Raw genomic sequence first — 259,318 nt, forward strand, 5'->3', positions numbered from 1 at the left:
CCCAGTCTGCGTCGGGTCTCGCCAATATATAAAAGCCCACATCGGGAGCACCGGACGCAGTATATCACCCCAGCCAACTCACAGGAGAAGTGTTGCCTCACCTGGAAGGACTGTTTGGGGCCCTGAATGGTGGTAAGGGAGGAAGTGTAAGGGCATGTGTAGCACTTGTTCTGCTTACACGGATAAGTGCCAGGAGGGAGATCAGTGGGGAGGGATGGGGGGGACGAATGGACAAGGGAGTTGCGTAGGGAGCGATCCCTGCGGAATGCAGAGAGAGGGGGGACAAGGGAGTTGCATAGGGAGCAATCCAACCTGATGGCATGAACATCGACTTCTCTAACTTCCGCTAAGGCCCCACCTCCCCCTCGTACCCCATCTGTTACTCATTTTTATGCACACATTCTTTCTCTCACTCTCCTTTTTCTCCCTCTGTCCCTCTGAATATACCCCTTGCCCATCCTCTGGGTCCCCCCCCCCAGTCTTTCTTCCCGGACCTCCTGTCCCATGATCCTCTCGTATCCCTTTTGCCTATCACCTGTCCAGCTCTTGGCTCTATCCCTCCCCCTCCTGTCTTCTCCTATCATTTTGCATCTCCCCTTCCCCCTCCAGCTTTCAAATCCCTTACTCACTCTTCCTTCAGTTAGTCCTGACGAAGGGTCTCGGCCTGAAACGTCGACTGTACCTCTTCCTACAGATGCTGCCTGGCCTGCTGCGTTCACCAGCAACTTTTATGTGTGTTGCAGGTCAGCTAAACACTGGACTCAGACCACTGACTGTTCTTTCGAAAGCTTGCCATGTCTACGCAATGGAATAAACAGCTCTTAGTTGTAAATTTTCTCAGATTTAGCAGATTATCAACAGGAAACTCACCGTGTCCAGTTTCAATTGCACTGATTTAAGCCATCCCTGAGCAAGAACCATTTCACTAAACTTCACACCATCCATTCTTTCAACCACAGAGACATGTCAGGAACAGAGACCGTTTGCTTTGTCTGTTTCCACTGCCCTTGGTTCATTCCTGTTCACTGCTTTGCAGATATTAGTTCTTGGCCAGAGATTATGTTGTAGTTTAAAAAAAACAGACCCATTGTTGTATCCAGTCATATTTGCTCTGCCGGGAATTGCAGAACCTGGAACAGCCGTAATATGAGGCAAAACCAAAATGTTGATGACCTTGGAAATCTGAACTATGAACTACAGATAACGCAACAAGTCATTTAGTATCTGTTGAAAGGAACATAGAGCCCAGTTTCATGCTAACTCTTCTCTCTCTCCCATGGGTACACGTGAGCTTTTCATTATTTCCAATAGGTGAGGAAGGAAAATGCAATGTCAGCACTCATTTTGAGAGGACTAGAATATAGAAGGAAGGATGTCATGTTGAGCTTTTATATGGCACTGGTGAGGCCTCACTTGGAGTATTTAAGAGTAGTTTAGGGCCCCTTATCTAAGAAAGGATGTGCTGATATTGGAGAGAGTTCAAAGGAAATTATTCCAGGATTGAAAGGCTTGTCATATGAGGAGCGTTTGATGGCTCTGGGCCAATATTCACTTGAATTCAAAAGAATGAAGGGCAACCTCATTGAAACCTATCAAATGTTAAAAGGGCTCAGTAGAGTGGATGTGGAGAGGATGTTTCCTATGGTGAGGGAGTCTCAGACCAGAGGGCACAGCCTCAGAATAGAGGGGCATCCTTTTGGAAGAGAGAGTGGTGAATCTGTTTAATTTATTGCGACGGGTGGCTGTAGAAGTCAAGTCATTGGGTATATTTAAGGCAGAGGTTGATAGATTCTTGATTCATTATTGAGACATGAAAGGATATGGGGAGAAGGCAGAAGATTGGGACTGAGAGGGAAAATGGATCAGCCACGATGAAATGGAGTAGATTCAATGGTCAAATTCTGCACCTGTATCTTATAATCTTATGGTTTCTGCTTTTCTTAAATTTAAGGGAGTAAAATCAGGAATCTGAAACTCTGGGACGGAGGTTTTTGTTCAGTAATGATGCCGAGGGATACGAAGAGATTGAAATGTTGAAGTACAGATTAATCTAGAGTGACTGAAAAGCCTATCCTGTTCCTTTGATTAAAAACTGTAATATTAAATATATCCATTGTAGCTTAAATCACACCTTTAATCTTTGTAATGTGCTGCACCTGATTGAATTCTATGAATTTTGTGACCTAAAGTCATACAGCACGGAAACAGGTCCATCGCTCCAACTGGTCTACACCAACCAACATTCCCAAACTTTTCCTGTGATGAGCCACAATGGTGATCCTCTCCCATCCACCCTTGTGTTGGCTGAAGCCTTGAGTCATCGAAGGGCCACTTCCTTGAAGGGAATGGAAGCAGAGATCTCATATTTATAAATGGTGACCCCCCTAACCACCACCACCATCAATATGATACATGACATCCTTTCTTGGCCAATGTAATATTGGAAGTATTATCCATGTCTTTCATGTTACTTTTGTATTAAAAGCACTTTAAGAAATAAATCTGGTAATCCAACAAAGTCTGCTTCTAATTTGTGTATAAATCTTGATTTATATATCCAGTCTATATGACATGTGATTTTTACTCTCTAAAGGGATCGGATGGACGTTGTTCCCAATTCGATGGAATTACTGTGGCAATGAGACTCATTTCTGTATCTGAGAAATACTGAATTTCTAGCAACATCTACACTCAACAAATGGTCCACGAACCTATATACTGTAATATTCCTTTTTGCAACTAATAGTAATTCTATATATTTGCTGCTGCAAAACAAATTCACATTATCAAAGTCAATGATAATAAATCTGATTTTGATAACTGTTTACAACTTATCTCCATAGTCACCTCCTTTTTAGTCCATCAGACGTTATCTTCCCCACAGTTTAGTGAGCTGATTTGTCTCCTTTCCAGTTTCTGACAAAGTATCTTTGACCTGAAATGTTAATTGTCTCTTCGTAGATGCAGCCCAACCTGCTGAGTAGTTCCAGCATTTTCAAATTTAGTCTCTGCAGATATTTTAAATTTTTTCATGTAATTGAAGCAAGATATATGCTTCTCAAATTCTCTGCAATAATTGTTTCCAATACATAAGACCATAAGACATAGGAGCAAAATTAGGCCATTCAGCCTATTAAGTCTGCTCTGTCATTCCATCATGGCTGATCTTGGACCCCATACACCTGCTTTCTTACCATATCCTTTGCCCTGACCGATCAGAAAAACCAATCAACTTCCACTTTAAATATACCCACGGACTTGGCCTCCACTGCAGTCTGTGGCAGAGCATTCCACAGATTCACTACTCTTTGGCTAAACAAATTCCTCCTAACCTCTGTTCTAAAAGGTCACCCCTCAATTTTGAGGCTGTGCCTTCTAGTTCTGGATAACCACACCACCACCACCACTGGAAAAATCCACTCTAGCTGGTCCTTTCAACATTAGGTAGGATTCAATGAGATCCCCATATATTCTTCTGAATTCCAGTGAGTACAGGCCCAAGGTGGCCAAATGTTCCTCATGTTAACCCCTTCATTCCCAGAATCATCCTTGTGACTCTCTCCAATGGCAACGCACCCCTTCTGAGTTGTGGGGCCCATAACTATTGGCAATATTCCAAATGTAGCCTGACTAGTGTCTTATTAAAGCTCAGCATTACTGGCTTGCTTTTATATTCTATTCACCTCAAAATAAATGCCAACATTGCATTTGCCGCCTTTTCCACAGACTCCACTTTTCAAGAAAGGAGGGAGAGAGAAAACAGGGAATTATTGACCAGTTAGCCTGATGTCAGTGGTGGGAAAGATGCTGGAGTCAATTATAAAAGATGGAATTATGACACATTTGGATAGCAGTAACAGGATCGGTCGGAGTCAGCATAAATTTACGAAGGGGAAATCGTGCTTGACTAATCTGGAATTTTTTGAGGATGTAACTATGAAAATGGACAAGGGACAGCCAGTGGATGTAGTGTACCTGGACTTTCAGAAAGCCTTTGATAAAGTCCCACATATGAGATTAGTGGGCAAAATTAGGGCACATGGTATTGGGGGCAGAGTACTGACATGGATTGAAAATTGGCTGGCTGACAGGAAATGAAGAGTAGCGATTAACGGGTCCCTTTGGAAATGGCAGGCGGTGACCAGTGGGGTACCACAGGGTTCAGTGCTGAGACCGCAGCTGTTTACAATATACATTGATGATTTAGATGAAGGGATTAAAAGTAACATTAGCAAATTTGCAGATGACACAAAGCAGGGTGGCAGTGTGAAATGTGAGGAGGATGTTATGAGAATGCAGGGTGACTTAGGCTGGGTGAGTGGGCGGATGTATAGCAGGTGCAGTTTAATGTGGATAAATGTGAGGTTATCCACTTTGGTGGTAAGAACAGGAAGGCAGATTATTATCTAAATGGAGTCAAGTTAGGAAAAGGGGAAGTAAACGAGCTCTCGGTGTTCTTGTACATCAGTCACTGAAAGCAAGCATGCACGTACAACAGGCAATGAAGAAAGCTAATGGCATGCTGGCCTTCATAACAAGAGGAATTGAGTATAGGAGCAAAGAAGTCCTTCTGCAGCTGAACAGGGCCCTGGTGAGACCACACCTGGAGTACTGTGTACAGTTTTGGTCTCCAAATTTGAGGAAGGACATTCTTGCTATTGAGGGAGTACAGCGTAGGTTCACAAGGTTAATTCCTGGGATGGCAGGACTGTCATATGTTGAAAGATTGGAGCGACTGGGCTTGTATACATTGGAATTTAGAAGGTTGAGAGAGGATCTGACTGAAACACATAAGATTATTAAGGGATTGGACACGCTGGAGGCAGGAAGCATGTTCCTGCTGATGGGCGAGTCCAGAACCAGAGGCCACAGTTTAAGAATAAGGGGTAGGCCAGTTAGAACGGAGTTGAGGTAAAACTTTTTCACCCAGAAGGCAGTGGAGGCCAAGTCTCTGGATGCTTTCAAGAAAGAGATGGATAGAGCTCTTAAAGATAGCGGAATCAAAGGTTATGGGGATAAGGCAGGAAATGGATACTGATTGTGGATGATCAGCCATGATCACAGTGAATGGTGGTGCTGGCTCGAAGGGCCAAATGGCCTACTCCTGCACCTATTGTCTATTGTCAATCTGTAAATTAACCTTCTGGGTTAATCCCAAGTCCCTCTGCACCTCTGATGTTTGAACCTTCTCTCCATTTAGATAATAGTCTGCACTATTGTTCCTTTTACCAAAACGCATCATCGTACATGTCCCAATACTGTATTCCATCTGCTACTTTTTTGCCTATTCTTCCAATTGATCTAAGTCCTGCTGTAATCACATTGTTTTCTCAGCTGTACCTACCCCTCCACCTATCTTTTGTATCATCTGCAAACTTTGCTACAAAGCCATCAATTCTATTATCTAAATCCTTGACAAACAATGTGAAGGGTAACGGTTCCAATACTGACCCCTGAGGAACACCACTAGTCATTGGCAGCCAACCAGAAAAGAACCCTTTTATTCCCACTCACTGCCTCTTGTGTTACATGCTCAAGGAAATCTGGGTTTTTTTGTGAGAATGATGTAATGGTCTTTTGGAGGTCACCTGCTGTGATTTTCCCGCCGATGTGAGGTCACGTGATGACATGTGCCCCGTGACTATATAAGGGTCGACTCAGGTGACACAGTAGGCTTTTGAGTTTGTAGATTTCCAGGTAGAACGTGTTGTGCCTCCGTTTCTGTTGCGTGTTTGTTTTTGTGACGCAGTTTCATTTTTAAAACGGAAGGTGCGTTCTCTTACAAGATATTGTATTTGGACTGGAAATTTGCGGCTGGAAGTGCCAATTTACTCAATTCCAACAGTTTTGAAGGGAGAGTGAAGAATTGAGAGAAGTCAGCATCGTTGGGCAGTTTAATAAAGGATCGACCTTATTGAGTCTTTGTTGAAGAGAACCTGCATTGAGATAAGTCTTGCAATAGCGCAATGAGTTCATGCAAAAAGACTCTCTCTCTCTAAAAGGAATTTAAGGTCAGTCGATTTAAACTGTTTATTTTCAGCATCGGGAATCCTCTGGACGGAACCAGCAGTAAAGGTGCGTCGGTGAAGAAATCTTTCTCCAGAGAAGTCTCTCTCAATTGAATGTGTAAAACTGTTGGACTTTCGAAGTTATCGGTTTAAGAACTGTATCTGACTGTATCGCTTTAAGAACTGTTTTCACATTTAACATTTTAAGAACCAGAGCCGAGTGGCGAGTTGGTGAACAGCTGCGTACCTGTTAACCTCCGGTTAAAGTTTTCCTTTGTTTTTTTTCCCTTATCGTTTATATGTGTTTAATAAATGTTTGGTTGTTTTCATAAAACCTGTCTCGATTAACATTCATTGTTGCCAGTTACGTAACATAATTTTGTGGGGGCTCGTCTGGGATATGTTCCGATTTTGAGTTTAAGTGCTGGTAATTGCCATTTTGATTTGGAAAAGGGGAATATCCAATTTTTTTTTGGTTTGATTGGTGTGTGTTGTATTTGGCAACAATGGATGTTGACGGGTTTTTAAAGACGCCTGACTCGGGATTTTTAAAGACTGCGAGAAAACCTGAGGTATTGGAGATTGCTAAGAGTTTGGATATTAAAGGAATTATGAGAAATTCTACCAAGGCTTTCATACAAAGGAAAATTGCTGAACATTATATTAATTTGGAATATTTTGAGGAGGAGGTGTTAGAGAAGTTTCCAATGAGTAATCTGGAAATGCAGTTGCATCTTGAACAGTTAAAGTTTGAAAGACTTAAGGTGGAAATGAGAGAAAGAGAAGCTGAAAACCAGAGGAAATTTGAGCTAGAGATGGAGAAAATAAGGTCTGGGAATCAGTCTTCTGGTTCTACAAAACAATTTATTGCTAGTCGTCGGGTTGTTTTGCCTCCTCCATTTAATGAAGCTGATGTGGATGCATATTTTCAGCATTTTGAAACAGTTGCTCTGAGTTTGAAGTGGCCGAAGGACCAATGGCCAGTGATGTTACAAAGTGTAATTAAAGGCAAAGCACAACAAGTTTATACAGCTTTCAATGCTGAGCAAGCACTGGATTATGATATTGTTAAACAGAATATATTAAAAGCATACGAGATGATTCCAGAAGCGTATAGAGAAAGATTTAGAAGTTTAAAGAAATTGGTGGAAAAAACATGTGGAATTTGCCTACAAGAAATCTGTGTGTTTTGAGAGATGGGTTTCCTCTAAAAATGTGAATGGGGAGTATAATAAATTGAAAGAGCTGATTTTGCAGGAGGAATTTAAAAGAAGTATTCCTGTTGAAGTGAGAACATACTTAAACGATCAGGACACTGCTACATTGCAGGAGATTGCTAAATTGGCTGATGAGTATGTTTTAATTCACAAGAATAAATTTTCTCCAGGTAGATTTTTAAAAGGAAAACTAGCACAGAGAGTCAAGGTAAATCAGACATTAAATCTGAAGTTAGTGAGAAAAGTAAGGATGAAGGGAGACGTGAAGGAAAGACATTTTGGTATTATTTGTAATTATTGTAAGAAACCTGGACATGTAGCGACTAATTGCTTCCGATTGAAACAGAAAGAGAAAGAAGTGGCCCCAGATGCTTGTGTGCAGCATATTGCAAAACCTGTAAAACCACAGGGTTTAGAAAATGGTAATGAAGATGTGTCAGAGTCTGACCAAGTTAAGAAGGGATATGAAGCTTTTATAACAGAAGGATTTGTATCCTTGACAGAAGGGTCTGATCCAGTACCGATAAGGATACTTAGAGATACTGGAGCTTCACAATCACTAATATTAGATAGTGTGTTAAGGTTTAGTGATGAGTCTGACATTGGTGAGGTAAATTATATAAGAGGAGTAGGGACTGCCCTTATGCCAGTACATTTACATAGAGTAAATTTAAGGTCAGGATTAGTTACAGGGGTTGTTAAAGTAGGACTACAATCCAGTTTACCTGTGAATGATGTTTCTCTTTTGTTAGGGAATGATTTAGCAGGTGGACAAGTTTTTCCTGAAGTGCATTTGACAATAATTTCAAATTCTTAGGAACCACAGAGGGATTCTAACACAGATTCTTCCTGTGTTGTAACAAGAGCTATGGCTAAAAAGATTGATGTAAAGGATGTGGTTGTTACCCATGACAGTTCAAATCAAGATTTGAATTTTGTGGATGTATCAGAAATTTTCTTACCTGCCTTATTTGATCAGGATTTTGGTGGTAAGTCTGATCAGGAAGATTTGTCTTCATCTCAGAAGGAGATGATAGCAGAGCAGGTTAGGGATCCTGAGATAGTTAATTAAAAGAACAAGCTCTTCCAGATAGTGAAATTGGAAAAGTACCAGTTGGATATTATTTTGAAAAGGGGGTATTAATGAGAAAGTGGAGATTGCCTACAATTCCTGCTAGTGAGGAATGGGAAGTTAATCATCAGGTTGTTGTTCCTAAAATTTACCAAAATGAGATTTTGACTATGGCTCATAGTATTCCTTTGGGTGGTCATTTAGGGGTAAAGAAAACTATGAACAAAGTTTCTAAACATTTTTATTGGCCTAGTTTAAGACAAGATGTGGCGACATTTTGTAGAACGTGTCATACATGTCAAATTGTTGGTAAACCTAATCGGGTTACTCCAGTGGATCCACTGCAACCAATTTCTGTATTTGGTGTGCCGTTTTCAAAAATCATTGTAGACTGTGTAGGTCCTTTGCCAAAAACTAAAACTGGACATCAATATTTATTAACTATTATGTGCACAGCATCTAGGTTTCCAGAGGCAGTACCTCTTAGGAATATAACAACCAAAACTGTGACAAAGGCTCTTATAATATTCTTCACTTATTTTGGGCTGCCTAAGGAAACACAATCAGGTCAAGGAAGTAATTTTATGTCTGGGTTGTTTCAGCAGATAGTTTATAAACTGGGAGCAAAGCAGATTATTTCCTCAGCCTATCATCCGGAGTCACAAGGAGCCTTGGAGAGATTTCATTCTACATTAAAAACTATGATGACGACATTTTGTGTAGAAAGTGAAAAGGATTGGGATGAAGGTATACATTTACTACTTTTTGCAGTAAGGGAGGCAGTACAGGAATCATTAGGTTTTAGTCCTTTTGAACTTGTGTTTGGACACAAGTTCGAGGACCTTTGGCTTTGTTGAACAGTGGATTAATAAAAAAGTACATACTAGTTTGTTAGATTATGTTTTGAAATTTAAAGACAGATTGTACAAAGTTTGTAGTTTGGCCAAGGAAAATTTAAAGTTAGCTCAAAAGAAGATGAAGACGTGGTATGATAAGGAAGCTAGGATGAAGTCATTTAAGCCTGGAGATGAGGTGTTGGTTCTTTTCCCAGTGCAAACAAACCCATTACAAGCAAAATTCCATGGTCCTTATGAGATTAATTCTAAGGTAAATGAAGTGGATTATGTGGTTAAAAACCCCAGATAGGAGAAAGACAGCACAGCTGTGTCATATAAATATGATAAAACCGTACTATGAGAGAGAAGTTGCCACTGTGACTGTTAAGGAAAAGTGTTAAGGAAATTAAACTCCGATTTAATAATCTAGTTTAGTGTTACAGAGTACAATATTTTGATCACTCATGTCAAGGGTAAAGATAATGTGATCTCTGACTGTCTAGATGTTAAATGTACAATGAAAAATTTTTTTTTGGTGTGATATTTTATCATTTGTAACACTCCTACTGTACATTAGTTTGTAAAGGGCTGAAAGACAAGATTGTATATATTGTGTATTTTGTAAATTTTATACCTTTGTATTTTTTTTGCATAAGTTGTTAAATTTTTGTTCTTCAAGAGACCAAAAATTTTTTTTTTGGAGGGAGGTGTTACATGCTCAAGGAGATGGTTTTTTTTGTGAGAATGATGTAATGGTCTTTTGGAGGTCACCTGCTGTGATTTTCCCGCCGATGTGAGGTCACGTGATGACATGTGCCCCGTGACTATATAAGGGTCGACTCAAGTGATGCAGTGGATTTTGAGTTTGTAGATTTCCAGGTAGAACGTGTTGTGCCTCCGTTTCTGTTGCGTGTTTGTTTTTGTGATGCAGTTTCATTTTTAAAACGGAGGGTGCGTTCTCTTACAAGATATTGTATTTGGACTGGAAATTTGTGGCTGGAAGTGCCAATTTACTCAATTCCGACAGTTTTGAAGGGAGAGTGAAGAATTCATCGAAGTGAAGGATTGAGAGAAGTCGGCATCGTTGGGCAGTTTAGTAAAGGATCGACCTTATTGAGTCTTCGTTGAAGAGAACCTGCATTGAGATAACTCTTGCAATAGCGCAATGAGTTCATGCAAAAAGGCTCTCTCTCTCTAAAAGGAATTTAAGGTCAGTCGATTTAAACTGTTTATTTTCGGCATTGGGAATCCTCTGGACGGAACCAGCAGTAAAGGTGCGTCGGTGAAGAAATCTTTCTCCAGAGAAGTCTCTCTCAATTGAATGTGTAAAACTGTTGGACTTTTGAAGTTATCGGTTTAAGAACTGTATCTGACTGTATCGCTTTAAGAACTGTTTTCACATTTAACATTTTAAGAACCAGAGCCGAGTGGCAAGTTGGTGAACAGCTGCGTACCTGTTAACCTCCGGTTAAAGTTTTCCTTTGTTTTTTTTTCCCTTATCGTTTATATGTGTTTAATAAATGTTTGGTTGTTTTCATAAAACCTGTCTCGATTAATATTCATTGTTGCCGGTTACATAACACTTGTCTGTCAGCCATTCCTATATCCCTGCCAGTATCTTTCCTGTAACACCATAGGGTTTTATCTTGTTAAGCAGCCTCGTGTATGGCACCTTATCAAACACCTTCTGTAAATCCAAGTAAACTTCATCCTTAATAATAGACTCCAACACTTCCCCAACCACTGAGGTTAGGCTAATTGGCCTATAATTTACTTTCTTTTGCCTTTCTCCCTTCTTAAAGAGTGACATTTGCAATCTTCCAGTTCTCTAGGACCATGTCAGAATCAAGTGATTCTTGAAAAATCATGACAAATGCATCCATTATCTCTTCAGTAAACTCTTGTCAGGACTCTGGGATGTAGTCCATCTGGTCCAGGTGACTTATCCACCTTAAGACCTTTGAGTTTGCCTGGCACTTTTTCTTTTGTAATAGCAATGGCACTCACTCCTGCTCCCTGACACTCACAGACCTCTGGCACACTGAAGACTGCTCAAAGTTCTTATTAAGTTCATGTACCATTTCTTTGTCCCCCATTACTATCTCATCAGCATCATTTTCCGGTGGTCCAATATCAACTTTCACCTCCCTTTTACTCCTTATATAACTGAAAAAACCTTGGTATCTTGGTTAGTCTGCCCTCATGTTTCATCTTTTCTCTTCTTGTAGCTTTTTAATTGTGTTTTGTTGGATTTTAGAAGCTTCCCCATCATCCCATTTCATCCTTGTATGCCTTTTCCTTGGTTTTTATGCAGTCCATAATTTCCCTTGTTAGCCACAGTTGCCTAGCCCTGCCATTTGAGAACTTCTTCTGTGGGACATATCTACCCTGCATCTTGTGAACTATTCCCAGAAACTTCAGTCATCTCTGTTCTGCCATCATCCCCACCAGTATCCTCCTCCAATCCACCTGGGCATTAACTTCCAGTGATTGCATAGTGAAGGACATCTGAATCCCTCGACACCACACCTTTCAATCACACCATGTAAAAATATACTCCGCAAAACATATGCCCTGTACCTTCAGGTAGTCAAACCCGACAGTGTAGAGGACATTGAATCAATCAGGCCAGCTGCCAAAGAGTATGGCCTCGCTCTTCCTGTAGTTGACTCTGACCCCTGATGCCAACTCAGATTGACGCTGATCAGTCTGCAAAATGACACGAATCTAAGCAGAAAATGGATGGTGTGACCAGAAGCGTCTATTTCATGCTACATCTCAGTAAACACACACAACTATTTCCCTAGAAAACTTCCCCTCCCTCTTCACAATTACCACCCAGCTTCATCTCATCAGCAAAATTTGATGCATCCCCTCCAAACAAATCAGCTGTGGCCTAAACACTGATCATCCGTGAACATCCTAACTTGGGTGTTTTTGCTGAAGCTAACCGACCCTCAATTCAGGCAGTGTATTATCCCCAGTCCAGTGTGCTCTCATTTTGTCTAATGATCTCATCTGTGACATCTTAGAAGGTCTTAAAAATAGTTTCAAATTTTAACTTTAATACAACTACAAATACATCACATTCACATTTAATTCAGCTGCTGATAAATCATCGAGTCGTAGAGAAATGCAGCATTATTCAAGCTGGGGAGAGAAAAGGCGATCTTTATTGCAAGCAACGTACAAAATGCTGAGAAATTCACACTTTGAGTAGACTGTACCTTTCAATAGAAATGGTTCTGAAGTATAACAAAAATAAAGCCCCATACAGTCAGAAAGAGGAGCTGGAAGGGGCCTGCCCTTTGGCCAGTCAGTTTGGTGAGTTGTGCTTTGAATTTGCTTTTGCCCTCTGACCCTTAGTTACCTGTACCCAATCAAAACCTTGCCACTTTGCTAAGTTCCAACATTAAGTAGTATCCCCTCACTTTTGGAGGAGAATTATAGACTCTGTCATTCTTTATGGAAAAGATATCCACTTAAATGTTTCGATTAGTCCCATCTTGTGGAGGACCAGTTCCTTCCAAAGGAGGAACTGACCTTAATGTGACTGTTATTAATATTTAACTTATCAAAGAGTGTAATTATAGCTTTAATACTGAAAGAGCAGCAGTATAGAACAAAAAGGATGTCACAATGGATTTTTGTCAAATTGCCTCAATTTTCTGATCTCCAGTTATACAAGTGCTAATAGTGAAGGACAAGTTATTTCTGAAGGAGAACCAGCGGATCTTGAGCAACACATAAAATACTGGAGAAACATCAACTGTTTATTCCCCTCAGCATCGATAGAGAGGAATAATCAGCTGACATTTCAGGACTGGGAAAGGAAGGGGGCAGGAGTCAGAATAAAACTGTGTGGGAAGGAGGACTTTCATCAAATTCAGCAATTACATTCTGATATTAAGGGAACAGTAGTGAACTGTCTTTTAATTCATACACTGGGCAGCTGGTTAAACCACTTCACACTGGGTAAGGGTCACTGAAGGTCATCAGTCACTCTCTCTCCCTAGCCTTCCAGCTGGAAGTCATAGAGCAATACAGCATGGAGGCCCTTCAGCCCAACCTGTCCATGCTGACCCACCAAAATACACACTGGCTAGCCTTGACGTTTATACACAGAACTGAACCAGCAGACTAAAGAGAACAAATTTTAGAGAGAATATCAGCTGAGGAGAAAAGAGGAGGGTAAAGGGATCTTCCATGAGAACTTGCATTTCCCATCACTACAAGCAAGTAGTTGTGGAATATCTCGATTCTCTCTCCCCTACACTTTCCCTCCCAGCTGTGCGGAGACAATGCAAACTCACTTAGCATCACAGGCTGGCTTTTTTTTAAAGAGCTATATATTAAAAAATCAACATTTCCAAATAAAAGCAGCGGGTGAATTTCCTAATGGAAGGCAAAAGAAGCACACATGTAAACATTTGCACTGGATGTAACTATTCCCACCAGAACACAAAACTGACACTGAGAAAAATATTGATACCCATGCAGCAAATCCCAGGACTCAAGAGGTAGAGATGGGTTAGTGAAAAAGACCAAAAGCAATACTTTTTGTCCCAAACATTATTCAAACAGAACATAGAGCATTGTTTGGTTGCTTTATCTCATGGCTGTCCAGGATCTGGTTGTACATGACTGGAATGTAGAGAAGCTGCAGCCGATGGTACAATACCCCCACGCACATCTTTCACACCAATGGATTTCCACAGGCAGCCTCAGGCTTGCAGGGATGCAGCTTGTGTAACATAATGAGACTGACCTGGCAACTCTCAGAGGTGCCAGAGACCACAGCGATGGGCTGCCTCCTTGTGTCTACTGGAATGGTTATGGGACAGAGGTCACTGTTCCCACCCAGCTTTACTAAAGAATCAAGTATCCAGTGCAGCTTTTCTGTCTACCTTCCCCTTTACTCAAGGTCTTTTTTCAAACAGTATTCCTTTTCTGCAGAAATTACACTTCAGACAATGTAAAGAGTGGAGTTGAACCCTGCTTATTGCACAAAACAAAACCAATTTAAAGTAACAAACACGAAATGCTTGAGGAGCAGGCCAGGCAGCATCTAGGGAAAGAGTACAGTCGACATTTCGGGCCAAAACCCTTCGGCAGGAGTGGAGAAAAAAACTGAGTGGATTTAAAAAGGTGGGGGGAGGGGGGAGAGAAGAAGGTGATAGGTGAAATCTGAAGGGTGACAAACCAGAGGGAGTCACAAACAGGAGAAAATCTGTAGATGCCGGAAATACGAGCAACACACAAAATGCTGGAAGAACTCAGCAGGCCAGGCAGCATCTAGGAAAAGTAAGCTGCCTCAGCTATGGTCAGACTGCTCCCCACTCCCCCAGTCACACGGCCACTCTTTATTCTGTGTCCTGATCAGATCGAAGTCCTCTCAGTCCCCTCATTTTCCTCAGCCACTTTCTGGTAGCCCAAGTATTGATCTTTGTTCCGGCAATGGAGCAGTACAATCAGCATAATGAGGAGCAGGGCAAGACAGCAGCCCACAGCCAGGCCCAGGATCAGCTCTGTGAAGAGAGGGAGAGAGCAGAGTGTCAGGGAAGCCACCGTATCGTCTGGAGACCGTGCCTGCAGCCTCCACCTGCACACTTTGATGGACCCCCATCACCACATGGACTTCACCGTGCACTTGAATCAGTGTAGAAACAGGCTATTTGGCCCATCTAGTCCATGCCAACCTATCATACTACCTATTCTCGTCAACCTGAAGCAGGACCATACCCCTTCTATCCATGTACCCATCCAAATTTCTCTTTGATATTGAAATCAAACCCACTGGAAGATCATCCCACAATCTCACCACCCTCTGAGTGAACAAGTTCCCATTCATGTTCCTTTAAACATTTCACCTTTCACCCTTTTCCATGACCGACGGTTGTAGTCTCACCCAACCTCAGTGGAAATAGCCTGCCTGCATTTACCCTATCTATACCCCTCATAATTTTGTACACCTCTATTAAATCTCCCCTCATTCTCTTAATCTCCAGCGAATAAAGTATTAACCTATTCAACCTTTCCCTATTACTGAGATCAAGTCCTAACAGCATCCTGTAATTTTTTTCTGCACTCTTTCAATCTTATTGCCATCTTTCACTCCTTTGCACATGGTTGTGCATCCACAGGAAGCAACAATTAGCCTGCAGCTCGGGAATGCAGTTTGTGTCACACAACACAACGGACAGTGCAAGGTTACAGGAACATACCAGTACAGCACTGATTTCGGCAAAACTCACCACTGTTCACGAATCTGACGGCGTGGGACTTAAAGCTTCCTGCCAGAAGGTAGCTGTGAGAAGGGGGCATGGCTTAGATGGTGAATCTTTAATGATGGGTTGGATAGTACCTCCTGTAGATACTACCGATGGAGGGGAGGAATGTGTCTACGGTGTATTGAGCCAAGTCCACTTCTCCCTGCAGCTTCTTACACGCCTGCACATTCAGACTGGCATACCAGAGCATGATGCCAGTGAGGGTGCTTCCAACCATCAAATAAATGATGGCACCTAGCAACGGAGGGCATTGGGACTTCCAGAAGATTGCTGATAAAGGGGCTTCAAATAAGGTTATCCACTAAGGTTTCATAAATAAGGTTATCGACTAAGGTTTCATAAGATTAAATGAAAGCGCATGGGAGAATGTAATGTGGATTGAGCATTCTGTGAATGGACAGAAAATGGTTGAATAAACCCATCATTTTTGTTTCAGGAGGCTGCTTCAGGCCACAAGAACGTTTCCCAGTTCCGTCTCCATTATAATGCAGTCTCCGCTGCCAATCCACAGTCTCACATTAAAAGGGACATATTTTTGCTTCTCCCCTGGCCCTTGCCCACTCATGGCCACCCCCATGACCCAACCTATTGATGTTGGGCCAAGGGGTCACAGTTCCAATGCAAGTTACTGGCCCTCTCCACTGTTGGGACCAACTCCTAACATCATTAAGCTGCTTCTGAACTTCACATTAAACTGGATGGGAGAAGCATTGCTGAGACTTGAAGGGATGATCGCCAGCTACTCAGTCGGGGTCAGCTGCTACCAACACTGCAGCTCTCTGTCAGAGACTTACCTATTTGGCAGTGGTTACTGGGATGGCCACATTCCTTTCTCCAGTCATCAGGTACCACTCTTTTGGCAATCTGGATGAACTTATCCAAGGGACACTTTTGGGTGCAGGCTGGAAGAGTTAGGGGGTATGGTGCAGAAGAACTTTCATTTTTGAAGTACATCTCCACAGTGAAGGACCTGTAGAACAGCAGGTTATTTTGTACTTCCAAACAATGGTCAGTGTTAATCTCTCCAGCTGAGGCTTGGGTGAAGGCCAAGGATTTATATACATCCAAAAGTTGCTCCCTCTTCCCTCCTCAACACTACCCCTGGCTCTCTAAGCCAGCTCTGCTCATTCCACCCAAACCCTCCACAAACCTGTTACACTTTGTTACACTCGTATCAATATCTTCATTTCTCCAAATTTCCTGGTGTTCCCTATCCCCATGTTCTAGTTCACTGACCGCTCGGCCAATCCTTCCCCGCTCTCTCTCCTCCTGGCAGCTCCCACATCATCCCCACCTTCTCCACATTCTGCTTCCGTTCTTACTCTCACTTCCCCAAGACTGGACACTTCTTATCCTTCTTTAACACATTCTAACTCAATAAACTACTCCTACGTACAAGAAATCTGAACTGTTTCTCTCCCCCAGTTGCCACCTGACTTGCTAAGTACCTAGCACACAGAACATAGACAGTACAGTACAGGTGCTGGGCCCACAACTGTTCACGATATACACTAACCATCTGCAAGAGGGGACTGAGTGTGCTGTATCTAAGTTTGCTGATGACACTAAATCAAGTGGGTAAACAAATTGTGCAGAGGATACAGAGAGTCTGCAGAGAGATATAGATAGGTTAAGTGAGTGAGCAAGGGTCTGGCACATGGAGTACAACATTGGTAAATGCGGAGTCATCCACTTTGGAAGGAAAAATGGAAGATCAGATTATTATTTAAATGGTAAATGATTTCTGCATGTTGCTGTGCAGAGACTTGGGAGTGCTTCTGCATGAATCACAAAAGGTTGGTTTGCAGGAGCAGCAGACTATCGAGAAAGCAAATGGGATGTTGACCCTCATTGCTAGAGGGACTGAATTTAAGAACAGGGAGGTTATGCTGCAATTGTACAGGGTACTGGTGAGGCCGCACCTGGAGTACTGCGTGCAGTTCTTGTTTCCTTACTTGAGGAAGCATATACTGGCTTTGGAGCAGGTGCAGAGGAGGTTCACCAGGTTGATTCCAGAGGTGAAGGGGGTTAGACCACGAGGAAAGGTTGAGTCACCTTGGATTGTACTCACTGGAATTCAGAAGGATGAGAGGAGATCTTATAGAAACATATAAAATTATGAAAGGGATAGATAAGATAGAGGCAGAAAAGTTGTTTCCACTGGTAGCTGAGACTAGATCTAGGGGACATAGCTTCAAGATTCAGGAGAGTGGATTTAGGATGGAGATGAGGAGGAACTGCTTGTCCCACAGAGCGGTGAATCTGTGGAATTCTCTGCCCAATAAAGCAGTTGAGTTTACCTCAGTAAATATATTTAAGAAGTTGAATAGATTTTTGCATATTAGGGGAATTAAGGGTTATGGAGAAAAGGCAGGTAGGTGGAGATGAGTCCATGGTCAGATCAGCCATGATCTTATTGAATGATTGTACAGGCATGAGGGCCAGATGGCTACTCCTGCTCCTATTTCTTATGTTCTTATGTATCCACTACTCTGTAAAAAACCTACCTGACATCTCCTCCCACCCCTAATATCTTCCTCCAATCAACCTAAAATTATGCCCTCTCAAATTAGTCAATTTCTCCTTGAGAAAAAGAATTCTTTTGTTGTCCACTCAATCTATGCTTCTTTATCATTTTGTACACCTCTATCGAGTCATCTTACATCCTCCTTCACACTAAAGAAAAAAGTGCCAGCTCGCTCAACCTATCCTCATAAGACATGCTATCTAATCCTCTGTACTCTCTCTAAAGCTTCCATATCCACCCTATAATGTGGGGACCAGACCTGAACTCCAAGTGTTTCCTGCATTTTCTGTTCTTCTGCTTCAGAAGAGTCTTGGTAAACAAAAGACACAGGAGCAGAATTAGGCCACTTTGCCCATCGAGTCTCCTCTGTCATTCCATCATGGCCAGTTTATTACCCCTCTCAACCCCATAATCTTTGATGCTCTGACTAACCAAGAACCTATCAACCTCCACTTTAATTATACTCAACGACTTGGCCTTCTCAGCTGTGCACTAAATTCCACAGATTGACCACTATCTGGCTAAAGAAATTCCTTCTCATTTTTGTTCTAAATAGCTGTCCCAATTCTGAGGCTGTGCCCTCTGGTCCTACACTCCCCCACTATAGGAAACATCCTCTCCACACCCACTCTATCTGTGCCCTCTGGTCCTAGACTCCCCCAGTATAGGAAACATCCTCTCCACACCCACTCTATCTGTGCCCTCTGGTCCTAGGCTCCCCCAGTATAGGAAACATCCTCTCCACATCCACTCTATCTATGCCCTCTGGTCCTAGACTCCCCCACTGTAGGAAACATCCTCTCCACATCCACTCTACTTCAGCCTTTCAATATTTTATAGGTTTCAATGAGATTCCATACCACCACCTCCCACTATCATCATTCTTCTAAACTCCAGCAAGAACAGGCCCAGAGCAATCAAATGCTCCTCATACATTAACCCTTTCATTCCCGGACTCATTCTCATAAATCTCCTCAGGACCCTTGCCAGTGCCAGCACATCCCTTTTTATATAATGGACACTAAACTGCTGACAATACTACAAGTGCGGTCTGACCAGTGCCTTATAAAGCTTTAGCATCATATCTTTGCTGTTGTATTCTAGCCCTCTCGAAATGAATGCTGACATTGTATTTGCCTTCCTTACCATCAACTTAACCTACAAATTAACCTTTAGGGAAAGATGCACTAGGACTAAGGTTGGTAGGCAGAACTCCAGTGCCTGCAGACCCTGTCCAAGAGCTGGAACACTCCTCCCACTGTCAGCAGGCAGATCAAAGCCCAGCAAACGGGGTCCCGATGAACTGAGCTAGAAGTGCCAGTGCACTGCGCGTTGTTTCCATTTCAGTACCTACCCATCGTCCTCCAGGTACAGCTCAACTATGTGGCAGGCAGCGTAAGGGGAAGACAGGCTGTAAACATTCAGAGCCATTTGAAGAGCTGCAATTGTTGTGTCGTGCTGGAAACAGATTAATATTGTTCATAATTACAGAAGTAATTAACTCAAAAACACCGGCATACACAAAGGCAACACCTGCACAAACCATGGCTTTGTACATAAACTGTCTTAGATTAAATATCACGGATTATGCAGTTTTACTGGTCAAGTCCAGCTGTGTTCCAGGTTATGGCACCAAGACCACAGCAGGATACAGTACCAGAAGGGACCCTCTACAAACGCATCAAGTTGAAAGGACTCTCCTAAACCACACTGGGGTGTTTGACACCTTCAGTGAAGGGTGTACCCAATATAGTCGATCGTGATATAATTTATCAATTTATTAATTTCCATTCCCCGTTCTGGCTCCCCTCTTATCCCTTCTCACCATCTCCCTTTGGTGACCTTTGTGCTTCCCTTTATTTCATGGTCTACTGTCCTTGCCTATCAGATTCCTCCTTCTTCAGCCCTTTACCTCTTCCACCAATCACCTTCCAGCTTCTCACCTTCCCTTCTCCCCCACCCACCCAACCTCCCCGTCACTTATCACCTGCCAGCCTGTATCCTTCCTCTCCCCCACTTTCTAATTCATGTTTCTTCCTCTTCCTTTCTAGCCTTGATGAAGGGTCTCCACCCAAAATGTTACATATCAATTTCCCTCCATAGACGTTTCCTGAGCCAGTGAGTTCTTCCAACATTTTATATGATGCTCTGGATTTCCAGCGTCTGTGTCTTGCGTCTATGATTTATCAGTGGTGACCTTATGTAGCTAAACTGTGAATCTATGGCAAACTCAGCGCTCACCGGTCCCGGCAGCTCACACCAGAACGATTCACCGGTCCCGGCAGCTCAACACCAGAACGACTCACTGGTCCCGGCAGCTCAACACCAGAACGACTCACTGGTCCCGGCAGCTCAACACCAGAACGACTCACTGGTCCCGGCAGCTCAACACCAGAACGACTCACTGGTCCCGGCAGCTCACACCAGAACGACTCACTGGTCCCGGCAACTCACACCAGAATGACTCACTGGTCCTGGCAACTCAACACCAGAACGACTCACTGGTCCCGGCAACTCAACACCAGAACGACTCACTGGTCCCGGCAGCTCAACACCAGAACGACTCACTGGTCCCGGCAACTCAACACCAGAACGACTCACTGGTCCCGGCAACTCAACACCAGAACGACTCACCGGTCCCGGCAGCTCACACCAGAACGACTCACTGTTCCCGGCAGCTCACACCAGAACGACTCACCGGTCCCGGCAGCTCAACACCAGAACGACTCACCGGTCCCGGCAGCTCAACACCAGAACGACTCACCGGTCCCGGCAGCTCAACACCAGAACGACTCACCGGTCCCGGCAGCTCAACACCAGAACGACTCACCGGTCCCGGCAGCTCAACACCAGAACGACTCACCGGTCCCGGCAGCTCAACACCAGAACGACTCACCGGTCCCGGCAGCTCAACACCAGAACGACTCACCGGTCCCGGCAGCTCAACACCAGAACGACTCACTGGTCCCGGCAGCTCAACACCAGAACGACTCACCGGTCCCGGCAGCTCACACCAGAACGACTCACCGGTCCCGGCAGCTCAACACCAGAATGACTCACCGGTCCCGGCAACTCAACAGCAGAACGACTCACCGGTCCCGGCAGCTCAACACCAGAACGACTCACCGGTCCCGGCAGCTCACACCAGAACGACTCACCGGTCCCGGCAGCTCAACACCAGAACGACTCACCGGTCCCGGCAGCTCAACACCAGAACGACTCACCGGTCCCGGCAGCTCAACACCAGAACGACTCACCGGTCCCGGCAACTCAACAGCAGAACGACTCACCGGTCCCGGCAACTCAACAGCAGAACGACTCACCGGTCCCGGCAGCTCAACAGCAGAACGACTCACCGGTCCCGGCAACTCAACACCAGAACGACTCACCGGTCCCGGCAGCTCAACACCAGAACGACTCACCGGTCCCGGCAGCTCACACCAGAACGACTCACCGGTCCCGGCAGCTCACACCAGAACGACTCACCGGTCCCGGCAGCTCAACACCAGAACGACTCACCGGTCCCGGCAGCTCAACACTAGAACGACTCACTGGTCCCGGCAGCTCAACACCAGAACGACTCACCGGTCCCGGCAGCTCAACAGCAGAACGACTCACCGGTCCCGGCAGCTCAACACCAGAACGACTCACCGGTCCCGGCAGCTCACACCAGAACGACTCACCGGTCCCGACAGCTCACACCAGAACGACTCACTGGTCCCGGCAGCTCAACACCAGAACGACTCACCGGTCCCGGCAGCTCAACACCAGAACGACTCACCGGTCCCGGCAGCTCACACCAGAACGACTCACCGGTCCCGGCAGCTCAACACCAGAACGACTCACTGGTCCCGGCAGCTCACACCAGAACGACTCACTGGTCCCGGCAACTCACACCAGAACGACTCACTGGTCCCGGCAGCTCAACACCAGAACTACTCACCGCTGAGTAAATGATCACTTTGGGCTTTGGTGTTGGAGATGACGTCTGCAACGATTGTTCAATATTTTGGAGAATTTTTTTCACGAGCATACCTAGAACAAGAAAGCAAAGTCAAACGGGAGAAGTATGAAGTCAGTCCAGGGACTGATACCAGATCAGTAATGTCACCGATTACTCCCCACGCTGGCACTAGGCACACGGATGCAGACATCCTATCAGGAGTGGGTCAGTGTGGGGTGGGGGCGGGGGTGCGTCAGATGGGTCAGTGCAGGACGGAGGAAAGCAGACTGGTCACAGCCAGGATGTTGAGGGAATGCACCCACCTCCCAGTTCTCTTCCACCCTTTTTTCCCAGCTCAGACCCTGGGAAAACTCACCCCCCTGGAGCCGTGACTTCTCCTCTTGCTTGTACATTCCATATGAGACATGGAGGGTGAATTCCTTGAACAACCTGAGGTGCTCCATGACAGAAGGGGTCACCCAGGAAGCCACAGTTTTGTTGTGGATTTGCTGCCAAGATGAGACAGATGCTGGTTACATGCTGACACTGTCAACAGCCTGAACACATCCCAGCCCTGAGCAGCCAGCAGCGCACATTTATTACAATGGCCACCATCCCAGAAAGCTGCCTCTGCAGAGCTGTCCAGCACCTCAGCCAATCCGGTCAAATCTCGTAAGAAACTACTCTTCACCTCAGCCACCTCTTAGCCCAATTCTCAATTAAAGAAAATATCAGCACATTATCTTGTCCAGTGCTTACCCATTGCAGTAGAACCCTATGCTTACTGTCACCCCCTTTTCACTATCACATGCACCAAACCAAAGTCAGATTTTAGATCCAAAGATTGGGAGCCAATGCAGCAGCTCTGCAGGGGGAAGGAAAGGAATGAGGGGTGCGCATGTGCGCATGCACGTGTGTGTGTGTATGTGGGTGTGTGTACATGTGTGTGTGTATGTGTACGTGTGTGTGTGTGCATGTGTGTGTATGTGTACGTGTGTGTGTGTACGTGTGTGTGTGTACATGTGTGTGTATGTGTACGTGTACGTGTGTGTATGTGTACGTATGTGTGTATGTGTACATGTGTGCATGTGTGTGTATGTGTGTGTGTGTATGTGTACATGTGTGTGTGTGTATACATGTATGTGTGCATGTGCACGTACATGCTCCTGTTCATCTGTAAAACAATTGCAGTTTGTCACAAGTCTATGGTGCTCACCTCACAAAACAGGGTGTCATAAATCGACCAAATGGTTCCTAATGACATCATCTCTCTGGGAACCCCAGTGGCATTCACAAGCATGTTCAGGAACTCCTTAGAGAGATGGGAAAGGAGCAAATGTTACATCAGTAGGAGCACTAGTTCACTTAGGAAAGACACAATCGTTACATCATTCTTGGATTCTCTGAACCAAGGTATTCTCAAAGAGGTCAGACTTCTTTCCAAAACTTTAATTCTGACATTTTCCAAACCATTCCTGTAAGAGAAGCAGTATCTAGATCAGACCCAGCCCCGGCTGGGTCACCTGGAGGAGGTTGTACAATGTTGAAAGACCCGAAACACCAGACGATTCCAGGAACATCACTGAAGATGTGTGCAGAAGTATCAATAGATGTATGTGCACTGCTAAGAGAAACAGTATCCAGATCAGAGACACAAGAAACCACAGATCCTGGAAAAATGGAGCAAAATACAATGATGCCGGCAGAACTCAGTCTGTCAGAAAGGAAATGGGTAGCCAACGTTTCAAGTTAAGTCCCTTCATCAGGAATGAAAGATATAGAGGAGATGGCCAGTGTAAAGGGGTGAAGGGAAGGGTTGGAGCAAGAGCTGGTAGTCTCCATCATTCTCTCATCCACATCCCTCCCCAGCCATACCCCCAACTCCTCGGGCACTTTCACTGTAATCTGTAGGAGTGTAATGCCTGTGCCTACCTCAGCACCATCCAGAGCCCTAAGCAGCCCTTCGAGCTGAGGCAGACCTGCTTACTGCATCCAGTGTCCCCGATGGTGAAGCCAGGTGCAGACTAGGTGGCCAGTTGGCCAAACATCTGTGCTGTATTCACCGTAGTCATCTGGAACTCCCATTGCCAGCCATTTTAATTCTCTTCCGACCTGTCTGGCCTTGGCTGCCTCCTCTGCCAGAATGAAGCTTAACAAAAAGTAAGGGAACAACACCTCATAATCTCCCTGGGTAGTCTACACCCTGATAGCGTGAACATCGACTTCTCCAACTTGAGGTAAAGCGCTGCTCCTCTATCCCTTTTCTCTCAGAAACACAGAAAACCTACAGCACAATACAGGCCCTTCGGCCCACAATGCTGTGCCAAGCATGTACTTTAGAAATTGCCTAGGGTTACCCATAGCTCTATTTTTTTTTAACTCCATGTACCTATCCAGGAGTCTCTTAAAAGACCCTATCATATCCACCATCACCAGCAGCACCACTCTCTGCGTAAAAGTTTACCCCTGACATCTCCTCTGTACCTACTTCCAAGCACCTTAAAACTGTGCCCTCTTGTGGCAGCCATTTCAGCCCTGGGAAAAAGCCGCTGACTATCCGCACGATCAGTGCCTCTCATTATCTTATACACCTCTATCAGGTCACCTCTCATCCTCTGTCGCTCCAAGGAGAAAAGGCCAAGTTCACTCAACCTATTCTCATAAGGCATGCTCCCCAATCCAGGCAACATCCTTGTAAATCTCCTCTGCATCCTTTCTATGGTTTCCAAATCCTTCCTGTAGTGAGGCGACCAGAACTGAGCACAGTACTCCAAGTGGGGTCTGACCAGTGTTCTATATAGCTGTAACATTACCTCTCGGCTCCTAAATTCAATTCCACGATTGATTACGGCCAATACACCGTATGCTTTCTTAACCACAGAGTCAGCCTATGCTGCTGCTTTGAGTGTCCTATGGACTCGGACCCCAAGATCCCTCTGATCCTCCAGACTGCCAAGAGTCTTACCATTAATACTATATTCTGCCATCATATTTGACCTACCAAAATGAACCACCTCACACTTATCTGGGTTGAACTCAATCTGCCACTTCTCAACCCAGTTTTGCATCCTATCAATGTCCCGCTGTAACCTCTGACAGCCCTCCACACTATCCACAACAACCCCCAATCTTTTTGTCATCAGCAAACTTATTGACCCATCCCTCCACTTCCTCATCCAGGTCATTTATAAATACCACAAAGAGTAGGGGTCCCAGAACAGATCCCTGAGGCACACCACTGGTCACCGGCCTCCATGCAGAATATGACCCACCTACAACCACTCTTCCTCTTCTGTAGGCAAGCCAATTCTGGATCTACAAAGCCATGTCCCCTTGGATCCCATGCCTCCTTGCATGGGGCACCTTATCAAATACCTTTCTATGCCTGTGTCAGGTTACTCCTCAGCCCCGTCACTCCAAGGAAATCAACTTCAAGTTTACTGTTATTCAACCACACATGAATACAACCAAATGAAACAGCATTACTCTGGGGCCAAGCTGCAAAACACAGTACCGACAGTCACACACGGCACAAGGCACCTATAGCACATATAAAATAGCAAGCACATACAAGATCAGTCACACACAAAAAAAGCCAACCCACCGAGGCCATGAATGTTGCAACACTCTGTAGTCAAACACAATATGGCTTGTCTTCAGCTGAGCAAACACTGGGGGGGGGGGGCGGGAGAGGACAGCACCAACTCCAGCTGGGATGCCACACCACCCTAACCTGGCACTCCGGTTTAGCGCACCGACTCCCGGCGGCAGTAAACAGGTGACATGAAGCTTGAGGCCTGGATCTCACTACGACCAAGGCCACACAGGTCCTCTGCCATCCACCAATAAATCAGTGTGTCCGACTTGCTGCATTCTCCATTAACCATGTCCACAGGGTCTTGTGATCACAAGAAAAGCAGCTCAGGCAATCGGTTGCTGTTAAACTGCGCACTGACTCCTCTGACACCAGCAGCAGCATGATCCACACCAAGTCGTGTGGACATTCACAGGCTTTTCCCCAGGGCTGAAATGGCTAACACCACAGGGCACAGTTTTAAGGTGCTTGGAGGTAGATGTCGGGGGGTAAGTTTAAAAACGCAAACGCGAGGAATTCTGCAGATGCTGGAAATTCAAGCAACTCTGGTGTGTGTCAGGGGTAAGTTTTTTTTTTACGCAGAGTGGTGAGTGCGTGGAATGGGCTGCCAGCGACAGTGGTGGAGGCGGATAGGATAGGGTCTTTTAAGAGACTCCTAGATAGGTACATGGAGCTTAGAAAAATAGAGGCTATAGGTAACCCTAGGTAATTTCTAAAGTAAGTACGTTTGGCACAGCAGTGTGGGTCGAGGGGCCTGTATTGTACCATAGGTCTTCTATGTTTCTATGCTTCTAAGTCCAGCTCCTCCAGTTTCTCCATCAACGGGCAACTTTCTGATAGAGTAGACCTGCAGTCCTGCAAGTTCTTAATGTCCAGCAGGGCCTTGTGATAATAAAAAATAAGTTTCAAATAGACAATAACACCTTTGGCTGGCCCCATACTGGAAGGATAAAGTCCAGCTGAACCAATCTCTCCCCATACTAGAGTTCTTCCGTCCAGGCAAGATGGTGATGAACCTTCTGTGCACTCACTTCAGCACAACCACAACTGCACACAAGGCTCTGAGTAACCTAATCAGTGTTTCAGAAACTTACAAGAACTTTATATTCCATGCCCCAACTTTTGCCATATGCCTTCCTCACCATCTTGCTACCTGGGTTTACATTTCAAAGATTCAAGGATTCAAAGTACATGCTGTGAGGTTCCAGTGACATCATCGTTCAGAATGGCAGCTTAAATCAATAGCTTCTCTGGAAAAACACATATTTTGCCCCATTAATCCACGAATCTAAGATCTGTCGAACATATCTGAATTGATTAGGGGGGCAAGAATGGGGAGAAAGAATGGAGATTTAAAAAAGCACCACTGCGGAGCCTATGGAAGAGAGAGGTACAGTGTGCGGCTCTCCTACACGTGCGCGTGGCAGCGAAGCTGACACGGGGCCTCGTGCAGGCGAAGCGGCAAATATGATAAGGATTTTGGAAGAGATAAGGGAAGTCCAAAAAGATATAAAGCAACAACTCAATGATATAAAGTCAGAGCTCGCCAACGTCAATCAGAAAATAGTGGTGGCAGAGACTCGAATTGAGAAGGTGGAGGATCGCGTGCAAAACATGGAACAGATACTAAGTATGACAATAAAAATATTAAATCAACAGGAAAGTAAATTGCTTGACCAGGAGGGAAGATCGCGACGGAAAAATATCAGGATTTATAAAGTTCCTGAAGGAGCGGATGGTAGATTTTGTAGACAAGCTCCTGCGGGAAGCACTGGAGATTCGCCCGACTATGGAGATTGAAATTGAGAGGGCACATCGTGCGCTCGTCCCGAGGCCTCCCAGATACAGAGGAAGTAAACCGCGCTCAATAGTACTTAGATTCCTTCCATTCAAGAGCAAGGTGGAGATTCTACGAAGGGCCTGGGGTGAGAAGAGGGTTTTTTTGGGACGGGAAGTTCATATACTTCGATCAAGATTACCCCCCCCCCCCACTGGCGGTCCTACAGAAACGGAAGGAGTATTCCGAAACAAAACGAATATTAAAGCAAGGAAAGATTAAATTCCAAACCCCGTACCCTGCTAAACTGAGGGTATTTTACCAAGAAGGGATACGACTATATCAGACAGTGAAAGTGGCGACTACAGACATGAAGAACAGAGGACTGTCCATTAGCCTGGTCAAACCAAGGGAAAGTCTGGCTGAGCAGTTATCTCGATCTGCTTGGGAAATAGTAAGAGAACCGAGGAAGCAGGGGACGGGAGGAGGACGAGAGAAGGATATTAGGAAGAGACTGTGAGTTCTCTGAGGACAGCCCTCACCTCCTCCAGAGGAGCAATAAGGTTTGGCTAACTTTAAAAGTGCTGATAAACTAAACAGAAGCAAAAATAAAGGGTGATATACCTATCTTGAGAAATACATATTATAATATGGATTGTATATTACTCAATTTTTAAAAATTCATTTATTCATTCCTTTTTCCCTACCTAAATGAAAATATATACATGGGAGGAATACACAGGGAAATCATTTCTGTGTAATGGACATAGATTTTTTTACTTACTTTTATAGGTACTGCAACGGGGGCCCTCAACCCACAGGTAGGAGGGGCTGCCCCCCACTGCCAGACGATTCTTCCAGCTCAACCCAGGGTGAGCTAGAGACCCCAGCCTTGGAACCACACCTTCCTTACCTTTTTTATTTATTATTCATGTTTCTAGGCTCTTATTTGTTCAGGGAGTAGATCCATTAAGTTATATTCTGCAAATTTCAATGATATACTAACAGATAAGTACACATGGCTAAGGACAAAGTAAAATTCATTTCTTTTAATGTCAATGAGCTGTTGAATCCAGTCAAGCGCAGTAAAATTCTATCAAAACTGAAAAAAGAACAAGCCCATGTAGTATATTTACAGGAAACTCACTTAAGTGATAATGAGCATGAAAAATTAAAGAGAATGGGCTTCACTAATTTGTTTTTCTCCTCATATAAATCAGGACATAGGAGAAGAGTTGCTATTCTCATCTCAAGCAAGCTAAATTTTGAAAAAGTATTCAAAATGGCAGATAAAGAGGGCAGATATATTCTGGTAAGGGGGAACATAGATGGAAATCCAGTTACTGTATTGAACATATACACAAACCCAGGAAGTGATATTAGTTTCTTCCAGAAAATTACTAATATTATGGTAACAGAAACAGAAGGTCTCTTGATATGTCGGGGAGACTTAAATTTACAATTACAACCAAAGTTAGACTCTTCCAATAGAAAAACTTATGAAACACTCCTTACATAAGAAAGTTAACACTCTTTTTGAGGATGTTGGTTTAGTTGATATATGGAGGGACCTTTTCCCCGACAGAAGGGATTACACTCATTATTCTGCCCCCCCCCCCATTCCATATATACAAGAATAGACTATTTCATAACATTTGGAAAAGACAGAGACAAAATAATCACCAGTGGAATTGGGACAATAGATGTAAGTGACCATATATTTATCTGTTGATTTTGACCTACAACCAAAGAATACTATTTGGAAACTAAATGCAAGTCTACTCAATGATCCCTATTTTAAGGAACAAATTAAAAAAGAAATTGGTCTTTACTTAGAATTCAATGATAATGGAGAGGTTTCACCTCCCATTCTATGGGATACTCTGAAGGCTGTCTTAAGAGGGAAATTTTGCGAGACCATGGATCTGCGCCTGGAAAATCTTCACTCTACAGGGTGCAGGCCTGGGCAAGGTTGTATGGAAGACCAACAGTTGCCCATGCTGCAAGTCTCCCCTCTCCATGCCACCAATGTTGTCCAAGGGAAGGGCATTAGGACCCATACAGCTTGGCACCAGTGTTGACGCAGAGCAATGTGTGATTAACTGCCTTGCTTAAGAAAACAACACGTTGCCTCGGCTGGGGCTCAAACTCACAACCTTCAGGTCGCTAGTCCAATGCCTTAACCACTTGGCCACGTGTCCACAAGGGAAAATTATAGCGATATCTTCATATAAGAAAAAAATAAGGAATAGAACATTAGAGGAATTACAAAATAAGCTGAAGGAGCTAGAAAAAAAACCACAAACTGAGTTTGGCACAGGATACACTAGAGGAAATTTTAAAAATTAGGAATGAAATTAATAGTTTGGCTACACAAGAAATTAGAAAAAATTTAATGTTTCTGAAACAGAGACACTATGTAAGTGGATCTAAATCTATGAAAATACTGGTGTGGAAACTGAAAAAAAAGATAGCAGAAAATACAATTCATAGAATTAGGGATCCAAGAACAAAAGTGATTAAAAATAAGCTAAGTGAAATTCAAGAAGCTTTTGAAATGTTTTACAAAACTCTATATTCCAAAGCTCCAGGGGGAAGCATAACCCAAACTGACACCTTCCTGAATTCTTCAGAGTTACCCACTTCAAGCAAAGAACAAAATAGAACCATGACTGCTGACATAACTGAAGCTGAACTAAAAACTGTAATTAGTAGCCTTAAATTAAGCAAGTCACCAGGATCAGATGGATATATGGCAGAGTGGTATAAGGAATTTAGAAGTGAGTTAATTCCTGTTTTACTCCCCACACTGAACTGGGCCCTAAGAAAGGTGCAAATGCCATCCAGCTGGAAGGAGGCGATAATCTCAGCTACACCGAGAGAAGGCAAGGATAAAATGGAATGTGGGTCATTTAGATCAATATCTGTTCTTAATGTGGATTATAGATTATTTTCCTCCATCATGGCCAAACCATTAGAAGATTTTCTACCCACACTGATACATAATGATCAGACAGGTTTTATACAACAACGCCAAACACAAGACAATATACAAAGGACACTTCACATCATGGATCATGTAAAAAAATGAAATTGAAGCAACAGTGATAAACGTGGACGCTGAAAAGGCATTTGATTTGGTTAATTGGAATTTCCTTTACAGAGTTTTACATAGATTTGGTCTACATGACACAATCATTAAAACTATACAGGCACTATACGACAATCCTACTGCCAGGATTAAAATCAATGGATATTTATCTATTGATAAACAGATAACCGCTACTCTTCGCATTATATCTGGAACCGTTAGCTCAATACATCAGACAAAATGAAGATATCAGGGGAATTACTATTAAAGGGACAGAGCATAAATTGGCCTGTTACGCGGATGACATTTTAATCTATCTAGGGCAACCAATATACTCTTTACCCAAGTTGATGTAATCCCTTGAACAATATGGCCAATTATCAGGATACAAGATCAACATAGATAAAACCCAACTACTTTCATATAACTATAGCCCACCAGGAGAAATTGAAAGTAGATATCCTTGGGCATGGCAAACAGAATCCGTCAAATATTTGGGCATCATTATGCTAAAAGATTTGGCAAAATTATCAGAATGCAATTATCAGCCTATATATAAAAAATTAAGGAAGATATAACAAGATGGAACCTGATTCCTTTTCTTGGTCTCAGTTCAAGGATTGAATCTATTAAAATGAATATAATGCCCAGACTACTATATCTCTTTCAGACCCTACCAATAGAGAGTAACCAAAATCAATTCAATGAGTGGAACAAGATGCTATCAAGATATATATGGCAAGGTAAAAGGCCTAGGGTTCATCTCAAAACTTTGCAATTAGCCAAGGAAAAGGGAGGATGGGCCTACCTTCTCTTACAGATTATTATTTTGCAGCACAGTTGAGAGCTGTGATATGCTGGTGCAACCCATCATATGATGCCCAATGGAAAAACATTGAGGAGAGGATACTTTCCATCCCCATACAGGCAATTTTGGCTGATAACAACCTACAAAGTTACATAAATAATATTGACAACCCGTGGGTGAAATGGACTCTTTTAAATATGGAAAACTATTATAGAAGAATATAAACTAGAGAGAGACATTGCAATTCTTAAATAGTGTGCACGACTCGGATTTTACACCGAGTAAACTGGAGTCTAGATTTAAGGACTAGACAGCTAAAGGAATAACAGCTATTTGCAATATAATGAAAGAAGGAACACTGTTCAGTTTTGAAATGCTCAAAAAGAAACACTTAATAGAAAAACAAGACTTTTACCGGTATTTACAGATGCGACCGTATTTTAATAGGACGGTTAAAAATGTAACCAAAGCAAGTACATGTCTGATAGAGCTATTTACAAATGCATATAATTCAGGCAACGGTAGTGGAATAATTTCAAGCGTGTATAAGGGTTCGTCAAATCTTAAAACACATTCGACTTCAAACAAAATGGGAGAAGGAAGGAGGGATAATAATATCTGAGGAAGACTGGACAATAATATGGAGGTATCAATGGAAGTGTACCAGTTCACAGAAATGGAGGGAGTTTGGATGGAAAAACTTGATAAGATATTTTATTACACCCTCTCAGAAATCCCATTATGATAACAACCCCCCTGTTTGCTGGATAAATTGTGGAAATCAAAATGCAAACTATTATCATATTTTCTGAGAATGCCCCGTTATCAAAGACTATTGGAGTGGGATACATAATGCCCTACAAGACATCTTTAAATGTGAAATACCCTTAGAGAGTAAGACCATATACTTTGGGTATATACCTCAAGAATGGTTGAAAAGAGATAAATATTTAATGAATGTACTGCTGGTGGCTGGTAGAAAGACCCTTACCAGGAAATGGTTATCACAGGAGAGCCCAACTCTAAATGTATGGATGGAAATTACAATGAACATTTACAAAATGGAGAAAATAACAGCATCTGTTAATCATAAGTTGGAACAATTTTATTCATGCGGGAAAAAATGGTTTAACTACATAACACCTCATAGGCCTGATTTTATTCTCACCAGTCAATGAATATGTTGTAAGAAAAAAGATCACTTCCTACTATGTACATAGTTTTCTTCTTTCGATTGTTCTTTCTTTCCTCTCCTTTCTGTAAGTGTATACCTCAGATAAATATTCTGTGGAGATTTGTGACAAATATGATTATACGATATATATGTACAGTATCTGAAATGCATCTTATGGAAATGTATGTTTGATGATGAAATTCAATAAAGTAAATGACAAATTACATGCTGTATGCAGTATACAGTCCTGAGATTCACTCTCTCACAAACAGCCACAGAACAAAGAAACACCATGGAACCCGCCCAAAGAAAACATCAAACACCAAACACGCAATTGGCACAGAACAAGTGAATAACACACAGAATATCAAACATCACACTGCAGTCCTTGAAACTGTCTAGGGATCAACAATTTAGCAATGTGTTGCTCAGTAAACGCAGGTTGAAGAACCAGGCCGTGTTGAAGTGCCCCAATCAAGACTGCACAAAATAGCAATAAAAAAAAGGAGAAACCAAAAACACATATAACATGAACTGCAGAGTCCTCTTAAAACAAGTCCAGTCCACAAACCCTGCCCAAGACCACTGCACCTTTGCCCGACAGCAGCGAGCGAGAGGGAGAGGGAGACCAGTGAAACTCTGAATACCTGCTCACCTTCCACTCTCACTCTCATTGATTTCAATCTTGCTCGGCACTTTAATCAGTGACTTGGCTGAGAATTGGAGACAATCGCGGGTTCATGCCCCATTAGGCACACTCCATTCTCAACCACGCTCTCAAATGTGCTGAATTCCCTCAGGGCCAGCAAAAGCACCAGATCGCTCAGTCTGCCCAAAAACACATTTTCAAAATGTAAATTATGGGCTCCATTTGCATACAGATTAGAAATAGAAGTATATTTTTAAAAAGGAGAAGAAAAAGAAGTAGTTTTGTGAACTGTCTGCAGGACTTCTCCATTAAGTCACATTGGTCACTGGCGCCATCTCGCAAGGCTTCCAGAAACCATGAGTTTGAAGCCTTAGGTCTCCCTGTTCTTCAATGTTCCTTCAAGCTCTCCTACCGTACACTTCCTACCCTCATTTGACTTCCCACACTGCATCATTTCTCACTTGCTGAGATTAAATTCAATCTGCCAATGCTCTGCTCAGATTTCCATCTGAATACATCTCACTGTAGCCCCAGATAACTATCTTTGCTATCCACAATACCAGTAATTTTCATGTTATACTCAAGCATCAAGGGTCCCCGTAGAACAGCACTCGGCACAGACTTTGAATCAGAAAAGAAACCAGTCACCACTTTCTGCATCCTGTAACCAAGACAATTTTGGATCTAATTAGCCAACTCACCTTGAATCCCTTGTGCCTTAGTCTTCTGAACCTGTCTTCCATGCAGAACTTTGCCCATATAGGAGACAATGTCTACTTTCCTGCTTTCATCAACCTTCGTAGTCACCTTCTCAAAAAAACTCAATCAAATTAGTGAGGCAGAATTTCCCCTGCACAAAGGCATGCTGACTATTCCTGATTTGCCCCTGCCTTTCCAAGTGTAGATATCCCTTCAGAATTTTCTCTAACAATTTCCCCCAATGGGGATGCAAGGTTTATCTCTGTTGCCCTTCTTAAATGAAGGAACAACATTAACTAATCTCTAGTCTTCTGGTACCTCACCTCTGGCTGACAAAGGTGCACAAATCTCCATCAGGGCCCCAGCCACCTCTTCCACAGCAACCCGGGACAGATCTCATCCAACCCTGGGGATTTATCAGTCTTCATACATTCCATAACAACCAACACATTCCCTTCTTAACACTGATATGTTCCTGGCCATCAACGTACCCCTCTCTGAAATCAGCAAACTGAGGCAGATCTCATCCAACCCTGGGGATTTATCAGTCTTCATGCGTTCCATAACAACCAACACATTCCCTTCTTAACACTGACGTGTTCCTGGCCATCAACGTGCCCCTCTCTGAAATCAACAATGTCATGTCCTTCTCCTTGCTGAATACCAATGCAAGGTATTCACGAAGCACCTCACTTACATTGCTTGGTTCTTCACAAAGACCCCCATTGGTCTCTCATTATGCGGAGACAATCTGCAGCCTGGGTAAACAATTTACAGAACATTCCTTTCTAACACTAATCATGATCAAACTGTCGGTCACACTTTAACTCTCAGCCTCAGTGCTACTCAATCCTGAAACAATTTCAACATTTAAGCGAAGTTTGGATTGGTACATGAACAGTAGAAGTATGAAGGGGTGTTGTCCCAGTCCAGCACGGACTGGATGGGCCAAATGGCCTGTTTTCTGTGCTGTACTTCCCTACGACTCTATAACCTCTGTATCCTACACCCTGACTACCCTCTTGCTTATGATATAAAATGTCAATACACAAGTACACTGCTGATTGACAAAAAAAAGATATGAAGAAAAAAAACTACCATTTTAAAAAGGCTCAGGCTGTTTGGGTTTAGAATACATTATACAAAGTTATGGATACTGATTCAGTAACAGCCAATGGGGAATTAGAAAAAATTGCTAGGATACAGACATGGGGATTGTAAGAAATTTGACTGCAAGACCCGAAAAGGTCTCCCCTCCACCCATCTGCGATATTCATCAGGTACACTGGGTACACAGGACCCTGAACATTGTCAATGACCCCTCCCATCTATCCAACAATCTCTTTGACCCACTATCATCAGGCAGGAGGTACCGTAGCACTAGGACAGGACTGCTAGAATGGGAAACAGCTCCTTCCCCTAGACTGTAAAACTACTGAACTCCCTGCTAGAATGGGAAACAGCTCCTTCCCCTAGACTGTAAAACTACTGAACTCCCTGCTAGAATGGGAAACAGCTCCTTCCCCTAGACTGTAAAACTACTGAACTCCCTGCTAGAACGGGAAACAGCTCCTTCCCCTAGACTGTAAAACTACTGAACTCCCTGCTAGAATGGGAAACAGCTCCTTCCCCTAGACTGTAAAACTACTGAACTCCCTGCTATCATCCAGTTCTCACCACCTATGAAGCAGCAGTTGTTATACTGTTTACTATTTTACTTGTGACCTACGCTAAATGTCAGACTTCTGGAATATGTTTTATTATTTGTTAATTTATTTGTGGCAATATTACTTTATGCATTGTAAGTTGTATGTACTGTATTGTGCACCTTGGTTCAGAGGAACTTTGTTTTTGTTTGGCTCTATACATTTGAAAGACAATAAATTTGAACTTGAAGAGACTAACCTTAAACCACTGGCTCTTTGAAAGACCCGGTGCAGACATGTTGTGCAAAATGGCTCCTTCTGTTCTGCACCACGTATCGTTCTACAGGCAAAGAGTGACAGGCAGCAACCCCCTACAAAGGCAGTGCATCAACAAGTAGAAGAGAGGACACAGAGTCTGCAAAAGGAGACAGACAACATGTAAGTGGGCAAGAGACAGGCAGACAGAGTGTAAACCAGGAAAATTAAAAGTTATCGATTTTGGTAGGAAGGATTGAAAATCCTGGGAAACAAGTAAACTATTATGATCGAGGAACGTGTTTGCAGACTGGATATTGAACTTTTTACTGTTGGACTTTGGCCACATTCCACCGTGATACAACACTTGGTGGCACGGGAGGTCGTTCCTGCCTGTGGCCTTCGAACGTGCAGCTCCTCCCGTGGAGGGTCAGACACCCTGAGCCAATAGACTGGTCCTGGACTTATTTTCCATCTGGCATAGTTTGCTTTTTGTTGTTTGATTGTTGGGGTTTTTTGTATTGCTATATTCACGCTCTATTCTTGGTTGGTGCGGCTGTAACGAAACCAAATTTCCCTCGGGATTAATAAAGTATATCTATCTATCTATCTATCTATCTATAATGGCCTAGATGTTGCAGCCTGTTACATGGTTAGATCAGATAGAACAATTAGGAACATTTTGCACATCTTTGCCTTTATTGCAAGCTATTGGAGAACGAGAGTAAAGGAGCTTGGCTACAGTTATGGAAGGCAATGGTAAGACAACACCTGGCATACTGTGTGCAGCTTTAGTCACCTTACCCAGAGGACAACCCATACCCTCTAATGTACTGAGCTTGTGTTGCTTTAGAATCAACGCCATTCAAACTCATTGTTATTGCAACAGGATGTGGGTCTTCTTACATGCAAGGATGCAGCAAGATTGTCACAGAACAATCAGAATCAGTTTTAATGTCACTGGTATATATTGTGAAATTTGTTTTACAGTCACAGTACATAATAATAATTCAAATTACAATAAGAAATACATATAAAAATTAATGTAGTGAAAAAAGAGAGCAAAAGGAATAAGCTGGTGTTTATGGGTTCATTGTCCATTTAGAAATCTGATGGCTGAATGGAAGAAACTGTTCCTGAAACATATTGAGTGTGTGTCTTCAAGCTCCTGTACCTCCTCCTTGATAATAGCAGTGAGAGGGGGGCACGTCCTCAATGATGGGGGGGCCTCAGTGATGGATGGCATCTTTTTGAAGCACTGCCTTTTAAATGTTCTCGATGCTGGGGAGCCAGTGCCCATGATGGAGCTGGTCGAGTTTACAACTTCCTGCAGTTCTTTCCGATCCTGTGCAGTGGCCCCTCCATACCAGACAGTGATGCAGCCAGTTAGAAAGCTCTCCATGGTACTCCTAGAAATTTGTGAGAATCTTTGGTGACATAGCAAGTCTCCTCAAAGTCTTACATTATGGCCAGGTACGGAAACACCAGTCCTACAAGTAGTGGATACAGCCCAGTCCCCCACAGGTGAGGCCCTCCCCACCACTGAGCACATCTACATGGAGCACTGTTGCAGGAAAGCAGCGTCCGTTATCAGAGACTCCCACAACACAGGCCATGCTCTCTTCTCACGGCTGCCAGCGGAAAGGTAGAGGACCCTCAAGTCCCATACCACCATACTACCCCTCAACCATCTGGCTCTTGAACCAGGGGGAATAACTCACTCTACTTTACTTTCCACATCACTGAACTGTTCTCACAACCCATGGATTCACTTTGAAGGACACTTCATCTTATGTTCTGATATTTATTGCTTATTTATTTATTTCTCTTTTGTATTTGCACAGTTCGCTGTCCTTTGCACATCAGCTGTTTGTCCTGCTGGGTGCGGTCTTGTAATGATTCTATCATGTTTCTTTGACTTACTTTGTATGCCTGCAACAAAATGAATCTCTGGGTTGTATACGGTGACATATATGTACTTTCAACTTTGAAATATGCTGCTGTCGTGCCTTCTTTGTAATTGCATCAATAAGTTGGACCCAGGACAGATATGCAGAGATGTTGACAGCCGGGAACTTGAAACTGTTCATTCTTTCCACTGTTTTTCCCCTTGATGAGGACTAGCATGTATTCCCTTGACTCCCCATTCCTGAAGTCCATGTTCAATTCCTCGGTCTTACTGATGTTGAAGGCAAGGTTGTTGATCAACCAGCTGATCTATCTCACTCCTGAACATCTGTTTATCACCATCTGAGATTCTGCCAGCAACAATTGTGTCCCTGTGATCGGCAAATTTAGAGACACTATTTGAGCTGTGTCTAGCCACACAGTCGTGGATGTAGAGACAATAGAGCAATGGGCTCAGTACATATCGTTGAGGTGTGCCAGTGTTGTTTGTCAGTGAGGAGGAGATGTTATTTCTGATCCTCACTCGCTGTGGTCTCCCTGTGAGGAAGTCAAGGATCCAGTTGCAGAGGGAGGTACAGAGGCCCAGGTTTTGGAGCCTGTTGATTATAACTGAGGGTTGAACACTGAGCTGTAAACAATAAACAGCTGCCTGACGCAACTATTACTATTGTCAATGCCAAATGCAAAGCCAGTGAAATTGCATCCACCATGGACTTGTTGTGGCAATAGGCAAACCGTAGCAGGTCCAGGTCCTTGCTTAGGCAGGAGTTGATTCTGGCCATGACCAACCTCTCAAAGCATTTCATCACAGTGGATGTGAATACAACTGGGTGATAGTCATTGAAGCAGATCACTCTGCTCTTCTCGGGCACTGGTATGATTGTCACCATTTTGAAGCAACTGGGAACCACCAGCTGCAGCAGCGAGAGATTGAAGATGTCCTTGAACATCAGGACCTGACATCTTGTGAGGGTTCACCCTCTGGAAAGATGTTCAAATGTTGGCCACTGAGAGAGAGAACACAGGGTCACCAGACACTGTAGGAATTCGCACAGGTAGAGTTTTATTTACCCTTTCAAAATGTGCATGAGCGGTATTGAGCTCATCAGGGAGTGAACATCACAGCCATCCGTGACGTTAAGTTTCACCTTGTAGGAAGCAAACCCTGCCAGAGTTGATGTGAATCTAATTCCACCTCTATAGAAATGGAAAATAAGAGGGAAGTTTTCCTAGGGAAATTTTAGAATTTTCTTTTCTTATGAAATTAGGATATATCTACATATTCATTTCATATATCGAACACAGAGATTAGGAGAATCTTGAACCCAAAGGAAGATGAATCTGGAGCTGGTTGGTATGTTCGGTTTTTGCTGTCTCTACAACACAAAGCGCGTGCGTGCGTGTGTGTGTGTGTAGTTTGATTAAGCATGCTTGTTCATTTAAATAATTCAGCACAGATTATATATAAAAACACATTAATTGCATACATCACCACACTATCACGTGATATGTGTGTGCCTCATTTAAAGTGAACATGAAATTAGACTCACATTTCGGACTCGCACACCTTCTTTTGAATTAGTTTAATGTTTTGAAGTTACAAAACATAACACAGGTATTTTTAAAACTACTGTGCCTCAGCTCACCTTGCAAGCTTCCTATTACTCATGCCTTTGAAGGTGTTTACCCTGAGATATCAGGTTCCATGCAAATACTTCTGATCTTCCTTTTCTGAAACTGAAAGCTTCTCTTCAGTGTAGTTAAACAGGGACCTCAACTGTCAGTTTCATTTCTTACATTTTGTCCTCACCACTTCCCCTGGGACAAAGTTTCCTCATGACTTGCTTCATGTTAAATGGATTTCTCTCTGCAGTGTCCAGCTCAATGTAGCCACCAAACGGTTCTCCTCCCCTTTTAGCATTCAGGAGGAACCATTTCCTACACCATATTACCTTCCCTTATAAACACTGTCCCGTCTCCTCCCAGAGCTCCAATTACTCCTTCCAGTTAACATGGCATTATCTATTCATTTCAGCTTAGATGTCACCCATAATGCAGTGCCTTCTACAGCTGGGAGACGACGTGCAGCTTGGTAACCAATTTACAGAACAATTCTCTCTCTAACGCTTATCATAATTAAATTTCTAGTCACACTTTTACTTTCAGCTTCAATCCTTCTCTAACCTGTGACATCTGTATCCCACACCAATCCCAGAAAAACACAAGTTCAGGAGCCCTGGCTCAACCTCTGATTCAGTGCTTTTTACGGCTACATTGATAAGTAGAAAATATGTTGGAAGTCTGAAAAAAAGACTAGGTAAATGGGGATAATGTAGGTCAGGTAGCATCTGTGGCAAACCAATTTAACATTCAGGCCGATAAACTCTGACTGTTTTCAGACAATAAATGCCACTCCTGACACCAATGGCATACTGATGAGGCTCAATGTGAAATTTTAACAATATTTCTAAATTACCCTTTTTGCACAGCAGCAATTAGCAATGATTCTGGTATCCTAACTTCAAAGTTCAACATTCAAAGTAAGTTTATTATCAAAGTACAAATATACTACCTTGAGATTTACTTTCCTACAGGCAATTACAGGGAAAAAAAGGAAAGCAATAGAATTTTATGAAAAACTACACATAGACAAGAGTGACAAACAACCAAATGCAAAAAACAAACTGTACAAATACAACAGAAAACTGAGGATAAAAGTTGTAAAGAGTCTGTGGGTCGTAGAATCATCAGGAGTGGTGGTGAATGAGGTTGTACATGCCTGTTCAGGAGCATATATGCTAATAATTGTTCCTGATCCTGGTGGTGTAGGGCCCAAGGCTTCTGTACCTCCTACCCAAGGGTAGTAGTGAGAATAGGGTGTGGCCAGGATGGTGGAGAGTCTTTTGATGATGGATGCTGTTTACTGGCAGCAGCTCTCCGTGTAATACAGAGTTGAGGACAGCTCCTCCTCTGATCTCTTTCCAATCCACATCGAAACATATTGCAACACAGCCAGGATGAAGTGTCTCAACCCAAAACATCGACTGTCCATTTCCCTCCAGTGTTGCTGCCTGACCCACCAAGTTCCTCCAGCAGTTTAATTTGATTCAGACTCCAGCACCTGGCATCTTCAATACCTTGTATTGAATTTTAAACAAAACTCCCAGCCTTACACACTACACAGACATTCTGCTATCTACATCTGTATTTCCTCCAGGAAAATATCATCATATTAAGACACTGGGCCAAAATGTGTCCGAGATTTTGAAAATGAACCACCACGAAGTACGGGTTCTGCTGGAGAGGGTCTGGAGACTGAGCACAGCCGTGCTAAGCCAAGGGTAAAACACATGCATCTGCCAGCACATCTGGCATAGATATCTTCCCCTATTTCCCTGGCATAGACATCTTCCCCTGTTCCCCTGGCATAGATGTCTCCCCCTGTTCCCCTGGCATTGATATCTCCCCCTGTTCCCCTGGCATAGATATCTTCCCCTGTTCCCCTGGCATAGATATCTTCCCCTATTTCCCTGTTCCCCTGGCATAGATATCTTCCCCATTCCCCTGGCATAGATATCTTCCCCTGTTTCCCTTGGCATAGATATCTTCCCCATTCCCCTGGCATAGATATCTTCCCCTGTTTCCCCGGCATAGATATCTTACCCATTCCCCTGGCATAGATATCTTCTCCTGTTCCCCTGGCATAGATATCTTCCCTTATTCATTTGAATGGAACCACCCATCTTCAACTGAAGAAAAGAGAAGGAATGTGGTGATTTTTTTCCCTCCCTTGTTCACATCTAATTAATATTAATGACTCTAAAAAAAAACATCAAAACTTATTTAAGCTATTTTAAATCATTCAGATTAGTAGCTGAAAAAGTCTTTGACAGCACAAGCTATAAAAAAGCCAGTAAGATCACATTGCCACCTACTGGGATGGCCAAAACAGCAAGGCCTGGAGCTCCATCAGACCAGGCCTCACAAAGGTCGGTTTGACCATGGGCAGGCTGCGCGCCATCCAACCTGATGACTGCTGTTTCACTCTACACAGACGCTGCCAAAACTGTTGATCAGCTCTACAGATTGGGATGGACGTATAGGGACACACATACCTTGTTTTCTCTCATCATCTTTTTGTATTCCTCTTGTTTTTCCGTCTCTGCAATCAACTGTGTGTAGTGAGGACAGTTGTCCAGTGGGAATGCAAGCACCTGAAACACATTCAGCTTTGTTCAGATCACACCCTGGACCCAAAGCTAGTGAAAGATATACACACACACACACACACACACACACACACACACACACACACACACACACACTGTACATACATCACTCCAGCCCAGTTCCAGTGAGAGATATATGCTCACAGACACAAACATACAATACTCTGGCCCAGACATAGCTGTGAAAAGTATTTACATGCACTAATTAACTGCCCTCTGTCTCCATAGTAGATACCTGAGGAGGCAGAGAGACACGGAGCCCGGACTGCGGTATGTAATACAAGGTGCACACTTCCTGCTCCTATCCAGCAACGGTACAGGTCACAGTGCTCATCCTTTTCTAATACCACACTCGCACTGTTAATGTAAACCATACCTTCCTTCAGAGCTCCAACGTAACATGCAAAGCTGCTACTTGTGCTGGTGCGAGGGCTATTCTTGCACACATCCACACCACCTATCCTTCCCAGCACTCCACTGTAAGGTGCAGGGCTCTAGCCTCCACATGGACTTCCTGCACAACCATCTATTGTTCACTAGAGTGGGATAGACTTTGCATTCCCCATTGCACTCTGCTCAGAAAAAGGATAGTTTGAGTGGTGCTGCTCAAACTCCCACAGCTGCCCTTCTCCCCACATTGTCAGCAACGTTGGGCAGTACCCCTCACAGCCACTTGCCTGGTCCTCTCCCTCAGGCACTGTATGCACAGGAATCGGTTGCCATCTCAAGTCAGGACGGAAGACCTGATGTCCTTGTGGAGGGTACAGCCCAGCAAGATTCGACTCAGCGCTCATCAGAGTACGGTCAACATCTGTGCTCCGAATGTAAATCTACAGCAAAGAGAAAATGTGTACAAATTAAATTAGGCATTAGACCAAGTAGAGCATACAATCTAAATCAAACTGCAGATGGTAAAATCCAAAATAAAACAATATAATGCTGGAAAAAACCTAGCATGTCAGGCTTGTTAACTACAGCTAGTCTCTTTGGAGATTAGGGACAAGAGAAAGAAACAGCAGAAGGGCCAGAAAAATAGTTCAAAATACTGAAGATGCTGATAAGTATGAAACAGAAGAATATCAGATATACCGTATCAGATATTGTATGTGAGAAAGAAAAACAGGTTGATTAGTTTTCAGAACTTGTTAGTTCTATCAAACTGGAGGGGCTAATTATCTGAAATTGTTGAAGTCATTGTGAAGTTCCAAGGGCTGTGTTACACCCAGCCAGAGGAGCGGGGGCTCTTGCTTGGGCTTGCTATGGGCCTCACCAAGTCAGTTATGGGGGAAAATTGGGAAAGGATGAAGAATTAAAGTGCCAGGCATTTAAAAACTCAGGATCACCCAATGTAACCTCGAGGAAGAACACCTCCATCTCACACACTGTGAATTTATTTATTGATAGTGCAGAATAGACACTTCTGGCCCTTTGAACCGTGCCAATCAGCAACCCCTAATTTAACACCAGCCTAATCACGGGGCAATTTGCAATGACCAATTAAACGACTAACCGGTACGTCTTTGGACTTTTGGACTGTGGGAGGAAACAGACGCACGCAGGGGAAGATGTACAGACTTCTTTCAGATGACGTCGGAACTGAACTCTGAACTCCAACAGCCCGAGCTGTAACAGCATTGCGCAAACTGTTATGCCACGCTACTATGGCAACCATGATTGACCAGTTTAAATGAATGGCTGTTAATCTGTAATATTAACTTTATTTTTCATCACTCATTTTTCTTTCCCTGAACCTCTAGGAATCTCCAACATTCTTTTCATTCAGATTCCCAGCCAGTGGAGCACTCTTTACCCAGCCAGTCTCCACCCTTCCAAAGACAATCACATTGTTCCCTCCACGCTCTGTTGTAACTTAAAACATTGCTTACTACCACTCTCTAGTTCAGAAATGAAGGTTATAAACCTGAAACATCTACCGAGTTTTCCCTCTCCACAACTGTAGCCTGGACAGATTTTTCCAGCACTTGGAAGAGAAGTCATTTTAGAAGAGATTTAGTTTTAATTTGGCATCATCTTCAGCAACAGAACTTTGTTGCAATATCATTCATTCCAAAATTGCCACAGTCTGCCTGAGTACACACAACTATAGTGTTCATGAGTGTGGCTGAGTACACACAACTATAGTGTTCATGAGTCTGCCTGAGTACACACAACTATAGTGTTCATGAGTGTGGCTGAGTACACACAACTATAGTGTTCATGAGTCTGCCTGAGTACACACAACTATAGTGTTCCTGAGTGTGGCTGAGTACACACAACTATAGTGTTCATGAATGTGCCTGAGTACACACAACTATAGTGTTCATGAGTCTGCCTGAGTACACACAACTATAGTGTTCATGAATGTGCCTGAGTACACACAACTATAGTGTTCATGAGTATGGCTGAGTACACACAACTATAGTGTTTATTAGTGTGCCTGAGTACACACAAACATAGTGTTCATGAGAGTGCCTGAGTACACACAACTATAGCATTCCTGAGTCTAGCTGAGTACACACAACTATAGCGTTCCTGAGTCTAGCTGAGTACACACAACTATAGTGTTCATGAGTGTGGCTGAGTATACACACCTGTAGCGTTCCACAGTCTGCCTGAGTACACACAACTATAGTGTCCTGAGTGTGCCTGAGTACACACAACTGTAGTGTTCCGGAGTCTGGCAGTACACACAACAATAACGTTCCTGAGTGTGCCTGAGTACACACAACAATAACGTTCCTGAGTGTGGCTGAGTACACACAACTGTAGTGTTCATGAGTGTGGCTGAGTAAACACAACTAAAGTGTTCCTGAGTCTGGCTGAGTACACACACACAACTATAGTGTTCATGAGTGTGCCTGAGTACACACAACCATAGCGTTCCTGAGTCTGGCTGAGTACACACAACCATAGCGTTCCTGAGTCTGGCTGAGTACACACAACTATAGTGTTCATGAGTGTGCCTGAGTACACACAACCATAGTGTCCATGAGTGTGCCTGAGTACACACAACCATAGCGTTCCTGAGTCTGGCTGAGTACACACAACTATAGCGTTCCTGAGTCTGGCTGAGTACACACACACAACTATAGTGTTCATGAGTGTGCCTGAGTACACACAACCATAGCGTTCCTGAGTCTGGCTGAGTACACACAACCATAGCGTTCCTGAGTCTGGCTGAGTACACACAACTATAGTGTTCATGAGTGTGCCTGAGTACACACAACCATAGTGTCCATGAGTGTGCCTGAGTACACACAACCATAGCGTTCCTGAGTCTGGCTGAGTACACACAACCATAGCGTTCCTGAGTCTGGCTGAGTACACACAACTATAGTGTTCATGAGTGTGCCTGAGTACACACAACCATAGTGTCCATGAGTGTGCCTGAGTACACACAACCATAGCGTTCCTGAGTCTGGCTGAGTACACACAACCATAGCGTTCCTGAGTCTGGCTGAGTACACATACACAACTATAGTGTTCATGAGTGTGCCTGAGTACACACAACCATAGCGTTCCTGAGTCTGGCTGAGTACACACAACCATAGCGTTCCTGAGTCTGGCTGAGTACACACAACTATAGTGTTCATGAGTGTGCCTGAGTACACACAACCATAGTGTCCATGAGTGTGCCTGAGTACACACAACCATAGCGTTCCTGAGTCTGGCTGAGTACACACAACCATAGCGTTCCTGAGTCTGGCTGAGTACACACAACTATAGTGTTCATGAGTGTGCCTGAGTACACACAACCATAGTGTCCATGAGTGTGGCTGAGTACACACAACCATAGCGTTCCTGAGTCTGGCTGAGTACACACAACCATAGCGTTCCTGAGTCTGGCTGAGTACACACAACTATAGTGTTCATGAGTGTGCCTGAGTACACACAACCATAGTGTCCATGAGTGTGGCTGAGTACACACAACTATAGTGTTCCTAAGTGTGCCTCCAGACTCAGTTGAAAGGAATGCACCTCCTGTCAGTGTGGCTATACAGACCCTACTCTGAAGACAATTCCTTTATCAGTTTTCCAGAGTTTAAATGGTCAAGGGAATTTACACCAAAACATGGCAATTGAAGGGTTTGTTCTGGAACAAATGTAGGACCACCTCACATGACTGAGGATAAGTAATTAAGTCAGTTAGGGCTGCCATCTAACTGAAATGCAGCCATTGTTATATCCTGCATTCCCATTAAAGGGTTAGAAGAGACCTTCTGCTCAGCCTCTCACTCTGACTCATCATTTTTTCACCTGTCCTGATGAAGGATCTCAGCCTGAAATATCGACTGTACACTTTTCCATATATGCTGCCTGGCCTGCTGAGTTCCTCCACTATTTTGTGTGTGTTGCTTAGAAGAGATACCTTGCCTTTTGTAAGAAAACTCCATGGTACCCCTGCGCTCCTAAAAAGACGTTGGTGATCCAACTTAAAAAGTGTCTTTGATAAAGCAAAACATCATAATGCATATCACAGGAGCCTTATAAGGAGTAACACTGAGTTTCTAAGCAGGTAGAGATTTAGTCAAGTCCAAGCTGTTGGGTATTTATGAAATACACATTTCTAATACAACTTGCCAGCACAAGATAGCTTGCAGATCAAAATGTGCATATTTGATCTCCTTCAGACAATAGTATCCAAAGCTGAATTAGAATTTCAACTTGGCTTATTAGAACCCCACCCCTTTACACAGTAGCTCACCTCACCTCATGTCGGTCATAAGACAAGTTGAGGAAGCCATGGTAACGATTTCGCAGATATTGGCCCAGTGCATACTGCTGTCTCATTCCAACCTACATAATGGAAACAGAAATCCCAGTCATTACGGGAAGAGACAGAGCGCAGTAAGCACACAACAGTGAGATTCAGCTCTACACTTTTCCAGTTTGAACCTATATCCAGCCCAACGTATTTATATACCAAGCTCTCCACTCATGCTCCTTTGGGCTTTTGTACCACACTTACGTCCACTCACACTCCAGTCACATCACAGAGCTAAATGTTTAACACATTGTTTACACAACAGTCCAGGAACAATGATACACTAATTCACTCGTACACAAGAATATGGTGAAGGCCAGATTGACATCATCCAGAACAGGTTTTACTTTGACTCTTAAATAAAGATTGGTACTTCCACAAAGACTACGATTCATTAACAGTATAGGTCCCATTTAGATTACTACTGTATGAATCAGTGTCAACAAATGGTTCCTTGTTTAAAGCACAAGCAATTGTGACTGTTGTTATGTTCACCAACATAACTTGCTTGAAATTATTTTACATATGCATCTCTTTTTCATTAAGCAGTAAATATTTTACAACCAATTTTAGAATGTAAACTATGCAAGTTTATTGATTACTTATAAAAATACAAATTTTGCGATTTGAATTGCTCTCCTGAAGACACAGAGGAAATCTAGAGAACGTCAAGTGGAGGAGGAGATGAAAGAAGTAAATTTACAAGACTGCAAAACGATAAATGTCCAGGATCTATTGAAATGCATCTCGGGGTTTTGCAAGATGTAGCAGATGCTCCTGTTGTCATCTTTGAAAGTTCTATGGAATCTAGAATTGCTCCCACTTGTTGGAAAGTAACAAATGTAACCCTGCTGCTGAAGAAGAGGTAGGGGAAATATATATTAAAAAATTCAGGGAACTAACTCCAGGTTATCCTCATAGGAGGCAAGTGTTGCAATTTATTAAGTAACAGGACATAATAGTCACTGTGGAAGTATGAAAGGGTAATCATGTTAAATATATGAAAGTTTGAGATTGCAACTCACAAGACAGATAAGGAGGATACAAATGAATGTGGTACATTCTGACATTTGTAAGTCTGAATAGGTGCCTCACAAAGAATTCAATGTAAAGTGACTGGTATTGTGGAGTTGCGAGTGGTTGGTAGGGAGTAGGAATAAACAAGTTATTTTGAAGTTGAGAAGCCGTGACTCTTGGAAGGCTGGAGGGATGAGGGAGCGAAGTGGAACTTGTTCAAGGTCATTGACTCTACTATGCTATGGGGAGGAGAAAGTAAACAAAGTAGGCCTACCTTTGGATGAATAGAGATGATCTCACTGAAACATACTTACTTCTCACGTGAGATTTGACAAGGTTACAGCAGGGACAATGTTTCCCTGGCTCAGGAGACTAGAACCAAGCTTCTCAGTTTCAGAATAAGAGGACAGTCTTCCAGAAGAAATTTTTTTTACACAGACAGTAGTAGACTTTTGTAATTCGCCACTCAGGAGGATCAACGGAGGCCCATTGGTTGAGTAGATTAAATGCAGAGACTAACAGAACATTAATTATGAAGAATGCAGGAAAAGACACCCCGTGATCACAGAGAACGTAGAAACAAATGGCCTCCTCGCTGATAGGAAAGGTCAGGAAGAGAGAAAAGAAGATAACAGAGGTCACTGACCTGGGTAAGCTGCCCAAATCCTTGAGGCCAATCACTCTCTGTATTTGGATCCTTGGGGAATCCTATGATAGGAGATCGATCACCATGACGAAAAACCTGTGAAAGTAGTCCAAGTTTCAAAAGGATGGATCTTATTATTTGTCACTTTATAAAGGAAGAGGGGGAAAAGCAAAAGGGGTGCAGGGTGGTTGAAAGAAAAACATAAAAGATTGTAACTATTCCTCCAGTGATACCTCGGCTCTCTGTCTCCTGGCTCCAGATTTTCTCACTCTCAACTTCCTTCTCCGTTGAGATGCAGCTTTCTGACCAAATGCCCTTCCTCCCATGCACCCCTCTCCACCCCACTCTGCCCAATCTCACTACGCTATTGACTGTACTGGTTTGTACAATTACATTCTTGAGAAGCACCTTCACATTCCTAAACTAAAGGCACCAAGACAAATTGTCAAAGTGGAGTTTATTGTCACATGCACAAGTACATGTATGCACAGGTGCAGTGAAAAACTTACTTACATGCATATAGCATTAGAAATAGGATTCACAAGAAAAAAAAACAAGTTTTTAAAAAATATACACAATTTTCACATGAAAGAATACAATTTGAATAAAACAATAACACAATCTATTTTAGTGCAAAGTAATCAAAGTGGCTGTGGAGGCCAAGTCATGGGGTGCATTTAAGGCAGAGATAGATTGGTTCTTGATTAGCCAGGGCATCAAAGAGAATGGGGAGAGGCAGGGGAGTGGGGATGACTGGAAGAATTGGATCAGCCCATGATTGAATGGCTGAGCAGACTTGATAGGCCACTTCTGCTCCTATATCTTATGGTCTGATAGTTGGCCAGAATTGATTGGAAAAGAACACTGGCAGGGATGACAGCAGACTAACAATGGCTGGAATTTCTGGGAGCAATTAGGATAGCACAGAATACATATATCCCAAAGAGGAGGAAGTATTCTAAAGGCAAGATGACACAATCATGGCTAATGAGAGGTCAAAGCCAACATAAAAACTGAAGAGAAGCCATATAATAGGCAAAAATTTGCGGGAAATTAGAAGATTGGGAAGCTTTTAAAAACCAACAGAAGGCAACTGAAAAAAGTCATTAAGGAGAAGATGGAATATGAAGGTAAGCTAGCCAATAATATTAAAAAGAATAATAAAAGTTTCTTCACATACATAAAGTGTGAAAGAGAGATGAGTGGATATTGGGCCACTGAAAAATGATGCTAAAGAGGTAGTAATGGGGAACAAGGAAATGGAGGACAACCTCATTAATTACTTTGTAGTAGCCTTCACTGTGGAAGACACTGGAAGTATGCCGGAAGTTTGCGAGTGTTGGGGGCAGAAGTGTGTGAAGTTGCCATTAGTAAAGAGGTGGTTCTTGAGAAACTGAAAAGTCTGAAGGTGGATAAGTTACATTGTCCAGATGGTGTACACCTCAGGGTTCTGAACCAGGAGGCTAAAAGGGATTGTGGAGGCATTAGTAATGATCTTTCAAGAATCAATTGATCCTGGCATGGTTCCAGAGGACTGGAAAATTGCAAATGTTACTCCACTCCTCAAGAAGGGAGAGCAGCAGAAGAAAGGAAACTACAGGCCAGTTATTCTGACTTCAGTAGTTGGGAGGTGCTAGAGTTAACTGTTAAGGATGTGGTTTCAGGATGCTTGGACGCACATGTAAAATAGATCATTGTTAGGGAAAATTTTACATGACAAATCTGTTAGAATTCTTTGAAGAAATAACTAACAGGATAGACAAATGAGAATCGGTGGATGTTGTGTACCTAGATTTTCAGAAGGCCTTTGGCGAGGTGCCATACATGAAGCTACTTAACAAGCTTAGAGCCCATAGTATTACAGTAAAGATACTAGCATGGATAAAGCAGTGACTGATTGGCAAGAGGCAACGAGTGGGAATAAAGGGAACCTGCCGATAACTAGTGGTGTTCCACAGGGGTCTTTGTTGAGACAACTTCTTTTTACATTATATGCCAATGACTTGGATGACAGAATTGATGCCTTTGTGGCAAAGTTTGTGGATGATACGAAGATAGGTGGAGGGGCAAGTAGTGTTGAGACAGTAGAGAGGCTAAAGAAGGATTTAGACAGATTAGGAGAATGGGCAAAGAAATGGCAGATGAAATACAGTGTCAAAAAGAAATAAAATGTTAGACTATTTTCTAAATGAAGAGAAAATTCAAAAATCTGAGGTACAAAGGGACTTGGAAATCCTTGTGCAAGATTCCTTAAAGGTTAATTTGCAGGTTGAGTTGGTGGTGAGGAATGCAAAAGCAATGATAGCATTCATTTCAAGAGGACTAGAATATGAAAGCAAGGATATAATGTTGATATTTTATAAAGCACTGGTGAGGCCTCACTTGGAGTATTGTGAGCAGATTTGAGCCCCTTGGAAAGGACATACTGGAACTGGAGCAGGTACAGAGGGGGTTCATGAAAATGATTCTAGGATTGAATAGCTTATCAAGTGAGGAGTGTTTGATGGCTTTGGCCTGTACTCACTGGAATTCAGAAGAACGAGGGGTGACCTCATTGAAACCTATCAAATGTTAAAAAGCCTCAATAGAGTGGATGTGGAGAGTATGTTTCCTGTGGTGGGGGAATCTAAGACCAGAGGACAAAGCCTTAGAATAGAGGGGTGCCCTTTCAGAACAGAGATGAGGAGGCATCTCTTTAGCTAGAGAGTAGTGAATCTCTGGAATTTGTTGCCACAGGTGGCTGTGGAGGCCAAGTCATAAGATATATTTAAGGCAGAGGTTGATAGATTCTTCGTTGGTCAGGGGATAAAGGGATACGGGGAGAAGGCAGAAGGTTGAGATGAAAAATGCTGTACTAGATCTTGATGCAACCAGGATATTTTCAACACTGCAGCTATGGAAATTTGTTGGTGTTCAGTAACGAGTCAAACTTCCTTACCCTTCTAAGAAAGTAAAGACACTAGCTTCCTATGTGCTGGGTCCAGGAATTTAGAGCAAAGTTCAAAACTAAAAGTAAATTTTATCAAAGTACATATATCTCACCATATACAAACCTGAGAATCATTTTCTTGTGGGAACAGTTAATAAATCTATAGAATAATAACCATTACAGAATCAATGAAAGACTAGCCCAACTAGGACCAGAGTACAGAAGACAACAAGCTGTGCAAATACAAAAATAAATAATAATCATAAATAAATAAGCAATAAATATCAAGAACATGAGATGAAGAGTCCTTAAATGTGAGTCCATTGGTTGTGGGAACATTTCAATGATGGGGCAAGTGAAGTTGAGTGAAGTTATCCCCTTTGGTTCAAGAAACTGATGTTTGAGGGGTAGTAACTGTTCCTGAACCTACACTTTTCTTGAGCACCAGTAATTTGAAACCTTAAAGCAGGTGGGTGCCACACACTGCCGAAGTGAGAGGTTAAAAATCTCAGAAAACACACCAGCCAGTTGATCAGCACAGGTCTTTAGAACTTGGCCAGGTACCCAACAGGGCTGGAAGCTTTTTGTGGGTTCACCCTCCTGAAGGCATTTTGCATGTTGGCTTCAGAGACTGAAATCACAGGGTCACTAGGGGATGGGGAGTTTGTGACAGCCCCTCCACGATTTGATGGGCAAAGGAAGCATAGAAGGCATTGAACTCATCTGGAAGCAAAGCCCTGCTATCTTCCACGTCACTTGATTTAATTTTATAAGAGGTGATAGTATTCAAGCTCTGCTGTTGAGCGTCCTTCATGGATTCAAGTTTGATCCAGAATTGCCACTTCACCCTTGAGAAGGCTTTCTAGATATCGTACCTGGACTTCTCACAACTTTCTTGGTCACCAGGCTCGAATGCCTTTGATCTGGTTCTCAGCAAACTTCTGATCTCATGGTTCATCCAGGGCTTCTGATTGGAGAAGACTCAGATGATTTTGAAGGGATCACACTTCTTTAATAAAGTTAGTTACAACCATAGTGTTATCATTCAGATTCCCAGATGAGCTCTTGAACACGGTTCAGACCCCTGACTCGCAATTCCGTAGCTGATCTTGTTGTCCTAATCTCTGGAGTTTTGCTCTATAGCCTCAGCCTGTATGCAGGTAGGAGACAGACAGCCAAGTGATCAAATTTCCAGAAATACGGCAGGCATTACTTATAACAGTGGTGTAGTATGCTGGGTCCTCTGGTGCTACAGGTGATATGCTGATGGTAATTGGGAGGGTTTGCTTCACACCAGCATGGTTGAGTGTCTATGGTTTAAAATGCGTCGGGATGGACTGTTTCTTGTTTGGAAATAGCATCAGACAGTATCGTGACCACTTGATTATAGTCAGCTGCTGGTGGAATGTAAACTGCTTTCAGGATTATGGAGAGCTCCCTTGGTAAATAGAACAGATGGCATTTGACTGTCAAGCGTTCCAAATCGGGGGAAGACCAGTAAAACAAAACTGCCACATTGGGGCACCACTGAAAGTTTATCACGAAACATACATCTCTTCCTTTTGCATTTTCTGAATCAGTTCAGTCTATTCTGTAAATTGGGAAGCTTTTGGGTCAGATTACTGTATCTGGTGTCCTGCTAGAAAGCCTCGTTTTGGTCAAGCATAGAATGGAACAGGATCTCATTTCTCTCCACTACAGCAGTCTTGCCCTCAGGCCCTCAGTTTTGTTCCCCGGCGACTGCACATTTGCCAACATGATGCTGGGTAGAGGAGGCCTCAGCCTGGCTTGTAGATTCCACCCCCCACCCCACCTTGCCTCGCTTCCAGCCACGGCAATGGAACTTCATCCTCTTAGAGGTGCCATATCTGCCAGGTCCACCGAGTTCTTCAGATGATCGTGAGATCCGAAGATCATGAAGTTGACTTAAAAGTACATTGCTTAGAGGGAAGTTACATGCTGCAGATTGCAGTGAGAGTAATTTGAAAGAGGCATATTTAAAAGAATATTTGGAACTATTGTCTGCAGCCCACAGAATGTTGCTGATGATCACCGACGCCATCTTGATGACGACTCTACTGTCATTCACCATTGTAGACTGGTGCATGATCATTCTCCTTCCCCTTGCTGAAATCAATCATCTCAGCACTCAACCCAGTAAGATAAGCTGATGCATCATGACCTGTGATTCATCCAACAACAGTTAATAGATCTGTATGTGGCATTGCAGCTGTGGTTAGCCACATTTAGTACGTGTGTACAGAAAGCAGAGCAGGCACTAAGCACACAGCTTTGAAGTGCATCTGTGTTGATGGCAGCGAGCAGATGTTGCTAACCCTTACCAATCGAGATTTACTAATGAGGAAGTCTCGTACCCATTTGCAGAGGGAGGTAAAAGGGCCAAGGTCTTGTGGGAGAGAGTAGGAAAAAAAAGAGCAATTTTACAACAAATCCCATCACCATATAGTCACAGTCATACTTTATTGATCCCGGGGGAAATTGTTTTTTGTTCCAGTTGCACAATAATTAAATAGTAATAAAACCATAAATAGTTAAATAGTAATATGTAATAAGTCCAGGACTAGCCTATTGGCTCAGTGTGACTGACCCTCCAAGGGAGGAGTTGTAAAGTTTGATGGCCCCGAGAGACAGCATAATCGTCAGTACATCCCTGAAAGAGAAATTACGGGCTGTGGACTGCAGCATTTCACAGTTCAGCATAAGTATATCTAGTACAGTATCTCGTAGTTTTTGTTAGCTGCCCACAAAATGTCACTGTAGACCGCCAGCACCACCTTGGACAGTACCAGACATGCAGAGAGATCCAGTGTTAAAGCAAGTTATGAATACTTTAAATGGCTGGATTGATGGGATGCATTTCAATGAGAATCAATCCTTCCTATTAGATGAAACAAGTTATCCGCAAAATCAGGAATACGTCAAATTGTGTACAACTCCCCTGTGACCCAAGAGCTACAAAGTAATGATACTGTTAACACAAGGTTAATAACTTGTAACTTTATTTGTTGGGCTGACACAGTTGAGGGTTTGGGACAGCAGACCAGCTCGTGTCAAATAAATCAAGACAACACATTGTAGTATCAAGGGGCACCACCCCAAAAACATGAAAATGGATCACAAAGCCTTTGTGGAGACTTTTGATGGATAATCTTTCAAAATGATTATTGAGGGAGAACATGTGGAGTCATCTGCTGCAGCTGGATCTTAGTGCTTTAATAGTCCATTCACTTTTGCCACACATGGACACTGATAACAATCTACAGCTTTAATTGTTTAAAGTAGATGGCGCCAGAGACCGACGCAACTACTGGCAATATTCTGCAGACAGTTCACAAAACTACTACAACTTCTTCTAAACATACTTCTACTACTAATCTGTGTGGCTGGAGTCTGCAATTTACATTTCAATAAAGTGTTTTTAAGCCAACTGAGAGATTTGTTGCTTTTGGTTTCTCCGAGGGAATTTGGCGCGGTTGAGGAAGGAGTATGTGGCCTAATGGTGGGGCACAAACCCATGATCAGCTCCATTATTCACCGATTAGAGCCAAGCAAGAATATGCGGGGACGTGACAATAAAAGCAGGACAAGAGAGGAAGGTGAGCGGGTGTTTGGCACTGTCTGCCTGTATTTGAGGGGTCTCCCTCTCCCTCTCCGCTGCCAGACGAAGGTGCAGGAGTCTTGAGTCTCGGGCAATGTTTGATCGGTGCAGTTTGTGGATTGGACTCATTTTTAGGAGGACTCTGCAGTTCATGGTATATGTGTTTCCGGTTTCCGCTCACTCCTTTTTATTGCCTTTTTGTGTGATTTTGATCGGTGCACTTCAATGCAGACTGGCTCTGCGGCTTACGGTTAACGAACTACACAGTACTGAATTGAACTGAACATTCCTAGACTGTTTCAGGACTCTACAGCTTCATATCTAATATTCTGTGTGCTGTCCGCTCGGTTTTTTGCCATTTGCGTAATTTTGGTATTTTTGTGCATTGGATGTTTGATCTTTCCTTTGAACAGGCTCCATGGTGTTTCTTTGTTTCGTGGCTGTCTGTGGGAAGACCAGTCTCAGGTTGTATACTGCATACATACTTTGAAAATAAATGTACTTTGACTCTGAACAGTTTGTCAAATGCTACCTTTCACATGTTCTTACCATCCAGCCTCAAAGAGGGAAGCAGCCTGATTGTTGTGTACAACAAAAGATGCAGGCCAATAAAAGGTAAAGATTTTCTTCTGAGATACAGACTTGCACCATACCCGTGTCAGAATATACTCCTTCAATCACACAGAGGATGGTTCATTTCTAGAAATGAAGCTGGAAGAAGGGCTGCTGAAACAAAGCAACATTGTGACACATGCTGTGAAAGAAAGGTTTAAATTAAATGATTCGCTATGTGCTAACACTGTCAGGAGTTCAGAGATAAAAAAAAGGACAGTATCAGAGATTGGGGAGATTCACATGGGTGGGCAAAACTCCAAACAATTCATGCAAATTACTTCATACCCCGGGGAAGACTGAGAGTTGATGTTCTAAAATCATGGAAGAAAACTTAACAAAACATACTGTAACCAAGCCAGCAACCTCAGAAATGAAGATATCAATAACATCTGGAAAGATTCCATAATCAACATAAGCAGCAGCAGCTATACTTCTGCTACCATGGCTGAACATACTGAACTCAAACAAGGACATTTGCATTACCATGCTTCTATTTAATTTTGCCTCTGTGGTACCATTTAACTCTTCTCTATCTGCATTTGTACCCAGTCATTGGCCTGCCCTTACTTACATTCATGTTACACCCATCATCTTCTTGTAAACCTGCTGGCTCATCCTCGGCTCTATCATTCTGATTCCCATCCCCCTGCCATATTATTTTAGCCCCAAACATAAAGCCAAAGCTACACAGGAATGGCTTAAAAACAAAAAAGTTAATGTCCTGGAGTGGCCAAGTCAGAGTCCAGACCTCAATCCAATTGAGAATTTGTGACTGGACTTGAAAAGGGCTGTTCACTCACGATCCCCATGCAATCTGACAGAGCTTGAGCAGTTTTGTAAAGAAGAATGGGGGGAAAATTGCAGTGTCCAGATTTGCAAAGCTAATAGAGACCTATCCACACAGTCTCAAGGCAGTAATTGCTGCCAAATGTGCATCTACTAAATACTGGAGGAGAAGATGGTGGCGCGCGGCCTCTCCTGTGATGAATATCTGTTATCTGTCAAGTAGGGGATCGTGCACAATTATGATTTGATGGAGACGGATGTAAGAGTACGGAGGAACATCTGGAAAACTTCTGAAATGCCCACTTCACTGTCACTGTGTGGTAACTGGAATCTCCAGAGCAGAAGGCCCCGAATCCTCGGCTTTGCTTGTTTCAGTGGCCAGGGAGAGGTCAAAGGCACTCAGCAGAGGATGGCGCTCGGGAGGCTGTACCAGAGGGGCTGGTCGGAGGCTCGAACTTTTCGGACAGATGGACTCAGTGTCGGCTGTGGTCAGCTGCTTCCAAGGCATCGGCAAGTTGACGGTACCTGGAGGTTTATGGCAGGGAGTTTCTCCCTTTTGCCGCCTGCTATCAGGGACTCGGGAGTCGATCGACTCGGGGACTTTTGAGACTTTTTTTTAAACTGTGCCCATGGTCTGTTCTTCATCAAATTATGGTATTGCTTTGCACTGCTGTAACTATATGCTATAATTATGTGGTTCTGTCAGTGTTAGTCTTTGGTTTGTCCTGTTTTCTGTGATATCACTCCAGAGAAACATTGTATCATTTCTTAATGCATGTATGCATTTCTAAATGACAAGAAAAGAAGACTGAGTGTTCTCATAATCTAATCTACTGACTTGAAGGGGTGAATATATAAGCAATCAATTATTTTGTATTTGTTACGTACCCCATAACTGGGTTGCCAAACCAGCAGAAATGGACCACTTAGTTGGAGTCTGGATTACTGGAACTAAGGAAGTTTTTATTAAAGAAATAAGTAACACAGTATTCTAATAGTAAGGATATAAATGCAACAGGTTAGCAATAATAAAACACACTTGTACACAGAACTAGGATAATAGGAATCAATCAAGCTCTATCGCAGTCTGGGGGTAAATGATCAGTCTCAAATGACACAGAGTTCAGTTCAGCTGAATACAGTTCGCAGTAATCGCTGTTGTGCTGTTGGAGAGAGGGAGAGGGAAAGGGAGGGAGGGGGAGGGAGAGGGGGAGGGAGAGGGGGAGGGAGAGGGGGAGGGAGAGGGGGAGGGAGAGGGGGAGGGAGAGGGGGAGGGAGAGGGAGGGAGAGGGAGGGAGAGGGAGGGAGAGGGAGGGAGAGGGAGGGAGAGGGAGGGAGAGGGAGGGAGAGGGAGGGAGAGGGAGGGAGAGGGGGGGGAGGGGGAGGGAGGGGGAGGGAGGGGGAGGGAGGGGGGGGAGGGGGAGGGAGGGGGAGGGAGGGGGAGGGAGGGGGAGGGAGGGGGAGGGAGGGAGAGGGAGGGAGAGGGAGAGGGAGGGAGAGGGAGAGAGAGGGAGAGAGAGTGAATGATGATGATATTCAAATCGGATTCAAACAGACCTTCAATATTCCTCGCAGTTAGCTTTTGGGCGAGCCCTTTTAATGTCTTCTGAGGTCACCGACTGTGACCCCTCCATTCCGGATATGATCGTTCTTCCGCGGTGAACCCGGCACCCAGGCAAGGGTGGACACACACACCAGGTTCCCGCCGATCGTACCTTCTCACCCTGTGCGTCTATGGTCGGTCCCGCGACCAGACCTCCAAAAACTCCCACCAACTTGTGGGGGGGCACACCGCACTTCCAGGGTCTCGTTATCTCGTGATCTCATGGTGTCGTGGTGTGTCTTGCCTTAGTGAACCTGTTCCTTTTATCCCCCTGCTGGGGTATCGCCTGTCCGTCAAACTTCAAACAGTTCAGGTTCAAAGCAACCGGTCTGACAATACTTGGAACTGTGTCTCTTTTCGTCAATCTCTCTCGTCTGCCATTAACATTTCTGAATGTTTCCCCATCGTCTCTCTTATCTCTCTCATCGGCATCAATCTTCTGATAACTTGGTCTTTTGTCACATATTTTATATTTGTAATTAATTCAGATCACTTTGTAGAGATCTGTTTTCACTTTGACACTAAAGAGTCATTTTCTGTTGATCAATTAAATCCACTATGATTCTATGTTTTAAACAATAAAACATGTTTATAGACACTGTGTGTTCCCCCTGTCTGGCTGCTCCGTTCCACTGACCTGATAACTTTGCTTACAGCTTATCCCCATGGTGATCCTGGTTTTACCCTTTCCATTGCTTCAGATGGCTGTGGAGCCAAGTCATTGCATATATTTAAAGGATATGAGTAGCCTCCAACCTGATGGCATGAACATCAATTTCTCAAACTTCCAGTAATGCCTCCACCACACGCCCATCCCCTTTTCCCTCTCTCATGTTATTTCCTTGCCCACCCATCGCCTCCCTCTGGTGCTCCTCCCCCCTTTCTTCCATGGCCTCCTACCTCTTTCACCAATCAACTTCCTAGTTCTTTGCTTCATCCCTCCCCCTCCAAGTTTCACCAATCGCCTGGCATTTCTGTCTCCACTCCCCCCACCTTTCAAATATACCCTTCAGCTTTTTTTCTCTAGTCCTGCTGAAGGGTTCTGGCCTGAAAGGTCGACTGTACTTTTTTCCCCATAGATGCTGCTTGGCCTGCTGATTTCCTCCAGCATCTTGAGTGTGTTGCACTGATGGGTTCTTGATTAGTAAGGGTGTCAAAGATTACAGGGAGAAGGCAGAAGTATGGGGTTGAGAGGGAAAATAAATCAACCAAGATCAAATGGCAGAGCAAGTTCAATGAGCTGATTGACCCAAGTTCTGTTATATCTTATGGTCTTATCAAAAATATTCCCCCTGCTACACTCCCCGCACCTTAAAAGGCTTTTAACTCCTTCCCCATTTTGACAAAGGATGTTCAACTTGAAACAATAACTCTCCCACAGATGCTGCCAGGCCTCGAGTATTTCCAACACTTTCTGTTTCTATTTTCTATCAAGCTCAGAGTTGTATATACTCTTAATCTTTTAATGTAGCAAGAGCATGTCTGCGTTTCACAAGAACCTCAAATAAAGGAGCAAACAAGCAAAGACTCAGAACCTACACAATGACACAATTTGTTAAATGGCCACCACAAGTTGCCTGTTAAACTGAATTGAACTCATTACTTACATCCTTCACATACACGAGGAGTAAACGTCTTTACGTTACATCTCTGTCTAAATGTGCAATTTATAGTAATTTATCAAAAATAGTATGGACAACAGGACAGTCAATATAACATAGAAATACCATTGTGTCAGCATTAATCCATCAGTCTGATGGCCCGGTGGAAGAAGCTGTCCCAGAGCCTGTTGGTCTTGGCTTTTATGGCGCATTACTGTTTCCCGGATGGTAGCAGCTGGAATAGACTCCGGCTGGGGTGACTCGGGTCTCCAATGATTTTTTACACACCTGTCTCTGTAAATGTCCTGAATAGTGGGAAGTTCACATCTACAGATGCGCTGGGTTGTCCGCACCACTCTCTGCAGAGTCCTGTGATTAAGGGAGGTACAGTTCCCATACCAGGCAGTGATGCAGCCAGTCAGGATGCTCTCAATTGTGCCCCTTTAGAAAGTTCTTAGGATTTGGGGGCCAATACCAAACTTCCTCAATTGTCTGAGGTGAAAGAGGCACGGTTGTGCCTTTTTCACCACACAGCCAGTATGTACAGACCATGTGAGATCCTCAGTGATGTTTATGCCAAGGAACTTAAAGCAGTTCACCCTCTCAACCCCAGATCCATTGACATCAATAGCCTGTCTCCGTTCCTCCTATAGTCCACAACCAGCTCCTTTGTTTTTGCGACATTGAGGGAGAGGTTGTTTTCTTGACACAACTGTGTCTGGGCGATGACTTCCACTCTGTAGGCTGCCTCATTATTATTTGAGATTAGGCCAATTAGTATAGTGTTATCAGCAAATTTAAATACAGATTGGAGCTCTGGGTGGTGCCACAGTCATGGGTATACAGAGAGTAAAGGAGGGGGCTTAGGACACAGCCCTGAGGGGCACCTGTATTGAGAGTCAGAGGGTTGAAGGTGAGGGAGCTCACTCTTACCACCTGCCGGAGATCTGACAGGAGTCCAGGATCCAGCTGCACAAGGCAAGGTCAAGGCCGAGGTCTCTGAGCTTCTTATCGAGCCTGGATGGAATTATGGTGTTGAATGCTGAACTGTAGACCAAGAACAGCATTCTCACATAAGCATCCTTCTTCTCCAGATGTGTAAGGACAGTATGCAAAGCAGTGGCTATTGCGGTATCTGTCGATCAGTTGTATCGGAGGCATATAGTAGGGGGTCCAGTTTTGGTGGTAGCATGCTGCAGATATAGTCCTTGACCAGCCTCTCAAAGCATTTACTTATTACTGAGGTGATTACGACAGGACGCCAGTTGTTCAGACATGTTACCTTGGCCGTTTTTGGTACAGGGACAATGGTGGATGTTTTGAAGCAGCAGGGCACTCTACACTGGGAGAGGGAGAGATTAAAAATATCTGCAAACACACCTGCCAGTTGTGCTGTGCACATCTGAGTACCTGCCCCGGGATGCTGTCTGGTCCTGCAGCCTTGTGACTGTCCACCCGTTGGAAACACCTGCGTACTTTGCCCTCAGAGATGACCAAGCTGCAGGCCGCATCAGCAGCTCTCTTCAGGGGCTCAGTATTGGCGACATCGAATCGAGTGTAAAGAAGAACTGGGAGAGGGGCAGCGATGTTGGAAACTCCACTGTTTTTAGCTTTGAAGCCCGTGATGGTGTGCAGACCTTGCCAAAAGCTGCACACGTTGTTGGTGGAAAGTTGTGTCTGAATCTTGTCCCTGTACTGTTGTTTCACTGCCTTGATGACCTTGCGCAGATCGTAGCTGCGTTTCTTGAGTTCCCGTTGGTCACCAGCAATGTAAGCTCTGTCTCACATGGTAAGTGCTGCTCGCATGGAACTGATGATCCAGGATTTCTGGCTTGGATAGACCCTGACCAATTTCTGGGGGACAACATCCTTGATGCGCTTCCAGATGAAACTCATGACCCCATCCATGAACTCGGAGACATCCTCATCATGGAAGACATTCCAGTCGATATCATCAAAGGAATCCTGCAGCATGGAGACCGAATGCTCGGACCAGCAGTGGATGGTTTTAAGTATAACCGTCTCACGCTTCAGTTTCCACCTGTACCTCTGCAGCAGCAAGATGGAGTGATCCAACTTTCCAAATGGCGAGCAAAGGAGCGCTTTGTAAGCGTTGCAGAGGGAGGGTAGCAGTGGTTGAGAATTCTATCTCCCCATGTGCTCATGGATGTGTTGGCAAAACTTCGAAGAGACTTCAGTCAGCGATGCTCTATTAAAGTCACCGGCGACGATGAAGATAGCTTCTGGCTGTGCAGTCTTCAGGGTGCTGATGGTCTCGTACAGTCCCTTGAGAGCCAGGTCAGTATCAGCCTGCAGCAGAATATACACAGCTGTAATAACAGCCGTGAACTCCCTGGGCAGCCAGAAAGGTCTGCACAGCAGCACCAAGTACTCCAGATCCAGGGATCAAAAGGATTTGAGGGCATGCACATTCCAGGGGTCACTCCAAGCATTATTAACCATGAAGCATACCCTACCCCACCCCACCCTCTTTACTCTTCCCAGAGAGACTTTTTGTAGTATGTAGGTGAGCAGTACAATATGGAGAGAGTCAATATGGCCCTTTGAGTCTACTACACCTTTCGGTTGTAGCCCATTTATTTTCTTTTTCAACCTTTTCTCCTGCCTTCTGCCCATAACCTTTTATGCCCATACAAACCAAAAACCTATCAACCTCTGCTTTAAATATAGACTTATCCTCCAGAGCCATCTGTGGCAATGAATTCCACAGATTCACCACCCTCAGGCTGAAGAAATTTCTCTTCATCTCTGTTCTTAAAGGACATCCTTGTATTTTGAGGCTGTGCCTACTGGTCCTAGACTCAACCACTACTGAAAACATCCTCTCCATGCCCACTCTATCTAAGCCTTTCAATACTCAGTAGGCTTCAATGAGATTCTCCCTTATTGTTCTAAAATCCAGTGAGTACAGGCCCAGAACTATCAAACTCTCCTCATATGTTAACTCTTTCATTCCCAGGATCATTCTCATGAACCTCTTCTCGCCACTCTCCAATACCAGCACATCCTATGTTAAATATGGTGTCCATTCACCATACTTCAAGTGTGAATTGAACAATGCCTTATAAGACAGCATTTATATTCTAGCCCTCCAGAAATGAAAGCCAACATTGCATTAGCCTTCCTTACTACTGAGTCAACCTGCAAGTTAATCGTTAAGGAAGTCCTATATCCATTTGCAACTCTGATTTCTAAATTTGCTCCCCATTTAGAAAATAGTCAATGCCTTAAGGAAGGTCATGCTGACTTCAGCTTATAATATGGGGAAGAGCAAATAAATGTTATTAGTTTGGTGTGGACTCGTTGGCTCAAAGGGCCTGAACCATGCTGTATAACTCCACAACTCTAAACCCTAATGAGCTAGCTGTTGAAGGCAAAACTGCCAATGCTGGAGCAGATAGTGAGGAGAGGGACCACTTGAAAAAGAGGTAAATTTCAAAATCTGGCAGCCACCAGAGGTCAAATTAGCAGACGTCAAGCAGGAGTTGCTGAGAAGTTGACCAGTGCATGTCAATTACAGGTGACTTTAAAGACCTACATAGAGTGGATGTGGCCAAGATGTTTCCAGTATTTGGAGAACAGAAGGCACAACCTCAGAATAGGATGACACCCAGTTAGCAATGAAGAATTTCTTTAGCCAGAGGGTGGCGGAACTGTGGAATTCATTTCCTCGCAAGGCTGTGGAGGGTATATTTGGGTATATTTAAAGCAGAAGTTGATAGTTACTTAATTAGTAAGAACATCAAAGATTCTGGGCAGAAGGCAGGAGTATGGGGTTGAAAGGGAAAATAGATCAGCCCTGATGGGATGGTGGAGCAGACTCAAAGGGCTGAATGTGCTAATTCTTACAGCAGAAAAGGGAAGGTTGTCCAGGAGTCCTTTAGATGAGCAAAGGCAGGGCAGAACACGGCAATGTGGTTAAAGTGGTCATCATGCCAGAGCTGATACTTGGTGCATTTCTTATTGGGGCTAAATTAGAACACTCTGGTTCAGTGGGATGGAAAGGCAGAGACTGTGGCAGGCATCAAAGGCAATGAATACTTAGCAGGAGCATCTGGAGGAATTCAGCCAGGCAGGCAGCATCTCTGGAGCAAAATGAACAGTCCAATAAAGACTGCAAAGAAAGAGGGCGACTAGCTAGGGGAGGAGCAAGAACTGGAGGGGATAGGGGGATCCTGAGCAGGAGCAAATTGTTGACACTGACCTCCCACATCATGAAGACCCTGGAGAGACTTGTTCTGGAGCTGCTCCGGCCTATGGTCAGGCCACACTTAGATCCCCTCCAGTTCGCCTACCAGCCCAGACTAGGAGTTGAGGATGCCATCATCTACCTGCTAAACCGTGTCCACGCCCATCTGGACAAGCCAGCGAGCACTGTGAGGGTCATGGTTTGTGACTTCTCCAGTGCGTTTAACACCATCCGCCCTGCTCTGCTGGTGGAGAAGCTGACAGCGATGCAGGTGGAAGCTTCCTTGGTATCATGGATTCTTGATTACCTGACTGGCAGACCACAGTACGTATGCTTGCAACACTGTGTGTCCGACAGAGTGATCAGCAGCACTGGGGCTCCACAGGGGACTGTCTTGTCTCTCTTTCTCTTCACCATTTACACCTCGGACTTCAACTACTGCACAGAGTCTTGTCATCTTCAGAAGTTTTCGGATGACTCTGCCATAGTTGAATGCATCAACAAGGGAGATGAGACTGAGTACAGGGCTACGTAGGAAACTTTGTCACATGGTGTGAGCAGAATTATCTGCAGCTTAATGTGAAAAAGGCCAAGGAGCTGGTGGTAGACCTGAAGAGAGCTAAGGTACCAGTGACCCCTGTTTCCATCCAGGGGGTCAGTGTGGACATGGTGGAGGATTACAAATACCTGGGGATACCAATTGACAATAAACTGGACTGGTCAAAGAACACTGAGGCTGTCTACAAGAAGGGTCAGAGCCGTCTCTATTTCCTGAGGAGACTGAGGTCCTTTAACATCTGCTGGACGATGCTGAGGATGTTCTACGAGTCTGTGGTGGTCAGTGCGATCATGTTTGCTGTTGTGTGCTGGGGCAGCAGGTTGAGGGTAGCAGACAGCAACAGAATCAACGAACTCATTCGTAAGGCCAATGATGTTGTGGGGATGGAACTGGACTCTCTCACAGTGGTGTCTGAAAAGAGGATGCTGTCTAAGTTGCATGCCATCTTGGTCAATGTCTCCCATCCACTACATAATGTACTGGGTGGGCACAGGAGTACATTCAGCCAGAGACTCATTCCACCGAGATGCAACACAGAGTGTCATAGGAAGTCATTCCTGCCTGTGGCCATCAAACTTTACAACTCCTCCCTTGGAGAGTCAGACACCCTGAGCCAATAGGCTGGTCCTGGACTTATTTCGTAATTCACTGGTATAATTTACATATTACTATTTAACTATTTATGGTTCTATTTCTATCTATTACATATGGTGCAACTGTAACAAAAACCAATTTCCCTCGGGATCAATAAAGTATGACTATGACTATCCCTTTGCCTCCACAGATGCTTCTTTATCTGCAGAATTGCTCCAACAGTTAGTTTTATTTTGTTTCAGATCCCAGCATCTGCAACCTCATCTCCAAAAGCCAGGATCTTTGCCCTCCAGGGCAATCCTGAAATAATCAGTGATGTTAGTAAACTAAAACAGCATTTGCAGCACTCCGCAGTGCAGCTAAATCCAGCTGTGAATCGCTACACAAACTCTATACCCTTTGTATTCAAATCTGTTTGCCTTCCATGTGGAGGAAGAGCTGAATGCTGTGACAAGAATGTAGTCAGGCTGAGCAATTTAGAGGCAACTCAAATTTCAAAGCAAAGTTTATCATCAGAGTACATACACGTCACCACATACAACCCTGAGATTCTTTTTCCTGTGGGCATACTTAGCAAATCTATAGAACAGTAACTGTAAACAGGATCAATGAACAACAAACTGTGCAAATGCAAACATAAATAAATAACGAGAGCATGAAATAACAAGATAAAGAGTCCTTAACATGAGACCATCGGTTGTGGGAACACCAGAAATAGAATGAGTTAGAAGTCTGATGGTTGAGGGGTAGTAACTGCTCTTGAACCTGGTGGTGCGAGTCCTGAGGCTCTTGTACCTTCAAGCTGATGGTAGCAGTGAGAAAAAAGCATGGTCTGGATAGTGAGGATCTTTGATGATAAATGCAGACATCCCACCTCTCCCGGAATTTCCGGGAGTCTCCTGCATATTAATAGTGGCTCCCTGATGCCCACAAATTATATACAATATCACGGAAATCAATTTTTTTGAGAGCGAGCAAGAGAAAAGCAAGAGAGAGCGCGAGAGTGACGAGAGAGAGCGCGCGTGAGAGAGCGAGAGCGTGCGAGCGAGAGAGGGAGAGACAGCGAGCGAGAGCGCACCATGGCAGAGTGTTCCAAAAAATATATAAAACTTACGTCACCCCAGACTACAGTAAAGTGTACCCCTGCCTAATAGGGGTCAAAATAATGACAGTGTTGCTCGCTGCACTGTTTGCAACAATGACTTTTCTATTGCCCATAGTGCGTTAAGACTGTAAAAGACATGTTGAGGTGAGTTTAACAGGTGTCAATCATTCATTAGCATAGCTAACGTCATTTAAACTAGCTGGATAGCTGCTAAGGAGCTACTCTATTGCAGACATCCCACCTCTCCCGGGAGTCTCCCACAAATTGAGGGTGCTACCTCCCTGAAATGAGTTTTTGCAGGGTGGGATGTCTGTAAATGCTGATTTTCTAAGGCAACATTTCATGTTAATGTGCTCAGTGGTTGGGAGGGTTTCACCTGTGACGTACTGGGCCAAATCCACTACCTTTTGTAGGATTTTCCACTCAAAGGCATTGGTGTTATCATACCAGGCCATACTGTAACCAGTCAAACACTTCCCACCCCACATCCATCGAAGTTTGCCAAGGTTTTTGATGACATGCTGAACCTCTGCAGACTCCTGAGGAAGTAGAGGTGCTGTCATGCTTTCTTTGCAATTATATTTATATGCTGGGTCCAGGACAGGTCCTCTGAGATAGTGACACCCAGGAATTTAAAGTTACTGACCCTCTCAATCTCTGATCAAGTTTTCAATCTCTCTCCTGTATGCTGATTCATCACCCCCCTTTGATACAGCCCACAACAGTGGTGTCATCAGCAAACCTGTATATGGTGTTGGAGCTGTACTTAGCCACACAGTCATAGGGTAAAGTGAGCAGAGCAGGGGGTCAAGTATGCTAAATTGCAGATTTAAAATTCCCTCTGCACAACGCATTTACAGCAGAAGCTTCATAACTAGTACACTGCACACCTACTTGCCAGAACAAAACACTTAAAATTCCCCCTTTTGAAAAGCTTATAGAATAGTATGTTATACGGAAAGCTAATCGGACCAACAATGCTTCTTATCTATATTCTCTTACACCATTCACAAAATCCTGTCTTCCTGCTGCTGCTGATAATGCTTGCTTATTATGTCTTGTTTCCAATTGCACTCCCATTACATCTCCCACTATTTTCCTGCTACTTCAAAACTTTTACCATCCTCAGCTTAGACAGAAAATTATCTCCAACGGCTTTCTTTACAGTATCTTACACCAGGGACTATCGTGTCCATGCTTGATCTTCAAAAGAATCATCATTTTAGTCTAGTTCCTTCACACTGAGTGTTTATTTCATCCAGCCAGAACAATGAGTTGCAGAACAAGGGTGAATGTCTGAACAATCTCCTCCATCATCCAATTCCCTTTTGGATCCACCATTTGCAGACACCACAGATGTATTGGTATTGGTTTGTTATTTATTTGTTAATTAATTTACTTATTGAGATACAGTGCGGAATAGGCCCGTAAGGCCCAGCAATCCCTAAACCTAAGGAATTAACCACCCTAACCTAACCTAACCACAGGAAATTTACAATGCCCAATTAACCTACCAACCGATAGTCTTTGGACTGAGGGAGGAAACCCACACTGTCATGGAGAGAACGTACAAACTCCTTACAGGCAGCAGCTGGGTCACCTGTACTGTAAAACACTGAGCTAACCACCACACTACCGTGCCACACATATCATTGTCACATGTACTACGACAGCGAAAATACAGATCAAATCATCACACAGTGCATTGAGCTAGAAAGGTAAAACAATTACAACACAGAATAAAGTGTAAACACTGAGAAAGTGTACTGCAGGTAAATGATAAAGTGCAAGATCATAATGAGGCAAGTTGTGAGGCCAAGAGTCCACCTCATCATACAAGAGGTCCTTTCGAGCGTCTGATAACAGGACAGAAGTTGTCCTCAAGTCTTGTGGTCCATGCTTTCAGACTTTTACATCTCCCATCTGATGGGAGAGGGGTGACGAGAGAATATCTGTGGTGGCTGGGGCCTTTGATTATGCTAGCTGCTTTACTAAGTCAGTGAGAAGTATAGATAGAGTCTACCTCAATGACTATTGCCTAGAATCATTTAAAACCGCTGTGATGAAGTGCTTTGAGTGATTGATCATGAAGCACATCAATTCCTGCCTGAAGGGTGACTTGGATCCACTGCAATTTGCCTACCGTCACAACAGGTCAAAAGTAGATGCCATTTTATTGGTTCTTCACTCAACCTTGGAACCTCTGGATAGCGAAAATGAATTCATCCGGATACTCTTAATTGACTACAGCTCTGCATTCAACATGATCATTCCCCTCAAAACTAATCAATAAGCTCCAAGACCTGGGCCTCAACAACTGCACGTGCAACTAGATGTTCAATTTCCTCAACTGTAGACCCCAGTTAGTTCAGATTTGCAACAGTTCCTCCACAATCATCATCAGCACTGGTGCACCACAAAGCTATGTGCTTAGCCCTCTGCTCTACTCACTTTATACTTATGACTGTTAGGCTAAGTATAGCCCCAATGCTATATTTAAATTTGTTAATGGCATCACTTTTTTTGGCCAAATTAAAGGTGGTGATGAATTGCCGTATAGGAGGGAGATTAAGCAACAATCTCTCACTCAATGTCAGAAAAACCAAAGAGCTGATTATTGACTGCAGGAGGAAGAAAGCGGGGGTCCATGAGTCAGTACTCATTAAGGGATCAGAGGTGGATTGGATCAGTAACTTTAAATTCCTTGGTGTTATCATATCAGAGGATCTGTCTTGGATCTAGCACGCAAGTGCCAATACAAAGAAACACAGCAGCGCCTCTGTTTTCTTAGAAGTTTGCGCAGATTTGGCAATTCATCTAAAACTTTGACAAACTTCTGTAGATGCACAGTGAAGAGCATACTGACTGGCTGTATCATAGTCTGGTACAATATCACCAATATCCAAGAATGGAAGAGCCTACAAAAATGGTGGATGCAGCCCAGTCCATCACAGGAAAAGCCCTCCCCACCATTGAGCACACCTACAAGAAAGCAACATCTGTCATCGAGGAGCTCCACCACCTAAGCCATGCTCTCTTCGTACTGCTGCCACCAGGAAGGAAGTAGAGGAGCCTGACATCTCACACCACCATCAGTTATTATCCGTCAACCATCAGGCTCCTGAACCAACATGGATAACTTCACTCACCTCAACTCTGAACTGATTCCACAACCTATGGACTCACTTTCAAGGATTCTATAACTCCTGTTCTCAGCATTATTCATACAGTTTTGGTCATTTTGTGTTTAGCATATTGGTCGTTTGTCAGTCTTTGTGTGTCGATCTTTCATTGATTCTATTGTATTTCTTTGTTCTACTGTGAAAGCCTGCAAGAAAATGAATGGTGACATACACATACCTAGATAATAAATTTACTTTGAACTTTGAATCCTCAGAGTGGAGGTTAGAGCTCATGATACGCCGAACTGTGTTCACAACTCTGCATTTTCTTGCGGTCACATGCAAACAATTGCCATACGAAGCCATTATGCATTGAAACAGAATGTTTTCTGTGATGAATCAATAAACATTGAGAAGGGCAATGGACACATGCCAAATTGCTTTAGCCTCCTAAAGAAGCAGAGGTAAGCTTTCCTGACTCTGACAGCAAACTGGCTCGACTAGTACAGGCCATTGGCGATATTCACGCCAAGCTCTCAACCCTCTCAATCTCGACACTGCTGATACAGGCAGATGCACCACCCCTCTTCTGAAGTCAATGACCAGTTCTTTTGTTTTATTGACATTAAGGGAAAGGTTGTTCGGCAAGAACACTGTAGATACTCTGACTAAAGTATTAATTTCTCCACTTTGGAACCTGAGGTCAACCTTCACTAATCCGGCACTACTGGGACCTGATGAGTGCCAGATTAGTGAAAATGCCAAATTACAGAAGGATCACATAATCAGTGCCGGATTATCGAAGGAACCGGATCACAGGTAGTCGGATTATTGAAGGTCGACTGTACTCCATTAGGTTGGAAAATTAGGTATGCATACTCCGTTTACAAAGGACTAGAGACAAAAACCAGATCCACTAGCTTAACACCAGTTGTGTGAAAATCACTAAAGTCTATAAATTAAGGACAGAGTCAGAAAATGTTGAAAGTTCCCAGTGAACTAGAAATCACTGGCATGGATTTTCAGAGGGAGGCTCGCTGTGGACAGTGTCACAGTGAAACAAGCCCATCTGCTCAACATGTCCATGCCTACCCAGGTGCCCATCTAAGCTAGTCCCATTTGTCTGCATCTGCCCATACCCCTCTATACCAGCTGTTCCCAACCTGGGGTCCGTGGATATTAATGATATTGGTCCATGCATTTAAAAAAAGGGTTGGGAACCCCTACTCTATACCCTTCCTGCCCATGCCTTTATCTAAATATGTCTTCAATGATGTTATTGTGCCTGCTCAACCTCTTTCTCTGGCAGCTCATTCCATATACCCACCATCCTCTGCATCAATAAGTTGCTTCCCAGATCCCTTTTAAATCTTCCCCTTCTCACAACTCTATGCCCTCTAGCTTACAGTCTCCTTTCTCTAGGAAAAGTTCGTGTGCATTGACACTATCTAGACTGCTCAAGATTTTATACACCTCTAGGTCACCATCAGCCTCCTACATTCTAAGGAATAAAGTTCTAGCCTGACTTACTCAGGCCCGAAAGTCCTAGCAACATTCTCACAAATCTTCTTTGCAATCTTTCCAGGTTAATGATGTCTTCCCCATTAGCTGTGCACAATCCCTCAGGTACAACATTGCTTACATCTTGTACAAATCAGCATAATTCCCAACTTTTATACTCAATACCCTAACAAATGAAGACTAGAGTGCCAAATGCATTCTTCACCACCTATCTATGTCGCCACTTCTCAGGAACTAGGTACTCCTTTGTATCTCTGTACCACCAAACTCCCCAGGGTCCCACCATTCAATGTGGACTTCCACAAAGGGGTACACCTATGGGCATTACAGAGAACCAACTCTGTCTGGAATTCAATAAAGAGCGTACTAGCTGAAGACAAAGATCGTGGCACTGAAATCCAATTCTTTGGCCTAACAAGCAAATTTTTCAGCCTCCTGTTCAAGGACATTTTAGTCTAAGGCTGTTAAGGCAAGCAATAAAACCCTTATGGAATTTGATAAATAGTGCACTAGTTGAAGTCAAAGCTCATAGCACAAGTTGGACTCTTGACCTCAACATTTATCACCTTATCTTCACCTTGTTTACATGCACTGCATTTTCTCTGTAGGTATTACACTTTATTCTGCAGTGCTATTGACTTACCTTGTTCTTCCCCGATGCACTGGGAACAGTATGAAAGTCAAGCTTTTCACTGTATCTTGGTACATGTGATAATTATAAACCAGATCCAATTCCAAATGCAATTCTTGGCCCAACCAACAAAATCTTCCAAAGCAATCCCTCAAAGCCAATGGTACTTCAATACTGTTGAGGAAAGTAAAGAGCCTTCGAACATTTGAATGAGGTGAAAGGTTTCAACAAGTCGAGGGAAAAGTGAATTAGAGATTACAATCGGATCAGCTATGGCTTATGAAATGGTGAAGCAGGCTTGAGTGATCTACATGAGCTTCTTATTTCTGTTGGAGGGCTCCTAATTTGTGTTGGTAGAGCAGAGAGTGGGGATTTAGATGTGAGTAAGATGGGAGAGAGGTGTGGGAACTGGCAAAGGATCAGGTATGTGAGAGGCCAATGGGACAAGTGGCTAAATGATATCCTTGATTTTGGATGCACTGCACAAGCTGCTTATACTTTAAGAACAAGGAGCACATCGGAGTCAAAGACATGGGTTGTCCTGGAGAAACTAGTCTGGAGCTGACTCAACTCAGCAAAATGACTGGGAATTAACTGGGCCTTTTTATCTCTTAATGTAACCTTAACGGCTTGACATCATTTGTCAGGGCACAGTCAAGACAGATCTGCCCTCTGCTTCAATGTTGCAGAGGTCCATTATAGTGAGAAACTCACTACACACGTACAGTGGAGAGCATTCTGTCTGGTATGGAAGCACCAACGAACAGGATCAAAAGACACTGCTGCGGGTTATGGACTCAACCATCTCCATTGTGTGCACAAGCCTCCCAACCATCAAGGATAGCTTCAGAGGCAGTGCCTCAAGATGGCAGCATCCATCATTAAGGACACTCACCACCCATGACATGCCTCCTTCTCTTCTCATCACTACTATTGGTAGGAGGTACGGAAGTCTGAGGGCACACTCCCAATGTTTTAGGAACAGCTTCTTCACTGCTGCCATGAGGTTGCTGACCATTCCATGAACACTACCTCACTATTCCTCTTTTGCACTATTTAATTATTTTATAATAATTCTTATGCATTGCACTGTACTGCTACCACAAGATAACAAATTTCACAACAAATGTTGCTGATAATAAACCTGATTCTGAACTTAGTGGAGTGCTGGAATGCGGCAATGTTTTGCAGGCTGTTCCCTAAACTACTAGATACTCGAATAGATACTTCTTCTGAACTATAATTACTGCAATCTGCCGTCTGTAATATCCCTTTGAAATATACTTTTGAATCATCTAAAGCTAAGATACTAAAATCACTAGTTCATTTAGACTCAAAACAAACCAGCGATTTTGAGATCTCCTGAAGGACTCGATGTGCATCAGTCACAAGAATTCAGGCAGTCATCACTGAGACAGATGCTGCGCCTTGGCCCGGGAGTGCAATATGAGCAATGCTCAGCTTCATTACTCCATGACAATTAAAGCACCAAGCTAGATTAATGCAATGAGGACTCAAGAGTGGAAAACAAACCTGTGTTCAGCAAGGTCTGCCTACGTATGACCCACCTCCCTCTCTTCTCTCCAATATGTAGATAAGCCTACAAGAGGAGAGGCTGTACTTGATCTGGTATTGGGGAATGAACCTGGTCAGGTGACTGATCTCTCAGTGGGACAGCATGAGGCTATCAGGCAGGAACCTGGAAACATAAATTGGAAACAGATATTCTCAGAGAAATGTACGGAAGAAATGTGGCAAATGTTCAGAGGATATCTGCGTGGAGTTCTGCATAGGTACGTTCCAATGAGACAGGGAAAGGATGGTAGGGTACAGGAACCATGTGTACAAAGGCTGTTGTAAATCTAGTCAAGAATCTAGTCAATGAAACGTTCAAAAAACTAGCTAATGATAGAGATCCAGGAGATTATAAGCCCAGCAGGAAGAAGCTTAAGAAAGAAATTCAGAGAGCCAGAAGGGGCCATGAGAAGGCCTTGGAGAATAGAATTAAGGTAAACCCCAAGGCATTCTACAAAGTATGTGAAGAGCAAATGGATAAGACATGAGAGAATAGGGCCAATCAAGCGTGACAGTGGAAAAGTGTGTATGGAACCGGAGGAGATGGCAGAGGTACTTAATGAATACCTTGCTTCAGTATTAAGGATCTTGGTGATTGTAGGGATGACTTAGAGTGGACTGAAAAGCTTGAGCATGTAGATATTAGGAAAGAGGATGTGCTGGAGCTTTTGGAAAGCATCAAGTAGGATAAGTCTCCAGGACCGGACAAGATGTACCCCAGGCTACTGTGGGAGGCAAGGGAAAAGATTGCTGAGCCTCTGGCAATGATCTTAGCATCAATGGGGACAGGAGAGGTTCCAGAGGATTGGAGGGTTGCGGATGTTGTTCCATTATTCAAGAAAGGGAGTAGAGATAGCCCAGGAAATGATACACCAGTGAGTCTTACTTCAGTGGTTGGAAAATTGACGGAGAAGATCCTGAGAGGCAGAATTTATGAACATTTTGAGTGGCATAATATGATTAGGAATAGTCAGCACAGCTTTGTGAAAGGCAGGTCGTGCCTTACGAGCCTGATTGAATTTTTTAAGGATGTGACTAAGCACATTGATGAAGGTAGAGCAGTGGATGTAGTGTACATGGATTTCAGCAAGGTATTTGACAAGGTACGCCATGCAAAGGGAAAGTAAGGAGGCGTGGGATCCATGGGGATCTTGCTTTGTGGATCCAGAACTGGCTTGCCCACAGAAGGCAAACAGTGGTTGTAGATGGGTCATTTTCTGCATGGAGGTCGGTCACCAGTGGTGTGCCTCAGGGATCTGTTCTGGGACCCCTACTCTTCATGATTTTTATAAATGTCCTAGATGAAAAAGTGGAGGGATGGGTTAGTAAATTTGTTGATGACACAAAGGTTGGGGGTGTTGTGAACAGTGTGGACGGTTGTCAGAGGTTACAGCGGGACATTGATAGGATGCAAAACTGGGCTGGGAAGTGGCAGATGGAGTTCAACCCAGATAAGTGTGAGATGGTTCAGTATGGCAGGTCAAATATGATGGCAGAATATAGCATTAATGGTAAGACTCTTGGCAGTGTGGAGGATCAGAAGGATCTTGGGGTCCGAGTCCATAGGACACTAAAAGCTGCTGCACAGGTTGACTCTGTGGTTAAGAAAGCATATGATACATTGGCCTTCATCAATTGTGGGATTGAGTTTAAGAGCCAAGAGGTAATGTTGCAGCTATATAGGGCGCTGGTCAGACCCCACTTGGAGTACTATGCTCAGCTCTGGTCGCCTCACTACAGGAAGGATGTGGAAACTATAGAAAGGGTGCAGAGGAGATCTACAAGGATGTTGCCTGGATTGGGGAGCATGCCTTATGAGAACAGGTTGAGTGAACTCGGCCTCTTTTGCTTGGAGCAACGGAGGATGAGAGGTGACCTAATAGAGGTCTATAAGATGATGAGAGGAATTGATTGTGTGGATAGTCAGAGGCTTTCTCCCAGGGTTGAAATGGCTAACACGAGAGGGCACAGTTTTAAGGTGCTTGGAAGCAGGTACAGAGATGTCAGGGGTTAAGTTTTTTCACGCAGCGAGTGGTGAGTGCATGGAATAGGCTGCCGGCGACTGTGGTGGAGGCAGATACGATAGGGTCTTTTAAGAGAGTCCTGGACAGGTACATGGAGCTTAAAAAAATAGACACTATGGGTAACCCTAGGTAATTTCTAAGGTAAGGACATGTTCAGCACTGGTTTGTGGGCAAAGGGCCTGTATAGTGCTGTAGGTTTTCTATGTTTCTCACTACTACACCACGTGGGAGGTATGGGAATCTTTGATTCCATGTCACCAGGTTCAGCAGCAATTGCCCTGCAGCCATTGGACTCCTGGACAGGCTCTACTTGCATCAGCACTGAACTGGCTCCACAGCTGCAGACTTACTACAGCCATCGGGTTCCCACACCAGCTTCAGTCTCCTCAGATTTACTCCCGCAAATCTTGAGGCCATGTTCCCTAGTTCTAGTCTCACCTACCAGTGGAAACAACTTTCCTCTCTCTATCTTATCTGTCCCTTTCATAATTTTATATGTTTCTATAAGATCTCCTCATAAGAATTCCATGAGTACAATCCCAAGCGACTCAATCTCTCCTCATAGTCTAACCTCCTCATCTCTGGAATCAACCTGGTGGACTTCCTCTGCACCATCTCCAAAGCCAGTATAACATTCCTTAAGTAAGGAGACCAGAACTGTACTGAATACTCCAGGTGCGGCCTCACTAGTACCCTGTACAGTTGCAGTATAACCTCCCTGCTCTTAAGTTCAATCCCTCTAGCAATGAAGGCCAACATTCCATTGCCTTCTTCTTGGCCTGCTGCACCTGCAAACCAACCTTTTGTGATTCATGCACAAGCACTGCCAAGTCCCTCTGCACAGCAGCATGCTGCAATCTTTTACCATTTAAATAATAATTTTATCTTCCATTTTCCCTTCCAAAATGGATGACCTCACATTTACCAACATTGTACTTCATCTGCCAGACCCTTGCCCACTCACTTAACCTATCTATATCTCTCTGCAGACTCTCCGTATCCTGTGCACAATTTGCTTTTCCATTCAATTTAGCGTCATCAGCAAACTTACACTACCCTCGGTCCCCTCTTCCAGATCGTTAATGTACATCATGAACAGTTGTGGGCCCAGCACCAACCTTTATGGCACACCGCTTACCACTGATTGCCAACCAGTATCCCAACTCTTTGCTTTCTGTTAGTTAACCAATCCTCTATCCATGCTAATATATCACCCCCAACTCTATGCATCCTTATCTTATGTCTTTTATGTGGCACCTTATCGAATGCCTTCTGGGAATCCAAGTAAATAATGTCCATCTGTTCCCTTCTATCCACTATGCTTGTTATATCCTCTAAGAACTCCAGTTTGTCAAACAGGACCTGCCTTTGCTGAATCCATGCTGCGTCTGCCTGATGGATCCATTTCTTTCCAGATGCCTCGCTATTTCTTCTTTAATAATAGCTTCAAGCATTTTTCCAACTACAGATGTAAAACTAACTGGTCTGTAGTTAACAACAGGAATTCTGCAGATGCTGGAAATTCAAGCAACACACATAAAAGTTGCTGGTGAACGCAGCAGGCCAGGCAGCATCTGTAGGAAGAGGATCAGTCGATGTTTCAGGCCGAGACCCTTCGTCAGGACTAACTGAAGGAAGAGTGAGTAAGGGATTTGAAAGTTGGAGGGGGAGGGGGAGATCCAAAATGATAGGAGAAGACAGGAGGGGGAGGGATAGAGCCGAGAGCTGGACAGGTGATAGGCAAAAGGGGATACGAGAGGATCATGGGACAGGAGGTCCGGGAAGAAAGACGGGGGGGGGACCCAGAGGATGGGCAAGGGGTATATTCAGAGGGACAGAGGGAGAAAAAGGAGAGTGAGAGAAAGAATGTGTGTATAAAAATAAGTAACAGATGGGGTACGAGGGGGAGGTGGGGCATTAGCGGAAGTTAGAGAAGTCGATGTTCATGCCATCAGCTTGGATCGCTCCCTACGCAACTCCCTTGTCCCCCCCCTCTGCATTCTGCAGGGATCGCTCCCTACGCAACTCCCTTGTCCATTCGTCCCCCCCATCCCTCCCCACTGATCTCCCTCCTGGCACTTATCCGTGTAAGCGGAACAAGTGCTACACATGCCCTTACACTTCCTCCCTTACCACCATTCAGGGCTCCAAACAGTCCTTCCAGGTGAGGCAACACTTCACCTGTGAGTCGGCTGGGGTGATATACTGCGTCCAGTGCTCCCGATGTGGGCTTTTATATATTGGCGAGACCCGACGCAGACTGGGAGACCGCTTTGCTGAACATCTACGCTCTGTCTGCCAGAGAAAGCAGGATCTCCCAGTGGCCACACATTTTAATTCCACATCCCATTCCCATTCTGACATGTCCATCCACGGCCTCCTCTACTGTAAAGATGAAGCCACACTCAGGTTGGAGGAACAACACCTTATATTCCGTCTGGGTAGCCTCCAACCTGATGGCATGAACATTGACTTCTCTAACTTCCGCTAATGCCCCACCTCCCCCTCATACCCCATCTGTTACTTATTTTTATACACACATTCTTTCTCTCACTCTCCATTTTCTCCCTCTGTCCCTCTGAATATACCCCTTGCCCATCCTCTGGGTCCCCCCCACCCCCCGTCTTTCTTCCTGGACCTCCTGTCCCATGATCCTCTCTTATCCCTTTTGCCTATCACCTGTCCAGCTCTTGGCTCCATCCCTCCCCCTCCTGTCTTCTCCTATCATTTTGGATCTCCCCCTCCCCCTCCAATTTTCAAATCCCTTACTCACTCTTCCTTCAGTTAGTCCTGACGAAGGGTCTCGGCCTGAAACGTCGACTGCACCTCTTCCTAGAGATGCTGCCTGGCCTGCTGCGTTCACCAGCAACTTTGATGTGTGCTGGTCTATAGTTAGCTGCCTTTTGCTTACATCCTTTTTTGAACAGTGGTGTAATATTCGTCTTCTTCCAATCTGCCGGGACCTGCCCAGGGTCCAGAGAATTTTGATAACTTATCACCAAAGCCTCAACTATAACCATTTCTTTCAATACCCTGGGATGCATTCCATCAGGATCAGGGGACTTGTCTATCTTTAGGCCCACATATTTGCTCAGCACTACCTCTTTAGTGATAGCTATTATATTGAGGTCCTCTCACCTCCCATCGCATCCATATCATCTGTGTTCCCCAAGAAAGATGTTGACTCATTCAACAAGTTTTGCACTCACTGTTTAAAAATTTGCATACACTTGCAAACCCCCCAGCAACCATGAACTGAGAGTCTAGTTTCTTGTTCCTCATTCATGATAGGTGATAATTTCCTGATTAATAAATCATTCAAAATTGACTGTATAGTCCGTCACTGGGCATCTCTTTGGTCTCATCACCCAGGCAACTTCTAAATATAATGCAATGAGTTATGAACCTTTCCTTGTCAGATTAAGGAGGCTCCCCCTCCCTCTCCCCCTCCAAAAATGTACTTGTATGTCTGACAAGTTTTCAGGAGTAAACAGGAAACCTCAATCCTTCTGTAATGGCTGGTTCAGCAACTCCAGTAAAGTGATGACACAGTTGTCTGATAGTCACAAGTCAAACACATGTGTGCTTTAAAGACAACTCACACAAAGGTCAGAGTTTTGTATGCTGCTAGAAATCTCTATGGAGGCAATTTGTGTAAGCTGGCAACTACTCTGCTGCACCTTGAACTCTTCGATTAACTTTACCTAACAGACCGACATTCGTATCAATTCGTCCATCTAACAGACTAACACTTGGGTCAGTTTGTCCCTGCTGATCCCACTGCCTCCCATTTCAAATGAGAGTCAGTACTACAGCACAGAAACAGGACACTTCAACATAACTAACCTGATCTCCTGCCTATTCTCATCAGCCTGCACCCAGGCAATACCCCTCCCGTTCATGTACCTATCCAAATGTTACAATTGAACCCACATTTACACTTCCACTGGCAACTCGTTCCACATTCATACCACTCTCTGAGGAAATCATCACTCAGATTCCCCTTCGCTATTTCACCTTTCGCCCTAAGCCCATGACCTCCAGTTACAGTCTCACCCAGCTTCAGAGGAAAAAGCCTGCATGCATTCATCCTATCTATCCCCGGCACAATTGTCCCTCATTCTCCTGTGCTCCAGAGAATAAGGTTCTAATTGATCCACCTTTCCCTCTACCTCAGGTCCTCAAGTTCCAGCAACATCCTTGCAAATTTTCTCTGCACTCTTTCAAGTTTAAGTGATCAAAACTGCACATAATATTCTAAATTCAGTATCGTCAATGTCTTGTATAATTCCAACATAACATCCCAACTCCTGTATTCAATGCCCTGATTTATGAAGGCCAATGTGCTAAAAGCTCTCTTTATGACCCTATCTACCTGTGGCACCACTTTCAAAGAATTCAAAGAAGAATGCAGTAGAACAGAGGGATCTAGGAATAATGGTGCATAGTTCCCTGAAGGTGGAATCTCATGTGGATAGGGTGGTGAGAAAGCTTTTGGTATGCTGGCCTTTATAAATCAGAGCACTGAGTATAGGAGTTGGGATGTAATGTTGACATTGTACAAGGCATTGGTAAGGCCAAATTTGGAGTATTGTGTACAGTTCTGGCCACCGAATTATAGGAAAGATGTCAACAAAATTGAGAGAGTACAGAGAAGATTGACTAGAATGTTACCTGGGTTTCAGCACCTAAGTTACAGAGAAAGGTTGAACAAGTTGGGTCTTTATTCTTTGGAGCGTAGAAGGTTGAGGGGGGACTTGATAGAGGTATTTAAAATTATGAGGGGGATAGATAGAGTTGACGTGGATAGGCTTTTTCCATTGAGAGTGGGGGAGATTCAAACAAGAGGACATGATTTGAGAGTTAAAGGGCAAAAGTTTAGGGGTAACATGAGGGGGAACTTCTTTACTCAGAGAGTGGTAGCTATGTGGAACGAGCTTCCAGCAGAAGTGGTTGAGGCAGGTTCGATGTTGTCGTTTAAAGTTAAATTGGATAGATATATGGGCAGGAAAGGAATGGAGGGTTATGGGCTGAGTGCAGGTCAGTGGGACTAGGTGACAGTAAGAGTTCGGCACGGACCAGAAGGGCCCAGATGGCCTGTTTCCGTGCTGTAATTGTTATATAGTTATATGGTTATAGACTTGCATTCATTCCCCTTGTTCTACAGCACACTCAGAGAGCTACCATTCACTGTGTACGTCCTACCTGATCTTTGGTTTTACCTCCCAAAGTGCAACACCCCCCACTCACTCATCTGCTAGCTATATGGATACATAATTGTTTTGTTAGTAGGAAGCAGAGGGGTGGTGAAGCTTGTTTCTCTAACTGGAGGCCTGTGACTAGTGGCACTGGGATCTGTGATAGGCCCACTGTGTTAGTCACTTATATAAAAACAATCTGGATGACAATGGTTAGCTAGCTTGCAGATGATACTAAAACAGGCACTTTCTCAGAGAGTGAAGAAGGTTACCAAAAATTATAGAGGGATCTTGATCAGATGGGTGAGTGGCTGGGGAAGTGGCAAATATCATTCAGCGTATTTCATGGTGAGCAATAGGGCCCTAGAGAGTGGTGCTGAACAGAGGCAACTAGGAGAACATGCATATGGTCCCTCTACGTAGACTGAGTGGTGAAGAAGGCAATTGGCACACTAGCCTTCATCATACGCATTGGGACTTCATGTTGCAGTTGTACACGACAATGGTGAGGTCACATTTGGAGTACTGTACACAATTTTGGTTACCTCGTTATAAGAAAGACATAATGAAGCTAAAAAGGATGGAAAGAAAATGTGCAAAAATGTTGCCATGACTTGAGGGTCTGAATTACTGGAAGAGGTTGAGCAGGCTGGAATCATTATTCCAGTCCTAGAAGAGAATGAGGAGTGGCCTTACAGAGTTGTATAAATCATGAGGGGCACAGATAGGGTGGATGCACATAGCCTTTTCTCCTCTTAGGGGAAAAGGAACCAGACTACATGGGATTAAGGTGGGAGGGAAAAGACTTTAAAAGGACATGAAGGGCAACTTCGACATGCAGAGTGTGGTGTGTATACGGAAGAAACTGCCAGAGGACGTGGTTGAGGAAGGTACATTAACACCATTTAAGAGATGCCAGAACAGGTCCGTGGTTAGGAAAGGTTTAGAGGGCAAGGACCAAACATGGGCAATGGAACTAGCTTAGATTAACACGTTGATTGCCACAGACGAATTGGACCAAAAGGCCTGTTTCAGTGCTGTGCGACTCCACAACCACCTGTTCTCTGTGTCCAAGCTTACTTTAGTTTATTGTCACATAAACCAAGGTGCAATGAAATTCCTCCTTCATATGAAGCTTACAAACTAAACTGTACACATGGTAAATATATCTTCAAAACAGCATAACGATGCCAAGATTGCAGTTGAAATTTAAATTGTGCAAAAAAAAAAGTGACAACAGTGAAATAACGAAGAGAAGTAGAAGCAGCACTAGGAATGGAAGGGATGTGATGTGATAAGTGTCAGATACTTGCAAACTGATCGAGTTGCAAGCAGTCCACAAGAACAAAACCTTGCTGTAATGTGTACAGTCTGCATTAACAGAGAGGAAATGTTGCAAATATTGATTCACATTAAGGTGGACAACTCCCCGAAGACTGGAGGGTAGCTAATACTGTTCCATATTGAAGAAGGGGTGGTGGGATAAACACAGGCTGATGTGCCTGATGTCAACAGTAGGAAAGCTACTGGAAAACATTCTTAAGGATAGGATCTATGATCACTTGGAAAGGTAGGGGCTAATTACATGGAATCAGCATGATTTTGTGCAAAAGCAATACCGCCTCACAAAACCAACTGAGTTTCTTTTGAGGAAGCTACGAAGAAAATTAACGAAGGCTGGGTGATCCAGAAAGTTAAGACCACATGGGTTCCCAGGTGCTTTGGCGAACTAGATCCAAGATTAATTTGATGATAAGAGGCAGAGGGTAGTGGAGCAGAGCGGATCAACAACAAAATTAAGTTGTGTGAAAAACAAGTCACATGATCAACAACGTATGTTTGCTGATGACACAGAAATTGGTGTTGTAGAGAGCAAGGATATCCCAATTATATAGAGAGATATAAATCAGCTCCAGTTTCCAGCATATGCATTCTCGTGCAACAATTACCATACAGAATTCTGATGTGAAAAAGCATAACTGAAATCAAGAAGAATCAGAGGGTAATAATTTCACTGGCCGGTGTCCTACCCCGCACAAAGCAAGATGGTGTGGTTGTTGGCAGTGAATCGTCCCAGCCCCAGGACTGCATCTTAGACCCAACCATCTACAACCACTTCATCAGTTTCTTATCTCCAATCAGAAGGTCAAAGTAGGGATGATGTCAGACCGATTAACTACATTTGCAACTCCTCAGATAGTGAAGTAAGCCAGGTAGCGACACTTGCATGGATAATTGTAGCCAATGATGTTCATACCACACGATCACCATCATAACAAAGAATCTAAGCACCTAGCCTTGACATGCAGTAGTATCACTCATCTGGAGCGGTAAGAGGAATTATGTCATTAGAAGAGTCAGCCAAGGGCTGGGACATCCTGTGATAAGCAATTCGCCACCTGGCTTCCCAGAGCCTTTCCAGCATCCAGATCAAGAACATGATGGAAACGCTCCATGTGCCAGTAACTCTCTAACAGCAATCAAGCATTTCAACAACATTCAGCTGTTACTCCGGCACAACTCGTCAGCACTGTGTACATCTCCACCCATAGTTACTCCAACAGCACTTCCCTAACAGGCAAAAGCAGCGCACTCAGCTGGCATCCTACCCTAAACATGCCCTCCATTAATACAATTCTGCTGCAACTTGTGCTGCCATAAGGCACACTACAGTTACTCATCCAAGGTTTCTGTAACAGCACCTCCCTGGCGGGCATCGGGTACATTTCGGGTGATATGCCATCCTGCCTTCAAAATATACCAGCATTTCCTTCATTATCACTGGCTCTGTCTCCCAGAACACCATCCCCAGGTTCACTGCACGGGCACTGAACAGGACAGCATCTTAAGGCCAGTTCACAGTGGGCAACAGATGCAACTAGGTCACACTGACTGCAGTTCAAAAATATTAAGCCGTCCCACTTCCTCTAATCAAGAACAGCACACAAATCGAAATTATTGCATTCTTCTCTCGACCATCATGATCATGCCCACATCCCTTAAATTTCTCACTACAAACAACTCCCAACCTATCCACTCATTTGCAGTGGGCATCCATCACTATCATTCCCTTTTTAAAAAATTATTCCTTGTTTTCTTCCCTCTGCCTATAAACATCAACAACGCATTTAATTGTCTCTCGTTCTTTATGTCAGACTACCTCCATCCCCTCTACCTCCTCCTCCAACAACCTCCCACCTCCAGTTTAAATTCCATGCGGAATATTTTGGAGGATCAAGAACTACCCTTTCTCCTCCCCTCTTCACCCGCTCCCTCTCCCGGTCTCACCAGGTTGACGAATCTCAGAGCCCGTCCTGCCACCGGTCTCTGGAGCCCGGGCCCGAGCAGCACCAGGACGCACAGGAGAGCCGGGGAACGCAGCACCGCGGCCTCAGCGCCCACCATCCTGTCGCCGGATCTGAGACCCCAGCGCCACCAGACTATTATCGTGAGAACTAGGTGGCAGAGGTGAGAAAACATTGACAGCGGGCGGAGCGACGTGATCGGAGCCGCTCCCATGAACTGAAACCGCGCCCCGGACCGGGCAGGGCAGGGTGATGAACCAGGCCGCGCCCCTGGGCCAAACCGAGCCACGCCTGTCGAGCGAAACTGGCCTTAGCAACGAGGCCACGTCCCCGACCCCGACCATAGGGTCCAGGCTAACTTGCACTCGGCCTCCTAGCAACCTGGCGGGACATGCGTACGATGGCTGTCTCCGGCAACTGGGCGGAGCGATGGCAGGAGGCCTCTGTTCTCTAGCTGTTAGGTAGATGAGAGGTGATTCACACAGTTCTTACAGCGCTAGGCAGGGAAGTGTTTCCCTGGGCCCTGGCCCACTGTCTCAGGATAACGAGTAGGCATTCCATTTCAGGACCGAGATAAGCCGGAATTGCCTCGGGCAGAGGATGACGAATGTGGAATTCTTTACTCTGGTTCAGGATGACAAGTGCTAAAGTGGATCACTGGTGATTTTGATGTACAGTCTTATGATGAGAGGATGAGGACTATGGACATAGTGGGAGAGTATAGCACTGGAGGGCACAGCCTCATAATATAAGGATCCCTTTAGATCAGAGATGAGAAAGTTGGTTAGCCTGCAGGTGGTGAATCTATGGAATTAATTTCCACAGACGGCTATGGAGGCCAACTCATGGGTTATTTAAAGTGGAGATTGAAGGCGTTTGATTAGTAAGGACATCAAAGTGAATGGAGAGAAGGCAGGAGAATGGGTTTGAGAAGATAATGAATCAGCCATAATCATGTGGTGGAACAGGTTTGATGAGCTGAATGGCCTAATTCTGCTCCTATGTCTTAAGGTCTTATTAGAATAAATCTAGAGCATTCAAAGTTCACAGTTAATTTTGAAATTTGCTTTCTTGCAGGCTTACACAGTAAATTCAAGAAATATAGAATCGATGAAAGACTACATCCAACAGAATAGACAAACAACCAATTGTGTAAAGTACAACGAACTGCAAATACAAAATTAAATAATAATTTTAAAATAGGCAATACATATTGAGAACATGATATGAAGAGTCCTTGAAATGAGTCCATAGATTGTGGGAACATTTCAGTGATGGGACAGGTGAAGTTGAGTGAAGTTATCCCCATTGATTTAGGAGCCTGAAGGTTGAGGTTAATAACTGTTCCTGAACGTGGTGATGTGGGTATTGGGGCTTTTTTTACCACCTTCTTGATGGCAGCAGTGAGAAGACAGCATGAGCTGGGTGGTGGGGATGCTGCTTTCTAGTGACAGTGCTCTATGCAGATGTGCTCAATTATAGGGAGGGTTTTATCTGTGAAGGTCAGGGCTATAGCCACTACTTCTTGTAGAATTTTCTCTTCATGGGAATTGGTGTTTCCATGCGAGGCCATGATACAACCAGTCTATATAAACTTCATTACAGATCCATAGAAGTTTGTCAAAGTTTTAGGTGTCATGCAGAAACTTTGCAAACTTCCAAAGAAGTTGAGGCACTGCTGTGCTTCCTTAGTAATTGACCTTGCGGGCTGGGCCCCAGAGCAATCCTCTGAAATGACAACACTGAGGAATTTAAAGTTACTGACCCTCTCCACCTCTGGTACCCTGATGAAGACTGGCTCACGGGCCTCCGGTTTCTTCCTCCTGAGGCTCCTTGGTCTTTCTGACATTGAATGAAATGTTGTTGTGGGACTACTCAGTCAGATTTTGAATCAAACTTCCAATGTGCTGATTTGGCCAACAAGGTGAAGAACCATTGACAATCAGAGAAAAAGTGTTTTAAAATGAAAAGTAGGGTGAGCAGGAGAGGCATTGACATGCTGAAATACAAAATAGAAAGAGAGTAGATTGATGTTCTCCAATCACTGCACCGTAAGTAAGAGTTTGTTAAGTGTGGTGATAGCAAAATCCCAGAGTAGCCCATTTAACCACATGTTCTTAGCTGCTTTTCTCCACAGTGGTCAGAGTTTATTGACATATGCAATGAAAAACCTACTTGCAGCAGGAGCACAGACCCATCCCATCAAATAATAGCATTCACTAGAAAAAGATAAATTAAGCAATTGTTACAAGAAGGAACACAACTAAAACAAAAAGTGATCCTAATGTTGCTAAACTGTAACTGTAATTTTCTTCCTTCTCCCATCTGTGAGAGATGTGGGACTTTCAAGAGGCCTTGAACTTTTTTTACTGTGACCATGGCCTGTTCTTCATCACGTTATAGTATTGCTGTACTGTTGTAACTATATGTTATAATTATGTGGTTTTTGTTAGTTTTTCCAGTCTTGGTTTGTGTGATATCACACCGGAGCAATATTGTATCATTTCTTAATGCATGCATTACTAAATGACAATAAAAGAGGACTGTGTGTCCTCATAATCCCCAGTTAGTTAAAGAATCAAACAAAATGGAATGAAAGAAGTAGCTGTTCTTGAAGCTGGGTGTGTGGGACTTCAGACTTCTGCACCTACTGCCAGACAGCAGCAGCGAAAAGATAGCCTGGTCTGAATGGTGGGGATCTTTGATGGTTGTTGGTTTACTCCGGCAATGCGTCCTGTAAACACTTCCAGTTGTGAGGAGCACTGTGCCTCTGATGTATTAGGCAGAGTCCTCTCTGCTGCTTCTCATGTTCCTGTGCATTGAATTACCTTCACAGATCATGATGCATCCTGTCAGGATATTTCCAAACTACAACGCTAAATGGTTCTTAGGAGATTTGGTTTGTCACTGAACCGTCTGAAAAAGATGCTGTAACTTATGAGCACCTGGGTTTAATGGCTCAACAGCAATACTGACGCCTAAGCAGCATCTCTCTGATAGGACTGTACTGAGGGAGTGCTGCACTCTGATACTCTTTCTCTCTCTACTGACCCTTTGACAATGCAACACTCCCTTCAGCACTGCCCCCCCCCCAAACAGGGCAATGCTCCCTCAGCACCACCCCCCCCCACCCCGACATTCCCTCAAGTACTTTCACTCTCACAGTTCGACGCTCCCTCAGTACTGTCACTCTGACAGTGGAGTGCTCTCAGCACTGTGCCTCAGACGCTGCAGTTCTCCCTCTGCAGAATCTTTTCCAAGAGCCACTCCCAAACATCTTGACATCTGCAGTCCTTGTCAGAGATGCTGGTCAGGGATACCTGTATGGGCTGCTGTGTAGGCTTTTTCCTCTATTCTGACACAGTGCAGTGATAGCTTTCTTTCCTGGGTGTAAGGGTACATTGGGGACCTGGGGTGGGGCTGCTGTCTAGAATGGTGCACTGTAACACATTCATTAGTTTGGTATCCAGAACTCCTCACCACTTGTAACTTCTGTGGGCTGAAAGAGATTGTGTACATGTGTACCTGGAGTATGCGAGGCTGCAGCCCCTTTTCATATATCTGCAGGGGCTTCTTCTCACCTTCTCATTGCATTATAGTCCTACCTTCTTTGCATGCTGTCATCCAGTAAGGCAGGATGAAAATGCCCTCATAAACGTGCTCCTGGTGTTGGATGGACTGCATGGCGATGTTCAGGGTGTATATCTGTGCCTGGTTACTGCAGAGAGGAAATGCAGTGCCCATTCAGTACCATGGGGGTGACTCGGGACCATTCAGCCCCACAGCAAAATGCCATCCTAACAGATGTGATCATTTTAATTTTGTTCATGTTAGTGATTATAGTAGTCACTGTTATTGTCTGTGTTTGTGTAGTATTGTCACATGCACTTTGTAATAAATGTATTTTTATTTATTTTTTTTTAAATCAGCGCTGCCCCTCTGACACGCTACCTGTGCTGTTTCACTCAAGCACTGCAGTATTCCCTCCGTGGTGCAGCCCTCAGCTTGATTCTCCTTAGGCTTACCCGCCAGTTCTTCGTCCCCCAATACTACCTCTCCAGTGTCACTTTCCAGTGATCCGATATCCACTCTCACCTCTTTTACTCTTTATATATCTGATAAAGTTTTTGGTATCCTTTATATTATTGGTTAGCTTACCTTTATATTTCGTCTCTTCTCTCCTTATTGCTTTTTTTTAAAAAAACGCTGTCCACTTTTTTTTGCTTTGTTATATTCAAACTTCTAAGTGCATTTATTATCAAAGTACATATACCATATACAACCTTATGATTCATCTTCTTGGAGGCTGTCACAAAACAAAGAAACGCAATAGAATCCTCAAAAAAAAAAGCACATAACAAAGACAGTCAATCGGCCAATATTTGAAAAAGAACAAATTGTGCAAACAGTAAAATGCAAACAAACAACAGTCAGGCCTTTGACAAGGTCCCACATGGGAGTTTAGTTAGGAAGATTCAGTCGCTAGGTATACATGGAGAGGTGGTAAATTGGATTAGGCATTGGCTCAATGGAAGAAGCCAGAGAGTGGTACTGGAGGATTGCTTCTCCGAGTGGAGGCCTGTGACTAGTGGTGTGCCACAGGGATCAGTGCTGGGTCCATTGTTATTTGTCATCTATTTCAATGATCTGGATGATAATGTGGTAAATTGGATCAGCAAATTTGCTGATGATACAAAGATTGGAGGTGTAGTGGACAGTGAGGAAGGTTTTCAAAGCTTGCAGCTGGAAAAATGGGCTGAAAAATGGCAGATGGAGTTTAATACAGACAAGTGTGAGGTATTGCACTTTGGAAGGACAAACCAAGGTAGAACATACAGGGTAAATGGTAGGGCACTGAGGAGTGCAGTAGAACAGAAGGATCTGGGAATACAGATACAAAATTCCCTAAAAGTGGTGTCACAGGTAGATAGGGTTGTAAAGAGAGCTTTTGGTACATTGGCCTTTATAAATCAAAGTATTGAGTACAAGAGCTGGACTGTTATGATGAGGTTGTATAAGGCATTGGTGAGGCCAAATTTGGAATATTGTGTGCAATTTTGGTCACCAAATTACAGGAAGGATATAAATAAGGTTGAAAGAGTGCAGAGAAGGTTTACAAGGATGTTGCTGGGACTTGAGAAACTCAGTTACAGAGAAAGGTTGAATAGGTTAGGACTTTATGCCCTGGAGCATAGAAGAATGAGGGGAGATTTGATAGAGGTATATAAAATTATGATGGCTATAGATAGAGTGCATGCAAGCAAGCTTTTTCCACCGAGGCTAGGGGAGAAAAAAAAAAGGACATGGGTTAAGGGGCTTCACACAGAGTGGTGGGAGTGTGGAATGAGCTGTCAGATGAAGTGGTAAATGCGGGCTCACTTTTAACATTTAAGAAAAACTTGGATGAGATGTATATGGAGGGATATGGTCCAGTTGCAGGTCAGTGGGACTAGGCAGAAAAATGGTTCGGTGCAGCCAAGAAGGGCCAAAAGGCCTGTTTCGGTGCTGTAATGTTCTATGGTTCTAACACAGAACATGAACCACAGAGACCCCAAAAGTGAGGCCAGAGTCAGGAGCCAGGTCGGCACAGAGCTGAGTGCATCCGGTCCAGGAGGCCGATGGCTGCAGGGCAACAGTGGATCTCGAGCCCGACGGCATGGGCCCCAAAACTCTTGTACCGCCTGCCCAATGGTAGCAGTAAGAGAGGGAGACAGGTCAAACCCAGGTAGTGGAGATGGGCTCTGGTGGGGGATCTTGGCTGACACAAAAGTGAGCTGAACACAGGTTTGTCCTCTGACCTTGACATGTTAACCTTTTTAATCTGACTCAGTGCTTAAAGCAGCTAACTTTGGTTGTTTCCTGTTCTCAGGCCCTGACAGCAATGGCCACCACAACTATGGCCGTAGCTGAGTTCTTAAGAGTCCAGTTCCCCGAATCCTTTGGGATACTGCGAAAAAAAATCATTTGGACAGTTCAAATGTACAACTCCCAAAGGGAAATTATAGGCTGTGGATGACCATGATTGTAGTCCAGAAGAATAATATTTAGCAAAATAGTTAATATGCCCTCTCTTTTGCTTCTATGCTGTCTTTGACTTGGTCTGCCACACTTGCCTCTTCCTCACTTTAGAATGCTGCTGTTTCTTTGAGAGGTCTCTATCCTGTGCCCTCCCAATTCCAAATTTCTCCAGAAACTCCAGCCACTGCTATTCTGCCATCACACCTACTAGTGACCCCTTCCAAACAACTTTGGCCAGCTCCTCTCTAATGCCTCCAATTCCCTTCACTCTACTGTAATACCAATACATCTGACTTTAGCTTCTCCCTCTCAAACTCCAGGGTGAATTTTATCATATCATGATCACAGCCTTTACCTTAAACTCTCATCAAATTAGGTTCATTACACAATCCCCTTGTGGACTTTACTACAAGCTGCTTTAAAAATCCATCTCATAGGCATTCTACAATTTCCCTCCCTTGCAATCCAGCATAAGCCCGATTTTCTCATCTACCTGCATATTGGAGAAGAAGATGGCGGCGCACCTGCGCGTGCGCAGCCCTCTGGTGAAAAATGATATTGTATCTGTTAAAAAGGGGCCGTGGACAATTCTGATTTGATGGAGAATGGACGTGAAAGCACAGAGGAACAAAAACACCCGTTCACTGCTGTCGTTACTGTGTGGTTGGGAATCTTTGAGGGTAGTCCTCAAAATCCCCAGCATTGCCTGCTTTTGGCGACCGAGAAGGAGGTCGAATCGTTCAGACAGAGATGGCGCTCTGTACTCTGTGTTGGAGAGCTGATCAGAGCTTGCAGTTTTCGGATGACTCAGAGTCGGATTGTGGTTGGCATGGCAGGGAGAGTTTTTCTTCCTTCTCCCGTCTGCGTGAGATGTGGGACATTTGAGAAACTTCGAACTGTACTGTACTTAGGGACTTCAAGTTATGGTATTGTTACACTGTTTGTAACTGTTATAATTATGTGGTTTTGTCAGTTTTTTCAGTCTTAGTTTGTCCTGTGTTTTGTGATATCACACCAGAGGAAATAATGCATCATTTCTTAATGCATGCATTACTAAATGACAATAAAAGAGGACTACGTGTCTTCATAATCATATTCAAATTCCCCCATGACTATCATACCATTGCTGATTTGACATGCCTTTTCTATCTCCTGTTGTCATTTGTACCCCACATCCTGGCTACTGTTCAGAGGCCTGAATGCAATTCCCATCAGGGTCTTTTTACCCTTGCAGTTTCTTAACCCTACCCATTGTAAGAATTGGATTTTTTTTTTTTTTTTAAATATAAATCAACAGAGCCACGCCACTTCCTCTGCCTACCCACCTGTCCTTTCAATACAAGATGCATCCTTGGATGTTAAGCTCCCAACCGGGATCTTCTTTCAGCTACGACTCAGTGATGCCCACAATGTCACAATCGCGCTACAAGATCTAGCCTTTTCTGTATACTGTGTGCATTCAAATGTAGCACCTTCAGTCCTGTATCCATCACCCCTTTTGACTTTGCCCCCATGTTACTGGAAGTTAAATTCTTATCCCTTTCAAAACTTTGTCTTTTTCTTTATTCTGGAGACTTTTGTAACCTCTCCTGCACTCCTTCCCTTTTACTTTATCCTTACTTTTACCAACTGTTGAACCTGCTATTTACCATAAAGACATTTCAAGTCATCCCACTAAGTGCAGTTTTACTGTGATGAGAATACACATAGATTAAGATGTTAGCTGTCCTGTGCTGGCACCAGTGGGATCAGCAGTTGGTCTGCCACCTGTCTTCGGGAGAAAGAGAGATGAGGAAAACAATGGAGCAGCATTTGGAGATGTTAATGAAGGGACGGGAGAGTTTAACGGAAGGAGAGCTGTCAAGATCGGCTCCCCCTTTTGAACCCTGAACTGTTTGAAGTGATGGACAGGCGATACCCCAGCAGGGGGATAAAAAGGGACAGTTTCACTAAGGCAGGACACACACGACACCCCAAGGTAATGAGACCCTGGAAGCGGTGCGCCTCCCACAAGTCGGTGGGAAGTTTTGGAAGGCTGGTCGCGGGACCAAGCCATAGACGCACAGGGTGGAAAGGCACGATCAGCGGGAACCTGGTGTGTCCGCCCCTGCCTGGATGCCAGGTTCACCGCAGAGAAACGATCGTATCTGGAAACGGAGGGGTCACGGTCAGTGACCTCAGCAAACATCACAAAGGGCTTGCCCGAAAGCTGACTGCGAAACAATCAAAGGTCTGTGTGGAAACCGTTTGAATAGTCATTTGTTTTGCTCTCTCTCTCCTTCCCCCCACGGTCCATCTCCCACGGCAGTGATTACTGCGAACTGAACTGAACTTTGCGTCACTTTGAAACTGGTCATTTACCCCTAGACGACAATACAGCTTAATTGATCCTGTTATCCTAATTCTGTGTACATGTGTGTTTATCATTGCTGAACTGTTGCATTTATTATCCTTTTGATTAGAGTACTGTGTTGCTTGTTTCTTTAATAAAACTTTTAGTTCTAGTAATCCAGACTCCAACTGAGTGATCCATTTCTGCTGGTTTGGCAACCCAGTTACAGGGTACGTAACATTACCCGGTCATCAGCCTGTCCTTCCTCACAGTCTCACTGCATCCACTTGTCTACCAACTGCCCCATCCTCTACCCTATCACTCAGGTTCCCATTCCCCTGCCAAATTTATCCCCCCCCCCCCACACACACACACACACACACAATAGGTCTATCAAACCTGCTTGGTTCAGCTTGAATTCAGGTGTATGTTATATATTGAAAACTAATTCACACTGGAGATAAGGGAATTCTCTGCTAAGGACAGCCTATAAGGCAGGGATAGCTTTGATTTACAGTATGTTGCCATTAGTATAAAGCTTACAGGCTAAGAAACTATGTTTGTACAAAACCAGCTATAGTACAATTTACTGAAAGTCCAATGAACATTTACAGACAGGTGATTATACAAACATGTAAGCACACGAAAGAAAGTTAAACTACAAGAAAAATGACAGTTCAGATCTATATCCAACAACCCTATGAGATCAGCAATAGTTCAAAGTAAATTTTCTATCAAAGTGCACAAATGTCACTATATACTACCCTGAGATTCATTTTCTGAAGACAACAAACTCTGCAAATAAATAAATTGAATGAATAAACAAACAGATAGATAAATAAATAAGTAATATTGAGAACACGAGTTGCGGAGTCCTTGAAATTGTGTCCACAGGTTGTGGAATCACCTCAGTGTTGAGATGAGTGAAATTATCCTTGCTGGTTCAGGATCCTGATGGATGGAGTGAATCAGGTGATTGGGGATCAAAGGCTCCTGTACCTTCTTCCTGATGTGAGAAGAGAGCATGACCTGGATGGTGAAGGTCCTTAATGGTGGATGTTGTGTTCTTGTGACTGTGCTCCTTGTAGATGTGTTTGGTGGGGAGGGCTTTTGCTCTGATGGACTGGGCTTGTATCCAATACTTTTTTGTAGATTTTTCTGTTCTTGGGCATTTGGTGTTTCTATAAGAGGCCATGATACAACTAGTCAGGATACTCTATTGTGCATCTATAGAAGTTTGTTAAAGTTTTAGGTGACATACTAGATATGTGCAAACTTGTAAGTCAGAAGTGCTGCCATGCTTTCTTTGTAATGGCACTTTTGTGCTGCTCCCAGGACAGATCCTCTGAAATGATGACACCATATAATTTAAAGTTGCTGACTTTCTCCACCTCTGATCTGCAAATCAGTCCAGATAATCCAGGCCTGAGTGAAGAGTCAATGAAACGGCATCTGCTTTTGACCTGTTGTAATGGGTGGCAAAGTGGAGTGAATCCGAGTTACTCCTCAGACAGGAGCTGTCAAGTTTCAAGCCCAATCTCCCAAAGCACTTCATCACAGTGGGAAGTCATTGAGGCAGATCACATCCTGCTTGTACACACCAGCATGATCAGACTGTGCAGCAAAAGATTAAATTGCCCATCAACACTCCATCCCGTTGATTAGCACCAGGTATTCAGAACTCAGCCAGCTGCACTCTCAGGAGGTCTCCTCTCCTGAGGGATAGTCTCATGTCAGCCTCAGAGACTGAAATCACAGGTCATTAGGAGTTGTGGTAGTTCAAAAAGGTGTCTGTACTGTTGGTCAAAGCGCAAAAGGCATTGAACTCATCTGGGAGTGGAAGCTTCTGTCATATACTCTATATATCATCTGGTTTTGCTTTGATAGATTTCAGGTCCTGCCAAGCTGCAGAGCATCTTTCTGTGATTCAAGTTTAGTCAGGAAATGCCACTTTGCATGTGAGATGGCTTTCCAGAAGTCATACCTGAACCTCCTGGACATTCCTTGGCCATCAGACCTAATCATCACCACTCAGCAGATTGCAGATCTGTTGGTTCTTCTGGGCCTTCTAATGGGGGAAGACTCTGGATGATTTTGAGGGGACACATTTATCCACAAGTGTCTTTATAAAGTCCACGTCAACAGTCGCACATTCATTTATGTCCTCTGACGAGTGCTTGAACACGGCCCAGTCCACTGACTTGAAGCAATTCCATAGCTGATCCTCTGCCTCCCTCAACCAGTTCTTTGTTGTCCTTACCTCTTTAGCCTCTGCCTGTATGCAGGTAGGAGGACAGCCAGATGATCAGATTTCCCAAAATATTGTCTGGGGATGGAATGAAAGCCACTCCTCATGGTATTGTAGCAGTGGTCAAGTGTTGGAACCCCTGGTGCTGCAGGTGATGTGCTGATAGTAATTGGGCAAAGATTTCTTTAATAGGGATGTGAGAGTAACCTTCATCTCAAAGGTGAAAGGATTATAGATAGCAGCAAATTAGGACCAATAGTAACTAACAGTCAAGAAGCAAGCATTCAGAGCTAGCTGTGCCTCTAGCCAAGTTGTTCCAGGACAGTTACAACACTGCCATCTCCCAAGAGTATGGAAAACTGCCCAACTATGCCCAGATAAGAACACAAGATCATAAGACGTAGGAGCAGAATTCAGACACTCAGCCCATTGAGAGTGTTCCACCATTCCATCATGGTTGATTCACTATCCCTTTTAATCCCATTCTCCTGCCTTCTTCCTGGAACCTTTGAAGCCCTGACTAATCAAGAACCTATGAACTTCCACTTTAAATATACTCGATAACATGGCCTCCACAGCTGTCTGTCGCTATGAATTCCACAGAGTCACCACCCTCTGACTAAAGAAATTCCTTCTCATCTGTTCTAAATGGATGTCCATCTATTCTGAGGCTGTACCCATTGCTCCAAGTCTCACCCACCAAAGGAAACATCCTCTTCACATCCACTCTATCTAGACTTTTCAATATTTGATAGGTTTTAATGAGATCCCCTGAAAAGTCCCAAGTTCTTTAAGACTCGTACAGCCCCATCAACAAACAACATCTTGCGATGACTGTAACGCACAAGTTCTAAAGGACCCGAGCTCTTTTTTAAACCTCGTGCAGGCTCACCAATGAGCAACCTCTTGCGATGATTGCAGCCCATTGAAAAAAGCAGGACATATCCAATTATAGTAGGAGTCTGATAATCTATTTTCCGACTATTTGGAAATCCCTGTGATTTGGCATCTAGCTCACCAGGTGATGCTTGCCACACTTTGTTTCCATTCACCAGTGCCCTGTTCCCACATATCCAATGCAGTTAATGAGGCCCTGTTGCTCTTCTCCCCATCCACTCACCATGCTGTGGTTCCTGAGCTCCTGTTCACTCACTGAGGCACTGTTTCCAGTGCTCCTCTCCACCCAAAGGAACCTTGTTCCATGCACCCTTACCACCGACTGCAGCCCTAGTTCCCATACTCTGGCTACTCACCAGGATATCAGCTTTCAAGCTCCCCATCCACTCACGTGAAACCAAATCCCCAACTCCCTTTCCACTCATTGAGGTCCCTGTTCCCATGTTCTCAGTCCACTCATCAGGAGCACTCCCCAAGGCCCTGAGGCCCTGTTTCCTGCACTCTGTTCATCCACGGGGGACCCTCTCCTACACTCGCTTTAACTTCAGCTGGTTCTGTTGGTCATGCCTCCATTAAACTTACCAGGACCACCTTTTTTGCACTCTTTAAACTCATCAGGTTCATAGGTAATTTTGTTCCTACTGTGTAGTCTCAAAAAAAGTGAATTTAAAGTGTGTTGGAGTATTAATAGAGTAACATCTAGTTGTTTAATAAATGTATTTGTCTGCCACCACAAAGGCTAGCAAATTTTACTGTCCAACAATCTATTCTCAGATATCAGCCAAGAGCTGAAAACTGTTGTTGACAGTGCTATAATCTGTCTGTCAACACCCAGTCTGAGTTTCCCCATGGATAATTCTGCTCCAGATGTAATCACCACCTTGATCCAAAATTAACCAAAAGTCAGAGTCCAGATGTGAGGCAAAAGGGATGGCTTTTGGCCTCAAGGGGAAAGCACTACAATGTTTGGAGCCATACCTCACTCACACAAAGGAAAATGGTTGCAGTTATTAGAGCCCCAGTATCCTAGAGCAAGGCATCCCTGCAAGAGTTCATTGAGTAGTGGCTTAGATCCAATGACCTTCAACTGCTTCATCAATCACCTTCCTCCCATTATAAGGTAAAATGTGAAGATGTTCCCTGATATTTGCACAGTTTTCAATTCCATTCACATCTCTTCAGAAATTGAAGCAGTTCATACCTTCATACAACACCAGTCAGGACTACAGGTAGTTACCCATAGAACACTATAGCACAGAAAACAGGCCATTCAGCCCTTCTAGTCTGTGCCAAAACTTTATTCCACTAGGCCCATTGACCTGCACCCAATCCATAACCCTCCAGGCCTCTTCCATCCATGTATCTATCCAATTTATTCTTAAAACACAAGCATGAGCCCACATTTACCACTTTGTCAGGAGCTGCAGCTAAATACACCTTTTACAGGTGTAGGCATCAGGGACAATTGTTCTCACCCTGACTTCCCACATACCGCATACAGTGCACTCAACTGCCCTAACTGCTGCCTCCATTACCTACTCCTAAGTCAATTAAATTAGTTAAAGAAACTTACCCAGCCTTACCTCATCAGGAGCAGACTCATCATCAGTCTCTGCTCATCAAAGCTCTACTCCTTCACTGGCCACTCCTCTTCAGTTACCCCTCCTTTTATCTGTCCCTGCCAATGATCTCAAGTACTCACTCCCTCTAATCAACACTCTATTTAACCCTTCATGCTCCTTTTAAAGCACACTCACCTCAGCTCCTCAGCTGCTTCCCAGTAGTCAGCGCTCTCCCAAGCCCCTGGCTCCTCCTGCTACTGCGACGGTCCCGCGATCACATGTGGAATTGTAACTGACACACAAGAGTGTTGCAGTTGCCATCTCCTAAAAGGGAGAATCTGACCACCTCCTTTTGGCGCTGAAAGCTGTTACCATCACCATGTCCCCCATCATCAACGTATTGGACAGGCCAAATTGCTACTGTGGCTGCAACAGCAGGTCTAAGGATGGGTACTCTGAGCTGAGTGATTCTCCTCCTGCATCAAAACCCTTTCTATCAACAGCTAGATGCAGCTAGAAACTTGTTGAAATGCTCTCCATTCACTGATTCAGTGCATCCCCAACAGTACATTCCTAGACAAGACAATTTATTCAGCACATTAAACTTGCCTTCATCACCAGTGCAGTGTGGCTGCAGTGTGTATCATCTACAAAAGACATGACCACTTTCTTGGCGTGTGGCGCATGGCCAAGTGGTTAAGGTGTTGGACTAGCAATCTGAAGGTCATGAGTTCGAGCCCCAGCTGAGGTAGCATGTTGTGTCCTCGAGCAAGGCACTTTGCTCCAGTCCACCAAGCTGAGAATGGGTACTGGCAAAATGCTGGGGGTTAACCTCGGGATAGACTGGCGTCCTATCCGCGGGGGAGTCTAGTATTCTCAGTCGCTTCACGCCATGGAAACCAGCATAAGCACTGGCCTGATGAGCCTATAAGGCTCGAGACAGACTTTAACTAACTAACTTGTGTTGACAAGTTTAGGAGATGTTGTCAAACTAGTGTAAGGGAACACTATAGTGCATTTGTACACTGTACTCCAACAGCACCTCATAACCTCAGAAACCAATTCCAACAAATGGAAACATCCTCCCTACCCCACCCATGTGTACTTCCACCACATTTATCCTGGGCAATTGGGTATTGATGCAATCACAAAGAAGGCTTGCCTGCAACTCTACTTCATTTGGAGTCCGAGGAGATTTGGTTTACATATCTACGCGATGAAGAGCATTCTGACTGGTTACATCATAGCCTGATTTGCAGACTCCAATGCACAAGTCTCGCCAGCTCCATCACAGAGGAACGAACCTCTCCACAATCCAGGGCATCTTCAAAGGGCAGTGCCTCAAGAAGGTGGCATCCATTAGTAAAGACCCTCAACATCTGGAACATGCCCCCTTCACATTACCACCATCAGGGAGGAGGTACAGGAACCTAAAGATCCACACTCAATGCTTTACAAAAAGCTTCTTCCCCTGCACCATCAGATATCTGAATGGTCCATGAACCCTGGCACTACCTCGTTATTGGTCTTCTACACTATCTATTTATGTTGTAGCTTACAGTAATTTTTGCACTGTACTGCTGCTGTAAAAGAACAAATTTCGCGACACATATCAGCAATAATAAACCTGATTTTGATTCATCCTGATCTAGGAATGAGAGACTGCTTCTTGAACCTTGCCAGTCGAAGTCCTAGAACTTCCTGCCCCGCAGGATTCTGGGAGCACTCTACCCAAAGATTTGTAGCTGCTCAGGCAGGTGGCTCGTCACTACCTTCTCAAAGGCCAGTCAACAAAGATGGCTTTTTTGCTAGTGATGCCCAAACATGAATTCTCATCAGCAGATTGGGATGGAGAGTGACCCAGGTGAAAGGGTTAAACACCGCGCATCCAGCACAGATGGATTGAGAGTCATCTACTTGCCACCCGTAATGCACTGGTTAACTACATGACAGTAAAGAGGACTGAGAGTGACTCACTGGTCACCAATGGTGAATGAGTTAAATACTCTAACCAGCAGAGAAGGATGGAGAGTGACTCACTAGTCACCAATGGTGAGAGGGTTAAATACTCTAACCAGCCGAGAGGGATGGAGAGTGACTCACTGAGCACCAAAGGTGAAAGAGTTAAAAACTACGGGATCACCTGAGAATAACTCATCGGTCAGGCAAGTCGAAGGGGTGAAATTGTCTGGAACCAGCTGAGCGGGACAGAGAGTAACTCACTGGTCACCCAAGGTGAAAGGGTTAAACACTGCGGGACCAGCAGAGGGGGACTGAGAGTGCCTCACGGATTACCTGGACTGAGGGAACTGGGGCTGGGCTGGACTGTGCTCGAACGGGGCTGAGAGGCCGTGGAGCTGGTGAGTCCGAGCCGAGACCGAGCGTATATCGGTGATTTTGGCTTTGGGATGGAGTATGTAGGAAGAAAAATGGAGATTTGCACAATGTTTTTGACTCTTTGTGGTCGCTCCGTAGCGTTACACTGAAAGTGCCTTTGAAGTGTAGCGACTGTTACAACATCGACGTTGTTGTGAGGGTGGCGCAGCTCGGAAGGCAGTGATTTTAAGCGCAGCTGGAAGGACATTGGGTGAGGGAGGGTCACATTGAGGTGATTTAGGAATGGCGGGTCCTAGCCGTGAAGTTTAGGAACTATTAGAGGATTGTGGGGAAGGAGTGGGGATGGGTTTAATCTGATTCGGGACAGTGTCTGTGGGAGGTGGGGGTGTGGGGCGAATTTTGGGGGGATTAGTTTTGCCTTACACGGAGGTTGCCCTCCTCATTTACCTAGTATTATAACTTGACAACTTTTTTTCCACCCAGCAACGCGATGTACTGCTTTGTGGTCACGTGCATTTGGCTTTCCGCATTCCTTCAGTATAATTAGTGACAAACAGTGCCGCTTTAGACAGATCCCGTGATGCAACGAAACGGTCTGTGTGGATGTCATGCAAAGCAAACTTTTTCAGGGAACATCAGTACCTGTGTCAAAACTAAACCGAGTTACCAGTTCTCACATAATTGCTGGTCTAGTTGTTGCTGTTTCCAAATTGTTAACAGAATTTAAATTCTACCGCCTACTTCCCAATTGTTGATAGTGCATCATGCTAAATCTCCATTTTGATCACAAACGTGCGTTATGATAGGATCTTGCTTGTCTGTTATCAATTGTATATCAGTTCATATAAGCTACAGCAAAACAGTGCACATTTCCAACCTCCTGTTTTATTATCTCCCAATAACCACAGTCCATCAACTTCCATTGCCCCAAACCCTTGTCTGTTCCATGATGTCAACCAGCACACACAGCTTGTACAGTGTATGTGCTGGGCAGAGCTGATGGCACCAGGACCTTTCTCTCTGACCAATTCCATGGCACAGGACCCTGCTTAATGACTAATGGCCATATTCACCCTCGTGAATCAAAACTCAAGGGAAAGGTGGGGTAGAGTGGGGGAATGTGCATGCAAAGAGAAGGAGAAAGAGGGGAAGGCATGTAAGGGAGAAGGCAGTATACAAGGGGGAGGGGAAATGGAATGCATGTGTATGAGGAATGGTGGGGTAGCAGGGGTGCATGGGTACAAGGCAAAGAAGGGAAGGAATAAGTGAATATTTAAGGAGGGAAGCTGGGTGCATGTTGGGAAGAGAGAGCAATAGAGAAATTCAGCATGGCCAGGGAAGAGGGGGAACGAATACCACCGTGATGGGTGAGTGTACGAGGGAGCAGGAGAGAATTTACATGCAGAGGAGAAGGGATGGATTGTGCACATGCCAAAACAAGGAGAGAGTAGTGGGTGCAAAGGTAGCACCTATATTCACGAAATGAGAAAGGAACAAAGAGCACAGGCCTCCATGTGGGGCTGGTTCTCTCCCTGCCTCGTGTCTAACATAATGGGAGGCAGGGTGAGAGGCCGAGAATGTGTTTTGGGGTAGAAAGGACATGGGGACATTGTGTGTGAGGACATAGGGAGGTGTGCTTGTCCACGTGAGTTAGAGGAACTACTGATGTGTGTGAGGGGAAAAAAGACAATCAATGAGCTGCTGGAGGATCTCAAAGTCAGGCAGCATCTGTGGTGGGAAATGGACATTCGATGTTTTGGGTTGAGACCTTGTATTTGGACTGATCAATAGAGGGAGATGGCAAGTATAAAGAGATGAAGGGAAGGTGTAGGACATGGACTGCAAGCAATAGGTGGATCCAGGTGAGCAGAGGTTGATAGGTAGATGGAACTGGAAGGGAGCAACGCAAGAAGGAAATAAAACATGATAGTAAAGGGTTGCAGATAATGGAATTTGGTAAGAAAGGAAGATGGGTTATGATTATGGAGTACCCAGGCAGAATAGGAGATGCTGATCTTCTAGTTTGTGTTTGGCCTCACCCTAGCAGTGGAGAAGTCCAAGGACTGACAGATCAGTGTTGGAATGGGAAGGGGGATTAAAATAGCAACTCTTAGCTCCAGATGACCATGATGAGCAGAGCACAGGTGCTTGGCAAAGAGGCCGCCTCGTCTATGCCTGGTCTCACCAATGTAAATGAGGTCGTGTTAGAAGCACCCGATGCAATAGATTAGGTTGAAGAGGTGCAAGTGAATATCTGCCTGAACTGGATGGTTATGAGGGAGGAGGTATAGGGACAGGTGCTGCACCTCCTAAGGTTGCCAGGGCGATGGGATGAGTGAACCAAGGTGAGACACAGTGTGATCCCTGCAGAAACAGTGTGGGACTTGTGATTGTATTCCATTGCAGTGGATGGAAATGTCAAAGAATAATGTGTTGGATACAGAGACAGGTAGGGTAGAAGGTGAGTGCCAAGGGAACTATATCTTTCTTTTTGGGAGGAGGTGGGGTGAGAGCAGAAGTGAGAAATGGAGATGTAGATGAAGGTTTCATGAACCACAGTAGAAAGAAGGCATCTGTCCTGAAAGATGAGAGCATCTCAGATGTCAGAACAGAAAGCTTCATCTAGAGAACAGATACAACAGAGGCAGAAACTGAGAGGAGGGGCTGACAGTGGGACAAGGTGTCACTGTGGGAGTCTGTGGGATTATGGTAAATCTGAGATGGAGATGGATGAAGAAAAGGGGGAGAGGTGTCAGAAATGGTCCAAGTGAATTGGATGGCAGGATGCAGCTTACTGATATAGGTGGTGAAGTTTTCAAGTTCCACACATGAATTTGCAGTTAAAAGGGGATGGATGGAGAAAAGTAAAGTGCTTGTAAACAGGAAGAGTGAGCATGTGGGAGAGGGAGAGGCGAGTTTGAGGTTGTGCTGCATGACGTGAACAAATAAGAGGAGTTGTTACCGTTAGGGAAGAGTTTGTCTTTTTGCCAGGGGAAGGGAATGAAGTGGGCAGATGAGGAAGGAAGAAGAGATGGGCACGCAAGAAGCAAGAGAGGAAAAGGAGGGAGTAAGGGGTGTGCTTTGATAAATCTGATTGCCGCACTCGACTGTTTCTCGCTGCCGTTTATTGGGGGTGGAGTTTCCCAGTGCGCTAGGCCAGGCTGAGAACAAGCAGCCTTTTATGCTGTGACTTGGTGGAGTGTGCAACAGATGGCTGCTGTCTGTGTGCATGTGGTGCCTTTGTACAGAGGGTCTATTCACCACTCTTCGCTGTTGCTGTGTGGGCACAAGCAGCAGCTGAGCACAGAGCTGAAGGCAGTTTTGCTGTTTAGTTGTGGGGAGGGGGAGAAAAAGAGTGATGAACTATGCTTGGCATTGGAGATCTGAGGAGTAACCCTCAATAGCTGGACAAGGAGAGCAGTCCCAGCGCAGTTTAAACTCAATAGGTAGAGACTGGTTTTCGGTACTCTCGTGGGGTGTGAAGCTGGGGAAGAATCGTGCAGGCTGTTGTCAAATAACTTTGCTGTCTCGGGCTAACTTTACATCATGGTCTTGTTATATCTGGTGTTTTTGACCTTTGCTGATCCCATGCCCTGATCTGGCAGTAGAACCTCACCCCATCCGTCAGCAGATCTATTGACTCAGCTGCCAGATTAGAGAACAGTATCATTGCCATCTCTTCCCCCACTGCCATCGTGTTCTCTGGACCTCCAATAGTTAATCTGTTTCACTTGCACTAAGCTAGACTGCAGGTAAAGGTTAATCGGTGGCCTGGTCATTTGACTATCAAAGTGGCAACAGGCATTTTATTGATATGCATATGAGCGGCTGTAAGGAGAAAATGCCATAAATGAGAGCAACAGTGAGTTTATCTGCATGACAGTTATACCTCCAGGTGAATAAACTGGTTATAAAAATGACAGGATATGATTATAAAAATGTCACAGGATACAGTTATTGTCATGTGAGCATACATAAATGGACAGTTATAATGAAAAACTTCCAGCAAATAGCATCAACTATCTAACATACACAAGAATAACGTACATTTTACAAAAAAAACATAGAAACATAGAACATAGAAAACCTACAGCACAATACAGGCCCTTCAGCCCACAAAACTGTGCCGAACATGTCCTAACCTTAGAACTACCTAGGCTTTACCCATAGCCCTCTATTTTTCTAAGCTCCATGTAGCCATCCAGGAGTCTCTTAAAAGACCCTATTGCTTCCGCCTCCACCACCGCTGCTGGCAGCCCATTCCACGCACTCACCACTCTCTGCGTACAAAAAAAAACAGCTTACCCCTGACATCTCCTCTGTACCTACTTCCAAGCACCTTAAAACTATGCCCTCTCGTGCTGGCCATTTCAGCCTTGGGGGAAAAGCCTCTGACTATCCACATGATCAATGCCTCTCATCATCTTATACACCTCTATCAGGTCACTTCTCATCCTCTGTCGCTCCAAGGAGGAAAAGCCAAGTTCACTCAACCTATTCTCATAAGGCATGCTCCCCAATCCAGGCAACATCCTTGTAAATCTCCTCTGCACCCTCTCTATGGTTTCCACATCCTTCCTATAGTGAGGCGACCAGAATTGAGCACAGTACTCCAAGTGGGGTCTGACCAGGGTCCTGCATAGCTGCAACATTACCTCTTGGCTCTTAAACTCAATCCCACGATTGATGAAGGCCAATGCACCGTATGCCTTCGTAACCGCAGAGTCAACCTGCGTAGCAGCTTTGAGTGTCCTATGGACTCAGACCCCAAGATCCCTCTGATCCTCCACACTGCCAAGAGTCTTACCATTAATGCTATATAATGCTATATATTTGACCTACCAAAATGAACCACCCCATACATACCTGGGTTGAACTCCATCTGCCACTTCTCAGCCCAGTTTTTCATCCTATCAATGTCCCATTGTAACCTCTGACAGCCCTTCACACTATCCACAACACCCCCAACCTTTGTGTCATCAGCAAATTGACTAACCCATCCCTCCACTTCCTCATCTAGATCATTTATAAAAATCACAGAGTAGGGGTCCCAGAACAGATCCGTGAGGCTCACCACTGGTCACTGACCTCCATGCAGAATATGACCTGTCTACAACCACTCTTTGCCTTCTGTGGGCAAGCCAGTTCTGGATCCACAAAGCAATGTCCCCTTGGATCCCATGCCTCCTTACTTTCTCAATAAGCTTTGCATGGGGTACCTTATCAAATGCCTTGCTAATATCTATATACACTAGATCTACTGGTCTACCTTCATCAATGTGCTTAGTCACATCCTCAAAAAATTCAATCCGGCTCGTAAGGTACGACCTGCCTTTGACAAAGCCATGCTGACTATTCCTAATCATATTATGCCTCTCCAAATGTTCATAAATCCTGCCTCTCGGGATCTTCTCCATCAACTTACCAACCACTGAGGTAAGACTCACTGGCCTATAATTTCCTGGGCTATCTCTACTCCCTTTCTTGAATAAGGGAACAACATCCACAATCCTCCGGAACCTCTCCCGTCCCCATTGATGATGCAAAGATCATCGCCAGAGGCTCAGCAATCTCCTCCCTCGTTTCCCACAGTAGCCTAGGGTACATCCCGTCCAGTCCCGGTGACTTATCCAACTTGATGCTTTCCAAAAGCTCCAGCACATCCTCTTTCTTAATATCTACATGCTCAAGCTTTTCAATCCACTGCAAGTCATCCCTACAATCACCAAGATCCTTTTCTGTCGTGAATACTGAAGCAAAGTATTCATTAAGTACCTCTGCTATCTCCTCCGGTTCCATACACACTACACACTTTTCCATTGTCACACTTGAAAGAATACAGCTTCAACAGTCTATTGAAGTGCAATGTGCTCCTAGTGTCACCTCGTGTGGATGTTACCGATAGTGGGGAGGGATGTGCCTGGGACGCATTGGATTTTTTTCAGTTATATGTTGTATAAGGAAATGGTGGGGTATGAGGAAAAATACAGAACATGGAGTCCAGAACAAGGTGGAAGATCCACCGAGATCTGGGCTCTTTATTTTTGGTGTTTACCCAATCTCTTCCTGACAGCTGATACCTCACTGACCATCTTCTCAAACTGACCTCTACACTCCTCCTCAAGGCCCCAGTGGACACCCACTTGGCCCCACTGTCCCCTCTGGGAGTCCCCAGCCTGTGTGTGACAGAGTGAGTGAGTTAGCGTAACTACCGGAGATGCAGGTGGTACTAGGGAGATTGTTGGCTGGGTTCCTGAAATCATCTGGAAGTTGATACAGATGCAGGTGTTGAGATGACAGTTTCTCTGATTTGTGTGCAACTAGACTTATTCATCTTAAGGTCTCTGTCCCCACCTTGTGCACATGTATAGACACCCTCTCAAAGTGTCAGTGTATCTCTCACAGATACAATGATTAACTCGGGTAAACACTGTGTGGCTGAGTTATGTATGCATTGTGTAACCTTGATATACTGCAGTCTGACCCATCTGTGTTGGCATCAAAATAGCAACCACTGTTGCTCAAGCCCAAAAAGTAGTGAGTTTTAATGGAGAGCCAAATCCATGCATGAATGCATTTGACTAAATACAAATAGAGGCTTGGAGGTGTGTCAGAAGGAAGATGCCTCAGTGGTTGCATCATGAATGGGAAAATCCTGCCTGATTTTGTAGATTGGTGAATATGTGGCAAGCTTGTGGAGGCTAGGTGGTGAAGAGACCTGACGTGTCATGGGGTGAAAAATGTGTAACAGGTAAATGTGTAACATAGAATGCCTTTGAAACACCTTTGTAGAGCAGCTTGTGGTTGAGCCCACCGGGGCAATGCAACCCTGGAATGGCTGTTATATAATAAACCAGATTTGATTAGAGAGCAACACACACAAAATCGTGGAGGAACTCAGCAGGCCAGTTAGCATTTATGGAAAAGAGCAAACAGTTGATGTTTCAGGCTGAGACCCTTCATCAGGCCTGAAACGTCGACTGTACTCTTTTCCATAGATGCTGCCTGCCCTGCTGAGTTCCTCCTGCCTTTTGTGTGTTTTCCGTGGATTTCCAGCACCTGCAGATTTTCTCTTGTTTTTGATTAAGGAGCTTAAGGTAAAGAAACCCTCAGGAGTCAGCGATCATAAATACTCGGTAGTGTGGAGGAGCAGAGGGATCTGGGGGTACATGTCCACAGATCCCTGAAAGTTGCCCTCACAGGTAGATAGGGTAGTTAAGAAAGCTTGTGGGCTGTTAGCTTTCATAAGTCAAGGGACAGAGTTTACAGAGGCATGAGAGAAGAGCAGGCCAAAGTTGATTAGAAGGGGACACTAACAGGGATGATGGCAGAACAGCAAAGTCTAGAATTTCTTGGAGCAATTCGGAAGGCACAAGATGAAGTAGTATTGCAAAAGGAGGGTGAGGCAACTGTGGACGAAAAGGAAAGTCAAAGACAGCATAAAAGCAAAAGAAGGGTGTATAATATAGCAAAAATTAGTGGGAAGTTAAGGATTAAGAAGTTTTTAAAAACCAACAGAAGGCAACTAAAAATCACAAGGAGACAAAAGATGAAATATGAAGGTAAGCTAATCAATAATATCAATTTTTTTCAGAGATGTAAAGAATAGATTCAGAGGTGAGAGAGCTAGTTATGGGGGACAAAGAAATGGCGGACAAACCGAAGAAGTATTTTGTGTCTGTCTTCACTGGAAGACGCCAACAGTATGCCAGAAGTTGAAGAGAGTCATGGGGCAGAAGTGAGTGTAGCTGCTCTAACTAAGGAGAAGTTACTTGGGAAGCTGAAAGGGTTGAAGGTAGATAAGACACCTGGACTAGATGGACTACATTCCAGGATTCTGAAAGAGGTAGTTGAAGAGATTGTGGAGAAATTAGTAATGATCTTTCAAGAATGATTAGATTCTGGAATGGTTCCAGAGGACTGGAAAATTGCAAATGTCACTCCATCCTTAAGAAGGGAGGAAGGCAGAAGTAATGAAATTGTAGACCTGTTAGCTTGACTTTAGAGGTTGGAAGATGTTGGAGTACATTATTAAGGATGAGGTGTCGGGGTACTTGGAGGCACATGATAAAATAGGCCAATGTCAGCATGGTTCCCGTTGGGAGAAATCTTGCTGGACAAATTGGTTTCAATTCTTTGGGGAAAAAAAATAACAGGCAGGATAGACAAAGGAGAGTCAATAAATGTTCACATGGATTTTCAGAAGGCCTTTGATAAGGTACCATACATGAGGCAGCTAACAAGGTAAAGAACCTGTGGTATTACAGGAAAGGTACTAACATGGATAGAAGATTGGCTGACTGGCAGGAGGCAAAGAGTGGGAATATAGGAGGCCTTCTCTGGTTGGCTGCTATTGACAAGTGGTGTTCTACAGGGGTCAGTATTGGGATCACTACTTTTTGTGTTATATGTCAGCAATTTAGATTATGGCTTTGTGGCCAGGTTTGAAGGCGAAGTAAAGTTAGATGAAGACGCAGGTAGTGCAAGACTCCCAGAAGGTTAACTTACAGATTGAGTCTGTGATAAAGAAGGCAAATGCAATGTTGGGATTTATTTCAAGGGGAATAGAGTACAAGAACAAGGTGATAATGCTGAGCCTTTATAAGACACTAGTCAGGCCACACTTGAAGTATTGTCAACAGTTTTGGGCCCCATATTTCAGAAAGGATGTGTTGTCATTGGAGAGAGACCAGAGGGGGTTCATGATGATTCCAGGAATGAAGGGGTTAACGTATGAGGGGTGTTTAGCACCTTTGGGCCTGTACTCACTGGAGTTTAGAAGAATGCAGGGGGATGTCATTGAAATCTACCGTATGTTGAAAGGACTAGAGAGGGTGGATGTGGAGAGGATGTTTCCTCTGGTGGATGTATCCAGAACTAGAGGGCACAGCCTCAAAATTGAGGGGTGACATTTTAAAACATAGGTGAGGGGGATTTTTTTGTTTAGCCAGAGAATGATGAATCTGTGGAACACTCTGCCACAGACTGCGTTGGAGGCCATATTTAAGCAGAAGTTGATTGTTTCCTGATCAATCAGGGCATCAAAGCAGGTAAATGGGGTTGAGGACTTTACATCTCCTCCCTTGAAGGGTCAGACATCCTGAGTCGATAGGCTGGTCCTGGACTTATTTCATAATTTACTGGCATAATTTACATATTACTATTGAACTATTATGGTTCTATTACTATTTATTATTTATGGTGCAACTGTAACGAAAACCAATTTCCCCCAGGATCAGTAAAGTATGACTATGAGTGGGATCTGGGATCAGCCATGATGGAATGGCGAAGCAGACTCGATGCTGAGCATTCGTCAGACTGCAGAGAGCATTGTGAGTTGTTTTGGGCCCCTTATCTGAAAAAAGTGTACTGGCATTGGACTGTATTCGCTGGAGTTTATAAAAATTCGGGTGGGGGGGGAGGAGTGTGGAATCTCATTGAAACCTATCAAATATTGAAAGGCCTCAGCAGAGTGCACATGGTGAGTCCAGGACCAGAGGGCACAGGCTTGGAATAGAGAGACATCCGTTTAGAACAGATGAGGAGGAATTTCTTTAGCCAGAGGGTGGTGAATCTGTGGAATTCATTGCTACAGATGGCTGTAGAGGCCAGGTCACTGAGTACATTTAAAGCAGAGATTGACAGGTTCTTGATTAGTCAGGGTGTCAAAGGTTACAGGGAGAATGCTGGAGAATGGGGTTGAGAGAGCTAATAAATCAGCCTTGATGGAATGGTGGAGCAAACTTGATAGGCTAAGTGATCTAATTATCTTCCAGGTCTTGTGGTCTTATTCCTTTGAATCTATTTGACTTCCTAAAGTGTAGTATTCAGAATTCAATGCAACATTTCCCTGAGGTCTAATCACTGTTTTATAAAAGTTTATCATAACTCCTTTGCATTGGTATGATAATAAGTCTTGCCAAAAATATTTGCAAAATACAAAATAAGCGTGGCCTTTTGCTCCAATGACACCACTTTTCACATAAGCTACAGGCAGTAAATATTTTAAATTCTGGCCAGCACCACAGCTGATGTGTTTACTTTTAAAAAAAAAATGCTTTTGTCTAAGATGTCCTTTATAAGTAATGTTTATGTCAGAAGGTGGGCTGATAGACAGCAAAACGTGACAGCTTGTTGACAGGAAGCTTGTTCTATATCCTAAAACTTGCATCAGGTATCCTTGGTTTGAATCTGTCTAGCTCGGTCACCGGGTCTGCCTGGCTTGTTCATGGAGTTGGACTCATTGATAAAATTATGGTACAGAATTGGCCAAGGACCCTATATTGCCGCCTTTGGCCAAGGACTCTATATTGCCTCCCTTCTGAGAAATCAGCTCAGTCCTTTTCCAATGCTCTTTTGCTGGGCCTTGTAAATTATTTTGTTTGAAACAACTATCTAATCAAAGTTGAAAGAATTTTATCAGTGTACATTTACAGTGCCTTGAAAAAGTATTCAGTAACCAACCCTTTGTTCACATAAATATTACAATGTGGGATTTTGATCAATTTAACTGAGAATTTTTAGTTGTGAGGCACATGTTCCTTTATTCACATTGGAGCCCAAAAGATGGAGAAAATTGTAAAGCGTGAGAAACGAAAAATACAAAACCTGAAAAGTCAGCAACGAGAAAAGTGCATGTCCTGGGTAGTGAGAATCTTTGATGGATGCTCCTTTCCCACAGCAGTACAGTATACTCTTTTATCTCCATTGAATTCAAAATTACTATCGCTGCATGAATTTTACTTCTCTCCCTCGATAGCTGTTGCCCGTCATCTTAAATCGAAGCCCCTTTGTTCTTGAACCATCTGCAAATGAGGGCAGTTTCCTTCCGCTTACTATATCTAAACTAGTCCTGACTATATACACACCTTTCAAATCTCCTCTCGATCTTCTTTGCTTCAGAAAGAACAACCTGGTCTTTTGTTTAACCATGTACTGGAAATTCCTCTTCAGTATAACCATTCTGGGCTATCTTTTCTGCTCCCTGTCTAGATCTGCACTAATTGTCACCCAAGCAGTGCTTTGTTCAGGTACAACATAACATCCTTGAAATATAAATACTGGATTTCAATCACTTTGCCAATTGCACTCCCAAAATGTCCTTTCACAGCTTTGTGCACATGCTCTGGCTCTTGCTCTGCTCTAGTATTCTATTTAGAACTGTTGTTTACCTTTCATTGCTTGCTTTTTGATTAAAAATAACAATTCTCATGTCTGTATTTGCTTGCCTGGACAGTCTCCCTGCCTCTCTTTGTCCTCCTGCTGATTCTTGACTTCACCTCTGTTTTAAATTCTGCTCTTCACACCCTGTTTCTAAGCAGTCACTGAACTGGTCCAAGAGGACAACTTGTCTCATTTTACCAACTAGCCTTAGTGATGGACACTTTCCTCAACTTCTTATACATGTGGAAGAAACTTACTGCATACCTTCAAACTTTTAATATCAACTCATTGAAAAATTCAATCATGTTCGGCTCTTATAATTAACAAATCTGCGTGGACTCTATAGACTGAAACTTCTCTAAATGCACATTAATTTTTTCCCCTCCCCCCTCCATCATTGTTTCTGCAAGCTTCCCCAACAGTGGGATTAAATTGCCTGCTGTAAAGTTGTCTTGCAACACACTCAAAATGCTGGAGGAATTCGGCAAGTCAGGCAGCATCTATGGAAAAGAGAGAACGGTTGATGTTTCAGGCTGAGACTGGGAGAAAAGGTGAGAGGATAGACCAAGGAGGTGTGGGGGTGGGAGGGGGAACAAGTACAACGTGGGAGGTGATGGGTGAAACCACAAGAGGGGGAGGGGCAAAGTAAAGAGCTGGGCATTTGATAAGTGAAAAAGATAAAGGGCTGGAGAAGGAGGAATTTGATAGGAGAGCGTAGATGACTATGGAAGGAATGAGAGGGAGGTGATTGCCAGGTAAGAGGATGAGTGAGATGGGAAATGGTGAGGAGGGTGCAGCTCAATTTCTGGAAGTTTAAGAAATCGAAGTTCACGCAATTCAGTTGGAGGCTACCCAGATGGAATATGAGGTGTTGCTCCTTCAACCTGAGTGTGGCCTCATCGCGACAGTAGAAGACTGATATGTTGGAATGGGAAGTAGAACTGAAGTGCATGGCCATTGGGAGATCCCACCATTTTCTGGTAGGTGCTCGGCGAAGCAGTCTCCCAATCTACGTCAGGTCTCACTGATATACAGGAGGCTACACCAGGAGCACTGGACACAGTAAATGACCCCAATGGACTCGCAAGTGAAGTGTCACCTCACCTGGAAGGACTGTTTGGGCCCTGAATGGTAGTGAGAGAGGAGGTGTAGGGGCAGCTATGGCACTTGTTCCACTTTGAAGGATAAGTGCCAGGAGGGAGATCAGTGTGGAGGGACGAGTGGACAAGGGAGTCACATAGCTCCTGTTTTTCAACAGTGGAGTAACATACCATCTTCCAGTGATCTGGCACCTCCCCTTCCCCCTCCCCCTCCCCCATGTCAAGGACAATTGGGAGAGAGAAGCATAAGTCAGATGTATCAATATTGCAATGGAATAAAGGGAATTACAGAAGCATGAGAGAGGAACTTATCCAGGTGGATTGGAGGGGGGAATTGGCGGGGATGACGGCAGAGCAGAGATGGCTGAAGTTTCTGGGAATAGTTCACAAGATGCAGGATAGATATGTCCCACAGAGGAAGAAGTTCTCAAATGGCAGGGGTAGGTAACAGTGGCTGACAAGGGAAGTTAAGGACTGCATAAAAACCAAGGAAAATGTATATAAGGTAGCAAAGTGAGTGGGAAGTTAGATGACTGGGAAGCTTTTAAAATCCAACAAAAAGCAACTAAAAAAGCTATAAGAAGGGAAAAGATGAAATATGAAGGCAGACTAGACAATAATATAAAGCAGATACCTAAAGTTTTTACAGCTATATAAAGAGTAAAAGGGAGGTGAGAGTTGATATTGGACCACTGGAAAATGATGTTGGTGAGGTAGTAATGGGGGATAATGAAATGGCAAATGAATTTAATGGGTACTTTAAATCTCTGCCTTAACTGTGGAAGACACTAGCAGTGTGGCTGATGTCCGTGAGTGTCAGGGAGCAGGAGTGAGTGCCATTGCTATTACAAAGGAAAAAAGTGCCAGGCAAACTCAAAAGGCTTAAGGTGGATAAGTGACCTGGACCAGATGGACTACATCCCAGAGTCCTGAAAGAGGTTCCCGAAGAGATAACAGATGCATTAGTCATGATCTTTCAAGAATCATTCGATTCTGGCATGGTCCCGGAGGACTGGAAGATTGCAAATGTCACTCCACTCTTTAAGAAGGGAGGAAAGCAAAAGAAAGGAAATTATAAGACAGTTAGCCTGACCTCAGTGGTTGGGAAAGTGTTAGAGTCTATTATCAAGGATGAGGTTTTGGGGTATTTGGAGACTAATGATAAAATAAGTCAAATTCAGCATGGTTTCTGTAAAGGGAAATCTTGCCTGACAAATCAGTCATTGTTCTTTGAGGAAGTAACCAGCAGGGTGAACAAAAGAGAGGCAGTGGGTGTCATTTAGAAACATAGAAAATCTATGGCACAATACAGGCCCTTCAGCCCACAATGCTGTGCCGAACATGTACTTACTTTAGAAATTACCTCGGGTTACCCATAGCGCTCTATTTTTCTAAGCTCCATGTACCTACCCAGGAGTCTCTTAAAAAACCCTATCGTATCCAGCTCCACCACCATCGCTGGCAGCCCGTTCCACGCACTCACCACTCTGTTTTTTAAACAAAAATTTACCCCTGGCGTCCCCTCTGTATGTACTTCCAAGCACTTTAAAACTGTCCCCTCTCATAATAGCCATTACAGCCCTGGGAAAAAGCCTCTGACTATCCACACGATCAATGCCTGTCATCATCTTGTACACCTCTATCAGGTCACCTCTCATCCTCTGTCGCTCCAAGGAAAAAAGGCTGAGTTCACTCAACCTATTCTCATTAAGACATACTCCCCAATCTAGCAACACCCTTGTAAATCTCCTCTGCACCCTTTCTATATTTTCCACATCCTTCCAGTAGTGAGGTGACCAGAATTGAGCATGGTACTCCAAGTGGGGTCTGACCAGGGTCCTATATAGCTGCAACATTAACTCAGCTGAAGTTCCTCAACCATATTGCAGCCACCACCCTGAGACCAGACATTATCCTAGTGTCTGAGTCTACTAAGCAAGTGGTGCTGCTGGAGCTGACAGTCCCATGGGAAGATAGCTTGGAAGAGGTCTTTGAAAGGAAGCTCTCCAAGTACGCAGGACTGGTCAGCAACTGTCAGCAGGCTGGATGGGAGAGCGAGTCTCTCCCAGTGGAGGTTGGTTGTAGGGGATTCGTAGCCCGTTCTTTAGCTAGAGCCTTCAGCATTTTGGGCATCGAGGGAGGGAAGAAGAGAGCCATCCACAGTAGCACCGATGCGGCAGAGAGGGCCTCAAGATGGCTGTGGCTCAAAAGAGGGGAGCCATGGAGTTATAAGTAGTTAGCCATCTGGACACAAGCTGGGGTCTGATCAGCCCCGGCTGGGTCACCTGGAGAAGGTTGTATGATGTTGAAAGACCCGAAACACCCGATGATTCCAGGAACATCACTGAAGATGTGTCCAGAAGCGTCAATAGATGTATGTACACGGCTCTTGAACTCAATCCCATGGTAGATGAAGGCCTATACACCGTGTGCCTTCTTAACCACACAGTCAACCTGCGTAGCAGCTTTGTGCGTCCTATGGACTAGAACCCCAAGATCCCTCTGATCCTCCACACTGCCAAGAATCTTAGCATTAATACTATATTCTGCCAACGTATTTGACCTACCAAAATGAACCACCTCACACTTATCTAGGTTGAACTCCATCTGCCACTTCTCAGCCCAGTTTTGCATCCTATCAATGTCCAGCTGTAGCCTCTGACAACCCTCCACACTATCCACAACACTCCCAACCTTCGTGTCATCAGTAAATTTACTAACCCATCTCTCCACTTCCTCATCCAGGTCAATTATAAAAATCATGAAGCGAAGGGGTCCCATATCCCTGAGGCACACCACTGGTCACCAGCCTCCATGCAGAATATGACCCATCTGCAACCACTCTTTGCCTTCTGTGGGCAAGCCAATTCTGGATCCACAAAGCGCAATCCCCTTGGATTCCATGTCTCCTTACTTTCTCAATAAGCCTTGCATGGGACTTTCTCAAATGCCTCGCTGAAATCCATATACACTAGATCTACTGGTCTACCTTCATCAATGTGTTTAGTCACATCCTCAAAACATTCTATCAGGCTCGTAAGGCACGACCTGCCTTTGACAAAGCTATGCTGACTATTGCTAATCATATTATGCCTCTCCAAATGTTCATAAATCCTGCCGGTCAGGATCTTCCCCATCAACTTACTGAAGTAAGACTCACTGGTCTATAATTTCCTGGGCTATCTCTACTTCCCTTCTTGAATAAGGGAACAACATCTGCAACCCTCCAATCCTCTGGAATCTCTCTTATCCCCATTGATAATGCAAATATCATTGCCAGAGGCTCAGCAATCTCCTCTCTCGCCTCCCACAGTAGCCTGGGGTGCATCTTGTCCGGTCCCAGTGACTTATCCAACTTGATGCCTTCCAAAAGCTCCAGAACATCCTCTTCCTTAATATCTACATGCTCAAGCTTTTCAGTCCACTGCAAGTCATCCTTACAATCACTGAGGTCCTTTTCCGTAGTAGATAAATAGATAGATAGATATACTTTATTGATCCCGAGGGAAATTGGGTTTCGTTACAGCTGCACCAACCAAGAATAGAGCACAAATATAGCAATACAAAAACCACAAACAATCAAACAACAAAATGCAAACTACGCATATACTGAATACTGAAATAAAGTATTCATTAAATACCTCCACTATCTCCTCTGGTTCCATACACACTTTTACACTGTCACACTTGATTGGTCCTATTCTCTCATGCCTTAACCTCTTTTCACATACTTGTAGAATGCTTTGGGATTTTCCTTAATCTTGCTAGCCTTATAATCTTCTAGATCTCTATCATTACCATATAACAATTATAGCACGGAAACAGGCCATCTCGGCCCTTCTAGTCCGTGCCAAACTCTTACTCTCACCTAGTCCCACCGATCTGCACTCAGCCCATAACCCTCCATTCCTTTCCTGTCCATATAGCTAGTTTTTTTGAACTTTTTATAAGCTTTTCTTTTATTCTTGACTAGACTTCCAACAACCTTTGTACACCATGGTTCCTGTACCCTACAATCTTCTTCCTGTCTCATTGGAACGTACCTATGCAGAACACCATGCAAATATCCCCTGAACATTTGCTATATTTCCCTGAGAACATCTGTTCCCAATTTATGCTTCCAATTTCCTGCCTGATAGCTTCATATTTCCCCTTACTCCAATTAAACGCTTTCCTAACTTGTCTGTTCCTATCCCTCTCCAATGCTATAGTAAAGGAGATAGAACTGCGATCACTATCTCCAGAATGCTCTCCCACTGAGAGACCTGACACCTGACCAAATACCAGATCAAGTACAGGCTCTCAATAGGCTTATGTACATATTGTGTCAGGAAACCTTCCTGAACACACCTAACAAACTCCACCCATCTAAACCCCTCGCTCTAGGGAGATGCCAATCAATATTTGGGAAATTAAACTCTCCCACCACAACCACCCTGTTATTATTACACCTTTCCAGAATCTGTCTCTCTATCTGCTCGCTGTCCCTGTTACTATTGGGTGGTCTATATATTTTTAAAAAACACCCAGTAGAGTTATTGACCCCTTCCTGTTCCTAACTTCCACCCATAGAGACTCAGTGGACAATCCCTCCATGCCTTCCTCCTGTTCTGCAGCTGTGACACTATCTCTGATCAGCAGTGCCATGCCCCACCTCTTTTGCCTCCCTCCCTGTCCTTTCTGAAACATCTAAAGCCTCGCACTCTAAGTAGCCATTCCTGCCTCTGAGCCATCCAAGTTTCTGTAATGGCCACAACATCATAGCTCCAAGTACAGATCCATAGATGGATTTTCAGAAGGCGTTTGTTAAGGTGCCACACATGAGGCTGCTTAACAAGATAAAATCCTATGGCGTTACAGGAAACATACTGGCATGGATAGCAAAATGGCTGACAGGAAGGAGACAGCAAGTGAGAATAAAAGGGGCCTTTTCTGATTGGCTGCTGGTGACTAGTGGTGATCCTCAGGGGTCAGTATTGGGACTGCTGCTTTTCCAATTGTTTGTCATTGATTCAGATAATGGAGTTGATTGCTTTGTAGCAAAGTTTGTGGATAATACAAAGATCGGTGGAGGGGTAGGTGGTGCTGAGGAAGCAATGTGATTGCAGTAGGACTTAGACAAATTGGAAGAATAGGCAAAAAAAAGGCAAATGGAATACAGTGTTGGGAAATGTATAATAATGCATTTTGGTAAAAGGAACAATAATGTGAAGTGTTGTCTAAATGGGAGCAGGTTCAAACATCGGAGGTGCAGAGGGACTTGGGAGTCCCTTCCCAGAAGGTTAATTTACAGGTTGAATCTGTGGTAAAGAAGGCAAATGCAATGTTGGCATTTATTTCAAGGGGAATAGAATATAAAAGCAAGGAGATAATGCTGAGGCTTTATAAGACACCGGTCAGTTTACTCTTAGAGTATTGTCAACAATTTTAGATTAGATTATGAGAACACTCAGTCCTCTTTTATTGTCATTTAGAAATGCATACATGCATTAAGAAATGATACAATGTTTCTCCAGAGTGATATCACAGAAAACAGGACAGACCAAGACTAACACTGACAGAACCACATAATTATAACATATAGTTACAGCAGTGCAAAGCAATACCATAATTTGATAAAGATCAGACCATGGGCACAGTAAAAAAAAAATCTCAAAGTCCCGAGTCGATTGACTCCTGAATCCCCGATAGCAGGCAGCAAAGGGAGAAACTCCCTGCCATAAACCTCCAGGCACCGTCAACTTGCCGATACCTTGGAAGCAGCCGGCCCCAGCCGACCCTGAGTCCATCCATCCGAAAACTCCGAGCTTCCGAGCAGCCTCTCCGATACCACCTCCTGAGCACCATCCTCTGCCAAGCGCCTTCGATCTCTCCCCAGCCGCTGAAACACGCAAAGCCGAGGATTTCGGGGCCTTCAGCTCCGGAGATTCCGATTTCCACACAGTAGCAGCGGCAGCAAAGCGGCATTTCAGAAGTTTTCCAGATGTTCCACTGTGCTCTCACGTCTGTCTCCATCAAATCAGGATTGTGCACGGTCCCCTACTTGACAGATAACAGATATCATCACCGAAGTGGCCGCGCGCGGTGCCCCATATTTCAGAAAGGATGTGCTGTCATTGGAGAGAGTCCAGAGGAGGTTCACGAAAATTATTCCGGGAATGAAGGGGTTAAGATACAAGGAGTGTTTGGCGGCTTTGGGCCTGTACTCACTGGAATTTAGAAGAATGCGGAGGTGATCTCATTGAAACCCACAATGTTGAAAGAATTAGATAAGGTGGATATGGAGAGGATATTTCCTATGATGGGGGTATCCAGAACTAGAGGACACAGCCTCAAAATTGAGGGGTGACCTTTTAGAACAGAGGTGAGGAGGAATTATTTTTACCCTGAGAGTAGTGAATCTGTGGAATGCTCTGCCACAGACTGCAGTGGAGGCCAAGTCCCGGTGTGTATTTAAGGGGAAGTTGATCATTTCCTGATCAGTCATGGGATCAAAGGATATGGTGAGAAAGCAGGTGTATGGGATTGAGTGGGATCTGGGATCAGCCATGATGGAATGGTGGAGCAGACTCGATGGGCTGAATGGCCTAATTCTGCTCCTATGTCTTATCATAGTAAGGCTCCAGCTACTTCTAGTGAACGGTTTACTTTAAGGTGGGCAGCCTTTCTGGAACCTACTTCCTTTACTTCTGTTATCTCTATTCCCCTCCACACTGATATTTAACAGAATTGTTTGTCTTCATAAAGTTGGACTATATGTACTTGATTTGCATTACATCTTGTTCTCTTCCTGATCAACCGTGCCTCAGAGCTATCTTTCATCATAAGACCGTTGAGAATATTTGCAATCTATTTGGTATCAATTGCCGGCCTTCTCTCATGCTCTCTCATATTATCTAACTACTCTCAAATAAAATGGCGGAGGCATTTTATGCTTAAGAAAAACCAGAACAATTCTTTTATTGTATTCCAAACACTGAACACAAAGCATGGTAAAACTATTTTACGTAATTACATCATCACTTCAGACCTCCCTCTGAAAGTGAAACCACAACTCAATGTCATTGGTTGCGATTTATGTACGTTTCCACAGTTGACTGACCCTGCACAGGCTCCCCCAGAACTCACTCAAACCGGTGTTGTGAGCCTGTCGAAAGCTCGGGTGAGCCGCTGGGCTCAGGTCCTACGTTCAATGGGTGGAGTAACAGCAGCTGCCTCTGGCTTGTCCAGAGGTGTGTTGACTTGCTCATGGTCATGTTGTGACGGCAGCGTTAAGGAGCAGTGCATAGGCCATTGGACTGTGGGTGATATGCTGTTGTATGATTCCGAGGACTGGGCCATCGCAGTCCAGAGGACTAATGAGTTGGGGACCGCAGCCAGAGGAAATATCAGATGGGGTGCCAAACTGAGCAACCCAGGTGCTCATGAATGCCCGAGCCACATCTGCAGCCGTCATAAATGCAACGGGGACAACCTCTGGCCACCTGGTGGTACCGTCTGCTTTGGTAAGGCGGTGCGTGAAACAGTGGGAGGGGCGAAAGAGGACCAACCAGGTCCACATTGACATGGTCAAATCATCCCTTAGGCCAATGGAGCCCCAACATGATGGTTAATTTTCGCCTGCTGGCGCTCAACACAGGCTGCAGTCCAATCACACACGGTCCTTCCTAAGGACAAGCCACACAGACTTTAGTGCAACCACTTTCTGTGAGGCCTTCTGGCCCAGATGTGAGAGGCCATGAATGGAGTTAAAGACAGTCCATCTCCAGTTTGCGGGCACGATGGGGCCAGGGTGAATGGTTGAGACATGGCACAGGAGAGAAACCCCCAGCTTCCCTGAACTTAATGTCAGCCAACCGCAGGCCCATGACTGCTGTTCGGTAAGCCTGGACCTCTGGGTCAGTAGCTTGGTCAGCTGCCATGCCAGCATAGACAATCGCTATGTGTGTGGCCTCAACGGCTGACCGTGAGAGGCAATCAGCCACAAAATTGTTTTTCCCCTTGTTATGTTGTCTATCCATTGTGAACTCAGATATATAGGTCAGGTGGTGTTGCTGCTGTGCAGACCAAGGATCTGATGTTTTGGCCATCACATGCACGAAGGGTTTGTGGTCAATGCATGCTGTGAAATGGCGACCCTCTAGAAGAAAACAAAAATGTCGGACAGCCAGATAGAGACCGAGAAGCTCATGGTCAAACGCGCTGTGCTTCCTTTCGGGGAGACAGAGCTGCCGGCTGAAGAAGGTGAGCGGCTGCCACACGCCTCTGACCAGCTGTTCATGCACAGTAGTCTGAAGCCAGAGTTAAACTGGTGGGTTGCTGGCGAGTGGCTGGAAAAGCCGGAAGTGTGTACTCCACACTGCATCTCTAAATAAACACAGTGCATCTATGATGGGACGCATACCAAAGCTGTGGAAAGAACAGTAAATTTTAAAACGGGCAGCTGGAACAAAAATGATTGTCCATGGTGCACCAGGAGGGTCACGTTGGAAAGAGCTCGTTTGGTATCATCAAATGCCCTGGTCATGTCTGCTGACCAGTCACGCATGTGATTTGGGGTAATGCCTTTAAGCACACTATACAGGGGGAGCTTAAGTTCACAGCTCATGGAATGAAGCGATGATAGAAATTCACCATGCCTAAAAACTGTAGAAAGTCAATGGTTGGCAATCCAAACTGGCATTTAGCAGGGTTAATAATCAAACCATGTTAGCTTAAGTGCTCAAAGTGTGTGGAGATGAGATACGTGTTTGGAATTGGATGCACTAGTAACAAGTATGTCATTCAGCTAAACAAAAAGAAAATCTGAATCTTTTAAGACAGAGTCCATCTGTCATTGGAAAGTCTGCGCTGCATTTTTCAACCCAAACAGCATGTACAGGAATTTGAAAGAGGCCAAATGGGGTTATCACAGCCATTTTGGGAATGTGCTCCGAACACACAGGTAACTGATGGAAGCCCCTTACTAGATCAACTTTGGAAAAAATCAACTTTACTGCTAAATATGCTGAAAAGTTCTAGAGGTGTGTGACCTGGTTAAGGCATCATTAATTGCTACATGGGTAGCAACCAGCATTGAACTTGGGGACCATATGGAGGGGTGAAGCCCAGGGGCTATTCGACTGGCGTACAATGCCAAGTCTTTCCATGTTGGCAAACTCATCCTTCGCAGTTGCCAGCTTTTCTGGGCCCAGTCTACACGCGCCAATATGGACTGGTGAGCCAGTTGTGGGAATATGGTGCTCAACCCCATGTTTTGTGACTGTAGTGGAGAATGTGGTTTTGGTGAGTTTTGGGAATTCGCCCAGCAGTCGAGTAAACTCACATGTGGTGGTGTAGGCGCTTGACAGTGTCCTTGTGGGGAACTTACTGGGGGAGCAGGGTAACTACTCAAAGTCCTTGACATTCACAAGCCGGCAGTTCTTCAGATCGATTAACAGTCCTGGGGCATACAGGAAATCTGCACTGAGCAGAGGTTTAGCCACTTCAGCCAGGACGAAGTCCCACGTGTAACATCACCCACTGAAGCAAAGCATCACCCATCATGACCCGTAAGTCTGGATCCTGTTGCCGATGTCAGCCTCCAGTGAGGTTTCATCATTCTTTGTCTTCTCACCAATAGGCGATGCCAGTAGCCACTCACTTGAGTACCCAGGTCACATGGGAAGCATCACCCTGAAAGGGTGTCTGTAATGAACAGTAGATGACCCCAGGCAGTTGGAACCCACGCTGTTCACAGACCTCTGATGCTCTGGCACTGTCAAAGCTGTAAGGCATTGGCACTTCCTAGCGTTCATGCCAAAGAGAGGGTGGTAAAAACACAGGCCCAGCATCATCTGTTTCACAGCGGCTGGTGCCCTTGCGCTGGGAGCCTTGCTGACCCGGTTTATTGAGGTAGAGAAAGGAGGAGGAATGATGCACCGCTGCCTGGCTGAGTGTAGACTGTCAGCCATTTAGCAAGGTGTCTATAGTCCTTCACAGGTATATTACTGAGGGCTCAGTGAACTTGATCAGACATTTGCTGCATGAAGAGTTCTTTAAAAACAAAACAGGATGGTGATTTCCCAGGATAGACATCATGTGGTCCGTTAGCTCCGACAGCTTAGCATCGCCAAGGCCGGGCAAGGACAGCAACTGTTCCGATACTCCAAAAGCCTGTAAAAGGTGAGTTTTCAGTGATCGGTATTTATTGTGTTCAGGCAGGTGTTCTAGTAGACTCACCACTCTCACAGCCATGGAGTTTCTGAGTGGTGCTACCACAAAGTAGAACTTGGTGTCACCAGCGGTGATTTAACACAGCACAAGTTAGGCCTGGGCTTGTACGAACCAGGCAACAGTGTTTTGCTCCCAAAGCTCTGGCAGTTTCAAAGTGATTGCATTGGCTGACTCTGGAATCGTCCTAGAGCATCAGGGGCACCAATGTAGAGTTTTGCAAATAAAACAAGTAAATAAAAGGGGTTGGGGACTATTATTGTTGCTTTTTTTTTCTGCAAGTGATGGGTTTGGGGATTGTTATATTTTTTTTGCTGTGGCAAGGGGGGAGTTTGTGGGGTCTGAGAGTTTCGGTTTTTTTTGTGCTCGGGGGTGGAGTTGATGAAAAAAAGACATCAACACCCATGGTCTTTCTGTATTTCATGGCTATCTGGAGTAGACAAGTTTCAGAGTTGTATTGTTCATGCGTACTTTGACAGTAAAATGAACCTTTGATCCACCCTCAAAGTGAACCCCAGCTGAATGTCGGTGGCTGTGAATTATGTGTGTTTCCACCAGATGCACTACCCTGTGCTGACCTCTTTACTTTATTCAAATGGTTCTCACTTGAAACCCTTTTGTTTGTTTGAGATACAGTGTAGATCAGGTCCTTCCAACCCTTTGAGCCATCTCACTCAGCAATCCCCCAATTTAACCCTACCCTAATCAGAGGACAATTTACAATGACCAATTAACCTACCAACCGGTACGTCTTTGGACTGTGGGAGGAAACCGGAGCACCTGGAGGAAACCCACGCATACACGGGAAGAACTGACAAACTCCTTCAGTTGGACTCCACCCACTTGTTTCATCATCTTCATTGTCACCTGGAGAATTTTGGCTGTGGTTGCATACCTTTTTCCCTTCACATGTACCTAGGACATCTCTTTAAATACTTCCCAATATTCTGTATACCGGCTGCCTGTTGGCTCCTCTCTACACAGGAAAGGTCCCTCTTAAGCCATTGAAGTTAGCACTTCAATTAAGTAATTCTACTTTAAATTGTTCTTTCCTTCCATTAAACTAACTTTGTAATCCAGTTTTCAATGTGGCCAAATGTATTTTGTTGATTACTTGACCTCATTCCCCAGGGTCGGGTTGAGTGATGCTATGTTCTGCATAAAGTAAAAGCTTGTCGGTCATGAAGGTTCTCCTGTACATATTTCAGAAAGTCACCTGTCACATTAATTCTCCATCTAACTCCCAGCGTAACTTTTCCACATTGCCCAATGTAAGCTGGTGGAACAGCGCATAATCTCTAAGTATGCTACAACTCTATTTTCAGATGATCACCTCTCCCTGCCCAGCCAGAGATATGGCAATACCCATGTCAGTTTCTTTTAATTGTTTCTCAATCATTTTGTTCCAGCTGCCTGTTTTAAAAATAACTGTTCTTTTGACAGCTTTGGTATGCGTCCCGTCATAGATGCACGTTGTTTATTTATTTAGAGAAATACAAACGTTTGTAGTATGGAGTACACACTTCTGGTTCTTCCAGCCACTCGCCAGCAACCCACCAATTTAACTCTGGCCTCATCATGGGACAATTTATGCTGACCAATTAACCTACTAACCGGTACATCTTTGGTCCATGAAAGGAAACCATAGTACCCGGAGGAAACCCACATGCACACGGGAAAGAATGTACAAACTGCTCACAGAGGACGTCGGAAATGAACTGAGTTGTACTAGTGCTACACTAACCCCTACGCTACTGTGGCAGCCCAGCACGGCTGGTGTTTGCTTCAGACAGGATGCTGGCATTTCTGTAGTCTCACACTATTCTCAACCCCCAACTCCTCCCCTTCTGCAACTTACAAAGACTCTATCAAGCAGGAGTAAACCAAGGCAACTGGACTTGTTGTGTTGTGTAGAAGACGTTTCACCACTCATCCAAGAGGCTTCTTCAGTTCTGACCCTTGGTGGGTAGCTTTCTGAATTATAAACTGAGTTGTTTAAAGGTATAGCAATCACATGAAGGTTGTTAAGAGTTGTAGAGGTAATGAGGAGTCATTAGTCTTTGCATGAATGGAGGTGTGAACTGTTGTGGAGACACTGGGCTGGAGATGTTAGGACTGCATTGTAAGTAGCTGATGGGTGGTGTCATACCCCACCCCCTCTCTTCAGGGATGCGTTTTCCAGTTTGACAAAGATGGCTTCTTTAACCCTTCTTTCAAGCCACCTGTCCACCCTAAACAAAATGTGCACATTGTTCTCATCCCTTGTCCTTGGGTGAAGTGGTTGTTTTGTCTCGCCAACATGCAGATCTGTGCAGTTTTCATTGCACTGGGTAGTATATACAATATTGCTCTGTTTATGTTTGGGTTTAGGGTCCTTTGGGTGGACGAGTTTCTGTCTGAGTCCTTGCAAGGACCAAAGACCTACTGGTTAATTGGTCCACCCCAATGAAAGCTCCCCACCAAGGGTCATAACTGAAGAAGCCTCTCAGATGAGTGGTGAAACGTCTTCTAGACAACACAGCAAGTCCAGTTGCCTTGATTTACTCCTGCATGATACACAATGACCTGGATGTCTGAGAACCTTCATAGACATATTACGAAGACTCTGTTTCTCTAGCTGCTTGCTCAATGCTTTCAGTTTGTTTTGAATTATTTCAATCAGTCTTGAGGTAATTTACCTCAATATGTTTGTGAATATCAGTACCAGTATTATTAATTTTTAAATTAGATGATTAATTTCTCTTTGTGGTGTCTCAAACTCACTCCAGACTGTCTCTCTGTATCAGAAGTGAATACAAATATTTCCTGTCAGATCCTTCAGGATCTTCTGGGAGTTTGTATTAATACTGAAGTCCATCCAAAAGTCATGAAGGTAAGTTAATTGTATGTTGAATGTTATAAAACAGAGTTGGAAGCTAAGGTTAGAACATGAGGTGAAATCTGTGGAGACACTGAGGATGCCACTTACAATCTACCTCAGTTCACGCTAGTGGTTTCCTGTGTCAATATTAGTGAAGATGCAACAGCTGAGATAACTCATCATTTCAAGCAATGAACGAGTGCATTCTTGGACCACAATATTGAAGGAAATAAAATGCATTTTACATTGATAATTACAGTACATCTTTCAGATAAATAATATAGTACAGTAGACAGCCCGGTAGTAACAGAATTTACTGACCATTTAGTTGTGATTGAGCAGCCTTGCCACTTGATTCACCCACAATTTTAGCGATGATCCTATTTGACATTAATAACAACCCTGATGCTTTCAAGAGCTTTGCGCCATACTGAAGTCTGATAAAAGTGCTCCTGTAAAAAGTCTTCAAGCCACAGCCTGAGATTGTGCTCAGTGGTGAAATGCACTATAATTTGCTTCAGGGCATGGAAAGACTCATTTGTGTCTCTGTTGGGACCAACAGTGTTAGACAGAGGAGATCGAATGTCCTGTTTGGAATCTGCCAGAAGATGACAGACAATATTCAACAATATGGCTCAGAGTTTGTAATTATAATCTCTGGATTCTTATTAAAGTAAACTACTGCAGGAATACACTTTGCAACACTTGCAGAAATATTCCAGGAAAAGAAAGGGTTCATTAACTGAGAAACAAATAATCTTTGAACAAGAGGGAAATGTACCGTTGGAAGTGGTTCTGGTGTATCAAGGTAGGGATTGGGCCTGGGGTGAAAATACTTGGGCCACTCCCAAGGGGATGTCTGGTTGGAATGAGGGGAAGGTGCAGTGTCAGGACGTGGGTGTAATAGTTTTCCTTGTGGATTCAAGGTTATTCTACCTCTGTCGCATCATTTTTAAACAGTCCAGTGTCAACTCTGGCTTCCCTCCCCCATTCCCTTTCACTTGCCAGAATGTACTTGTACCAACGGAGAAAATGAACGATGCAGATAAAAATGGAAAAAGGTGATAACACATTAAGATAAGCAAAATGGGAGCAAAGTAAAATTAATAATCAAATTTAATCCACCTGATTGGAGAAATGAGTTCAGAAGTAGAAAACACAGTCCATTCCACAAGTACAAATGGGTTCAGAAGTGGAGTCAATTGTATTTCCCACAAGTACAAATGGGTTCGGAAGTGGATCGTGTTTCCCACAAGTACAAATGGGTTCGGAAGTGGATCGTGTTTCCCACAAGTACAAATGGGTTCGGAAGTGGATCGTGTTTCCCACAAGTACAAATGGGTTCGGAAGTGGATCGTGTTTCCCACAAGTACAAATGGCATACATGGAAGTGAGGAAGTGACATGTTGAATGATTAAAATCTAAGAAGTGGCAGACATTAAAACTGAAATAAAGATGGGAAGTGTTGGAAATGCTCATCGGATCAGGCAGTATCGGTGGATCAGAACAGCACAGGCTCGGCTCTCTGGCCTGCAGAGTTAATGTTTAATATCCTGGACCCCTGATCAGAACTGGGAAAGTGACATCTCTGATAGAGTGAGACAAGGTTGCTCAGGTGGTCTCCATGTTCAGGAAGCACCTTTTTTTAAAATTTCAAAATATCTGCTTCATGTCATAGTGAGAGCAGGTAGAGAAAGAGAAAACAAGCAGGTGCATTAAAGCTCTGATGTGGTTTTTCAGAGCAGCTGCTGAAACCCGAAACCAAAAGGAGGCAGAACTTGTATGTGTCCAGGACAAAGAAAAGGGCAGGGAAAAAAATCATTGTGCACTCTACCCACCTAACTGCCTTTTCCAAAAGACCTATAGGGCTAATAAAACAAAAATCTCACACCATTTTGAAAGTTTGTTCTCCCAGGCAGTTAATCAGATCAATCATTCTATTTAAAGTAAGTTTATTAACCAAGTACATGTACAACCCTGATTTGTTTCTAGCAGGCATTTACAGTAAATCCAAGAAACATCATAGAATCCGTGAATGACCTCAGCCACCGTGCAAAAGACACCAAACTGCAAATATAAAATAAAAAAAATAATTAAACAAATAGGCAATAAATATTGAAAACATGAGATGAGTCTTTGAAAGTGAGCCATAGGTTGTGGGAACAGTTCAGTGATGAGGCGAGTGAGGTTATCCCCACTGGTTCAAGCACCTGATGGTTGAAAGGTGATAAATGTTCCTGAACCTGGTGGTGTGAGTCCTGAGCAATGGACACAAAATGCTGGAGGAACTCAGCAGGTCAGGCAGCATCTATGGGGGCGGGGGTGGGGAAAGTACAGTCAAGTTTCCCTCAGAAACCCTTTGGCAGGACTAATTTTGTGTGTGTTGCTCGGATTTCCAGCATTTGCAGATTTTCTCTTGGGTGTGAGTGCTGAGGCTCCTGTACCACCTCTCTGGTGGCAGCAGGGAGAAGAGAGCATGCCCTGTGTGCTGGGGCCTCCTTCATGACGGATGCTGTTTTCTTGCAACAGCGCTCCATGTAGACGAGCTTCACAGTGGGGAGGGCTTTACCTGTGATGGACTGGGCTGTATCCACTACTTTTTGTAGGATTTTCCATTTAAGGACATTGGTGTTTCTATACCAGGCCATGATGCAACCTGTTAATGTGCTCTCCACCACACATCAATAGAAATCTGTCAAAGTTTTCGATCTCATGTTGAATCTTCACAAACGTCTAAGAAAGTAGAGGCACTGCCGTGCTTTTTTCATAATTACACTTGCTTGCTGGGTCCATGATAGATCTTCTGAAATGACAGCATTGAGGAATTTAAAGTCGCTGACCCTCTCCACTTCTGATCCTCTAATGAGGACTGGCTCATGGACCCCTGGTTTCCTCCTCCTGAAATCAATAATCAGCTCCTTGGTCTTGCTGACATTGAGTGTTGTGACTCCACTCAGCCAGATCACCAATCTGCCTCCTATCAGCTGATTCGTCACCACCTGTGATTCAACCAACAAGTAATGTCATCAGCAAACTGAAGTAAAGCATTGGAGCTGTACTTAACCTCTCAGTCATAAAGCAGGTAGGGCGGGGACTAAGCACACCGCCTTGTGGTATACCTGTGCTGATGGAGACTGTGGAGGAGACATTGCCAATCCGAACTGACTGAGATCTGCAAATGTGGAAATCTAGGATCTAATTGCACAAGGAGGTATTGAGGCCGAGGTCTTGGAGCTTATTGATTAGTTTTGAGGGGATGATGGTATTGAATGCTGAGCTGTAGTTGATAAAGAGCATCCTGATGTGTATATCTTTGCTGTTCTGGGGTTGAGTGAAGAGCCAAGGAAATGACATCTGCTGTTGCTCCGGTAGGCAAATTGGAGTGGATCCAAGGCAGGAGTTGATGTGTTTCATCACCAACCTCTCAGTATTTCATCACAGTAGATACAAGTGCAACTGGTTAATAATCATTTAGACCACCACCCCCCCCCCCCACCTCCACCACCATTACTAAGCACCTATTCTTAGTAATAGCAACTCCACTAGCGTTTCCCCCGGCCCTCTTAAATTGGAAGTGCCTAGTAGTCCAAAATATTGAGTGATTATATTCCCTTGAAGTTTTCTGTAGAGGAAAAGAAAGCATCTCAAGGAAAATATTGAATTGGGGCAGAGCAGGGTCAAAGAAACTTAGCAACAAAAAAATTATAGTGTTTCAGCAAGTAATGGCAGTACAAACTCAAGACGGGAATCTTCTACCCCTCTGCTCAATCATGTTTATAAACAGATATGACTACAATCTGAGTCACAAACCAGTCCATCAGATTAGACAATTCTACGTGTCCCTCTACTGTTTTAGAAAGATGAGAGGATACTGATCATTATTGGCCAGTTAGCCTCATACCCGTAGTTGGGAAATTACGTTAGTCAATGATCAAAGGGAATGAATGAACATATTAAAATATTTCAAAACGATGTGGCAAAAGCTGGTTGTGGAGTTAAGATGCAAAACATCTCATTGAGAGATTGAATAGGATTTGTGTCCGTATGATACCATGTCTTTTGCTTTTAGCATCTTCTTATCTTGCCATCTTGGTCCCTCTGACTGTTTGCAGCTATATGAATTGGTTCATCTTGCATCTGTTCAGCAGGACTTGCATCCACTCTGAAGTGCTTTGAGAGTTTGCTGATGAAACACCTGCCTGAGGAGTGACTTGGATCTGCTCCAATTTGCCTACCTGCACAACAGGTCAACAGCAGATGTCATTTCATTGGCCCTTCACTGGAATATCTGGACAGTGATGATGCACACATCAGGATGCTCTACAGTGACTACAGCTCAGCATTCAAAACTATCAACCCCTCATAACTAATCACTAAAGACCTAGGCCTCAATATCTCCTTGTGCAACTGGATCCTCAATTTCCTCACTTACAGACCTCAGTCATTTCAGATTGGTAACAACATCTCCAAATTCTTCATCAGCACAGATGCACCACAAGGCTTTGTGCTTAACCCCCTGCTCTATTCACTTTATAGTTGTGACTGTGAGGCTAAGCACAGCTCCAATGCCATATTTAAGTTTGCTGACGACACCTCTGTTGTTGGGAGATTAAAAGTCCGGCTGAGTGATGTCATAACAACAACCTCTCACTCAATGTCAGCAAGACCAAGGAGCTGATTACCAGAGAGGTCCATGAGCCAGTCCTCATCAGGAGATTAGATTAGATTATGAGAACACGCAGTCCTTTTTTATTGTCATTTAGTAATGCATGCATTAAGAAATGATACAATATTCCTCCGGTGTGATATCACTGTTGACCTTCTGTGTTCCTTATTGGTTCTTCTGGCTGAGAGTTTTATTAACACTGATCTCCATTGCTGTCGGCCTACTATGGTGGGATTCTTCCGTCCTTCTGTCCTGTTGAACTGAACTGTTGGCATGTCTTGAGTTCTGTGAATGGGTGTGAGTTCTTATGCTGATATGTTCCACAGATCGTCAGTTCTCAGGGTTCTGTGACAGAGGGTAAGCGGGAGCCTACCATCCTGTCATTGAATGAGGTCCTGTTCATTCAGGTCCAGGTAGTAGGGGAATGAAGACCCTCGAGATGTTGGAGCATTTCCATGCTCCATAACTTGCAGGAGGTGGAGGGTCTGTTAAACTGTCTTTGAATGTCAGGAGCAGATGGTCTCAAAGTGTTAGGATTTTGGGGGTTTGTGGTGGGGTTGGGGTAAAGAGATGTATAACAGATTTTCCCCACCAGGAAGCAATTAGACTTGTTCTTTATTGTGGGAGGGTGAGTGTGGTTTCCTCAGCATGTTGTGGCAGAGTGGGTGTGAGCTGGATAGTGTCCAGGGTTTAAAGAGATGGGTCATATGGTTAGGCTTTCCAACTTCAGAAATGTTTGTTTGGTGGTGAAGGGAGTGGATTTGCAAGAATGGAGGACTGAAGGTGCTGTATTTAAATATGCGTAGCATTGGGAATAAGGTGGATAAACTTGTAGTGCAATCAGTATGATGTTGTGGGCATCACTGAGTCATTGCTGAAAAAAGGCCATAGTTGGGAGCTTAACATCGAAGGATATACTTTGTATGGAAAGGACAGGCAGAAAGGCATAGGCAGTGGTGTGGCGCAGTTGGTAAGAGATGGAATCACATCTTCAGAAGAGGTGACATAGGGTCAAGAGAATGCTGAATCTTTGTGGGTGGAGTTAAGGAATTGCAAGAGTAAAGAAACCATTATAGGAATCATACATTGGCCTCCAAATAGTAGCCAAGATGTGGGGTTGAGATTGCAAAGGGAGCTGGAAAAGACATGTAATAAGGGTAAATGACACAATTGTAATGGGGGACTTCAATATGCAATGGGATTGGGAAAATCAGGTTGGTGTCGGATCGCAAGAGAGGGAATTTGTTGAATGCCTACGAGATGGCTTCTTAGAACAGCTTGTGCTTGAGCCTACTAGGGAAATGGCTATCTTAGATTGGGTGTTGTACAATAACCCAGATCTTATTAGGAAGCTTAAGGTAAAAGAACCCTTAGGAATCAGTGATCATAATATGATTGAACTCGTACTGCAATTTGACATGGAGAAGTATAAGTCACATGTATCAGTATCACAATGGAATAAAGGGAATTACAGAGGCATGAGAGAGGAGCTTGCCCAGGTGGATTGGAGGAGGATATTGGTGGGGATAACGACAGAGCGGAGGTGGCTGAAGATTCTGGGAATGGTTCACAAGCTGCAGGCTAGATATGTCTCACAGAAGAAATTGTTCTCAAATGGCGGGGTAGGCAACCGTGGCTAATTAGGGAATTTAAGCACTGCATAAAAGCCAAGGAAAGGGCATATAAGGTGGCAAAAGTAAGTGGAAAATTGGGAGATTGGGAAGCTTTCAAAATCCAACAAAAGGCAACTAAAAGGCTATAAGAAGGGAAAAGATAAAATACAAGGGCAAACTAGCCAACAATATAAAGCAAGATACCAACTATATAAAGAGTAAAAAGGAGGTGAGAGTTGGTATTGGACCACTGGAAAATGATACTGGTGAGGTAGTAATGAAGCAGTAAATAAATGGCAGATGAACTTAATGGGTATTTTGCGTCAGTCTTCACTGTGGAAGACACTAACAGTGTGGCAGATGTCTGTGAGTGTCAGGGAGCAGGAGTGAGTGCTATTGCTGTTACAAAGCAAAAAGTGCTAGGCAAACTGAAAGGTCTTAAGGTGGATAAGTCACCTGGACCAGATAGACTACATCCCAGAGTGCTGAGAGAAGTTGCTGAAGAGATAACGGATGCATTGATCATGATCTTTCAAGAATTGGTTGATTCTGGTTTGTTCCCGGAGGACTGGAAATCGCAAATGTCACTCCACTCTTTAAGAAGGAAGGAAGGCAAAAGAAAGGAAATTATTGGCCAGTTAACCTAACCACAGTGGTTGGGGAGTAGTTGGAGTCTATTATTAAGGATGAGGTTTCGGGGCATTTGGAGACCAATGATGAAAGAAGTCAAAGTCAGCATGGTTTTTGTAAAGGGAAATCTTGCCTGACAAATCTGTTAGAGTTCTTCGAGGAAGTAACAAGCAGGGTGGACAAAGGAGAGGCAGTGGATGTCATTTACTTGGATTTTCAGAAGGTGTTTGATAAGGTGCCGCACATGATGCTGCTTAACAAGATAAAATCCTATGCCATTACAGGAAAGATACTGGCATGGATAGCAGAATGGCTGACAGGCAGGAGGCAGCGAGTGGGAATAAAAGGAACCTTTTCTGGTTGGCTGCCGGTGACTAGTGGTGTTCGTCAGGGGTCAGTATTGGGACCACTTCTTTTCACATTGTTTGTCAATGCTTTAGATAAAGGAATTGATGGCTTCGTGGCAAAGTTTGTGAATGATATGAAGATAGGTTGGGGGGTATGTAGTATTGAGGAAGCAATGCGATTGCAGCAGAACTTGGACAAATTGGAAGAATGGGCAAAAAAATGGCAGATGGAATACAGTGTTGGGAAATGTATGATAATGCATTTTGGAACAATAGTGCAGACTATTATCTAAATGGAGAGAAAATTCAAACATCAGAGGTGCAGACTCCCCTAAGGCTAATTTACAAGGTGAGTCTGTGGTAAAGAAGGCAAATGCAATGTTGGCATTTATTTCAAGCGAAATAGAATATAAAAGCAAGAAGATAATGCTGAGGCTTTATAAGACACTAGTCAAGCTGCACGTGGAATATTGTCAACAGTTTTGGGCCCCATATCTCAGAAAGGATGTGTTGTCATTGGAGAGAGTCCAGAGGAGGTTCATGAGGATGGTTCTGGGAATGAAGGGGTTAACATGAGCACTTGGCAGCTTTGGGCCTGTACTCACTGGAATTTAGAAGAATGCAAGGGGATCTCATTGAAATATACCGTATATTGAAAGGACTAAATAGGGTGGATGTGGAGAGGATGTTTCCTATGGTGGGGGTATCCAGAACTAGAGGGCACAGCCTCAAGATTGAGGGGTGACCTTTTAGAACAGAGGTAAGGAGGAATTTTTTTAGCCAGAGAGTAGTGAATCTGTGGAATGCGCTGCCACAGACTGCAGTGATGGAGGCCAATTCCGTGCGTATATTTATGGTGGAAGGTGATTGTTTCTTGAGTAGTCTGGGCATCAAAGGATGTGGTGAAAAGGCAGGTGTATGGGATTCAGTGGGATCCAGGATAGCCATGGCAGAGCAGACTCGATGGGCTGAATGGCTCCTATGTCTTATGGAGTGATGGACCAATCAGGGGAGGGTGAGTCAGTGATGGATCGGGAGGGGTAGGGTAAGTCATAAATAATTGATTTGCAGTGTAGGGCGAGTCAGGAGAAACAGCTGGGGGACAGGTCATAGGGGTGGAAGTTGGGAATGACAGGTCAGGAGGGGAGAGGGACCCGGGAGTGACAGGTTGGACAGGTCAGGAGGAGGGCAAGTTGGGAATGATAAGATATAAGAGCAGAAGGAGGCCATTCAGCCCATCATATCTTATATGGGCTGATCCAATTCTTCCAGTCATCCCTACTCCCCACCTTTACCCCATACCCTTTGATGCCCTGGCTAATCAAGAACCTATCTATTTCTGCCTTAAATGAACCCAATGACTTGGCCTCCACAGCCGCTTGTGGCAACAAATTCCACAGATTTACCACCCTCTCGCTAAAGTAATTTCTCTGGATCTCTGTTCTAAATGGACATCCTTCAATCCTAAGTTTGTGCACTCTTCTCCTAGATTCCCCTACCATGGGAAATAACTTTGCCATATCTAAGCTGTTCAGGCCTTTTAACGTTCGGAATGTTTCTGTGCGATCCCCCTCGTTCTCCTGAACTCCAGGGAATACAGCCCAAGAGTTACCAGGCGTTCCTCATACGGTAACCCTTTCATTCCTGGAATCATTCTCGTGAATCTTCTCTGAACCCTCTTCAATGTCAGTATGTCCTTTCTAAAATAAGGAGCCCAAAACTGCACACAATACTCCAAGTGTGGTCTCACGAGTGCCTTGTAGAGCCTCAACATCACATCCCTGCTCTTATATTCTATACCTCGAGAAATGAATGCCAACAGTCCATTCGCTTTCCTCACCACCGACTCAACCTGGAGGTTAACCTTTAGGGTATCTTGCACAAGGACTCCCAAATCCCTTTGCATCTCTGCATTTTGAATTCTCTCCCCACCTAAGTAATAATTTGCCTGTTTATTTCTTCCACCAAAGTGCGTGACCATACATTTTCCAACATTGTATTTCATTTACCACTTCTTTGCCCATTCCCCTAAACTATCTAAGTCTCTCTGCAGGCTCTCTGTTTCCTCAACACTACCTGCTCCTCCACTTATTTTTGTATCATCAGCAAATTTAGACACAAATCCATTAATCCCATAGTCCAAGTCATTGACATCCTAAAATGCGGTGGTCCCAACACCAACCCCTGTGGAACTCCCCTGGTAACTGGCAGCCAGCCAGAATAGGATCCCTTTATTCCCACTCTCTGTTTTCTGCTGACCAGCCAATTCTCCATCCATGCTCGTAACTCCTCTGTAATTCTATGGGCTCTTATCTTGCTAAGCAGCCTCATGTGTGGCACCTTGTCAAAGGCCTTCTGAAAATCCAAGTACACCACATCTACTGCATCTCCTTTGTCCACCGTGCTTGTAATTTCCTCAAAACATTGCAGTAGGTTAGTCAGGCAGGATTTTCCTTTCAGCGAACCATGCTGGCTTTGGCCTATTTTGTCATGTGTCTCCAGATATTCTGTCATCTCATCCCTAACAATTGATTCCAACAACTTCCCAAACCACTGATGTCAAGCTAACAGGTCTATAGTTTCCTTTCTGCTGCCTCCCACCCTTCTTAAATAGCAGAGTAACATTTGCAATTTTCCACTCATCTAGTGCAATGCCAGAATCTATTGATTATGGAAAGATCATCATTAAAGCCTCCACGATCTTTCCAGCCATTTCCTTCGGAACCTGAGGGTGCATTCCATCAGGTCCAGGAGATTTATCCACCCTCAGACCATGTGTCAGGAGGGGAGTGTGAGTCAGGAGTGATGGGCTGTGGAGAGGTGGGGGCAAGTTAGGAGTGATAGTTCATTTCTGGAGTGATGGCAGATTGAGAGAGGGTTGGTTCTGGGTTGATGACAGGATAGGAGTGATGGTCAATTTGTGGAAAATTTGGGTCAGAAAAATCTTTAGCTGGCATGCTGCCTTGGTCATAGAGTCATAAAGTAGAGCACAGACACACACTTCAGCCCATCTCATCGATGCTGAAACCATTTAACCTGCCTATACCCATCAGCCTGTCAGCCTGCACAACCCTTCATTGCCCTACCGTCCAAGTACCTATCTAAACTTCGCTCAAATGTTGAAATTGAGCTCACATGCACTACTTATGCTGGCAGTTCATTCCACACTCTCACAACCCTCTGAGTGAAAGTTTTACCCCATATTCCCCTTGAGCTTTTCACCTTTCACCTTAGCCCATGACCTCCAGTTGTCAACGCTCCCAACCACAGTGGAAAAAGCCTGTTTGCATTTACCCTATCTATACCCTCGTAATTTTGTATAGCTCTTTAAAATTTCCTCCCAATCTCTGTTCTATTTGGATTGCGGTTTGGATTGCTGGCGTCTGTTGTGCTGAGCTCACAGCTAATGTCGAATGTGATGTTCCTATTTTCCAGCATCATTCGGACTTGCCCACCCCATGACTTGTGCTTCATGTTGATTCTGGAGCAGTTATTTTAGGTACACCTCCCACCCTTGGCTGTTCGATTGGGGAGCTGAGAATAGCTTGTACAGCCACAGTCTGGGTATGCGGCCCAAAATCTTCCTTTCGCCACCCAGCACCCTTGAAGTCAGACCCCACCCCGCCCGCTGCTGTGCCCTCAGTCACCAGACTGCTTGGAGAGTGAGAAAAATTGTTAGGGATATCGGAAGGTGGCAAGTTCAATTTTGTTTTCTTATTGTCATAGGCGTACATAGGGTGTAAATACCATGAAAATTAACTTTCTTCAGCAGCACAATCCGTTACGAGGACAAACATAAATTAACAAACCTAAATTAACACAAGTTACATGTACATAATGTGCACAAGTCCAAAATAAACAACACTAGTGCAAGGTTAAGAGAGAGAGAGTGTAAAAATAGACTGAGGTAATGGAAGGTTCTTCAAGTCATTCAAGAACTTGACATCAGTCAGGAAGAAACTGCTGGGTCTTCAGGTACCTGGGCCTCTTGCCTGATGATGGAAAGAGGGAGGATACAGATTAGGCAACTACTTCTGCTTTTCTGTTGACTCACTTTTCATGTGAATGACCTCTTGTGCCTGTGTCTGCCCTTGTTGAAAATATCCCAGCCATCCCTGGCCCAGTGCCTCCCCAATCAGATGGCCAGGTATTCTGGGACAGGACTGATTTTGGAAAAAAAACACGACCTTTCACTGCTTTTGGTGGTGATAGCTTGCTCCTCCTGCAGAATATTTTGGGGTGGCATTGGGATGCAGTGTTGTTTGTGTGCTCAGTTACAGAGACCCAGAGTCTGTACGAAATATCACAGCTTTAAAATAAATGAGTGACATTGGCTGGTCAGTCCCTTGCAAGGGCTTGTTCCTCCTCTGCCCAGCCCAGCCCAGCCCAGCCCAGCCCAGCCCAGCCCAGCCCAGCCCTGCCCAGCCCTGCCCACATGCTGCTGGCTATTACAGGCCCAGATCGGGTGACAGGGCGGGATTGGAGCTGGGACTCGGAGGAATGTGATTGTGATATCTACTTGTCACAGACGTCATGCTAGTAAAATGAATAGGAGCCTATTAATAACAATCATTTGGCAACTAAAAGCGAGGACAGGGAGAGAAAGAGAGACAGAGCTGGGTGAAGGAGCCTCTCTGCAGTAGTGTGGGGAGTGTGGATTTTCCTTCTGCTGTTGTAAGTTATCTTTAACGGTAATGTAACCAATTGCCTTTGTCCCCGCCTGGGAGGTACCAGAGGGGCAATGTGTGATTGTCGTCCTTCTGCTGCCCGGACTACACAGAAACTGAAGACAAGTTGATAATAGACAAGACAGCTAGTTTGGTGTCATACTTCTGTTGTGGAACGCTGTAAAATCAGTATTTGGAACACATTCCCTCTCACAGTAGATGGACACCTAGGTATAAAGGGCAGCGCATTGCAGGTAATGGAGAACCCATTTTGATATCTGTTTGCCTCTCCTGTTCTCTCCCCCCCCCCCCCCCACTGCTGTACGGGCACAGTCCTGTTGTGACAATGAAACGTTGCCCTAACCCCCTGCAACGTCACACTGAAACTCTGCTTCTCCTGTGTGAGTCATGTCAAAAAATCTTTGTGCTTCTCTGATCGTCAGCCTGCCTCCATAGCACTGCTGGCTGCCTGAATCATCCTATTTGTTTTCCTGTATCTATGCTCTCTGTGGGTCGTGTGGTGATGGCTGTCCCAGTCTCCTTTGGAGTACGGGTGGAAATGGCAAGTTGGTCAGATGGTGACTGAAGGAAGAGGAGTGAAACTTGTATTTTGTAAATGAAGTTGAGCTCAGTTCTGATGACCTGCTCTTCTATATGCACCCACACAACGGGATGTTTTTACTTTAAGATCTAGCTGTCAGTGTCTCGTGGGCACTTTGCATTCCAGCTCCGTCAGCATGTGGGAGGTTCTTGATGAGATTCCCAGCAGATGCAGGCCCCAGGGTGCAGAGCTCCATACTGTGATGATGGGGTGCAGCGATAACCATCTTCCTGGTAACCAGGTGATCGGAGCCTCCTGTACTTGGTGTGCGGTCCACCATTCTCACTGAAAGACTTCCGTCTACTGCACAGCTGGAAATTAGGGACTGGAAAACATCAGATACTCTTGAGGTTGCCTGGCAGTGTCTGTTGTGGTGGAGAGCGGGGTGAGTGCTCTGACCTGGGTTCATTCTTCCTGATATTGTTGAGTTAAGCATCAGATTTTATCATATTTGTCAGCTCTGCTGCATCCTTGAGTTCTTTCGTTTGTCTCAATGCAGTTTGGCACTGCACATTAGTCTAACTTCTGTTTCTTTCAGGGTGTTTTCAGCTCGACTGGGATCAGAGGATTATCCTCAGCCGATGTTGGCTGTTTACTATTTTGGCAGTAGTGAATCCCGTCAGCATTGCTGTTTTGTCAATAGGCTGGGGCAGCGGAGTCCAAGAATCTATCCATGTCATAAATATGGCAATAGTTCTGCATCAGGAATAAAATTACAACTTTTTACTGCACAGGAACATCATTCTTACCATCCCCACCATGTCTACACGGTACCTCCCCTCAACACAGGAATATCCTTTCCCCCATTCCCATCTTGGTGGACCCCCTCACATTCTGGACTTGCCTTACTGCGCTCGCTTCTCCCTACAGGAAATTGACCACTGAGTCTTGAGTTTATATACCAGCGCACACGCGCACATTGAGTTAGGTGTGTGTGGGTGTGTGTCCACATGTGGCGGGGGGGGTAGTTTGTGAATCATAATTTGGGTGCGGTGAGTTGAATGCATGTGCCTGTGTATGCAAAGGGACGTAGCCCTGTGTGTGCCTGCATATGCACAGTTGGGTCAGTGTGCATGCATGCAGAGAAAACGATGTTGTATGAATGCTCTGGGAGATGGTTCCATCCGTACATTTGTGCATGAGGAGCTGTTTGCGTGTTAGTGCACTGGTGTATGAAGAGGATGCTGTCTCTGTGTCAGTGTACACTCATAGGGAACCATCTGTGCACGTACAGGGGAGGCAGGCTGTGTGAAGAGCAGGTTATGTGCATGCACTCGCGAGGCTAGTTCAGTGAGCGTGCAGAGATATCTAGTTGTGCAGTAGTGTGTTCGCGCCTGTCCAAAATGTCAGGGAAATCTCACTCTCCGAATGTAGGTATGTTTTGGGGGCTCAGTCTCAGATTCAGCCCAATGTGTATCCACAGAGAGCTGTCTATGCATGTACACTCGGGGATCTGTGGGTGGGTGTGGATGTACAGTGCCTGTTTAAAAAGTATTCACCCCGCTTTGCAAGTTTTCATGTTTTATTGTTTTACAACATTGAATCACAGAGGTTTAATTTGGCTTTTTTGATACTGATCAACAGAAAAAGACTCAGTGAAACCAGGTCACTACAAAGTGATCTAAATTAATTACAAATATAAAACAAAATAATCGATTGCATTGTTCATCCCCTTCAAGTCAGTATTTAGTACTTGCACTTTTGGCAGCAATTACAGCCTTGAGTCTGGGTGGATAGGTCTCTATCAGCTTTGCACATCTGGACACTGCAATTTTTCCCCCATTCTTCTTTATGAAACTGCTCAGGCTCTATCAGATTGCACAGAGATCATGAGTGAACAGCCCTTTTCAAGTCCAGGCACAAATTCTCAATTGGATTGGGTTCTAGACTCTGACTTGGCCAGTCCAAGACATTAACTTTGTTAATAAATCATTCCTGTGTAGCTTTAGCTTTATGCTAAATGGTCATTGTCTTGCTAGAATACAAATCTTTTCCAAGTCACAGTTCGCTTGCAAACTGCATCAGGTTTTCCTCCAGGATTTCCCTGTATTTTGCTGCATTTCATTTCACAATCCTTCTAGGACCTGCTGCAGTGAAGCATTTATTTCAAGGGGAATAGAATATAAAAGCAAGATAAATACTGAGCCTTTATAAGACACTAGTTGGACAGAACTTGGAGTATTGTCAACAGTTCTGGGCCCCATATCTCAGAAAGAATGTGTTGCTATTGGAGAGAGTCCAGAGGAGGTTCATGAGGATGATGCCAGGAATGAAGGGGTTAACATATGAGGAGCGTTTGGCAGCTTTGGGTTGTACTCACTGGAACTCAGAGGAGTACAGGGGGATTTCATTGGAACCTACCAAATGTTGAAAGGACAAGATAAGGTGGATGTGGAGAGAATGTTTCCTATGGTGGGGGTATCCAGAACTAGGTGGCACAGCCTCAAACTTGAGAAGCAACCTTTTAGAACAGCAGTAAGGAGGAATTATTTTTATTAGCCAGAGTAGTGAATCTGTGGAATACGCTGCCACAGACTGAGGAGGAGTCCGTGCGTATATTTAAGGTGGAAGTTGATCGTTTCTTGATTGGTCAGGGTATCACAGGATATGGTGAGAAGGTTGAGTGGGATCCAGGATCAGCCATGATGGAATGGCAGAGCAGACTCGATGGGCTGAATGGCCTAATTCTGCTCCTATGACTTGTGGTCTTACCCCTACAGCATGATGCAGCCATCACCATGCTTCACAGTAGGGATGGTGTGTTTTTGATCATGTATGAGTTTGGCTTATGCCAGGCATAATGTTTAGTCTGATGGCCAAAAAGCTCAATTTGGTTTCATCAGACCATAGAACCTTCTTTCAGCTGACTTCAGAGTCTCCCACAAATCTTCTGGCAAACTCTAGCCCAGGTTTCATGTATGTATTTTTAACAGTGGCTTTCTCTTTGCCACTCTCCCATAAATCTGTGACTGGTGAAGTACCCAGGCAACAGTTGTTGTAAGTGCAGTCTCTCCCATCTCAGCCACTGAAGCTTGTAACTCCTCCAGAGTTGTCATAGGTCTCCGGGTGGCCTCCCTCACTAGTCCCCTTCTTGCACAGTCACTCAGTTTTTGAGGACAGCCTGCTCTAGGCAGATTTACAGCTGTAACATATTCTTTCCATTTCTTGATCGACTTAACTGTACTCCATGGGATATTCAGTGGCTTAGAAATTTTCTTGTATCCATCTCCTGACTTGTGCTTTTCAATAACTTTTTTGTGGAGTTGCTTGGAGTGTTCTTTTGTCTTCATGGTGTAGTTTTTGCCAGGATACTGACTCACCAGCAGTCGGACCTTCCTGATACGGGTGTACTTTTACTACAATCAATTGAAACATCTTGACTGCATACAGGTCTCCAAAAACAGATCTCCATTTGACTAATTATGTGACTTCTTAAACCAGTGATGATTTTGTTGTGCCCTTTTAAAGGGGTTGAATACTTATGCAATCAATTATTTTGTGTTCTATATCTGTAATTAATTTAGATCACCTTGTAGAGATCTGTTTTCACTTTCATACAAACGAGTCTTTTTCTGTTGATCAGTGTCAAAGAAGCCAAATTAGATCCACTATGATTCCATGTTGTAAAATATGAAAACTTCCAGGGGGTGGGGGGGGTGGGAGTGGGGGTGAATACTTTTTAAGGCACTGTACGCAAACATGCATGTGCAGCTGGGTCCAAGGGAACTGGTTCTGTGTGTTTGTATGTGTTTATGGGCAACTGGCTATGTATGTCTGTGCGCACGTCTGTAGAGGAAGCTGCTGTGGCTGGGTATGCGTGTAGACATTCATGCAGGGACTGCTAGCTCTCTCTGAGTGTGTGCATGCAAGGAAAGTGGGCAGTTTATGTTCATGTGCATGACTGTAGGGAAGCTGGTACGATGTTTACATGTGCATAGTGTGAGCCAGTTGTGTGAATCTGTGCTTACCCTCAGGAAACTAGTTTATGTGCACAAAGGGAAGTGACTGTGTGTGTGTGCATGCGTGCGTGCACCTGCTGGGGGAGGTGCGTCAGGCGGACGGAGTGTGTGACCCTGCGGGGGGAGGTGCGTCAGGCGGACGGAGTGTGTGACCCTGCGGGGGGAGGTGCGTCAGGCGGACGGAGTGTGTGACCCTGCGGGGGGAGGTGCGTCAGGCGGACGGAGTGTGTGACCCTGCGGGGGGAGGTGCGTCAGGCGGACGGAGTGTGTGACCCTGCGGGGGGAGGTGCGTCAGGCGGACGGAGTGTGTGACCCTGCGGGGGGGAGGTGCGTCAGGCGGACGGAGTGTGTGACCCTGCGGGGGGAGGTGCGTCAGGCGGACGGAGTGTGTGACCCTGCGGGGGGAGGTGCGTCAGGCGGACGGAGTGTGTGACCCTGCGGGGGGGAGGTGCGTCAGGCGGACGGAGTGTGTGACCCTGCGGGGGGAGGTGCGTCAGGCGGACGGAGTGTGTGACCCTGCGGGGGGAGGTGCGTCAGGCGGATGGAGTGTGTGACCCTGTGGGGGGAGGTGTGTGTGTGTGTATGTATGTGTAAACCGCAAGAGCTGGCTATACACATGTGAACATCAGCTTGTGCAAAGTGTGACTGTGTGTGCCTGCATTGAGATGTGGGTGGGTATGTGTGTAGGAGTTGGCTGCATGCAGCGTTGCCCACCCCTAGCTGTCCTTGAGTACATAGAGCATTACGGCACAGTACAGGCCTTTCAGTGCATGATGTTGTGCCGGCAAGTTAACCGACTGTAAGATCAATCTAACGCTTCTCTCCTACATAAACCATTTTTGTAAATCATCCATGTGCCTATCGAAAAATTTCTTAACTACCCCTAATATATCTTCCTGTAACACCACCACCCTGGCTTGGTGTTCCAGGCACCACTCTCTGGAGAGAGTCGTGTTGAGCTGCCACCTCAAGCTCCTGTAGTCCTTGAGGTGTGGGTTTGCCCGTAGTGTTGTTCGGGAGAGAGTTCCGGGATTATCCTCAGTGTTGTTTGGGAGAGAGTTCCGGGATTATCCTCAGTGTTGTTTGGGAGAGAGTTCCGGGATTATCCTTAGTGTTGTTCGGGAGAGAGTTCTGGGATTCTTACCCAGTGAAGAAATAGCAATATATTTCAAGTCAGGATAGTCTGTGGCTTGGAAGTGCAACTTCCCCGGTTAATGGTAAGGCTCCATGGCATAAAAGAAAGTTGGGAACCCTGCTGTTGATGATGTAAACTGCTGCCACTGTGTGTCGGTGGTGGAGTGAGGGAAGAGCTGTGGATGAGCTGGGCTGCTGTGTTCTGTGTGGTGTCCAGCTTCTTGACTGTTGTTGAAGCTGCACCCATCCAGGCAAATGGAGAGTGTCCCTCACACTCCTAACTTGAGTCATGACGTTGATAGACAGGGTTTGGAGGACAGATTTAGAAGGTGAGTTACTCTCTGCAGGATTCCCAGCCTTTGACTATTCTCGTAGCCCCATTGTGTATATGACTATTTCAATTCCATTTCTAGTCACCCACCCCCACTGGATATTGATAGTGGGGGAATTCAGTGTTGGTAATGGCATTGAATATCAGAGGGTGGCACTGGATTTTCTCTTGGTGGATATACTTTATCCATGTGCACAGAGCTGGCTGTGTGTGTCTGTTCCAGCTAGTGTGCAAAGGGAACTGGGTCTGCGTGCACGAGTATGTCCATGTGTTGGCTATATGTGTGGACAGGGTGAGTTGATCATCTTTATATGGGAGCAGTTTCTGTGTGTGTGTGTCGAAACCTTGCCTTGCACATTTGAACCCAAATCATATATTCTGAAAACTCAGTAGATCGAGTACCAAAACCACAGAATGCCAAAAAGTAGCCTTTCTCTGCTGCTCTGTCACATGTTCTTGAATCTACTCTTCATCCATGCCTCCACACTTTATTCTGTGGTTTTTGATCTTGATGATGAGCCAATGATGTAAAATTCAATAAATATCTTTGGAGAGTCCAGTGAGATTTACAGGAAGATGTTTTCTACTTGACATTGCTACCTGCCGCACCTCCAACAGTGCCCTTTGGTCATCAGCCAGGGGCCGCCATTCACTGATGTTTTGCTCCCTTCGCCCTGCTACGTCTCCTGGTGGTGGAGCAGTGGCAGGGACATCTCCACCCCCTGCAGCGTCCAGTGGGGTGAGTCGGTTCCCCAATATCTGTCCTTCCTCCTCAGCCACAACCAAAAGCTGCCTTTTCTGCCCCTCTGGCGGCCCTCCTGAGCCTTGCTCCAGTCGCTGCCATGTCACAGAGTAACCTTGTTGTCGATGTGCCGACAAAGCCCTGGCATTCTACCTCCACAGGGAAGAGGATGGTCCTCCAGCTGCCTTCCTTGCACTCAGCTGCCAGGTCTGAGTACCTCAGCCTCCATTCCTTCCTCCCGTGGGATGGTGAACTGGATGAGGAGAATGGTTTTGGCCACCATGAACCACAGTACTACGCCTGGGCAGAGAGATGTGGTGATTTCCGTGGGGACTGCAGTCGTCTGCCGAGATCTGCCCTCGTGTTCCATTCCTTGCCTGTGGAGAGGAGACTTGAAGGAGCTCTTGGGTGGGTATATTCAGCCTTAACAAATGGGATGAGTTGCATTTCTGCTGCGGAAAGGCTGCTTCTGGCATCTCTGCCAGTTTCTTTAGGCCCTGGTCGTGCCACCTTCTTTAGTGCCCTTGGGACAATGCAGTCTTGCATCCTGCCAAGACGTGTTGGAAGTTGGCATTGGTGGTATCACACTGTCCTCACTGTCAAACCATTGGTGAAGATTGGGGCAGGGCAAGGTGTCATGGGTTGCCCTGATGAGGAAGCTGAGTCAGACTGGCTGAATGACCTGCTGATGGTGCCTTCCCTTGTTGTCGTCCAGCTTCCCTGGCAGCCCTGTGCCACTGCCTTCACCCTGCAGGGCTCATGTTCTATCCTTGTCACCTCTTCCACTACCATGGCTTTCCTCTTTTTCTTCAAGGCCTTGGTCCAGAAACGTGCTGCCTTCCCCCAGCCAAGTCCTGCATGTCCAACCTCTTGGTAGTGCAGCCTGCTGGCGGCCTGGTCTTCTTCAGCTTGAGCTCTCCATTTACGGCCCGTATGGACTGGGGCATTGGCACTCCTCACCCGCGGGTCAGTGGACTCCCTCAGCTCAAAGACCAGTCGAGTTTTTTCCTGCTTGTACCCCAGGCTGATGTACCTCAGTGGCAGCTGTAACATCTTCTTCCCGAAGAGCCCAGAGTCCACTGAGGCAGCCCCAGCCATTTCTGAATGTACGAGTTGGCTGACCCATCCGTCCTGCTAGCTGTTGATGAGGGGCCGCATCGACCTCTGGTAGCACCATACTTTATACTTCCTGGGTAGTTGTCTCTGGTCGATTCTAACCAGGCGCTCTGCGAGCTGTTTCTGTGCTCCTTTTCGCACCTGCCCGTCAGAGAGCTCTGTGATGTACTGCCTCCCAAGGCTTCCTGGCCAACGATGGGATTTCCTCGCCCCCTACAACAAAGGTGATGTCGCTTCTGACCCCTTTTCAGAGGGGTGTGCTTTGCGATTTGCAGGGCTTGATCTTCATCCTTGCCCATGTCACTCGCCCGTCCAGCCTCTCAGCAGCCGCCTTGTGCACGCACCCGTCTGAGGGATACTTGTGACGTACGCCATCCATGTAGCTTCAGTGGAGGAAGCCTCTGTCCTGGTGGTAGCTTTATCCCTCCTCCTTGCTCCAATAAGGATGATCTAAAAGGCTGCTACAAGAAGAATGAGAGAGGTGGAACTCCCCATTGCAATGTCTATCACATCAGCTGCTTTTGCCCTATTGATACTTGATAACAAAAAAACACTTTTGGGATATTTGTACACTATTTGCCTTCAACAAATCTCTGCTAGCTTCCTCCAATCAATCCAGTGAGTGCACACTCTGTTTCAGATCATTGCTTCTAGAACTTTCTCCACTAGAGGTTAAAACAAATTGCATTGGATTCCTCATTAGCTTAAGGAGAAGCCAGAGAGTGGTAGTAGATGATTGCCTCTCTGACTGGAGGCCTGTGACTAGTGGGGTATGGCAGGGACCAGTGCTGGGTCTGGTGTTGTCTGTCATCTATATCAGCCAGCTTGGGTGATAACGTGGTGATCTGGATCAGTGAACTTGCAGAGGAAAGGCTGTCAAATGGATTGGACTAGCTGAAAAATGGCTGAAGGAATTTAAAGCAGACAAGTGTGATGTGTTGCACTTCCTCAAGGACAGATTAAGATAGAGCACTGAGAGCAGTAGTGGGAATGTGGGAATGCAGGTCCAATATTCCTTGAAAGTGGTGTCTCAGACAGATGAATATAAAGAGCTTATGACATGTTGGACCATAAATCAGTTCAGGAGCTGGGATGTTATGCTGCAGTTGTACAAGATGTTGGTGTTGGCAAATTTGGAATAGTGCATGCAGTTTTGGGCATCTATAAGTGCACAGAAGACATTTATAAGGACGTTGCCAGGTCTTGACTGAGTTATACAGAAAAGGTTGAACAGGTTGGGACTCTATTCCCTGGAGTGTAGGAGAGTGAGAGGAGATTTGATAGAGGTATACAAAATTATGAGGGGTATAGATAGGGTAAATGCAAGCAGGCTTTCCCACTGAGGTTGGGTGAGACTGGAACCATAGGTTGTAAGTTAAGGGTGAAATATTTAAGGGGAACCTGAAGGCCACAAGGACCACACCTATCCTTATCTACAGCGATCCTGGAAGTGCCCTCGCAATTTGCCTTACTCCAATTTAAACTCTCCCACAGTGTCTATACCTACCCTTATCTACAGCTATCCCGGGAGTGCCCTCGCAATTTGCCTTACTCCAATTTAAACTCTCCCACAGTGTCTATACCTACCCTTATCTACAGCTATCCCGGGAGTGCCCTCGCAATTTGCCTTACTCCAATTTAAACTCTCCCACAGGGACTATACCTACCCTTATCTAGAGCTGTCCTGGGAGATGAGGATTTGTAATCACTGTTACCCCACTGTTCACCCACTATAAGGTCAGTCACCTGGCCAGGTATTACCCAACACCTGATGAGATCCCTTCCCCATTTTTCTAAACTCCAGCAAATAAAGGACTAGTGCCATCAAATGCTCTTCATACATTAACCCTTTAATTCCTGAGATCATCTTTGTGAACCTCTTCTGGGCCTTCTCCAATGCCAGCACATCCTTTCTTAAGTAAGGTACCCAAAATTGTTCACAATACTCCAAGTGCAGTCTAACCAATGCCTTTTAAAGCCTCAGCATTACATCCTTGCTTTTATATTCTAGTCCTCTCATAATGAGTGCCAACATTCCATTTGCCTGACTCAACCTGCAAGATAACGTCTCGGGAATCCTGCACAAGGACATCCAGGTCTCTCTGCACCTCTGATATCTGAATTTTCTCCCCATTAAAAAAAATAGTCTTTGCCTTTTTTCTTTCTACTGAAATGCATGACCATAAACTTCCCTACACTATATTCCATCTGCCACTTTGCCCATTCTCCTAAACAGTCTAAATCCTTCTGCAGATTTCCCGTTTCCTCAACACTACCTGCCCCTCCACGTATCTTTGCATCATCTGCAAACTTGGCCACAAAGCCATCAATTCCATCATTCAATTCATACACATATAATGTGAAGTGGTCCCAACAACGATCCTCGCAGAACACCATGTCACCGGTAGCCAACCAGAGAATCTTTCCAATTTAACTACCTTTCCTATAGCAGATGACCAAAGCTTTACACAGTTCTCCAATGGTCTATACAGCTGCAATGTAATATCCCAACTCATATACACAATGCCCTGAATGAAGGCCAGTGAGCCAAACACCTTTTTTCACTACCCTGTTGATCTGTAACAACTCTCAGCTGTATTCCCAAATCCCTGTCTTCCATTACTGCCCCTAATGGCCTTCCATCCTTAACCTACATTTTCAGCTGGTGTTCATTTCCAAAATGCATCACCTCACACTTATCGTTATTGAAATCTATTTGTCACACCTTAGCCCACTTCCATAACTGATGAAGAGCCCCTGTGATCTACGATAAGCTTCTTCACTGTCAACAGCACTGTTAACTAGAAACTTACCGTTTAAGCCTTGTGCATTTGCATTGTATTAGATATTTTAACCATGGGAAAAGATACCAGCTTTTACTCCATCTGTGCCTCAATCTTTTAAACGTCACCAAGGTCTCCCATTAACTGGGCCACAGCCCTCCTTACCTTTCCTATCCATTGACCTATCCAAAGTTACAATCAAACACACATCCACCACTTCTGCTGGCAGCTAGTTCCACACTTGCACCACCCTCTTTATTTTTTAATATTAGGATTAATTTTGTTCTTCAATCTAATCTAATCTAATCGATACAGCAAAGCTCAAAATTCAAGTAAATTTTATTATCAAAGTACATATCTGTCATAATATATCTGATAACTCAGCAATAGTTGGGTGTATAAAGGGAGGGTGAGAGGATGAATACAGGGCCCTGGTGGAGGGCTTTGTCAAATGGTGTGAGCTGAATCATCTGCAGTTCAACATCAGTAAGACAAAGGACATAGATACTTTATTGATCCCAAAGGAAATTACTGTGTCACAGTACCATTACAATTGTACAGATATAAATATTAGAAGAGAAGTAGTAAGAATAAAAAATAAGTTACCACAACAGTCTAACGGGTGGGGGGGGGGTCATCACTTCCCCAGCTATAGGTTGACTCATTATAGAGCCCAATGGCCAATGGGAAGAATGACCTTGTATAGTGCTCTTTGGAGTAGCACAGTTGTCAGTCTATTACTAAAAAGTGCTCCACTGTTCAGTCAAGGTGGCGTGTAGAGTGTGAGAAACATTGTTCAGAATTGCCAGGGTTTTCCGTAGGGTCCTTTGTTCTACCACAGACTGGTAGAACATGTGATGGACTTTCAGAAGACTAAAGCCTGATTTATACTTCTGCGTTAACTCGACGCCATAACCTACGCAAGTGACTTGCACGCTTTGTGAGCATTTATACTTGTGCGTTGGTGTGTCTGCATCGCTCTGCAATTTGCGCACACCAGGCATGCTCACACACCTGCCCATGCAGGGCTTCATAGTCATGGTAGTCTTTCTCAGGGTAAACAAGACGTGAGCGTCTTTTTTTCATAAAAGCGAAATGTGTCCTCCATAATTTCGGAGGTCTGTAAAGCTTTATGGAAAGCATTGCAGCCAGAGTTCCTTCCCTGCCCTTCAGTCACCCAATGGGAAGCTATTGCAGCGCAGGAGGAAATGCGATGCTACCGAGCAGACCAATCACAGATCTTACAGTCTGGTTACGTGCGGTTACATTTTGGGAGAGGTGTGCGTCGCAGCAACGCAGGCTCTGGCGTAGGGATCCGCGTCGGCTTTGCGTAGGGTTTGCGGCGACGCAGTACTTACGGCGTCATGTTGACGCAGAAGTATAAATCAGGCTTAAGCCTGCACTGCTCCCTGTTACTATTGATGATGAGGACCTACAAGTATCTGGGGGTGCACCTGGATGAAAGACTTGAGTGGAGCAACAGCACATGGGCTGTGTACGAAAAAGGCCAGAGTCACCTCTACTTCCTGAGGAGATGAGGTCCTTTGGAGTACGCAGACCTCTCCTTTACATGCTCTACCTGTCTGTTATCCCCAGTACAATCTTCTTTCTGGTGGTGTGCTGGGGCAATGGCATCAACATGGGTGATGCCAACAGGCTCAATAAACGAATTAGAAAGTCTGACCTTGTTAAAGGAGTCAAACTGGACACACTGGAGGCTGTGGTAGAACAAAGGGGCCCTACGGAAAACCCTGGCAATTCTGGACAATGTTTCTCACCCTCTGTATGCCACTTTAGCTGAACAGAGGAGCACTTTTTGGTAATAGACTGACAACTGCGCTGCTCCAAAGAGAGGTCATTCTTACCCTTGGCCATTAGGCTCTATAATGAGTCAACCTGTAACCGGGAAAGTAATGACCCCCTCCTCTTAGACTAATAGAGGTAACTTATTTTTTATTCTTTCTTGCTTCTCTTCTAATATAATAGAGTCATTGAAAAACTACACAGTATGCAGGCAGACAACCAACCAATGTGCATAAAAAGATGAACTGTATAATCACAAAAACAATAATAATACTGAGAACGTGAGTGTAGAGTCCTTGAAAGTGAGTCCATAGGTTGTGGAATAGTCTAGAATTGAGGTGAATGAAGTAGCCCATTTTGGTTCAGGAGCCTGATGGTTGAAGTGTAATAATTATTTCTGAACTTAGTCTTGTGAGACCCAAGGCTCCCGTATCTCCTCGGTAGCAGCAGTGAGAAGAGAGTATGGCCTGGATGGTGGATGCTGCTTTCTTGTCACAGTGCTTCTTGTAAACGTGCTCGATGTTGGGGAGGGTTTTACACTGACTGGAGTCTGCAAGTGAGGAAATTGAGGATCCAGTTGCACACACAAGGACTTATTGAGGCCTGTGTCTTGGAGCTTATTGACCAGTTTTAAGGAGCTAATGGTGTTTTGTGCAGAGCTGTAGTTAATGAAGAGCATCTTGATGAATGCATCGTTACTAACCAGATGTTCCAGGGTTGAGTGAAATGGCGTCTGCTGTTGACCTGGTGTGCTTGTAGGCAAGTTGGAGTGAATCCAAGTCATTCCTCAGGTACGTGTTGATGTGCTCCTCACGTTCAGCTGCTCAAGTGTCCAAAGTATTTTGGGAGATGTTCCCAATGCATTACTATTGACATGGTCAGTTCCATCAGTGTTCTGGGATTATTGGGCCTGGGGGTTTGATGGCAGTAAGTCCCATTGACTCCCTTGCATTACATACCTACCTTCAGTCCCTCTCACTTGGTAGAGACAAAATTCCCTAATGTATGTAGTAGGTTATTTCTGCCTCTTTTATGAAAATGGAACCATTCGTGTAGAAAATTCCTACATTCCCCAGTAATACAGAGGGACTTGGGTGTCCTTGCACACAAAGAACTTGTTAACTGTAGCAGGCCAAATACAGAAGTCAGAGTGCTAATGGGATGGACAGTTAAAGTGATCGGAGACTGGAAGCTCAGGGTCACCACTTCAACCCAAACAGAGTGGTGCTGTGGTGCAGAAATTCCCTTCCTAAAAGATGATGAGAACTGGGAATGAGAGAATGCAGGTTATGGTCTAACTCGAAACTAAGATATACGGGCAGAATTAGGCCATTTGGCCCATCAAGTCTGTTCCACCTCTCTCAGCCCCAATCTCCTGCCTTCATTCCGTATCCCTTCATCTATAAACCTCTGCCTTAAATGTGCCCAATGACTTGACCTCCACAGCCACCTGTGGCAACAAATTCCACAGATCCCCCACTGTCTGGCTAAAGAAATTCATCCTCACTCCATTGTAAAAGGATGCCCCTCTATTCTGAGGCTGTGTCCTCTAGTCCTAGACTATCCAAGTATAGGAAACACCCTCTCCATATCCATCCTGTCAAGACCTTTCACCATTCGATAGGTTTCAATGAGGACATCCCTCATTCTTCTAAACTCCAATGAATGCAGACCCAGAGTCATGGAACACTCTTCATATAACAAGATGGTGAATCCTGGAATCATTTTCGTGAACCTCCTTTGAACCCTCTCCAGTTTCAGCACATCCTTTCTAAGATAAAGTACCCAAATCTGCTCACAACACTCCAAGTGAGGCCTTTATAAAGCTTCAACATTTCATTCTTACTTTTATATTGTAGTCCTCTGGAAATGAATGCTAATATTGCATTTTCCTTCCTCATACAGACTCGACCTGGAAATTAACTTTTAGGGAATCCTGTACAAGTCCCTTTGCACCTCTAATTTTTGTATTTTCTGTCAATTTAGAAAATGGTCAACCCTTTCATTTCTTCTACCAGAGTGCAAGACCATTCACTTCCTGATACTGTTTTCCATCTGCCACTTGTTTGCCCATTCTCCTAATCTATCCAAGTTCTTCAAAGGTTCAAAAATTCATTTTATTATTGAAGTATATATACAGAATACAACTGAGATTTGTCTTCTCCAGATAGCCATTGAATACAGAAAACCATATAAGTAATTGAAAGAAAGACATCAATCATGCCCCCACATGAAAAGAAAAAGAAACAAAAATGTGCAAACCTCCCCCACCCCTACCTCAAAAACTAACAGATCACCCACTTGGAGAAAACCCCAAACTCCCAGCCTGCCAAACAGCAACAAGAAAGAATGAGTGAGAACACAAAAAAAGTTGAACTGAAAGAGAACAAAATGAACGACAGTCCAATCCATAAATCTCAGAATTTTGATAACATCTCCAAGAGCACTGGGACCCAGCGGCCCCTCCAAGGCAAAGCAACTTGCTCTCCTCTGCATTTGCTCAATGTTTCAATCTTCCTTGTCACTTTAATCAGTGAGAAATGTAGTCAATCCTGGCCCCACATGTCGTCTCTGAGCTCCTCCTTGGGGTAGCTCGTGCTCGTATTTCTCTCCTGGAGTTTTCTCATGGACAGCAGAGTGCTAACTCACTCGATCGAACTACTGACTGTAACTCATGGGCTCCAACAGTTTCAAAAACAAAATTAAGGAGGCATAAAAAATCTGAAATGATTGACTATCTGGAAGATGTCGCCTGTGGAATTGTTCACTGGCGCCATCTTGACCGGAAGTACTTTGTCCGGTGTAGCTTCTACTTCCTCAAAACTACCTGCCCCTCCACCTATCTTCATATCACCACAAACTTCACAACAAAGCCATCAATTCCATCATCCAAGTCATTGACATATAACGCAAATGGAAGTGGTCCCAACACAGACCCCTGTGGAGCACCACTAGTCACTGCAGCCAACCAGAAAAGACTCCCATTATTCCCACTCTTTGCCTCCTGTCAATCAGCCACTGCTTTATCCATGCTAGAATCTTTCTTGTAATATCATAGGCCCATAGCTTGTGGCACCTTGGATTTCTGAAAATCCAAGTACACAACATCAACTGATTCTCCTTTGTCTACCCTGCTTGTTGTTTCTTCAAAGAATTCCTACAGATCTGGCAGGCAAGATTGTCCCTTGAGGAAACCATGCTGACTATGGCCTATTTTATCATGTGCCTCCAAGTATCCTGAAAAATTATCCTTAATAATTAACTCCAACATCTTCCCAGCCACTGAGGTCAGACTAACTGGCCTATAATTTCCTTTCTTTTGTTTCTCTCCCTTGAAGAGTGGTATGACATTTGCAATTTTCCAGTCTTCCAGAACCATTCCAGATTCCAGTGATTCTTGAAAGATCATTACACCTCTTTGTAGAATGTGTCCACAATCTCTTCAGCTACTTCTTTCAGAACCCTGGAATGTACACATCTAGTCCAGTAGACTTGTCTACCTTCAGATCTTTCTGTTTCCTAAGAACCTTGTCTGTGGTAATGGTAGCTTCACACACTTCTGACCCCTGACACCTGGAACTTCCACCATACTGCCAGCCTCTTCCATAGTGAGCTGATGCAAAATCTCAATTCTGTTCATCTGCCATTTCCCTGTCTCCCATTAGTACCTCTCCAGCATCATTTTCCAGCAGTCCGATATCCACACTGGCCTCTCTTTTACACTTTGTGTCTGAAGAAACTTTAGAAACTCTTTAATATTATTGTATTCCAGCTATTGTACAAAATTATCTGTTCCATAATGACTTTTTTTAGTTGCGTCTCTTTAAAAGCTTTTCAATCCTCTTGCTTCCCACTAATTTTTGCTCTACTGTAGGCCCTCTTTGGCTCTTGCGCTGGCTTTGACTTCCCTTGCTAGCCACAGTTGTGTCATCTTGCCCATACGACTTCCTCTTTGGGGTGTATTTATCCCGTGCCTTCCGAATTGCTTCCAGAAATTCCAGCCATGTAAACAAAGAAAGAAACGTGTCTTGCTGTTAGCGTTTATTCATTTAGTCCTGCGCTGTCAGAGATATTCACTTTCTTCTACTCACCCCTTCCTCACATTATCTGTACCTGAAAGCAACTTATTCTCACACTTTTCCCAGTTTTGATGAAGGGCCTTGAACCCCTCTGTTTCGCTTTCCACAGATACTTCCTGACCTGAGTATTCCTAGCATTCAGTATTTTTTAATTACTGAAAACTTGTGTTCAGGTGCAGCAAACAGCTAGGAAGGCTAATAAAGTAATGGCCTTAATTGCTCGAGTATTTGTGTACAGGAGCAAGGATGACTTGCTGCAGCTGTACGGGGCTTTGATGGGACCCTCTGGAGCTGTGTGTACAGTTTTGTTCTCTCTGCTCGAGGAAGGATCCCCTTACTGTAGAGGCAGTTCAGCAAAGGTTTACTGGGCTGATTCCCAGGATGGCAGGGCTGATATAGGAGGTGAGGTTTGGTTGGGTGAGCCTTTGTTCACTGGAGTGCAGGGGAATTGGGGAGGACCTGACCACAAGTTCCTACAAAAGATTGCTGAGAGGGTCACTGGGGTCTCTCTTCCACCCGTCGGAGACATTTATTCGGAGCGCTGCATACGCAGGGTCCTTAGCATTGTCAACAATCCCTCCCATTCGTCCAACAATCTCATTGACTCTCAACCATCAGGCAGGAGGTACCATAGCATTAGGATGGAAAACAGCTACTGAACTCCCTGTCACCAGCCAAGCCTCACCGTGTATGAAGCGCCAGCAACATTGTGGTGTTTACTTTATAATTTGTGTTGTAAGTGTACCTTACTATTGATTCTTTTGTGGTAATAATACTTTGTGTGTCAGTTATATCTACTGCATTATGGTCCAGAGGAACATAGCTTTTTTTGGCAGTATATGTGTACGATTGAATGACAATAAACTGAGTTGAACTTGAATCTCTTATAAACCTATAATATTCTAACAGAACCAGATGTTCCCAATGGTAAGCGAGTCCTTCTCCTTGGGAAGTGGGGATGTCACCTGAAACTGAGAGCAAGAGAAATTTCTTCACTCACGTGTTGATGAACTGGTGGAATTCTCTGCCACGCAAAGCAGAGGAGGCCAAGTTATTGAAGTTCAAGAAAGAGGAAGATGTATTTCTCAATGTGAGCAGGATGAAAGGATATGGGGAGAAGGCGGGTATGATTTTGATGAATGGTGGAACCAGGCCAAATGGCCAACCCCTGCTCCTGTGATCTTTGTTCCAATGTACTCCACACGATATGTTCAAGCAGGACAATGCAGGGCAATAAATGGGGGAATGGGACTGATGGAGATGCTCTCAGAGTTGGCGAAGCCTCCATGAGACGTGTCCTCCTACACTGTAGGAAAATGGGTGATCACCAAAATTCACTCCCCCTCCATTACCTGCAATCTGTTCCAGTTTAGTATATCATTCTTCAGCTTCGTGATTGCTCCAAGTTGTTCTCAGATACATAATTCCTCCTCCAGCCTGTTTCTCCCAGGTTGTGCGAATCTGCAGATCTGGGGGTTTTGCTATGGGGGCAGATCAAGTCTGTGTGGTCAGCTTTACCGTGCCTCAGCTGACAGGGAGTGCCCTCCTATGCCCTCCTGGCCACTCGTGAGGTTGTGCTTTGCTTCAGTTCATGGCTTTTTTCCCTCCACCCACAGGAATAAAAAGTCGCCAAAATTCTGTGCTGCAAAGGGACTGCGGCCATGTCGGTGCCGAGGGAAGGTGGAACGGGCGAGAGCTTCTGGGAGGTCAGTGATGGTCCTGTGACTCTGTTGTCCTTTTGACTTAACCAGATTCTCCTGCTCCGTCCCTTATAAATGTCACTCCACTCTTTAAGAAAGGAAATTATTGGCTAGTTAGTCTGACTTCAGTGGCTGGGAAGGTGTTGGTAAGGATGATTTTTGGGATACTTGGAGCAACATGATAAAACAGGCCAAAGTCAGCATGATTTTATAAAGGGCAAATCTTGCCTGACAAATCTGGAATTCTTTGAGGAAATATCAGGTAGGATAGACAAAGGAGAGTCAGTCGATCTCCCTCCTGGCACTTATCCGTGTAAGCGGAACAAGTGCTACACATGCCCTTACACTTCCTCCCTTACCATCATTCAGGGCCCCAAACAGTCCTTCCAGGTGAGGCATCACTTCACCTGTGAGTCGACTGGGGTGATATACTGCGTCCGGTGCTCCCGATGTGGCCTCTTATATATTGGTGAGACCCGACGCAGACTGGGAGACCGCTTTGCTGAACATCTACGCTCTGTCCGCCAGAGAAAGCAGGATCTCCCAGTGGCCACACATTTTAATTCCACATCCCATTCCCATTCTGACATGTCGATCCACGGCCTCCTCTACTGTAAAGATGAAGCCACACTCAGGTTGGAGGAACAACACCTTATATTCCGTCTGGGTAGCCTCCAACCTGATGGCATGAACATCGACTTCTCTAACTTCCGCTAAGGCCCCACCTCCCCCTGGTACCCCATCTGTTACTCATTTTTATGCACACATTCTTTCTCTCACTCTCCTTTTTCTCCCTCTGTCTCTCTGAATATACCTCTTGCCCATCCTCTGGGTCACCCCCCCCCCTGTCTTTCTTCCCGGACCTCCTGTCCCATGATCCTCTCGTATCCCCTTTTGCCAATCACCTGTCCAGCTCTTGGCTCTATCCCTCCCCCTCCTGTCTTCTCCTATCATTTTGCATCTCCCCCTCCCCCTCCAACTTTCAAATCCTTTACTCACTCTTCCTTCAGTTAGTCCTGACGAAGGGTCTCGGCCTGAAACGTCGACTGCACCTCTTCCTATAGATGCTGCCTGGCCTGCTGTGTTCACCAGCAACTTTGATGTATGTGTCAGTGGATGTTGTTTGGATTTTCAGAAGGCCTTTGACAAGGTGCTGCACATGAGGCTGTTAAACAAGATGAGAGCCCGTGGTATTAGAGGAAGGCTTTAGAATGAATAGAAGATTGGTAGAAGGCAGAAAGTGGGAATAAACGGGGCCTTTTCTGGTTGGCTGCTGGTGGCTGGCAGTGTGCCACAGGGGTTGGTGTTGCGCCAGCTTCTTTTCACATTGTATGCCAATAATTTGAATGAAGGAATTGATGGCTTAGGCCAAATTTGCAGATGGGTGGAGGGGCAGGTAGTGTTGAACAAGCGGGTTGTCTGCAGAAGGACTTGGACAGATTGGGGGAACAGACAGAGAATAGATATATGGACAGGAAAGGAATGGAGGGTTATGGGCTGATTGCAGGTCGGTGGGACTAGGTAAGAGTTCGGCACGGACTAGAAGGGCCGAGATGACCTGTTTCCGTGCTGTGATTGTTATATGGTTATACAGAAGTGGCAGATGGAATATAGTGTAGAGAAGTGTGCGCATTGCACTTTGGCAGAAGGAATAAATGTGTGGACTATTTTGCAAATGGGGAGAAAATTCAAAAATTGGAGGTGCAAAAGGACTTGGGAGTCCTCATGCAGGGTTCCCTGAAGGTTTTCTGGCAGACTGAGTCGGCGGTAAAGAAGGCAAATGCAATGTTAACATTTATTTCAACAGGACTAGAACATAAAGCAAGGATGTAATGTTGAGACCACACTTAGAGTATCGTTAGCAGTTTTGGGCCTCTTGTTTAAGAAAGGATGTACTGGCTTTGGGGAGGATACAGAGGAGGTTCATGAAAATGATCCCTGGAATGAAAGGATTCACATGTGAAGAGTGTTTGATAGCTCTGGACCTGTACTCACTGGAGTTTAGAAGAATGTTGGGGGGGGTGGAATTTCATTGAAACCACTCATTAAGAGGTCTAGATAGTGGATGTGGAGAGGATATTTCCTATAGTGGGGAGCCCAGGACCAGAGGGCACAGCCTCAGAATTGAGGGATTTCCATTCAGAACAGGGATGAGAGGAAAAAATATCTTTAGCCAGAGGATGGTGAATCAGTGGAATTCTTTGCCACAGATGGCTGTGCAGCCCAGGTCAATGGGTATATTTAAGGCAGAGTCTGGGGTTGGTGTTCCAGGGTGTTTGTTGTACCCTTCCAAATGGATGCCGGGGCTTCTGCCAACAGACCACCCCTTGAATGCAGTGCAGAGGGTGCCCAGTGCTTGCAGCCCTCTCTCACGGTGAGTTGCTGTTTTCAAGGTGTTTGGGCAGAAACCTAGAAGCCTTAAGCTCCTGACCAACATCTACTCCCATCCAGTCAGCTCCTGCACTGGGAGTTCATTCTTTGATCTGGTTACTTGCCATTTACTGATGCCCCACCCCATTACCTTCATCACCCTGGGCCTGGCCCCCACTCTGTACCTCCCTCTGCAACATTCGTTCTCCTTGAATGTCAGATTCATGCTTCTCATCCTTAACGTGGCCACCTGAAACGCTGGAGGAACTGAGGAAGTCAAGCAACGTCTATGGAGAGATGTAAACAGTCTCTATCTATTCCCCTCTTGAGCACTTCCAACCTTTCAATGTGCTCCTTCCCTTGTTCCCTCATGTCCTGACCATTCTGGCCAGCATGCACTGTCCTGAAGTTCCTTACCCACGAGCTCGGAAACCAGTGGCTCTGTGCTCTGACTTCTCTTTGCAATCCTCCTCCCTCAGTACTCTTTCCAGGATGGCACTGGAAACTCTCTCACCTCTTGTTTACAACCTCTCCCCAAAGGTGGGACAGTACAGCAGAACGGTGAAACGAATCGATGATGGGAACCGTCTCTGCAATGAACTGCTCAGCTGCTTCCAAGAAAGGGCAAGGATCGAGAAGCAGTACGCCCAGCAGCTGTCTAGCTGGTCCAAGAAATGGAAAACCATAGTGGAGAAAGGTAAGAGACCTTGTACTCCACTACCAGTCCAACCTGTTCCCAGCCACTCACACCCATTCCTTTATCCCCTGCACACTCTCACACCCCCATCCTTCTGGATGGCCTGTCCAGAAATTCTGAACCCTTTTCTTCTGCTATCCCCTTGCCCCTTTATCTCTACCTCCCTCAGTCCTGTAATAAATGTGGAGTACGTCCATCTCTACTGCCCTTTCATTCAGTCAGTGATTTTCAGATCTCTTTCATCTGCTCCCTGTGAATATTTCTCCTCGAGTCATCTCCCTTGATGATTTACTTTGCTAAAGCAAATGAAGCTCTCTTATCCACACTGTCCAGGCATGAGGCTGATTTTCAAACTTTTCCAAAGTTTCCTCTGTTCCAAAGTAAACAATTGTATCACTAACTTCTCCCTCCTGGCAGCATCCTCATCAATTTCCCCTGCACTTTCTCAGAATCAGAACTGGGTTTAATATCAGCACCATTCGCTGTGAGATTTGTTGACCGTGTATCAGCAGTACAATAACAGAGAGCAAACACTGAGTTACAGGAAGTACCTTCCTGATGGTAGCAGTGGGAACACAGCATGACCTGGGGATGGGGTCCTTAATGATGGATGCGCCTTTTTGAGGCATCGCTCTTTGAAGATGTCCTGGGTACTGAGGAGGCTGGTCCCTGTGATGGAACTGACTGGGTTTACAACTTTCTGCAGCTTGCTTCTGTCCTGTTCAGTAGACACCCCCCACCTCCCCCCCAGACGGTGATGCAGCCAGTCAGAACGCTCTCCACAGTACATCTGTAGAAATTTGTGTTTTAGGTGACAAACCAAATCTCCTCGAATTTCTAATGAAATATAGCCATTGTTGTGCCTTCATTGTAGCTGCATCGATATGTTGGGACCAGGTCAGATCCTCATAGATCTTGACACCCAGGAACTTGAAATTGCTTACTCTCTCCACTTCTGATCTCTCTGAGGACTGGTTTGTGCTCCCTCATCCTACCTTTTCTGAAGTCCACAATCAGATCTTCGGTCTTGCCGACGTTGAGTGTAAGATTATTGCTGTGTCACCACTCAACCAGCTGGTATATCTCACTCCTGTACGCCCTCACATCTCCATCTGAGATTCTACCAACAATGGCTGTGTCATCAGCAAATTTATAGATGGCATTTGAACTGTGCCTAGCCACACAGTCATGGGTGGAGAGAGAGTACAGCAGTGGGCTAAGCACACATCCCTGAGGTGCACCAGTGTTGATCATCAGCGAGGGGGAGATGTTGTCTCCAATCCGTACAGATTGTGATTCCCCCCCCCCCGGTTAGGAAGTTGAGGATCCAGTTGCAGAGGGAGGTACAGCGACCAAGGTTCTGGGGCTTTTTGATCAGAACTGTAGGAATGATGTTGTTAAATGCTGAACTGTAGTCGATAAACAGCATCCTGACATAGGCATTAGCATTGTCCAGGCCACCCAAGGCCGCATGGAGAGCCATTGACCATTGTAGACCTACTGTGGCGATGTTATGTTGTATTTGAGATTGTTGGCTTACAAATGAGGGAGAGGTGAACTGCAGTAAAAACATTACAAGATTTAATAAGAGAGATAACAAGCCTGTAGAATTTAATAATGAGTCCAATTCATTATTAGTTCACTGGTGTATAAACTGATAGCATCAGTAAAGATTACTTCAGGGGCACCTTGAAGACAACAATCTCATGCAGCACAGGTCGATGGATATGATTAAATATTCCTGTTACAGCTGAGAATCGTAACTCTTTCCAAGGTCTGTACAGTTAATAAAGATGTCTTAATGCGATTGAATAAACTATTGCTGCTTCAAACCAATGGAAACAATGCCGATTGTGGAAGAAGCTTTCTGATAGGAAACGTGGCTGCTGGTCAGGGATACAGGTGCATTTAAGAGAACAGGGTTTTCGACTCCCAGTACAGACAATCTTGCTGGGAAATGTGCAATCTCTAGTAAATAAAATAGATGATCTTGAAGCTCGTGTGCTGTGTCAGAGGGACATTACTTTGTTTCTTGGAATCCTGGTTAACCCATTCTGTACCAAACACAGCAATGCAGATTGATGGGTTCACTATACACAGACAGGATAGGACTGTCGAGTCTCTAAAAAGCAGACGTGGAGGTGCATGTCTCATGATCAACTCCTCTTGGTACATAAATGTATCAGTGCTGGCCCAATTCTGCCCATCAGACCTGGAATATCTCACAATTAAGTGCCATCCATTTTACCTGCCACAGGAGATTTCCGCGATCATTTTGGTAGCGGTGTACATTCCACCTCAGGCCAATGTCAATCAGGCTGTAGATGATCTGAGCAATGGGATTAACATGTACGAAACAGCACACCCTGACGCCTTCACCATCATTTTGGGGGATTTTAACCAGGCCAGTCTGAAAGAAATCACTCAATTATTGCTATCAACAGATCACCTGTTAGTACCAGAGGAATCAACACACTGGACCACTGTTACACCCCTATCAAGAATGCTTACTGTGCCATCCCACTCCCATGCTTTGGAAAGTCTGATCACCTGGCTGTACTTCTACTCTCTGAGTATAGGCAGAGACTGAAGACTGCAGCACCAGCAGTGAGGACCAAGAAGGTTTGGACAAGGGAAGCACAGGACCACCTACAGGGCTGCTTTGAACTGGTGGACTGGACTGTACTCAGGGATTCATCTTTGAACCTGGATGTGTATGCTGCAGTTGTTACCGACTTCATTTAAAAACTTTCTGTAGATTCCCAAACCAAAAGCCGTGGATGAAGCAGGAGGTATGTCGTCTGCTGAAGGCTAGATCTGTGGCATTCAAGTCTGGCGGCCCAGGTCTGTACCAGAAAACCAGGTATGATTTGCAGAGGGCTATTTCAAAGGCAAAGAGACAATTTTGAACAAGGTTGGAGGCGACATTGGATGCACGGCAACTCTGGCAGGGTCTGCAAGTCATTACTTCCTACAAAGCGAAATCCAATAGCATGAATGGCAGCAATGCTTCACTACCAGATGAACTCAATGCCTCCTATGCCCACTTTGAAAGGAGAATAAAACTAATGCTGTGAAGATCCCTGCTGCACCCGGTGACCTTGTGATCTCTGTCTCGGAGGTCAACATCAGGCTGTCTTTAAAGAGAGTGAACCCTCGCAAGGTGAAAGGTCCCGATGGAGTACCTGGTAAGGCTGTGAAAACTTGTGCCAACCAACTGGCAGGGGTATTCAAGGACATTTTCAACCTCTCACTGCTAAAGGTGGAAGTTCCCACTTGCTTCAAAAAGGCAACTGTCTTAATGACTATTGTCCAGTAGCACTCACATAGAGCCATAGAACACTACAGCACAGAAAACAGGCCATTCGGCCCTTCTAGTCTGTGCCGAAACTATATTCCGCTAGTCCCATTGACCTGCACACAGTCCATAACCCTCCAGACCTCTCCCATGCATGTATCTATCCAATTTATTTTTAAAACTTAAGAGTGAGCCCGAATTTACCACGTCAGATGGCAGCTTGTTCCCTCTAATGTTCCCCCTAAACCTTTCTCCTTTCACCCTAAAGCCATGTCCTCTCGTATTTATCTCTCCCCCCTCATTCTTCTACACTCCAAAGAATGAAGTCCTAACCTGTTCAATCTTTCCCTGTAACTCAACTCCTGAAGACCCAGCAACATCCCAGTAAATCTTCTCTGCACTCTTTCAATCTTACTGATATCCTTCCTATAGTTAAGTGACCAGAACTGCATGATGTAATGCTTTGGGAGGTTGGTCATGACTAGACTGAAGTTCTGCCTCAGTAAGGACCTGGGGCCACCGCGATTTGCCTATTGCCACAGTATGTCTATGGCAGATGCAATCTTAATGGCCTTGGATCACCTGGACAACACAAACACCTGTGTCAGGACACTGTTCGTTGACTACAACTCAGCATTTAACACCATCGCTCCCACAGTGCTGACTCATAAGCCTTCAGAACCTGGGCCTCTGTACCTCCCTCTGCAATTGGATTCTCAACTTCATAACCGGAAGACACAGTCTGTGTGGATTGGTGATAACGTATCCTCCTCACTGATGATCAACACTGGTGCACCTCGGGTGTGTGCTTAGCCCACTGCTCTACTCCCCCTGTATACACATGACTGTGCAACTAGGCATAGCTCAAATACCATCTATAAATTTGCTGACAATATAATCGTTGTTGGTAGTATCTGAGATGGAGATGTGAGGGTGTACAGGAGCGAGATATACCAGCTACTTGAGTGGTGTCACAGCAACAACCCTGCACTCAACGTCAGTAAGACTAAAGAGCTGATTGTGGATTTCAGAAAGAGTAAGACAAGGGAACATGAACTAATCCTCATACAGGGATCAGAAGTGGAGAGAGTGAGCAATTTCAAGTTCCTGAGTGTCAAGATCTCTGAGGATCTAACCTGGTCCCAACACATTGATGCAGCTATAAAGAAGGCAAGACAGCGGCTATACTTCATCAGGAGCTTGAGGAGATTTGGTTTCTCACCTAAAACACTCAAACTTCTATAGTTGTACTATGGAGAGCGTCCTGACAGGCTGCATCCCTGTATTTGGTTGGGGGGTCGGGGGGGGGGGTGTAGAATTTCCACTCCAAAATAAGCTACTGAAAGTTGCAAAATCAAGTCAGCTCCATCTTGGGTACTAGCCTCTGTAGTATCCAAGACCTCTTCAAGGAGTGATCCCTCAGAAAGGCGACATCCATCATTAAGGACTCCCATCACCCAGGACATGTCCTCTTCTCATAGTTACCAGTAGGAAGGAGGTACAGAAGCCTGAAGGTACACACTCAGCGATTCAGGAACAGCTTCTTCCCCTCTGCCATCCGATTTCTGAATGGACATTGAACCCACAAACACTACTTCACTTTTTCATATTACTTCTATTTTGCAGTATCTATAATCTATTAATTTTTTTTCCTTTCTATATTGTCATGTATTTCAAGGTACTGCTACTGTAAGTTAACAAATTCACGACACGTGCCTATTAAACCTGATTCTGAAGCAATCAAAGGGAACGGCTGATGTTAGTGCAGTGGGACACACTGGACATGAGTGTTCATAAACCAACAGTGCTTCAGCACAAGGTACTGGAGAGGGAGTTTAGTCTGACACAAGTCCAGTTTGCATATTTGTGGGAAAGAGCTTCACTTGCCCACAAAAGCAGCAATGGTAAGGTGTGACCCCAAGTATGTGGTGGCCATCAACCACCCATTTATACGCTTTCCATTTTATTCTCTCCATATTCCAAATCAAATTGGGTTTATTGCCATGTGCACAATTCCAGGGAGATATGGGTACATTGATACACTAGCATCACGTGTGCATGGGTACAGACAGCATACAATATTAATTGTATAAGACACTGATGAGAAAGCTGTGCAAAACACATTGAACAGTCCGTAATAGTGTAAGAGGTAATCCTTAATGTTTCATTATTGAGGAGTGGTTAGGCTAGTACTGGTCGGTTCAAGAACCTGATAGTTGCAGGAAGATATCTTGTTTCTATACCTGGTGGTGTGTGCGACTTCAGGCTCCTGTACCTCCTGCCTGACAGTAGCAATGAGAAGAGGGAATTACCCAGATGGTAGGAATCCTTGATGATAGATGCTGCCTCCTCGAGACAGAGCCTTCTATAGATGCTGTCAGTAGTGGGGAGGGCTGTCCCTATGATTATCCGAGCTGTGATCACTACTCTTTGCAGCCCTTCCTGTTCCTGTGCATTCAAATTCCATACCGGACCATGATGCACCCAATGGGGGATCTGCAGGAGTTTGTTAAAGTATTTGATGAAATGTCAAATCTGAAATTTAATAGAGATGCTGGCACACCTTCACAATAACCTGTATGTTCTGGGCCCAGGACAGGTCATCCGAAATGTTAATGCCTGGAAATTTGCATACCCTCTCACCTTTTGGCCCACCAATGAGATTTGGCATATGATCTCCTAACTCCCTTCCCCTTTCTGAAGTTTCTCATCAGCTGCCCTCAGATTCTGCCATTCCCTTATGCACAGGGGCTGGTTAACCCACCGACCTCCACAAGTTTGTGATTTGGGAGGAAACTGGAAGCCACTTGGTTATTGATAGAACAAGGAGACTCCACACCAATGTCAGCAGGCATCAGGATTGAATCCTGAGCCCTTGTGCTGTAAGAAGAGGTTTTACTAACTGTGCCAATGTGCTACCCTAAATGGCTGCCGTAGATACACTTACAAAGGTGATATACTTTCTTTGTAACTAGTAACTTAAATACTCAAGGTATAGAAAACTGTGGAGAAACAGATTAAGGGGGGGGAAGTTGACCAAGCTGAAAACCTAAATTACAGTTCTCAACAAAATACAGCCACCTCCAACGGGATCCCACCACTAAGCACATCTTTCCCTCCTTCCCCCCCCCCGCTTTCCACACGGATCGCTCCGTAAGCAACTCCCTTGTCCATCTGTCCCTCCCATCCCTCCCCACCGATCTCCCTCCTGGCACTTATCCTTGTAAGCGGAACAAGTGCTACACCACCATTCAGGGCCCCAGACAGTCCTTCCAGGTGAGGCGACACTTCACCTGTGAGTCGGCTGGGGTAGTATACTGCGACCGATGCTCCCGATGTGGCCTTCTATATATTGGTGAGACCCGACGCAGGTTGGGAGACCGTTTCGCTGAACACCTACGCTCTGTCCACCAGAGAAAGCAGGATCTCCCAGTGGCCACACATTTTAATTCCACGTCCCATTCCCATTCTGACATGTCTATCCACAGCCTCTTCTACTGTCAAGATGAAGCCACATTCAGGTTGGAGGAACAACACCTTATATTCCGTCTGGGTAGCCTCCAACCTGATGGCATAAACATTGACTTCTCTAACTTCTGTAAATGCCCCTCCTCCCCTTCACACCCCATCCCTTATTTGTTTATTTATTTTTTAAAAATATATTTTTCCCCTTTTCTCTCTCTTTTTTCTCCCTCTGTCCCTCTCACTTGCCTGCTCTCCACCCTCCGAGCTCCCCTCCCCACTTCCCTTTCTCCCCAGGCTTTCCGTCCCATGATCCTCTCCCTTCTCAGGTCTGGTATCCTATTGCCAATCAACTTTCCAGCTCTTAGATCCACCCCTCCCCCTCCTGGCTTCTCCTATCATTTCGGATCTCCCCCTCCTCCTCCTCCCGCATTCAAATCTTTTACTATCTCTTCTTTCAGTTAGTCCTGACAAAGGGTCTTGGCCCGAAACATGGACTGTACCTCTTCCTATAGATGCTGCCTGGTCTGCTGCGTTCACCAGCACTTTCTATGTGTGTTACAGGCACTGAAATATTAGAATTCCTAAATCCAAGAGTTCCATCCTAAATGGATGTACTTGTGCTCTGACAAAAATCTTAAAAATATTTCCATTTTGGAACAATTCCATGAGAGTGGAAATTGGACACATTATTACAAATGATGAGAGACACAAAGGACTTCTAAGCTATCAGTCCAGCATCATTTGTCTGGAAATCTTCACATTCTTGTGTAACTAAGAATAGAGTGACCAAAGGCCATGAAAATTCCATGACAATCAGGCATGAACTGGCATGAATTTGTAAAGGATAGCTCATGTCTGACAAATTCAATGTTTTTTTTAAAATTTGAATGAGTAACCAAAGTCGTCATCTGGGACACACTGATGGATTTTGATCGTATAGAATTCCAAAAGCCATCTGATAGAAGGTTGCATTGGCCAAAGTCATGGCTCAGGAACAGAAAACATCATATTGACGTGGCTAGGAAATTCTACCTGGACAGTTCTCCCAGGGATGACTTGCTCCCATCGGTTCTGGGGTGACTGCTGAGGCCATTTTAGGATGTACAGATTCCAACATACTGAATGCTTACAAATCTCCAGAGCAGTAGTTCTCCATCATATAGTTCTATGGTGAGAACATTGAAGGTTTCTTTACTAAAACCTTTACAAACATATTGATATGAACTATTCCAGTTGAATTTCTGTATGTTCTTCCATTATCTGCCTCAATTATTCTAAATGCTGATGCTCCACAGGTTGTGTCCTCAGCCCCTACTCTACTCCCTGTACACTCGTGACTGTGTGGCCAGACGCTATAACTCCATCTGCACGTTTGCAGATGAGACCATTGTAGTGAGCTGCATCTCAAATAATGACAGGTTGGAGCAGAGGCACGAGATGAAGAGCCTAGTGACGTGGTGTCATGACAAGAACCTTTCCCTCAATGTCAACAAAAGAGCTGGCCGTTGACTTCAGAAAGAGGGGCCGTGCACATGCTCTACCTACATCAATGGTGTTGAGGTTGAGATCTTTGGGTCCTAGGTGTGAACATCACCAATGGCCTAACCTGGCCCAACTACAAAGTCAAGTCCAAGAAAGCTCGACTTTCTCAGGAGGCTAAAGAAATTCATCATGTTTCCGTCGACCCTTACTGACTTTTATTGCACTCTGGATGCTTTCTGTCTGGATGCATGATGGCTTGGTATTAACTGCTCTGCATGTGACATGACAAACTGCAGAGAGCTGTGGACAAGCTCAGCACATCACAGGAACCAGACTCCCTTCCATCAACTCTGTCTATACTTGGTGACTCAGTAATACAGCGAGCATAATCAAAGACACTGCCCAACCAGATATTCTCCCATCAGGCAGAAGGTACAAAAGCCAGAAAGCTCGGACCACCAGGCTAAAGGACAGTTTCTATCCTGCTGTTATCAGGCTCTTAAATGGACCTCTTGTCAATACATTGGGCTCTTGGCTTCATAATCTACCTCGTTATGAGCTTGCACTTTATTGTTTACCTGCACTGCACTTTTTTGGCAACTTTTAGACTTTATTCTGCATCATTATTGTTTTCTTTATTTTACCTCAATGTACTGGCTGTGTAATGATCCAATCTGTACAAGCAGTGTGCAAGATAAGTGTTTCACTGTGACAATAGTAAAATGCCAGTAGCTGTCACCTCAGAAAGGAGCGTGGACAAGTTTCAACTGGAGTTGTGCATGTCCCTCCATGGGAAACCAGGACCAATTCTCTGAACATCTGTTGTCAGGAAGTACCAAAATCTACTTATTTCATCCTTCTAATGGAGTCTGGCTTTGTGATGCAGAAGGAATGGGTTGGGGTGGGGGAGGGGAGACAAGAGCGGTGATGGTAGGGGAACAGACAGGAGATTTTGTGGATGTGAAAAAGTCTCCTGGATGGTATGTTCCCTCCCAAGTTCCTGGATCAATTTTGTCTCAGATAGAGTCCATGGCATTCTTGAGCGGGAGGGGGAGCAGCCAGAGGTCGTGGTATATATTGGTACCAATGATGTATCTAGGTAATGGGATGAGGTCCTGAAGATTGAATACAGGGAGGTGGGTAGGAAGCGGAAACTCAGCACCTCAAGGGTAATCCTCTTGGAATTGCTGCCTGTGCCACATGCCAGGGAGTGTAAGAATAAAATAATTTGGTATATGAATGTGTGGCTGAAGAACTGGTGCATGGGGCAGGGTTTCAGATTTGTGGATCATAGGGATCTCTTCTGGGGAAGGAATGACCTGATAGACCTGAAGTTGAGAGGGACGGGTGCCCATATGGGCAGGTTTTCTGGAGCTGTTGGGGAGGTTGTCAGGGGAATGGCAGAGTGAGGGAAGAGCAATGGGTGTCAGGGTAGACACAGTGTGAAGAGATTGTGGGGAAGGATAGGCAGTGGAGGGTTATAAATGCTGTTGGATGGGTTGAAATTAATGTGAGAAGTACTAAGAACAAGGATGATGAACTTGGAGCATGGATCAGTACATGGAATCACAGTGTTGAGGCCATTATGGAGACTTGGCTGTCATAAGTCTTTACTGGATGGTTTCAATAGGGTCAGGGAGGGAAGAAAAAGATGTGGAGGAAAGGCATTGTTAATGGGGATTGTATCACAGCTGCAGGTAGGGAGGACATTTCAGAGGGACCGTCTGTGGAGTCAGTGCGGGTGGAACTCAGAAACAGAAAGGATGCAATAACTAAATTCTAAAAATAACAAGGACACTGAGAACCAGTGTCAGTAGGCAGATTTTGGAAAGGTTAAAAAATAACATGGTGCTTGTTATGGGTGACTTCAAGAGGTTTAAATGGGGAAGAATTTGTTAGGTGTGTTCAGGAAGGATTTCTGACACAATACATTGACAAGCTGACTAGAGCAGGGGCCATGCTGGACAATGAGCTTGATCAGGTGTCAGATCTCTCTATGGGTGAGCATTTCAGAGAGTGTTACCACATCTCCCTGATCTTCACCATACCTTTGGACAGGGATAGGAACAGACGACAGGACCAGGTGTCAGATCTCTGGATGGGTGAGCATCCTATGGGAGACTCATTCAAAAAGTTAGAGGCATGAGTTTAGAGAAACTTGGTCGTGTGGATTCAGAATCAGTCCTGACGAAGGGTTTCGGCCCAAAATGTTGACTGTTCATTTCCACGGATGCTGCCCGACCTGCTGAGTTCCTCCAACGTGTTGTGTGTGTTGTTCAGAATTGGCTTGCCCACAGAACGCGGAGGTTAGTAGTAGCTGGGGCATATTCTGCCTGGAGGTTGGCTGTAAGTAGAGCGTATTCTGTCTGTAGGTTGGCTGTGGATGGAATGTATTCTGCTTGTAGGTCAGGATCCCTGCTCTGTTATGATTTTTTAAAAATATAAATGACTTTGAGGAAATGGAAGGGTGTGTTGGTAAGTTTGCAGATAACATGAAGATTGGTGGTGTGTATAGTGTAGAAGATAGTCTTCGGTTACAATGGGACTTTGACGGGACGCAGAGCTGGGCTGAGAAGTGGCAGGTGAAGTTCAATTCAGAGAAGTGAAGTGATTCACTTTGGAGGGTCTACCTTGATGGCAAAGTGCAAAGTTAATGGTGGGATTCACAGCAGTGTAGAGGAACTGGAATCTTGGCGCCTCAGTCCATAGACCCCTCGAAGTTCCTGTGCAAGTTGATAGGATGGTTAAGAAGGCATATGGTGTGTTGGCCTTTGTTAGTCTAGGGATTGTCAAAAGCCAATAGGTAATGTTGCAGCTCTATAAAACTCTGGTTAGAACACACTTGGAGTATTATCTTCAGTTCTGGTCACCTCATTGTAAAAAGGGTATGGATGCTTTAGAGAGAGTTACCACGATGAAGCCTGGGTTAGGCAATTTGTCTTTTGAAGAAAGATTGAGTGAGTTAGGGCTTTTCTCTTTGGAGTGAAGGAGGATGAGAGAAGACGATAGAGGTGTGTGAGATGGTAAGAGGCACAGAAAATATGGACAGCCAGCACTCCTGGAGTGCAATGGCTAACTTGAGAGGGTGTACTTCCAAGGTGATTAGAGAAACGTATTGCCAGGAGTGGTGGTAGAGGCAGAATAATTCAGGACATTTAAGAGACTCACAGATAGCACTTCATTTTTCTTTCATTCATGTGCCTATGTGTTGGAGAGAAGGGTTAGATTGACCTAGGAGTAGGTAAAAAGGTCAGTACCACCTCGTGGGCCTTTACTGTGCTGCTCTGAGTTCTGCACCTTCCGTTATTTAGAGAGAGTCAGCAGGATCTGTCTAATAAAACTGATATCTGATGAAGCTGAAAAAGCTGAGGGATTTTGAAGAGACCATGGAAGTACTTAAATGATTCTGTGCCAAATATCTGTGGGGATCCATGTATGGCATTTCAAAGACGTTTTGTGAAGTTGCTCATGAGATATAAATTGAAATTTATGAAACTAGGCTCATGTATTGAATGAGGAAAGGATCTAGACAACAGGGTGATTCTCATTGACAGAATGTGACCTGCACTACTGTTGGAAGGTCTATATTGAGGCTGCAGCAAGTTGCGATGAACTTCGATGCATGACTTTTTATTCTGGATAATCTTGCCGTTTGTTTCATTCCTCCCCTCCACCTACCTTGTGCTCTCCTCAAACTTCACTCACTCAACCTTCCTCCTTCCATTCTGTCACCCCATCTTTAACCTTTCCCTCATTGTGTTGAACTCCTTTTCATTTGCTACTCTCTCTCCTCGTTTTCACCTCTGCCGTTCTGTCTCCATTCCCCCTTTTCTCCTCTCTGTCCCTACATGCACCCTCTATTTCCCACATCCCTCCACTGGTCCACCTGCATTCTCCCAATCTCATCCACTCTCTTCTCACTCCTTTACCTCTTCCCTGTAATTTTGCATTTTTTCTCTTTCCTTACACATTCCATCACTCTCTGATCTGAATATTCACTTGCTTGGGTCTCCCATTTGCCCCCGCTCTCTCCCATAATGGTACTTCCATTTACCCCTTGTCTAACTTTCATCTCTTCTCATTCCCTTTTATCGCCATCTCTTTCGCTCTTCCTTCTTCCTCCCCCTCTCCCCTCTCACCTTTTTTTTTTGGATTGGCTTTCTTATTCTCTTCCCCATCTTTCCGTTATTTGTGGCCACTCTAACTGTTTCCCCTCACCTCCCTGTAACGGACTCCTCTATCTGCACTGTTTCCCTGCACACCCTCCCCCTCTCTCTGCCCTCTCTCTCTCCCCCCTCGCTAGGTGCTCAGTATGGCACACTGGAGAAAGCCTGGCACGCCTTCATGCTGGCTGCGGACAAGCTGAGTGAGCTCCACCTGGAAATGCAGAGCCACCTGGCAGGTGCAGACAGCGCCAAGGTCAAGCAGTGGCAGAAGGAGGCTTACCACAGGCAGCTGGTCGGGGCATTTAAGGAGACCAAAGAGGCAGAAGATGATTTCTGCAAAGCTCAGAAGCCCTGGGTGAAGAAGCTCAAGGAGGTACAATGTTCTGTACCAGGGTGCTGGGTGACATCGTGTCGGTGATGGGTCGCGTTGTAAAGCCAAAGTGCCCCGTTAGTGTGTAGGACAGTGACCGACTGGAGCACATGAAACAGACTCCCGAGCCAATGCTAGTCTGTCTCGGGGACACCCCCCGATGCGGCAGGTTGGTCTTTAGGACCCCCAAGGCTGTCAGTGACTGGTCTCTGAGTCTTCACCTCCTCAGGCTGGTGTCAGCCTGTCTCTGGGTCTCCCTCTCCCCCTGGGTTGGTGTCAGCCTGTCTCAGGGTCCCCTCCCCCTGGGCTGCTGTCAGTCTGTCTCTGGGTCCCTCCTCCACCCGGCCTGGTGTTGGCCTGTCTGTGGGTCTACCCCCCTCCTCCCCCCGGGCTGGTGTCAGTCTGTCTCTGAGTTCCCCCTCCTCCCCCCGGTCAGTCTGACACTGAGTCCCCCCAACCTCCCCCGGGCTGGTGTTGGCCTGTCTGTGGGTCTACTCCCCCTCCCCCCGGGCTGGTGTTGGCCTGTCTGTGGGTCTACTCCCCTCCTCCCCCCGGTCTGGTGTCAGTCTGTCTCTGAGTCCCCCCTCCTCCCCCCGGGCTGGTGTCAGTCGTCAGTCTGTCTCTGAGTCCCCCCTCCTCCCCCTCTCCCCCCGGGCTGGTGTCAGTCGTCAGTCTGTCTCTGAGTCCCCTCAACCTCCCCCCGGTCTGGTGTCAGTCTGTCTCTGAGTCCCCCCCCTCCCCCCGGGCTGGTGTCAGTCTGTCTCTGAGTCCCCTCGACCTCCCCCCGGGCTGGTGTTGGCCTGTCTGTGGGTCTACCCTCCTCCTCCCCCCGGGCTGGTGTCAGTCTGTCTCTGAGTCCCCCCTCCTCCCCCCGGTCAGTCTGTCTCTGAGTCCCCTCGACCTCCCCCCAGTCTGGTGTCAGTCTATCTCTGAGTCCCCTCGACCTCCCCCCGGACTGGTGTTGGCCTGTCCGTGGGTCTACCCCCCCCTCCCCCCGGGCTGGTGTCAGTCTGTCTCTGAGTCCCCCCTCCTCCCCCCGGTCAGTCTGTCTCTGAGTCCCCTCGACCTCCCCCCGGGCTGGTGTCAGTCTGTCTCTGAGTCCCCTCGACCTCCCCCCGGGCTGGTGTCAGTCTGTCTCTGAGTCCCCCCTCCTCCCCCCGGTCAGTCTGTCTCTGAGTCCCCCCTCCTCCCCCCGGGCTGGCGTCAGTCTATCTCTGAGTCCCCTCGACCTCCCCCCGGGCTGGTGTTGCCCTGTCCGTGGGTCTACCCCCCCCTCCACCCGGGCTGGTGTCAGTCTGTCTCTGAGTCCCCCCCGACCTCCCCCCGGGCTGGTGTTGGCCTGTCTGTGGGTCTACCCCCCTCCTTCCCCCGGGCTGGTGTCAGTCTGTCTCTGAGTCCCCTCGACCTCCCCCCGGTCTGGTGTCATTCTGTCTCTGAGTCCCCCCTCCTCCCCCCGGGCTGGTGTCAGTCTGTCTCTGAGTCCCCCCCGACCTCCCCCCGGGCTGGTGTTGCCCTGTCTGTGGGTCCCCTCCCCCCCAGCTGTGTTGGCCTGTCTGTGGGTCTACCCCCCTCCTTCCCCCGGGCTGGTGTCAGTCTGTCTCTGAGTCCCCCCGACCTCCCCCCGGGCTGGTGTTGGCCTGTCTGTGGGTCTACCCCCCCTCCCCCTGGGCTGGTGTTGGCCTGTCTGTGGGTCTACCCCCCTCCTCCCCCCGGGCTGGTGTCAGTCTGTCTCTGAGTCCCCCCACCTCCCCCCGGTCAGTCTATCTCTGAGTCCCCCCTCCTCCCCCCGGTCAGTCTGTCTCTGAGTCCCCTCGACCTCCCCCCGGACTGGTGTTGGCCTGTCCATGGGTCTACCCCCCCGCCCCCCGGGCTGGTGTCAGTCTGTCTCTGAGTCCCCCCTCCTCCCCCCGGGCTGGTGTCAGTCTGTCTCTGAGTCCCCCATCCCCCCCCCCGGGCTGGCGTCAGTCTGTCTCTGAGTCCCCCCGACCTCCCCCCGGGCTGGTGTTGGCCTGTCTGTGGGTCTACCCCCCTTCCCCCCGGGCTGGTGTTGGCCTGTCTGTGAGTCTACCCCCCCCTCCCCCCAGGCTGGTGTCAGTCTGGCTCTGCGTCCCCTCGACCTCCCCCCGGTCTGGTGTCAGTCTGTCTCTGAGTCCCCCCTCCTCCCCCCGGGCTGGTGTCAGTCTGTCTCTGAGTCCCCTCGACCTCCCCCTGGGCTGGTGTTGGCCTGTCTGTGGGTCCACTCCCCCCCCAGCTGTGTTGGCCTGTCTGTGGGTCTACCCCCCTCTCCCCGGGCTGGTGTTGGGCTGTCTGTGGGTCTACCTCCCCCCTCCCCCCGGGCTGGTGTTGGCCTGTCTGTGGGTCTACCACCTCCTCCCCCCGGGCTGGTGTTGGCCTGTCTGTGGGTCTACCTCCCCTCCTCCCCCCGGGCTGGTGTTGGCCTGTCTGTGGGTCTACCCCCCTCCCCCCGGGCTGGTGTTGGGCTGTCTGTGGGTCTACCTCCCCCCTCCCCCCGGGCTGGTGTTGGCCTGTCTGTGGGTCTACCACCTCCTCCCCCCGGGCTGGTGTTGGCCTGTCTGTGGGTCTACCTCCCCTCCTCCCCCCTGGGCTGGTGTTGCCCTGTCTGTGGGTCTACCTCCCCTCCTCCCCGCGGGCTGGCGTCAGTCTATCTCTGAGTCCCCTCGACCTCCCCCCGGACTGGTGTTGGCCTGTCCGTAGGTCTACCCCCCCCCCCCCCGGGCTGGTGTCAGTCTGTCTCTGAGTCCCCCCTCCTCCCCCCGTTCAGTCTGTCTCTGAGTTCCCCCTCCTCCCCGCGGGCTGGCGTCAGTCTATCTTTGAGTCCCATCGACCTCCCCCCGGGCTGGTGTTGCCCTGTCTGTGGGTCCCCTCCCCCCCAGCTGTGTTGGCCTGTCTGTGGGTCTACCCCCCTCCTCCCCTCGGGCTGGTGTCAGTCTGTCTCTGAGTCCCCCCGACCTCCCCCCGGGCTGGTGTTGGCCTGTCTGTGGGTCTACCCCCTCCTCCCCCCGGGCTGGTGTTGGCCTGTCTGTGGGTCTACCCCCCTCCCCCCGGGCTGGTGTTGGCCTGTCCGTGGGTCTACCCCCTCCTCCCCCCGGGCTGGTGTTGGCCTGTCCGTGGGTCTACCCCCCCTCCCCCCGGGCTGGTGTTGGCCTGTCCGTGGGTCTACCCCCCCTCCCCCCGGGCTGGTGTTGGCCTGTCCGTGGGTCTACCTCCCCCCCCCGGGCTGGTGTTGGCCTGTCTGTGGGTCTACCCCCCTCCCCCCGGGCTGGTGTTGGCCTGTCTGTGGGTCTACCCCCCTCCCCCCGGGCTGGTGTTGGCCTGTCTGTGGGTCTACCCCCCCTCCCCCCGGGCTGGTGTTGGCCTGTCTGTGGGTCTACCCCCCCTCCCCCCGGGCTGGTGTTGGCCTGTCTGTGGGTCTACCCCCCCTCCCCCCCGGCTGGTGTTGGCCTGTCCGTGGGTCTACCTCCCCTCCTCCCCCCGGGCTGGTGTTGGCCTGTCTGTGGGTCTACCCCCCCTCCCCCCGGGCTGGTGTTGGCCTGTCTGTGGGTCTACCCCCCCTCCCCCCGGGCTGGTGTTGGCCTGTCTGTGGGTCCCCTCCCCCCGGGCTGGTGTTGGCCTGTCCGTGGGTCTACCTCCCCTCCCCCCGGGCTGGTGTTGGCCTGTCTGTGGGTCTACCTCCCCTCCTCCCCCCGGGCTGGTGTTGGCCTGTCTGTGGGTCTACCCCCCCTCCTCCCCCCGGGCTGGCATCAGCCGGACTCTCTTGGATCGTTCCCCCCCCCCATGGCAGTGCAGGGTTTTTTTCGGGTATCTTGTGTTCCAGCTGGAGCTGTGTGCTTGTGGCCTGCACACTGTTTCACCTGTCTTCCCGCCGCAGGTGGAGGCAGCCAAGCGGAATTACCACAGCGCCCGTAAGGAGGAGCGAGCGGCGCAGATCCGTGAGAGTAACGGCAGGGCTGACCAATCCCTGGCCCCAGATCAGCTCCGCAAGCTGCAGGAGCGCGTCCAGAGGAGCTCGCAGGAGCTGGAGAAGGTCCGGGTGAGGCGGGCCCGGTGTGGTGGTGGGGGGGGGGGACTGGTGACGTGATCCCGGTGTGGGGGGGGGAATGGTGACGTGATCCCGGTGTGGGGGGAGAATGGTGACGTGGGTCCCGGTGTGGGAGGGGGGGAATGGTGACGTGATCCCGGTGTGGGGGGGGAATGGTGACGTGATCCTGGTGTGGGGGGGGAATGGTGACGTGGGCCCCGGTGTGGGAGGGGGAAGGGATGAGGTGAGATGGGTCCCGGTGTGGGAGGGGGAAGGGGTGAGGTGAGGTGGGCCCCGGTGTGGGAGGGGGAAGGGGTGAGGTGAGGTGGGCCCCGGTGGGGGAGGGGGAAGGGGTGAGGTGAGGTGGGCCCCGGTGTGGGGGGGGAAAGGGTGAGGTGACGTGGGCCCCGGTGTGGGAGGGGGAAGGGGTGAGGTGAGGTGGGCCCCGGTGTGGGGGGGGAAAGGGTGAGGTGGGCCCCGGTGTGGAGGGGGGAAGGAGTGAGGTGCGTCCCGGTGTGGGAGGGGGAAGAGGTGAAGTGAGGTGGGCCCCAGTGTGGGAGGGGGAAGAGGTGAAGTGGGTGCCAGTGTGGGAGGGGGAAGGGGTGAGGTGAGGTGGGCCCCGGTGTGGGAGGGGGAAGGGGTGAGGTGAGGTGGGTCCCGGTGTGGGAGGGGGAAGGGGTGAGGTGAGGTGGGTCCCAGTGTGGGAGGGGGAAGAGGTGAAGTGGGTGCCGGTGTGGGAGGGGGAAGGGGTGAGGTGGGCGCCGGTGTGGGAGGGGGAAGGGGTGAGGTGGACCCAGTGTGGGAGGGGGAAGGGGTAAGGTGGTCCCGGTGTGGGAGGGGGAAGGGGTGAGGTGGGTCCTGGTCTGGGGCGGGGAATGGTGACGTGGGTCCCGGTGTGGGAGGGGGAAGGGGTGAGGCGGACCCGGTGTGGGAGGGGGAAGGGGTGAGGCGGTCCCGGTGTGGGAGGGGGAAGGGGTGAGGTGGGTCCCGGTGTGGGGGGGGGAAATGGTGACGTGGGTCCCGGTGTGGGAGGGGGAATGGTGACGTGGGTCCCGTTGTGGGAGGGGGAAGGGGTGACGTGGGTCCCGGTGTGGGAGGGGGAAGGGGTGACGTGGGTCCCGGTGTGGGAGGGGGAAGGGGTGAGGTGGACCCGGTGTGGGAGGGGGAAGGGGTGAGGTGAGGTGGGTCCCGGTGTGGGAGGGGGAAGGGGTGAGGTGAGGTGGGTCCCGGTGTGGGAGGGGGAAGGGGTGAGGTGAGGTGGGTCCCGGTGTGGGAGGGGGAAGGGGTGAGGTGAGGTGGGTCCCGGTGTGGGAGGCGGAAGGGGTGAGGTGAGGTGGGTCCCGGTGTGGGAGGGGGAAGAGGTGAAGTGGGTGCCGGTGTGGGAGGGGGAAGGGGTGAGGTGAGGTGGGTCCCAATGTGGGAGGGGGAAGAGGTGAAGTGGGTGCCGGTGTGGGAGGGGGAAGGGGTGAGGTGAACTGGGTCCCGGTGTGGGAGGGGGAAGGGGTGAGGTGAAGTGGGTCCCGGTGTGGGAGGGGGAAGGGGTGAGGTGAAGTGGGTCCCGGTGTGGGAGGGGGAAGGGGTGAGGTGAGGTGGGCCCTGGTGTGGGCGGGGGAAGGGGTGAGGTGGACCCAGTGTGGGAGGGGGAAGGGGTGAGGTGGACCCAGTGTGGGAGGGGGAAGGGGTAAGGTGGTCCCGGTGTGGGAGGGGGAAGGGGTGAGGTGGGTCCTGGTCTGGGGGGGGGAATGGTGACGTGGGTCCCGGTGTGGGAGGGGGAAGGGGTGAGGCGGACCCGGTGTGGGAGGGGGAAGGGGTGAGGCGGTCCCGGTGTGGGAGGGGGAAGGGGTGAGGTGGGTCCCGGTGTGGGGTGGGGAAATGGTGACGTGGGTCCCGGTGTGGGAGGGGGAAGGGGTGACGTGGGTCCCGGTGTGGGAGGGGGAAGGGGTGAGGTGAGGTGGGTCCCGGTGTGGGAGGGGGAAGGGGTGAGTTGAGGTGGGTCCCGGTGTGGGAGGGGGAAGAGGTGAAGTGGGTCCCGGTGTGGGAGGGGGAAGGGGTGAAGTGGGTCCCGGTGTGGGAGGGGGAAGGGGTGAGGTGGGCGCCGGTGTGGGAGGGGGAAGGGGTGAGGTGGACCCAGTGTGGGAGGGGGAAGGGGTGAGGTGAGGTGGGCCCCGGTGTGGGAGGGGGAAGGGGTGAGGTGAGGTGGGTCCCGGTGTGGGAGGGGGAAGGGGTGAGGTGAGGTGGGCCCCGGTGTGGGAGGGGGAAGAGGTGAGGTGAGGTGGGCCCCGGTGTGGGAGGGGGAAGGGGTGAGGTGAGGTGGGTCCCGGTGTGGGAGGGGGAAGGGGTGAGGTGAGGTGGGCCCCGGTGTGGGAGGGGGAAGAGGTGAGGTGAGGTGGGCCCCGGTGTGGGAGGGGGAAGAGGTGAAGTGGGTCCCGGTGTGGGAGGGGGAAGGGGTGAGGTGAGGTGGGCCCCGGTGTGGGAGGGGGAAGGGGTGAGGTGAGGTGGGCCCTGGTGTGGGAGGGATAAGGGGTGAGGTGAGGTGGGCCCTGGTGTGGGAGGGGGAAGGGGTGAGGTGGACCCGGTGTGGGAGGGGGAAGGGGTGAGGTGAGGTGGACCCGGTGTTGGAGGGGGAAGGGGTGAGGTGAGGTGGACCCGGTGTTGGAGGGGGAAGGGGTGAGGTGAGGTGGGCCCCGGTGTGGGAGGGGGAAGGGGTGAGGTGAGGTGGGCCCTGGTGTGGGAGGGGGAAGGAGTGAGGTGGACCCGGTGTGGGAGGGGGAAGGGGTGAGGTGAGGTGGGTCCCGGTGTGGGAGGGGGAAGGGGTGAGGTGAGGTGGGTCCCGGTGTGGGAGGGGGAAGGGGTGAGGTGGGTCCCGGTGTGGGAGGGGGAAGGTCAGGGTGAGGTGGGTCCCGGTGTGGGTGGGGGATGGTCAGGGTGAGGTGGGTCCCGGTGTGGGAAGGGGGAGGTCAGGGTGAGGTGGGTCCCGGTATGGGAGGGGGAAGAGGTGAAGTGGGTCCCGGTGTGGGAGGGGGAAGAGGTGAAGTGGGTCCCGGTGTGGGAGGGGGAAGAGGTGAAGTGGGTCCCGGTGTGCGAGGGGGAAGAGGTGAATTGGGTCCCGGTGTGCGAGGGGGAAGAGGTGAAGTGGGTCCCGGTGTGCGAGGGGGAAGAGGTGAAGTGGGTCCCGGTGTTGGAGGGGGAAGGGGTGAAGTAGGTCCCGGTGTGGGAGGGGGAAGGTCGGGGTGAGGTGGGCCCCGGTGTGGAAGGGGGAAGGTCGGGGTGAGGTGGGTCCCGGTGTGGGAGGGGGAAGGGGTGGGGTGAGGTGAGGTGGGCCCCGGTGTGGGAGGGGGAAGGGGTGAGGTGAGGTGGGTCCCGGTGTGGGAGGGGGAAGGGGTGAGGTGAGGTGGGTCCCGGTGTGGGAGGGGGAAGGGGTGAGGTGAGGTGGGCCCCGGTGTGTGAGGGGTAGGGGTGAGGTGGGTCCCGGTGTGGGAGGGGGAAGGGGTGATGTGAGGTGGGCCCTGGTGTGGGAGGGGGAAGGGGTGAGGTGAGGTGGGCCCTGGTGTGGGAGGGGGAAGGGGTGAGGAGGACCCGGTGTGGGAGGGGGAAGGGGTGAGGTGAGGTGGACCCCGTGTTGGAGGGGGAAGGGGTGAGGTGAGGTGGACCCCGTGTTGGAGGGGGAAGGGGTGAGGTGAGGTGGGCCCCGGTGTGGGAGGGGGAAGGGGTGAGGTGAGGTGGGCCCCGGTGTGGGAGGGGGAAGGGGTGAGGAGGACCCGGTGTGGGAGGGGGAAGGGGTGAGGTGAGGTGGACCCCGTGTTGGAGGGGGAAGGGGTGAGGTGAGGTGGGCCCCGGTGTGGGAGGGGGAAGGGGTGAGGTGAGGTGGGTCCCGGTGTGGGAGGGGGAAGGGGTGAGGTGGGTCCCGGTGTGGGAGGGGGAAGGGGTGAGCTGGGTCCCGGTGTGGGAGGGGGAAGGTCAGGGTGAGGTGGGTCCCGGTGTGGGAGGGGGAAGAGGTGAAGTGGGTCCCGGTGTGGGAGGGGGAAGAGGTGAAGTGGGTCCCGGTGTGGGAGGGGGAAGAGGTGAAGTGGGTCCCGGTGTGCGCGGGGGAAGGGGTGAAGTAGGTCCCGGTGTGGGAGGGGGAAGGTCGGGGTGAGGTGGGTCCCGGTGTGGGAGGGGGAAGGGGTGAGGTGAGGTGGGCCCCGGTGTGGGAGGGGGAAGGGATGAGGTGAGGTGGGCCCCGGTGTGGGAGGGGGAAGGGATGAGGTGAGATGGGTCCCGGTGTGGGAGGGGGAAGGGGTGAGGTGAGGTGGATCCCGGTGTGGGAGGGGGAAGGGGTGAAGTGGGTCCCGGTGTGGGAGGGGGAAGGGGTGAGGTGGGCGCCGGTGTGGGAGGGGGAAGGGGTGAGGTGGACCCAGTGTGGGAGGGGGAAGGGGTGAGGTGAGGTGGGCCCCGGTGTGGGAGGGGGAAGGGGTGAGGTGAGGTGGGCCCCGGTGTGGGAGGGGGAAGAGGTGAGGTGGGTCCCGGTGTGGGAGGGGGAAGGGGTGAGGTGAGGTGGGCCCCGGTGTGGGAGGGGGAAGAGGTGAAGTGGGTCCCGGTGTGGGAGGGGGAAGGGGTGAGGTGAGGTGGGCCCTGGTGTGGGAGGGGGAAGGGGTGAGGTGAGGTGGGCCCTGGTGTGGGAGGGGGAAGGGGTGAGGTGGACCCGGTGTGGGAGGGGGAAGGGGTGAGGTGAGGTGGACCCGGTGTTGGAGGGGGAAGGGGTGAGGTGAGGTGGGCCCCGGTGTGGGAGGGGGAAGGGGTGAGGTGAGGTGGGCCCCGGTGTGGGAGGGGGAAGGGGTGAGGTGAGGTGGGTCCCGGTGTGGGAGGGGGAAGGGGTGAGGTGGGTCCCGGTGTGGGAGGGGGAAGGTCAGGGTGAGGTGGGTCCCGGTGTGGGAGGGGGAAGGTCAGGGTGAGGTGGGTCCCGGTGTGGGAGGGCGAAGAGGTGAAGTGGGTCCCGGTGTGGGAGGGGGAAGAGGTGAAGTGGGTCCCGGTGTGCGAGGGGGAAGAGGTGAAGTGGGTCCCGGTGTGGGAGGGGGAAGGGGTGAGGTGAGGTGGGCCCTGGTGTGGGAGGGGGAAGGGGTGAGGTGAGGTGGGCCCTGGTGTGGGAGGGGGAAGGGGTGAGGTGGACCCGGTGTGGGGGGGGAAGGGGTGAGGTGGGTCCCGGTGTGGGAGGGGGAAGGTCAGGGTGAGGTGGGTCCCGGTGTGGGAGGGGGAAGGTCAGGGTGAGGTGGGCCCCGGTGTGGGAGGGGGAAGGTCAGGGTGAGGTGGGCCCCGGTGTGGAAGGGGGAAGGTCGGGGTGAGGTGGGTCCCGGTGTGGGAGGGGGAAGAGGTGAGGTGAGGTGGGCCCCGGTGTGGGAGGGGGAAGGGGTGAGGTGAGGTGGGTCCCGGTGTGGGAGGGGGAAGGGGTGAGGTGAGGTGGGTCCCGGTGTGGGAGGGGGAAGGGGTGAGGTGAGGTGGGTCCCGGTGTGGGAGGGGGAAGGGGTGAGGTGAGGTGGGTCCCGGTGTGGGAGGGGGAAGGGGTGAGGTGAGGTGGGTCCCGGTGTGGGAGGGGGAAGGGGTGAGGTGAGGTGGGCCCCGGTGTGTGAGGGGTAGGGGTGAGGTGGGTCCCGGTGTGGGAGGGGGAAGAGGTGAAGTGGGTCCCGGTGTGGGAGGGGGAAGGGGTGAGGTGAGGTGGGCCCTGGTGTGGGAGGGGGAAGGGGTGAGGTGAGGTGGGCCCTGGTGTGGGAGGGGGAAGGGGTGAGGTGGACCCGGTGTGGGAGGGGGAAGGGGTGACGTGAGGGGTGAGGTGAGGTGGACCCCGGTGTGGGAGGGGGAAGGGGTGAAGTGGGTCCCGGTGTGGGAGGGGGAAGAGGTGAAGTGGGTCCCGGTGTGCGCGGGGGAAGGGGTGAAGTAGGTCCCGGTGTGGGAGGGGGAAGGTCGGGGTGAGGTGGGTCCCGGTTTGGGAGGGGGAAGGGGTGAGGTGAGGTGGGCCCCGGTGTGGGAGGGGGAAGGGATGAGGTGAGATGGGTCCCGGTGTGGGAGGGGGAAGTGGTGAGGAGGTGGGTCCCGGTGTGGGAGGGGGAAGGGGTGAGGTGAGGTGGGCCCCAGTGTGGGAGGGGGAAGGTCAGGGTGAGGTGGGCCCCGGTGTCGGAGGGGGAAGGGGTGAGTTGAGGTGGGCCCATGTGTGGGAGGGGGAAGGGGTGAGTTGAGGTGGGCCCCGGTGTGGGAGGGGTAAGATCAGGGTGAGGTAGTCCCGGTGTGGGAGGGCGAAGGGTTGAGGTGGGCCCCGGTGTGGGAGGGTGAAAGTCGGGGTGAGGTGGGTCCCGGTGTTGGAGGTGGAAGGGGTGAGGTGAGGTAGTCCCGGTGTGGGAGGGCGAAGGGTTGAGGTGGGTCCCGGTGTGGGAGGGCGAAGGGTTGAGGTGGGTCCCGGTGTGGGAGGGCGAAGGGTTGAGGTGGGTCCCGGTGTGGGAGGGGGAAGGGGTGAGGTGAGGTGGGCCCCGGTGTGGGAGGGGGAAGGACGGGGTGAGGTGGGTCCCGGTGTGGGAGGGGGAAGGGGTGAGGTGAGGTGTGCCCTGGTGTGGGAGGGGGAAGGGGTGAGGTGAGGTGTGCCCTGGTGTGGGAGGGGGAAGGGGTGAGGTGAGGTGGGCCCCGGTGTGGGAGGGGGAAGGGATGAGGTGAGATGGGTCCCGGTGTGGGAGGGGGAAGTGGTGAGGAGGTGGGTCCCGGTGTGGGAGGGGGAAGGGGTGAGGTGAGGTGGGCCCCAGTGTGGGAGGGGGAAGGTCAGGGTGAGGTGGGCCCCGGTGTCGGAGGGGGAAGGGGTGAGTTGAGGTGGGCCCATGTGTGGGAGGGGGAAGGGGTGAGTTGAGGTGGGCCCCGGTGTGGGAGGGGTAAGATCAGGGTGAGGTAGTCCCGGTGTGGGAGGGCGAAGGGTTGAGGTGGGCCCCGGTGTGGGAGGGTGAAAGTCGGGGTGAGGTGGGTCCCGGTGTTGGAGGTGGAAGGGGTGAGGTGAGGTAGTCCCGGTGTGGGAGGGCGAAGGGTTGAGGTGGGTCCCGGTGTGGGAGGGCGAAGGGTTGAGGTGGGTCCCGGTGTGGGAGGGCGAAGGGTTGAGGTGGGTCCCGGTGTGGGAGGGGGAAGGGGTGAGGTGAGGTGGGCCCCGGTGTGGGAGGGGGAAGGACGGGGTGAGGTGGGTCCCGGTGTGGGAGGGGGAAGGGGTGAGGTGAGGTGTGCCCTGGTGTGGGAGGGGGAAGGGGTGAGGTGAGGTGTGCCCTGGTGTGGGAGGGGGAAGGGGTGAGGTGAGGTGGGTCCCGGTGTGGGAGGGGGAAGGACGGGGTGAGGTGGGTCCCGGTGTGGGAGGGGGAAGGGGTGAGGTGAGGTGTGCCCCGGTGTGGGAGGGGGAAGGTCGGGGTGAGGTGGGTCCCGGTGTGGGAGGGGGAAGGTCAGGGTGAGGTGGGCCCCGGTGTGGGAGGGGGAAGGTCGGGGTTAGGTGGGCCCCGGTGTGGGAGGGGGAAGGTCGGGGTGAGGTGGGTCCCGGTGTAGGAGGGGGAAGGTCAGGGTGAGGTGGGCCCCGGTGTCGGAGGGGGAAGGGGTGAGTTGAGGTGGGCCCATGTGTGGGAGGGGGAAGGGGTGAGTTGAGGTGTGCCCCGGTGTGGGAGGGGGAAGATCAGGGTGAGGTAGTCCCGGTGTGGGAGGGCGAAGGGTTGAGGTGGGTCCCGGTGTGGGAGGGGGAAGGGGTGAGGTGAGGTGGGCCCCGGTGTGGGAGGGTGAAAGTCGGGGTGAGGTGGGTCCCGGTGTTGGAGGGGGAAGGGGTGAATGACAACACCAGGAGCATCAGATTCCGTCTATGACCCCAAAAGACGCACAGGTGACGTGTTGGCTCACCTGGACTAACTGTTCAGGGCCCTGCATGGTAGTGAGGGTAGTTCATTGACCATTCCGAAATCTGATGAGAGTGCATCAAGGAGTGTAGGCCTTCAGATTCTGTAGCTCCACTTGGGAGGAGCAATGAGAGGATGGCATTTCCCGTCCCAGATGGTGAGGGATGCCACCTTCGTGAGCCACCACCTCTTATAATGGCAGAGAAGGTTGTGCCATCTTTAAGCTGGCCTTTTTCAGCCTCTATACCAGGCTGTGATGCAGGCAATCCCAGTGCTCTGTACCACACATCTGTTGAAATTACTTCAACTCTCCTGAAACTCGAGCTGCTGTCATAAATCCTTTTTATGATTGTGTCAGTGTGTTGTGCAAATGATAGATCCTCCAAGATAGTCACCCTTTCCACAGTGACCCCTCAATGAGGACTGTGGTGAGTTCTGACTTTCCCCTCCTGAAGGCCACAATCATGTCCGTGGTTTTGCTGCCATTAAGTGCAAGTTCATTGTTGCAACACCGTTAGATCAGCTGATTTATCTCACTCCTGTACGCCCCGTCCTACCGTCTAAGATGGGCTGATCTATCTCACTCCTGTACGCCCCGTCCTACCGTCTAAGATGGGCTGATCTACCTCACTCCTGTACGCCCCGTCCTACCGTCTAAGATGGGCTGATCTATCTCACTCCTGTACGCCCCGTCCTACCGTCTAAGATGGGCTGACCTATCTCACTCCTGTACGCCCCGTCCTACCGTGTAAGATGGGCTGACCTATCTCACTCCTGTGCGCCCCGTCGTACCATGTAAGATCGGCTGACCTATCTCACTCCTGTACGCCCCGTCCTACCGTCTAAGATGGGCTGATCTATCTCACTCCTGTACGCCCCATCCTACCGTCTAAGATTTTGGACAGGAGGGCTGGAGGCCAGTGGACAGTTTTTAAGCGTGTGGTCCAAGGTGATTTGAGTTGCTGAAGAGTGAGCAGACCGATGGTTTTGTGCAGGGTCAGGAACGCTACGAGAAAGCACTGGAGGAACTGAACAAATACAACCCTAAGTACATGGAGGACATGGAGCAGGTTTTTGACACTTGCCAGGACAACGAGAGGAAGCGCCTCCAGTTCTTCAAGGAGGTCCTACTTGACTTCCACACACATCTGGACCTTTCCAGGATTGACAGGTGAGGGACTTGACCAGGAAGGCAGAGGAACTCGGGAGGGGGAAGAGGAGAGGAATTTATAAGACCATAAGACATAGGAATAGAATTAGGCCATTTGGTCCATCAAGTCTGCTCTGCCATTCAATCATGGCTGATCTGTTTTCCCCTCCTCAGCCCCACTCCCTGGCCTTCTCGCCGTAACCTTTGATGCCACGTCCAATCAAGAACCTATCAAGCTCTGCCTTAAATACACCCAAAGACCTGACCTCCACAGCTGCCTGTGGTCAGAAATTCCACTAGTTCACTGGCTGAACAAATTTTGCCATCTGTTTTCAAATGGACACCCCTCTATCCTGAAGCGGTGCCCTTTTGACCTAGACTTCCCCCACCTTGGGAAACATCTTTTCCACATCTACTCTGTCTAGGCCTTTCAACATTCAAAATCCTTCTCTTATCCTTCTAAATTCTAGTGAGTACAGACCCAGAGCCATCTCGTGTGATAACGCTTTCATTCCTGGAACCATCCTTGTGAACCTCCTCTGAACCCTCTGCAATGCCAGCACATCTTTTCTTAGATAACGAGCCCAAAACTGTCCCCAGTACTCAAGGCGAGGCCTCACCAGTACCTTTATAAAGCCTCAGCATCACATCCCTGCTCTTGTATTCTAGACCTCTTGAAATGAATGCTAACATGGCATTTGCCTTCCTCACCACTGACTCTACCTGCAAGTTGACCTTCAGGGTGTTCTGCACAAGGACTCCTAAGTCCCTTTGCATCTCAGATTTTTGGATTTTCTACCCATTTAGAAAGTAGTCTGCACATTTATTTCTACTACCAAAGTGCATGGCCATGTATTTTCCAACATTGTATTTCATTTGCCACTTTCTTGTCCATTCTCCTAATCTGTCTCAGTCCTTCTGCAGCCTTCCTGTTTCCTCAACACTACCTGCCCCTTCCACCAATCTTCGTATCATCTGCAAACGTGGCAACAAAGCCATCTATTCCATCATCTAAATCATTGATATACAGCATAAAAAGAAGTGGTCCTAACACCGACCCCTGTGGAACACCACTAGTCGCTGGCCGCCAACCAGAAAAGAATCCTTTTATTCTCACTTGCTGCCTCCTACTAATCAGCCAATGCTCCAACCATGCCAGTCACTTTCCTGTCATAGCATGAGGCTTTTAACTTGGTAAGCAGCCTTGTGTGTGGCACCTTGTCGAAGGCCAAATATACGACATCTCCTACGTGTAATCTCCTGAAAGGGTTCCCACAGGTTTGTCATGTGGGATTTGTATTTGTAGGCTGGAATGAGAGAGAATATAAACAGGAGGTAAAGCAAGGAAACACCCTGCAGGTTGTGGAAATCAGAGATACATAGATGTTGCTGGAAAAACCCAACAGGTCAGACAGCAGCTATGAAGCTGGTGTTCTGCGACAGTGGTTGAGGCTTTAGAATGAGTGTCGGGGGTCTGCTGGAGTTTGTAACTGAGACCATCGGCCATGGCAGAGTATTGGGCTCTGACCCTGGTTCCTACGCCTGGGCTGTACCTGGGGTCAAGGGTGTAAGAGTGGAATAGTGCCAGCTGAAGCAGAGATCCAACTGCACAGTCGTTCTGGTTTGCTGCAGTCGCTGTTCACAATATGGTGGCCTGTACATTGTGGAAACCAAACACAGTTTGAGTGATCGTGTTTGCAGTGCAGTTAGTTGTACCTTCCCATGCCACTTTAATTCTCAATCCCGCCTACATTCCAACCTTTCCATCTGTGGCTGCCTCCTCTGCAACCCTCTAGGATCACTGAATTTTCCAACTCCAGGTAAGCTGCACCGTTCCAGTTTCCTGTTACCATGTCCATGACCCCTTCTTGGCTTATTTCTACCAAATGTCTCCGTAATGAGGTGGCGTGGTGCAGATGTGTAGCTGCCAAAGGAGGTGTAAGGCACTCTGTTCCTCCGCTAGCCTGCAGGTCACCCTTGGGTGTAGTCTCCCCCCCAACCCCGCCCTCAATCAGCATCTCTGAAGAGTATTGATCATGGCTGGGATCACCTGTCTAGTAAAGACATTGCCCAGAAGAAGGCAATGGCAAACCTCTTCTGTTTTTATAAAAGAACAATCATAGTCATGGATAGAGCCCATGTAGTACAACCATGTACTGATGACAATGCTCCTGGTCCTTGCCTCCTGATCTGTCTAAACCAATTAATGTAGATTCTTTTGTCGTACACATCACTCCAGCTCAGCTTTGAAAACTTGAAACCCCTCTGCTCATCGTCATACATCCATACAGCATGAAAACAGGCCCTTCAGCCTATCTGCTCCATGCTGACCACCTGGTGCTCGCCCAGCTAGACCCATTTGCCTGTGTTTGGCCCATATCCTTCTAAACCCTTCCCACCAGGTACTTACGGTGATTGTTACTGTACCTGCCTCAACCACTTATTCTGGCAGCTCATTCCGTATGCACACTTCCTGTGTGTAGAAAAAATTGTCCTTTAGTCCTCTTTTTTAAATTTTCCCCCTCTCACCTTAAACCTATGCCCTCCAGTTTTTAGTTCCCTTTCCCGGGGTGAAAAAGACTATGCTTCCATGATTTTAATACAGCTCTACAAAGTCTACTCTTCCACCTCCAAGCCTGCCCAATCACTCCCTAAAGTCGGACCCTTGAGTCCTGGCAAAATCCTCAATCTTTCTCTGCACACTTTCCAGATTACTGACGGCTTTGGTAAGGCAGTGTATCTGAGATTGAGCATAGTGTGGCCTATCTTGTACAAATGCAACACAAACTAGTCTCTGCCCTGGTCTTGTCGCAGTTTTCGGACGATCTATCGGGACCTGCATCAGGCCATACTCTCAGCCAACGACCAGGAGGACCTGCGATGGTGGCAGAACACCCATGGTCCCGGCATGGCCATGAGCTGGCCCCAGTTTGAGGTGAGTGCCTTTCTCCTGTAAGCAGGGGACATTTCCTGGCTGTGCATTCACGTCAGCGCAAGGTGAACTCGATTCTGTTACTGCCTGTGCCAGATGGAATTGGGGACTGAGGCCTCTCTTTCGAGGGCTCTTCATCTCACATTCTCAATATTTATTGTGTGTGTTCTATCATGGTTGGATATGACGACGTGTATGAAGTCTGATAATAAAGTTGTTTTTGACTATGAGGTGAGATAGAACCTCATGCAGAGTGATGGGAAGAGGTACGAGGTCAGAAGTGGATGTTTGGGACTGATGGATCCAATAGTTACAGACATTAGATCTTTCTCTGTGGGTGTTGGGATGAGCTATAGGGTTTGGTTAAATGGATGCTGGGGAGAGCACAGAACATTGAGCTATATGTGAGCTTCTTAGACAATCGTAGAGCACTATGTGACATTTTGGGTTTCGGTCAGTGCTTTGATTTCCCAGTGGTAAGTGGTTTGGTCAGTCATAGTCTTCTGTAGCACAGAAACAGGCCCTTCAGCCTAACACAACCGTGTCGGCCAAAGTGCCATCTGAGCTTCAACCATTTGCATGTGCTTGGCCCATATCCCTCTAAACTTTTCCTATCTGTGTACCTGTCCATATCCCTCTAAAACTCTCCTATCCGTGTACCTGTCCGTATCCCTCTAAACCTTTCCTATCCGTGTACCTGTCCATATCCCCCTAAACCTTTCCTATCCGTGTACCTGTCCGTATCCCTCTAAACCTCTCCTATCCGTGTACCTGTCCATGTCCCTCTAAACGCTTCCTATCCGTGTACCTGTCCATATCCCTCTGAACCTTTCCTATCTGACCCCCGAGCCTTTTCCCTCCCAGGTCCCCCACCCCCAAGCCTTTTCCCACCCAGGTCCCCCCCCCGCGAGCCTTTTCCCTCCCAGGTCCCCCCCACCCCCAAGCCTTTTCCCTCCTGGGTCCCCCCCACCCCCAAGCCTTTTCCCTCCTGGGTCCCCCCCCACCCCCAAGTCTTTTCCGCCTGGGTGCCCCTCCACCGAGCCTTTTCCCGCCCGGGTGCCCCACCCTCACCGAGCCTTTTCCCGCCCGGGTGCCCCCCCCACCCCCAAGCCTTTTCCTGCCCAGGTGCCCCCCCCACCGAGCCTTTTCCCGCCCGGGTGCCCCCCCCCACCGAGCCTTTTCCCGCCCGGGTGCCCCCCCCGCCGAGCCTTTACCCTCCCGGGTCCCCCCCCCCACCCCCAAGTCTTTTCTGCCCGGGTGCCCCCAACACCGAGCCTTTGTTCGCCCTGGTGCCCCCCAAGCCTTTTCCCTCATGATATTATAGTTCTCTGTAAGGTCACTGCTCAACGGCTTGCATGCCACAAAAAGAAGACTCGGTCTCTCCCTACAACTCCGGCCCTCAAGTACTGATAGTAACCATGATCCTCGCTGTGGAATTAGATTCAGAACCCTCAGCATTTCCAGATTAGAAGATTGATCCTCAACCCATTCCCCAAACGTGAACTTTGGGATTATCCCACTTCCCAGCCGCTGCTATTTTCTTGCAAACGTAACCATTTAGCTTTTCCCATCTACCTCACTGAATTTGCAATTTTCACGATGTGTAGTAACTGCATTGTGTAGTAGCTGAGGGTTGTTGTGCAGAAATTACACTGTACACCACAAGTCCACGTACTTCCAAGCAGCTTCACTGGAAGTACAATCAGTGCTCTATGAGGTTGGAGGAGCAACACCTTGTATTCTGTTTGGGTAGCCTCCAACCTAAGGGCATGAACATTGATTTTTCAATGTTTCAATAATGCCTCTCCCATCCCCTCCCTTTGCTATTTCCCGTCCCCTCCTTTTGCTATTTCCCATCCCTTGTACCTCTCTCATGTTTTCTCCTTGCCCACTCATTGCCTCTGTCTGGTTCTCTTCCCCTGCCCTTTTTTCTTTCTTCCATGGCCTTCTGTCTCTTTCACCAATCAATTTCCCAGCTCTTTGCTTCATCCCTCCCCCTCCAGGTTTGACCCATCACCTTGTGTCTCTCTCCCCTCCCTCCACCTTTCAAATCTGCTCCTCATCTTTTTTTCTCCAGTCCTGCCAAAGGGTTTTAGCCCAAAACGCCAGCTGTACTTTTCTTCATAGATGCTGCCTAGCCTGCTGAGTTCCTCCAGCATTTTGTGTGTGTTGTTGGAACAAGTTGCCTGTTCAGGAGTTGAACACGCTCCAGGCATGTTCCGCTGCACCTTTGCAGCTGCAGCTTAATTGGCCTATTATTGCCACATGAACTGAGGTGCAGTGACTAACATCGTGTTTTGGAATAATCTGTGGTCGGCATGCAAAACAAATAGCTCAAGGTCATAGAAAGAGAAAGCAGAGTAAAGTGTTACAGTCACAGGGAAAGTCCAACACAGGCAGGCAAAAGGCTTGACAAGGTACGCTGAGAGATCAGGAGTTTATCGTAAAAGAACTCTGTTCAAGCAGGATAGAAGCTGTCCGTGAGCCTGGCAGTGTCTGTGTCTTCTGCCTGATGGACGGGGGAAGAGAGAATGACTGGGGTAGGAGGGCTCCTTGATTAACTAGCTGCATTTGTGAGACAGTGAGAAATGTAGACAGATGGTTTTCCTGATGGGCTGGGTTGTCCCCAGCTCTCTGCAGTCTTTTTGCTGTTCTGGGCAGAACAGTTGCTCAGGAACTGGGGTTTGATCCCAACCCTCAGTGCTGTCGGTGTAGATTTTGCCCGTTTCACCGATGATTGACTGTGGGGCAGTCTGGTTTCCTCCCAAACCCCAAGTTCTCTAAATTGCCCCAAAGTATAATTAATGACAACAAGAATTAAAGGGCAGCTGATACCATGTGTGAGAGAAATGAGGGAGGAGAAATGGGATTAATGGGATTGCTTCCTTGGAAGCTAGCATGGACCCAATGGGCCAAGTGGCCTCCTTTGTTGTTGGAAGTATAATATTCATTGTGCTGAAGTTGTGATTCCTACCCTTGGTGCATTTTGATTTGTTTCCTGTCCCTGACAGGAGTGGTTCCCGGAGGCCAACCGAGCTATTCATCGTAAGGAGAAGTGTAGTCAAGTCACAGAGGAAGTAACTCTCACCAACATCTTGCCATCCAGTGACTCTGTGTCGCACCCCTCTCCACAGGGCAGGTACGGTGCTCTAGCAACTACTCCACACCCTTCCCATCTGTGTCGCCACCTTGCCCATCCATGGCTTGAGGATGTCTATGTGCCCTGGTGGGTATCTGACCTGGGCAGTGTTCTCCTGTACCGGGAGCTGCTGCTGGTGTCAGGGGTTGCCTCAGGTGCTCTCCTGCTCTGGGTGGACACAGTCACACACACTTGCTACCAACCCCTGGACAGACCCATTCCCAAACAAGTCTGGAAGAGTTCAGTGAATCGAGCAGCATTCATGGGGCGGGGGGGTGGGGTATGGTTAGGGGCAAAGGGATTTGGTGTGGGGGGTTTGAGTTTGAGTGGAATTTATTGTGATCTACAACACCTTGGTTTCCCCCCTCCCTGAAGATCAGGCTTGCTTCTTCCCGCTTGGCACCTTGGCTAGTTCTCTGAGCCCCGACCCCTGCCTGGCACCATTTAACACTTGGGGTACACACAGGTGCATCTCCACAAGCCAACTGCAGTGGTAACAGCAACAACAAGCAAAGTGCCCAGTCGCAAGTCTCAGGAAAGAGGAGGTAATGGGGACCATGGAGTCACTCCAGTTCCGGGGTCCGCGATGAGAGTCTGGGGTTCAACAGGTAGCAAGGGAAGAGACCTTGTTCTACATCATCCCCGCGTGCAGGTCCCAGTCCTGGCACAGAGCAGGGAGGGGGTGTGATTGGGGAAAGGTAGGGAGCGGGGTGGGAGAGTTTCACTTTTTAACAATGCAGGTATAGCAATGAGGAGATTTTCCCCTTCCCCTGCCATCCACCCCTTCCATGCCCCTCACCATTTTTTCTTCCTCTTTGCTTCTCCCTGCCTGTTTATCTCTCGCTCTCTCTCTCTCTCTCACTCTCTCTCTCCTCTCAAAGTCTGGCCCCACGTGGTTGTTCTCAGAGGAACAGGGAGTTACCAGTGTTTTCCTTTGTTTAGGAAGAAGGGTACTGTTTTCACAAGCACAGCTGTAGGCTGATAATGAATTCCTGCTGAAACAAAACCTCCTTGCAGATCTGGTTTGAAGAAGAGTTAATGGCTGCTTGGAAAAGTGTGGAACAGTAAATAAAACCTGACAAAGCAAAACTGGGTTCTTTGGTTTGAGATTGGTTATGTTTCTGGGATTCAAGTGTAAGTGTGCAATTTTAAAAAAGTACTAGACAATGGGGTGACCCATTGGGGCACCCATTGAGAGAAGGGTAGTGCAGTCTGATGTGACCAGAATGAACATTAAATTTTCCTGAATGCTATTGGTATCGCTTTGCTTTGGAAACTGAAGTAGAAAACCTCAGTTTATTAAAGAAGAACGATGCATAGCAAAGCAAATATAACTCCTCCTCGTTTAACGAAGGATACTTTTGATAGCATCATTTCTGGTTTATCTGCCACCCTTGTGCCTCTTGTTGTCGTTCTGGAGTCGTGCAGTCCTTTCATCCCCCGTCTCTTCATCTCTTCTGTTGTTTGTTATTTGTCTCTGATCCTGGAGATGTGCATTTCTCAGCTCCTTTGTCTCTTCTTCTCTCATCTTTTTTTGTCCTGACTCTTTGATCCTGGAGTCATGCGGCCCTGGCCTCATCTGATTCTTGTTCTCTCCCTCTCCTTGCCACTTCCTGACGATGCTTGGCGTCATCTCTTGACCATAATGCCCCCTTCCCTCTCCATGCGGCATAATTAGATTGACCATTTTTTGACCCTAATGCTGGATAGAAGATACGAAGCAGTAACACCTGTTACATACCCTGTAACTGGGTTGCCAAACCAGCAGAAATGGAACCCTGGTTGGAGTCTGGATTACTAGGACCTAATAAAGTTTTATTAAAGACATAAGTAATACAGTACTCTAATCGTAAGGATATCAATGTAACAGGTTAGCAATGATAATACACAAATATACACAGAAATAGGGTAATAGGAATCAACCAAGCTCTATCGCAGTCTAGGGGTAAAATGATCAGTCTTAAGTGAAGCAGAGTTCAGTATAGTGCAGTTCGCAGTAATCGCTGTTGTTGTACCGTTGGGGAGAGAGAGAGAGAGATGCAATTTGGTTCAGGCAGACCTTTAATGTCTTCGCAGTTGGTTTCGGGCAGACCCTTTTATGTCTTCTAATCCTCGCTGTGGTCACCGACTGTGACCCCTCCATTCCAGATACGATTGTTCTTCCGCAGTGAACCCAGCACCCAGGCAAGGGCCGACACACAGCCCAGGTTCCCACCGATCGTGCCTTTACACCCTGTGAGCCTCTGGTCGGTTCCCGCGAACCAGACCTCCAAACTCCCACCACTTGTGGGGGTACACTGCTCTTTCCAGGGTCTTGTGGTCTCGTGGTGTGTCGCGTGCCTTAGCAAACCTACTCTTTTTATCCCCCTGCTGGGGTTTCACCTGTCCATCAAACTTCAAACAGTTCAGGTTCAAAGCAACCGGTCTGTCAATATTCTGAATTGTGTTTCTTTTCCGTTAATCCCTCTCTTCTCTCTTTTTACCTTTTTGAATGTTTCTCCATTGTCTTTCTTATCTCTCTCATTAGCATCAATCGTCCGATAGCTTTGCTTGGCATCACACACCAAAGGGTGCTGATTATTCTTGATGATGTGGTTGGCGCTCTGCTAAATGGACGTGATATAGTCACCGCTGTCCTTTGCAGCAAAGGGTTTTATGGGTGTCTTGAAGTACGTCATTACAGTAAGATTTAATTATCCCTTATTGATGAGTGGCAGTTAGATCTGTCCCAATCCTGCACATGCTGATGGTGATTAGCAGAATGTGACCCCGCAAAATAGAGCTGCCCTGCCCTTTTGCTCTGGTAGGTGTCGCTGCTGAGACTGGCCGTGCACATGCGTCGGGCTGTCGCATCCCGATTTCCATGATGGCCGATCGGGTCTCGAGTTAAAAGGGAGCCTATTTATTTTGGCGAATGAGCAGTTTATGAATATATAACCCTGAACTTTGCCTGCATTCTGTAAGTTAGTGAATTTTAATTCGATTTAGCCAAAAAAAGTGCCACTGTAATGCACTGTTTGCGCTAATTGGAGGTAACAGACAGAGCATGAGAGTTTTAGTAGTATATAGATTTCACATTGGTGGGCCCAGCACCACAGGGACAGAGGCTGGGCTTGTCCACTGTCAGCAGAGAGTGGTGTCTGAATGACGGGTTCATGGGCTGAACATTGGTCACTGCTCCACCAGACGTGGAGTTGGATACGGTGCATAATTCCAAAGTCTGCAGATAGCAAAAAGAATCAGAAATGTAGTAACCAGTCATTGGGTCATCAGTAACCCACTTCACATGGACAGAGACAGTGGAGAAGCAGCCAGATGCACTAGGTAATGAGGTGATATATTTGATCTGGAAGGAATATCAGGAGCGGGTCGCACCCAATGAGTTGAATGTGCAAATTCATTTTAGATACAAGTAGAATCCTGCAGTGGATTCTGATTAATTGGGCCATCGGTTAATCGGGGCAGCCACTCATTTGGGACAACTCTTAAAGAACAAAAATTAATTTGAGAAAATAGTCGGGATTACATTCATTTATTTGGGGCATTTTACCACTTAGTTGGGACAAGAGACTGTTGAACAATTTCTAACTAGTGTCAGTCACATGCACACGTGAATGTTAAACACTAGACTGTGGTTAGAATAAACAGTTTTTAAGTAGTGTCATTTGTTTGTGTTCAAAAAGCAGTGGTTTTTGTCACTGACAGTTGGTAAGAAATGGGTAATATGACAAATCAGAACTGTTTTGAACGCTGTGGTTTCCAGCATTCAGGCTTGGAGATGCCAGAAATAGCCAGGAGTGAAAATGAAACAATTTCACTGCTTCAACAAGTTAGGAACTACGAAGAATATGAAGGTATCAACAACTATCTTGAATGTTACAATGAAAATGAAGACTTGGAGGATGCAATCATCGCCAGCATTGTATGAAGGCAGTCCAGTATCTGCACTAGGTGTCTGCACTGATTTTGTTCCTTTACAGCTAATCAAAGGAACACAGCAGTGTGTTGGTTATCTGCTGTACCCAATGTTGACTGTGGAACCTGTGCAGGAGGGTTCTTAAAGTGGAACATCCGGTCAAGATGGCGCCAGTAAGCAGTGATTCCATGGATGACATCTTCCAGATAGTAAATCATTTCAGTTTTTCTACATCTACTTTTGTTTTTATCTTTGTTTTTGAAACTGTTGGAGCCTGTGAGTTACAGTCTGTAGCCCGATCAAGTGAGCTAGCACTCTGCTGTCCACAAGAAAACTCCAGGAGAGAAATGCGAGTACGAGCTACCCAAGGGGAAGCTCAGAGGTGAAATGGGGCCACGATCGACTACATTTCTCACCGTTTAAAATGACAAGGAAGATTGAAACATTGAGGCAAATGCAGAGGAGAGCAAGCAGTCCTGCGAAGGGCCACTGGGTTGGGGCTGCTTCCCTGGGAGGGGCCACTGGGTTGGGGCTACTTCCCCTGGGAGGAGCTGCTGGGTCCCAAGGCTCTTGGGGATGTTATTGAATTGTGGATTGGACTGTCTTTCATTTTGTTCTCTTTCAGTTCAATGTTTTTTTGTGCTCATTCATTATTTGCATATCGTGGTTTCTTTTTCTTTTCGTGGGGGGGGTGATTGATGTCTTTCAACCACTTCTCTGGTTTTCTGTGTTTCTGGCTTTCTGGAGAAGGCAGATCTCAGCTGTATTCTGCACACGTACTTTGATAATAAAACGAACATTTGAAAATTGGGACAGTTCCACTCTCCTGACCTGGGAAGTCCAGGTCTAGTGGTACGAGCGGTCGTCGCAGACTGGGGTTTTCTTCGGTCACAGTGACTACTTCTGCGCTTTATCACATCCTTCACTCTGCATGGAGCGTTGCAGAACTGTGATTTTGTCCACCCAGTCTGCCTGAGCCGACTTCACCTACTGGGCAGGCGTGTCCTTATTTCTCTGGGGCCCGCCTGGCGAAGCGGTGTACCAGTATCGCGCGAAAGCCACAGGTGAGAACTGAGTGTCCTGTGGGGACCAAAGGTGAGGGAGCCGCCTGGAATGGACTCGACAAGACCCTCCCCGGACTCCCTGTACACGACGGCATGCACTGAATTCCTCTGATAGCTATTAGCAAGTAATACACAGTTTTCTAGTACTGTCGTAGCATTGGTAGTGTTCTAATTTGTTCTGTACTTCATTTAAATGCATAATTTGTTAATCAGTGGTTTGTCTTTTTATACCTTTTTGACTATTTCCATGGAACTTTGGCTAACTGGGGCTACCAATTAATTTGACCAAAATGTACTGGTCATGGTGTGCCCCAATTAACTGGAATCCACCGTAGTTTTTTTTTTATTAATCACTGTTTATGTCTCAGAGTGTTGTGCTGCATAGGCCATTGTTCCTTGGGGAGGTTATGCAGAGGAAACTGCAGAAGTTTTCTGTGAAGGCTCGGTTGAGGGTGTTTGGTTATGGGAGAAAATTGAACACAAAAGATTGAGCAGATTTAACAGAAATGACTAGCTTTGTTACAAATATAAGCTGCCTGTGGTGTCAGGGAAGGAGAGGCACCAGAGGACTGTGTATTCATCCGAGTGGGGGGTGAGCTATAGGCATCAGGCAGCACTTTTACGGGGAGTGGGTCTTACTCACTCAAAAAGATGACGAAGCAGATTGAATAATAACTTCAAAAGGCAGTTATTTACAGGCCTCCAAACAGCTGCAGGGATGTGGACTACAGATTACAACTGGAAATAGAAAAGGCTTGTCAGAAGGGCAGTGTTGTGATAATTGTGGGGGATTTTAACATGCGAGTAGATTGGAAAAATCAGGTCGGCACTGGATCTCAAGAGAGAGAATTTGTAGAATGTCTGCGAGATGGCTTTTTAGAACAGCTTGTTGTTGAGCCCACTAGGGGATCGGCTGTACTGGATTGGGTATTGTGTAATGAACCGGAGGTGATTGGAGAGATTGAGGTGAAGGAACCCTTAGGAGGCAGTGATCATAACATGACTGAGTTCACTGTGAAATTTGAAAAAGAGAAGCCGAAATCTGATGTGTCGGTGTTTCAGTGGAGTAAAGGAAATTACAGTGGCATGAGAGAGGAACTGGCCAAAGTTGACTGGAAAGAGACACTGGCGGGAAAGACGGCAGAGCAGCAGTGGCTGGAGTTTATGTGAGAAATGAGGAATGTGCAAGACAGGTATATTCCAAAAAAGAAGAAATTTTCGAGTGGAAAAAGGATGCAACCGTGGTTGACAAGAGAAGTCAAAGCCAAAGTTAAAGCAAAGGAGAGGGCATACAAAGAAGCAAAAATTAGTGGGAAGTCAGAGGATTGGGAAGTTTTTAAAACCTTACAAAAGGAAACCAAGAAGGTCATTAAGAGAGAAAAGATTAACTATGAAAGGAAACTAGCAAATAATATCAAAGAGAATACTAGAAGCTTTTTCCAAGTATATAAAGAGTAAGAGACAGGTGAGAGTAGATATAGGACCGATAGAAAATGATACTGGAGAAATTGTAATGGGAGATGAGGAGATGGCAGAGGAACTGAACAAGTATTTTGCATCAGTCTTCACTGAGAAAGACAGGATACCGGACACTCAAGGGTGGCAGGGAAGAGAAGTGTGCACAGTCACAATTACGACAGAGGAAGTACTCCGGAAGCTGAATAGGCTAAAGGTAGATAGATCTCCTGGACCAGATGGAATGCACCCTTGTGTTCGGAAGGAAGTAGCTGTGGAGATTGCGGAGGCATTAGCGATGATCTCTCAAAAGTTGATAGATTCTTGCATGGTTCCGGAAGACTGGAAGATTGCAAATGTCACTCCGCTATTTAAGAAGGGGGCAAGGAAGCAAAAAGGAAATTATAGACCTGTTAGCTTGACGTCGGTGATTGGGAAGTTGTTGGAATCGATTGTCAAGGATGAGGTTACAGAGTACCTGGAGGCATATGACAAGATAGGCAGAACTCAGCATGGATTCCTTAAAGGAAAATCCTGCCCACACAAACCTATTACAATTTTGTGAGGAAATTACCAGTAGGCTAGACAAGGGAGATGCAGTGGATGTTGTATATTTGGATTTTCAGAAGGCCTTTGACAAGGTGCCACACATGAGGCTGCTTAACAAGATAAGAGCCCATGGAATTACAGGAAAGTTACATACGTGGATAGAGCGTTGGCTGATTGGCAGGAAACAGAGAGTGGGAATAAAGGGATCCTATTCTGGTTGGCTGCCGGTTACCAGTGGTGTTCCACAGGGGTCCGTGTTGGGGCCGCTTCTTTTTACATTGTACATCAACGATTTGGATTATGGAATAGATGGCTTTGTGGCTAAGTTTGCTGACGATACAAAGATAGGTGGAGGGGCCGGTAGTGCTGAGGAAACGGAGAGTCTGCAGAGAGACTTGGATAGATTGGAAGAATGGGCAGAGAAGTGGCAAATGAAGTACAATGTTGGAAAGTGTATGGTTATGCACTTTGGCAGAAAAAATAAATGGGCAGGCTATTATTTAAATAGGGAAAGAATTCAAAGTTCTGAGATGCAATGGGACTTGGGAGTCCTCGTACAGGATTCCCTTAAAGTTAACCTCCAGGTTGAGTCAGTAGTGAAGAAGGCGAATGCAATGTTGGCATTCATTTCTAGAGGAATAGAGTATAGCAGCAGGGATGTGATGTTGAGGCTCTATAAGGCGCTGATGAGACCTCACTTGGAGTACTGTGGGCAGTTTTGGTCTCCTTATTTAAGAAAGGATGTGCTGACGTTGGAGAAGGTACGGTGAAGATTCACTAGAATGACTCCGGGAATGAGAGGGTTAACATATGAGGAACGTTTGTCCGCTCTTGGACTGTATTCCTTGGAGTTTAGAAGAATGAGGGGAGACCTCAGAAACATTTCGAATGTTAAAAGGCATGGACAGAGTGGATATGGCAAAGTTGTTTCCCATGATGGGGGAGTCTAGTACGAGAGGGCATGACTTCAGGATTGAAGTGCGCCCTTTCAGAGCAGAAATGCAAAGAAATTTTTTTAGTCAGAGGGTGGTGAATCTATGGAATTTGTTGCCACGGGCAGCAGTGGAGGCCAAGCCATTGGGTGTATTTAAGGCAGAGATTGATAGGTATCTGAGTAGCCAGGGCATCAAAGGTTATGGTGAGAAGGTGGGGCAGTGGGACTAAATAGGATAAAATGGATCAGCTCATGATAAAATGGCGGAGCAGACTCGATGGGCCGAATGGCCTACTTCTGCTCCTTTGTCTTATGGTCTTATGGAACTGGACAAGTACTTGGAGGGGAAAAGTCTTGAGAGGAGAGCAGTAGACTAGGATGAATTGGGTAAAAAGATAATAGGATTAGAAAAAAGATCAAGCCAGTCTTTGACTATAACATCTCCAGCCCTTTCCTTGTATGTTCCCACTTCATGAAACATACTCCCTCTTGCTCTTCCTCTGCCTCTCATTGATATTCACACTCTGTGTGCTGCTTCTGGCTACACCTCTTCCTCTAATCATTAAATCTCTCTCCCTCACTCCCAATAATCACATACGCTCATGCCTGTTGTATTCCACAGCAGAATGAAAGATTACTCATCTGACTGGTCGGATGACGAGAGCCCCAGGAAGTCTGTGCCGGTCTCTGGACGTGAGGAGGCAGCGAAGGTAGCGGCTGTCAGAGTGCGAGCGCTGTATGATTACCTGGGGCAGGAGGCTGATGAGCTGAGCTTTTCTGCAGGTACTGACCAACTAACAAAGCACGTCAGCTATGAGGCGCTGTGGGGGTTTCAGATGCTCTGCATGTTTGTGTGATCGACACCCTCCTCCACCCCACAAATCACAGCTCTCTCCCACCCTCCCACAAATCACCAGCTCTCTCCCACCCTCCCACAATTCACCAGCTCTCTCTCACCCTCCCACAAATCACCAGCTCTCTCCCACCCTCCCACAATTCACCAGCTCTCTCCCACCCTCCCACAAATCACCAGCTCTCTCCCACCCTCCCACAAATCACCAGCTCTCTCCCACCCTCCCACAAATCACCAGCTCTCTCTCACCCTCCCACAATTCACCAGCTCTCTCCCACCCTCCCACAATTCACCAGCTCTCTCCCACCCTCCCACAAATCACCAGCTCTCTCCCACCCTCCCACAAATCACCAGCTCTCTCCCACCCTCCCACAATTCACCAACTCTCTCCCACCCTCCCACAAATCACCAGCTCTCTCCCACCCTCCCACAAATCACCAACTCTCTCCCACCCTCCCACAAATCACCAGCTCTCTCCCACCCTCCCACAATTCACCAGCTCTCTCCCACCCTCCCACAAATCACCAGCTCTCTCCCACCCTCCCACAATTCACCAGCTCTCTCTCACCCTCCCACAATTCACCAGCTCTCTCCCACCCTCCCACCCTCCTCTCCACCCTCCCACAAATCACCAGCTCTCTCTCACCCTCCCACAATTCACCACTCTCTCCACCCTCCCACAATCACCAGCTCTCTCCCACCCTCCCACAATTCACCAACTCTCTCCCACCCTCCCACAAATCACCAGCTCTCTCCCACCCTCCCACAATCACACTCACCACCTCTCTCCCACCCTCCCACAAATCACCACTCTCTCCCACCCTCCCACAATCACCACTCTCTCCCACCCTCCCACAATTCACCAACTCTCTCCCACCCACAATCACCACAAATCACCAGCTCTCTCCCACCCTCCCACAATTCACCAGCTCTCTCCCACCCTCCCACAATTCACCAACTCTCTCCCACCCTCCCACAAATCACCAGCTCTCTCTCTCACCCTCCCACAAATCACCAGCTCTCTCCACCCTCCCACAAATCACCACTCTCTCCCACCCTCCCACAATCACCAGCTCTCTCCCACCCTCCCACAATCACCAGCTCTCTCCACCCTCCCACAAATCACCAGCTCTCTCCCACCCTCCCACAAATCACCAGCTCTCTCCCACCCTCCCACAAATCACCAGCTCTCTCCCACCCTCCCACCCTCCCACAAATCACCAGCTCTCTCCCACCCTCCCACAAATCACCACTCTCTCCACCCTCCCACAATCACCAGCTCTCTCCCACCCTCCCACAATCACCAGCTCTCTCCACCCTCCCACAATCACCAGCTCTCTCCCACCCTCCCACAAATCACCAGCTCTCTCCCACCCTCCCACAATCACCAGCTCTCTCCCACCCTCCCACAATCACCACTCTCTCCCACCCTCCCACAATCACCAGCTCTCTCCCACCCTCCCACAATCACCACTCTCTCCACCCTCCCACAATCACCAGCTCTCTCCCACCCTCCCACAAATCACCAGCTCTCTCCCACCCTCCCACAAATCACCACTCTCTCCCACCCTCCCACAAATCACCAGCTCTCTCCCACCCTCCCACAAATCACCAGCTCTCTCCCACCCTCCCACAATCACCACTCTCTCCCACCCTCCCACAAATCACCAGCTCTCTCCCACCCTCCCACAAATCACCAGCTCTCTCCCACCCTCCCACAAATCACCAGCTCTCTCCCACCCTCCCACAATCACCACTCTCTCCCACCCTCCCACAAATCACCAGCTCTCTCCCACCCTCCCACAATTCACCAACTCTCTCCCACCCTCCCACAATTCACCAGCTCTCTCCCACCCTCCCACAAATCACCAGCTCTCTCCCACCCTCCCACAATTCACCAACTCTCTCCCACCCTCCCACAAATCACCAGCTCTCTCCCACCCTCCCACAAATCACCAGCTCTCTCTCACCCTCCCACAAATCACCAGCTCTCTCCCACCCTCCCACAAATCACCAGCTCTCTCCCACCCTCCCACAAATCACCAGCTCTCTCCCACCCTCCCACAAATCACCAGCTCTCTCCCACCCTCCCACAATTCACCAGCTCTCTCCCACCCTCCCACAATCACCAACTCTCTCCCACCCTCCCACAAATCACCAACTCTCTCCCACCCTCCCACAAATCACCAGCTCTCTCCCACCCTCCCACAAATCACCAGCTCTCTCTCACCCTCCCACAAATCACCAGCTCTCTCTCACCCTCCCACAAATCACCAGCTCTCTCCCACCCTCCCACAAATCACCAGCTCTCTCCCACCCTCCCACAAATCACCAGCTCTCTCCACCCTCCCACAAATCACCAGCTCTCTCCCACCCTCCCACAAATCACCAGCTCTCTCCCACCCTCCCACAAATCACCAGCTCTCTCCCACCCTCCCACAATTCACCAGCTCTCTCCCACCCTCCCACAAATCACCAGCTCTCTCCCACCCTCCCACAAATCACCAGCTCTCTCCCACCCTCCCACAAATCACCAGCTCTCTCCCACCCTCCCACAAATCACCAGCTCTCTCCCACCCTCCCACAAATCACCAGCTCTCTCCCACCCTCCCACAAATCACCAGCTCTCTCCCACCCTCCCACAATTCACCAGCTCTCTCCCACCCTCCCACAAATCACCAGCTCTCTCCCACCCTCCCACAATTCACCACTCTCTCCCACCCTCCCACAAATCACCAGCTCTCTCCCACCCTCCCACAATTCACCAGCTCTCTCCCACCCTCCCACAAATCACCAGCTCTCTCCCACCCTCCCACAATCACCAGCTCTCTCCCACCCTCCCACAATCACCAGCTCTCTCCCACCCTCCCACAATCACCAGCTCTCTCCCACCCTCCCACAAATCACCAGCTCTCTCCACCCTCCCACAATCACCAGCTCTCTCCCACCCTCCCACAATCACCAGCTCTCTCCACCCTCCCACAAATCACCAGCTCTCTCCCACCCTCCCACAATCACCAGCTCTCTCCACCCTCCCACAATCACCAGCTCTCTCCCACCCTCCCACAATCACCAGCTCTCTCCCACCCTCCCACAATTCACCAGCTCTCTCCCACCCTCCCACAAATCACCAGCTCTCTCCCACCCTCCCACAAATCACCAGCTCTCTCCCACCCTCCCACAATTCACCAACTCTCTCCCACCCTCCCACAAATCACCAGCTCTCTCTCACCCTCCCACAAATCACCAGCTCTCTCCCACCCTCCCACAAATCACCAGCTCTCTCCCACCCTCCCACAATTCACCAGCTCTCTCTCACCCTCCCAGAAATCACCAGCTCTCTCTCACCCTCCCACAAATCACCAGCTCTCTCCCACCCTCCCACAAATCACCAGCTCTCTCCCACCCTCCCACAAATCACCAGCTCTCTCCCACCCTCCCACAAATCACCAGCTCTCTCCCACCCTCCCACAAATCACCAGCTCTCTCCCACCCTCCCACAAATCACCAGCTCTCTCCCACCCTCCCACAAATCACCAGCTCTCTCCCACCCTCCCACAAATCACCAGCTCTCTCCCACCCTCCCACAAATCACCAGCTCTCTCCCACCCTCCCACAAATCACCAGCTCTCTCCCACCCTCCCACAATTCACCAGCTCTCTCCCACCCTCCCACAAATCACCAGCTCTCTCCCACCCTCCCACAATTCACCAGCTCTCTCCCACCCTCCCACTCTCTCCCACCCTCCCACAATCACCAGCTCTCTCCCACCCTCCCACAATTCACCAGCTCTCTCCCACCCTCCCACAAATCACCACCTCTCTCTCACCCTCCCACAAATCACCAGCTCTCCCCACCCTCCCACAAATCACCACCTCTCTCCCACCCTCCCACAAATCACCACTCTCTCCCACCCTCCCACAAATCACCAGCTCTCTCTCACCCTCCCACAATTCACCAACTCTCTCCCACCCTCCCACAAATCACCAGCTCTCTCCCACCCTCCCACAAATCACCAGCTCTCTCCCACCACGCACCTCCACAAATCACCAGCTCTCTCCCACCCTCCCACAAATCACCAGCTCTCTCCCACCCTCCCACAAATCACCACCTCTCTCCCACCCTCCCACAAATCACCAGCTCTCTCCCACCCTCCCACAATTCACCAGCTCTCTCCCACCCTCCCACAAATCACCAGCTCTCTCCCACCCTCCCACAAATCACCACCTCTCTCCCACCCTCCCACAAATCACCAGCTCTCTCCCACCCTCCCACAAATCACCAGCTCTCTCTCACCCTCCCACAATTCACCAACTCTCTCCCACCCTCCCACAAATCACCAGCTCTCTCCCACCCTCCCACAATTCACCAGCTCTCTCCCACCCTCCCACAATTCACCAACTCTCTCCCACCCTCCCACAAATCACCAGCTCTCTCCCACCCTCCCACAAATCACCAGCTCTCTCCCACCCTCCCACAAATCACCAGCTCTCTCCCACCCTCCCACAATTCACCAACTCTCTCCCACCCTCCCACAAATCACCAGCTCTCTCCCACCCTCCCACAAATCACCAGCTCTCTCCCACCCTCCCACAAATCACCAGCTCTCTCCCACCCTCCCACAAATCACCAGCTCTCTCCCACCCTCCCACAAATCACCAGCTCTCTCACCCTCCCACAAATCACCAGCTCTCTCCACCCTCCCACCACTCTCTCCACCCTCCCACACCCTCCCAAAATCACCAGCTCTCTCCCACCCTCCCACAAATCACCAGCTCTCTCCCACCCTCCCACAAATCACCAGCTCTCTCTCACCCTCCCACAATTCACCAGCTCTCTCCCACCCTCCCACAAATCACCAGCTCTCTCCCACCCTCCCACAAATCACCAGCTCTCTCTCACCCTCCCACAAATCACCACCTCTCTCCCACCCTCCCACAAATCACCAGCTCTCTCCCACCCTCCCACAATTCACCAGCTCTCTCCCACCCTCCCACAAATCACCACCTCTCTCTCACCCTCCCACAAATCACCAGCTCTCTCCCACCACGCACCTCCACAAATCACCAGCTCTCTCCCACCCTCCCACAAATCACCAGCTCTCTCCCACCCTCCCACAAATCACCACCTCTCTCCCACCCTCCCACAAATCACCAGCTCTCTCCCACCCTCCCACAAATCACCACCTCTCTCCCACCCTCCCACAAATCACCAGCTCTCTCCCACCCTCCCACAAATCACCAACTCTCTCCCACCCTCCCACAATTCACCAGCTCTCTCCCACCCTCCCACAAATCACCACCTCTCTCCCACCCTCCCACAAATCACCAGCTCTCTCCCACCCTCCCACAAATCACCAGCTCTCTCCCACCCTCCCACAAATCACCAGCTCTCTCCCACCCTCCCACAAATCACCAGCTCTCTCCCACCCTCCCACAAATCACCAGCTCTCTCCCACCCTCCCACAATTCACCAGCTCTCTCCCACCCTCCCACAACAACCTCCCTCCCACCCTCCCACAATTCACCAGCTCTCTCCCACCCTCCCACAATTCACCAGCTCTCTCCCACCCTCCCACAAATCACCAGCTCTCTCCCACCCTCCCACAAATCACCACCTCTCTCCCACCCTCCCACAAATCACCAGCTCTCTCCCACCCTCCCACAATTCACCAACTCTCTCCCACCCTCCCACAAATCACCAGCTCTCTCCCACCCTCCCACAAATCACCAGCTCTCTCTCACCCTCCCACAAATCACCAGCTCTCTCCCACCCTCCCACAAATCACCAGCTCTCTCCCACCCTCCCACAATTCACCAGCTCTCTCCCACCCTCCCACAAATCACCAGCTCTCTCCCACCCTCCCACAAATCACCAGCTCTCTCCCACCCTCCCACAAATCACCAGCTCTCTCCCACCCTCCCGCAATTCACCAGCTCTCTCTCACCCTCCCGCAAATCACCAGCTCTCTCGCACCCTCCCGCAAATCACCAGCTCTCTCCCACCCTCCCGCAAATCACCAGCTCTCTCCCACCCTCCCGCAAATCACCAGCTCTCTCCCACCCTCCCGCAAATCACCAGCTCTCTCCCACCCTCCCGCAATTCACCAGCTCTCTCCCACCCTCCCGCAAATCACCACCTCTCTCCCACCCTCCCACAAATCACCAGCTCTCTCCCACCCTCCCTCCACAAATCACCAGCTCTCTCCCACCCTCCCACAAATCACCAGCTCTCTCCCACCCTCCCACAAATCACCACCTCTCTCCCACCCTCCCACAAATCACCAGCTCTCTCCCACCCTCCCACAAATCACCACCTCTCTCCCACCCTCCCACAAATCACCAGCTCTCTCCCACCCTCCCACAAATCACCAGCTCTCTCTCACCCTCCCACAATTCACCAGCTCTCTCCCACCCTCCCACAAATCACCAGCTCTCTCCCACCCTCCCACAAATCACCAGCTCTCTCCCACCCTCCCACAAATCACCAGCTCTCTCCCACCCTCCCGCAATTCACCAGCTCTCTCCCACCCTCCCGCAAATCACCACCTCTCTCTCACCCTCCCACAAATCACCAGCTCTCTCCCACCACGCACCTCCACAAATCACCAGCTCTCTCCCACCCTCCCACAAATCACCAGCTCTCTCCCACCCTCCCACAAATCACCAGCTCTCTCCCACCCTCCCACAAATCACCAGCTCTCTCCCACCCTCCCACAAATCACCAGCTCTCTCCCACCCTCCCACAAATCACCAGCTCTCTCCCACCCTCCCACAAATCACCAGCTCTCTCCCACCCTCCCACAAATCACCAGCTCTCTCCCACCCTCCCACAATTCACCAGCTCTCTCCCACCCTCCCACAAATCACCAGCTCTCTCCCACCCTCCCACAATTCACCAGCTCTCTCCCACCCTCCCACAAATCACCAGCTCTCTCCCACCCTCCCACAAATCACCAGCTCTCTCCCACCCTCCCACAAATCACCAGCTCTCTCCCACCCTCCCACAAATCACCAGCTCTCTCCCACCCTCCCACAAATCACCACCTCTCTCCCACCCTCCCACAAATCACCAGCTCTCTCCCACCCTCCCACAAATCACCAGCTCTCTCCCACCCTCCCACAATTCACCAGCTCTCTCCCACCCTCCCACAAATCACCAGCTCTCTCCCACCCTCCCACAATTCACCAGCTCTCTCTCACCCTCCCACAATTCACCAGCTCTCTCCCACCCTCCCACAATTCACCAGCTCTCTCCCACCCTCCCACAAATCACCAGCTCTCTCCCACCCTCCCACAAATCACCAGCTCTCTCCCACCCTCCCACAAATCACCAGCTCTCTCCCACCCTCCCACAAATCACCAGCTCTCTCCCACCCTCCCACAAATCACCACTCTCTCCCACCCTCCCACAAATCACCAGCTCTCTCCCACCCTCCCACAAATCACCAGCTCTCTCCCACCCTCCCACAATTCACCAACTCTCTCCCACCCTCCCACAAATCACCAGCTCTCTCCCACCCTCCCACAATTCACCAGCTCTCCTCACCCTCCCACAATTCACCAGCTCTCTCCCACCCTCCCACAAATCACCAGCTCTCTCCCACCCTCCCACAAATCACCAGCTCTCTCCCACCCTCCCACAAATCACCAGCTCTCTCCCACCCTCCCACAATTCACCAGCTCTCTCCCACCCTCCCACAAATCACCAGCTCTCTCCCACCCTCCCACAATCACCAGCTCTCTCCCACCCTCCCACAAATCACCAGCTCTCTCCCACCCTCCCACAAATCACCAGCTCTCTCCCACCCTCCCACAAATCACCAGCTCTCTCCACCCTCCCACAAATCACCAGCTCTCTCCACCCTCACCCTCCCCAAATCACCAGCTCTCTCCACCCTCCCACAAATCACCAGCTCTCTCCACCCTCCCACAAATCACCAGCTCTCTCCCACCCTCCCACAAATCACCAGCTCTCTCCCACCCTCCCACAAATCACCAGCTCTCTCCCACCCTCCCACAATTCACCAGCTCTCTCCCACCCTCCCACAAATCACCACCTCTCTCTCACCCTCCCACAAATCACCAGCTCTCTCCCACCACGCACCTCCACAAATCACCAGCTCTCTCCCACCCTCCCACAAATCACCAGCTCTCTCCCACCCTCCCACAAATCACCAGCTCTCTCCCACCCTCCCACAAATCACCAGCTCTCTCCCACCCTCCCACAAATCACCAGCTCTCTCCCACCCTCCCACAAATCACCAGCTCTCTCCCACCCTCCCACAAATCACCAGCTCTCTCCCACCCTCCCACAATTCACCAGCTCTCTCCCACCCTCCCACAAATCACCAGCTCTCTCCCACCCTCCCACAATTCACCAGCTCTCTCCCACCCTCCCACAATTCACCAGCTCTCTCCCACCCTCCCACAAATCACCACCTCTCTCCCACCCTCCCACAAATCACCAGCTCTCTCCCACCCTCCCACAAATCACCAGCTCTCTCCCACCCTCCCACAATTCACCAGCTCTCTCCCACCCTCCCACAAATCACCAGCTCTCTCCCACCCTCCCACAAATCACCAGCTCTCTCCCACCCTCCCACAAATCACCAGCTCTCTCCCACCCTCCCACAAATCACCAGCTCTCTCCCACCCTCCCACAATTCACCAGCTCTCTCCCACCCTCCCACAAATCACCAGCTCTCTCCCACCCTCCCACAAATCACCAGCTCTCTCCCACCCTCCCACAAATCACCAGCTCTCTCCCACCCTCCCACAAATCACCAGCTCTCTCCCACCCTCCCACAAATCACCAGCTCTCTCCCACCCTCCCACAAATCACCAGCTCTCTCCCACCCTCCCACAAATCACCAGCTCTCTCCCACCCTCCCACAAATCACCAGCTCTCTCCACCCTCCCACAAATCACCAGCTCTCTCCACCCTCCCACCCCAGCTCTCTCACAATCACCAGCTCTCCCACCCTCCCACAATCACCAGCTCTCTCCCACCCTCCCACAAATCACCAGCTCTCTCTCACCCTCCCACAAATCACCAGCTCTCTCTCACCCTCCCACAAATCACCAGCTCTCTCCCACCCTCCCACAATTCACCAGCTCTCTCCCACCCTCCCACAAATCACCAGCTCTCTCCCACCCTCCCACAAATCACCAGCTCTCTCCCACCCTCCCACAAATCACCAGCTCTCTCCCACCCTCCCACAAATCACCAGCTCTCTCCCACCCTCCCACAAATCACCAGCTCTCTCCCACCCTCCCACAATTCACCAACTCTCTCCCACCCTCCCACAAATCACCAGCTCTCTCCCACCCTCCCACAAATCACCAGCTCTCTCCCACCCTCCCACAAATCACCATCTCTCTCCCACCCTCCCACAAATCACCAGCTCTCTCCCACCCTCCCACAAATCACCAGCTCTCTCTCACCCTCCCACAAATCACCAGCTCTCTCTCACCCTCCCACAAATCACCAGCTCTCTCCCACCCTCCCACAAATCACCAGCTCTCTCCCACCCTCCCACAAATCACCAGCTCTCTCTCACCCTCCCACAATTCACCAGCTCTCTCCCACCCTCCCACAAATCACCACCTCTCTCTCACCCTCCCACAAATCACCAGCTCTCTCCCACCCTCCCACAAATCACCAGCTCTCTCCCACCCTCCCACAAATCACCAGCTCTCTCCCACCCTCCCACAATTCACCAGCTCTCTCCCACCCTCCCACAAATCACCAGCTCTCTCCCACCCTCCCACAATTCACCAACTCTCTCCCACCCTCCCACAAATCACCAGCTCTCTCCCACCCTCCCACAAATCACCAGCTCTCTCCCACCCTCCCACAAATCACCAGCTCTCTCCCACCCTCCCACAAATCACCACCTCTCTCTCACCCTCCCACAAATCACCAACTCTCTCCCACCCTCCCACAAATCACCAGCTCTCTCCCACCCTCCCACAAATCACCACCTCTCTCTCACCCTCCCACAAATCACCAGCTCTCTCCCACCCTCCCACAATTCACCAGCTCTCTCCCACCCTCCCACAATTCACCAGCTCTCTCCCACCCTCCCACAAATCACCAGCTCTCTCCCACCCTCCCACAAATCACCACCTCTCTCTCACCCTCCCACAAATCACCAGCTCTCTCCCACCACGCACCTCCACAAATCACCAGCTCTCTCCCACCCTCCCACAAATCACCACCTCTCTCCCACCCTCCCACAAATCACCAGCTCTCTCCCACCCTCCCACAATTCACCAGCTCTCTCCCACCCTCCCACAAATCACCAGCTCTCTCCCACCCTCCCACAAATCACCACCTCTCTCCCACCCTCCCACAAATCACCAGCTCTCTCCCACCCTCCCACAAATCACCAGCTCTCTCTCACCCTCCCACAATTCACCAGCTCTCTCCCACCCTCCCACAAATCACCAGCTCTCTCCCACCCTCCCACAAATCACCAGCTCTCTCCCACCCTCCCACAAATCACCACCTCTCTCTCACCCTCCCACAAATCACCACCTCTCTCCCACCCTCCCACAAATCACCAGCTCTCTCCCACCCTCCCACAAATCACCAGCTCTCTCCCACCCTCCCACAAATCACCAGCTCTCTCCCACCCTCCCACAAATCACCACCTCTCTCTCACCCTCCCACAAATCACCACCTCTCTCTCACCCTCCCACAAATCACCACCTCTCTCTCACCCTCCCACAAATCACCAGCTCTCTCCCACCCTCCCACAATTCACCAGCTCTCTCCCACCCTCCCACAATTCACCAGCTCTCTCCCACCCTCCCACAATTCACCAGCTGTCTCTCACCCTCCCACAATTCACCAGCTCTCTCTCACCCTCCCACAAATCACCACCTCTCTCTCACCCTCCCACAAATCACAACATCCTTTACACTGTGCACCTCATTGTTAATGGTAGCAGCACCTCACACAGCAGAATGTAACCTGGCTGGGCATACTCTGAGACACAGTCTACAGAGTCTTTTAATACACTGACACTGTTCCTCTCTGCTCACTCCCCTGGACAAACCCCTCTCTGCTCTCTCCCCCGGACAAACCCCTCTCTGCTCTCTCCCGCGGACAAACCCCTCTCTGCTCTCTCCCGCGGACAAACCCCTCTCTGCTCACTCCCTGTACCCTCCATATCCCAGCTGGACAAACCCCTCTCTGCACACTCCCCCGGACAAACCCCTCTCTGCTCACTCCCTGTACCCTCCATATCCCAGCTGGACAAACCCCTCTCTGCACACTCCCCCGGACAAACCCCTCTCTGCTCTCTCCCCCGGACAAACCCCTCTCTGCTCTCTCCCCCGGACAAACCCCTCTCTGCTCTCTCCCCCGGACAAACCCCTCTCTGCTCATTCCCCCGGACAAACCCCTCTCTGCTCTCTCCCCCGGACAAACCCCTCTCTGCTCATTCCCCCGGACAAACCCCTCTCTGCTCATTCCCCTGGACAAACCCCTCTCTGCTCATTCCCCTGGACAAACCCCTCTCTGCTCTCTCCCCCGGACAAACCCCTCTCTGCTCTCTCCCCCGGACAAACCCCTCTCTGCTCTCTCCCCCGGACAAACCCCTCTCTGCTCTCTCCCGCGGACAAACCCCTCTCTGCTCACTCCCTGTACCCTCCATATCCCAGCTGGACAAACCCCTCTCTGCACACTCCCCTGGACAAACCCCTCTCTGCTCATTCCCCTGGACAAACCCCTCTCTGCTCTCTCCCCCGGACAAACCCCTCTCTGCTATTCTCCCTGACAAACCCCTCTCTGCTCTCTCCCCCGGACAAACCCCTCTCTGCTATTCTCCCTGACAAACCCCTCTCTGCTCACTCCCTGTACCCTCCGTATCCCATCCCCACAAACCCCTCTCTGCTCTCTCCCCCGGACAAACCCCTCTCTGCTCTCTCTCCCGGACAAACCCCTCTCTGCTCACTCCTTGTACCCTCCGTATCCCATCCAGACAAACCCCTCTCTGCTCTCTCCCGCGGACAAACCCCTCTCTGCTCACTCCCTGTACCCTCCATATCCCATCTGGACAAACCCCTCTCTGCTCTCTCCCCCGGACAAACCCCTCTCTGCTCTCTCCCCCGGACAAACCCCTCTCTGCTCTCTCCCCCGGACAAACCCCTCTCTGCTCATTCCCCCGGACAAACCCCTCTCTGCTCTCTCCCCCGGACAAACCCCTCTCTGCTCATTCCCCCGGACAAACTCCTCTCTGCTCTCTCCCCTGGACAAACCCTTCTCTGCTCTCTCCCCCGGACAAACCCCTCTCTGCTCACTCCCTGTACCCTCCGTATCCCATCCAGACAAACCCCTCTCTGCTCTCTCCCCCGGACAAACCCCTCTCTGCTCTCTCCCCCGAACAAACCCCTCTCTGCTCATTCTCCCTGACAAACCCCTCTCTGCTCACTCCCTGTACCCTCTGTATCCCATCCCCACAAACCCCTCTCTGCTCTCTCCCCCGGACAAACCCCTCTCTGCTCTCTCTCCCGGACAAACCCCTCTCTGCTCTCTCCCCCGGACAAACCCCTCTCTGCTCTCTCCCCCGGACAAACCCCTCTCTGCACACTTCCCCTGGACAAACCCCTCTCTGCTCTCTCCCCTGGACAAACCCCTCTCTGCTCTCTCCCCTGGACAAACCCCTCTCTGCTCACTCCCTGTACCCTCGGTATCCCATCCAGACAAACCCTCTCTGCTCATTCCCCCGGGCAAACCCCTCTCTTCTCTCTCTCCTGGACAAACCCCTCTCTGCACACTCCCTGTACCCTCTGTATCCCATCCAGTCAAACCCCTCTCTGCTCTCTCCTCCGGACAAACCCCTCTCTGCTCTCTCTCCCGGACAAACCCCTCTCTGCTCTCTCCCCCGGACAAACCCCTCTCTGCTCTCTCCCCCGGACAAACCCCTCTCTGCACACTTCCCCTGGACAAACCCCTCTCTGCTCTCTCCCCTGGACAAACCCCTCTCTGCTCTCTCCCCTGGACAAACCCCTCTCTGCTCACTCCCTGTACCCTCCGTATCCCATCCAGACAAACCCCTCTCTGCTCACTCCCTGTACCCTCGGTATCCCATCCAGACAAACCCTCTCTGCTCATTCCCCCGGGCAAACCCCTCTCTTCTCTCTCTCCTGGACAAACCCCTCTCTGCACACTCCCTGTACCCTCTGTATCCCATCCAGTCAAACCCCTCTCTGCTCATTCCCCCAGGCAAACCCCTCTCTGCTCTCTCCCCCGGACAAACCCCTCTCTGCTCTCTCCCTGTACCCTCCGTATCCCATCCGGACAAACTCCTCTCTACTCATTCCCCCGGGCAAACCCCTCTCTTCTCTCTCTCTCTCCCTCAGACAAACCCCTCTCTGCTCTCTCCCTGTATCCTCCATATCCCATCCAGACAAACCCCTCCCTGTACCATCTGGACAAACCCCTCTCTGCTCTCTCCCCTGGACAAACCCCTCTCTGCTCTCTCCCTGTACCCTCCGGACAAACCCCTCCCTGTACCATCCGGACAAACCTCTCTCTGCTCACTCCCCCAGACAAACCCCTCTCTGCTCTCTCCCTGTACCCTCCGTATCCCATCCAGACAAACCCCTCTCTGCTCACTCCCCTGGACAAACCCCTCTCTGCTCTCTCCCTGTACCCTCCGTATCCCATCCGGACAAACTCCCCTCTGCTCACTCCCCTGGACAAACCCCTCTCTACTCACTCCCTGTACCCTCAGTATCCCTCCCAGTCTAATCCCACACTCTGTGGACCCTTCAACGTCCCACCAGTTTAATCCCAAGGAGCTTTAATATCCCACCAGTCCAATCCTACCCTGTTTCCCCCATCCCCTGACTCTTTAATATCCCACCCAGTTCATTCCCCAGACTCTTTGGTAGAGAGGTATACCCCACAGAAACAGGCCCTTCAGCCCATCTGCTCTGTGCCAACCAGGTTGTGTGCAGTGTTAAGAGATGTGGAGGTTGAGCTGAGTTAGACTGGGGGTGCTGGCAGAGTGACTACGGTCTATGTGCACCAGTGGTGGTGCGATTTTGGGGTGGCACGGTAGCATAGTGGTTAGCACAACGCTTTACAGTACCAGCGACCAGGGTTCAATTCCCACCACTGCTCATAAGGAGTTTGTATGTTCTCCCCGTGACTGCGTGGGTGTCCTCCCACAGTCCAAAGACCAGCCAGTTGGCAGGTTAATTGGTCATTGTAAATTGTCCCGTGATTAGGCGAGGGTTAAATTGGGGATTGTTGGGCCTATTCCACGCTGTATCTCCATAAGTAAATATATATCCACGTGGCTGGGATTCATAGTCATAGTCATACTTTATTGATCCCAGGGGGAAATTGGTTTTCGTTACAGTTGCACCATAAATAATAAATAGTAATAGAACCATAAGTAGTTAAATAGTAATATGTAAATTATGCCAGTAAATTATGAAATAAATCCAGGAGCAGCCTATCGGCACAGGGTGTCTGACCCTCCAAGGGAGGAGTTGTAAAGTTTGATGGCCACAGGCAGGAATGACTTCCTATGACGCTCTGTGCTGCATCTTGGAGGAATGAGTCTCTGGCTGAATGTACTCCTGTGCCCACCCAGTACATTATGTAGTGGATGGGAGACATTGTCCAAGATGGCATGCAACTTGGACAGCATCCTCTTTTCAGACACCACCGTCAGAGAGTCCAGTTCCATCCCCACAACATCACTGGCCTTTTGAATGAGTTTGTTGATTCTGTTGGTGTCTGCCACCCTCAGCCTGCTGCCCCAGCACACAACAGCAAACATGATAGCACTGGCCACCACAGACTCGTAGAACATCCTCAGCATCGTCCAGCAGATGTTAAAGGACCTCAGTCTCCTCAGGAAATAGAGACGGCTCTGACCCTTCTTGTAGACAGCCTCAGTGTTCTTTGACCAGTCCAGTTTATTGTCAATTTGTATCCCCAGGTATTTGTAATCCTCCACCATGTCCACACTGACCCCCTGGATGGAAACAGGGGTCACCGGTACCTTAGCTCTCCTCAGGTCTACCACCAGCTCCTTAGTCTTTTTCACATTAAGCTGCAGATAATTCCACTCACACCATGTGACAAAGTTTCCTACTGTAGCCCTGTACTCAGCCTCATCTCCCTTGCTGATGCATCCAACTATGGCAGAGTCATCTGAAAACTTCTGAAGATGACAAGACTCTGTGCAGTAGTTGAAGTCCGAGGTGTAAATGGTGAAGAGAAAGGGAGACAAGACAGTCCCCTGTGTAGCCCCAGTGCTGCTGATCACTCTGTCGGACACACAGTGTTGCAAGCATACGTACTGTGGTCTGCCAGTCAGGTAATCAAGAATCCATGATACCAGGGAAGCATCCACCTGCATCGCTGTCAGCTTCTCCACCAGCAGAGCAGGGCGGATGGTGTTGAACGCACTGGAGAAGTCAAAAAACATGACCCTCACAGTGCTCGCTGGCTTGTCCAGGTGGGCGTAGACATGGTTCAGCAGGTAGACGATGGCATCCTCAACTCCTAGTCGGGGCTGGTAGGTGAACTGGAGGGGATCTAAGTGTGGCCTGACCATAGCCGGAGCAGCTCCAGAACAAGTCTTTCCAGGGTCTTCATGATGTGGGAGGTCAATGCCACTGGTCTGTAGTTATTGAGGCCGCTGGGGCGTGGCGTCCTCGGCACAGGGACGAGGCAAGACATCTTCGACAGTACAGGAACCCTCCGGAGCCTCAGGCTCAGGTTGAATACATGGCGAAGCACTCCACATAGCTGAGGGGCACAGGCTTTGAGCACCCTGGTACTGACACCATCTGGTCCTGCAGCCTTGCTTGGGTTGAGTGAATCCGGGCAGGTGAACTCCTTTGTCCTGAACAGTGCAGAGTGTTGGTGAAGATCAGTAGAGAATATTCACTCACATTCCTGATTCGTGCCTTGTAGGTCATGGAAAAGGCTTGAGGTGTCAGGAGAAGTCTCTCACTTCAGGAGACAGGGTCTGTGATTTGCTGTAAGCCTGACTCCTGTAGAGAGAGACTGATTACTGACTCAGCATCAGAAATCCCAGTTCAATCCTGACCTCGAGGTGGATTCCGCCCACAGCCCAGCGACATGTGAGTCAGTGGGTTAATTGGCTTCTGTAACCTGACCCTAGTGTGCAGGTGAGCAGTTCCATGTGGGGAGAATGTAAATGGCTCTCTACTGGTCGACGTTCACTCTGGTCTGGGGAGCCAGTCCCGGGCTGCATCTCCACCCGTGTCAGCATCCGACTTTGATGAATGAAACGTGTTGTATTGTGGCAACAAATCAGCGCAAAGGCATAAAATCACTAAATAATAAATAATACAAAAGGTGAACAGTGAGGTGGTGTTCATGGACCGGTCAGGAATTGGGTGACGAAGCTATTCCTGAATTGTTCATTCTGGGGCTTCAGCTCCTGTATCTTCTCCCTGCTGACGGTAAGGAGGAGAAACTAGAACGTGGAGCAGAACATCACAGCACGGGCCTTTCAGCCGACTCCAAGATCAAACGCTTCTCTCCCGCGTAGCCCTCCATGCATGTGAGTACCTAAGAATATCTTAAATGTCCCTAATATAGCTCCACCCTCCCCCCCGCAGTGTGTTCCATGCTCCCACTACTGTGTAAAAATAAATAAAATATTTTTTTAAATCCATCTGACATTTCCCCCCGCCCTTATATTTTCCTCCAGTGACCCTTAACTTGTGCCCTCTCATATTCCATTTCCGCTGTGGGATAAAGGCACTGCCTGTCCTCTGTATCTATGCCTCTTAACTTGTATGCTTTGATCAAGTCACCTCTCATCCTGTTTCACTCCACAGAATACTCTGAGAAACTGTCCAGAGAGAGAAACATAGCTTAGACCGTAAGACATAGAAGCACAATGAGACCATTTGGCCCGTTGAGTGTGGTCTGCCATTCAATCATGACTGATCCTTTATTTTTCCTCCTCAACCCCACTCCCGGCCTTCTCCCCGTAACCCTTGATACCGTGTTCAATCAAGAACCTATCGGTCTCTGCCTTAAATACACCCAGTGACTTGGCCTCCACAGCTGCCTGCGGTAACAAATTCCACAATTTCACCACCCTCTGGCTGAAGACATTCCTCCTCCCCTCCATGTTTCACCTATCACCTGGTGTTTCTCTCAACCTTCCACCCCCCCCACCCTATAAACCTACTCCTTGTCTTTTTTTTCTCCAGTCCTGCTGAAGGGTCTTGGCCTAAACGTCGACTGTACTCTTTTCCATAGATGCTGCCTGGCCTGCTGAATTCCTCCAACAGTTTGTATGTGTGGCTTGGATTTCCAGCATCTGCACATTTTCTCTTGTTTGTGATCCCAAAGCTGTGCTGTCTTGTCCTAGACTCCCCCACTATGGGAAACAGCCTTTCCACATCTACTCTGTCTAGGCCTTTCAATGTTCAAAAGGTTTCAATGAGATTCCCCCTCATCCTTCTAAATCCCAGCAAGTACAGACCCAGAGCCATCAAACATTCCTCGTATGATAACGCTTTCATTCTTGGAATCATCCTTGTGAACCTCCATTGAACCCTCTCCAATGACAGCACATCTTTTCTAAGATGAGGGGCCCAAAACTGTTCACAATACTCAAGGTGAGGCTTCACCAGTGCTTTATAAAGCCTCACCATCACATCCCTGCTCTTGTGTTCTTTCCTCATAAGAAATGCTCTCTAATCCAGGCAGCTCCTCTGCAGCCTCTCTAAAACTTCCACATCATTCCTATAATAAGGCGACCAGAACTGAACACAATATTCTGAGTGTGGTCTGACAAGAGTTTTATAGAGTTGCAAAATTACTTTGCTGCTCTTGAACTCAATCCCCCAACTAATGAAGGCCAATACAACATGTACCTTCCTAACCACCCTGTCAACGTGTGCAGAAACTTTTGAGGAATCTATTGTTGTGGACCCCAAAGCCCCTCTGTTTCTCCAACTGCTGATAATCCTGCCTTTAACCCTGTTTTCAGTTTTCAAGTTCACCCTTCCAAAGTGAATCACTTCACACTTTTCTGGATTGAATTCCATTTGCCACTTCTCAGCCCATCTCTGCATCGTATTAAAGTTCATTGTAACCTACGACAGCCGTCTTCTGCTCTAACCACGACACCACCAACCTTTGTGTCATCTGCAAGTTTCACTACCTCACCCTTCCACTTCCTTATCCAAGTCTCTTATAGATATCACAAAGACCAGGGATCCTTGCAGAACATCATTGGTCAGCAACCTCCAGGCAGAATACACTCCATCTATCACCTTCTGCCTTCTATGGGAAAGCCAATTTTGGATCCAAGCCACCGAGATTCCCGAGATCCCATGATCTAATTAAGCTTACCATGGGAAACATTATCAAATGCGTAACTAAAATCCATATACACTGCATCCACTGCCCCACCTTTATCAATTTGTTTTGCTATTTCCATGAAAGATTCAGTAGGGCTTACCCTCACAAAGCCATGTTGACTATCGCTCAATCAGATCATGCTTCTCCAAATACTCAAATCCTGTCTGTAACAATGATCTCCAAAAGTTTGTCCTTCACTGATGTAAGACTCACTGGTCTATGATTCCCTGAATTATTATTATCTTTCTTGAGCAAAACAAATAAAATTTGCCACCCTCCAATCTTCTGCCACTACTTGTGTATCCAGTGAGGATGCAAAGACCATTGCAAAGGCACAGCAATCTTTTTCCTTCCTTTCTGTAGTAACCTGGAGTATATCCCATCTGATCCCAGGGACTTGTTTACCCTAATCTTTTCCTCTTTGTTAACATCAGTATATTCCAGTGCTGTCCTCACAAATGACAAGGTCCCTCCTACTGGCCAATACTGAAGAGAAGTATTCATTCTGCAAATGTCACTCCACTCTTCAAGAAGGGAGAGAGGCAAAAGAAAGGAAACTATTGGTCAGTTAGACTGACCTTGGTCATTAGGAAGAAGTTGGAATCAATTATTAAGGACAAGGCCTCGGGGTTATTGGAGGCACATGATAAAATAGGCCATAGTCAGCATGGTTTCCTCAGGGAAAATCTTGCCTGACAAATCTGATGGAATTCTTTGAAGAAATAAACAAGATAAACAAAGGAAAATTGGTTGATGTTCTGATTTTCCAGAAGGCCTTTAACAAGGCGCCACACGTGAGGCTGCTGAACAACCATGGTATTACAGGAGAGATACTAGCATTGGCTGACTGGCTGATTGAGGCAAAGAGTGGGAATAAAGGGAGCCTTTTCTGGCTGTCTGCTGGTGACCATGGGGTTCCAAAGGGGACTGTGTTGGGACAGAGTCTTTTTGTTATATGTCAATGATGGAATTTATAGCTTTTTGCAAAGTTTGCAGATGATATGAACAAGTGGAGGGGCAGTAATTTTGAGGAAATAGGCTACAGAAGGATTTGGAGAAATTAGGAGAATGGGCAAAGAAATGGCAGATGGAATACAGTGTCGGAAAGTGTATGGTCATGCACTTTGGTAGAAGAAATGAAAAGGTTGACTATTTTCTAAATGGAGAGAAAATACGAAAAAGAACTGAGGTGCAAGGGGACTTGGGAGTCCTTGTGCAGGATTCCCTAAAGGTTAATTTGCAGATTGAGTCTGTGGTGAGGAAGGCAAATGCAATGTCACCATTCATTTCAAGAGGGCTCGAATATAAAAGCGAGGATGTAATGTTGAAGTTTTATAAAGCACTGGTGAGGCCTCACTTGGAGTATTGTGAACAGGTTTGGGCTCCTCACCTTAGAAAGGATGTGCTGAAACTGGAGAGGGTTCAAAGGAGGTTCACAAAAACTTTTCCATAGCGTCTGCTCCTATCTTTGACCAAGATGAGAGTAAAGGTCAGGGAGGCGTGATCTCTGTCTATGAAATGCTTACTCCCACCCCCCAGAGATCTGTCACCTGACCAGGTTAATTTCCTAGTACAAGATCCAGTATGCCCCCTTCTCTGGTTGGCCTGTCCTGGATGGTGAGTTGGGACTATGGGAGGTTTTAGTACAGTGATGGTCACGTGGCCCAAGACTTGACCTTTCTATCTTCTCTGAGGCCTTGGGGCCTTGGGGACGTGGAATAGGATTTGCCAGGCATGTAGTGTAGAATAGATGCATTTGCATGCTGTGTTGTAAAATGACGTGATGTTTTTGTTCTGGTGTAGGCCCATTAACCTTCAGCTATCCTGTCAGCCTTAACCCCTGCATGGTTACGGGTACACAGCCAGCTTCGAATTCTGTTTCCACCTGAGTTGCATCTCTAACTTCCAGACTGAAGCTGCACCGTTAGTTATCTGAAACCTGAACAGCTGTGCCTCACAGTGGCAAGACTTTGTGTCCTTACCAGGACACCATAGCAATGCAGGAAGCAGTCTGTCATATGGCATGGTGTTGCCTGCATTTACATTGCACTGACTTCACCCTGAGCAGCAGCTTCTGAGGGCCAGTAGCTAAATAAATAGAACTCTTTGTGGGGTGGTAGATAACCCTAACATAGTACGAGGGTTGTGTTAGTGTCTGGGGAAAGCCGAGCCAAGGAAAACGACAAGAAGGCACTGCTTGGTGCAGGTTGATAGTAAGACATTATGGTGGTGTTGAAGGTGGCCAAGTTTGTCCCTGACTTTTCTCTTCATTTAACAGCAGCCCCATTCGCACCCTCGTCACAAAGCATAGATCCTGTCGCCAGCACCTGCCTAGTTATCCATCTCCCTCCCTGTGTCTTCCAACAGGTGAAGAATTCCTGAAGATTGGTGAAGAGGATGAGCAAGGCTGGTGCAAAGGTCAGCTCAACAGTGGACAAGCGGGACTCTACCCAGCCAACTACGCAGTGCTGGTGTATTCCTGATCAATGCCTCCTGCAGACTCCCCCCACTTCTTCTCAGTTTTGTTTTTGCCTCCTCCCTCTGCTCATTTTATCTTTAGAGTGAAGAATCACTACAGTTAAGCACTTGACTTTATTAATCCGTGCCTGGTTGGAGCCTTCTGTTCCCTCCTGTGCTATTTGCTGTTTATCTAACCAGGTGCCTGAGTGAGCTGCACACAGCTTCTGGAACAAACAGAGTGGTATTTATAATCAACAGGTTGTTCGGGTAGCAGACCTGAGACCTGTGGGAGCGTCTCTTTATTGATAAAAAGCAGGGAACGCTGGAGATGCTAAATGGGTCAGGCAGCATCTGTGGAGAGATGCTGAGTTACTGAGTTCTGAGGTGATACTCTGAAGTTTCTCCCTCCGCGGATGCTGGGTGATTCAAGCCAGTTCCCAGTTGGGGGCTGTGGGCTGTCGAATGAGCTCTGGGCCTGGGTACCCATATTTTATCATTTTCTCTGGGAAATAAAGGGCAGTTTGAGCACAGTGGATGTCGGAAGAGTGAGAACTTTTTCTGAATGTATTTCCTGACCACACTAGGAAGGTCTGTCTACTAATTGATCTTAAATGTATCTGCCAAGAGAAAATAAACACAAGATATCACCCAGTGATTTAGCGCCTCATTCTGAGATCTAATCATCGCTATGCTGCTCGTGCACACGGGGAAGGCAGTCCACAGAGCTCAGCCTATCATCTGGGTGACAAGTAACTGGCCCAATCACTGCTCTTGCTGGGGCAGCCATTTATAGAGTTATTGCAGTATCTCTCATTTCCTTCTCAATATAAAAAGATCACCGTCTCCTCAAGTGAAGGAAGTTCACTGAAGAAATTTCTCCTCATCTCAGTGTGAAGTGCCACTTCTGTTTAGAATGTGCCTCCTCGTTCTGGGTTCCTCAGCCACGGGAAACATTCTGCCTGTTGAACCACATGGAGTGCTTTTGTAAGTTTCAATGGGCTTCCTTGCTAATGCAGGCCTAATCTATGTAACCTCTCTTCATGTGGTAATGCAGTACACTTAGAACTATTTTTTGTTGTACTCCCTCTATATCTGCCTCCACTCTCCCTCCATGATCATCTTTTACTAGTCCTTGGGTTTCTTGCATTGTGAATTGGGAAACCAAAGTGTAATTAATGCTCCAGATGTTGTCATATCAAAGGCCCTGTGTAATATTGGAAAGACGTCCATCGTCTGTGCACAAATCCTACTGTAATAGAAACACTTTCATTATTGGAGACACAAGATACTGAGATGGTGAAAATCTTGAGCAATACAAAGATGCTGGAGGAACTTGGTGGGTTGGACAGGCACCTAGACTGGGTCTGGATGAAAGGTCTTGACCTGAAATGTTGACAGCTGATTTTTCTTCAGTTTCTGCCTGACCCACTGCGTTCTTCCAGTGCCTTTGTATGTTGCTCCATACTTTCCCGATTGTTTGCTGCCTCTGCACATTAACCTTCAGTTGTTTATGTACAAGGACATCAACCTTTGAACATAAACATTATCTGGTTTCTGACCATTAAAATTTGAACCAAAGCAAATAACTTCATATATTTCAACGTGACATTATACTTGCCATGTTCCTGCCCACTGGCTCAGATTCACACTCCCCTGAAGCCTTGTACACGAATGGAAGAACTTGGTCTACTTCACCCTCACCGTGCTCCAGATCTAGCTGCACCCCAGCCAAGTCGTCGCACTGCAATCTTAGTGTATTTTGTAGCATTTAAAAGGATGAGTGGTGATTTCACTGAAACACACAAAATTCTTTACAAAGCATGCTGGGGTGCAGAGTGGGCGTTTTCCCAGGCTGAAGAGCCCGAGACCAGGGAGGATGGAAAACTATTTAATGTAGTTATCCCGTGGAGACTCAGTCACTGCGTTCATCCAAAATGGATGGCTAGGCCGGGGGCGGAGCAGAGCGATTCCTACGCTTTCTGACTCTGAAAAGAGACCATAGATAATAAAGCAACACACAACAAAGTTGCTGGTGAACGCAGCAGGCCAAGCAGCATCTATAGGAAGAGGCGCAGTCGACGTTTCAGGCCGAGACCCTTCCTTCAGTTAGTCCTGATCTCGGCCTGAAACGTCGACTGCGCCTCTTCCTATAGATGCTGCCTGGCCTGCTGCGTTCACCAGCAACTTTGATGTGTGTTGCTTGAATTTCCAGCATCTGCAGAATTCCTGTTGTTTGCCATAGATGATAAAATCTGGTGCTGTGACCTTGACCAGTGGTAGAGTGGGTTTGAAGGACTAAGTTGTCTCCTCCAGCTACTTTTGATGTTACTTGCAAACAACACTGGCATCTACTGGACAATATGGAATATTGCTTAGGCCTCACCAAAGTCAGGACAAATGCAATCTGTCTAATTTTCCTACAGCCTATCCTCAACCATCACAAATACCAGCAAGAGGCACCTACCCAGAACCTGGCAAACAACACTGGCATCTACTGGACAGTGTGGAATATTGCTTAGTCTTCACCAAAGTCAGGACAAATCCAATCTGTCTAATTCTCCTTCAGCCTGTCCTTAACCATCACAAATGCAATGACAATACCAGCAAGAGGCACCTACCCAGAACCTGCTCAACTGCCAGTTATTGCCAGTTAATTAGGCAGAATTGTTTAGGTCAAACTGTTAATTAAGTTAATAAGACCGTAAGACAAAGGAGCAGAAGTAGGCCATTCGGCCCATCGAGTCTGCTCTGCCATTTTATCATGAGCTGATCCGTTCTCCCATTTAGTCCCACTCCCCCACCTTCTCACCATAACCTTTGATGCCCTGGCTACTCAGATACCTATCAATCTCTGCCTTAAATACACCCAATGACTTGGCCTCCACTGCTGCCCGTGGCAACAAATTCCATAGATTCACCACCCTCTGACTAAAAAAATTTCTTCGCATTTCTGTTCTGAATGGGCGCCCTTCAATCCTTAAGCCATGCCCTCTTGTACTAGACTCCCCCATCATGGCCACATCCACTCTGTCCATGCCTTTCAACATTCGAAATGTTTCTATGAGGTCTCCCCTCATTCTTCTAAACTCCAAGGAATACAGTTCAAGAGCGGACAAACGTTCCTCATATGTTAACCCTCTCATTCCCGGAATCATTGTAGTGAATCTTCTCTGTACCCTCTCCAACGTCAGCACATCCTTTCTTAAATAAGGAGACCAAAACTGCCCACAGTACTCCAAGTGAGGTCTCACCAGCGCCTTATAGAACCTCAACATCACATCCCTGCTCCTATACTCTATTCCTCTAGAAATGAATGCCAACATTGCATTCGCCTTCTTCACTACTGACTCAACCTGGAGGTTAACTTTAAGGGTATCCTGTATGAGGACTCCCAAGTCCCGTTGCATCTCCGAACTTTGAGTTCTTTCCCCATTTATACAATAGTCTGCCCGTTTATTTCTTCTGCCAAAGTGCATAACCATACACTTTCCAACATTGTACTTCATTTGCCACTTCTCTGCCCATTCTTCCAATCTATCCAAGTCTCTCTGCAGACTCTCCGTTTCCTCAGCACTACAGGCCCCTCCACCTATCTTGGTATCGTCAGCAAACTTGGCCACAAAGCCATCTATTCCATAATCCAAATCGTTGATGTACAATGTAAAAAGAAGCAGTCCCAACACGGACCCCTGTGGAACACCACTGGTAACCGGCAGCCAACCAGAATAGGATCCATTTATTCTCACTCTCTGTTTCCTGCCAATCAGCCAACACTCTATCCACGTATGTAACTTTCCCGTAATTCCATGAGCTCTTATCTTGTTAAGTAGCCTCATGTGTGGCACCTTGTCAAAGGCCTTCTGAAAATCCAAATATACAACATCCACTTCATCTCCCTTGTCTAGCCTACTGGTAATTTCCTCAAAAAATTGTAATAGGTTTGTCAGGTAGGATTTTCCTTTAAGGAATCCATGCTGAGTTCTGCCTATCTTGTCATATGCCTCCAGGTACTCTGTAACCTCATCCTTGATAATCAACTCCAACAACTTCCCAACCACCGATGTCAAGCTAACAGATCTATAATTTCCTTTTTGCTTCCTTGCCCCCTTCTTAAATAGCGGAGTGACATTTGCTATCTTCCAGTCCTCCGGAACCATGCCAGAATCTATCGACTTTTGAAAGATCATCGCTAATGCCTCCGCAATCTCCACAGCTACTTCCTTCAGAACACGCGGGTGCATTCCATCTGGTCCGGGAGAGTTATCTACCTTTAGACTATTCAGCTTCCTGAGTATTTTCTCTGTCGTAATTGTGACTGAGCACACTTCTCTTCCCTGCCACCCTTGAGTGTCTGGTATACTGCTGATGTCTTCCTTAGTGAAGACTGATGCAAAATACTCGTTCAGTTCCTCTGCCATCTCCTTATCTCCCATTACAATTTCTCCAGCATCATTTTCTATCAGTCCTATATCTACTCTCACCTGTCTTTTACTCTTTATATACTTGAAAAAGCTTTTAGTATCCTCTTTGATATTATTTGCTAGCTTCCTTTCATAGTTAATCTTTTCCCTCTTAATGACCTTCTTGGTTTCCTTTTGTAAGCTTTTCAAAACTTCCCAATCCTCTGTCTTCCCACTAATTTTTGCTTCCTTGTATGCCCTCTCCTTAGCTTTAACTTTGGCTTTGACTTCTCTTGTCAACCACGGTTGCATCCTTTTTCCACTCGAAAATTTCTTCTTTTTTGGAATAAACCTGTCTTGCACCTTCCTCACTTCTCGCATAAACTCCAGCCACTGCTGCTCTGCCGTCTTTCCCACCAGTGTCCCTTTCCAGTCAACTTTGGCCAGTTCCTCTCTCATGCCACTGTAATTTCCTTTACTCCACTGAAATACCGACACATCAGATTTCGGCTTCTCTTTTTCAAATTTCACAGTGAACTCAATCATGTTATGATCACTGCCTCCTAAGGGTTCCTTCACCTCAATCTCTCTAATAACCTCTGGTTCATTACACAATACCCAATCCAGTACAGCCAATCCCCTAGTGGGCTCAACAACAAGCTGTTCTAAAAAGCCATCTCGCAGACATTCTACAAATTCTCTCTCTTGAGATCCAGTGCCGATCTGCTTTTCCCAACCCACTCACATGTTAAAATCCCCCACAATTATCATAACACTGCCCTTCTGACAAGTCTTTTCTATTTCCTGTTGTAATTTGTAGTCCACATCACTGCAGCTGTTTGGAGGCCTGTAAATAACTGCCATCAGGGTCCTTTTACCCCTGCGATTTCTTAGCTCAACCCATAAAGATACTGCACCTTACGATCCTATATCACCTCTTTCTAATGATTTAATATCATTTCTTACCAATAAAGCCACGCCTCCTCCTCTGCCTACCTTCCTGTCTTTCCGATACACCGTGTATCCTTGAACATTCAGCTCCCAGAGACATGCATCCTTTAGCCAGGTCTCAGTGATGGCCACGATATCATACCTGCCAATCTGTAGCTGTACGATGTGACGAGAATACACATAGATTAAGATGTTAGCTGTCCTGTGCTGGCACCAGTGGGATCAGCAGTTGGTGTGCCACCTGTCTTCAGGAGAGAGAGAGATAAGGAAAACAATGGAGCAGCATTTGGAGATGTTAATGAAGGGACGGGAGAGAGAGAGTTGTCAAGATCGGCTCCCCCTTTGAACCCTGAACTGTTTGAAGTGATGGACAGGCAATACCCCAGCAGGGGGATAAAAAGGGACAGGTTCGCTAAGGCAAGACACACACGACACCCCGAGTTAACGAGACCCTGGAAGCGGTGTGTCTCCCACGAGTCAGTGGGAAGTTTTGGACGACTGGTCGTGGGACAAGCCATAGACACACAGGGTGGAAAGGCACAATCGGCGGGAACCTGGTGTGTGTCCACCCTTGCCTGGGTGCCAGGTTCACCGCAGAGAAACGATCGTATCTGGAAACGGAGGGGTCACGGTCGGTGACCTCAGATGACATCACAAAGGACTCGTCCGAAAGCTGACTGCGAAGGTCTGTGTGGAAGCCGTTTGAATATTGATTCATTTTGCTCTCTCTCTCCTTCCCCCCTCCCCCCACACTGTCCATCTCCCACGGCAGCGATTACTGCGAACTGAACTGAACTAAATTGAACTGAACTTTGTGTCACTTTGAAACTGGTCATTTACCCCTAGACAACGATAGAGCTTGATTGATGCTGTTATCTTAATTCTGTGCACATGTGTGTTTATCATTGCTGAACTGTTGCATTTATTATCCTTTTGATTAGAGTACTGTGTTGCTTGTTTCTTTAATAAAACTTTCTTAGTTCTAGTAATCCAGACTCCAACTGAGTGATCCATTTCTGCTGGTTTGGCAACCCAGTTACGGGGTACGTAACATAAGTGGGGTTCTCGTCCGCGATTTTGAACGCTAAATTTGGGACGGAGTAAATTGATTGGGTTAAAATTCCCGAAAGAAAGAAAAGACAAACAGCAGAAATGGAGGCTGAGGAATTTATAAAGGCGCCGACCTTGGAGGCATTAGAGGATGCCAGGAAAACGGAATTGGTAGCTGTGGCCAAACGGTTGAATCTTGCTAAGGGGAAGTCGACAATGAGGAGAGGGGAGATACACAGAACTATCGTAGAGCACTATGTATCTAAAGGTGTGTTTCCCCAAGGCGAGCTGGAGGTGGTGTCTATTGAAAAACCTGCTGGAGACGCGGTACAGGTGCAGCTTGAAAAACTGAGACTCGAGCACGAGTTCCGGGTACGGCAGTTAGAACACGAAGAGAAGCAGTTAGAAAGGCGGGAGGAAGAGAGAGAGTTAGAAAGGCAGGAGAAAGAGAAACAGTTAGAAAGGTAGGAGAGAGAGAGAGAGAGAGACAGTTGGAGTGAGAGGAGAAACAGAGGGAAAGGGAATTCGAGCTGGAGAAGTTAAGGATAAGGGCACAGCAGGAGGGTTCCGGGCAACCCAGGAGGTTAGGCTGGTTCCCCCATTTGACGATACCGACATGGATCGGTACTTTCTCCATTTCGAAAAAGTTGCTACAAGTCAGGACTGGCCGAGGGATAAGTGGGCTGTTTTGCTTCAGAGTGTACTGAAAGGGAAAGCCCAACAAGCTTACTCAGCTTTGTCTGCGGAAGATGCCCAGAGGTATGAGGTGGTGAAAGAGGCCATCCTCAGGATTTATGAGTTGGTTCCGGAGGCATACCGGCAGAGGTTCCGGAATGCGAGGAAGCAGTGGGACCGCACATATTTAGAGTTTGCCTGTGAGATGCAGACATATTGTGAGCGTTGGTGCGCCTCAAAGGGGGTAGAGGGGGATTATGACAGACTGCTGAAGCTGATCCTGATTGAGCAGTTTAAAGGTTGTGTCCCTGAGGGTATGAGACCCTACCCTCGATGAGAAAGAGGCAGCCACGTTAGCCGCAACTGCTAAGTTAGCTGATGAGTATGCGTTGACGCATAAAATGAAGTTTTCCCCGAGTAAAGGCTACCAGAAGGGTAGTCAGGACGGCGGGGAGAGTCCACCAGAAAAGTCAGAAAGTAAGCCGGGGACTAGTGAGAAGGATAAGGTAGACCGGGAGCAGTCTGGCAGGAAGTCTCCTGGGGTCGTCTGTTATAATTGTGGGAAAGCCGGACACTTTGCGTCCAGGTGCTTTGCCCCAAAGAAGGAGACGGGAAAAGGAAAAACGGCGATTTTGACTGGCTGTATCGAGCTGGTAAACGAACCGCTGGGGAAGGACAGGTCTGCCAAAGTTCAGGAAGGGCGCGAGAGGTTTATCTCGGCCGGATTGGTGTCAGTGAAGGAGGGGTTAGAACCAGTTCCAGTGCAGATCTGGAGAGACACGAGAGCATGTCAGTCACTGATACTGAAGAGTGTATTAGAGTTTAGCTCAGAGACCCAGACTGGGGAGGTCAAGGTCAAAGGTATTGGGGAAGGGACAGAGGCAGTCCCTTTGCACCAGATACACTTACAAAGCAACACACATCAAAGTTGCTGGTGAACGCAGCAGGCCAGGCAGCATCTGTAGGAAGAGGTGCAGTCGACGTTTCAGGCCGAGACCCTTCATCAGGACTAACTGAAGGAAGAGTGAGTAAGGACTTTGAAAGTGGGAGGGGGAGGGGGAGATCCAAAATGATAGGAGAAGACAGGAGGGGGAGGGATAGAGCCAAGAGCTGGACAGGTGATAGGCAAACGGGGATACGAGAGGATCATGGGACAGGAGGTCCGGGAAGAAAGACAAAGGAGGGTGGGGGGGACCCAGAGGATGGGCAAGAGGTATATTCAGAGGGAGAAAAAGGAGAGTGAGAGAAAGAATGTGTGCATAAAAATAAGTAACAGATGGGATACAAGGGGGAGGTGGGGCTTTAGTGGAAGTTAGAGAAGTCGATGTTCATGCCATCAGGTTGGATGCTACCCAGACGGAATATAAGGTGTTGTTCCTCCAACCTGAGTGTGGCTTCATCTTTACAGTAGAGGAGGCCGTGGATAGACATGTCAGAATGGGAATGGGATGTGGAATTAAAATGTGTGGCCACTGGGAGATCCTGCTTTCTCTGGCGGACAGAGCGTAGATGTTCAGCAAAGCGGTCTCCCAGTCTGCGTCGGGTCTTGCCAATATATAAAAGGCCACATCGGGAGCACTGGACGCAGTATATCACCCCAGTCGATTCACAGGTGAAGTGTTGCCTCACCTGGAAGGACTGTTTGGGGCCCTGAATGGTGGTAAGGGAGGAAGTGTAAGGGCATGTGTAGCACTTGTTCCGCTTACACGGATAAGTGCCAGGAGGGAGATCAGTGATCAGTGGGGAGGGATGGGGGGGACGAATGGACAAGGGAGTTGCGTAGGGAGCGACCCCTGTGGAAAGTGGAGGGGGGGAGGGAAAGATGTGCTTAGTGGTGGGATCCCGTTGGAGGTGGCGGAAGTTACGGAGAATAATATGTTGGACCCGGAGGCTGGTGGGGTGGTAGGTGAGGACCAGGGGAACCCTATTCCTAGTGGGGTGGTGGGAGGATGGAGTGAGAGCAGGTGTATGTGAAATGGGGGAGATGCGTTTAAGAGCAGAGTTGATAGTGGAGGAAGGGAAGCCCCTTTCTTTAAAAAAGGAAGACATCTCCCTCGTCCTAGAATGAAAAGCCTCATCCTGAGAGCAGATGCGACGGAGATGGAGACTTACAAAGCAACCTGGTCTCTGGACTAGTCACGATCGGGGTGAGGTCCGAATTACCGATGAAAGGCGTGGAAGTCTGGCTCGGTAATGACCTCGCCGGGAGAATCATGTTCCCAATCGTGAGATTGACAGGTCAGCCTGCCAGCAGTGAGGCCCCGCCCATGGACTCACAGGTTCATCACGGGACTGCCGAAGTAAATTTAGCTGAGATGTTTCTGCCAGCCTTGTACGAGAAGGGGGTAGAATGTGAAAAGAAGGAGTGTAGTGAGACAAGAGGTAGTGAGGGAGCTGGGACAGACGTAGCATTAGCCAGGAAAGAATTTGTGCAGACGCGGGAGCGAGACGAGGGGCTGATGGTTTTGGCGGAGACAGCTCTCTCTGACACAGAATTAAGAAGGGAGCCAGCAGGCTATTGTGTGGAGGAGGAAGTGCTAAGGAAGCAAGGGAGACCAAGTACCGTACCCGCAGATGAGGAATGGGGGGTGGTGCAAAAGAGTTATGGGGATGAGGTTTTTAACATGGCCCACGAGGTACCCCCCGGTGGACATTTTGCGGTGCTGGAGGAAACAGTTGGTGGAATCATGAAAGAGGTTTACTGGCTGTTCAGGGGGGAGGATGTTATTGATTATGGCCGACGCGAACTGAGACGGTCACAGGCTTTTGATATGCTAACAAACCTAGTCGGTGTTAGCGCAGAAATCAATGAAGCTAGGGTCCCCCGATAAGAAAAAAAAAACATTTTGAAAAGATGAGTATAGTATCGACCAGATGGGAGAAGGCTATTGTTTTGGCCAGCTCTGCTGATAAGGTCTCTCCCTTAATCCCCGAACAAAGCGACTCTTTAGGAGAAGTAATTAAATGACTCGCACACGTGTGTTTGATTGTCCCGAGGCGATGCAAAGAACTGGGACGTTGGGTAGTGCTTGCTTCACTAGGTCAGCCTAGCGAGCAATATCCCTATAGAATGAGTAATTCTGTGACTAAAGGGCTGACGAACACAGAGGTGTGTATTGGCGATGTAATACGGCTGTCTGAAGCCAGCTTGATAGTGAACCTTGAAAAAAATGAGTTCGGCCACACGAAGGTCACTTACCTGGGAATTGCGGTGACACAGGGGCAGCTGGCAGCGATGCAAGCTAAAGTGCGGGCTATCGCTGACCTCCCAACCCCGACAGACAAGAGGGCCCTCAGAAGGCTCTTGGAGATGGTGGGGTACTGTAGGAAGTTTTGCAATAACTCTGCGGTTTCTACCCCTCCCCCTCCTACTAAGCCCTTGCGAGAGAAAACTAAGTCGGAATGGGACGACCCTTATTATTGTGGTCCGGGACGAAACCAAATGAGAGGTTACATTGATCGCAATTCATCAGTGTTTTTGGCCACTATGAAGTTTGCTAAGTTGGAGCCTGGTCTAAGGGATTATTAATAACACATAAAAGGAACATGAAATGTGATTACTGACTGTCTGTCAAGGTGTTGACAACTTCAAATTCGCTGTATTAGCCGAATAGCTGATAAAGATGTGTATTTGTGTGTATCAAATAATGTATTCATGTTTGTAATTTTTACCCCCGGTAAATATCCTTAAAGGGGGGAAGTGTGACAAGAATACACATAGATTAAGATGTAGCTGTCCTGTGCTGGCACCAGTGGGATCAGCAGTTGGTCTGCCACCTGTCTTCAGGAGAGAGAGAGATAAGGAAAACAATGGAGCAGCATTTGGAGATATTAATGAAGGTACGGGAGAGAGAGTAACAGAAGGAGAGAGCTGTCAAGATCGGCTCCCCCTTTGAACCCTGAACTGTTTGAAGTGATGGACAGGCGATACCCCAGCAGGGGGATAAAAAGGCACAGGTTCGCTATGCAAGACACACACGACACCCCGAGGTAACGAGACCCTGGAAGCGGTGCGTCTCCCACAAGTCGGTGGGAAGTTTTGAGAGGCTGGTCGTGGGACAAGCCATAGACACACAGGGTGGAAAGGCACAATCGGCGGGAACCTGGTGTGTGTCCGCCCTTGCCTGGGTGCCAGGTTCACCGCAGAGAAACGATCGTATCTGGAAACGGAGGGGTCACGGGCGGTGACCTCAGATGATATCACAAAGGACTCGCCCGAAAGCTGACTGCGAAGGTCTGTGTGGAAGCCGTTTGAATATTCATTCGGTTTGCTCTCTCTCTCCTTCCCCCCTCCCCCCACACTGTCCATCTCCCACGGCAGCGATTACTGCGAACTGAACTGAACTAAATTGGACTGAACTTTGTGTCACTTTGAAACTGGTCATTTACCCCTAGACAACGATAGAGCTTGATTGATGCTGTTATCTTAATTCTGTGTACATGTGTGTTTATCATTGCTGAACTGTTGCATTTATTATCCTTTTGATTAGAGTACTGTGTTGCTTGTTTCTTTAATAAAACTTCCTTAGTTCTAGTAATCCAGACTCCAACTGAGAGATCCATTTCTGCTGGTTTGGCAACCCAGTTACGGGGTACGTAACAACGACAAGATCATCCACCTTATTCCTTATGCTGCGTGCATTTAAGCATAACAACTTAAGACCAGTATTTGATACTTTTTGCTTTGATTCCACTGCAACTCATCCCAATGGCCACAAATTTGCCCCATCACCTACTTGTCTTCCCTGACATCTTTGCTGCTCACTATATTAGATTTATTTCTGTTTTCTCCTTCCTCCACTCTGTCACTCCGGTTCCCATCCCCCTGCCAAATTAGTTCAAACCCTCCCTAACAGCTCTATTAAACTTTCCTGCCAGGATATTGGTCCCCTTCGGGTTCAGGTGTAACCTGTCCTTTTTGAACAGGTCATACTTTCCCCAGAAGAGATCCCAATTATCCAAGAATCTGAAGCCCTGCCCCCTGCACCAGTCTCTCAGCCATGCATTCATCTGCCTGATCCTACTATTCTTGCCCTCGCTAGCACGTGGCACAGGTAGCAATCCCGAGATTACTACCCTGGAGGTCCTGCTTCTCAGCTTCCTTCCTAACTCCCAGAAATCTCTGTTCAGGACCTCCTCCTTTGTCCTATCTATGTCATTGGTACCAACATGTACCAAGACAACTGGCTGCTCACCCTCCCCCTTCAGAATATTCAGGACCCGATCCGAGACATCCCGTATCCTGGCACCTGGGAGGCAACACACCATGCAGGTATCTCTATCAGGCTCACAGAATCTCCTGTCCATTCCCCTGACTATGGAATCCCCCACGACTACCACATTTCTCTTCTCCCTCCTTCTTTCCTGCACAACAGCGCCAGGCTCAGTGCCAGGGACCCGATCACCGTGGGCGTCCCCCGTCAGGTCATCCCCCTCAACAGCATCCAGAACAAGATATCTGTTGCTGAGGGGGACAGCCACAGGGGTGCTCTCCACTATCCGGGCATTTCCCTTCCCTCTCCTGACAGTCACCCAGTTTTCTGACCCCTGTAGCCTAGGGATGACTAAGTCCCTGTAGCTCCTGTCTATCACCTCTTCACTTTCCCTGATAAGCAGTAGGTCATCAAGCTGCAGCTCCAGATCCCTAACACGGTCTCTGAGGAGCTGCAACTCGGTGCACCTGGCGCAGATGTGGCCATCAGGGAGGCTGGAGGTCTCCCAGAATTCCCACATTTGACACCCTGAACAAAGCACTAACCCTGCAGGCATGCTATCTAATTCTACAGGAATGAAACAGGAAAAATAAGTCTACTCACCCACTTACCTCGCCAAACAAACTTTTTAAACCGTTAGCTGTGAAAGCCCTGCTGTTCCTGTCTGTCCGGGCCGATTCGCGAAGGGGGTGGGGGGGAGGAGAAAAAAAAAAGTTGGCGCTTCGCCCTCGCCTCTTCTCGTTTACCACTGAAGCCCGTTGAAGCCAAAGCCCTACACTCTGCTCCCACTCACTCTGCTGCCCGCTCCGACAGCTACCCGCTGTATGGGGTGGTCTCCTTTTTAAACTCTCCGTGCCGTCCTGTTGACGTCACACGCCTGCGCAGTCTCGCCCTTCTTGCATTCGAAGAAGTTTTTTTAAAAAACTGCCTTCCTTCAGAATACAGCTCCCACAACGCTCTGTAGTCCCGAACCAAAAGAGAGCTGTTGGCAACAACCTACCTAATGACGGTTAATTGAGTAGAATTGAAGTTACTATTATGTCAGAGTTGAGTTGATTGTCACATACACATGGGGCTGAGAGGAAAATTGGATCAGTTGTGATGAAATGGAGCAGACTCGATGGGCCAAATGGCCAAATTGTGTTTCTGTATCTTATGGTCTTGTGTAATCACGGGTGCAATGGAAGGCTTACCTGCAGCAGCATTGTAGGCACATAGAACATCGACCAATACAGTACAGGAACAGGCCATTCGGCCCACAGTGTTGTGCCAGACCAGCTGAAAAGCAAATCAAAAACACCCAAACACTAATCCCTCCTGCCTACTCCATGTCCACATCCCTCCATCTTCCTCACATCCATGTGCCTATCCAAACGTCTCTTAAAAGCCTTGAGTGTATTTGCCTCTACCACCATACCAGGCAGCACATTCCAGGCATCCACCACTCTGAGTAAAAAACTTACCCCTCACATCCCCCTTGAACCTACCCCCTCTCACCTTCAATGCATGTCCTCTGGCATTAGACATTTCAACCCTGGGAATCAGATACTGTCTCTCCACTCCATCTATGCCCCTCATAATCTTGTAAACCTCCATCAGATCTCCCCTCAGCCTCTGACGCTTCAGAGAAAACAACCCAAGTTTATCCAGTCTCTCCTGATAGCACATGCTCTCTAAACCAGGCAGCATCCTGGTAAACCTCTTCTGCACCCTCTCCAAAGCCTCAACATCCTTCCTATAATGGGGTGACCAGAACTGTATGCAATAATCCACATGTAGCCTAACAGAGTTTTATGAAGTTTTACCATAAGATATAGGAGCAGAATTAGGCCATTTGGCCTATTGAGTCTGCTCCGCCATTTCATCAGGGTGGATCCATTTTCCCTCTCAGCCCCAGTCTCCTGCCTTCTCAGCCTCGGCCCGGATCCCTTCATGTCCTGACCAGTCAAGAATCTATCAACCTCTGCCTTAAATATACATAAAGACTTGGCTCCATAGCCACCTGTGTCAATGAATTCACCACTCTCTGGCTAAAGAAATTCCTCCTCATTTCCACTCTAAAAGGGCACCTTTCTATTCTGAAACTGTGTCCTCTGGTCTTAGACTCTCCCACCATAGGAAGCATCCTCTCCACATCAACTCTACTGAGGCCTTTCACCATTTGATAGGTTTCAATGAGGTCACCCCTCATTCTGCTGAATCCAGTGAATACAGGCCCAGAACCATCAAACACTCTTCATTTGATAAGCCTTTCAATCCTGGAATCATTTTCGTGAATGTCCTTTGAACCCTCTCCAGCTTCAGCACATCCTCCCGTAGATGAGGGGCCCAAAACTGCTCACAAAACCCCAAGTGAGGCCTCACCAGTGATCTATAAGTCTCAACATTACATCCTTGTTTTTATATTCTGCTCCTCTTCAAACGAATGCCAACATTGCATTTGCTTCCTCACCACAGGCTCAACCTGCAAATTAACCTTTAGGGAATCCCGCACAAGGGCTCCCATGTCTTGTTGCACCGCAGTTTTTGTATTTTCTCTCCATTTAGAAATTAATCAACCCTTTCATTTCTTCTGCCAAAGTGCATGACCATACACTTCCCAACACTGTATTCCATTTGCCACTTCTTTGGCCATACTCCTAATCTAAGTCCTTCTATAGCCTCCTTATTTCCTGAAAACTACCTATCTTCAATATCATCTGCAAACTTTGCAACAAAGCTATTAATTCATCATCCTAGTCATTGACATAGAACGTAAAAAGAACCTGTCCCAACACAGATCCCTGTGGAACACCACTAGTCACTGGCAGCCAAACAGAAAAGGCTCCTTTTATTCCCACTATTTGCCTCTTGCCAATCAGCCACTGCTTTATCCATGCTAAAATCTTTACTGTAATACCATTTGCTCGTAGCAACATAAACCAGTGTTTTATGAAGTTGCAATATCATGCAAGCAGCATTCACAAGAAAAGCATAAATTAACATAAAATTGTGACAAGAGTGAACACAAATAGAATGAAAAAGCCCACAGTAGTGCAAAGAGATCATAGTGTTGCTAAACTGCCAACTATGTGCCTGTTTCAAGAACAGAATGGTTGAAGGGAAATATTTCCTGAACCTGATGCTGTGGGACTTCAAGCCTGACGCAGCTATGAGAAAGTGGCATGACATAGGTGGTGGAGATCGTTTATGGATTTTTCCCTTGGGTAGAGCGGTGGATGTGGTGTATATGGATTTTAGTAAAGTATGCGACAAGGTAGGCATATGGGGTACGGGAAATTTGGCTGTGGTTTCAGAATTGCCTTGCCTGCGGGTGATTGCAGGCTTATTCTGCCTGAAGGCCAGTGACCAGTACTGTCATGCAGATCCCTGCTCTTTGTACTTGGATGAGGATGTGGAATGAGTTAGCAAGTTTGCAGATGATACAGAGATTGGTGGTGTTATACGTAGTGTAGAAGGTTGTTGAAAGTTGCAATGGGACATTGATGGGATACAGAGTTGGGCTGAGAAGTGGCAGATGGAGTTCAATTCAGCAAGTGTTAAGTGATTCACTTTGGAACGTCGATTTTGAAAGCAGAGTACCAGGTTAATGGCAGGATCCTTAACAGTGTGGAGGAACAGACGGATCTTTTGGTCCACATCCATAGATTTTAGTTTATTTTAGACACTAGACACTAGAATACTACAGCACAGTACAGGCCCTTTGGCCCTCGATGTTGTGCCGACCCATATATTCCTCTTAGAAAAAGTACTAAACCCACACTCTCCCGTAACCCTCTATTTTTCTTTCATCCATGTGCCTGTCCAAGAGGCTCTTAAATACCCCTAATGTTTTAGCCTCCACCACCATCCCTGGCAAGTCATTCCAGGCACCCACAACCCCCTGTGTAAAAAACTTACCCCTGATGTCTCCCCTAAACTTCCCTCCCTTAACTTTGTACATATGGCCCTCTGGTGTTTGCCATTCATGCCCTGGGAAATAGGTACTGGCTATCCACCCTGTCTATGCCTCTCAGAATCTTGTAGATCTCTATCAAGTCTCCTCTCATCCTTCTACGCTTGTCACATGACCGGCAACAATGAATATAGAAATGAGTCAGGTTTTATAAACAAATAAACATTTATTAAAGTCTGCTGGAGATTAGTGAAAAGATAAACAAAGTAAAACCTTAGCCGGAAGTAAACTGCTATGCAGCCATTTAACAAACCGCCAAACTCAGTACTAGTTCTTAAAGCGGTAAATGCAGACACAGTCTTAAAGTGGTAAATTAGAACACAGTTCTTAGAATGGTAAATTTGAAAGTCCAAGAGATTTATACAGTCAATTAGGAGAGGCTTTCCTGAAGTAAAGAATTCCTCGAAGACATGACGTTACTGCCGATCCCAGCCGGAACCTGCCTTGTCTGCAGGATTCACGATGATGGAAATAAAATGGTTTAAAGGCTCTGACCTTTTCCTCTGGAAACTAAATACTGCACGAGGCTATCTCATGCAGATCACTCTTTCTTGAACAAATTCAATAATGGTCGATCCTCTCCAAAACTGCCGAATGACTCCTTCAGGTTCCCGTCTTCACTCTCCAATACTACTGAAAAGGTACATCAACAAATCTGGCAGCTGTTGGTGAAACTGCTGGCTCAACACTTCTGTACCTTACAATAGAAAGTAAAACTCTGTTTTAAAACTATACTGCATCATGAGATTAATAAGCAGCGTAGCGGAGTATCTGACTGACAATCTAACTGAAAACTAACTGCGTCACCAGGGGTCTACTCTTACATACCTAGAGAGAACAGGTCATCATGTGACCTCACATCGGCGGGAAAATTACATCACGTGACCTCCACAAGACCATTACATCATAGAAACATAGAAACATAGAAAATAGGTGCAGGAGTAGGCCATTCGGCCCTTCGAGCCTGCACCGCCATTTATTATGATCATGGCTGATCATCCAACTCAGAACCCAGCCTTCCCTCCATACCCCCTGACCCCTGTAGCCACAAGGGCCATATCTAACTTCCTTTTAAACATAGCTAATGAACTGGCCTCAACAGTTTGCTGTGGCAGAGAATTCCACAGATTCACCACTCTCTGTGTGAAGAAGTTTTTCCTAACCTCGGTCCTAAAAGGCTTCCCCTCTATCCTCAAACTGTGACCCCTCGTTCTAGACCTCCCCAACATCGGGAACAATCTTCCTGCATCTAGCCTGTCCAATCCCTTTAGGATCTTATACGTTTCAATCAGATCCCCCCTCAATCTTCTAAATTCCAACGAGTACAAGCCCAGTTCATCCAGTCTTTCTTCATATGAAAGACCTGCCATCCCAGGAATCAATCTGGTGAACCTTCTTTGTACTCCCTCTATGGCAAAGATGTCTTTCCTCAGATTAGGGGACCAAAACTGCACACAATACTCCAGGTGTGGTCTCACCAAGGCCTTGTACAACTGCAGTAGTACCTCCCTGCTCCTGTACTCGAATCCTCTCGCTATAAATGCCAGCATACCGTTCGCCTTTTTCACCGCCTGCTGTACCTGCATGCCCACTTTCAATGACTGGTGTATAATGACACCCAGGTCTCGTTGCACCTCCCCTTTTCCTAATCGGCCACCATTCAGATAATAATCTGTTTTCCTATTTTTGCCACCAAAGTGGATAACTTCACATTTATCCACATTAAATTGCATCTGCCATGAGTTTGCCCACTCACCCAACCTATCCAAGTCACCCTGCATCCTCTTAGCATCCTCCTCACTGCTAACACTGCCACCCAGCTTCGTGTCATCCGCAAACTTGGAGATGCTGCATTTAATTCCCTCATCCAAGTCATTAATATATATTGTAAACAACTGGGGTCCCAGCACTGAGCCTTGCGGTACCCCACTAGTCACCGCCTGCCATTCTGAAAAGGTCCCGTTTATTCCCACTCTTTGCTTCCTGTCTGCTAACCAATTCTCCACCCACACCAATACCTTACCCCCAATACCGTGTGCTTTAAGTTTGCACACTAATCTCCTATGTGGGACCTTGTCAAAAGCCTTTTGAAAATCCAAATATACCACATCCACTGGTTCTCCCCTATCCACTCTACTAGTTACATCCTCAAAAAATTCTATGAGATTCGTCAGACATGATTTTCCTTTCACAAATCCATGCTGACTTTGTCCGATCATTTCACCGCTTTCCAAATGTGCTGTTATCACATCCTTGATAACTGACTCCAGCAGTTTCCCCACCACCGACGTTAGGCTAACCGGCCTATAATTCCCCGGTTTCTCTCTCCCTCCTTTTTTAAAAAGTGGGGTTACATTAGCCACCCTCCAATCCTCAGGAACTAGTCCAGAATCTAACGAGTTTTGAAAAATTATCACTAATGCATCCACTATTTCTTGGGCCACTTCCTTAAGCACTCTGGGATGCAGACCATCTGGCCCTGGGGATTTATCTGCCTTCAATCCCTTCAATTTACCTAACACCACTTCCCTACTAACATGTATTTCGCTCAGTTCCTCCATCTCACTGGACCCTCTGTCCCTTACTATTTCTGGAAGATTATTTATGTCCTCCTTAGTGAAGACAGAACCAAAGTAATTATTCAATTGGTCTGCCATGTCCTTGCTCCCCATAATCAATTCACCTGTTTCTGTTTGCAGGGGACCTACATTTGTCTTTATCAGTCTTTTCCTTTTTACATATCTATAAAAGCTTTTACAGTCCGTTTTTATGTTCTCTGCCAGTTTTCTCTCATAATCTTTATCATAATCATAATCTCATAATCATCCTCATAAAACAGTCACAAGATATCCATGAAGTATGTAACACCTCCTTCCAAAAAAAAATTTTGGTCTGTTAGGAGCAAAATTTTAACAATTAGCTTTTTACAAAAAAAAATACAAATGTATCAAATTTACAACATACACAGTATACACAGTATTATCATACAGTATTTTACAAACTAATATACAGTAGGAGTGTTACAAAGGTTAAAAAATCACTCCATAAAAAAATTATATTGTACATTTAACATCTAGATAGACAATCATCGATCACATTATCTTTACCTTTAATACGAGTTATCAAAATATTATAGTCCTGTAACATCAAACTCCAATTTAATACTCTTCTGGTTTTGTTTTTCATCTTACTCAGAAACACTAACGGATTATGTTCGGTGTAAACTATGAGTGGTTTCTGAGTAGTACCAGCATACACTTCAAAATATTGTAAAGCCAAAACAAAAGATAATAATTCCTTTTCTATAGTTGAATAATTTCTTTGGGTATTAAATTTCTTAGAAAAGTAAGCTACCGGACGATCAACTTAATCACCCTCATCCCTTTGAAGTACACTGCTCCTGCAGCTTCATCTCTAGCATCTACAGCTAATGAAAATGGTTTATCAAAATCAGGGGATTTAAACACAGGTTGACTGCATATTATACTTTTCAATTTATCAAATGCTTCCTGACAAGGCTCTGTCCAAACAAACTTCTCATTTTTCTTCAAGAGATTAGTTAATGGAAGAGCAATGTTCGCAAAATTCTTACAAAATTTTCAGTAATATCCTACCATACCCAAGAATCTTTTGAGAGTTTTCTTACCAGTTGGAGTAGGTACTTCTAAAATTGCCTGAACAGGAGCTAATTGACCCACAACATAACCAAGGTAGGTCACCGTGGCATAACCAAATTCACTTTTAGCTAAATTAATAGTTGTTAGCTTTTGAAAGTCTCTCAAATAGTTTCTCCACCGCACTAATATGTGCTTTCCAAGTATTATTTCCTGTAACTAAATCATCGTAAGGAACTTTGCTTGTCCAACTTTATCCACACAATCATCTACCTTAGGGATTGGATATGCATCAGTTTTTGTCACAGCATTCACCTTCCTGTAATCTGTACAAAACCTGATACTATTGTCTGGCTTAGGCACCATAACATAGGGTGAACTCCAATTCAAATTAGAAAGTCTAATAATATTATTCTCTAACATATACTTAATTTCTTGTTCAGCAAGTTCACATTTTTCCCTGTTCATCCGATACAGATGTTGTTTTATGGGTTTTGCATCTCTAACATCTACATCATGTGAAGCTAGGAACGTCTGGAAATAAATCCCTATATTTAAAAATTAACTTTCATCTGCTCTCTCTGCTCTGGCTGTAAATGAGCTATTTCTCATCAATATTTTCCAGAATTGCTGAATTTGGTAACCTGGCTGAAATAATGTTGGATTTAAAATGAATTTCAGATGAATCATCCATTAAGTTTTTAGAAAAATCAGACTCATTATTGACCACAACAGTCATAGTGGCAGCCTCTTTCTCATAATACGGTTTTATCATATTTATATGACACAGCTGTGTTGGCTTTCTTTGATCTGGGGTCTTTATCACATAATCCACATCATTTACTTTAGATTTAATCTCATAAGGACCATGAAATTTAGCTTGTAATGGGTTCATTTGCACCGGGAAAAGAACCAACACCTTATCTCCAGGCTTAAATGACCTCATTCTAACTTCCTTATCATCCCAAGTTTTCATCTTCTCCTGAGCCAATTTTAAATTTTCCTTGGCCAAGCTGCAAGCTTTATGTAATCTTTCTTTGAATTTCAAAACATAATCCAGCAAATTAGTATGTACCTCTTTATTAATCCACTGTTCTTTCAACAAGGCCAAAGGTCCTCGAACTCTATGCCCAAACACAAGTTCAAAAGGACTAAAACCTAATGATTCCTGTACTGCCTCCCATACTGCAAAAAGTAGTAAATGTATGCCTTCATCCCAGTCCTTTTCATTTTCCACACAATACGTCCTAATCATAGTTTTGAGGGTAGAATGGAATCTCTCCAAAGCTCCTTGCGATTCTGGATGATATGCAGATGAGGTAATCTGTTTTGCTTCCAGTTTATAAACTATCTGCTGAAACAATCCAGACATAAAATTACTACTTTGATCAGATTGTATTTCCTTAGGCAAGCCAAAATAAGTAAAGAATTTTATAATTCTTTTATAATTCTTATAATTTTATAAGAGCCTTTGTCACAGTTTTGGCTGTTATATTCCTAAGAGGCATTGCCTTTGGAAACCTAGACGCTGTGCAGATAATGGTCAGCAAATATTGATGTCCAGTTTTAGTTTTTGGCAATGGGCCCACACAATCTATAATAATTTTGGAAAATGGCTCACCAAATGCTGGAATCGGTTGCAGTGGGGCCACAATTTACCCACAATTTGACACGTATGACACGTTCTGCAAAATGTCACCACATCTTTTAAACCAGGCCAGTAAAAATATTTAAAAACCTTGTTCATAGTTTTCTTTACACCGAGGTGACCACCCAAAGGCATACTATGAGCTATAGTTAAAATCTCATTTCGATAGGCTTTAGGAACTACTACCTGGTGATTAACTTCCCATTCCTCACTTGCAGGAATTATAGGTGATATCCACTTTCTCATTAATACTCCCTTTTCAAAATAATATCCTACTGCCACTTTCTCAATTTCACTATCTGGAAGAGCTTGTTCCTTTAATTTGACTATCTCAGGATCTCTACCCTGCTCTGCTATCATCTCTTTTCGAGATAAAGATAAATCTTCATGGTCAGGCTTACTACCAAATTCCTGATCAAATAATGAAGGTAAGAAAGTTTCTGACACATCCTCAAAATTCGCATCCCGAGTTGAACAGTCATGGGTAACAACCTTATCCTGTACATCAGTCTTTTTAGCCTTATCTCGGGTTACAACACAAGAAGAATCTGTGTTAGAATCTCTCTGTGGTTTCTCAGAAATAGGCTTTATTGTCAAATGCACTTCAGGAAAAACTAGTCCACCTGCTAAATCATTCCCTAACAAAAATGAAACATCATTCACAGGTAAACTGGGTTGTAGTCCTACTTCAACAACCCCTGTAACTAATCCCAACCTTAAATTTACTCTATGTAAATATACTGGCATAAGGGCACCCCCAACTCCTCTTATATAGTTTACCTCACCAATGTCAGACTCATCACTAAAGTTTAGAACACTGTCTAACATTAGTGATTGAGAAGCTCCAGTATCTCTAAGGATTCTTATTGGCACTGGAGTGGATCTTTCTCTCAAGGATACAAATCCTTTGGTTATAAACTGTTCATATCCCCTCTTAACTTGGTCAGACTCTGACAAAACTTCATTGGTATTTATCGAACTCTGTGGATTTACAGGTGTTTCAATATGCTGCACACAAGCATCTGGGACTGCTTCCTTCTCTTTCTTCTTCAATCGAAAACAGTTGGCTATTACATGTCCAGGTTTCAGACAATAATTACAAATAGGACCAAAATGTCTTTCCTTCACGTGTCTCCCTTCATCCTTACCTTTCTCATTAACTTCAAATTTAATTTCTGGTTTACCTTGACTCTCTGTGCTATTTTTCCTTTTAAAAGTCCTACCTGGAGAAAATTTACTCTTATGAATTAACGTACACTCATCAGCTAATTTAGCAGACTCCTGCAATGTAGCAGTGTCCCTCTCATTTAAGTATATCCTCACTTAACAGGAATGTTCCTTTTAAATTCCTCCAGTAAAATCAACTCTTTTAATTTATTATACTTCCCATTCACATTTTTAGAGGAAACTCGTCTCTCAAAACACACAGATTTCTCGTAGGCAAATTCCATGTAAGTTTTTTCCACAGATTTCTTCAAATTTCTGAATCTTTCTCTATAAGCTTCCGGAACCAATTCATACACTTTCAATATTTGCTGTTTAACAATATCATAATCCAGTGCTTGCTCAGCATTTAAAGCTGTATAAACTTGTTGTGCCTTGCCTCTAATTACACTTTGCAACATCACTGGCAATCTCTCTTTCGGCCACTCTAAACTCAGAGCAACAGTTTCGAAATGCTGGAAATATTTGTCCACTTCTGCTTCACTAAATGGAGGAGCCAAAATAACCTCTCGACTAGCAACAAACTGTTTCCTAGAACCAGGAGCTTGATTCTTGGATTTTAATTTCTCTATCTTAATCAAACTCCCTCCTTTTATATGCTTCTCTTTCAGCCATTTCTGCTTTAAATCGTTCAAACTTTATCTGTTCAAGATGTAACTGCATTTCCAGTGTACTCATTGGAAACCTCCCTAACACCTCATCATCAAACTTATCCAAACTTATCTAATACTCCGTGATTTTTCTCTGAATTACAGGCTTTGTTGGAACCTTCATAATTCCTTTAATATCCAGCCTCCTAGCAATCTCCGATACAATAGTTTTTCTCGCCGTTGCTAAAAACTCCGGGTCAGGCGAAGCATGAAGTCGTCAATATTGATTGCTGCCGAATACCACCCACACACCAATCAAACAAAAGAATCAGGTATTTCTCTTTTCCAAATCAGGTTGATAAATAAACAAGCACTTAAGCTCAAAATCGGAACAATCCCGGATGAGCCCCCAAATTATGTCACGTGACTGGCAACAATGAATATAGAAATGAGTCAGGTGTTATAAACAAACAAACGTTTATTAAACTCTGCTCAAAATTAGTAAAAAGATAAACAAAGTAAAACCTTAGCCGGAAGTAAACTGCTATGCGGCCATTTAACAAACCGCCAAACTCAGTACTAGTTCTTAAAGCGGTAAATGCAGACACAGTCTTAAAGTGGTAAATTAGAACACAGTTCTTAGAATGGTAAATTTGAAAGTCCAAGAGATTTATACAGTCAATTAGGAGAGACTTCCCTGAAGTAAAGAATTCCTCAAAGACACGACATTACTGCCGATCCCAGCCGGAACCTGCCTTATCCGCAGGATTCACGACGACGGAAATAAAACGATTTAAAGGCACTGACCTTTTCCTCTAGAAGCTAAATACTACACAACTATCTCATGCAGATCACTCTTTCTTGAGCGAATTCGACAATGGTTGATCCTATCCAAAGCCGCCGAACGACTCCTTCAGGTTCTCGTCTTCGCTCTTCAATATTACTGAAAAGGTACATCAAAAAAATCTGGCAGCTATTGGTGAAACTGCTGGCCCAACACTCCTGTACCTACAATAGAAAGTAAAACTCCATTTTAAAACTATACTGCATCATGAGATTAATAAGCAGCGTAGCAGATTATCTGACTGACAATCTAACTGAAGACTAACTGCATCACCAGGGTCTACACTTATATACCTGGTGAGAACAGGTCATCACGTGATCTCGCATCGGCGGGAAGATTACATCATGTGACCTCCACAAGACCATTACATCATCCTCATAAGACAGTCACAAGATATCCATGAAGTATGTAACACGCTCCAAAGAGAAAAGTCCCAGCTCTGCTAACCTTGCCTCATAAGACTTGTTTTCCAATCCAGGCAACATCCTGGTAAATCTCCTCTTTACCCTCTCCATAGATTCCACATCCTTCCTATAAAGAGGTGACCAGAACTGAACACAATACTCTACGTGTGGTCCCACCAGAGATTTGTAGAGTTGCAACATGACCTCTCTACTCTTGAACTCAATCCCCCTATTAATGAAGCCTAGCATCCCATAAGCCTTCTTAACTACCCTATCACTTGTGCAGCGACCTTGAGGGATGTATGGATTTGAACCCCAAGGTCCCTCGGTTCATCCACACTCTTAAGTAACCAACCATTAACCCTGTACTCAGCCTTCTGGTTTGTCTTTCCAAAATGCATCACCTCACACTTATCTGGATTGAACTCCATCTGCCACTTTTCTGCCCAACTCTGCATCCTGTCTATATCCTCTTGTAACCTTCGACAACCTACAGCTCCATCCACAACTCCTCCAATCTTCGTGTCATCCGCAAACTTACTCATCTATCCTTATGCCTCTTTATCCAGGTCATTTATAAAAATCACAAAGAGCAGGTGTCCCAGGACAGATCCTTGTGGCACTCCACTAGTCACCGACCTCCAGGCAGAATACTTTCCTTCCACTACTACCCTCTGTTTTCTTCCTTTAAGCCAATTTTTTATCCAAACAGCCAAGGTTCCACTGATCCCATGCCTCATGACTTTCTGGATGAGTCTCTCATGGGGGACCTTGTCAAATGCCTTGCTAAAATCCATGTAGACATCTACCGCCCTAACCTCATCAATTTCTTTTGTTACCTCTTCAAAAAACTCAATTAGGCTCATGAGATACGACCTTCCCTTAACAAAGCCATGCTGACTATCCTTGAGTAGACTGTACTTCTCCAAATGCTCGTAGATCCTATTCTTAAGAATCCTTTCCAATAGTCTGCAGACCGCCGACATAAGATTCACCGGTCTATAGTTCCCAGGATTCTCCCTATTACCCTTTTTAAACAAGGGAACTACACTTGCCATTCTCCAATCCTCTGGCACCTCCCCTGCAGCCAAAGAGGATTCAAAGATCATAGCTACTGCTCCAGCAATCTCTTCTCTCATTTCCCACAGCAACCTGGGGTATATCACGTCCGGCCTTGGGAACTTTTCAATCTTGATGTTTTTAAGAAGATCCAACACTTCTTCTTCCTTAATCTCCACATTGTCCAGCACACAAACCTATTCTATTTCAACCTCACCCTGATTAAGGTCCTTTTCACTTGTGAATACTGAAGCAAAGTATTCATTTCGGGCCTCCCCAGCCTCCTCCGCCTCCAGGCACATGTTGCGTTCTTTATCCTTTAGTGGCCCCTCCTTCATTTTTGTCATCCTTCTGTTCTTCACATACGCATAGAACGCCTTGGGGTTCTCCTCAATCCTACATGCCAAGGCCTTCTCATGCCCCCTTCGAGCTCTCCTAAGTCCTTTCTTAAGCTCCTTCTTGGCTACCCTGTATTTCTCATGAGCCCCCCCTGCTTCCTGCTTCTTATATCTAACATATGCTTCCTTCTTCTTCTTGACGAGTTGCCTCACATGTTTCATCAGCCACGGTTCCCTTTTCCTACCATTTTTTCCTTGTCTCAGTGGGACAAACCTATCCTGAACCCAGCACAAGCGGTCCCTACACTTCCTCCACATTACTTCTGTGCTTTCACCCTTGAACATCTGTTTCCAATTTACTCTCGCTAGTTCCTGCCTCATCCCTTCATAGTTAGCCCTTCCCCAGTTAAGCACTTTCCCATTTTGTCTGTTTTTATCCTTTTCCATAACTATGCTGAAGCTAAGGGAGTTGTGGTCACTCTCACCAAAATACTCCCCCACCAAGAGGTCTGCCACCTGACCAGGTTCATTACCCAGAACTAGATCCAGTATGGCCTCTCCTCTTGTCGGCCAGTCCACATACTGTGTCAGGAATCCTTCTTGAACACACCTGACAAATTCAGCCCTATCTGTCCTCTTTGCAGTCAGGAGGTGCCAGTCAATATGAGGGAAGTTGAAATCACCCATAATTACAACCCTGTATTTCCTGCACCATTCTAAAATCTGCCTGCTTATCTGCTCCTTGGTGTTCCGAGGACTACTCCCAGCACAGTGATTGATCCCTTCCTATTTCTGACTTCCACCCACACCAACTCAGTGGACACTCCCTCTGCAGCGTCATCCCTTTCTATAGCCGCGATACTATCCCTGACCAGTAATGCGACTCCCCCACCTTTTCTACCTCCCATCCTATACCTTTTAAAACACCTAAACCCCGATACCTGCATCAGTCAATCCTGCCCCTCCTCCAGCCAAGTTTCAGTAACGACCACAACATCGTAGTTCCACGTACTGACCCATGCTCTAAGTTCATCCCCTTTATTCCTAATACTCCTAGCATTGAAATAGACACATTTCAACCCCTCTAATTGGCTACATTTATGTTTTGTCCCCTGCCTGTCCTTCCTCACCAACTCAGAACACATAGCATCATGCCCTTGTCCATCTACCCTAATCTCTGCACTCACATTCTGATTCTCACCCCCCTGCCAAACTAGTTTAAACCCTCCCCAACAGCTCTAGCAAACCTGCCCGCCAGGATATTGGTCCCTTTCCAGTTCAGGTGCAGCCTGTCCTTTTTGTACAGGTCAGACATTCCCTAGAAGAGATCCCAATGATCCAGAAATCTGAACCCCTGCCCCCTGCACCAACTCTTCAGCCACACATTCATCTGCCATAACTTCCTGTTCCTACCCTCTCTGTCTCGTGGCACAGGCAGCAATCCTGAGATTACCATCCTTGAGGTCCTGCTTTTTAACTTCTTTCCTAACTCCCTATATTCCTTCTTCAGGACCTCATCCCTACTCCGATCTATGTCATTGGTCCCCACATGGACCAGGACATCTGGCTGTTCACCCTCTCTCCTGAGAATACCAAGAAACCGATCCGAGATATTGCGGACCCTGGCACCAGGGAGGCAACAGACTTCTATCTGGAGATACAGTGCAGAATAGGCCCTTCTGGCCCTTCGAGCTGTGCTAACTTGCCCCAGCACTCCCCCACAGCCAGATTTAACCCTAACCTAATCACAGGACAATTTGCAATGACCGATTAATGTACCCAGTCAGACTTTGGACTGGGGGAGGAAACTGGAGAGCCCGGGGAAAGCCGGAGAAGACGTACATTCCTCAGAGAGGACGTACAGAGATGCCTTACAGAGGATGCTGGGGTTGAACCTCGAATTCTAACACCCTGAGCTGCAGCTCAAAGCTGAAGTGCAAGTTGATAGACTGATTAAGAAGACGTAGTGTATTTTCCCCAGACTTCATTCACTTGATTGTGTCTGTATACACCGCCCCTCCCCTCCCCTCCCCACCCCCACCCCCACCATGGTAATGTTGGGCAAGTGCTGTGTGAGCTCCACTGGCCGATTAGTGACCACCAAGCCTGACACCACAATGGTGTCTTATTATTGCTGGTGACTTCAACCAGGCTAACTTAAAAACAGTCCTGCCCAAATTCTCTCAGCCTGTTGACTTTTCTACGAGAAATGAGAACACATTAGACCTGACTATACCAATGTCCCTGGTGCATACAAAGCTGCTCCTTGTCCCCACATCGGATTCTCTGTTTTGCTAATCCCTGAATACTGATTCAACATGTCAAGCCAATTCAAGCGAGATACAGAACTGTTGAGAAGGAGCAATCTCAATGTTCCAGGACTGTTTTGAAAGATGGACTGGAACATGTTCAGGGAGGTCACAACCTCTGACCATCGATGACATAGGAGATCTGTGACCAGCCCCACAGAGAAACGCATTGAAGATGTCACCGTTATTAAACACACCTCTGTGAGAGCAAATTGGAAGCCATGGTTGCCAGCAGAGGTCGAAGCACTGCTGAGAGATCAAATGAGACGTTGCCTTCAGATTGGGGGCGGGGGGATAAGATAGCTCTCAGATGATCAAGAGCTGCACTTTACCATCAGGAAGGTGAAACAAAGTTATTCACAGCCATTTATGTGGCACCTGCAATGAGAGGTGAATGTGGCATTCAGACCGCAAGCTGACCCTGTGCATCAGTGACAGTGACAGTCTCTTCCTGATAAGCTGAATGTCTTTTACTCTTACATGGAACCATGTGCTGGTGAGGAACCCGATGAGCAGGCACTCTGTATGGCCACAGCTGATGTGAGGAAGACCCTCAGAAAGCTACAGGGCCTTATTACGTATCTGGCTGGAGGTTGAGGGACTGTGCAGCCCAGTTAACATGAGACAACCTCAACATCTCTCTGGGACAGTCCACTGTCCCCTCAGACAGCCACCATCATCCCAGTGCCCAAGAGGGTGACAATAACCTGCCTCATTGACTACCGTCCAGCGGCACTGACCTCAACAACAATGAAGAGCTTTGAGCAGCTGGTTATGGATTGCATTAAATCCCATCTTCCTGCTACTTACTGCACAAGTCAGTCCACTGATGATGCATAGCCTCTGTTCCCCACTCTGTCCAGGACCACCTGGAAAATGGTGCCTCATATGCTAGGATGCCATTATTGACTTCATCTTGCTGTTTAATAAGTAATCCCTCAGAAGCTGGTGGATAAACTGTCCTTGTCGGGTTACAACATACTTCTCTCTGTAACTGGATCCTGGACTTCTTGATAGAAAGGTCACAGTTAGCCCACGTTGACAGAAACCTCTCCAGCTGCATCACTGGTTCTCCCCAGGGTTGCACACTCGACCCTCCTCCGACACATGACTAGATCCAGTTCAAACCAATCATCAAGCTCGCTGATGACACAATGTGGTTGGCCTCATCAATAACAATAATGATAGGGCTACAGAGAGGAGACAGAGTGACTGGTAGAATGGTGCGAGCACAACAACTTGAGTCTCAGTGTGGACAAGGCCAAAGAGGTGATCGTCCTCTTTAGGAAGGTTCAGGCTGACCACTCCTCAGTACACAAACATGGCCCCTCTGTGTAGAATTAGGAGCACCAAGTTTCTGGGTGTGCACTTAATGGAGAGAAATTGTAGAATGCCTACAAGATGGCTTTTTAGAACAGTTCATGGTTGAACCCGCTACAGGATCTGCTATTCTGGATTTGGGTGTTGTGTAATGAACTGGATTTGATTAGGGAGCTTAAGATAAAGAAATCCTTAGGAGGCAGTGATCTTAGAAATCACTCTGCAATTTGACACGAAGAAGCCAAAATCAGATGTATCAATATTGCAATGGAGTAAAGTGAATTACAGAGGCGTTAGCGAGGAACTGGCCAAAGTTGATTGGAAAAGAACACTGGCAGGGATGACGGCAGAGCATCAATAGTTGGAGTTTCTGTGAGCAATTTGGAAGGCGCAGGATAGATACATCCCAAAGAAGAAGTATTCTAATGATAGGATGATTCAACCAAGGCTGACAAGAGAAATCAAAGCCAACATAAAAACCAAAGTGAGGGCATATAACAGAGCAAAAATTAGTGGGAAGTTAGAAGATTGGGAAGCTTTTGAAACCAACAGAAGGCAACCAAAAATTCATGGAGTGAAAAGAAGCTAAAGCTAGGCAATAATATCAAACAGAGTATCAAATATTTTTACAAAGAGTAAAAGAGGTGAGAGTAGATATTGGACCGCTGGGGAGGTAGTAATGTGGGACAAGGAAAAGGCTGACGAGCTTGATAAGTGTGTATTGCATCAGTCTCCACTGTGGAAGAAACTAGTTGTATTCTGGATGTTCAAGAGTGTCAGGGGGCAGAAGTGAGTATTGTTGCTAATACTGGGGAGAAGATGCTTGGGGATTGAAGGATATGAAAGTAGCTAAGTCACCTGGACCAGATGGACTACACCCTAGGGTTCTGAAAGAGGTGGTTGAAGAGAATGTGGAGGCATTAGTAATGACCTTCCAAGAATTACTAGATTCTGGGATGATTCTGGAGGACTGGAAAATTGCAAATGTCACTCCACTCTTCAAGTAGGGAGGGAGGCAGAAGAAAGGAAATTACAGTGGTCGGGAAGATGTTGGTGTCAATTATTAAGGATGAGGTTTCAAGGTACTTGGTGGCACAAGATTAAATAGGCCAAGGTCAGCATGGTTTCCTTAAGGGAAAATATTGTCTGACAAAACTGTTGGAATTCTTTGAAGAAATAACAAGCAGGATCAACAAAGAAGAACTAGTGAATGTTGTGTACTTGGATTTTCAAAAGGCCTTTGACAAGGTACCACACATGATCCTGGCTGGCAAGATAAGAGCCCATAGTATTAGAAGAAAGGTACAAGCAGGGATAGAGCATTGATTGGCAAGAGCCTTTTCTGATTGGCTGCTGATAATTAGTGGTGTCCACAGGGGTTGGTGTTGGGACTTTTTTATGTTGATTGTCAATAACTTGGATAACGGAATTGATGGCTTTGTGTCATTGAAACCTATTGAACGTTGAAAGGTCTAGATAGAGTGATTGGGGGGAGGATGTTTCCTATAGTGTGGGGTCAAGGACCAGAGGGCACAACCTCACAATAGAGGGGTGTCCATTTAAAACTGATTTGAGGAGGAATTTCTTTAGCCAGGCAGTGGTGAATCTGTGGAATTCATTGTCATGGGCAGATGTGGAGGCCAAGTCATTGAGTGTATTAAAAGTGGAGGTTGTTAATTTTTGATAAGTCAGGACATGAAAGTTTACAGGGAGAAGGCAGGAGAATGGGTTTGAGAAGGATCAGCCATGATCAAATGGTGGAACAAGCTTAATTCTGGTCCAATGTCTTTATGGGACAATCAGGACAGGACTGTGACGAAGGCTTCTTCTCTGCAGGGCTTCAAATTGAGCAATGTAAGGTTGACCATCAGCAGTTACAGCCAGTAAGTGAGCTGGAGACTGATGTTGAGAGATATTTATTGACCATAGCTACACAGTCAGGGATAAGGAATCAATGATTGCACCCCCCCCCCCCCCGCCGGCAAACTGCAGTCATGGGGACCAGGGTTGTGTCATCTTCTGGCACCATCGCAAGATCAGAGGTGCAGTTCACCGACACCATCTTGAGGAGATAAAGGAAGTCATAGAAAAGAATTGTGTCAGTGCTCCCAATTGCTTCTGTACAACGTAGTGTATCACCTCTACCCTGTTCCTCACTATAATGGACCACTGCAGTATTGAAACAGAGGACAGGCCTATCTACTCCTTCTCCTCGCAAGCATTTCAAGCAGTAGGCTCATAACTTCAGGAATTAGCTGGCCTTTTGCAATCACCCCGGCAAACTGGATCAGCTCCAGAGTTGCTTCTCTAGAACAGGCCATCTCCTTGACTCTGGTGCTCTGAAAGTTGGTGTGGCTTATGCAGAAGGTCCAAAGTCAAGAATGTTTCAGTCTCTTATAAAACTCTCCAGACAAGACACTCAACTGTCATGTCACCCTCTCGCTAACCGGATCCTTTGCCCGTTTTCACACCTTACCTTTCATCTCAGGTGATTCCAAGACCCCACTCTCTGCTTTGCCAACATAGTATAAGAATCAAGAAGTCATGTGTTGCTCCTAGAGACTGGCTGTGATACTCGGCCAGGGGCGTGACCATTCTGACACTTGGCTCTCCTTTATTAAGCGTTTGTTAACTGCCTTTCCTGTTTCTGCCCGATAATTAGCCTTTGGGGATCTGCACACTGTCTGACTCCACAGCCCTGCCTCAGAACAGTAACAGGACAGCAGGACCTGGTCCAGGCTGGTGTGTTTGTGTTCTCAAAGCTCTCTGTAATGCCACCCCACTGGAAGCGCAGCCTGTGGAGAACTGGGACACCAGACAGATTTGGTTAGCAGACGGACACGGAAGAGGGGGTATAACTGGGTCTCCCTCAGGTTGGCAAGGTGTGACCACGAGGCCCCAACTAATCACAAGCCTCATTAGTGATGTAACTGTGGAGATCGGATGTTAGAGCTCCAGGTTGACTGAGGATAATACACCAAAAGTTTCAAGTTCCTGGGTGTCAAGATCTCTGAGGATCTAACCTGGTCCCAACAAATCGATGTAGTCATAAAGATGGCAAGACAGCAGCTATACTGTACTTCATTAGGAGTTTGAAGAGATTTGGTATGTCAACAAATACACTCAAAAAATTTCTATAGATGTACCGTGGAGAGCATTTTGACAGGCTGCACCCACTGTCTGGTAATGGGGGGGGGGGGGCGTTACTGCACAGGACCACAATAAGCTGCAGAAGGTTGTAAATCTAGTCAGCTCCATCTTGGGCACTAGCCTACCCAGGACATCTTTAGGGAGCGGTGTCTCAGAAAGGCAGTGTCCATTATTAAGGACCTCCAGCACCCAGGGCATCACTGTTATCATCAGGTAGGAGGTACAGAAGCCTGAAGGTACACACTCAGTGATTCGGAACAGCTTTTTCCCCTCTGCCATCTGATTCCTAAATGGACATTGAAGCTTTGGACACTACCTCACTTTTTTTTAATATACAGTATTTCTGTTTTTTGCACATTTTAAAAAATCTATTCAATGTACATATACTCTAATCAATTTACTTATTTATTGTTACTTTTATTTCATTTTTTTCTATATATGTATTGCATTAAACTGCTGCTTCTAAGTTAACAAGTTTCACGTCGCATGCTGGTGATAATAAACCTGATTCAGATTCAGATGGAGGAGCAGGGTGAAGAGGCTTCAAAGGTACACGGACAAGCAGAGTGAGGGGGTGCAGAATGCAAGGTCACCAATATGGTGCCAAGATCACCACAAGCTAATGTGCAGCAATAACTGAGGAAGCAGATGGGTTCTTTGGACTTTATTGAATATTTGAGTCCTGAAGTAAATACATCTTATCACAATGATACAGATCTTTGGTGAGACCACACCTAGAGTACTGTGTATAGTTTTGGTCTCTGTACCCAAGGATCTGTCAGCCATAGAAGGTGTGCAGTGAAGATTTACCAGACTGTTCCCAAGGAGATCAGGCTTGCCATATCAGGGGAGACGGAGCAGAGTGGCTCTAGGATTCATAAGAACAAGGTGTGATCTTATTCACATGTGCAGGATCATTATAGGGCTCCAGGCCAGGGTGCCAGGAAGGTGCCTCCCCAGCCACATCCTAAACCAGAGGGCAGTTTCTCGGAATAAGGAGACGAGCGTTTCAGGACCGAGATGATGGAGTAATTCAGAGGGCAACGAATTCTTAGAATTCTCTGGCCCACAGGCATCCATCACCAAAGCTCTCAAATGGTCCTTAGCTTCAAGGGATTTGGAGGTATTGTGGGAAGATAGCACTGAGGTAGAAGATTACCTATGCCCCTGATAAATGGTGAAGCGTGAGGAATGGCGAACTCCTCCTCCTGTAATGTTCTGAGCTCATACCTACATGCAGGTTGTATGTCGAACCCTCGGTCAGGTAAGAACCAACTATGAGTCACCCATGATACACAGTTAAGAGTCTGATTAAGGGTTGGTCCTTTCAGGAGACGCGCCCCACACAGACTTCCAACTTGCATGAAAATGCCCGATGCAGGCCTCTGATGGTCTGAGTCAACATTCCTTCCCCCTCCCTCCATTTCAGACAATCTTTCTGACTGAGGAGACTGATGATCCAGGCTATGTGCTCCCGTCTAACCGCAAGTCCAAGTGGTGGGCTGGACACGAGGTATTTACAGTTATGATCAGATTGTGAACTTTGTCACACAGCTCAGAGTCACTTTGAGCTGGCCCCCACAGTTATAATCCGATTGTACGCTGGAAGCTCTAATCATTTGGTCACATTGTGAACTGGTGCCAGTCAGATTGAGAAGTTGCATCAAGCAGTTATAGTCAGTGTTAGAGAGTCAGGTTATGTTCTGCACCAACTGTTAATACTGTGAGCCCACCCCTTCATACAATCAGTCGGGTTGTGACAGGGTCCGGTCCGATTATCGGAGCCCAGCTCACACTCTCACCACAACTGTCAGGGCTGTGAGCCTGTCTCCCTGGCATTGGGTGAAGATGCTATCAGTCAGTCAGTCTGCAGTGATCCCATTATCTGATTAAGTGCCCGAGGGACCAGCACACGAGCTGATTGTGACGGTTCTAACTCATGGTGTCTCTCTCTGTTAGATGACACTGATTCTCAATCTGACCATTACTGAAGGTACCAGCTAAGAATTTAACAGAAGGAACAGGAGCAGGGTTGTACCCACCAACAGCCAGATGACCTGAACCACTGGTTAGTCAGCTGGGACCCTCATCTCTTTATACGCAGACTGTAAGCTGGTCGCTCAAACCACGGGCAAGACCCCTTAGACCCGCGCTTCCCAACCATGGACCAATACCATCAAGCACAGGGTCCACGGGAACCCACGGGCAAGACCCCTTAGACCCGCGCTTCCCAACCATGGACCAATACCATCAAGCACGGGGTCCATGGGAACCCTGCTGCAGACCACGTCAGAGTAAGAGATTGGGTCTGATGCAGTAGGTTTTCCTTATGAGATGCTCTATGCTGTTACTGTCCCAATGTCACTTGCAGTAGCACTGAGCTTGAGACACACAAGGAAGTACCTGGGGAGATGACTGCAAACCTGTTGAATGAGATAGGGTTTAATATGCAGCTTAGGTAGAGATCTAGTCTGGTTAACGCATTTTCATACATGATCTGAAGCAGCCTCAGTTAATGCTGACTGCTGGGCTGGTTGAGAAGGTGGTTAAAAGCACATTCTGCAAACCATGGTATAATACTGGTTCAGCATCACTTGAGACGTGAGGCATCAAACTTTGTGAAGCAACCAAACGCAAACTGAGAAAAACTTCGGGGTGTTACCCGGCAAGTAGTTAGGGTCTGAACCACATGCCCAGACAGTGCAGGAGGCAGATTCAATGTGGCATTCAATGGGACCCTTGGGGCTAATCTCACACACAGTCAGTATGGACTTGATGGGCCAAATGGTATCCATTCAGTGATACTGCAACTGTGAGCTGGTTATCAGCACAATTACAAGGTTATGTGTCATCTTCCACCCCTAGATTGTCTTCCTTGTAAATTTATTGTTGAACCCTGGAGGTACAGCTGTTGTCATACTGTGAGTGGATTCCTGATGGACTGCAGGCTCCATCTCAAAGACACTGGGCTTTCTCATCTCTGCCACACAATTATAGTCCAACTCTGAGCTTCCGCTGATGTTGACCTGGTTTCCAACACAGCCGCGGTCAGACTGAGCGACAGCCCGATTCTGATTCACAGTGACTGTCAGGGAGAGCCCATTCCCCACGGCTGCAGGACCAGACACTGTTCCCGAGGATCCTCTGGAGGTGGGTACAGAATGCTTCTTAAAGCACAAAATGTCTATGAAGAGTATAATATCATTTTCAGCTTCCCATTGTTACTTAACCCCAATTATAAAAGTAAACCTTCTGCCAGACTGGTAAATAATCCATCAGTGGGCCTGGAAAAGAAAGTGAGGAGACTGTCAGAGCAAACCTCAGCACACAGAGGGTTTCATCATGGAGCCCCTCGCAAACCTCCCCTTCCCCTCCCAGCTCCCACCCCCTTCCCCTCCCGGCTCCCTCCCCCTTCCCCTCCCTCCCCCTTCCCCTCCCAGTTACCTCCCCCTTCCCCTCCCGACCCCCTCCCCCTTCCCCTCCCAGTTACCTCCCCCTTCCCCTCCCGGCTCCCTCCCCCTTCCCCTCCCGACCCCCTCCCCCTTCCCCTCCCGACTCCCTCCCCCTTCCCCTCCCGACCCCCTCCCCTTCCCCTCGCAACCCCTCCCGGCTCCCTCCCCCTCCTCTTCCCCTCGCAACGCTCCCCCTCCCCTTCCCCTCCCGGCTCCCTCCCCCTTCCCCTCCCGGTTCCCTCCCCCTTCCCCTCCCGACTCCCTCCCCCTTCCCCTCCCGACCCCCTCCCCTTCCCCTCACAACCCCTCCCCCCTCCCCTTCCCCTCGCAACCCCTCCCGACTCCCTCCCCCTCCTCTTCCCCTCGCAACGCTCCCCCTCCCCTTCCCCTCGCAACTCCTCCCCCTTCCCCTCCCGACCTCCTCCCCCTCCCCTTCCCCTCGCAACCCCCTCCCGGCTCCCCTTGCAACCCCTCCCGATTCCCTCCCCCTTCCCCTCCCGACCCCCTCCCCTTCCCCTCACAACCCCTCCCCCCTCCCCTTGCAACCCCTCCCGACTCCCTCCCCCTCCTCTTCCCCTCGCAACGCTCCCCCTCCCCTTCCCCTCCCGACCTCCTCCCCCTCCCCTTCCCCTCGCAACCCCTCCCCCTCCCGACCTCCTCCCCCTCCCCTTCCCCTCGCAACCCCCTCCCGGCTCCCTGCCCCTGCCCCTCCCAACCTCCTCCCCCTCCCCTTCCCCTCGCAACCCCCTCCCGGCTCCCACCCCCTTCCCCTCCATACCTCCTCCCCCTTCCCCCTTCCCCTCCCATTCCCCTCGCAACCCCCTCCCCCTTCCCCCTTCCCCTCCCGACCTACTCCCCCTCCCATTCCCCTCACGACCCCCTCTCCCTTCTCCTCCCAACCCCTTCCCTATCGTGACCCTCCTCTTTCCCCTCCCCCTCGTGACCCCTCCCCTTCCCCTCGCAACCCCCTCTCCCTTCCCCTCCCGGCTCCCTCCCCCTTCCCCTCCCGACCTACTCCCATTCCCCTCACGACCCCCTCTCCCTTCTCCTCCCAACCCCCTCCCTATCGTGACCCCTCCTCTTTCCCCTTCCCCTCGCAACCCCCTCCCCTTCCCCCTACCCCTCCCGACCCCCTCCCCCTTCCCCCTTCCCCTCCCGGCTCCCTCCCCCTTCCCCTCCCGACCTCCTCCCCCTTCCCCCTTCCCCTCCCAACCTCCTCCCCCTCCCATTCCCCTCGTAACCCCCTCCCCCTTCCCCCCCCGGCTCCCTCCCCCTTCCCCCCAACCTCCTCCCCCCTTCCCCCTTCCCCTCCCGACCTCCTCCCCCTCCCATTCCCCTCACGACCCCCTCCCCTTCCCCTCGCAACCCTCTCCCGGCTCCCTCCCCCTTCCCCTCCCGACCTCCTCCCCCTCCCATTCCCCTCACGACCTCCTCCCCCTCCCATTCCCCTCACGACCCCCTCCCCTTCCCCTTGCAACCCCCTCCCGGCTCCCTCCCCCTTCCCCTCCCGACCTCCTCCCCCTCCCCTTCCCCTCGCAACCCCCTCCCGGCTCCCTCCCCTTCCCCTCCCAACCTACTCCCCCTCCCCTTCCCCGCTCAACCCCCTCCCCCTCCCGACCTCCTCCCCCTCCCATTCCCCTCGCGACCCCCTTCCCTTTCCCCTCGTGACCCCTCCCCTTTCTCCACCAAAGTCCATCTCCACTCAGGATGCAATCAGTTCCCCAATCCTCCAGTACTTCTGCTCAAAGGGGCTTGGATCCTCTTTATCCTTTCTGTCCTATATCCCCTCCCTCTGCAGTGAGACAGTAGCTGACATAGAAACATAGAAAACATACAGCACAATGCAAGCCCTTCGGTCCACAAAGCTGTGCCAAACATGTCCCTACCTTAGAAATTACTAGGGTTACCCATACTTCTATTTTTCTAAGCTCCATGTACCTATCCAGGAGTCTCTTAAAAGACCGTATCATTTCCGCCTCCACCACCGTCGCCGGCAGCCCATTCCACGCACTCACCACTCTCTGCATAAGAAACTTACCCCTGACATCTCCTCTGTACCTACTTCCAAGCACCTTAAACCTGTGCCTTCTCGTGCTAGCCATTTCAGCCCTGGGAAAAAGCCTCTGACTATCCACACGATCAATGCCTCTCATCATCTTATAAACCTCTATCAGGTCACCTCTCATCCTCCTTTGCTCCAAGGAGAAAAGGCCGAGTTTACTCAACCTATTCTCATAAGGCATGCTCCCCAATCCAGGCAACATCCTTGTAAATCTCCTCTGCACCCTTTCTGTGGTTTCCACATCCTTCCTGTAGTGAGGCGACCAGAACTGAGCACAGTACTCCAAGTGGGGTCTGACCAGTGTTCTATATAGCTGTAACATTACCTCTCGGCTCCTAAATTCAATTCCACGATTGATTACGGCCAATACACCGTATGCCTTCTTAACCACAGAGTCAACCTACGTAGCAGCTTTGAGTGTCCTATGGACTCGGACCCCAAGATCCCTCTGATCCTCCAGACTGCCAAGAGTCTTACCATTAATACTATATTCTGCCATCATATTTGACCTACCAAAATGAACCACCTCACACTTATCTGGGTTGAACTCAATCTGCCACTTCTCAACCCAGTTTTGCATCCTATTGATGTTCCGCTGTAACCTCTGACAGCCCTCCACACTATCCACAACACCCCCAACCTTTATGTCATCAGCAAACTTATTGACCCATCCCTCCACTTCCTCATCCAGGTCATTTATAAATACCACAAAGAGAGAACAGATCCCTGAGGCACACCACTGGTCACTGACCTCCATGCAGAATATGACCCATCTACAACCACTCTTTGCCTTCTGTGGGCAAGCCAGTTCTGGATCCACAAAGCAATGTCCCCTTGGATCCCATGCCTCCTCACTTTCTCAATAAGCCTTGCATGGGCACCTTATCAAATGCCTTGCTGAAATCCATATACACTACATCTACTGCTCTACCTTCATCAATGTGTTTAGTCACATCCTCAAAAAATTCAATCAGGCTGCTAAGACGTGACCTACCTTTGACAAAGCCGTGCTGACTATTCCTAATTATATTTTTTTTTGTGCGCCATACTCTGCCAGAGTCTCGGCGACCACTTTTCAAGTGGTTGTCTTGGAGGAAAGATTCTGTGAGTGGTCCCCCACGTCCATCTCACAGCGCAGTTTTTTTTCTACAAGGCCAAGTTGCGAGCTCGACACTCAACCCGGCTCGGATGGAAAGAGTGCCTGGGGGTGGCCCAACTGGGTTCGAACTCGGGAATCTTCGGTCTGGAGTCTGGTGCTGATGTCACTGCACCACCGGCTAATCATATTAAACCTCTCCAAATGTTCACAAATCCTGCCTCTCAGGATCTTCTATATCAACCTACCAACCACTGAAGTAAGATTCACTGGTCAATAATTTCCTGGGCTATCTCTACTCCCTTTCTTGAATAAGGGAACAACATCCGCAAACCCCCAATCCTCCAGAACCTCTCCCGTCCCCATTAATGATTCAAAGATCATCGCCCGAGGATCAGCAATCTCCTCCCTCGCCTCCCACAGTAGCCTGGGGTACATCTCGTCCAGTCCTGGTGACTTATCCAACTTGATGCCTTCCAAAAGCTCCAGCACATCCTCTTTCTTAATATCTACATGCTCAAACTTTTCAGTCCACTGCAAGTCATCCCTACAATCACTGAGGTCCTTTTCCACAGTGAATACTGAAGTATTCATTAAATACCTATGCTATTTCCTCTGGTTCCATACACATCTTTCCCACTGTCACACTCGATACATCCTATTCTTTCACGTCTTATCCTCTTGCTCTTCACATACTTGTAGAATGCCTTGGGGTTTTCCTTAATCCTGCCCACCAAGGCCTTCTCATGGCCCCTTCTGGCTCTCCTAATTTCCTTTTTAAGCTCCTTCCTGTTAGCCTTATAATCTTCTAGATCTCTAACATTACCTAGCTCTCTGAACCTTTTGTAAGCTTTTTTTTCTCTTCTTGACTAGATTTATTACAGCCCTTGTACACCATGGTTCCTGTACCCTACCATAACTTCCGATATTCATATTCCAGTGTTCGTATTAAACTTTGATACTTACGAGCCACCAAACCTACTCCAGGGATGTGATCAGCAAGCAGTCGCAGCAGGAACAAGATCATGGCCCTGGTGAGCAGGCAAGAAAGCGATCAGCCACTGCGAGCAGGAGATCAAACCTTCCCTACCTCCTCCCGGCCCAGGAGACAGAATGATCCAAAAGGGGACCACATCACAGTTCCCATCTCAAAGAATCCAAGGCAATGGGAACCCATGCCCCCACAAATGTCCAACAGGACCAAAGATAGCCAGTGGCAAATCTCCTCCCAACTCCCTCTGGGTCAGCTGACCTGACAGTTGACCCCTGGCCCAGGGTCTGAAGCAGTAGTGAAGCAATACCAAGCCACAATCGGACT

The 259,318-nt window shown here is 47.0% G+C and overlaps 3 protein-coding genes across 10 annotated transcripts in view; 1 reads left to right on the forward strand and 2 right to left on the reverse strand.

Annotated features, from left to right (window-relative positions):
- Window positions 1–12,190: 12,190 nt before the first annotated feature.
- On the reverse strand, window positions 12,191–83,492 carry acp2 (acid phosphatase 2, lysosomal). The gene is made up of 11 exons (XM_063062270.1): window positions 83,133–83,492; window positions 48,153–48,248; window positions 46,435–46,521; window positions 42,402–42,554; window positions 41,611–41,709; window positions 23,110–23,205; window positions 22,270–22,402; window positions 21,894–21,985; window positions 19,305–19,408; window positions 16,218–16,393; window positions 12,191–14,661 (listed from the first exon to the last, which is right to left on the reverse strand). The coding sequence occupies exons 1-11, from the start codon at window positions 83,361–83,363 to the stop codon at window positions 14,513–14,515; spliced, it is 1,416 nt and encodes a 471-aa protein (XP_062918340.1). The 5' UTR covers window positions 83,364–83,492; the 3' UTR covers window positions 12,191–14,512.
- A 14,921-nt stretch (window positions 83,493–98,413) lies between these two features.
- pacsin3 (protein kinase C and casein kinase substrate in neurons 3) lies at window positions 98,414–220,667 on the forward strand. Of its 8 annotated transcripts, none has more exons than XM_063062272.1 (10): window positions 98,414–98,566; window positions 153,966–154,055; window positions 156,960–157,116; window positions 169,665–169,900; window positions 173,787–173,942; window positions 182,803–182,978; window positions 185,772–185,892; window positions 188,901–189,028; window positions 197,569–197,729; window positions 218,554–220,663. In XM_063062272.1, the coding sequence occupies exons 2-10, from the start codon at window positions 154,011–154,013 to the stop codon at window positions 218,667–218,669; spliced, it is 1,296 nt and encodes a 431-aa protein (XP_062918342.1). In that variant the 5' UTR covers window positions 98,414–98,566; window positions 153,966–154,010; the 3' UTR covers window positions 218,670–220,663. The 8 variants fall into 8 exon arrangements, with proteins under 8 accessions (XP_062918342.1, XP_062918346.1, XP_062918343.1 ...); XM_063062276.1 differs by lacking the exon at window positions 98,414–98,566 and adding an exon at window positions 107,855–107,875; XM_063062273.1 differs by lacking the exon at window positions 98,414–98,566 and adding an exon at window positions 135,666–135,808.
- Window positions 220,668–251,808: 31,141 nt separating this feature from the next.
- The window catches only part of pex16 (peroxisomal biogenesis factor 16), a 20,958-nt gene continuing 13,448 nt past the window's right edge, over window positions 251,809–259,318 (reverse strand). Inside the window, exons 10-11 of the mRNA XM_063062281.1 lie at window positions 258,967–259,031; window positions 251,809–254,674 (exon numbers count right to left, since the gene is read on the reverse strand). Coding sequence (XP_062918351.1) covers window positions 254,616–254,674; window positions 258,967–259,031 — 124 coding nt within the window. The 3' untranslated portion in view covers window positions 251,809–254,615. The remainder of the gene's footprint in view (window positions 254,675–258,966; window positions 259,032–259,318) is intronic.

Source organism: Mobula hypostoma, chromosome 11 (genome assembly GCF_963921235.1).
Source record: "Mobula hypostoma chromosome 11, sMobHyp1.1, whole genome shotgun sequence".
Lineage (NCBI taxonomy): Eukaryota > Metazoa > Chordata > Chondrichthyes > Myliobatiformes > Myliobatidae > Mobula > Mobula hypostoma.

Excerpts from the sequence above, each read along its gene's own strand:
- pacsin3 (XM_063062272.1), top strand. The coding sequence starts at position 154,011 with ATGTCGGTGCCGAGGGAAGGTGGAACGGGCGAGAGCTTCTGGGAG. Across the intron at positions 154,056-156,959 it reads CGGGCGAGAGCTTCTGGGAG|GTGGGACAGTACAGCAGAAC; the intron begins GTCAGTGATGGT and ends CTCTCCCCAAAG. Across the intron at positions 185,893-188,900 it reads TGAGCTGGCCCCAGTTTGAG|GAGTGGTTCCCGGAGGCCAA; the intron begins GTGAGTGCCTTT and ends TGTCCCTGACAG.
- acp2 (XM_063062270.1), bottom strand. The coding sequence starts at position 83,363 with ATGGGAGCGGCTCCGATCACGTCGCTCCGCCCGCTGTCAATGTTTTCT. Across the intron at positions 48,249-83,132 it reads CTCTGAGATTCGTCAACCTG|GTTTTTCGTCATGGTGATCG; the intron begins GTGAGACCGGGA and ends CTACTTTCACAG. Across the intron at positions 22,403-23,109 it reads ATGACACCCTGTTTTGTGAG|CAAATCCACAACAAAACTGT; the intron begins GTGAGCACCATA and ends TCATCTTGGCAG.